Consider the following 288,358-nt stretch of genomic DNA (forward strand, 5'->3'; position numbering starts at 1 on the left):
AAAAGAAAGCGAAAGAGAGAGATTGAGAGAGAGAGAACAATTTTTCTTCATATTCCAATATTAGCTCTTGTTTGGTTTATTTTAAGAACTTGAATTTGGTCTCTCCTAAGTAGCTCAGCCTAACTGTTCCCAGGAGAGGACACTGAATTTCAGTTAACTTGACTCTCTCTCTCAAATTGGGATTACGGTGTGCTTGTAAGACATCTCTGAGGCCTAATTGGAATTCCATTTCTATGGAGATTAGATTGGAACCTGCAACAAGGAATAATAAAGCAAAATACTAATGCATTTCTCCTTCCAAGGACTGTTATAGGACATTTTCCTCCACTTGCTGTGAACTGTTATTTCGGGAACTTCCAAGTATATTGTGTTTTGCATGATAACACGTTGAGAACTAACTGCTTATTTGATTCACTGTCTTCATTAGTGCACCAGTAATTAAAAACTGATGTTATTTCTTCCCATTGAGTTTCTTTTTCCTTTTTTGGTGTTTCTACTATTTTTTTTTTTCTATTTCATGAATTGGTTTGGGCATTACTAGTGATTTGTGCAAATCTGAGCAAAAATCCAATTAAGAATATGAGAAGTAGACCCCAGCAATTGTAAACAATGTTTTTTGTTTGTTTGTTTTAATGACTGGCTCTCTGAGAGAAATTTCTTTTGCTGTCTATCCTCCCTTCCCTTTGAGTTTTAGAGTTAAATTGGAGTTTCAAGAAGTGGGGAAAAGATGAAGATGACATTGTTCTACAACTGTAATTATATTCTGATGTTTTGTATAGGGAGGCGGTTTTGAGTAAAGATACTTCTGGTCATTGTGATGTGGACCTTTAGAGAGAGAGTAGATAGAATTTTGCTAAATACTTTGGTTGTTGATGTTGCCCTCTGTGTCTTTCCTACCTCTCTCTTCCCAATTCCTTAATAGAAAAATTAACTTACAAATCTCCTGCATTTAGTAACTAAAGTTCCTCCCAACACTTGGAGGGGGTGTTAGTACCTTCATTTTACAGATTATGAAAATAAGCCTTAAAGAGAAAATGACTTGACCAGGATCACCTGTCTAAGGAGACAGAGAGAGAGAAAGACAACAAGCCACGTATCACCCTGAGAGGGATGGATTCTAGGGGCTATGTCCCAAATAAGGTGAAAACAAAAAAAGAAAAAGAAAAAATAAAACAATTACACATACCAGGAAATAAAACAGGTCCAGGATCCAAAAGATGAACTGGTTTAAAGTTGAAAAATAAGTCTTATTGCAGGACCAGAATGACTAAAGTCAAGCCACATTAGAAATTAGGGGAGGCTACGGATTTGCAAAATATATTGGAAATGCCTAGAAGCAACAGAATACCACTGATAGGAAGAAACAAGAGATCAGGTGCCAGAATATTTGCTCCAAATTTCCTTTTTGTTCATATTATTATGACTTTTACAATGTAAAGCACAAATTATTTATTCAAATACAAAATACCAATTAATTTATATATTCATGGCCTATATATTTTGAATTACTGAAGTGATGCATGATTGCTGTAGAAAATGCAAACAATGCAAAAAATGTAGAGTAAAATAAAGTCTCTATCAACTTTCTACATAATTGTATATATGGTTATAGAGCTAGAGCTATAATTATAGCTGAATACGCATAGACATAAATAAATACATTGTTCCATGCAAGATCACTTGACTTGTATTTAAGCATTAAAATAACTTATAAAGTCATTTGCTATTTTATGAAAATTATTAGAAGGGCTTGTTCGTCCATGTACCACATGTTCTGGCGTATTTTACTTGTATGAAAAACAAGTCATAGTCCCCCCCCAACCTTTAGCACGGTTTCACAACTACTTTCTCCTCAGAGGAAGTATTAAAGGTTCATAGCCATCATCTCTGAATTGAGAAATAAGCTAAGGTGTATGCATAGCTATTGAATGTAGGCAAATAAACATTAGATAAAACGATCACATCTTAACTGAAAATTTTCTTTCTTTTCTCTATACTACTTCCTATATACCATGGCTCTGCATCTTCTCCTGCACTAGACACTATTAGTTTTTCACATATTAGTACTTTTCATGGATTTACAGTATAATTTCATTGGGGTTTTAATGTGGATTTTCTTGATGACTAACACTGATCATCTTTTCTACATATCTTTTACTCTTTGAGCATCTTCCTTCATGCATTGTTTATTTGATTCTTCTGCCCATTTTTATATTATGCCACCCTCTTATAAGTTGTGAGAATCTTTTATATATTCTGGTCACAAGTATTTTGTCAGATATGCATATCAAATATATGCTCCCAGTCTATGGTTTGACTTTACATTTTCTTAATTGTGTCTTTCAAAGAGAAAAGGTTGCATTTCTTATTTTTTTAATTTTTGTATTTTAATAACACATTACTTATCATGGTTTTTTTTTATGATTTGTGCTTTCTGTATCCTATTTTTTCTAGATATTTTACAGCATTAAGCTTTTACACTTTGACTTGATTTTTGTTCAGGTTCAGGATAAGAGCTGAGATTCAATCTTTGCCTATGGACATCCAACCAATGCTGCACCATTTGTTGAAAAGACTTTCATTCCTTCATTGAATTTCATTGGCAACTTTGTTGATCATCAATTGACCATGTATGTATGGAAATGGTTCTCAATTCCCAGTTCTGTTTCATCGAAAATTATTACACTCACCAAGGCCTTAGCTGCTGTAATTTTGTGGTAAATCTTAAAATCAGAAGGTGTTGGCCTTTATTTTTGTTATTCTATTTAAAAATTGCTTTGTCCATTTTGGTCATTTGAGTTTTTAAATCTCTGCTCTGCTGATTGTTTATGGAAATGCACCAGACCTAATCATAAAGATTAGAAATAATAAATCATGGTACATTTGTATGAATGTTGCATAATGAAATAAAATGATAGAACATGAATGAATCTTGCAAACATATTGTTGAACACAGGAAGCCAAATTAAAGACAAATGATTCCATTTTAAGAAACTTTGAAATTGGCCAAACTCATACAGGGTGGTACAAAAGTAGGTTTACAATTATGAGTATGCAAAACACAGAGTTTATTCTTGTATTTTTATTTATTAATTATTATATTATATTTCTATGAATAACTGTAAACCTACTTTTGCCACAGCTGTATATGGTGCTACAAATCAGGACAATAGTCATTTTGGGAAGGAATGGAATTAGTGACTAGAGGAGATTAGAGATGGGCTTCTTAAATGCAGTTAATATTTTATTCCTTGATTGCAGTGTTGTTCATAACAACCCTGGTATGTACTCTTTTCTGTATATAGGTAATATTTCAAAATTCTTTTTAAAATGGAAATGAATACACTTCTAAATTTATGAAGGAATGTTTGTTTGATAACTAATAAACATACATTTTATTTCATGTGGTATATATATATATATATATGAGTGTGTGCATAACACCTAGTTTTAGATGTATCTATTAATAAAGTTCATGTAAGAGTCAATAAGAAGAAACGTTGTATGTATTGATCATTAAAATAAGAAGTTATTCAGAAACACCAATCCCTGAGTCTTTCTTTCTAAAACTTTGTAACTTGCCATCTCTAGTTTTCAATATTTTTCCTTTTTTGAGAAGACAAAGACTCCAGTACTAATCTTCTGCCATATTTCTCTAGATCTGACCCAACTGTCACACTATTCCAAAATACTAGCTGATAAAACTTCTGGTGTCACTCCCTGAGGTGCATACACATTTTAACAGAACTTCCTGAGGATCAACCAGCCTTTAAGAGATGAAATGCATGTGTCACGAGTGCTGGAATTTCAGACTCCATGAAAAGAGACAATGAGAAATTCTGTCGGTCAGAAAGAATTCTATTTGGCTCTTGAATTAGACTTTCACGCCAACTTTAATGAGTGACCTCAACGTGAGCTGAGCCATTCAAGTTCCCCTAAACTATCTTCAGTGCAAGTTTTAAAATCTCTTGCACTTCATCATGTTGTAAGCTTTATAAAACTTTATTTTAAGAAATTTAATAGATTGTTTATCATCATAGAGTGTCATGGGTAAAAGGTAAACCTAAAAGTTATATAACTCAATCAGTACATTGCTTCTTGCATCCTTCTGTATTGCTGAGGAGCATTCATTCAACCTTCTCTGCGCATCTTTAGGGAACTTTCTACCTCCCAGGGAAGTACGTTAGGTTTCAGACATCTCTAACCACATATTCTCCTATTATTATTCTAATAATCATCTTATAATATATAAAACATTTCTTATAGTTCTTCCAAATAGTTGAAGACACACATGGATCTTCTGAAAGTCTTCTTTAATAGTTTAGAGTTTGTTTATCATTCTGTTCTTCCATCGTTGATCAGGTTCTGCTCTGTCAATACCTTGCTTTAGGTTTTATACATAGAGCGCTAGGGTGGTTTCACACTCGGCTTTTCAGAGCTAACATGTTAGCTGATAGTGATACTGCACTTGGAATTAGAGCAGTTGTGGCTAAGTATCCGCTTGCTTAATTCCAAGTGCAGTGACATGCTCACTCTTCATAGGGCTTTTCATTGCATTTTAACTGGTTTCTTCTACACTGACACCTAAAGAGAAGAATGGATCACAATCAGCTAATATGTGTCTTCAACTATTTGGATAAACCTCTTATCTTCTCTGAGCTTGGGTTTGTCAGTCTAATAAGCAGAGGTAAAAGTATGATTTGTGTTAGAATTTTTTTTTTGAAGATAGCATAGGTGAAAATCCCTGAGAGGGCACCTGACATATAGTTACAGTTCAATATGTGCTGTCTGTCTCCAAATCACAAAATAATATGAAATCAATATTTTGGTCATCATGACCTTTCAACAACCTCCAAGAATTATGCCAGATGGCAGATGCTATCTTCTGGCCATAAAAAATAGAACTGGTCATAAATAAAGGGTGTGTTATTCATGTTCTGTCTGCCTTCACCACCTGCTATCACTTGGCATAAAATGTAGGCTTGAGAAGTGGGAATTCCTCTTTCAGGTATAATTTACACTGACATTAATTCTCTCACTGAGTTCTAGATATATGATGTTGGAAAATGCTGACTAACTGAACACTTAAATATTCAGTTACCATTAAATTATAATGAACGTAAAATCCACATTAACATCTCATTAAACCATTATGACTAGCGCTACACAATATATACTTTATCATCTTAGATACCTTAACATGTTTTTACCTTTGAGGCAATTGAGTTCATTAAAACTTCTATTTGCTTAACTGATTATAAGAACTTTATGATGCAGAATGACCAACATTATTAAACTAATTTCTAAAGTATTTTTTTTTAATTAAATACTCTATCAATGAAGAATTATTTTAAGAAATACCACTTTTGAAGAAAAAACAGAAGCCTGACTGGGGTACAAATTTTGGGAGGATTTATGCCTAGATCAATATAATATAAAGAATTCAATTCAAAGGCAAAATACCTAGACATCCTAAATTACTGTACAAACTATTTTGTCTAGGGAGGTGAATGCCTATATTTATAACAAAGCCTTACTCTTCATCCAGATCATAGGTCTTATATTTATATTAACATTTTTTACTAATATTGTATTGGGTTGCCCAAATAGACCATTTAGTTTTTCCATAATAAAAAACATGCTTTTATTTTTAACAATACCTTTATGATTTGGATATTTTGAGTATGTCAGCTACCTTCTGTGTTGATTGTTCTCAATTAATGTCTTGATTTTATAGCTGTCAACTTCAATTGGTCTACTGAACTGTGGAACAACATCCAGTGAGAAATCTCCAGCATGAAACTTCACAAACTACATTTGACACGTTCTATCAGTCACAGCGCTTTCTCCATATACTGCACAAAGTTTTTTTGTGTGTGTGTGTTTCAGTTGTGTTTTTACCTTTCTTAAAATAATAAAGCATAATATGTCAAAATGTTGCATATTTTCTTCCATCTTCAATATTAAAATGGCTACACAAAAATTTACCAATTTTGCTAAGGTTTTTTAAAAGCATGCTGATATGACACCTGTCACAATACAATCTAACAAAATTGTTTCAAATGACGTTAAAGACAACTAAACGCTAGTAGAGCCATCTTACAGAAAAAAACAAATGAACTTCTTGGCCAACCCAGCATCAGCCAGATGCAGATAGCCATGTCACGACTTTTGGAATTGTGTGAGCAAATAAATTTTCACCTTAATAGAATGCAAAATCTGGACCTCTGTTTGAATCCCAACTCCATGCTTATGGAATATAGAATTTTGGTTTGTGACTTAGACTCGCTAAACTTCAATATAATTATCTATAAAATGGACACAACAGTGAATACATGCTGCACAGATCAGATATTAAAGGTCAAAAGGTAACTATATATAGCCTTGGCCAGGTGGCTCAGCTGGTTGGAGCATCATCCTGTACACCAAAATGTCACAGGTTTGATTCTGGTCAGGACACACACTTAAGTTGTCGGTTTAATCCCCTGTCAGGGTGCATATGGGAAGCAGCCAATTAATGTTTCTCTCGCATCAATGTTTCTCTGTCTCTCTCCCTTCCCCTCTCTCTAAGATTAATAAACATATCCTCAGGTGAGGATTTTAAAAAGATAACTATACATATATAATACTCATTAAATCAGCTTCAGTTGTTGTTTGCTTGTAGTATTTGTATTAAAAATTGATTAAGTGTATTCTAAAATTGTTAAGTTCTAACAGTAAGTTTCCTTTTCTACAGGTTTCCTTCACATCTATCTCTTTTATCACCTGAAATTGTATAATTCACTTGGGCTAACAGGTACATTTCCCCCATCCCAAGTGAGAAGGGAACTACAGATAGCAATTGTTAGTCATCGCACCGGAATAGTAATTAATATGTTAGGTTATTCTCCCTTGAGTGCCTCCTGATTGCTGAGTAATGAGAGAAATACTATCCAGTATTTCAGACGGAGTATTATTTTAGCAGCCAGGTCAGTATTGGGTAGAGTGCTGCAAAGAATAACATGAAAGTACTTTAAAATGCCACAGATTGTGGAGAAGAGTAAGGTGAAAGGAAGTAGCAGTATTAGTCACTGGAAACCTCTGTATTTAAAGGTGTTTAATGATCTCGAATACCTGTTTTGCTTTCTCACCCCTGTTGACCTCAGCCACCCATCCCTTATACAGCAAAGGCCTGGCTTGTCCACTCTGGACATCATTTATCCTGGGCACAGCCTCACAGGCTCCAACTGGGGAAGCTGGGCATGCTCTGGGCTCTGCTTTTAGCTGAAACTTGACAACCAGATCTTGGAGAAACTCATCAGGTTTCTATATTTTTATGTTGCCCTAAAATAATTAATACCTAAGTATGTATGATTCTTCCATATTTTGGAAGCCTGTTTTATTTCAGTCCTACTCCTATTGAGTATAATGAAATGCCATTACTATTTTTAAATTTCCTTATTTTAAGTTCCCTTATAGTAACTTCAGGGTAACAATTGAATTTATATGTTCTTCGAATGTGGTTAGGAATGTAACTTAAAATAAAAGCATGTTAGAAATTTTCTAATTTTAAGTTTACTCTTCACATGTTATATTTCTCATTCATAATCCCTCTATAAACAGTTATTTTTATCATTCCCATTTGGCATTTTAGGAAACTGAGACTCAGAAAAATGAAATTTTCTGTTTATTCAAATAATTATTTTGCAGTGGTACTAAGGTTTCTTTAATCTCTTTAATAAATACGCATTCAGTGCCTGCTCTCTTCCTGTCCATTATTTTAGAGAAAATGAGGCAACAGAAAGGAGTTGCTCTGATGTGGCTCATTCGGTAGTGAAGGAAGATGGACAAACATATACAGTATATGGAGAACACTGAAGGTTGTAATGTTATGAGAACAACTAAAATCCATGCAGTGTACTGGGTAGAGTCTTAGGAATTAGTTTTAATTAGATAAGGAAAACAACCCACGCACTTGCAGTTAGCTCTTGTGTGGAAGAAGAAAGATGGAGCATATTTGATTGGATAAGCAGGAGGCGCCCAGGCATGGCTTTGCTGCCAGAGGTTGGGCATCGTTGCAGATTTGTCTGTCTGGGGGCCTGTGCAGGGTGAGCACCAAAAGCTGGGCAAGTAGGCTTAGCATGAAAGGCCAAGCAATCAGCTTATCATTATGAAAGATTTGAAAAAAGGAACCAGAGTAGATCCTAAGAGTTCTGATCCCAAGAATTTGTTTTTTTTTTTTTTTTTTTTTTATTGTAGCTGTATGAGATGATGGATGTTAACTAAACTGATGTGGAAATCATTTTATAATATAGGTAAACCAAAACACCGTGCTGTACACGTTAAATCCATAGAGTGATGTATGTCAATTATTTCTCAATAACCTGCGGGTGGTGAAAGATAAGAAGGACACTGTAGTATTAGGCAGAGCTCTCAAGACGGAAGCGTATTCTTATGGACAAAGCTAAAGTAGCAAGAGTCAGGTGAAAACTGCTACTTGAAGGTAGGTGTCTAACTGTTTTAAAATCAAGTCACTTTGTCGGTATGAGTCTCAAAATGTGCCAAGTAGGAAGTGTTAAAAGTAACTGCATGTAGTGAGATTAGGCGGCAGAAACATGGCATGTGAATGTGATATGAAAATTACAAGGGTTTCTTCTAGGCACTCTGACTACCAGGCCAATGATTAAAAGTCTGTTTTGAGACATCAACAAATAATGAAACTCAGAGTGAATACCTACTTCGTGCCAGAGTCAGGACTTCCTCAGGGATTGATCAAGTGTGAGCAATCAGTAGACATCCATGACTTTTACTAAAAAGGATTGGTAATAAAAAGCTGGAAAGGATGTGTTGAATACTAGAGTAGGTTATTAAATCAAATAAAGAAAAACCTTGAGTGTAATGGATGTAACTCATCTAGAATGATATCCATATATGTCAAAAAATTAAAATTTTCCAAACTACTGTGTCATAGGCAAAAAGATAGAAAAAATACCAATGAGATCTACTTTATCAAATAAAATTAATATTTTAAGGATGAGGAAAGGCAAGCAAAGAAGAAAGGTTTTTTCCCATATTGTATTTAAACACATAAATTGAGAAATAGAAAGCAGTAAGATTTCAAGATTTTTATATTTAATTTTCATCAATTTGCTTTTAATCTGCCTAGGAATGATTTGTTTTCCTTTAATTTGTCTTAGCATTTTTTGAACATTTCAGATCTTCAAGTTAACATTTTAGAGGTCAACTTTTCAGCCATTATTTCTTCATAGATGTTTCTAACTCATTTTTTTGTCTCATGTTTTTTTGTGGTTGAAGTTATGCATAATTTTTCCAGAAACTAATGGAGGGTCTGTTCATTTTTCTTCTAAATTTTTATCTCTTCAGATTCAGTAATTTTTAATAATCTATCATCAACCCCACATGTTCCTTCTTCTACCTTCTATCTGACATTGATCTCATCCAGAAATATTTGTGTTACTCTAATCTTAAGTTCTTGAATTACCACATATTTATAGATTTTCCATTGATTGACTTAGATTTCCCATCCATTTAGGCCATGTTTTCTTTCACTTTGTAAACATATTTATGATGTGTGCATTGGAGTCTTAGTCTCCTGTATCCAACATCACTGGACTATTGATTATTATCTTGCCTCATAATGAGTTACCCTTGCCTTTTTATGCAGATATTCTAATGCACTTTGTTGTAAATTTGACAGTGTAGCTAATATAGCATAGTGGTCCTTGATTGTCTTATTCTGTAAATTCTTGGTGCTGTGAACAGTTAACATACCTGGGTTCAAGATTCAAGCAGTCTTTCTCTTGATATGCAGCTGCTGATACTGATATTCTTATGCCCTCCAGATGGTGTTTTTTAATTCTGGCTGCCTATGGTTCTTCTCTGTTCCAAGGGTTTGACCAGAGATGGACTCACCCTTTCTGTGGCTTCCTTGCTTCTTGGGATTTCACAAAATTATGTCTGCTCTGCCACCTATGGGCTCTGTGCTCTCATGTCAATTGTTCAGCTCCCTGAGTCAAGCATCACTGGGAAAACACTCACATAAGAAGATCATCCAACTCGTAGATTTGGCCTCACATAGCTCTAGCTATCAGGAGTAGGTTTATCTCTGGTCTTTACTTACATTTTTGCCATGTGCCTGGGGTCTCCCTGCACATGCATTTTGTTGTTTTATTTTGTTAAATTCTTACCTGCCAGGAAAGAATTTATTTTGGTAATCTATGCTCAAATTTGGGTCTCACCTCTGGGATAATTGTGCTGCCTGTATTTCTCCTCCTTCACATTTTTGGTTGTCATCTGGCTCTGAACTTGTGATCTCAAGTACCTCCACCTAAAGGGTCACTGCTGTTCACTCCTATTGCCACAAAGGTTGGGTCAGACCATTGGGACTGCAAGTGGCAAACTCACAATCCTTACACTTTGTGGTTGCAGTTTTTTGAGACTGAACTCTCCTCTGAATTCGGCTGACAATTGGATCCATTCCTATTTTTTAAATAATTGTTTAAAAAATAACCTTACCTAGTTTTTATACTTGCTATCTGCTGGGAGTTTGTGCAGAAGTGCACTACCTTTCTCCTCCTTTACAAGAAGAAATCTCAATCATACATTTTATGTCTGTTTTTGCTATTAGTTACTCAATAGCATATACTAAAATGTTAGTTTCTCCTTTTAATGCTGCCAGATTTTGCTTTATTTATTCATAGGGTATATGTTAGGTGTTTTCAGTCTCTAAAAGTTATATCATCTCTGTGAAATTGTATTCTTTTCATCACTGTAAAGTGATTGCCTTCATTCCTAACCTGTGTTTTGTCTTAATATCTTTTTCTGAAAATAATATTAATATGGGTCAATGGCATTATTTTTGTGAGTGTATTTATAGCACCACCTTTTTATATCATTTTAATTTGCCTTTTTGTGCCATGCTGTTTCAGATAAGTTACTTGTACACTATATACAACTGTATTTTAAAATCCATTTAAATAATTTTATTTTATGAGTTAAACTTATTTATTTTGTTGTGGTTAAGTGAAACATTTTTGTATATTTCAATCATCTCTTTTTGCGCTTCCTTTTGCCATATTTAATCTTCACCTTTTAAAAATTGATTGAGTTTTATTTATATCTCTTTAATCACTTAATAATTTTTAATGACATGTCAATTTTTAATGTGTATATTTGACATAAAATCTAAAGTAAATCATTACCATCCCTCTAAAAATTACTCATCTTTATGTTGTTCTTATATATAAATTAGACTATATTCTGATTTAAACCCTCCAAAATAAGCATTATTTTTATCTAATGCATTTTAAACTTATGTTCATATTTAAAAATTAATTCTTCAATTTTACTTCTTGTGTCCAAGTCCTTCTTTCATATGGAGGCCAGAAAACTATGTAAATAGCATTAATTTGCTAAATGAAGATGCTTTTCCTGTAAAATTTTATACACAACTGAAAGGCTCTTTTTCAAAATGCTGAGATGTTATTCAAGAAGAAGGAAGTTGAGCTACTAATAAATCATCCACTTTAATTTTATTAACCACAGTTTTTTTGTCACATTTTTTAATGGTATTCCCTTCAATTTGCATTATTTCTATTTTTATTATTTAATTATTGTATAATTCTTATCCATATTTAAATTTTTTTCTACATTTCTTGGGGTAGAATATTGTTTTATTGTTTTTTTAAATATTTTTGGACTATTTTCTCTCTGTGCCTCTCTCTCTCTCTCTCTCTCTCTCTCTCTCTCTCTCTCTCTCTCTCTCTTTTTAGGGAATCCTGGTAATCCTGAAACAGCAGGTGCTACTTTTATGTTATTAATTTCTTAGTTTATCTGATCTATTTATCTATTCCAGGAAGGCTTTAAAAAAACAGATTTTATACATTGATCTTTTAGGCTACTGTCCAGTTGACCTACCCATTGATCTGTGTCTGTTTTGAGAACTGGTAATATTATATAAATAGTGCTGAGTGAGGCAAAGAGAAAAATGACCTTACAGAGAATCCATAAGCAAGACTTCCCAGGAGAAATTTTGTCTGCAGAAATAAGCATTCAATTTTTCACCAAGATACCTATCACCACTCAGCTAAAAGATTCATGTCCATCCAAAACAACACCTAATATTAATCAGTTTTGCCAGTTTTATTTGTGAAAATATTAAATTCATTTATACTATGGGCTATGGTTGGTTAATGATGTTCAAAGTATTGTGACTTTTACCTAAGGCACGTCTTTAATGACTTTGGTCTGTAATAATTGATTACTATTTATCAAATCAAATCTGTAAAGCACAGGTTATTATATTTCAAATAAAGATGCATTTTGAAAAGCAATATTTTAAGATATAACAAAGATAATAACATTTACCAAATACTTTAAAGACAAGCATCATGATTTAATTCTAAATAGAGCCCTTATGAAAGTACATAAGCTTCTGCTATCTGGTGTGACAGGAGAGTTGGGTGTTCCAGTTAATCTATAGCATGGTTCATGGAGCTGACACATATATCTTATAGAGATTGCCAACTTTTAAAGAATGGCTTTGCCATGAAATAAAACTCTCTCTGAAGCTATACTGAATGTGATTTAGCCTATATTTGGTGGTTTATTTATCAGTCCACTGAAATTTTTTGAGAAGAGAAATGACTCTCTATTTGACGTTCATGTGATACTGACCCACTGTGTAGGCTTTTAAGTTATTGCTGCTAGAAACCACTAAAAAGAAGAAGGGAAATTTATTTGAACCCAATCAGAAATTGTAGAGGAGATGGTGAGATTTTAAAAGACAGGGATTGTGTCTTATTCATCTCTGCACCCCCAACACCCAAACCAGCGGTTCTCAAACTAAATGCTGTAGAAAATCACTTGAGAATAATTTTGTTTCAGTGAAGAGCCAGAGCCCCATTGCAAACCTATGAAGACCAAAATCCTGGGGAGTAGGATCTGGATTTTTAATCCAGCACCTGGATTATTGTTGTGGATGGTCCTTATCTTCCACTTTGAGAAAAATCTGAACTGTACTAGTGGCTTCTAAAGATTTAATGTATATATTGGTAACCTTGGGATTATATTAAAATACTGATTCTAATTTAATATGGCTAATGTTGAGCCTGAGATTTTGTATTTCAAAGGGACAGTCAGAGCTGCAGATGTATGGACAATACTGTGAATAGCAAGGGTTTAGAAACAATGCCTGATTCATAATAATGGGGAATAAACTGCTGTTAATTAGAAGAACATCTGTATCACTGTGCCTACACTAGTCCTAAGACATTATGTCCTACACCGAAATATAAATCTCTTGTATATGTGAAATTCTTTTAATAATGCTTTCCTGCATGAAAGACATAATCCTCTATTTGCATTACCCCCAAAGCACCTGGTAGAATATCTGAGAAATAGAATAATTTTTGCTGAATGGATGTATAAACCAAAGAAGAAGTAAACTAATCAACCAATCAACTAACCAAAGAAGACATACTGAACAAATATGGGTTCTTTGGGACTATATTCTTAAATGGTAACTAACAAATACATATTGTGCATATCAGATAAGACAGGGACTTTTCAACTACCTCTGAGAACAGTGACCAGGACCATTAGAAACACTGGCTAACTCAATACCCAAAGCTTTTATGTTTTAAACTACCCACTCAGACACTATTTCTCACTGTAAAACTTTGTGATAATTTATAGATTTGCTTAATTTTTTAGTTGAAGGGATCAACTAAAGACTAACACATTTGTTTTTAAAAATTAGAGTCTCACAGAGGTTGCATTTCTCGCCCAAGTTTCAACAGCTAGAGGGTAAGACATATATTATTAACAATTCTGATGTGCTCAATTGATGTCTGATGTCTAAAGGTAGGACTGAAAATCTGTTAACCTAGATCTGTTGTGGCAGGTACCCAGATAAGCCTGTTTTACAGTGATTACCAGTCAAAATCAATAGGCCCATTACTCTGTCAACATTGACATAATGGTTTATGGGCAATAGTATCTATCAGGAGAAAATGTATAGGAAAATATTAATGATTTCAAAGCAGTGGAACCAAGAAATTCCAAGCACAGTGCTATGGGTTTTTCTGGACATTCTTTTATTTTTAGATGTGGAGGCTTTCTAGTTACTCTATAATTTTGACATATTTCCTATTCCTGATTGGTATTACATAATAACGTTTATTAGAGCACCATGAAACCTTCTTAAACTGAGATGGATAGAGAAGAGTGGAAAGAATATGATTTTCTAGCCATACAGGAATGGTAACTAAACCTTAGGTCTTTAAATGACAGCTGTGTGCAAATTCTAAAATACTAAATTTGGTAATTGTAATATTTATGTACAACCATATTTTAAAGAAAGGGGAAACTTTTAGGCTGAGTTTCCAGTTAAGGTGTAATTTTTATTAGCTTTCTACCCAATCTTGCCCTAATTATTTAACCACCTTTGCCCTTTAGTGCAGAAAAATTTCTATGATTTTGGTTTCCCATCACAAAATGATGTGTTTATCCTTTTCATCACTTTGTGGTCTCGTTCCTTTGTCTTATCGTCAGTCTACAGCATTTCTTTGTGTAAACTCAAACTCTCTACTTGCTTTTTAAAATTATTGTCCCTCTGATCTAAAGAATCAATCTCACCCTTCTCTGCACCTTCATCACTTTTCAGGAAGACAACCACTTCTGTTTCCTTTTCCAAACATGTCTTATTGCCCTTCTCCAGCTACAATAACACCATCAGACCCTTATTGATTTTCTTATCCAGATTTTACAAAGGAAAAGTTGCTGATCACTCTTCCTTCTGCTCATCACTCTTTCACTCTTCAGCCTGCCTCCATTAGACCAGCCTGGACTGAAAAGTGCCCTTCCTGAGGTCATTATTAATGACCTCTTATTCCAAGACCAATAGATTTTTTTTTTTGCTCTGATCCTAGTTCATTTTTTTGCTGTATCTGACATTGTCTTGAAAATGTATTCAAAGTGATGAAAAGCATGAACCTATAGCCAAGATTAATCTACCCAGCAAAGCTATCACTTAAAATAGATGGATGGGCAGATAACGTGCTTCCCAGACAAGGTAAAGCTAAAGGAACTCATCATCACCAAGCCATTATTACATGAAATGTTAAAGGGACTTAGTTAAGAAAAAGAAGATCAAAACTATGCATATTAAAATGGCAACAAACTCACAACTATCACCAACTGAATCTAAAAAATAAAAAACAAAAACAAAAGACCTAAGCAAACAACCAAAACAGCAACAGAATCATAGGTCTGGGGATCATTTGGAGGGTTATCAGCTGGGTGGGGGTAGAGGGGGGAAAGGGGAAATGGTGCAGGGATTAAGAAGCAGTCTTGGTAGGAACAAAACAGACAAGGGGATATTAAGAATAGTATAGGAAAGGGTGAAGCCAAAGAACATTCACGCATGACCCATGGACATGAACTGGGGCAGGGGTAGATTTCTGGAGGAAAGGGGGGTACCAGGCAGAGGAGGAAAAAGGAAAAATATTAGGACAACTGTAACAGAATGATCAATAAAATATTCTTAAAAATGTATTCTTCCTTGGCTTCCAAGACTCCACATTAAAGAGTTGTTATTAAATATTTTCAGCATTTCTTCAGGCCACTTCAATTGGCTAGTTTTTCTCTCATCATCCATGAAATGCTGATATTGTATAAATTTCCATCATTGGTCCTCTGCTCCTCTCATTCTCTATACTGTGTCTGAAGAATAATGTGCATAGGCATATTTTTAACTTTCCCCCTTAAAGGTCAAGACACTAATCTCTAAAATTTCTACCTTCAACTTGTATATTTTTTCTAAAGTATTTTCAAAGTATTTTAAATTAACTTGCAAAGTTTTGAAGCATTATATTCACTTGCTTGCTGACCATCAACATTCTAATATACCATAGGCACCTCAAAGTCAGTATGCGTATGTGGAACACATTGTTCTCTCATCTCGAGCTATTTAATTTTTAACACCCTCCAGTTCAAGTTATAACAGCAACATTTTCAGATTTTCCCAAAGTAGGACCCTATATTCAATTGTAGAATTCTACCTTGTCTTTCATTCTATCCTCTAATTACTTAAGTTCTGTTAAGTTATTCTCCTAAGTGGTTATCTAATTCAGTGCTTCTTAGTCTTTATTAGGTATTATAGTTACCTTGGACCTTAGAACAATACTAATACCTGGTACTTAATTAAAACCAACCAGCGCAGAGCTTGGGTTGATGCACCTGGATAATGGTATATTTTAACCACCTCACTTTATGTATGTCTGAAGCAACGTTTCTTCCTCACCCATAGTCCTAGGGTAGGTTCTCACCCGCAGTTACTACAATAGTACACTCACTCTATACCTTGTCTACTCTCCCATCTGCCTCAACACTATCCTTCTCAGAGCTGCCAGTGAGACCCAGCTAAAAGATTTCTCAAAAATATCTATTTTCCATTTTATTCTATAAAAGTATTATACTTCTTTTACATAATTACTAAGATCCTCAAAGATCCAGATCCTGACTTTCTCTCCTGACTCATAGCTGTTACTTAAGATTTTCCACAGTATATCTTATTCATATACTTTTACTTATCTTGTTCCTTCTCTGTACTTTTCTTCCCAGTGAGCTAAAGCCTTCCTATTGGGAAAAACACTCACCAGCATGAAGTCTTTACATGACTCCCACTCGGCCACATGATAACGGGCTTTAAGTCAGAAACACTTTCTTATCAAGAGAAGAAGAGCTCATACAGCCTGTGCTGTGCTTACACGTTGTATGGGAGAATCTTTCCCTGTTAGAAACTTAATGAATACGTAATCCTTTGTTTTAAGCCTATATATCAATGGCCCCCAGGCTTGTCCCCAGCCTTCAGTATTTCAGATGCCAAGGGGGAGAGTCGGGAACCTTCTGCTGCACCAGGAGACAGGTGCGTGTAGGCACAGAGCCCTGCACTGCCTGCCTACGGATTCCTGCTGGCCACAGGCACCAGTGCCCACTATTGAAGCTGGTCTCGCTCTATTTCTTCTCTAGGCAAGTAAAGTGTTGTTTCCTCCAGCGCTTCACTGCACTGTTTTCTTCAGTCACTCCAATATCAAGTTGTCATGGGCAGAAGTGTGTGGACTTTGACTCCTGCTTGTCAGCCTATTGATGAGGCCTGCTGTTTTTCATGTAATTTGAGTCTTTCTCTGGAATTGGTAACTGGTGTGCAGTGTTATTTTTCTGAGATGGATAACTGGTACATTGTTCTCAACACCCCCGCTGGCATCATAGGGCTTGCTAAATGTTACCAGTGAATGAAGTTCCGATCAGCCCATCTCTGCTGAGAAGCCCTCCCTAGGTCGCCTGCCTTCTATACTAGGTTAGATCCCCTGCACTGTGCTCACTTCCATAGTTGAATGTGGCTCATTATATTGTTGTAATCATTTATATAAGTACCTGTATCTCCTAACAGAACTACTTGAAACTGGGAATTGAAGACTCATTTCTTCAGCATCTACTATAGTTCTGTAGTCTCTAGTACTTGTTAAATGCCCGAATAAATGAATTCATCAAGTAATCTATGCATCGGTTTGCCCCTTGCTTCTATCAGAATATTATATCTGCACTTGACTTGGTGCCTTGGCTGTCAGTGAATAAGTAAATGATGTCCTGTGTGCCTCTTTCCTGATGACCTTCCTCAGGCTCTTCATATACACCAAGGTCATTATTGTCAGCCTTATCCTGTGTGATGTCTTTCTCTTAGAACACATATTTATAGTAAAACCATCTTTATTATCTTGAATTATATCGATAGACAATATAATTTACACATATTATTTCAAATATAATCTTAATATCTTAATTAAAATTATAAAAGACAAATAAAAGGAAAGTAATATTTCATTAAATGTACTATATTTCAATAGATAAAACCTTGAGGACCGCTATGCTAGAAGTCACAATGAAGTAGAGGTACAAGTGTATCTATTATTGGTGAGTCTATACTCACCAATAATGTGGCATCTAGAAATGCAGACTGATAGTGCTGTGTTATATTTGTAAAACAAAACAACCAATGTCATTATCACCACCAGTGGCAGGTAGTATTTCTGAAGTATGAGGACAAATTTTGTTAAAGGGTTGAAATTGACAATTTGCCTTACGCTCTCATTGCTTTACTGCAAAGGTCATTGTATAGTAAAACCATGGAGAAACAATTTGTGCTTATATAAAATAGAATTATATTGTAGACTCATGCAAGCTTTCTCTGCCTGTTTAGGAAGGCATTTGAAAGTCATAAAAGGAATTGGACAGTTCTTTGTTCTGTTTGACAGTCTTCATACAATGACATTTAGCACCCCTATCCCACGCATTAAATGATCTTAGCAAGCCACAATCACTGGGAAACAAAATTTACAAAATGTTCCCCCACGTGCAGATTTTTCCCTTGGCAATATCAATTCTGTCTACATTCTTACATGCCCCTCCCCAACCCATCCTGACCTCCTGCCCTTGCTTTACTCCGTTTCCCCATCTCAAATAGTATTTTCCCTCCATGTTCATTCTGTCTACCATTGAAAAACTAAGCCATGCTAAGTAATGGCTGATTCATACTGGTCCGGTCTGGAAATTTCAAACTCAGCAGAAAGCACGTGAGGTGAGCAGCTCCGCATAAAGGGGCAAAGGGAAATGCACGGGACTTCTTTCTGCCCTGCACTTTATAATAAATAGCTAAGATGAAGGAAGGTCTGAGCACAACGAAGTCTATTTACAGCTTTAAGATGTACAGGCTCAGAAATGGGTTTGAGCGTTTCCCCCCTCATCCTGACTAAAAGAGTTTCGATGGCAAATTTTTGTAAATAAAAACATCTGTAGAATAAACAATAAAAATAATAATCCCATAGTAATCATGTAACATCAAGTAAAGACACACTAAATGCCTGCTATAGGTTTTACTCCAAAGCTTGATTTATTCTGAGAGCACTTAAGAGTCTATGTAAGTATAAATGAAGAGTTTTGCAGATCTGTTGAATTTGTTTTAACCTTTATATCTGTAGAGTTCTCTGGAGGGCTTAGCTGTAATTAATAATACTCTCTTGCCATGACCCATTTTCAGCTGAAAGCTAGTCTTTCCTAGGCTTACTTAAAAAAATAGAGGCACAAAAGCTTTCCAAATCTTTGCTAAAACCTTACATATTTTTCATCAGTGAGGTTTAAGATTCTCCCAATTCCAAAAAAAATCCAAGTTCTAATTTCTCTCATGTGATAATTTAATCCCCTCTTGTAATCAAGTCCATTTTAAGCTCTTTCATAGTATTAAACAAGTTCTCTCAGAATTTTTCTTTGTTTCTATGCTATTTTTTTCTGAGACCATGCTAAAACACTCTTAAATTCTAGCAGAGATTTTTAGTATTTCACAAAACATTTACTCAATTTTGATCCTTCTTAGTAAACTGTGTATCTGTGAAGAAAGAGTTCAAAGGGCAAAAATAAATGGCAGAAAGTATAATAAACTGAACACTGGATGACAAAAAAAAGTAGAGGGCTCAAATACTTTTATTGCTTTTCTTGTGGTAAATAAGATAAAAAAATATTAATCATGGTTCCTCCCACCTACACTCTGTGATCGCCAACAAGATGTGGATTGATTCAAAGATTTAAATGCAAACCCTTATTTTTGGTAGTGCTTCAAGAACAGCTGTTTAAACTATTACACAATTTTTGATGCTTTGATCAATACTAGTTTAAGCAAAGATAAAACTAGCTGCACAGAATGTCGATTTGGTACACAAAGGGGTCAATCCAGAGGCTTCTAAACAATTTTTTTTCTACAACCAAAATGTTTCAGTCCGCCACTTCAAAAGAGATCAATGTAAGAACACATGCCATATGTTTTGTTGAAGTCTCAGCCAGAAGAAAATATACCTATTATGGGATTTAAACCAAGATGAAATACAACAATCACAAAAACTGGCAAGTATTAGGCACTTGGAAGAGCTATCGATCGCATGCCTCCTGTGAACAGGTGCCTGACCAAGGCAATCTGGACGTGCAAATGGACAGAATGACACAGAAACTGGTTTTGTGGGGGGCAGGGGCGGGGTGGGAGGAGGTGCATAAGAGAGTATAATAGGAAAATGCTGCCCCATGGGGGCATTTGGGAAATACAGACTTAAACAGCTCAAAGTGATAATGAACGTGCTAAGGGCACAATAAGTGAGAATTAACTTAAATAACTTGCAATTAATCATGGAAAGATTCCCAGGCAATATGGTGTATGAACCAGCTTTTGTAGGACATGTCAGAGATAATGAGCAGGAATAACTACATTATGTACATTTAATCAACTGGTTTACCTTAGTTTGGTTAAAAAATACTAGATTTCTACTATGTATATATTTCTATTGGATAGTATAGGATGCTCACTTTCTAGGAGCTCATGGTCTAGTCTGGGAGTAATCACAGTATAAGAAATGAAGACAAGATTTCTCAAAACTCTGTTACGCCCTTCATAAATTAAAAAATATAGGGAGTACAAGCTGTGAGCCATTGGTCAACTATCCCCCAGTTCTCCAAGAGCTTACACAACTTACAAAATAGTTGCTTAAAGCTGATGTTCAGTCTCATCAATGCTTTACCTTCTAACCCTTCCTTGACTTTTATAATCCCAACAAAGTCTAACCTATTAATTTAATTAATGAGGGTAGTTAAGATAATGAAATCACATGATTTCTGCGTGCTCTTTTTCTACTAGGATATACATTTAATAGGCAACTATATGGACAAAAAATATATTATTCTAAACAATATATCAAGTTTAATAAAATTCATTTGTACAGTGTTCTGTGAAGAAAGAAAGAAAGAGAATTAAGAAGCTGTAGGCCTCCAAGAAATTCTTTGGGAAAATCTTGTTTTCATTGTAAAAGTAACATATTAATTTTCTGGTAACAGGTGAGGAACCTACAAAGCAGATCACTGAACCATTTTGTCTGTCCATACACTCATGTTGTGAACACACTTTGTTTTATCTGGACACTTCATTTTATTTCTTTTATAATGCCTTATCAGTATCTCTTTTCTGCCTAAAGCTGGGTTAAAATATTTTTTTCTTTTTTTGGTAGATATGCCAAAGAATTTACTAGTCATGTGAGGGTTATGCATCCTATATCTAATCTTTTTGTGGTTATATTTACAGATTTTTAAAAATGTGTTGTACAAACACATTTTTTATCAGTGTAAAAAATTAAAGAATAAAACATATTAACAATATGTAATTGTTATCAATAATGATTTCCCAAATAACAAAATGTCTTCAAATATTTTTACTTGCTCATTTTTTCTTCTAAAATCTTATTTTGATAAAGCTTCCTTTAATTTTTTTTTTAAATTATTGTACAGTTGCCTACTTGTTCCTACAAACCCTTTGTTAACAAGTACAATAATGTCATAGCTATCATAATTGTAATTATTTATACTTACCTATAAATACACTCTATACTCTTATCTACATGTTAATTTTTCCAGAATTTTATAATTAGTTTTCACTAGAGAATATCTTCAATAAATTGTTCAGAGTTAAAAGGGTTTTAATATCAAAACACATCTTTACTTTTTTTTTTTAAATGGTAGTTCTAAAATGGAGAGTAGAGTAGAAGTTCCTTTCCAGGTGGAGTAGGGTTTTTCAACATATTCTGTCATTTTCAGTACTCTTTGTGCTTTATTACAGATATAAATTACCTCCAAACACTACCATGTTATCCACCCACAATTGCCAATTTAGAAATCAATCTCCATGATTTCCTAACGTTCAAAAAACAAACAAACAAACAAATCAAACAACAAGAAAAACCACCGCATGTCTGTGTTTAGTCTGGAAGCAAACACTGGAAGTTGTTGCTCGGAGCTGTAGAGCCAGTGAGCTGGGCTTTAGTGCCTTCACATACTGTATTTTGTAGAATATCATTAGAGGTGAAGGATGTCATTATTTCATGAACAATTGCAAAGAAAAACTGCTGCCAATTAATATATGGCATTGCATGATTGTAAGATACTTTAAACTTATTAAATAAAAGTTTAACATATAAAAATATTTAAAGCCAAGAATTGATGAAATATGATGATGATTATCTGGTTGATTGCTCACAGTCCTCTATTCTCTATCTTCAGCTTTTGTTCTAAGATATTTTTGAGAATCTATTCTGTGAATTTCTGAAGAAAAGCACTATTCCTCTTACAGGCATTCACCTCCATCTCTTTCCTTAATCCTATTGGATTTCACTGTCAAAATTATTCCATTTGTTTTTTAACTTCTCCCAAATTCTTATTTGATGTAATGTGGCAACTCTTCTAGTCTACCAAAGAGTCTGTAGGGTTTTTCTATGTATTCTGCCATTTCTATTGGCATGTTTTTATTGACCCACTTTGAACAATAACCAGGCTGTTTCAATATATTGTCTCTGAATATCTTAATTTCAATTGTATATACTCTGCTCCCCTTCTCATCCACATATTTTCTTTCTACATTAGGCAATGGGCCAACAATGATTTTCATCTCAGGGAGATGAAGTTTTATTCCTCTAGGCAAAATTTGATTTTAAAATAAAGGCAGTCAAATTTCTCAGTAAGGAGCTTGGGTTTTTATAACTGAGACTAAAACACAGACATCGATTAATTCAAAACTTACATAATATCAACAGCTAAGCAAGAAAGTAACTCAAGACTTTCCACCTGGACATGTTATAACAACTGGTCATCTTCCTCTGTTCAATCCAGAATACAAATGATATGGACTAAAATAAGTTTTAAATATGCTTTTTCAAATTCCATGTTTTGGAACTATTAGTTCACAACCCTTGGAGACATGATACTCACTAACCATTCCCAACACCACAAATGTGATGTCTAAATCTTATTTCAGGGGCTCATAAACATCACACTACTCCTAGAGTAGGAGTGGGGATGCAGGCCGTATCCCCAAAGACCTCCTCTACGGCGAGCTAGCAGAAGGCAAGAGGATGACAGGGCGCCCAAAACTGCGGTTCAAAGACATCTGCAAAAAGGACATGACACAATGCTCCATCAATCTCAACACATGGGAAGTTCAAGCAGACGACCGCCTAGCCTGGAGGCTCGCGGTCAGGCAAGGTACGTCACGTGCAGAGGCTGCGCGCAACGAGGAGGCGGTCCAGAAAAGATCGAGGCGGAAGCAGCGTCAACAGCAGCAACAACAGCCATCTGCCTTCACCTGTACCAAGTGCGGCAGGGATTGTCACTCCCGAATCGGACTGCACAGCCATTCTCGGCGGTGCAGATAGACTCTCAAGAAGCTACGCCATCGTCTCTCGAGACGGACGGCTGCCGACGACGATGCCAGAGTCTCAAACAGGCAGATATCCACATTCATTCTCTCTCAGACCCTTTGTTGTTTCCTTTTTAACATTTGTTATGCTGTGTTTATTCTTTCACTTCTGTGTTTATGTTTTTCTCTATCAGGCTTTCGACAAAAGTATCTGTTTGTCTTTGTTTTCACTGTTTTCCCCAGAACCTAGGACACAGGTATTTTGTTCAATGATTGGATGAATGAACAGATGTCAATGCAAAAGGATCGGATCTTTCCATGCAAAGACGTAAGCACTAGAAGACATCCCTAAACAGCAAATCCCCCGATTTTAATTCTCAAATTCCGTGTTATGGCTTACCCAGATAATGCTGTGGGGAAAGGGAAAAATCCTTCCTTCCTCCGGTTCCTTTTGGCTGGCTGAGGAATCAAATCAATGAGACAGATTGACGAGAGAAAATCAAATTTAACTCCCCAGGCACGGGAAGCCCAACTACATCACAGAGTTCCCGCGCACACGAGGGATCCAGAGACAGAAAGGGAAAATGCCGTATATACGTCATTGTGAGCTTAGGATGAGACGGGCACCTTGAGGCTTGAGTGTCACTGCCAGACGATTAGAGCAGTTGTTCCGTAAGCAGTAGTTTGCCCTGCCATACAGACAGGTCAAAGGAGGTTATGTCTGATAATCTCTTATTGTGGGCAAGGCCTCTAATTCAAGTTCTTCTAGAGGTAGTTGGGGGAGGAGAGGCAGGAGTTTCTCTATCCTGCAGGGTCTCAGTTCACTTCAGCTCAAAATAACCTTCATACCACAAAGGCACACCTTGGGGTGACTCATTCTGGATCCCTATAATGTGAACTATTAACAATAATACAAAAAGGTTAAGAAAATGACCTATAAGAATGACTCATTTTGTTAAGAATCCCACATGTAAAAATCCACAAAATAAAATTGTGTATATAAATACATCTATTTACCGAGATCTCATTAATAATACCAAACAATAACCAAGTAAGCAGCAACACAAAGATGTGCTTTCAAAACAGGGTTGGGAAAGAGTTCATAGCAACTGTTCAGCAGGCCACAGGATGACGACAATGATGGTAATCATGGTTAGCTGTATGCCAGGCACTATTCTAAATGCTTTATGTAAATCTATTCACTTAACCCTAACAACAAAAATACTGACTACATTGTCAAGGAGGAAATGGAGACAGCAAGAGGCTAAGTAATTAGCCCAACAGTTGCGCAGCAGTAGAGCTGGAATTTGAACCAAGGCAATTTTGCTTCATAGCCTTCTTGACTCTTATCACTACCTACCCAGTCCTTTCAGAAAAATGTGTAAAGACCCCGGTTATTGTTACTAATGAACCTCAAGAACAAGAGAAAACATCACAAAGCATTACTAAAAAATATATACTTTTGGAAGACTCCTGACAAACTCCACAGCAATTAGTTACATCAGCTGGGATAGGATTACTCAATCGGTTGCTCTTGCTTAATTTAAAAATGCCTTAAGCTTTAAGAACATCTTTTATCTGATACAGAAAATTATCACCTATTCAAATTTCCAAAACCTTGAAGAGCATATTTTAAAATGAGCTTTTCATAATAAGGGTTTACACAATACATAATATCAGTTCACACTATACAAAGGTGCTTTCCAGACAATTAAGTTTCTTGAAGCAATGAACTCCTTAAAAGTTTAGCCCCCCCCCCACCAAATATTTTCAAGTCTTTGTGAAAGCACAGTATTAACCAACACAACAACAAATTATCACTTCCATTCATCTAGTTTGCTTCTGAGGTTAGTCTGGATTCTCTAATCTGGAGTTTATTCCATACCAGAGAGAGAGAGAGAGAGAGAGAGAGACCTGCAAAGAGGGTGTGGGCAAAGCAGCAGTGATAGTTAAGTACCTGGCACTACAGGCTCTAAGAAAGGGGAGAGAGACTAAACAGGTTTTGTAAAATCAATGGAAGCAAAAAGAGTTCCCAAGAAGACAGAGAACTAACTCTTCTACATTGTCTATTTACCCAGAATGAAATAATTACAGAAGTGATTCCACAGATTAAGAGAAAATTAATATAACAATGATGAAATTACAAACAGCTTGGAGAAATTTTTTTAGCAGGAGCAAAGTAATTAATACAGCTTCCTCATGCTTAGTAGCAACAACCTTCACTCACTGAGACATGTTACAAAGATCCTGTCTTTTCCACTTGCCAGAAAGAAGACATCTCGATACCTGATAGTAACTAAGCATCAACTCAGAATAACTGTTCTGAAGAATAGAACTAATTTTCTTTCTTTCTAACATTCCACTGCAAATCTTGCCAAGCACAGTATTTTTGTTTTCATAGAATTTACAACTCAATCAGCTAAAAGGGGGGTGGGGGGGGAGGAATGTATATACACATATAGATTTCTTTAAAATATGAGAAATATTTTTTAAATTTAATTTATTTTTAGGGGGGGGCGGAGGGAGGCAGAGAGGGGGAGAAACATAGTTCAGTGCCTCTGGCACACCCCAAACCAGGGACCTGGTCTGCAGCCCAGGCATGTGCTCTGACTGGGAATCGAACAGGCAACCTTTTGGTTTGCAGACTGGATGGAATTCAATCCACTGAGCCACACCAGCCGGGGCAATACATAAGAGAAACCATTTTAAGGCAAACCAGTAAATATTACCAAACCGTATAAAGATGCCTGAAGACAAGTTAGCAGAACAGAAAGAACACTTGGGAATCTCATTTCCAGTTCAGGTACCGGCACTGCCTAAGCCGTATGACTTCAAGCAAGCCAATTACTGATTGTTTCTGGGCCTCAGTTTTCTCCTGTTAAATAAGAATCTAACTATATGTTCAGAGAGGTTGCTTCTACTTCTAAATACTGTGTTCAGTAGTTTTCAGTGAAATGATAAAGTGTCTTACTTAATATAAATAAGGCTATTTCTAACCTTTATTTAACTATATGTAAGCACCGAAAGCTTCAGCTTCCTCTGCACTTGTAAATTCTTATGTGACAATACATGACGACCAGAAAAGACCAGTCTTAAACTCTCAAATGCAAAGCTATACTCATTTTCCAGTCATCTACTTATCAATCAAGGTGACTAACTCAATGTTTTACAGTATCAAACTATTCCTGGCTAGCTTTTATTGCATTCAAAAGTAGGGCAAAGATCATCGCGGTAAAGTGTATAATAATATTTTCAGATAAAGAGCACACAATATAAAACATGAAATTCTGAAACGATGCAAAGCAACAGTATTCTGCACTTACATATGTCCATATTTCAGAGTAAAATGACAATATTTTCATTTATATCATGATTTCACATTTACTATCTCAATCACTGTGACAATCCTATGAAGTAAAGTGAGCTGTATTTTTATCAATACAATCCAGACCAGCTCAGAAAGTCAGGTAACCTGTCAGCCTTCACTTAATAAATGCTGAACCTGTACATCAATCTAGGTTTTCTGATTTAAAGTCTGATGATCTTTTGCAATCCTAAAAAGTGGTTAGAAAATTTGAATCATCGGTTCCTGAATAACTGAATTGAACAAAAATATAAGGTCAGGTTCGGCAATTATAGTCAATAAGCAAATTTACCAGATGTTAAAAATAATAATAACCTCTAATTTATATAATTCCACATCTCAAAACTCTTGTCACCTCGTCTCAGACAAGTGTGAAATTTTTTTCTAAATAAAAATATGTAAATTAAACAAACTGATTAAACTCACTGATTCATCTGGTTCTGGTGTTTCTGCTGTCCCGCTATTATAGTTTCCCAACTGAGCCATTTCTTCCAAAGGATCCTTATTGAGCCCCAGCTGGCTGATGATGTACCTGGGAATGTCAGTTTTAATACCCTGTCCTTCTTTTGCATGGCCCTCCGCTGCTTCTAATAGGTAGTAAAATTCTTCAGGATCAAATTCCAGGCACTCTAGTAACCGAGCAGGGCGGGCAATAACAATCAGGATCTTTCGGACTAGCTGTTTTATAAAAGCCAATTCGCCACTTTCTGAACGATCGTGGGCCTCCTGTAGCAACTTATCTAATTTGTGCTGTAATTCAAGGAAGTATCGTGAGGTGATAAGACCCTGGTGGGATTTATCCAAGCAATCTCGAGCCAGTTCAATAATCTGATGGTGAGTGAAACTCAGCACTCCGTCTGCGAGGGGAAGAACGTGGTCAGGAGAGTAGCTGGTGATAATTTCCTTCAGGCGTTCTTCCATCTGAGCTGTAGCCTTCGGGAACCTTTCTTTGTAGACGTGGTTCATCATAATTATTTCACGGTCACAGCAGGCGGGAGCACGTCCGGGGCTCAGACTTCGAGAACGGGGGCGCATGGGCGTGTTCCTGCATCTGTTCTCTGCGGCAATGCTCTCGGTAGTACAAAAATGTTTCGATAAGAAGTGTAATTCATCCGGTGTTGGTTGGTATGGTAACTGATGCAACTTCTCCTGGGAGGAACAGGATGAAGACACCGTGGAGCTGGGCGTGTTTGTCCCATAGCCAGAGGAGGGGAGGGAAGCCAGGGACCAGCGGCGTCCATCAGTCCTGCGTGCAAATGAAAAATGGGCTGAGGCACTGGGCACTGATTAAACTAGCTATAGGTTAACTGTTAAAAGGCATTTATTAAGGACTTCAGAAACTTGGTTCTTCTGGAATGAGTGCCACAGAAACTAACGTATCAAATAGGATATTAATAGCATATTAATCAAATAGGATATATCCTCAAAGAAAATGTTCCCATGTTTTAAAACAAATAAGACATAAAAGATTTCCAGTGTGGAGTCATTTCACACCTACATTTGTCTGGATACCAGCACCCGTCTTCCAAAGGTCAATAAAAACAATCTAGAACGCACAAAATGTTGCACAGTAAATAACAGTTTCTCTACCATCATTTCTGTTAATATACAACCAAAATCAGAACTAAGATACAATAGACAGCAGTCAGAACATTAAATTATCATTACAACACTAAAAAACACTAGTACAAGCTTCTCCAAAAGATCAGTGCACTCTGTCTGCAAAATTTCTGACAAGCCCCAAAGGAGAACTGAAGTACAGTAGATTAAAGTTAGGATTAAAGGATCTATGTTGCCCAAATGGGTATAAACAGTGCCAGAGCCTATACACCATTTGATTTCCCAATGAATTTGCAGGAAAACAAAAGATAATAGGGTAAACCCTACTAGAGGTCATAAGTTATCTTAGCAGTGTGACACAGGACCACAAATGGCTTCTTGGAATTTTAGAGATTAAGCCGACCTCCACTGTGATAATATACAGGGGTCAGAGGGGTAAGGGATTTGGAAAAGGTAGAGGACCCCACTTTTCATGAAAGTAGTGGGCGATGTGTGAAGGTCCTCTGCGAGCGATCCTCGCAGCGAAGGCCCCATTCCCTTTAACACCAACGCTTTAGAAGGAACCTACACATCTAAATTGTGTTCAGAAGCGGGTGTGTTCAGCGTCACGCGCTACTGCTTGGGTAAGCCAAGAACCCAAACTGACAGCTCCTGAGAAACAGCTAGGTCATCAGCAGGGGAGATCTCCATTTACCCTCAAGTCCTAGACGCCCGGGAGGGAAGAGGAGACAGGCACTCCACAGAAGCTCAGAACAGGTTCCATATGCGTGGCGCTCACAGCAAAAGGTCGGGAGTCTAGTGTACGTGTTCAGTAACCTGGTGGCCAACCATGGCGAGGTGTCCCAAATAACCTGGCTACCGCCAGACGGAGACGTCCAGAGTCAGCAGCACCCGAAAACACTGCTTGAAGTCGAAATCGTGGTGCCCCAGATCTGCACGGTCTAAGCAGGCGAGCTCAAGAAGAAGCCAAGCTCGGAGGACAGTGTCAGGTTTCTGCCCGCAATCCCCCGCGCTCGTTTACCTACCCGCTCTGACTCGGCTTCTCCGGATCTCCGGATCTCCGGATCCCGGCAGCGGCACCTGACCGCCTCTCACACCCGCCTCTGGGCTCCAGCCAGCCGGAACTCGTTACGTCACTTCCGGCCCTCGTTCCCCCGGGAGCCTGCCTCCTAAAGAGAAACGTTCCCGCCTCTTTTCGGCAACCTCCGCTGATGGTCGTCGGATTTCGCCTAGGGACCTGTGGGTGGGGCGAGAGGAAGAATGACTGATCTCTTAGTAAGTCCTTATCCGGAACTTGTCAAGGGACCACGGAAGCGGTAGCCAGCGCGTTGGAAGCGTGGTCGCTCCTCGAAAGTGAAGACCCTAAAGACGCGAGTGCGGTGGGGAGAGGTGCTGTAGGTAAGTAGGCCCAGTGCCCCTCACAGGGCGACGGAGAAGGGTGTCGTTCTCCATTCTCTCTGCACTTGGAATGTTTCTTCCCACCTCTTTCCGAAACCCCCCATTGCCACCCCTTCGTCTTTGTAAATTGCCTTCCGCGCACTGGTCGCTGGGGCCACTGCTTGTTCTGCCAGTCGTCCTTTCGAACAAGGGACCGAGATGCTGGGGAGTGCAAGGACCCAGCGTTTTCAGTCCCCAGACAAAGCCTCCGCTCAGGCAGCATCGATGTGCTCGCCCCGATTGTGAAAAAACACCGAGCAGGCCTCACACTCTGCCGAGTACTGTGAATACCCGCAGCGTGTCAAGTTGTTGCCCGAGGTCATGCCTAGAGAAGTAGTAAATTCTTCACTACCGCACGCCAGGCACTGTACTAAACCCTGAGACTCTGACCCAGAGTGATTATGTGTAAGTGCCGCGGCAGCTCTGAAGAATAAGTAATTAAGGCCAGGGATGGTCAAGATTTCAGAATCAGCCATTTGAACTATGCCTGAGCCGGCGAAGAGGATGTTCTTGTTTGTGGTTGTGTGTTTAAGTGGAGGAAAATAAAAATAATAATTGCGGGGAAGGATGGCTGCTTGAAAGGACCTACTAATTTGTTGTGGCTGGACGGCACAGTATGTAGCAGGAGAGTAGACTAGGATGAAGTAGATTGTAACCAGATTGTGTAAATTCGTGCAAAGGGATTTATGTTTTATTCTTTAGGCATTTATCCAGTGATTTCTGAGCAGGGAAATGAGAGAATCAGATTTGTGTTATAGAAGTATAATGATAATGGCAGATGGACTGGAATGAGTAGAGCGCCTTAGCGAAGCAAATGTGGAAAGATTAGAGGCAGTGAAGTTAATTAGGGCACTGCTAGCAGAGATAAGGAGATGGTTTAAGACAGATAAATTCAACAAGTTTGGTGACAAAAAGAGGAAAAGTGTAAGGTTACTCAGGAATCAATGATACATAAAAAGGAAGTCTGAGAGGAAAGGGACAAAACTGAGTTCCATTTAGGACCCGGTTTAGAGTACTTCATAGACATCTCTCTAAGTGATGAAATCTAGCAGAAGCTGGTTTGAAGTCTGGAGCCCCAGAGAGGCATTAGGAATCCTCAGATGTGATGATTTGGGAAGAAGTGAGACTGTTCATCTGACAAACTCTTTATTGTCCGCCTCCTTGTACTAGAATGTCAGTTCCATGAAGAGTGGGATTTGTTTTGTTCAGTGCTCCAGCTCCAGAGTCCAGAACAGGGCCTGGTGCACAAGAGGCCCTCAGGAACCATTGATCGAATGGGAAGAGAGTATTTAAGCCAGCACTGCCCAATAGAACTTTCTGTGGTCATGGAAATGTTCTATATTTTTGTCTGATAGAGCGACCATTAGCCACTTTTAAGTCGTTGAGCTATTGAGCACTTGAAGTGGGACTAAGTGCAACTGAAGAACTGAATTTTTATTTCATTTTAATTAAATTTAAATAACTACATTTGGCTAATGGCCACTATATTGGACAATGTAGGTAGAGACTGAAAAGAGAGCCAGATGTGTAACCTTAGATAATGCAATACATACAGCAGGGGAAGACAGAGGCAGAGGAGGAAACTGGAGAAAAGCGCTCAGAAAGGTAGGATAATGGGGTGGGTGATAATGGGGTTAAAGCATTCAGGGGACGAAAGTTGAAAGAAACAGTTATCAGTGAGCAGTGCAGAAAACTCAGGATGAGGCTTGAAAGGAGGCGACTGCCTTTGGCTGTTTGCAAGTGTCTGATTCCTTAGCAATTTCAGTTGAGTGGAGAAGGGAGGCAAGTAATTGAAGAAGTTAGAGGTCAGTGGAAGAGGAAAAGTGAGGCATGGGTTTCAGGTCCAAGAGGAAAGAAAGATTTTCTTTTTAGGTTGGAAAATGCCAAGGGGCAGTAGCCAGTGCGGTGGGGTTAACGGGTGGAGCATGTTCAGGAGGTAATTGGGTCAAGAGTATTGGTGAAAGGGGTCAAGTGTGGCAGAGGAACTAGAAGGCACCAGGAGGAGGGTTTTCTGGGACAGGATTTGCCGTGAAGCCGTCATTATCCAAGATTAACTGAGACTACGAGTAGTTCTTTTTACCTTAGTTTCAAGCACTGGGTTTCTCGGTATGTTTATAGTAGATATACAGGAAAGGAGACATGCTGAAACACCTTTTAGTGCAGAGTATTAATTTTAACACAACTGGTCAGTGTGATACCATTATAAAACAATATTATTAATCTTAACCTTGCTTTTACATTTCTTTGCAATCCTGTTGGGGTTTGGTGCAACTTTTATTTCAATCTTCCTCTTCTCAGCTCCAGCTTGACTTCTGTTTGTACACCTCCCTCCTTCCTGGGAACAACTTTCTGCCTCCAAATCCAGACCTACTTGCATCTGAAACTGTCACATTGACCCCTGACTGGGTAGTATCTTGGTCAGGGCGCATACAAAGAGTCAACCCATGAATGCATAAATAAGGGAATAATAAATCATGTTTCTCTTTCTCTCCCTTCCCCCCCCTCTCAAAAATCAATAAAGTTAGGTCCTCTCTCTTCTGCTACTTTGTATTAATTTCTCTATCCTGAGCATCTACTTACTTACCTTTCCTCTGGCTCTATTCATTGACATTTAAATATGCTTAACCTTTAAATATATGCATCTTTCCTTTTCTCCATGCGCCCTTCTATCTGTTGCTCCCCCACCCACCCGCTTTTTCACTTTTTTTCTATTTCTCGATCCCACCCCAAACTAGCTTCGGCCCCCGCAACTACCCCACATTAGTTCCTGACCACATTGTCCTGGTCTTCCTGCTTCTGTATCTGTAAAAGCTGGGCATTTAAAAAGGTAGCTCCAGAAAGGATTACAACTAGAGAAAGGAATGAGTGAACTACTATAAAATGCACAGGTACTTCAAAAAGTGTCCAAATATTAAAGGACACTTTAATCCCAGGAAGTGAAAATAGTTACAGGTTTTATAATGTTAAATAGCAATTTCAGGAAAATTAGCATTTTCTGGGAAGGGCAAGGTTTGCATTTGGGATCACTTTTAAATTGACTAGCTGCACCTTTGATTTAGATGCAGCCTTTAAAAATCAGGATATAACTCAGCAATATGTGTTAAATTATACTTTTATAATTTGGATATGAGTTTATAGACATCTTTCTTTTCCTTCAGATAGAGTGTAATCTATTGTTTTCTAACAAATATTAAGGTTTATAGGCCTGGCTTACCTCATTTTTAACTCTCCCAATCCTTTGAGATCTGGAGATAAGGCTTTGAAGATCTGTTTGCAAAGGCATTGTTTTGTTTCTAAACTAGAGATGAGTCATAGGGCACCAGAGCAGTGGTTCTCAACATTATCAAACCCAACATATACTTTTTTATAATGAATCATCTGTAATGAGTGAAAAATGGTTCAGATACTTTAGAATAGTTTGGCAGTTCCTCAAAGTCAGAGTTGTCACGTGACCCAGCAATTCAACGCCTAGATATGTAACCAAGAGAAATGAGAATATATATCCACAGAAAACTTGTACTCATAGCCAAAAGGTGGGAAAATCCCAAATGTCCATTAACTAATGGATAAATAAATTGTGTATATTCATACCACGGAGTATTATTCATCAATAAAAAGGAATGAACAGTGATACATGCTTCAAAATGAATGAACCTTGAAAACGTACTAAATGACAGAAGCCTGAAACAAAAGGCCACATATTGTATGGTTTAACTTACATGAATGTCCAGAATAGGCAAATTAATAAAGATAAAGCAGATTACTGGTTGCCAGAGGCTGGGGGCGGGGGACGTGGGAAGCAACTGCTAATGAGTACAGAGGTTTCTTGGGGGGGCGAGGATAACGTTCTAGAATTAGATAGTGGTGGTGGTTGTTGCACAACCTTGTGGACGTATTAAAAACCTCTGAACTGTACACATTAGAAGTGTCAATTTTATAATATGTGAATTATATCTCATAAAGTTTAACATCCCTTCCCCTATACTGTCTTCATATTAAAATAGTTGATATTACTGTGTAATCTAACATGATTTTTTAAAACATTAATGTCCTAATTTTAACATGAGAATAAAAACTTTATAATAATATACAGCATGTTATTTCCAGGACTTGTATCACAGAATCATGAATCCAACAGACTTAAATGTAGAGTACATTTTATTGGTGACTCAAATACCATGAACAGCTTTGCTGGGGTAACAAGAATTTCTAAAGGATGATCTTCCTTTATTTTATATTATACACTTATGGTAAATTCAGTGTATATTAAAACTATCCAAAAAATACTTTGTGTTTGTATGTAAAATGAAATTGGGCTCTAGTCTCACATATTAAGTTGCACCACCCTGGCTGGTGTGGCTCAGTGGATTGAGTGCTGGCCTGCGAGCTGAAAGGTCACTGGTTCCATTCCCGGTCAGGGCACATGCCTGGGTTTGCGGGTCAGGTCCCATTGGGTACATGTGAGAGGCAACTGATTGTTTCTCACACATCTATGTTTCTCTCCCTCCCCCCCCCTTTCTAAAAATAAATAAAATCTCAATAAATTTTTTAAAAGTTTTGCACCTACAGTAATGCCCAATGGGACAAATTTTCACTTGTAAGGCTTATATCATTCCATGCTCAGGTCTAATGTCAGCAAGGCATCTCACTCCAGGTCCATTATGTAGACAACTAGGGACTTCTCTACAAAGCCGGCACCATCCCCAAGAGAACCACTCATTATAAAGACACAATTAAATAAGCACTGTATTCCAGAAGAAGGGTGGAGTTCTTGGTCTCTTTAGATCCTTTGCCCATCTTGGTGAAACAGCATTTCCTTGCTCCACAAGTTAGAGAAGACTGAGGAACAGAGCTGTGTTGTATCCAAGAACAGAGAAATAGTCCTCACATTGAGATTCAAAATGACTAAACTGTTTCTTCTGTGCTCTTGAATTTTTTCTAGAGAAAAAGTGGTACACTCGTAAGATCCAAAATATATTGCCTTTTTTCTAGATGACCTCATATAGTTTTTTCTTTTATTGATTCTAGAGAGAGGGGAAGGGAGAAAGAGAGAAACATCAATGCTAGAGAGAAACACGGATCGGTTGCCTCTTGCCTATGTCCCAACTGAGGACCAAACCCTGCAACCCAGGCATGTTCCCTGACTGGGAATCAAACTGGCCACCTTTTGCTTTGCGGACAACGCCCAACCAACTGAGCCACACTGGCCAGGGCCTCAGTGTTAACTATTGTTGCTTATATACTATCAAGGTGTTTCATCTGATAAGCCTCTAACTTTCCACAGCTACATGATGATAACAGTTTTCCTTTTCTTTAAGATGCTCTCCAAATCCTTGGTTATGGAATATTTGGCTCATCCTGGTGCACTCAGCTTGGCTGCCGGAGTAGCATGTGGCATGTGCCTGGGCTGGGGCCTCTGAGTGCGCTTTGGGACAGTCCCCAAAAGCTCAGTGAATGAGACGCACACAGAGACTGAAGCTGAAGCAAGCGTCTTAGGAGACAGTGGGGAGTACAAAATGATTCTTGTGGTTCGAAATGACTTAAAGATGGGAAAAGGGAAAGTGGCTGCCCAGTGTTCTCATGCTGCCGTTTCTGCCTACAAGCAAATTCAAAGAAGAAACCCCAAATTGCTCAAACAGTGGGAGTACTGTGGCCAGCCCAAAGTGGTGGTCAAAGCCCCCGATGAAGAAACTCTGATTGCCTTGTTGACCCACGCGAAGATGCTGGGACTGACTGTAAGTCTAATCCAAGATGCGGGACGTACTCAGATTGCACCGGGCTCTCAAACTGTCCTCGGAATCGGCCCAGGACCAGCAGACCTAATTGACAAAGTCACTGGTCACCTAAAACTTTACTAGGTAGAATTTTGTATGATGACTGTCCCCCTACCACAAGTGTTTGAAACTCAAATTCTAACAATAAAAGCTGAACTTCTTCCCCCAATTTAAGTATTCTTGAGGTGAAAATCTGTTCATGTTCTTCTGTCATGTACTCGGCACAGTTACACAGTTATCTTGGGCTAAAAAACAAAACATTGGGTTAAATTGTCCTGGTGGTTTAACTCCTGAAACAAAAGAATGAGAGAGAAACAGGTCACGACAAAAATGGGTTACAAGGGAGGGACAGCAATTCCTATGAATTGTTAGGTCCCTCTGCGTGTTAATAGCTCTTCTTCCCTGAGACTGTGCTGCTGTCATCCTTGGAGAAGACCTGTGGTGCAAGGGTAGTCCCACTGGGTGCAACTGCAGTTTGTTTTTACTACCGTAACATTTTGGGCGACTCAGAGGCTACTTTATAAATAGATGGTATAGCCACCCGCAAAGGGTTTAGAATCTAACCCACTGGGTTTTTAATTTGTCTTATAAGCTGAGGTTTAACAGCATTGACATAACCCACTTGCGCAGTGTTTCATGTTCATTTCCCTGACTCATAGTGGCCAAAGGTTCTCAGCAGTGGTTCTACATCAGTCTAAAAATTTGCTTTGCTTTCCCTCTTTCCTCACAGGGAAGGCCTTGAAACTTGTGAAGTGACTTGTATGGACCTGGAAGGTGGTAATAGGCACATGTAAGAATTTATGGTCATTGTAAAGTGGTAGTAGTGTCATCTCAACATCCCACTCTTTACCTAGAACTTCAGGAACTTAGATAATTCAATTACTTATGGGCCACTTTGTTTCCCTTTTGATCTTTCTACACTTAGCATGACATAATTCCAATAATTACTGTGTTACCAGCTGCCCAGAATATAAAGAAGGTTCCCAGCTCCCAAAGCTATATAGCTCCCATCCTTGCAGAGAACTACTCCTGAAAGCCTTTTAGGGGGATCCTCACAGTATATCCCTAAAAACTATGATGATGCCGGGGAGTATTTGGTAACAGGCACATGTTGAATGGCTCCAGCTCTCCATGGTTAGCCTTGGTTAGCGGTTAACTTCACCATAAGCAGCATGACAGCACACCTAAAGTCTGAGGTCAGTGGAGTCTGCAAGCAGAACTCTAAAGACTACTGCAGCCAGTCTTAAAGGTTCTAATGTTTGCTCAGTTTTATACCATTCACACTGGTACATGAGAGCACAGGAGAAATTGTAACTGTGAATGATGCCATAGTAGCAACTGTTTCTAAAGAGTGTTTATGTTACTAGATTCAAAAGTGATGCAACAGCCTGCAACGGAATTGATGAGAACTCAATGCTAAATGCAGGGTTCTGGCTCAGGTAATTTCTGAGGCCTGCCTCAGAGACTGATGGTTCCATGTTCAAAGGACAGTGCATTCCCCATAGAACGGCCTGCTGTGGCTGATTCAAATAACTGTAATGAGTTGTGGCATATCCACTAGGATGAACAGTCCACAGATTCTCGTGATTCTGGCAGTACATCTTGTTTCCAGTTCACCTGCACTTAGAATTACTTTATAGGATTCATAATCTTGAGTTCTCTAAGACTCAGGAGATCAAAACTATTCTTGTAACATTAAGACATTGTTTTTCTTTTTCATCACGCTGACACAGAACAAACGATGGGTAAAACTGCCGGTGTGCTTCACAGATTGAGGCAGGGCACCTACCTGTACAAAGTGGTTTCACTGCCCTCCGCCCACAGTAAGAGAAAACGTTCCATTTAATGTCCTTGAGGAAGCAATAACAATATTGTTAAATCTGACCCTTGACTATAACATTAAACACTTCTGGTGCACAACAAAGTATAAGAAAAGGACCTGTGAGACTGAGTGGCGAGATGAACTAGCTGCTGTTGTCATGGCAACTTTTACTGGCAAGGACAACCCACAAAGGAGTTATCCAGATCTGAGTGTTTGGCTGTAACTGCCTCATAGATAATAATTGACAAGTATTTAGGAAAACTTGTATCTGCCTCTGTAAAGGTTCCCCAAACTTAAGACTTTTCTGATAAGATCAGTGTTTCTCAAAAATGACTTTAAAATATATAACATGTCAACATCTAGATGAACTATGTAATGCAGTAAATCAGTATTTTCCACATAACCAATGCATGAGGGTACAAGTCACGCATGGGTGAAAGACCCATTCAAAGTAAAGACAGACCAATGGATTTTAATGTAACAGTATAAAAAGTTCACTTTTATGGCTTCAGATTCCACATTTCAACTAACCCCAATTATCTGAAAAGGCTATTAAAATTCTTTCCTAATGACAGGTCTATATGAGGCCATATTTTTCATATCCTTCAACAAAAACAGGCCACAGACTGAAAATAAAAAGAGATGAGAATCCAACAGTCTTCTGTTAAAGACAAACTTTGAAGAGACGTATGATTAATTCATAATTCTTTAACACAGAATGAGTCTATTACTGTTACATTTAAATGGGTTAATAATTTTTTTTTTAAGTTTTAGCTACCAATACAGTAAGTATCAATAGATAGAACCACTACACTGGGAATGTCTGCACACGACTTAATTACAGGAAAGCTAAGCAGCTCTACTTGGAAATCACCAGGTAGTCTCTTGCTATTACACGAATGTCTATGTTGAAATAGCTGTCAACAATCACCACAGGTTTTTACCTACAAAGGCTGTATTTGGATATTAGGAAAGATCATTGAAAGAATGTTTACCTTCTGAAAAGTGTCCCAGTAACGTCTCCTCTTCCTCTCTCCTGTTTCAGTTACATCTACAGTGCCAAGGACTCTTAGGACCCTTGTTTACTACTTTTAATTCCTTCTAGACTGTCTTATTCAGAATAATGTTAGGAAAGATCCCTTAAAATACAGTTTATTACGAATTCATTCTACTGTTTACTGTACAACACTTATTATTATCCAGTCATGATCTAGGCATTTTGTGATTTAAACATACTCCTGCAAATAATTCTGAAAACTACTTACACTGTTATCCACACAAGAGAACAATCTCAGAAGTTCATCTTGCTCAGGATCTGAACCTAAGTCAAAGCAGTTCAACAGCAGTTTCTCCTTCTACTATGGCCCATTATATAGATGGCTTAAGTGGCAACTCATTATCATAGGCCCAGATTAACACAAGGCTTTTCTTTTGTTTGTTCTTACAAACATTTTTTTTTTTTAAAGTATGCTGTAAGGAAACCTTTACCGAAGTGTTTTAATTTGTTTCTATTAGGGAAGGGAAGGAAAAGAATAACTCCAGTGAGAAAAACTGGTTTACTCAAAACTACGGGAAAGGTCTAGAAGAAATGTTGCCTCTGAAAAGGCGTTTTTCACTGGGACCATTATTATTCTCCCTCCTGATTTTGATAATGATGAAGAAAGAGAGCACAGACCCATCAGAAACAAAAATATAGCCAGGGCCTGAACAGCAAGATGTCGTCAGTATGACAAACCAAAAAAAAGGATTTTCTAGCTAATACTCTAATTTCCTATAGGAAAATGGGTGTGGAGGGGACTAAAGATGGGGTAAGAAAAGAGGTTCTTAAGTTTAAATTAAAAACAACAACAAAAAAACCTTATTGGGGCAATACAAGTCTAGGTAGGGGACCCTCTAATACTACTATGATTAATACTGAAATGAATTTTCATGTAACATTCTTAGCCATTTGCAAAGAGTTGGATTCAAACACTGTTTCAATCACCTTAAACGACCCATAATCTGGGGACCCTTACAATTTCATGGCGAGGACAGCACATTAACTTCATGTTTCTATACTTTCAAGTTAATATAATTTAACATTCCTCACCTGTTACTTAAGTGAAATGCTCAGATAAAACTTAGACGTGCCACTTGGTTAACATGATGGCGACAAGTGGCGTGTAGCCCACGACAGCAATGACTGGTCCTTCACACTCCTGCATGTCCCTTATTCACTACAGCAGTTCTGCACATGATGTGAAACAGTGGCTCACACGTCCCCATCCTGATTCCGCTTCTGCTCTCAGACCTCCCTGCACCCTTGGGATCCAATATAAAACTACCAAAACCATGGTTCTTTTGGTTTATGTTTGAGAGGTATTTAATTAAAACTGCCATTCCACATGTTATTTCCACAGTCCAGTAATTTATTTTAAATTTGAGTAATTTTAAATTCCACAAACAAAACTGAAGAACAGCAATATTTTGTTTGAATTCCCTCTTCTGTACACTCAGTGATCTAAAACACCACAATATCCCACATACACAAACCTCAGGGCAGGGTTAGTAAATACACACAGGTTGGAATCATGGTGCTCTTTGTTCCCGAATGGAATGGTCCCACGGAAAAAGCACAGGACACAGCACAACATAAGGGCACCTGTTACATATGAGGTGAGCAACAACACACTAGCGTTTTCTATATGCGGAACGAGGAAACCTGCATGGGTCAGAGGGCCTTTTATGCTCGTTTGAAAGTCAGGCAAGTTGTCTAATGCATTTTTCAGGTAATTTGGAGAGCACTGCAGTCCAGTGTAGCAGGTGCTGTTAGTGTTGTCTTTGTTGCAATGACAGTCTTGCACGGTCACACACCGATATTTTCACTTTAGCGTGTCTAGCGTGTCTTTGAATAAGAGATTTAAATGCATTTAGACAATACAGATTGTAAGCTGTTTACATACACTAAATTTAAGAGCTTCGATATTAGTTTGTCTTTAAACACTACAGAGTGCAAATCAGGTTCTTCACAACAGATTGAATATTAAGCAGTTTTTCAAAGAACAAAAGGGAAGAAAAAAGCCCAAGTGAATAAAACATTGAAACTAATCTCCTTTGAAAATAAATTCTAAATGATGCGGAATGTGGAATAAGCTTTTAACATAGGAGATCCAAGTTAATAGTTAGAAACAAAAAGTAGTCCTTCATGAAATAAAGGTTACAAGAACATGTGCCTGTTTTCCTCTGTTATAAACTGAGAAGCGGGCAGAGACGATGTTTCAGTACGAAAATAGGCGACTACAGGATCGGCTTTCCGTCTCACATGCTGTACCCAAAGCCAGGCTGTGGCTGCCCATAGGGTGGCGCAGTATAACCATAGCCAAAAGGCGCCTGGGGAGGGACTGCAACACTGGGTCCCGCTGTCAGCATCAACTGGGGCTGACCTAGAGATGGGAAACAAAAAGGAGCGGGGCAGGGGCAAGGAGGCAGTAAACACTGTTAGTATCGAAGGGTCATCAACGCCAAGCTCCCCTACTCTAGCAGCATAATCAACTTCCGAATTTTGTGGGGGCACTTATGACTTAAAATTTCGGCATGACCATCACCCTAAAGGTCCTGCCTAAAAAGCCAACGAACAGTGCAGAGCCAAATGCCAGAACTCTTAACAGTAGTTATGTTATTTCATATCATCTACAGCAATATGCACATGCATGCTTGACACGATCAGGCAAGACATCTGCTAATAAGCCTTTTACTGTTATTTGCAAATACTATGTTATTTCCACATGACAGTATTTGCACATCATGTATGATGACAATATAATTAGCAAAGGAGAACAGTTTTTTAACAAACATGGTTTTAACATAACTTTTAGTTATAAATTTCTGATGTAAACACATCTAAATGATAATGGAACCTAATGCATTTTGAGCAAACAGTCCACTACTAATTTAGAGAAAGCGATTAAAAAAAAAAAAAAAGACATATTCAAATACACATTAGGTATGAACTACATTACTGTACACAGCATCTTTCAAATCCTTTGTTACCATTCTCAGGAAGTGTGAATAGCTGTTGACCACATACAGAAAGTGACCTAGAGAGAACCTGGCTTATTCGGAGGGAGGAAACACGGATCACCTTGTCCCAACCCACACGAGGACTCAATCTGCCGCTAGAATGTAATCCTAGAGCATGATCTCTCCCAACACAAGTGACCCCTTGTCTCTTTTTTGTGAACCACCACCAAAATTGTCTTTAGTGAGACCATTCTTTTTGGAAACTAGCAGTTTATAAAAATCACTTCTAACCCTTGATACTGACATCTGTCCTGGAACTTCAACCCCACTGTCAACTGCTGACAAGGACCTGTCTATATAAACAGCCTAAAGGCAAACCAAAGTTAGTAGGTGCTTCCAAATCAGCACACCCACTCTGTTTTTGTTCCTACTGTATTTCCTATCTCAAATATGTGAAATATCTTGCTCCCATCTCTAACAATCTACTTAATCTTCTCCAACTTTATCAAAACTACTCTGGTCCTCTCAATAGCCAGTCTTTTATGTTTATACTATAAAGGAGATGATGCGTAAAGGATTAGAATATCATCATTTCCTTTAGCAGGATGAGATATAATGGCCATAATTTCATATCCCTCTCCAAAGAACACCTGGTTATAGTGCTCTGACCTATACCCTCAAACTCATTATTCAGATAATCTGCTCACCATTAGTGAAATGGAAAGAAGTATTTCAGATATGCATGTGTAAGAAGAAACTAAATTGCCTTAAACATTCACTGAGTTTGAAGATCCTATCTCTCTGGGGAGTTCTCAAATGGAAACTCTACCCAAGCTTTCTGTCCCAGTTATAATGTAAAGAGAGCATATATTCTTTATGTAAAACAAACTAAAGACAGCCTTGGCACTTCCGCAAATTGAATTCACCAGTACGTCTTCCTCAGTCCTTTATGGATAAGCAGTCAATCAGTGACCAGGCAACAGGAAAAACTGAGGTTATGCTCTTAAGTATTTTGAGATTGTCTTTGCATTTAAGATACCTTAGTGAATAATGTCAATGCTTGCTTTAAGACTGATTTTGGGGGGAAAAATGACACTAGAGAGATTTATTAACTCTGTGAACCATTTGCAATTTAGAAGCTATTATTATACGTCTATTTTGAGGCCGAATCCCTAAAGAATGAAACATGTATCTACTGTATTTCTGTGAGGTGAAAAAGATAAAGATTACCATAAACAATAGGTTGCGTCTCTGTAGCTTGTTCTTCTTCTTTTCTCAGTGATTCTGAAGCATCTAATTTATCCACCTGGAGAAAAACAGGTAATGTTACTTAGCACCTCAAAAGTATTATAAACCTAGGTTTATGGCAGAAAGTGGAAAAGCCTTAGTATGTTAAATTTTGTCAAAATAAACGGACTAGAAAAAAACATTCTCAGGCCCTCTCTCAAATTTAATGGCAATGTCCATGCTTCAGTCAAGGTGATTTTTAGCACTGTCATTAAAACCCTCAGGAAGGAGGGATTTATAAATGCCATAAAGCGCACACCAGGCTAAAACTGGGCATGCTAGGTTGCAGCCAGCCGGAGGGAGGGAGGGAGGTAATGAAAAGGAACCACTTTTGCAGATGAAGACTAAACCCTACCAAAGATAGTAATAATGAACTCATGACCAGGCAAAGTCCTCCCAAAAGGAAACGATATTCAAAAAAGTAAAACGAGTCTAATAATTGGACAGACATTTGTGCAGCATAAGCTCCCTTTTGCCCAGTGTGCACAGTGAGATTGATGACAGGTACAGACTGAAGCTTAAGCCTCAAGTGGCTCCATAGTTGATATTCTTATATAAAGACAGGCTGCATGTTTTTATGCTCTACTTTCTAAGAAGTAACCAGGAATCTTGATTTTGCCTCAACCTCTTTTAAGAAATTTTTTGCTCTTAATTAAGCCCAAGTAAATGGCTATTATATGCAAGCTACTCTAAATAAAAGTGGATACTGTCTGACAGCATAAGACTGTAGGGGAGTTCAAATGTGTTAGTGAAAGGAGGGAGCTAGAATACATAGGTCCTTCCACTAACTAGGTGTGTGACCATCACACTAACCCTCAAAACACTTCCTTGTCTATATAGCAAGACAGCTGAGTGAGATAATCTGCCAACTTCCTTCTAGGACTAAGATTGGATTCTGTAATTCTGTGAAGAATTAGGAAGAAGTGACCTCAGGGTACAGGGATTAGGGAATCTCCACCACACAACTTCCACTTGCCTTTTGAACTATACTATATTTGTCTTTTAAACTATATTTAAAAGGTGGTATATCTCAACCAAAATAAACTTTCACTATACTTGAAGTGAACTTAAGGGTTGGGGTGCAGACTCTCTGGGCATTGAGCACATCCAGGTGAGCAAAGCTCCCAAGATGCAGCGCAGAGCTTACGGCGCTCATGGTGGATTAACCCCACGTGGGCTCTCAGGCCTGCCGCACTGAGATGCTCCTCCCTGAAAAAGAGCAGATTAGTCCTGAACCAAAAGAGGAAGATGCATAGAAAATAAAAGAAAAATAAAAAGTCCCATAAGGAACTGAAGAAAGAAAAACTTGAAAGTAAATTTATCATAAAATAAATGCTTAGAAAAGTTAAAAAAAAAAAGAAAAAGAAAAGAAAGAACTAGAGGAGAACTTAGAACTCTACCTCAGTCTCATTTTACAGTGAGGAAACCGCTAAGTTTGGAAAGAACACTTGTTAACTCTGGTGCTTTGCCTGGACTTTGCAAAATGAGCTCCGTAGCCAAAGCTGACAGAGTGTGTGACTGGCACAGATGCATCTGCTGCCACTGGTCCTTTAAGGAAACAGGGAACAAAGGGGGAGGTCTTGGTTATTATACTTGTTCCTGCTGGTGGTAGAAGCTCTGGGGAAGGGATAGGAAAAGCCACGTGGCCTTAGGGTAAAGGCTCTGGTCTCCTTCAAGGCTGACGAAAGGTAGACTATGTGAGTCCTTCCTGTAAGGTGGCAGAAAAATATCCCTTCCCGTCCTCCTGGTTTTCAGGCCCCTACTCTCTCTATTCCCTTTATCCCAACTTCATAGAGTTTTAACTGGGCAAGGCCTTACGCAGTAGTTTGTCTTTTTTTAATAATAAGGAAACAGAGGAGGAAGGGAAATATCTTGCTCCATGGCCACACTGCTAGTGAGTGTCAGAAAGAAGATGGCGCCTTTACAGCTGGGGGTCTCTCCATTGATTACCCCGTGCTTGGACTGTGAGCTACACTTTATGTCAGAACTCAGTACACACGCACCACACAGACATAAGTCGTTTCTAAAACAGACTCATTATGCACTCTGATTTTTTTCTATTCTGTTTCATCAAAAAGAATATTTTGTATTCTAGTGCTGGTTGTGACTTGTAAACTGATTTCACAACTCACTCAGCAATGACAGCCTGCAGTACGAAAGTCAGCAAGCTAGTTAACTTAGCTAACTGCTATTTGGACTCAGACATTTAGTTGTGTGATTTAACTTATAGGATAAAGCAGCTAGAAAGTTGAAAGCACCTTCTTACCCTCAGCCCCACCCCCAGCAAAGGGTGCATGTGGGACTAAGTCTAAATGGGACGGATGTGAAATGCTTCTGGAGAGAGCAAACTGCTTCTGCCCAGTGTGACTGTGCATCCCCACCCCACCCCCCACCCCAATGCACCTCAGGGCGCTTGACCAAGGGCCAGGACAGTGAGTGGGGCTGAAAATCCCGCCTGTACTCCATGCCAGACCACACACAGAGGTCACCCCAGAGACATGGCAGGGACATTTTAAAGAGACACAGAGAACCCCTGGAAGCCCAGTGTGCAAGGAATCATTTCCAAGGTCCCAGGTCTACAGTGACTTTGCCTCTGAGTATGGACCCAGGTACCCATTTAGTCCTAATAAGGCCAGGGATAAATCACTAATTGTTGGTATGCGTTTTCCTCCAAGGGGCTTTTTCTCACGACTCCTGAATAAGGACCGATCGGTGGAAAGCCAGATGGAGGTAAATTTCAGGAAGATCAAGCACTGTGGCGGGACAAAGTGGGGGACAGGCAGGAATCAAGTTTCCCTCTCTGTTTTCTAGAAGGGCGGTTTCTGGAGCTGGCTGCGGGGTGCATATGGCCCTTTCAGAAAAGAAGAGGCAGAGCATTTGCAAAACATGGGTTCCTCTGATGAGGAGGAGCCTTCCGACATGTAAATAACTGGGAGTTATTTAGAATTCCTGTCTAAAAGGGGGAAATAATGAATAGTTTCATTGTTCCTTTCAAGAGTAAAAGCTTTGACCTTCTTTTTCTCTCCCCAGAACAAAGGAGGGAGCCTCCTATGAGGACTTGGACTCAGTAGTAGTAGAAAGTGACACCTGATCCTCCTGCTGAGTGAACCAGGTTACTAATAAATTGTTTTTCTCTACTGAAATGTGTACGTTTGTAACCACCTCTAGCCACGAGGAAAAGAATTAAAATGTAAATAGATAAATACATATACACACAAATAGCACGAGCCATAAGCAAGAAAAGCAAGGCTGAAGCAGGACTCCTGGGGTAGCCAGCACTTCCTCAAGCAGCAGTGTGGTCAAACAAGGGTGAAGAGGGACTCCTCTCCCCCGTGTCCCCCAATATAGTCTGTCCCCGAGAACTGGAAGATACATCATCCTCCAGGGGTGTGGGTTATTAAGTCAAATAACAATTTATCCTGGTGCTCTGGCCCCTGGCTCACCAAGCGCCAGTTATGTACAACATACTTGACCCCCATTGTGGCCCCCCATCATCAGGTCTTTGGGCTGTCAGAATATTTGGATCCCTGAGCCTGCCTTTACGGTGGGGCCTGTCTTCTCCCCTGAGATCTTAAACTTGCACAAATGTGTGCCCTGTCTTGGTGTAACGGGTTCTCCATCCTTACAAGCTAGTAGATCACAGTTAAGGGAAGAAAGTCATTTCAGATTAAGACTCTAATTAGGTAAAAGTCATTAAGAAAATAAGTAATTTAGTAATGTCAGCTAAATTAATAAAAGCTTTATTCATCTTTCAGTCAAAGGTTGAGTATACAATAGCAAGCTAACATAAAAAATCGAGGAATCCCTAAAGCTCAGCCCCTTACAATGTAACAGGAGCAACAGCTCTACCTAAGACACAGGCAAACACACACAGGAGACTTCCAGCCAAGATGGAGGCCTAGAGTGACACGCTCCATCTCCCTCCACAACTAAGAAGGACTACAACTACCACAAAACCAGAAATAACTAGAAGTTCCAGAAAATAAATGGAAGTCCAACGTAGGAAGTTATAAAGAAGTGGTGCTCGTCCAGAAGCGTAGGAGGTGTGAAGCTGGGGTGGAGAGGTCAAACTGTGCTGGTGGCGGCAGCAACGGCAATGGTGGTGGGACGGTGGTAAGCATAGACACCTGTATTTAAGGGGAGGCGAGAAGCGCCTGGAGAGCACCCCTGGCTGTAGACCAGACCCGTCGGCTTGCGATTCCAACTCCGGGGAAGGCAGACCCCCATTGCCTTGGACTGTGAGGCCCAGAGTGGGTGGGGACAGAGGAGGAGGCTCCCAGTCTCTCAGCAGAGAGTGAACGGCAGGAATCCATCTTGGACCCCTGCCCCCACAAAAATGCCACAACATGGTGAGAAGGGTCAGCCGGTTGTGATGAGTGCATGGGGCTCCGCCCCCTATAGCATAGGAGGTGTGACAGCCCTGCTCAGAAAGCAAAGGTAAACATAAAACTGCAAGGATGGCACAGATCATGATAGAGATCACTAAGTAGGCAACAAGAGTGGGAAAAGAATGATAGGTATGGAGAACATTATGGGGGGAGGTCAGTGGAGAGGAGGAAGCGGCGAAAGGGAGGGAGATGGTACAGGAATTAAGAAGCATAGTAGGAGGGAGTGGAGTAGACAGGAAGATGTTGAGAAGAACTATATACACAACCAAAGGGCATGGACTAAGTGGGGGTGCACTGGGCAGAGGGGAATAAAGGGAAAACAAATTGGGACAACTGTAACAGCATAATCAATAAAGCATATTTTAAAAATTGAGTTAATTATTTAGATAATTTAAGTCTAACATTGCTGGTATTTAGGAAGAGAATATTGTTAATAGGATCATGATTCATGTAAACAAACAATCAACATTGACCAATTAACAACCTCCTCATTTCACTTCAAATATACAGCATTATTTTAAAGATTTTTATGGGAATATGTTACAAGAAATCCTCCATGTTAAATGAAAACCACAAAGGATTTTTTTACTTTATTTTTATTGTCGACACTATTACAGATGTCCCCATTCCCCCCAGAAAAGATTTCACAAATCAAGCAAATAGCTCACCGAATATCTTCTCTTTTTGCCTAATAAAATTAGAAAACAAGTAAACAAACAAAATGTAGGACCCGGCAAGAATTATGTTAAATTCTGAATATCTACCTTTTTCCATACCTTTCTTAAAAATGATTTTTGAGAAAGAGAAAAGAAGAGAGAGAGAGAGACAAACAGAGATGTTGGATTTGTTGTTCCACTTACCTGTGCATTCATTGGTTGATTCTTATATGTGCTCTAACCAGAGATCAAACCCGCAACTTTGGCGTATACTCTGACCAACGGAGTTACCCGGCCAGGGTTTTTAGTTTCTTTTCTAATTCACTTTATTTATTGAGCGTTTACTGTAAAGCAGTCACTTTCTAGGCCCTGGGGATACAGAGACAGACATAAAAGGCAAGATCCCTGCTCTTCAGGTGCTCAAATTCTGCCACAGCTTTTCTCTCTCTTAGCATTGTATGGGTATAAAGTCTTATTTCCTGTTGGAGATGGAATTCACATTAGAATCACTCCGGCGACCGGCGAGCTTTGAAGAATTCCCAGTAGCACGACTTCACAAACTATACAAAATGAAACACCAAGAGAAACAACCAACAACAAAGATGAACAGAGCCACAGGGAGCTGGGCAACAACTTCAGGTGGCCTAATGTATGTGTGCTTAGAGTCCATGAAAGGGGGGAGACATAAAAGTCTGCATAAATAGCCCCAAATCGTTCCCATTGGTGAACACCGAACACTCACATGTCCAAGAAGGCCAGTGAACTCCATGCACAAGAATTATGCCCAAAACTATACTGAAGCACATCATAATCGATTTGCTCAAAACCAACAATAAAGAGAAAATATTAAAATCAGTCCAAGGGGGAAAATAAAACCACTATATAAGAGGAACAAAGATAAAAATTACAGTAGATTTTTTTGTTGGCAATAATGTAAGCCAAAACTCCCAGTGCAAAAAATATATTTGAGGTAGTGAAGTGGGGAAGGAGACCCAACAACTATCAAGCTAGAAATCTCTACCCATGACCTTTCAAAAACAAAAGCAAAATACTCTCAGACATCCAAAAGCTGAAAGAATTCTCCACTAGTATGTCTGCATTGTAAGAAATGTTAAAGGAGGTAGTTTTCAGCAAAAAAAAACTGTTACCAGATGGAAATACAGATTATTACAAATTCTGAAGGACACTTGAATTGGAAATGACTTAGGTTAATATGTAAGATTTTTCTTATTATTTAAATATCTTTACAGATAATTGATTATTTAAACACAAAATATAGTGTGGTGCTTATAATGTAAGTAAAAGTAAAGTGTATTGAGAACAACAGCACAGAGGCCAGGAGGGACAAATGGAAGTACACTATTGCAAGGTTCTTATACCACTGATGAAACCATAAAATATTATTGGAAGAGAGATTGTGAGAAGTGTTGTGTTAGTTGTGATTTCGGACGCTGAAATAAATCCGGCAGGCAGGATTATTGGCCAGTAACGAACGGAGGACTGTGGCTCGCTCAGACCATCAGCGGAGAGCGGGAAGCCTCATCCTCCTTTTATTAGGGTTTCAAAAGTTACTAAAAATAGAACAGGGGGTATGAGCTTTACAGCCAACCACAGGAGAATTTTATAAGTGATAGTATCATTGATATGTCTAGCACCTATCAGGGAAGCAAGGCAGACACTCTAATCTTCAAAGCCAGCTCCATATCAAGACTTCATTAACAAGGAAGCAGATGGAGTACACAACAGAACCTGTTTTACCCAGGATTCCACGATTCAGTGGCCTCGACAGCCTAAAGCCGAAGGCGGAGACGAGAGTTGCTCATCATCTCCTGAGTCACGGGATGCCACCTGGGTGGTGGGGCATGAGAATGCCCCTACCCAGAGATCTGTCTTCCTGCAACAGAGAAGATAAAGATGCATACTATTAACCATAAAGCAATCACTAAAATAACAAAATCTGAGCTATACCTTTTTAGCCCACAAAGAAAATAAAATACTCAAATGTATTCAATCCAAAACCACAAATGGAAAAAAAAACAACAACAACAGGCAAACAGATGGGACAAATAAAAAACAAATAGCAAGACAGTAGATTTAAATGTAATTGCATCAATCATTACATTAATTGGAAATGGTCTAATACAGCTGTCACACTAGATAAAAAAAAGCAAAAGCCATCTTTATGTGTCTACAAGAAACAACTTCAATAGAAAGATACACATAGGTTAAAAGGATAGAAAATATACTATGCTAACACTAACCAAAAGAAAGCTGGAGTGGTGATATTTCCATAAGACAAAGTCAATGTCAAAGCATATTACCAGGGATGAAGGAGGCTATATTTCATCAAAATAAATATGTCAAATAATGAAGACATTACCTAGAAACTTATACACCTGATAACAGAGCTTAAACATAGATGAAGGAAAGTGAGAATGACCAGGAGAAACGAACAAATCCACAATTATAATCGGATACTTTAATATTTTTCTTTCAGTGATTGATAGAGCTAGTAGATAGAAAATCAACAAGGATATAGAAGACTAGAAGAACACTATCCACCTACATGATGTGTAGAAGACACTCCTCCCCAAATCAGCAGGATGTACACTTTTTTCAAGTGGACGCATAAGATTTGCCAAAATAGACCATATTCTGGCCTATTACCAGAATTTACTGGCTATAAAGTCAGTTTCAATAATTTAAAAAGGATTTTAGTAATTCAATATACGTTCTCTAACAACAGTGAAAGTAAATCAGAAATGAACAGATCTATAAAAAAAAAGTTCACAGTTTTGACAACTAAAAAACATGCTTCTGAATAACCCTATGGGTCAAAGAAAAAATTCATAAGGGAAATTAGAAACTATTTTGAACTGACTGAAACAGAAAACATGAGATGTCAATATGTGGGATGTTGCTAAAGCAATACTCAGCTTCTGCAGCTTCCATCTTAAGAAACCAGAGAAAGGACTTCAGGTCAAGTTGCAGGTATAGGCAGACATGCTTCAGCAGCCCCCTGCACGAGCATAAGAAATATCACAACTATCCTCAAAACGAAAAACACCCAGAACTGTCAGAAAATCAAACTGCATGGAAGTCCGGCAACCAATGATTTAAAGGAGCCATATTCATCCAGACGGGTAGGAGGGGTGGAGCCGGGGCGGAAAGGACACTGTGTGGTGCTGGTGAGGAGGCACCAATGGCTGGCAGAACAGGCAGTCCTACATTCATGTGTGGTGCATAAAGATCGGGTGATCCCAATCCAAGCCAGACTGCGCAGCCCAGGGCGCCAGCACCAGAAAAATAAAGCGTAATAACTTCTGGCTATTAAAACCAGTGTGGGTTGGGGTGGCGGAAGAAACCACTTGTCACTCAAGCGAGTCTGCTTAGAGGGCCCCCACAGTTCTAGAATGCACTCACTCAAACCCACCCACTCTGGGAACCACCACAAGTGCAACAGCTAGAAGGGTGCCAGTGGGTGAAGTGACTGGAAGCAGGGTGAGTGCTTTTGCTTTCCCTAAAAGCCGCTGGAGGAGCCAATATGTACGTGATGAATATTTCATCTCCTGAGCCTGGATTTGCGGGAGAACTGTGATCACCTGGGGAGAGATCGCTGCCCAGCCGTGCCTGGGAAGGAGGGGGCCTGAGAGGGGCCCTGGAAATAGGGTCTCAAAATGCAGGTTCCAGGGCCCACGCCCCTGCTCCTGCGAACGCCCTTGGCATTAGGAGGCTCAGAGTTGGTGGCGCAGCCTGAACATGGGCACCGATACTTTGTGCTCCCTGGGGCCCCGAGTCCTTCCTTGGGGTCCACTTCTGGCGATGGGCAGACTTTGCCATTAGTTCAGAGGCTGAAGTTGCCCAAGCTGAAGATTTGACTGGCATGGCAATGGCCAAAAATGTGGAGTCTGTCCTGGTCATTATATATATAGTGGCTTCTTAACTAGGATCCTGCAAATTATCTCACCCCAGGGACTAAGGCTGGGAAGCGTGCAGACGGGAGGAAGGAAGGAGCGGACAGATAAAACCCTCAGGAGTAGGGAAGGGTGAGGAGCCTGAGTAGTCAGTCTCTCCTAACCCGGACGCCCCGCCCACCCTAACCGCTCCATCTCGCTCTCCCCTCCCCTCACCCGTGGCCACAGCGTCCTCGCAGGGACGGTCCAACTGAGCTTCCCCCGCTCTGGAGTCTGATGGTCCTGGCTGCCAGCCCTCTGCTCCTTCACCAGTTGAGTGACCTCTGAACCCCCCAGAGTCTCAGTTTTCCTATTTGAAAAATGGCGTCGGTCCACCTCCTGGCAGCGTGATTCCCAGGGGCCAGCAGAGTCCCTGGCACATAGTAAGTACTCAAAGGATTTAGTGTTTGCACTCCCCACACGCATGCACACACACACAAAGGCCACCATTACAGTTCCTCTAGCGTCCACTCCGGTTGGCAAACAAAGGACCCAGGTTCTCTCCTCTCCCTGTGCCTGTGTGTCCCCTGTCTGTCCCCTGTCTGTCCCCTTGCTGCCCACCACATTCCACACCCTTGACCCTCTGCTGAGGAACTGAGGTGGCAGAGGGAAGGAAGGCACCTCACTTCCCGGCCCTCAGCTGGCCCTGGATCCAGATGACCCCTTGCCCCCAGCCCCAAACCTCTGTAGCCGGCTCCTGTCCCTCCCCCACTGGCCAGGAGCAATGCCATGGCTCTCATCCCCACCCACCACATTACCCTCTGAATACTCTCATTATACCATTACTAATTAGGGCTGCTCAGCAAATTGGCGGCTGCATTAGAGGGAGACAGTGTGCGGGAGCATATGGCATAATATCGTATTAATGAACACTCTAAATTCAAACCCGGGTCAGCTGCTCGCCTCTCACCGGTGTCACCCACGCTAAGGGAGGGAGGGGGAAAGCAGTCAGCCTCTCCCTAGCTTTCCTTGCGTCTCTCCAAACACACATTCCCCAGCACGGGCTGGGCTGGCAGAGGTTTTTATTATATCTGGCAAATGGGGAGAGAAATGTAAGAGTCTGGGCTTCCCAGGGGCCTCAGAAGGAGCTCCTCCACCCCCTGCTCATGGATAGCAGACATTTAGCATGGTCGGGGGAAATAATAAAATAATAATTAATAATAATCAACCAGGGCCTGGCGCCAGATTTTTCGCCCAGATTATCTGTTTCTCCCAATATCCCTCGGAGAGGGTTTTAGCATGGAGGGGCCACGGAGGGCCACAGCGGTCTGGGAGCTTGCTCAAGGTCACAGGGTGGCAGAGCTGGAGAGTCAGACTCTGCTTTTGAAAGCACACTTTCCCTGCTCTGTCCCGGGGCGGCGAGGGGTTGGGGGCAGGGCAGGGAGAGCCTCAAGAAAATCCCAGCACAAGACCCTTAGCCATCCCTGCCACCCTCACTCCCAGTCCAATAGCACCCACAGACCCACAGAACACCAAAGTCTCTGGTTCTACCAAGGGGTGCAAGGGGGTCAGAGACAGAACTCAGACAGGCTTCCTTAATCTTCAAGTTCTTGGGATGAGGCGAGAACCTGGAAACCTGTTGGGGAGACGAGAGTCCTTGCTTTTCTTCTTCCCTCTCCCTCTGCTCTGACCTGTACCCCTCAGAGGAATGCAGAATGATGACTCTGCAGTCTGGCCTGTGAGACTTGGAGGGGCTCTCCTCTGCGCCCAAATCTTGGGAGGAGGAGGTGAGGGAGAGACGTCAGTGAGTGGGGACCGTGTCGGGTCTGTCTGCGGAGGCCTCAGAGAGAAGGTGCGCTCTGACCACGTCTGCTGAGCGGAATGGAAAGACTCAAGCTGAAAAAAATGAGTTTGTGCCTCCATGGGGGCTGCAGAAGGAGAAAAGCTGAAAAGCTTCCTTTTCCCCTGTCCCCAGGCAGCCAGGCAGGGGTTGCAGGGAGCAGTGCCTGCTGATGACAGGCCGAAAACTGTCCAAAGTGTCCCAGCTCTGACCCAGGCGTGAGCGTCCCCATGCCCTCTGCCTTGCCGTCTGATGATGTCAATGACCCTCTAATAGGAACAGGGTTCCTGAGCTCCTAAGTCCTCCTTTCACCTCCCAGTGAAGGGCTATTCCACTCCTGCTGCCTGCTGAGCCCAGAGATTGGAGTCGGGGAAGGGGCTGGTCCACTCAGGCGTGGGTGTCCCAGCTCTGCCTGGGCTCATCCTTGCCCTGCTCAGGGGACCCTCAACTGTGATCTTCCCTGGAAAGCCTACCTATGACCACAGAGTCCTTGGCATCCAAAGCGTCTGAGTGTCATTTTATGTGTTGTCCCCAGTGGAGGACAGTCTCTCTCTCTCTCTCAGAGGAGGGAGGGGTGGGAGAGCCTGGCCAGATCCCAAAACAAACCAAACAACCCCTCCATCCCACCACCACTCAAGGAGTTCAGAGCCCTAGGACGAGGCACCCTTTCTGTGTCTCCACGTGTGTGGGTGCTCTCGGCTAGGAGTCACGGTGGGTTTCAGCTCCAAGTGAGGCACAGGGCAGACCTCTGGCGCCTTCTCTGGCTCCAGTGTGTGAATTCAGTTTCTGACACTGTCCCTTTCTTCCTCACCCAGACTGTGATGATCAGAGGATATTTCTGGTGCATGAAAGGGTTTATGAGAACACATTGTTTGGGGGACCCTTGTTAGAGCCCCCAGAAGGAGCCTCTCCCCTCCCCAGTCTGACAGGGTCATGGGTGTATGTGATGTGTATGGGAAAGTGGGAGGGATTAGGAATGGGGAGCTGCTGACTGCCTTCACGGGCCCCGATCTGGAATCGGGGAGCAGCCGCCTGAGTTTTAATGTCCTTGTTGCTGCAGGGCTCCACAAGTGAGTGCCTGCTCTGTTTGCCTTTCCTTCTGTGAAATGGGTGCACTGAAGTAGCTTAGCCAGCCCCAGGGGGCGTCGGTGAAAGGCTCACCTGCTGAGGCATGAGGCTCTGACCAAGCTGAGCTTCACCTTTCTCCTCCCCAGTTGGCTCCATGGAAAGAAAGAGTGGCCAGGATAAGTGACGGTCCCTCACCTGGGCTATCGCACAAGTGTGGAGACGGCGGGGGTGTGGGTACCCCTATGCTGCTGCCCACACTAGAGGCTGTGGTGCCTTAGAGGTACCAACAGAAGGTACAGAGGTCTCCTTCCCCACAGACCTGCAGCCCCAGGGAGCCTGGCCTCCTCAGGACCCTGGCCCAGGACTGTCCCAAGTGCACGTGCCACCAGCACCACCACCCCAGCCACCCAGCCGCCCCAGCCCACACCTGGCGCTCTGCGGCCCTGAGCCCTGCCTGCTGCCACTTACACTGCTGTGATCACTGGATCATTTTCCTTTGTCTCTAGAACCCCAAGATCCTTTCCTTTCTCCCCATGGCTCTCTCAGCAAGGGAGCCCAGGAGCAGTAAATAATTGTCGCCCACCCCCCTGCCCCCCGCCCAGCCCTGACCAGCCTGGCGGAACAAGGAGGTGTCATCAAGCTGTGGATGCCAATCACTTAATCCACCCTCTCCAAACCATAACCACCACTGACCCCCCTCCCCTCGCAGCTGGAGCCCCCCACCCCCTAGTAGGGGAGTAAACAAGCCCAGGAAAGGTGTTGGCTGGTGTCTGGGTTTTAGAAACAGCTTGTCAGGACTTGCCTGGGTGTGGGGACAACCCGCCCCCTGCCACCATCTCTCCAGAGACAGTAATGCAGCTCTATGTTGAGGCTTTAGCTCTGTGTGTGTGTGTGTGTGTGTGTGTGTGTGTGTGCGCGCGCGCGCGCGCACAGCCAAGACTCCAAGGAGGTTGGGCCTCTTCCCCAGTGAGCAGTGGCCGAGCCAGAAGGGAGCAGAGAAGTCCTCTCCTTGGAAGCCTCAACTTGGGACCCAAAGATGTGAGGTGACCCACCCAGGTGACAAAGCCAGCAGGACAGAGTCCCAGGTCTGGGTAAAGTACAGTTTCCACAAGTGACCCCTGTTGCTAGAGTTCTGTCCAGGGCTGCACTAAACATCAGAACCCCAAACTCATGCTTGGTGCATGGTCTTGTCCCACTGGCCCTGTGCCGAGGGTGAGAACAGGACCACTACATCATCTGGGGTGCCCAGTGCAAAAAGAAGATGCAGGGCCCTTTGTTCAATGCGATCGAGGCTTCCCCGCCAGGGGCAGGAGAGCACTACATCATTACGGCGTCTGAGCGCGGGGTCCTGTGTACGCGTCACCAGCCCTTAAACCTGGCCCTGGACTAAGACCGTGGCAATCTACTCTCCTGGCAACAGTGAGGGCCTTGGGTAGAATTGCCGCACACTTTCTAGAAGCCTCCCTGCCTGGACTTAGGGTTCTACAGCCACAGTGGCCCCGCCACAGCCCCTGCCAGGTGCAGTCCTCCCCGCTGACTCCCAGAATCAGGGAGCCGGCCTGAGGACTAGACTGGCTCTGGCAGGGGAGCGGCGCTGGCTGAGGCCTTGTGGGTTTCAGAAGTGTACAGGGGCCAGGGTTTGCGGGGGGGTCGTGCTTCTTCAGCGTGGCTGTGTGTCTTATAGAGGTCACAGGCCACACAGGTGTCATCCGCTCTCATGGGTACAGCACGTGTATACAGGGCACAGGCTGCACATATACCGGTGTGTGCACGCAGAGTCGGGCACTGGGTGGGCAGGCTTCCCCCTCCCCGTCTGTGCTGCCCCCACAGGTGCCCTGGCCTCTGTGACAGAGGGCACGTTCCTGTCCTTGGGCATTCTGCATTGGAATTCAGGCCCTTGCCAGCCTGTTCCCTGCTTGCTAACTATAAACTATCTGATTTATATTCATTAACCAGTACTAGACAGCGGCGGGCGCAGCAAACTTCAGTGGGGGACATGCCTCCATCGACAGGCTACTGCATTTCAGTTAATTAAGTGGCTGTAATTGTTGTCCAGGACAAGGGTCCCCAGGGCACAGGCTTTGTAAATAACTCCCCTCCGCTGCCCCCTCCGCTCACCCCACTCCTCCCTCCCTCCCACCCTCCCTCCTTCCCAGGCCTCGGAAGCCAGGTAAAGGGAGCTGGGGCAGGAAAGAAGAGGTTGGGGAGTGGCTGAGGACCTGGGCATGGGGGATGCCTCTGCTACATCCCTGGCCCAGAAAGGCCTCATTCTAGGGCCTGTGCGTGGCTGGGGGTAGTCCTGGGCAGAGCACGGTGGGGCTGGGTCACAGAAAACTGGATTTTACTGCTCACACTGGCTCAGTCCAAGAAGGCAAGACCCGCCTGCACACGTCCACTGGCATGCGGACACACACATGTACCCCCCTCCAGGCCCAGTTGTTTATGCTGTTTCCCCGTCATCCGCTATGTGCCCACCCTGTGAGCTCAGCCATGGCACCTAGGCACTGGGCAGGCTTTCTGACATCTGTTGGGCATTGGGGGACTTGAGCGAGTCTGGCAGAAAGCCCATCAAAAAGGAGGTGTCATCTCACCAGCTCAGACAAGTAGAGGAGGGAACTCTTGTACGGATCTAGTGGGGAAGGCTTGGCCCTTTGGAGCCCTCAGACTAACGGGAGCACCTCCACTCTGATGCGGGAGTGGGAGCTCCTGCTTGGACAGGAGGGAGGCTTCTCCTCTCAAGAAATTCTTGCTCTGACGCAGAGCCAGGTGTAGCGGGTGGTCTGGGAGGACAAAAGTCTGACGACGGAGGTACCTGCTAAAGACAACCAGAGCAACCAGGGTATACAGAGGTCATGCAGGTGAGCGGGCAGTCCCTGAGAATGTGACAGAGCAGGAGAGGCCTCCTGGGAGAGGGGAGCCTTGAGCCAATGTCAGAATGAAAGGATGGCCCAACCGGGTGAGCAGATGAGCTTTGCTGGAGGCGTGTCTCGTCCAGCCCTTCTTTGCACAGGTGTCTCCAAGTGCCCACTCTGTGCCAGGGACAGAATGCCAAATAAGGCCTCCAGGTTCCCTTCCCTCCCAGAGAACCAAGGGCGGGAGACGGTGTGCACTCATGTGTACCCATGCCTGTGTGTGCAGCTCACGTGCGTGCATATGCATGTGCTATTTGTACATAGTTTCTGAATCTCTCGTGTGCGTGCTACACTTCAAACGCCCTGTGGGGTGCAGGAGAAAGCAGCAAGCTAGACACACAGTGTTTCTGTCCCCACAGAGCTTAGGTTGGCCCATGTACGCGTGTGCACGTGGGCCCGAAGTACCTGGGCCAGCTCGGTGTGTACAGACCCCTAAACCGGAGCTCCCTTCTGTGACTGGCCATCCCGTGGAATTATTCTCTGTGGACGTTTGAACCTGTGACCACTTCTGCTCCCATCTCAGCCCCTACCCCTTGCGGTGGGCCCTGGGGAGCCACACAAGTTCTCTTTTCAGCTGCCCTTGAATCACTGAATAATCACCACGAGCCAAATCAGACTTGAGTTTTGTGACCCTCACTTGCAGTTCAGGACTACCCTTGCCCATCCTCCACCCCCACCCCCCACCGCCCCACCACAGCCTTTAAAGTGACTTGGGGTAAGATACTCCTGAGAGTTGCTATTTAACTTGAATCTAGATAGAGTCCAGCAAAGAAAATAAGTTTCCGTGTCCCTTCCCCCAGCTACGCTCTCCCCATTTCCACCTATCAGCCCTTATCTGAAAGAAAAATTAGAGAGTTATTAGGAGTTTTATTAGGGGTGAGTAGGTTGGTAATGAAATTACATTTCAGCTCCTTCTCAGCCCCTGTCAGTATTAAGTGTTTGATCAATGGTGTTCACACAATTAATTCTGCCTGATTGCGGAGAGTGACTGTATCGACAGCCGAGTTTCACACCTCGAACTTTGTCTCTTAGCCAAAACGTGCCTTCAGAAAGCCGGGAGGGTGAGGGCGGGCGTTCCTGGCGCCTTTGCTGAATGCTGCACTCAGCTCATGTGGTTATTATTATTTTTTTCTTTAAGCTTAAAAGAAATATAGGTGTCACACCCAAATTAAGTTATTAAACTTTAGTCCAGAAGAGACGAGATAACCCACCATCCTGCCTCCAGTTTATTCACTGGACCAGTGTTCCTTGAGCACTCAGGCCAGGTCTCAGACCTAATCCACAGCAGGCCTCCCTTCCCGGGACAGGACGGCCTTCCTCCCTCAGCCTCTCCTGCGTGTTATCCCAGGCTATCCTGAGAGCCTGCCTTGTATCCCACTCAAATCTCTGCCGCTTTAATTTCATCCGCCGGCTCTTGTTGGGTCTCCTGGGGACGCGCAAGGCTGCCTGCTCCGGCCCTTTGTGGAACAACCCTACTCAAGGCGAAGGTGGTGTTCTTGAAGCTGGGAACCCAGTTGTGGGGACCCTGCCCTCCAGGGTAAACGTCCTTACTAGCACTCCCACCCCACTTCCCCATGGCCTCTGCACACACTGCCCTAGCAGAACCAGGTGGGTTCTAACACCAGCCCTTTGGTAATGCCTCCCACGGGAGAGGCCAAGTTTACTGGAGAGAAAGGCCAGGAAAGTGTTGATGAGAACGAGTTGCTGGGGAAGGGGTGGAGGGGCAGAGGGAGGGGATGGATGAACTAAAACTGAGAGACTGAGGTGACAATAGAGGCAGATACGTTCTTCGGACCCTCCCCGAGGGGCGTGTGCTGTTTTACAGGCACATGCTTTCATGGAATCCTCCCAACTGCCCCAGGAGATAGATGTCCCTTTCTCCCCATTTAGTAGATGAGAGAACTGAGGCTCAGGGGAGTCAAGGTCTTTCCCAAGTTCTACCCTCTAATGATTCCATATTGTTGGCCAATCTTTTTCACCTTACAAAGTGCTTTAATGTTTACAATCTTATATAAAAATGGTCACTGGCGAGCACACAATCAAATATACAGATATCGATACCTGAAATGTACATAATGTTATTAACCAGTGTTACCTCAATAAATTTAACCCCCCCCCAAAAAATACAACCACTCTATGAAGCATGTATTAATGAGCCCACTTTATAGATGAAATGGAAGCTCAGAGACGTTAAGAGACTTGTCTAAAGTCATAGCGCTCATCCACTGTGGCAAAGGAAGGACTCAAACTGAGGTCTGCCCCGGTGAAAGTCCAGCACTATTTCAAGGAAAGAACAGGAACAACAGGAAAAGCCAACACAGACAGACATCAAAACAGACACAGCAGAGAAAGGGCAAAGCAGAGATCTGAGAAAGGGGAAGAAAGGCACCATTTAGTCCCCTTATATCCTCTTCCCCCCTGGGCAATCACCACACTGTTGTCCAGGTCCATGAGTCCTTTTTCCTTTTTGCTCGATCCCTTCCCCTCTTAACCTCCCTCAGTCCTTAGCTGTCATCTGCCGTCCATCTATGAGTCTGTCTGTTTCATTTGTTAGTTCAGTTTGTTTATTAGATTCCACATATGAGTGAAATCATATGATATTTGTCTTTCTCTGACTGGCTTATTTCACTTAGCACAATGTTCTCCAGGTTTAACCATACTGTGGCAAAGGGTAAAATTTTCTTCTTTTTTACAGCTGAGTAGTATGATTGTGTAAATGTCCCATAGTTGTTTTATGCTCTCATCTACTGATGGGCACTTGGGCTGCTTCCAGATCTTAGCATTTGTAACTAACGCTGCAATGAACATAGGGGTGCTTATGTTCTTTCAAATTAGTGTCTTAGATTCCTTCGTGTATATCCCCAGAAGTGGGATCGCAGGTTCCTTTTCTTTTGAATCTATTTTGAGTGAGTATCTTCTGTTCAACCACAGGAGGTCACTAAAAGCAGTTGGGAAGTAGGTTAAAATGTCCTTTCTAGAAACAAGTTTGCCAAAGGAAACAAATATAAGAAATGAAACTTCTTGGACCCTGTCTAGGATTCCAAAAAATATTAATAACATCTCAAGTAGAAAGAACAATGTTTCAAGAATAAGGTGAAATACAATTTCTGCTTGAAAAGAACTGGACAGATGATGTCAGACCTGCAAAACTTGCTTCCTTTTCATGCATGTAAGTTGTCAAATAATCATGTTTTACTGCTGTAAAGAGAAATAACTGAGGGGCCTGGCTGGTGTGGCTCAGTTGGTTGAAGCACTGCCCTGTAAAGCAGAAGGTCATGGTTTTGATTCCCAGTCAGGGCATGTACAAGAGACAACCAATTGATGTTTCTCTCCCTCTCTCCCTCCTTTCCCCTTTCTCTAAAATCAATAAACATGTCCTTGTCCTCTGGTGAGGATAAAATAAGCTATTAGGGAATTAACTGAGGGTACTTGGATGGTTAAAAAAACAAACAATAGTGTATTATTGTCAGATTCCTTTGAGCAACATGACCTGTTATTGTCAGAATTTAAAAATGTCAAAAACTTCCCTCTTTTCTGATATGCTTGGTCTAATTTGCATCTAAACGAGAAAGCTTTTTAGTATAATAAGACACCCTCCCCAACCTGATGAATGGTTTTTGAGACAGATCTGAAAACATACAAAAGTTTGACTAAAAAGGCCAGCATTTTGTTAATTGAATTTGCTCAGCGGTACTCAGCTACAACTCTTCCCTGATTCCTTTTAAGTAAAATTGAACCTAATCTACTCAAAGAAGCATACATATCTTAAACATGAGCCTCTTCAATCTGGATCCAAATATGAATCAATTATTTTAAGTGTTTTTGGTGAGTTCTTCTCCCCACTGCATCTTCCTTGATTCTTCAAATGAAAACCAAAGAAAGGTGGTTAAAAAGTAGAGCACCTCAAAGATTACTGAGGGGACAAGCTGAGAGTCTTCTTTTTTTTTCCCCCAGAGAGAGCACTAGTACCTTAAGATTTCACATGATGTTGTTCTCTCCCATTCTGGGGCATTTGCTATTTTCTTTCCTCTAAAAGGTGCTCCCCAACTCAAACATCTGAGTTTTTAATGGCCTGTGCACACAACGGCTCCTTACCCCTCATCCCAGCCATCAAACTCTCTGCTACTGGGTCTCCACCACCTACACTCAAACTCACCTGCCCAAACCACACCCCTACCGAGACAGTGGAAACCACCATCCCTTGTCTGGGTTCTAGCAGATAAAGGTGTCTTCCTGACACCCCAGGCTGGAACTCTAAAAATGTTTTCCTACTGCGCCATGGTCACTGGGGTTTCTAACACTAACATAAAGGTGATGCTGATGGTCCCTCAGCTGCACTGAGTAAGTGTATCGGTCCAGGTGAGAATCTACTTCCCCTGAGCAGGGGGAGGAAATGTGGTCTGATTTCAAAACAACTCTCGAACCAACTATGGGAACACAGCTCTTCTATAATTTGGGGATTCCTTTTGTGTGTCTATTTTAAAAAATTCTTTTTCTGTTATTGATTCGAGAGAGAGAGGAAGGGAGGAAGAAAGAGAGAGAGAGAAACATCGTTTGGTTGCCTCTTGCACACACCCCAACTGGGGACCAAACCCACAGCCCAGACATGTGCCCCAAGCCAGCAGCCTTTCAGTTTGCAGGATGATGCCCAGCCAACTGAGCCACACTGGCTGGGGCTCTGTGTCTATTTTTAACAACATTTATAAGTACTAAATAGAAGAATTTCAGGGAAGAAGTCCTTTTTTTTTTTTTTTTTTTTTTGAGATACAGTACAGTAATGAATTTAGTTTTACTGGGATGACATCTAATTCCATAAAAAATGATTTCTTGATGTGAAAACACTATGTAAACTACAGAGTTCTAGATATTCTCTTTATTTCCAAATATTAAAAGTTACATTTAAAAAATCTAGGTATAGCTAACATTGGCCATGAAGACAACCAAACAAAAATGTTGAGCAGAAAAATGGAGATGTTTGGGTCAATAGCACCAACTGTCTTGCTTCTTTCTTACTTTGTTACTGAGACAAAACTTAAGCAATGTATGAATCTGTATCTATCTATATATATATTTAAAAAGTAGTCAAGTAGAAGTTTAGGTTTAGAATAGAAATGATTTAAGCCCTGGCTGGTGTGGCTCAAGGGATTGAGTGCTGGCCTGGGAACCAAAGGATTGCAGGTTCAATTCCCTGTCAGGGCACATGCCTGGGTTGCAGGCCAGGTCCCCAGTTGGCAACCACACATTGATGTTTCTCTCTCTTTATTTCTCTATTTCTTCCCCTCTCTCTAAAAACAAATAAATAAAAGCATCAAAAAAAGGAATAGAAATGATTTATTTGGGGGTCTTTTTGGGAAGGAGGGGCCTAATTGCATTGACTGTCTTTAATCCACTCACACCCTCACACTTACTCATGCTAAGCTTACAAACCAAGGACTTGGAGACATGGGGATGGAGGGGAACAATTTCCACATGGCTGACCTTTCCTTTGGCAGCAATGCCACAAAGTACCCACCCCAGGCTGCCCCATTTGCCAGACCTAACAGAATTTAGACATAGACTCCAACTTCTTTCTCAGCCCATCCCCAACATATTGGGACAAAATATTTAGTCACAGTTTTCTTAGGCTGACCTGGTGCTTTATCTTCAGCCTGCATCCCCTCCCTGTTCCCACTCCCACGCCCAGCCGCTACCCTGTGAATAGTTCACAGGGCCAATCTCTGCTTTAATCCTCGTACCTCATTCTGACACTGATATACTTATTCTATAATCTAGTACTGTCTTTTCTCTTTTTATCTTTTCTCTTTCCTTTCTCCTTTCCTCCCTCTCTCCTTCCCTCCTTCCTTTCCTTCCTTCCTTCCTTTCTTTCTTTTTTCCTTTCACATTGTCTATTTATGTATCAGACACTGGAAGAGGTACAAAGAACACAAAAGTGAGAATAAACCTGGTCTCTCCCCTTATAGTCTGGTGGAAAAGATATATGTAATACAACAAAACTGGAAAAGTCGGCATTCCTGCTGCCTGAACCAGTAAGTAGAGACAAGGATTGAATCTTTATGGGTGGTTTATTCAATTGCCAACAAATCTGAGAAGACAGCAGATTATGTACCCTCAAAAGCCATCTTAACACCTCATCTCAAGCCACATTTTTATAAGGAGAAGAAATGGTAGGTGAGTGGTTTGGGGAAAAGGTTAATTGGTTTAGAGTTGCAGTCCAGCAGCAATTTTCCTAGTACTTCTTTATCTGTTGATCAATAATTCACTGATGTTCCCTCCCTGGAACACAATGGCTCAGATCCCCTAGGGCACAAGGGGACCTCTTGGAGTCATGCATTCCAGTTCCTGGAATAACAGCTCTCCACATGCATTAATCACTTAAGCCTACCAACTATGACTGCAGCTAAAATCTTTACCTCTTGAGTTCCCCTATCACTTATGAAGTCTCCCCAGAAAGAATCCATCCATGTAATAGGAAAAGTAGAAACATTTACTGAAGAAGATACAAGATGTAAAAAACATTGTATGTAGGACAATGATGCCTCAGTCCCCTTCAAAGTAGGCACCGTGGGACATCACACAGTTCTTCCAGTATCAGTTGCACTGTTCAAAACACTCTGTAAAATCCTCTGTTGGAATCACCATCAGCTGCCCCGTCATATTTTCCTGAATCTCATCAATGGTCTGAAATCTCTCCCCCTTTAAAGGTGATTTTAGTTTTGGGAAAAGCCAGAAGTTACCGGGCGCCAAATCTGGTTCATTGGTAGCGGTTTGAATCAAGTCATTCGCAATTGCAGCACAATGTTCCTTCTGCTCTGTTAGCAGAAGCTGCAGAACGAATTTTGCCATGACATGTTTCATGCCAAAATCCTGCGTCAAAATCTCAGACACAGTGGTTTTGGGAATCCCCAGATCAGCTTCTAGTTCTCGCACTGTCAGTTGCCAATCTTTGTTGACTGCAGCCCGTACATGTTCAACACTCTCAGGTGTCCTGCTTGCTGCAGGCCTTCCAGAACATGGGTCACTTTCAACAGACTCTCAACCATCTTTGAAGCGTCTGTGCCGCACTTTTATTTGTGCTGCACTCATTGCATCATCCCACAAGCCTTCTGAGTCATCTGAATAGTTTCCGCAGGAGGAATGTTCAAGCTTAACTCAAAATTTAATGCAGATTTGTTGCTCTGCTCACTCAGTCATTTCGAAAGCGGCAACCACTCAGTACAGATGCTCACTCAACAGCATCTACTGTCCCCACTGAAGTCGTCATTGTTCACACATGCGCAGTCCAGTCCACTCTCCTGGCTGCCAGGTTACCTCAATGTTGTGCAAACTGTTCTCATTATATTAACAATGGCTGGACTTTTTCCAGACAGACCTCGTATACAGATATCAAATTATAATGTTGTACACCTGAAACTTATGTAATGTTATTAACTAGTGTTTATCCTCCATAAAAGTAAAATAAAGTAAAATGCTCAATATCTGCAAAGCACAGTAAAGTGAAGTGTAATAAAATGAAGTGTACCTGTTTACACACTATTTTACCAACCTTGGCCCTGCCCTTTTTTTAGTCGTAGCTTTACAATTAGACATAACAAATGGTTAAGAAAAAGTTTTGAGATTCTAAAACTGGAAAACATATCTCAGAGCATCTTAAGAACCACCACAACTTCCATGTAATATGACGTTTTGGTGGGATACATATATCTATATATATATCATCCTCTTTTCAGAACAGACTCTTCAGAAATGTTTGTTTGGCAAAACACTTGCTATATCCCGCTCACACATGCCACCAACTATCAACTTTCCATGAAATGGCCATAATAGGTAACATCCTTCGTTTTGATATGGGCAGGCATCCTTTCCTACCAATTACATAATTAGACTTGTTTGTTGTATATTTATCACCTGATTCTATTCTAGGAATTGAATGTGAGAGGCGATATCTTCCCCTGGGCTTCACAGCTAGGCAACCAAGCAGCATAAACATGACGCACAAGCCAGACAGAACATCCACAGCTCACAGTGAAATGTACAGGGTCACAGCTGCCTTTGAAGACCAGCCCTTACACGTCTCTAACCAGTGATGAAGAGGTAGGCCCTGTTCTTGCTCACTGACCTCCACTGATGCATCTTGGAAGTGGAACACTTTGCTCCATTCCGATCGTAGGCCCAGTGCTGAAGACTCCTAGCTCCCTTGTTACAGCTGGTGACCTTCCAAAAAGGATTGTAATCTCCTTTAATAGTTTACCAAATGTAGACTCAAATTTACAGACAAACATGCAAGTACAGTTCCAGCTTTCTCAGCCAGTAAGTCTTATTTTGTCCTAATGGATCAGGTCCACATCCCATTTATTGCAATGGGTTACCATATAAATGTGATTTATTTAACAAACATGCATTAAACTCTTTATATGGATCAGACACAATTACTGGCGCCGTGAATACAAAGATGTAAAGTGATTCATTCCATCAAGCAGCACCTTTTTCTTGAGTGCCTGCTCATTGCTAGGAAATGGGGATGCATATGTGAATACGACAGAGACTCCTTCAAGAAGCTTGTTGGGGGAGCCTAGGTAAGTGAGCAAATAAAATAATTACAGCCCTAGCTGGTGTGGCTCAGTGGACTGAGCGCCAGCCTGCAAACCAAAGGGTCACTGGTTCGATTCCCAGTCAGGTCACATGTCTGGGTTGCAGTCCAGGTCCCCACTTGGGGGCGCAGGAGAGGCAACTATACACTGATGTTTTTCTCCCTTTCTTTCTACCTCCCTTTCCCTCTCTCTAAAAGTAGATAAAATAAAATGATTACTGTGATGCAAATGAAATAAATAAATTGCTGAGTTAAGAGAATGATGGAATGTTTTAGACAAGGTAGACTAGAAAGCCTCTCTGATGGTATTCTTATCATCTCTCACCTGGATAACTATGGTAACAGCAATAGCCTTTGAATAAAGCTCCCTGCTTGTGCCACAGGTCATTTGCACTTGCTTGCAAGAATGCTCTTGCTTCAGCTAACCATAGGATTAGCTCCCTCTTCTCCTTTATGTCATTACTGAAAAGTCACCCTCTCATGAAGGCCTTCAATGGTCATCCTAAGGAAAATATCCTTTTTTGGTGCACCATGGACCTGTCCTTAAGCTATATCATATGTAATAACAATAGATTGAATGCAGAAGCAGATGTGGGAATCCAGTTATCTTTTATTAAGCCAGACATTAAAGAGATTTGCAAAATGTACAATAATGCCACTCTACTCACTATTTCTAAATTTATCTTTCATAAAAATGATATCTATGTTAACATGACATGTTTATTTTGAAATGAATAAATCCATGTTTTAATTCCACGGTTTTAATGTCTAATATGGTAAATACCTATAGATATAACTCATATAAACAAAAGCTCTTTACAGGCCTCAATAAATTTTAAGTGTGTAAAGGAGTCTTGAAGTTACAAAGTTTGTGAATCCCTGTCTTAAAGTGTTCAATCTGAAAAAAGGGAAAGCTCAAATTCAGTATTATGAGTAAGCTTTCACTGTTTATTCATTAATCCCACAGATTTTTATGTAATGGGCACTGTGCCAGATACAAGCAATAAATTCAGAGTTCCTTTAAAGAAATAAACATAACAGAGGAGATATATGAGTAACTAGGCCATCCCAGTACTGGGTGGTTAAATGCTCAGAATCAGACATTAAATCCAGCCTCAGAGAGTCAGGAAGACTTCCTGGAGGAGGAAAAGTCTAGGCTGGGATGGAAACAGGGACAATATGCACCAAATAAGGTTCAGTACAGTAGAGAAGCTAATGAACTGTGCTGGGAGGAAAAGGAAGATTTCACAGAGGCCAAGATGTCTAAGGCAGAATCTCACAGTATTTCTTTTTTAACTAACAAAGGAACCACAAATTCAAACTTTTTGGTCATGTTGAAAAATGAAAGTCCTATTAGCTTTATTAAGAATTTACAGTATCCGAGCCCATCACAATAGCTGAATATTTTCTCCAGTGGGTAGTGCTGTGGCCCTGAGAAAATCGCACACACAAGGTGATCCATGTGGATACTTAATCTCAACAGAGGTGGAGGTATTGTGCCCTGGATGTAACATGTGGCACTTGTTTGTTTAGTAATTGCCAATTTAAACGGGTTTTCCCTAAGAACATGTATAATTTATTTTTTAAAAAAGATTTATAGTCCTGAGGAATGGCATTCAGAACAGGGTGCAGCAGAATGATGATAGGAGCTTGTTGAAAATATAGGCATTCAGCCCTCACTTTTGCAACACATATTCCAAAAATCTTGGATGAAGCCCAGAAATAAGTGTCCCACGTACAGCATATATGCTGAAGCTAAGCGAAGACACCGCCCCTGGCTCATTGTGCCTGTGTATACTAACTCTTGATTATAGCTGCCAGTTCTGGCAAGAGAGAGCAATTAAATACCCATGTTCACCCCCCCCTTCATTGAGCCTGACAGGCAAGGTGACATTGTGATGATGCATCACTGATGATAGAGTCACAATAAATTGAACAAGCTACGCATTATCATCCCAAGTTGCCAAAAGAACATTTTTCAAGGAAACAATTAATTCATCAAGCACCGTCAAATATGAAGAACCCTGTAGATTCAAAGTTAAAATTTCTGAATTTGGAAGTAAATAGTCAATATAAAATTTAAAAGATTAGAATAGTTTGTCTAGTAATGCAGTCTCTCTCCCCTTTTCTTTGCTTCTCATGTTTAGCTGATTTATTCTAGCTTTATGATATATTCAGCTTTTTAAAATGATAATTAAAATATTTAAAAAAGACTTATTTTCAGAACAATAAAAAATTTAAAAAGATGCTAACAAAGACTAAAAAAGAAAATTATTGATTTTAGAGAGAGGGAGGAGAGAGGCTGATTTATTGCTCCACTTATTCACGCATTCATTGATTGCTTCCTATATGTGCCTTGAGGGGATCCAACCAGCCACCTTGGCGTAAGGGATGATACTGGAATCAATTGAGCTACCCCACTAGGGCAGTAATCTCTCTTCTAATTGAGATTTTTTAAATATTATTGATTGAATCAGTCATGTATCTTAGAATTCTTCAGATGAAGTCTTGCCAAAAATTACCCCGGGGACCTTCAACTTCACCTTATTCATTAGATAAATTTCAATATCCCGTAAGCTAGAGTCGTCCCCTCCGGTGCTCCGAGACCTAGGGAGAGAGAGGTAACCTGGGGGGCTTGAAAGGCAGCAGAGACTAGAGCTGCGGTGGGTTCTGAGAAGCAGAGGGCTTAGGCATTCCATTTCGGTAGAGCACGTTATTGAGAATGTATATGAAGAACTAAATATTTTTTCTTTGGCACATTGTTCCGGGAGGTCGTGATAGGAAGTCCTACAGAGTTCGCGTAAAGTAAAAAACAAAACAAGACAAAACATTTATTTATATTCGGCCACTTGCCACGCCCCTCTTCCCAAGTCCATAGATGACTAAAGCACTGCAGATTCCGTACCCAGCAGGTGAGTGTCTCTGCCCCTTCTCAAAAGTACAGCCGTGCCTCACTGGGGCGTGGCCCGGGAGGTGGAGTCTAGACTCAGACTCCAGGCCCCGCCCGCCCGCCCTCCGCACCTTGCGTCTGCTCAGCCCGCCAGAGGTCGCAGGCTCCACGAGCCGCTTTCTGTTTCGGCGAATTTCCGTCCAGTCGGACTCCTACTTCTCGCGAGAGAAAGAGCGAAGCCTGCCGGGAGAGATGCGCAGCTGTCTGTAGATTTGCCCAAGATGGCAGCCCTGGAGGAAGAATTCACGTTGTCTGCGGTACCCTTGGGTGCCGGGCCTGATGGACTCTTAGGAGTGGAGCAGTGCGACAAAACGGACCAATTTTTAGTAACAGACAGCGGCAGGACCGTCATCCTTTATAAGGTGAGGGCGACAGGACTGGAGCGTCTCCAGTGCCGTCTCGCCCATTGCTGTGCGCGTAGCCGGAGCATTGGGTTTCTCACAGCTTCAAAAAAAAGATCGTCGAGCGGGTTTAGCGGAAGGCCGGCTTCGCTTCTTCAGGACCCTGAATGAAGCCTGGAATTTGATTTGGTCGTTTTCCTGAAGAGAGGCTTATTTCCGAGTTGGCGTGCTGCAGAGCGTCTAAGTGCACGTGGACTAGGCTCGGAAAGGAAAGGAAACCTGTGCTTTTGCTCCGAATCTTCCGGAGATGGCCTTGCTGGGATCCCGTCCTGGGGTCTGTCACCGTATCTACCCCCTGAAGGGTTTGAACAGAGATTGGTTGGGCAGGAGAGGATGACCGATTTGGTGGGAACTGGTTTGTCCCTGTGTCCATGCATTTCTTCCCCCCGGGAAAAGTTCTGTGGCTTTTTGTTTTGTTTTGTGTTTGCCTGATTAGTATCTTGATGGGAACCTTGATTGCGAATATTCCGTTGCCAACTAAGTCGGCAGCCGTCCGTCTCGAGAGACGATGGTGTAGCTTCTTAAGAGTCTATCTCCATCGCCGAGAATGGCTGTGCAGTCCGACTCGGGAGTGACATGGTATCTGTCTCCTCCCGTGTTGAATTGATATCTTGCGATGACGCTGAAGCTACAGAGCCTGGGCAGGGTAATATGGAGGGTCTGCTGTTGCCCATGCAGCAGACCCCCCCTCTCTTCGCCGCTGAAGGGTCCAAGGGAAAGACGGAGTCGATACAGCTTGGGTTCAGGTGCGCCGCAGGAGTTGCCGGTGTTGACTACAACGTCAAACCGCCTTAGGGACTCCGGCTCCGGATTTTCTGTCGGGGTTTACTCCCTTAGCCTTTCTCCTGAAGAGGTATGCCGCAAGGCAGCGGAGGTTTTTTGGAGTCAGAGTTTTCCTTCTCTGATGTACCCTGACTGGAAGATCGAACCAGCGACACTTAGCTCGCAGGCCGACGCTCAATCCACTGAGCTAAACCAGCTAGGGCCTGCCAACTAAGTACAACGTGTAAATCCTAGGATTGAGTCCTGGGAAATGTATACGCCCCGCCCCCTTTTCATCCTAAGGCCTGAGGGCACACCTTTTAAGTAGCTTCGCTTTTAGTGGTCGGGTAGAAAGTAATTAGCTTTTTCTGGGCTGCTGAATATAGTTTTACGTGTCCTTCAGAAGGCAGATAATCTGCGTTGCACTTTTGGGAACAGGTTGCAAATAGTTTTCAGCACTCTGCTTGTTTTGACTCTTCTGATGACACTCTTGGTTTTTACCTGGGCTGTCAAATGGACTTAAAAGTTTGCAATTGCTACGTAGGAATAGGGTGGCTGATAGGGATTGGCGTGATCGCAGCTATTCCTCCTTAATTTCGCATGCCTCTATTCAAAGACACAATGGAATCAATTCTTTAAATGTACTATTGTTTATGTTTTTTATATTTTTAGTTATGGTAAAATACACATACTGTAAACTTTACTATCTTAAACCATCTTTTTAAAGCGTACAGTTCAGGATATTAAGTACATCCACCTTGTTGGGCAGCCATCACCACCGTCCATATCTAGAACTCTCTTCATCTTGCAAATCTGACACTTTACCTATTAAACAATTTCCTACCCAGCCCCTGGCAGCCACTATTCTGCTTTCTTAAGTGGAATCAAACAGTATTTGTCTTTTTGTGACTACTTTTCTTAAAAATTTAAATTTGTTTAATACTGTTTTTGTTTGTTTGTTTTCATGGTAAAGACTGGTTTATTGGTGGTGGTTAGTACAAGTCAATAAATATTGATCCCCAAAGAAGAACTCAGTTATTAATGAGCTTACTGATCGATAGAGGACTGAATGAAACTGAGCCAACTGATTGCTGGGAGGATAAACTAAAATTAATTCTGTTTCTTGGGAAGTGAAGCCATAGCCAGTTGATAAACGGCCAATGCTGTTCCGCCAACTATAAGAATCATGGTAGCTCTATACCAGAGGATGTCAGCTACCCCACCTTTTAGATGCGCTGGAATTTCATTATCCTCCTGAAATAGCTTTTGTTTCTCTGCAACTTTATTTTCAAACTGTTTGTGTGGAGCAGTTCTCGTGGTCCTCTGGGCAATCAGACAAAGAGCCGGTTAGATTGCGCAGCATGTTGGCTCAGTTACTTACTGAATACTGTCATTTGTAAATTTAATTGCTTTTATAGTCAGAAGTTAACTTTTTTGAATATTGTATGTTATCTTAATTTTACTAGGTTTCTGATCAGAAACCCTTGGGGAGCTGGTCAGTGAAACAAGGTCAAATTATAACATGTCCAGCTGTGTGCAACTTTCAAACTGGAGAGTATATTGTTGTACACGATAACAAGGTGAGTTTTAAAACTTTTATATACATATAATGCCAATGAAATGTTAATTTATTAACTTGGTGTTTATTACGTGTAAATGAAAATTGGAATACTTTTTTGACATTTTATGTTTTAATTTCAGGTTTTGAGATTATGGACTAATGAAGATGTAAACCTGGATAAAGTGTTTAAAGCTACAGTAAGTCTTTGGATTTTCCAACGTATTTATTAGCTTATTAGTAAGATGAGATAATTTGCGGTATAGTAGGTTATCTTAGTGCATCTGTGAAAGTGAGCATAAAGCTTATAGTTCATGTTTCATTCCAGTTACCTTACAGTGTATCTGGGTAACATGTCTCAGTTCATGTGTTAATGTTAGAAAACATAAACTTTATTATCCCATGAGATTAAGGATTCAAATAATTCCTGAATGATAAATTTGTAGTTACTGTATTTCTGTGAGCGTAGTTGTTTGTGTTGTGTCCTTTGTGAGAACAACGTCACTGTGCCTTTCCTCAAATAGGTAAAGTAAACCCTGCAAAGTTCATGCCTTTTACATTTTAATAGTGGCACATAATGCATTGAAAAAGAGTCACGACTTACTGCCTTTTTTACTAATGACCTAAAGTATATTAATTAACTTCTTACTTATAAAATAAGGATCGCAAATTAGGTCAGTCTAGAAAATTCCAGTTCTAAATGTCTGACTCCAAATATAATTGGCACATTTTAGAAGTGACTCATAATAGAGCTTATTCAGATGTAATGGCAGTTGTTGCCTGGACCCTTGAAACTTCTAGCCTGCTTACTGTTCTGTTTCCTGGTGCCAGTCTCTTCATTTACCCTTCAGTAACAAGGGCCTGAAGTTTCCACGGCGGAGTTAACTTCTCTTGGGGGCTCGCAGGCTGCAGTTGTAATTATGGCATCAGTCTCTAGCACCGGCATTGCTTATAATTGCAGTAGTGGCTTCATTCACACACTCCCACCTCCTGTTTTGATTGTAGCCTAACCTCCAGTAAGCACAATGGAAGGATAAACTAAAAATGAATAAAAATGATTACTTACAGGGGAGAGCATGGGACAGGGTAGACAGGATAGGAGCAAAAGTTAGGTTTCTCTATGTATTTTATGTTGTAGATCTGATTTTGAAACCATACGCAGTTATAAAACAGATTTGCATGAAGATGAAAACAAATCAGCCCTTAAAAATAAACCTCTAAAAGTCTTTGTTAGGTGGTAATTGGTTTAGAATAAAATCTAAAATACTCTTATGTTCTTGCAGCTGTCAGCTGAGGTATATAGGATCCACTCAATACAAGGGACAGAGCCCTTGGTGTTATTCAAGGGAGGCGCCGTCCGCGGTTTGGAGGCCTTGCTTGCAGAGCCCCAGCAGCAGATTGAAGCTGTTATCTCGGAAGAAGAAGTGATTAAGTAAGTTCTAATACTTGTAAATGAATTTTACCAAAATGACTTTGCATGGGCTTTTTTTTTTTTTTCGAGATTTTATTTATTTTTAGAAAGAGATGAAGGGAAAGGAGAAAGAGAGGGAGAGAAACGTGTGCAAGAGAAATATCAGTTGGTTGCCTCTGACACACCCTCAGTTGGGAACCTCAGCCGCAACCCAGGCATGTGCCATGCCTGGGAATTGAACCTGCGACCTTCCAATTTGCAGACCAACACTCAGTCCACTAGGCCACACCAGCCAGGACTAAATATTTTATTGATTTATTTTTAGAGAAAGGGAGGAAGGAGAAAGAGAGGGAGTGGACGTTGATTGGTCGCCTCTTGCATGCCTCCAACCAGGGACCAGGCCAGCAACGCAGGCACGTTACCCAACTGGGAATCAAACCGACAACCCTTTGGTCTGTAGGCCAGTGCTCAATCCACTGAGCCACACCAGCCAAGGCACTTTACATGATTTTTATAACACTGATTGCATTTTGGACTCTGGCAACCGATAGAGTATTTCTCTGGCACAATGATATTTCTCTTCCTCTCTTTTTCCTTCCCTTCCCCTCTCTCTGAAAATAAATAAATAAAATCCTTTTTAGAAAACATTTTGGTTATAAACATAATAAAAGCCTAATTAAAGACCCTTTATAAGACCTTGGCCAAAATAACATCCCTCAAAACTCTCTATGGTGATAAGTGACTGAGGAAACTGTAGGATCATATGAATCTTGTTCTAATGACAGAGAACTGGACAGTCAGTTATTTGAAGATACAGTGAGTAATCTCAAAACAAAAAAATAAATTGTTTCATATTGCCCTGACTGCCTTGTTCTGAACCCTTACCACTGAGAATATGTGCGGCTCACTGTTAGTGAAACAAGAAGTATTTTGAGTCCTCTGCTTTCCCAGATCTGGAATAAAACCGCAAAAATGACTCACCCAAATGATAGAAGGAAATTTCGTCGTTTCATATCTCTCCAATCCCCATTATTTTACCACATTTTCTATTACATTAACTTGCTGCCTCTACAGGTCCTCCTGAATCAAACTAAATTTCTAAAAGTCAAAGCAAAACCTTGTATTTAGTGAACAATGTGGACAGTGACCAGTTAGTCATATCCTGGACTTCCTTTGAATGCCTCTAAACTGAGCAGCTGGAAAAAAAGAGGATCTGGGTTCTTACAGCCATTTTGTAAACGCTGGCTGTGCAGCCTTGGTTGCGGGCCCTTTACCCTCCTGTGCCTCATCTCAGTTCCCACTGTCACTTTAACAAGGCAGTGCGATCCTAATGTTTTCCTCAGAATGCTAGGCCCAAAAGTGACTCTAAAAAATGGGAGGGGGAGGTGCCAACACATTTGGGAAGCACCACCTACTCTCATACCCCACCCCCCTTGGAAAGTTTGCACATCACATTATTGACTTTAAGACTGGGAAGTTCAGCAGCTTGCATTTAACCCAGAGATGCACTCGACAGAGAAATACCTGCTAATTCCCTATGGTGTATACAAGGTAGAGCAGACGTAGATTTACAGTTGTTCATATGGAAAATAATACAATTAATAATAAAACAATAAACTCTGTTTTGCATACTCACAACTATAAACCTACGTTTGCCCCACCCTGTATTTTGGAACACTGAATTAAGTATTCTCTGATGTCTTTCTGGCTCTAAAAATATATATATAATAAAAGACATTCTCTAAAATTTAGATTGATGATATGTTTCTCTCAAGTGATGATTTGACATTTTATATTTTTTTAGGTGGACGAAGTTTTTTATGGTGTTTAGGCATCCTGTTTTAATCTTCATTACTGAAAAAGTAAGTGATATCTAATTCCTGGACCATGGTGTATGACATTGTAAAATCACATTATTTTTAAAACTAAAATTGGACTTTAGTATTTCTCTCAGAAGATTTTTTATTTTGTATCTTTCAATTACTAAAAAGCCTACTGAAAAAAATTTTTATTTATTTTTAGAGAGCTGGTGAGGGAGAAAGAGAGGGAGAGAAACATTGCTGTGCAAGAGAAGCATCAACTGGTTGCTTCTCACGCACTCCAGCTGGGGACCTGGCCCGCAACCCAGTCATGTGCCCTGACTGGGAATCGAACCGGTGACCTTTTGGTCCGCAGGCCGGCGCTCAATCCACTGAGCCACACCAGCCAGGGCCTGAAATATTTTATAACGTTTTACATGAATTGGACAAGAGGTTTTTAAACACCCATTGAAGTAAACAGAATGGGGCAACAGCTGGCTTTAACACTTAATTATAGTTGATTGAACTGAGAATATTTTTTAATAAACTCTTTTGCAGCATGGAAATTACTTTGCTTATGTACAAATGTTTAACTCACGTGTCTTAAGCAAATACACACTCTTACTTGGACAAGAAGAAAAATATGTTATACAGAGTTTTACTGCATCTGTGGATCGGAAATTCATCTCTTTGATGTCATTAAGTAAGTATTTTTGTTTAAATTTACAGAGGTTGTGAATAGAAGACTATTGCAGGGTAGTATTCGTTTTTGCATTTTCTGTTGGAGCACTTCCCTTTGCATGCTTCCACACAAGCATTTACGCCTTTGCTTTTGCACTTTGCTGTGTCCGGTCACGGTTAAGTCACTGGTTCTCTGCAGATAACTTTTTATTTCTTAAAATTTATAAGCAGTAAATAATACAACACTAACAAAAAAGGAAAAATCATCTTTAATCTTTCATAATCAGACCAGGTTCTTTGATTTTGTAATTCGTGGACCATAAAATATCTTAGATTGTCATTGAATGGTCACCTTCATTTTTTCAAATCTTAAGATTTAGCGTGCCCTTCTTTGGACAGTGATGGAGACGGGTGGGTGAAAGGAAATTAACAAAGCACTCTTGGTCTAAGCCCATCAGTGTTTTACAGGTTTCATTCTTTCTTTCTTTTAAAGATTTTATTTATTTTTAGAGAGAGGGGAAAGGAGGAAGAAAGGGGGAGAGAAATATCAATGTGTGGTGTCTCTCATGTGCCCCCAGTTGGGGCCCTGGCCTGCAATCTGGGCACGTGCCCCAACCAGGAATCGGACTGGTGACCCTTTGGTTTGCATGCTGACGCTCAATCCACTGAGCCACACCAACCAGGGCTACAGATTTCTTTAATGCCTTGGAGTTTACCTCTATATAATATTCCAAAGTATAACCCCAGTCTTATGCTTAGAGGAGAAAAAGTGCCTTTGTGGTATTCTCTCCCCTAACCCTTTTTGGCCTCTTTTAAAGTTGTTTTGAGAAGGTTAAGAGAAGAAAAAAAATAATAAGAGCAGCTCTTCATGAAGTTTTTCAATGTGCAGATGTTTTCAATTGCTATTAAGAAAAATGTTCCCATCATTTATCGTATCTAGGAGGTCATTGGAGTCTGTTTGATGCCTTCGCTTGACAGGGACTGGTTTTCTTAAAAGTTTAACCTATAGGACATATTTATTGTTAAATAGAAGTTTGCAACTTATATTTTAGTTTAATGAACATTGAAATAGGGATCTGAACCAAAGGCCCTAAAATCTTTCTGTAACATTCCTAGAACCACATGGAATTGTGAAAATCCAGTTGATCTACAAAAAATAGCAATTTCCTATGGTTTTCAGGGTGATGGGGTGACAAGAAATGTAATGTTTAGACCTGAATGCTAATTATTTCTGATGAGAGATACAGCCTTTCAGTGACTAAATTGTCTGTATCCTTGATAGTCCCCTCTCATTTTATAATAGGTATTTACAGTTTATTTCTTGGCTATTGTGGCATTTCTTACTAAGACTTTTATTAATGCTTCTCCTCCCTCAATTTTAATCTTGTAGTATATTCTTTAAGTGAAAACATAAAGTGATGTGATTGTTAACACTCGTTTATTTTTTTGGTTGGATCTTGTATCAAATTGGGAAACTCTTATAAACACCCTAGTACATACGTTTAAGTATAACAGATATAGAACTGTTATTTATCCAATATTGAACAACAAATACTTGTTTTCAACAGGCTCTGATGGGTGTATATACGAAACCTTGATACCAATACATCCGAGTGACCCAGAAAAAAATCAAAATCAGAAGGTAGTTAGGTCACTGTTGCTCAAGACTGTCGTGTCCGGAAACGCTCGAAATGGTGTTGCGCTCACCGTCCTGGATCAAGATCACGTAGCAGTCCTGGGACCGCCACTCCCAGCTTCCAAGGGTAACGGAAATCCAGTCAATAAGAGGTCCTTTGAATTTTTCCTTCCAAGTGTACCTTTTAGTCTCTCTTTTCCCCTACTTATTAATTACCACCCTAATTATTATTTTTAGCTGACTAGTTCTTCTTAAGTCTTTGATTTCACCTTGCATTCGTTAATCTTTCTAAACATTTCCCGTATCACTACTTAGCTTGTGACTAATATCTTAAAGAAATAGGAACTGCAGACACCCATGCCAGCCCATCGGCATTTGAAACATTGGTAAGCCTTTCCCTAGAGAATTCAATTCATAGCTTGGCGACGTTGATACAGAATGGAAATCCACTGGACTTCGACAGCTTGGAATTTGGCGGGACTGCTAGTCTGCTTTTTTTGTCCCTGTCACTTCAGAGCAGCCTTCTCGTCATCACCTCACCCCCAAACACCCCTCCACACACATGTAGAGACTTGGGGTCTGTCATGAAAGACGTAGTTGTTCCTGGCCAGTGCATAGAACTCAGAGTCTGTTGTTGAGCACTCAGGTCTCCTCACAGTCTAGACCCCATCCACCTTTTCCAGTCTCTCCTAACTTAAGAGCAAGAACCCTCTGCTTTGTTCAGGCTACGCTCCCTACTGACTACAAACTTCACAGGCCCGTTCTTACCTGTGTACTTTGTCCCTGTGTTTCTCCTACGTACCCGGGCCACTAGTGACGGCGTAGCTATGTGCCGCGCACTTTACTTAAATTATCTCATTATTTGTATCATGTTATATCCTCCAACAAACCTGTGAGAGAAACTACACTTACCACCCCTGTTTTACAAGTCAGGAAACTAAGGTGCTAGGTAACTAAGTAGTGAACTAGGATTCTGCCCAAGCAGGTTGACTCTTATGCCCTGCTCCTGACCCCTCTTAAGTCCTGACTCTTAACCACCCCACCATGCTGTGCTTCTCTCTGCCAACCCCCATCCTTCCTCCTCCTGGTTCTGCTCCACCCAGCGAAATACCCAGTAACCACTGTTAGAGTTTGACCTTCCCTGAGACATCATAGACATCTTCCCATATCACCATATTATTATTTTGTTACTTTTATTAAGACTTTATTTTTTTAGAGCAGTTGAAGGTTCACGGCAAAATTGAGGAGTAAGTACACAGGTATCCCACAGATGTCCATTTCCTCTTGTCATGAGGTCTTAATTCCTTTGAATTTCTATGGCATTCACTGTTGTCATTACTCGTTTCTATATCTAATAAAGCAAGACTTGTGTGTTTAACTATGACTTCACCCCTTTTCCTTCCGCAGGGCATCGTATATTTATTTATTCTTGGGACTTCTGAATTTCTGCCTTCTTTTACAGAATGCCTCTCCATATGGAACACAAAATTTCAAACGCTGCAGATTTCAAAAGAATTACCACAAGGTACCAGTGGTCAAGTAAGTGTTTGCACTTGGGTTTTTTCAAATTTAGTTATTTTTGTGCCTAATAAAGGAAGAGACCTCTTTGATCTAAATATTTTGACAGTTTTTTTGTTTTCTGTTTTGTTTTTTTGATTTTGAGTGCATTTATTAAAGCTGGGGACAGTGAAACAAGGAAGTGCTTAGGACAGAAGCAGCAACAGGAGAGAGCCTCGGTGGGCTGCTCTGGCTCCACGGAAAGGCAGAGGAGAGGGGGCCTTGGAGACAGGTTCAGGGGGTAGCCCAGGAGCCGTTCCTGTTGCTCCCCTGGTTGCAAGTTTCGAGGGGCCCCTCAGAGTTTAGGAGGGGCGCACCTGAGGGGGTACAGTTGTGGTGTTCTCCCGGGAGGGAGAGTGCTGGCAGCTTTTGATTAAAATAAGTTAAGAAATATTTGTTTACCTGAAGATTGTATTTAATTTGGTTCTTTCCTTATGTAGGACTAAATTATAGCTAGTTGAATTAGTCTTTTAGGTCATATGTTAAACAGTATCATGAAGAATACTTAAAAGAATTAATATGTAAGCGGACTAGACCGGGAACTTCCTGAGGCAGGGTTCCCTGTCTGTTTGGTCCTCTACTGTGTCGTCGGAGTTTCGCAGAGGTGCTCTGTGAGCATCACTTGTTTAGTAAATGAATATTCAGGTACAAATATGTAAATCGGGGTGATCGGATTTATTGATCATTGTAATCATAGAACAAGGAGATGACATTTCTCAGCATACAATTTAATTCTAATTTATTTAAACAAATAATTTTAACAAAATTAGCCACTCACAATTTCACTGCTTTAACAAACTTAGTTTCGACTTCCATGTTCCCTCGAGCTTTTTGTTGATATACCTGTTCTATTTTTATAACTTTATAATTGGAATCTTTAGATTGTTAAGTCCTGCTTTTTTAATTTAATACATCACTATAGTGTGCACTTGTTACAGTAGCCTTGTTAATTATCATGTTAATAGATGTGTATTAGTGACCATATTAATTTTAAATAATGTATATATTGATAGGACTTTTATGAGTCCAGAGGATCTTTTAAATCATGCTTTGTTCAGATGTGGGCAAAAATAAGAGCTTTGTAAACCTATCAAATTAATAAGTTGTACATGAGATTATTCTGAAAAGTTGGTTAACTCTGTGATGGCCTTTTATGTTATATTAAGATTGCTCACTCCATAAGCTATTGTTATAAGTTTTATGACTTTGTCGAATTAGGTCATAGAAGAGAAAAAATGATTACATTTTTGATAACTTTTTTTGTAGCTCTGGTATTATGGTGAAAATTTGTTTATGCTGCATGGAAAATTTCTCTCTGTGATTCCATACAAGTGTGAAGTGTCATCATTAGCAGGTGCTCTTGGAAAACTCAGGCATAGTCAAGATCCAGGTAGGAACTTACTGGTTTGTTTTATTAATAGAAAACCTTTTATTAACTTCTAGTTTAATATGAAGATTCCTACAACCATCGATTTACAGAGCCTGTTCTTAATGTTGAAATTTGCCACTGATTATTGAAATTTTCTTGACCCAGATACCTACCTTGAGAACAGTCCGCAATACAGGTATTGTCACAGGCGAAAGAGCTGCACTGGTTTTGAACACCAGAGTTGTTTTGACTTTAGGGGCAATGAGAGAGTCCTGGTTTGCCAACAGTCTCATCTGTTTGGTGTGATGTTGCCAGGCACATAGCCTTTTACGCTGCGATGACTGACGGATCAGGCGTTATCAGTAGGGTTAAATGGGCTTTAAAGCTCACCTGAATTGTGCATGAGTGGTTGTTTTCTGTTTTTTGTTGATTGACTGGTTGAGCAAATGCCAAAGGACAAAGAATTCTAGAAATTGTGTGTTTTGTGTTTTCTTAGGTACTCACTCTGCACCTCATTTTGTAAACTGGGAAACCTCCCAGGGATATGGACTCGGACCCCAGAACTCAGAGTCATCAAAGAGAATTGTAAGTTCGGTAGTTGAAATGCAAATGTTAGTGCAAATATTATAAAACATAAAAAGGCTGAATTATTTTAATGATTCATAGCTGTACAATTCTTAACAGCATTGATCTGAATGACAGGGCAGTTTAAATCTTGTTTTATTTAATTGAATTTATTAGGGTGACATTGGTTAATAAAATTGTATGGGTTTCAGGTTGTGTAGTTCTAGAACACATCCTCTGTATATTATATTGTGTGTTCGCCCGCCCAAGTCAGGTCTCCTTCCATCCCCATTTTCTACCTCCTGCCACCTGACCTCCCTCTTTCCTCTGACATACCAGTCACCATACTGTTATGTGTCCGTGAGGTTTTTCCCTTCACCCTTTCACCCAGCCACTTAACCCCTTCCCTTCTGACAGTCGTCAGTCTTTTCTCTGTATCTATGAGTCTGTTTTTATCTTGTTCATTAGTAAATCTTGAACTCAACCTGACAGCCTTTATCCATAATGACACACATATTCTAGTAGTTAATTTGGGTGGGGGGCATGTTTTGGGGTAAGATTCAGGTGTGAAAACGGCCAATTCACAATTAATACCTTACTGAGTATAAAGATTTTATTTTGTGTTTAAAAAACAATAATAAGACCTGGGCCGGGTAGCTTAGTTGGCTAGAGCATTGTCCCAATATGCTGAGGTGGTGGGTTCAATCCCTGGGCAGGGCACATACAAGAGTCAACCAACCAACAACCAACTCTCCCCCGGCCCCCGCCATCCCTCCCTTTCTCCCCTTCACCCCCCATCTCTTAAATCAATAAATAATTTTTTTTTTTTTTAAAGCTGGACCCTAGCCAGTGTAGCTCAGTTGGTTGGAGTGTCATCTCGTAAACCAAAAGGTCACAGGTTCAATTCCCAGTCAGGGCACAGCCCTAGGTTGCAGGTTCGGTCCCCTGTCAGGGCACGTACAAGAGGCAGCTGATCAATGTTTCTCTTCCCCTCTTTCTCCTTCTCTTCTCTCTCTTAAATCATAATAAAGTCCTTCGGTGAGGATTTAGAAAGAAAAAAAAGACTCAAATGTAAATAAATAAGTAAAATGAAAACACAAAACTTTTGAAGTAATTTAAGATATTTAATTTAAAAGTAGGGAAAAAAACACTTTTCACTAACAAACTATTACAAAAACTTTGATTAGAACATAAGTTTACTAGTTTCTTTGGGATGTTTTATATTGTAAATGTGTACTGGAACTTTTGTATTGCTTTAAGATCCTAATCAATTTACTTAATTATAGTTAAGAAGAAGGAAAATTGAAGCAAGTGTACAACCAGGTGTTCTAGCATCTGAACAACTTTTATCAGCAATAAAGGTATGTTTTAAAATATTAGAAATAGGAAAGATTAACTCAAGAGGTTGAAAGAAATCCAACTTTTTAATTTATTTTATTTTTATGATCACTTTTACAGTTCTAGCGAACATTTGTACATCTCAAGGTTGTCGGAGTGACCCAGTACTTTGGCTTATTTGCCTCCCTAAGCATTTTGTGTGATGGTGGTGCTCTCATCGATATCTCATTCAGCTTTGCATTGAATATATTTGTAATTCAGCCTCTTAAAGATTTCATTTCTAAAACCTTGAATTGATTTTTTTTTTTTTTTTAATTTGCCATTTGTCTTTGTGCAGCAAATTGTAACATCAACTCCAGTTTCAAGGAACTCATGACTGCTGTTAGTGACTTTAAAAAATGTTGCCCTGACCAGGGTGTTTCAGTGGTTGGGAATCATCCTGCAAAACCAAAGGTTGCTGGTTCAATCCCTGGTCAGGGCACATGCCTGGGTTGTGGGTTCAGTCCCCAGTCAGGGCGGTTACAAGAGGCAACCAATTGATGTTTCTCTCACATCGATGTTTCTCTCCCTTTCTCTTTCCCTCCCTTCACCGCTCTCTAAATATAAATAAATAAAATCTTTTTTTTTTTTAATGTTGAGCTAGGACACTTTTAAGTTCAGAGTGACGTTTATTAATGTACCAGACTGAACTCTTTACTTCTGTTTTTTCAGAAAGATTCAGAAAAACACATTGAAGTAGAACTACGTAAATTTTTGGCTATTAAGCAGACACCTGACTTTCATACTGTTATTGCGGACATAGTAATAGGCCTTCTGGGACGATGTAAAACAGAACCATCATTTTACCCCCGGAACTCCCTGATGCAGCTTATCCAAATGCATGTGCTTTCTTACAGGTAAATGTTTGTTCGCCAGTCTTTACATGCATAACTTTTTTTGGCCTTGTTTTTTTACAGTTCTGAATTACTTGCAGTTGAGAATTTTCTTAATATGTAAAGATGATACATGTTTCCTTAGCTTGTGCCCCGGCTTGATGGAGGTTGCCTTAGAAAAGACAGACGTGCAGATGCTGCAGCTCTGTCTGCAGCAGTTCCCTGACATCCCGGAAGCGATCACCTGTGCTTGCTTGAAAGTTTTCTTGAGGTAAGTTAGAAGCTGATGGTCCTTTTCCTTCACTGCCTTTTTAATCCCCTATATTATTTGATTTCTAAAACTTTCAACGCTTAGAAAATGAAAAATTTTGCAGTGAGTTCAAAGAGTGATACGACTTCCTTGCTTTTAATTAACCTGACAGCATTGGTGATAACGCTCTTCAAGAGACAAATGTCAACATGGAGTCAGTTTCTGACTCCAGTGATGCTGTCCAAGATGAAAAGATGGAAGCGCAAACTGAAATCCTTCAAAACGGCTTCAGTCCTGAAGAAGATAACTGTGAGAACTGTGACAGAGAGTTAAATGAGAAGCCTCGGGACACAACAGAGGAGACCCCTTCGTGCCCTGTGACGCCAAAAAGAGCGGCTCTGCTGTATCCTTGCATACATTTCCCTGTGTTCTCTCTTTCCGGGGCGTAGAAGCAAATGCCAAGCAACAACTGAAGAGTAACTAGATTATTTGAAGTGTTGGGGTTTTTTCTTTTTCAGTTTCTGCTTATAAATGGAGTACATTCAATGCTACATTAAAACAGCTTCAACCTGTTTTATTTTTTAATAGCCTTTTCTTTTTAAGATGTTATTTATTTACTTTTAGAGAGAGATGAGAGAGGAAGAGAAACACTGATGTGCAAGAGAAACATTGATCAGTTGCCTCTCTAACGCCCCCAGCCCGGGACCTGGCCTGCAACCTGGGCGTGTGCCCTGACTGGGAATTGAACCTGTGACCTTTTGGTTTACAGGCTGGCGCTCAACTCACTGAGCCACACCAGCCAGGGCAACCTGTTTTCTTATGTAAGAAGCTATACTGAGGTAGAGCCTCTATTAATTCTAAAGTTGGTATCCTGAATAAATATTATTTATTACAGTGGATTATTCACAATGTTCTTTAGTGATCAGGAGGATGTTCAGAGATAGAACTCTTCTAGAAAAATTAGGAAAGAGAATTATTCATAATTTTAGTAGAAAAGCCTTCCTTTATATTGGCATGAGATTTTCCTTTATTCCTAAATAGAAATGCAATTCTTAGTTCGGCATACAGTGAAATGTTTCTTCTGCCTCACTTGAAAGACATCCCAGCACAACATATCACTGTAAGTGCTCTTGTAAATCCTATGGAATTTGTTTCTGGTTTAAATTCTCCTGCTTTACTCCTTCATGTGAATAAGAGGTTTCCCAGCCCTCATCATGGAAAATTGTGCTTAGGAAACGAGAGTGATTTTTGGGTGGCAGACCTAAGCATGTTCCTGGTATCAGGCCTGAAGGCCAGGCTACTCCATCTAAGTTATGAATGAGTAGAAATGAAAAAGAATTGCTCAGAGAAGGAGTCTCCCTTCTCTACTTATTATTTATAAAAAGAATGAGCTCCCTCGATCCATCCATCCCTCTTAAACCAGATGAACTCCTCACTGATAGTAGGGACTGCATTTTATTCATTTTTGTATCCTCAGGTGGTTGTTCAGTAGCCTCTTAAAATTCCTTTTGGTCTCTTTGTTAACTTTATAGAGAGCATTTTCCTATCAGAGTGATAAATTGCCCTTTTTATTTTTCCACCCAGCTATTTCTGCAGTATTTGTATTTCCTTTATTTGAAGTGTAGTGAAAATGCTACCATGACTCTTCCCGGAATACACCCTCCAACCCTGAACCAGGTAAGGTAATTTTTTTACTTTTATTTGGTGTTGGCAAAAGTGTGTTTAAAAAACTTATATTTAGTCTTAGAACCTGGAATTCAGTAACTGATTTCTCCTTGTCTGCTAGTCTGTGTGAACGTTTTTCCAAATCCTACACACACCACTGGGAGGTTGGGAGGGTCCCTCAATTTGGTAGGTAGATTTTTTAAAGTTATAATTCTGCACCAAATAACCTAAATTTATTTTAAATTCCTGATTCTTTATTGTGACCCTTTTCAAGAGTTTCCTTAGCCTCATTGGGAGAGAATGATAAATTTTCTCCTAATAATTCTTAAGAATAAGAGAATGAAGATTAATGAAAAATGTTTTCAAAGAATCTCATAGTAGATGCTCCTTAAATACAGTATTTGAGAAACAGTTGGAAAACAGTAAAAAAATTTATTGTGGTTTAATAATGTATTTTTTAATTAAGTAACTTCAAACATTTAATTTGACTGTGTTTATTTTAAATATGATTAAGGTGTGGCTCAGTGGATAGAGCATCAACCTGCAAACTGAAAGATCGATGGTTCAATTCCTGGTGAGGGCACATACCTCCTGGGTTGCAACCAGGTCCCCAGTTGGGGGTGTTCAAGAGGCAACCAGTCAATGTTTCTCTTCCTCTCTTTTTCCTTCCATTCCCCTCTCTCTAAAAAATAAATAAATGAAATCTTTAAAATGTAAGTTAAATGTTAAAAGTTCTACAATACCAGAGATCATGAAGAAATAAGAAAACTTTGTGTCACTCCCCTAGGTTCCTCTTAGAGATAACCAATATTGAGTTTTTTTAATGTCTAGAAATTTTCTTTCTATGCACTAACTTGTCCTTGTAACACAGATTAGATCATACTGTGAATGCTCTTCTGCGATTTGTTTTTTTCATGCAACACTGTTTTAGACATTTTCTGTACAAGTATACATACATATGCCTCATTCCCTGATTCTTTTTAATGACGTATACTATTTCATTTTATGGAAAATCTTAATTTGTCAATCCCCTATATATCAGCAGTAAAGTTGTTTACAGTTTTTCGATATTGTGAACAAACCTTCAGTGGACATTTTAATCTGGAGAGTCTTGTATATTTATGAGAGAGTGCCTGCTGGGTAAATTTCCACAAATGAAATTACTGAATAAAAGGTGAACACACATTTTTTGTTTTGAAAATACCAGATTATCTTTCTGAAGGGTTGTGACAATAGGTACTACTGCCACCAAGGTCTGAGGCTTTATTCTTGCCAGTCAGGTGGGTAACAAATGGTGCTTTATTTTAATTTGCATTTCTTCAACAATAAGAGCAGTGGACCATCTTTTCTTGCCTTTTAATAAACTGTCTTGTTGGGAACTTTGTCCATTTTTCCAATTGCATTTCATGTCTTTTCATTTTGGCTTATAAAGAATTATTTGGCCCTGGCTGGTGTGGCTCAGTAAATTGAGCGCCAGCCCGAGAACCAAGGGGTTGCTGGTTCGATTCCCAGTCAGGGCACATGCCTGGGTTGTGGGCCAGATCCCCAGTTGGGGGCACATGAGAAGCAACCACACATTGATGTTTCTCTCCCTCTCTTTCTTCCTCTCTTTCCCTCTCTCTAAAAATAAATACATAATTTTTTTATTTTTTAAGATTTATATGTAGGTTTATTGCCAGCTTCAGCAATTTAAAAATTTTATAAAGAATTTTTTATATATTAATGAAAGTAGCCTTTTTAAATTAAGTGTATTATGAATACTTTTTCCTATCACTTGTCTTTTTCTTCTCTTCAGTGTTTTTTATCTATGTATGTATATAGATAGATATATTTTTTTAATTTATATATTTTTTATTTTCTTAGAGGAGAAGGGAGGAGAAGAGGGAGAGAAACATCAATGTGTGAGAGAGACATCAACTGGTTGCTTCTTGCACATCCCCAGCCGGGGACCTGGTCTGCAACCCAGGCATGTGCCCTGACCAGGAATCGAACCTGCAACCTTTTGGTTCACAGGCCAGTGCTCAATCCACTGAGCTGTACCAGCCAGAGCAGAAGAGTTATTTTTTTATAACTTTGATATAATCACAGATTTTATGAAATGAATTAACCTAAATTAAATTTAAAATAATAACTCCTTTTCCTGTTTATCTTCAGATTATGGATTGGATATGCCTCCTTCTAGATGCTAATTTTACTGTTGTGGTAATGATACCAGAAGCAAAAAGGCTACTGTTAAGTCTTTACAAGTTTGTGAAATCTCAGGTATGTGATTTTTTTGATACATACTGAATTCTCTTCGTACCCAATTATCACTTAAATTATAATTTATTTCTTTTTTTCTTGAAATAGTTAAGAGTAATCATGGAGGGCTTGTTCGTATGTAGAAGTTATAGTAAAAGTTATTCTGAAACTTTTTTCTTTAGATATGCATTTGTTCCGAGCTCAACAAGATTGAAGTAAGTTTTCGTGAACTGCAGAAATTAAATCAAGAAAAGAATAGTAGAGAATTATATTCAATTGAAGTACTGGAACTCTTCTGATATTACCAGTTCTCTTTCACAGACGTTTTATGAAGCTCTTTTAAAAGTGAGTTCTTCCTACTCATCCAGGCAAGAGATGTGTTCTGTTTGTGACTGTCTCTCAGCGACAAGAGAAATGTGTCAAGAGAGTACCTAGGCCATCACTTACTGAAGCTCCTAAGTCGGACTGCAGGTTTCGTGCAAACCTATTCTAGTTTGTGGACGTTGGTGGGGAGAGGTTCTGCAACTTTTAAAAAATATGTAACTGAACTAATTTTAAGTAAATTTATTTGTGATACTTATAAAAGTCAAATTTCTTATCACATGTTTTAAATAGTTCTTTTAATAAAAACTCATCATTGAAACAGTGATGATAGGGAGAATGTCGTTTTACCAGAGTCAGAAGCTGTCCCAGCTCATCTGCACTCCTGGTTGACCGCAGAGGTCAATTCCACACGCAGGGCAGGAAGGGGCGCGCGTACAGGCACGTGCTTGTCTTCTGCCATGCTTCCCTACGCAGGCGTTGGATGGTACCTCTTTCTATACGTTCTCTCTCATATTCTAGATTAGTTGGTAATTTAGGTTATAAAGACATTACTAAATAGTAAAAAAAATATATCTTTGAACAATAATTTAAAGGGTTGATTGGCCATAGAATTTCTCATTTTAACCCTTTGGATTTAGGTCAAGTGAACAGTTTTGTGTAGGAGAAATGGATACTTTTGTTTCTTGAAAATAAACTCAAATTTATTTTTATTAAAGTGAAATCGCTCTTTCAGGTGATGAATTAAGTTTCCCAAAAGTAACTCGAAATACCTCTGTGCCATGCAAATTGCTGTTAAGTAACTCTTTTTAAAATCTGTTTTAACTTGAAGAATTACAGTACTTTTGAAAATTTCCTATAAATTGTAGTGCAAAAAATAAAAATTCAAGTGTGATTCTAGAGCCCCGATTTACAGGCTTTTGATTGTTTAACTTAAATTGCATTAGAGGAAAGCTTCTTTTAGGTCAGGCACTCTGTAAACTTGATTTACAGCTATGGTAATTAACAAACATGTTCTTCTCAGTCATTCCTAATCTCTCTTTAATCCTGAGAAAAATACCAAAGACCCTGGCTGGTGTGGCTCAGTGGATTGAGTGCCGGCCTGGGAGCCAAAGGGTTACCAGTTCGATTCCTAGTCAGGGCACACGCCTCGGTTGTGGGCCAGGTCTCTAGCCAGGTCCCCAGCTGGGGGTGTGCAAGAGGCAACCACACAGTGATGTTTCTCTCCCTCTCTCCTCCCTTCCCCTCTCTCTAAAAATAATTTCGAAGAAAAAGAAACACCAAAGAGAACAGCATATATGAACTGTCATGCTTACTTTATATAGTGAAACCTTTTACTCAGAGAATTTAAACTAAAAGTATCAATACAGTACTTCTGAACCGAAATGAAAAATGCGGTCTCTGCCGTGTATATTCCCTTTTTATCGTTTCTGTGGAACCACTTAAGAATTACTTACAGACATCCAGACATAAAATTGTGGGTTCCTAAGCTTTTTTTTTTTTTTTAACTAGGAGCTCTAGAGTAGTGGATTCTTTATGTTTTAGAGATCCATTTTATGAGGGCTAAAAGATTATATAGGAGTTTGACACTTTTTATATTTTAGCTTACAGTTTTATTTGTAAGAACCCATAATCAGCCCTGGCTGGTGTGGTTCAGTGGATTCAGCACTGGCCTGCGAACCAAAGGGTCACTGGTTCAGTTCCCAGTCCGGGCACGTCTTTGGCTGCCGGCCAGGTCCCCAGTTGGGGGCGCACAAAAGGCAGCCGCACACTGATGTTCCTCTCCCTCTCTCCCTCCTTTTTCCTCTCTAAAAATAAATAATTGAAATCTAAAAGAAGAATAACCCATAATTAAGAGGTAAATCTCAGATTGATTAGTGAATTTTTTTATCAAAAATAAATTTGTATTTTAGCAAAAGCAAGATTAGCAACTAAATTCAGTGGTAGTCAGTTCATAGACTGACATTTTGCTCTTCATGACTCCTGATGGAATTGTACTTGAAGATGGCTTCAAAAGTGAAACAACTTGCCTAGACAGAGATCAAACAAGTAGAGGCTTTAGAGCTTTTATCTTTTTGAACAGATCTTCTGTATAAGTTTATTGTAAAGTTGAATAATTTTGGTTGTAAATATTACTGAAGCAAACCACTGATGCTTACAGTAGAAAATTTTAATGTTAAATACTAGTTGCAGATCATTTCTAGGTTGCTTATAGTCTGTTACTAAATTTCAAAATTAAGGATTTTGTTAGGACATATAGAGACGTTTTTTATTTTGAGATATAATTGATAAGGGACTCTTATAGGCTGAGTTCTTTAAGGCAAGGCTGTGTCTTACCCTTTCTGTACACTAAGCACAGAACCACTGACACATAATCAGTGTTCAGTAAATGATTACTCAAGAAGTTATTCAACAGTGGATCTTATTTGTCCAGCTATAGAGTATTAATTCTGAGGATTTGCAATAGTTACTTTTTCTGGAAAATAAATACTTCTATTTGTTCACCACACATAGGCAGTGTATCATCTGCCTCTATACTTATTTTTTGGAACACTAAATTATTTATTAGTTTTGTTTCTGATGACATATATAATTACATCTATGTAATAACAAAAAGTTGTTCTGTAGGCTTAAGTTCTACATCAGGGACGTGATTTCCTGCTGTGAACTTAATGTTTTCTTAAAGGAGGTGTGGGCTAACAGATTATCATTACTACTTAATATCAGACATTTGTGCCCTGCCTGCTGTGGCTCAGTGGACTGAATGCCAGCCTGTGAACTGAAACACCACAGGTTCAATTCCCAGTCAGGGCACATGCCTGAGATGCAGGCCAGGTCCCTGGTTGGGGGCATGTGAGAGGCAGCCAATCAATGAGGCAACCAAGCAATGTATCTCTTGCACCTTGATGTTTCGCTCCCTCTCTCTCCCTTTCCCTCTCTCTAAAAATAAATAAATAAATATTCTCTTTTAAAATTAGACATTTTTTGCCTTCGCCATTTTTGTAAATTTATGATGCAGTAAGTGTAATGGAGTTTTTTCTGGATCATGTATAAAATTCAAACTAAGATGGACTCTGTCCAGCTCTTTTTGAAATTTTAATCTTTAAAAACAGTTGCAAGGATAAACAGTGAATACCCATATATCCTTTTTTTAAAAAAAGATTTTATTTATTTTTAGAGAGAGTGGAAGGGAGGGAGAAAGAGGGAGAGAAGGAGACATTGATGTGCAAGAAATACATCAATCAGGTTGCCTCTTGCATGCCCCTAACTGGGGACCTGGCCCACAACTCAGGCACGTCCCCTGACTGGGAATCAAACTGGCGACCTTTCAGTTCACAGGCCAGCATACAATCCACTGAACCATACTAGCCAGGGCTGAATACCCATATATCCTTGATCTAAATTTACATATTGGTAACACTTTATCATATTTGTTTTGCCACACTTTTTTTTCTTTTTTTGTGAATCATTTGAGAGTTATTTGCAAACATCAAGATTAATCTCATAATTCAGTTTAATCCCATAAATGTTTCAGTTTAATCCTCTAAAACATTTTATGTGACCACAATGCAATAATAAAATTTAGGACATTAATATTAATATATTACTATTTAGAATGATTGCAGCTCTTATTCAGATTTTCGCAATTGTCCCAGTAATGTGTGTACATTTTTTTTTTTTTTATCTTCACCCAAGGATATGTTTATTGATTTGAGAGAGAGCCATCAATGTATGGGAGAAAATTTAAACCACCTCCCCAGAGCCTTTTCACCTCTAAGAAAGCAGTGTATTCTTGCTGAGAAGGTTTAAAATACTTGTAAATGTCTGTTAAAGTTACTTATTAGTTTTAGGTCACAAACTAAGACTGTTCTCTGGTTAACACAGCCAGTAATTAAGTAGAATTGTGCTTTTTGTGTATTAGATGTTTAATTTATGATACATCTCGGATCCAAGTTACTATAATATTCTATGCTCATTTCAGAAGTAGACTATAAAATAACTTTGTTTTTTAATTAATAAAACATGTACATTTGTGCCTGGCTGCTGTGGCTCAGTGGATTGAACGTTGGCCTGTGAGCCAAGTGTCACTGGTTCGATTCCCAGTCAGGGCACATGACTAGGTTGCACATCAGGTCCCCAGTTGGGGGCGCAAGTGAGAGGCAGCCACAGTAATGTTTCTCTCCCTCTCTTTCTTTTTTCCCCTCTCTCTAAAAATAAGTAAACAAACAAATAATTTTTAATGTATATTTGTGTACTTACAATTTAAGCTTATATTACTACTATATACTATGTTAGATTATGTAATACTGTGTGCCAGCCATTGTTGTAAATATTTTACAAATATTAATTGATTTAATACTCGACTCAACCTAGCTAAACAGTCTTCTGAAGTAGGATTTACTGTTGAGGAAATTGAGGCACAGACCGGTAAGGTAACTTTCCAAATTCACAAAGCTACTGAGTATCAGAATTTGAACCCAAGCATTCTAGCTCTAGCATTAATATTCTTCACATCCTACCCAGTGCTGCCCCTTAACCAGTGCCTACTTCTGCACATGGCTAGTCATTTCTGTAATTTGCTGTTCAATTTTAGGAATATAACTCCTAATTATTGTTTAATTTTATGTAAGAAAACAACTGCTTTACAGTAGTCCTTACTGGGATGTAGTTTACAGGAACACCTTGAGTTAATAAATGGATACAATCTACATAATGTTTAAAAGATTAAGTGATAGATTCTAAGTATGACATGAGTATGCAGACTTAAAGAAAGCATTATTACTTTAAGACTTAGCAAACTGTCTCGTCAAATATGGTATGCCTTGGGTTGTGGCCCAAGGCATGGAATCAAGGTTGAGGTAGGTTGTCTGGGAAAGACAAAAGTAAAAAAAAGTTTAAGGATGAATGAATGAATTGAATCAGAGAGAGGGAAACAAATGTAGTGGCATCTATGCAGAACAAGGTAGCATTCATTAACAACTTGTTAAATACATACATACATACATACCACAGCCCCTATGGGGAAAGAGGAGTATACATTGTTGCCAAAAGGAAAAAATTTTTTAGGTTTTTTTTTTTGTTTTTTTTTTAAATCCTCAACCAAGAATGTTTCTTGATTTTAGAGAGAGAAACATCAGCTGGTTGCCTCCTGTACACACCTGGATGGGGGATCGAACCTGCAACCTATGGTATGCCCTGACCAAGGATCAAACCCGCAGCCTTTTGGTGTACGGGATGATGCTCCATCCAATTGACCTCCCAGCCAAGGCCAAAAGGAAAAAAAAATTTTTTTAATTATCTTTCCTCTCTTTAATTCCATACTCACAAAACAATTCCATTTCCAACAAAGAGAAGTGGACAGTTAAACAGTATAATAGCAATAGAAAATTAGGCGCAGCAAGGGTGGATACAAACTTTTAATATAAGCTCTCAAAGACTCTACCTGATTGTATATTTTTTAACCTTTAATTTATAGGTTCAAAGACTCTACCTGATTGTTTATTTTTTAACCTTTAATTTATAGGTTCTTCCTCTTTTTTATTTTTTCTTTGTATCAGGCAATTTCAAACATACAAAAGTAGACAGGAGAGTACAGCTGACACTTGAACAGTGCAGGGGTTAGGGGAACTGACACCCCCAAACACACAGTTGGAAATCCTTGTATAACTTTTGACTCCTCCTAAACTTAAATTGTCCCTCAGTATCCTTGAGGGATTGATTGATTCCAGGACTCTACAGATAGCAAAATCCACATATGCTCATGTTCCCTGTATATTGTAAATAGCATAGGTCAGTGCATACAGTCAGCCCTCCAGGTCTGCTGGTCCCCAACTGCGAATTAAAAACAATGCAGGGCCCTGGCCATGTGACTCAGCTGGATGGCCCTCCTGTGCACCAAAAGATTGCTGGTTCAAATCCCAGTCAGGGCACACACGCCTAGGCAGCTCATTAGATCCCCAGCTGGGGTGCATACAGGACGCAAGCAAATGAAGTTTCTCACATCCATGTGTTCTCTTTCTCTCTTTCTTTCTCTCCCACTTCCTTCCTCTAAAATCAATGGAAACATGTCCTCAGATGAGGATTAAAGAATAAATGAATAAAATAAATAAAAACAATACAGGTATTTATTGAAAAAAGTCCTGCCCTTACGGTGTGGCTCAGTGGTTTGGATGTTGTCCCACAAAGCTAAAAACGTCACCCCTTTGATTCCTGGTCAGGGCACATGCCTGGGTTTAGGGCCATGTCCCCGGTTGGGGGCGTGCAAGAGGCAACTGATCGATGTTTCTGTAGCATAGGGAGGTTTCCCTCCCTCTCTTCCTCCCTCCTGCTCTCTCTAAAAGTAAAGAAATAAAATCTAAACAGAGCAATCCATGGAGAAGTGGGCCCAGGCAGTCCAAACTGTTGTTCAAGAGGCAACGGTATAATGAATCCCATCTATATATCGCCCTGCTTCAGCTTTTATCAGCGTTTTCCCAATACTGTTTCATCTATACCTCCCCTTCCTCTTCCCATCCTGTTGCAGACATCAGATAATTTTATCTCTGAATATTTTATGTCTTTTTACAAGTTGTTTGTATCAGGGTAAGTAAAGTTTACACATTGTGGTGATGGTTGATAAATCTCATGACTTGTAATCTGTAGGTTTCCTTACCATCTCATTTGGTTTTTTTCCTTTCTTGCATTTACTTGTGAAAGAAATTAGGTCATTTGACCTGTAATTTTCAGTCTGGGTTATGCTGATTGCTTTAGTATCGTTTTTTCATGTCCTGAATTCATAATCTCCTCAAAGGTGGATATTTGGGCCTAGAAACTATGAGATTCTGGTTCCTTTCGATTGCACTGTACAATTTTAAAGTAAGTTATTTAAACCTTTTAGGATACCATAAACATAAATTAATAGAATTCTATGGGTAAGTGCGTGTTTATATGGATCGTATTTCAAAAACTGTATGTTCATTCCCAGGATTTCGAAGGAAGTCTTGTCTATGCCTACACCTTTTATAGGTAGTACTGTTTTCTGTTATATTCCTGATGCTATATATTTCTCTGAAATGCTTCTACTGGCAATGCCTGATTGCATTCGCTATAGGGTGGAATGTCTCTGGGAATGTTTAAAGGGTCAGTTTTCTCTTAGACTTATTTTATTTTTAGAGAGAGGGGAAGGGAAGGAGAAAGGGAGCGCAAGCATCAATGTGCAAGCGATACATTTCATAGTCGCTTCAAATCTCTGCCTTTTTTTTTTTTTTTTTGCTGTGGTTTTCTTTATATAGGATGACTGAAGGGCACAGGAAGCTTAGATCTATCAGTGCTTTGTCCTTTTTAATCAAAGAGATATTTTTAATGGGAGAGGTGGTGTAACAAAGGCAGCCTGTCTCATGATAGGTGGGTTGAAAGGGTTTCTAGTGCATGGATTTGCATATGATATGGAAGTGCTTTAGCGGTAGATAGAGTTCAGTCCTCACTTTCTACCGAGAGAAGCTGAGCGATTAACTCAGGATTGCTTACTACTCTGTCAATGTTTGGGCTCCAGGTCAAGTGGGTTTTTTTGTTTGTTTTTGTTTTTTAAATAAGTATTAATATCTTAAATTCTGTGCAAATGTACTAAGACCCTGAGGAAAACATGAGCCCCATAGGTGTTTGGCTAAAGGGCTTAGACCTTGGTGTCAGGGCAGATTGGGTTATGGTTCAGTTAACAGGCAAGGGATGAACCTGTCTTGTTCTTTGTTGACCCCAAACACTAGGTCAGGGCAGGCTCATTTGCCGAGTGAGTGAGGGGACCAGCCAGGGCCAGGAGGTGAAGAAATGAAACCCTCCGCCCTGTTGTGGACAGGGAACCATCAGGCAGCTCCAGTGCCAGTAAGTGATTGGACGTCTTGCCAATAGGTGGCCCTCACTGGCTGATGAATCAGTTTAGCAAAGGGAGAATGGTTCTTGATGTGAGAGTTCAAGTGCATTTCCTTCCTCCTGAGCCTCTCACCTTACGTGCCTGAGTTCCTGCACTGGTGTCTTACAGGGATGGAAATAAACCGCTGTAGACAGCAAAGAACAGACGATTGTGGGAAGTGTACGTTTTCCTTCCCTTCCCAACTGCTGAGCAAAAAGTGGACCTGCTTGCTCAGGTGTTCGGTTTGTTTACAGGATTCCTTCCAGAGACTTTTGTTAGCAATTAGGATAACAGCCAACGTAGGAGTATGGATTGTCCAGGGAGGGTCAAGTCACTTGACAGCGTAACAGTGTAGGAGCAAGTTAGGAGTAAGTTTGGTTTTTTCAGTGTGAGTGATCTCCATGGACAAAGCAGGCCTTGATGCCACTTGGTTGGTTTTCTTACTGAAAGGCACTTAACACCCCCAGTGAGAGTTACCGGTTGTTGGGGCCCACACCTGACTGGAGCGGCAATAGGAATGCAAAGAGGTCTGTTAAGTGAGGTTGGTGACTCTGAATACAGACCTTGAGGAGGATGCCTTCTGCCTTTGTAAATGCTGAGTACTCATTCAAATGCAGAATATTCCGATTAGGTAAGAGCTGAGAAGTGTTAGATTTACCGACCTCTTACTCCTGGTCACCCTTGGGGGTGCAAATTGCTTTATTATAATGCATGTGATTTAACACATATTCCCCTGGATTTAGACTCAATCTTCTGGCTGATGACCCTCAAGTTATTATCTCCAGCTCTGACTTTCCCACTAATTCCCTGATTCGAATTTCTACCACCTAATTAACATCCCCAGTTAGCTTTCTCAACCTTAACGTACCCAAAATGCAATCCTTGATCTCCCCCGTACCTGTTGCCCATGCCCTGGACTTCCTGGGGACTTGGCTCCACACTTCCCTCACTGCCTATCCGTCAGCCAGCAAGTCTTGTCAACGATACCTAAAAATAATTCAGACATGCCCCTCATTCTGTTACTGCAACACTCTTTCCACGTCTCCATCATCTCCCCGAGCCCCACTGCAACAGCCCCTAATGCATGTGCCCACTACTCTCTGGCTTCTCCTGTCCATTCTCTGCAGAGCAGTGAAAGGGACCCTAAAAGGTAAATCAGATCACCTCACACATGCGCTTTCAAAAGCTTGTAATGCTGTGCTGATAAATGCTACAACGGGATGATCCTAGAAGACACTATGCGAAGCAAGAGAAGCCAGTCACAAAAGGCCACATCATGTATGATTTCATTTATATGAAATGTTTAGAACAGGCAAATCTGTAGAGAAGAAAGCAAATGAATGGCTGCCAGGGCCTGGGGGTGAGTTGGGTGAAGGGAGGAATTAGGAATACACGTTACAGTAAGTCGGTGAATTTTATGTTATGTGACTTTTACCACATTTTTTTTTTAAAGCTGCTGTGGCTTCTCATTGCAATCTTTAGAATCAATCTCCTCACTACAGACCACGGGGCCCTGCATGGTCTGGCCCCTGGTCACCTCCCCTTATATCCAAGCTTCACCCGGTCGGCCCGCTCTAAGCAACCGTGCCAAGCCCACCTCCACTCCTTTGTTCAAGCTGTCCCCTCCATGGGGTTGCCTCTATTAGCCTTTTGGTTTCCACATTGGAGAGGACTTTGCTGACCATCTTATCTCTGCATCAGCTCTTGGCTTCCTTCCTAGTACTGATCACAACGTTCTTTACTTGTTTGCTTGGGTTTTCTGTCATCCCATTAAACTACATGAGCTCCATGAGGGCAGGACCAAGTCTGTCTTGTATTCCCAGAATCTAGACAGCACCTGCTAGTGTGGACAGCCTGGAAAGGTATAGAATAAGTGAAAAATTATTTAATTTTTTGAGTGTAGAATGAATGAATGAAACTTTGAACATTAAGAATACAGGCAGGAATTGGGTGGGGGCGGTGTCAAAGAGGTGTTTGTCAGGAGACTAACTTGTGCCAGGGACATAGCTAAAAGCTGCTGGTGACGACACAGAGTCAAACTTGTCCCGCCTCTGGGGACCCGACAGCCCCTTCAGCAGGGTGCAGCCTCTTTTAACACAAAGGCTAGTTCAGGGAAATCAGAAACGTTTCAGGGACTCATTTATTTTTATCAGTCAAGATGAGCTTTATTGAATCCTGTGAGAAGAGGCAGATTGTTACCCTGAGATAAGCTAATTAATAGACTAGAAGAATTTCATCAAAGAAATTGTGCCTTGTTATTAGGAAAATATCTGTGCTGAGTAACCAGCTTTTTAACCTTCTTACCTTATTTTTAGATAGTTCAGAGTCACCTGCCCTTCCATGCATTAGCCCACCTGTTCTTTGGATTAACTTCTCCAGGTGGGTGCACTGTTATTTCCACTTTGCAGGTGAGAAAACTGACGCTCTAGGCCAAGTGACGTGGCTAGAGCAGCGATTTTCAACCGGTGTGCTGCAAGAACTTTTACAACATGCAACGCCTGACTGCTTCATCAGGGGCACTGACCTCCTTTCCCCTAGATTGTCAAATAAAAAGACAACAGCCAACACAGCAATAGCTGTGTCGTGTGGCTGAATCAAAAGTATATATATATTTTTTGTCAAATCAGCAAAAAATATATTTTTGTGTGTGCGCAGAGGTTGGTGTGCCAGGAGATGCAAAGGCTGAGAATCGCTGGCCTAGAGTCACACTCAGCTTAACTTGGAGCAAGTCCCTTGGCCTCCCTAAGCCCCCTGTCCTTGCTTTCCTCCTGTGCGGGGCCACCTCCCTGGGGGACGTCACTGAGAATTAAGTGCGACTGCATGGAAAGTGCCTGGCTCTGCTCAGAAGCCTTTCACCGAGGTTTGCTATTGTTGCATTATTTTTCATTTAATGTCGAGCTGTCACTCACTATCCTTCCAACGTGGCCATGTGACAGGCCAAGAGGGGACTGGAGCCCCCTTCTCTCTCCTCTCTCTGCATCCAGGTTTCCAGGTCAAAGACCCCGGCGGAGGCTGGGATCTCAGGGCAGGGGAAGCCACAAACATGGTCCTTCCAGCTTCTTCCAATGTGCTCTTCATACCACACACGTGCTCACATGCATATGCTCAGCGCAACGGAATTTCCAGCTTGGACAGGGGAAAGGATTGTATATCGGGGCCCATCAGAGTCAGAAAAACAACCCAGCCTGGCCCCACTCCCAGGACCAGGCATCCCTGGTGTCATCCAGACCTCCGACCGCCCACCCAGCCCAGCTGCTCTGCGGCTCCCCCAGAACTGCCGCTTTCTCCAGGCAGGGTGTGCGTTGGCCAGGCTCACAGGGCAGGGGGTGAGAGGGCCCTCCCTCTTCCACTCAGCAGGCTAACGCCCTGGGACCCCAGCCCTTCAGCCAAAGCTGTTTGGGGGCAGAACCTCTGCTTGCCCCACCCCGCAATAGATAATGGGAAATTGCAGCAATGGTGGAGGTAAAAGCCATCCCTCAAATCCTTCTTTACACTGTAGGTAAATGAAGATTGTCTCTGTTTCCTACTCTGTGCAACCATAGCAACCAGGTGTCTAAACTTTCATGGTTCTTGAAGCCTTGAGCCCCTTAAGAAAGAAAAGCTAATCTTGATGCACTTTCAATGCTCTTATCCATGGAGCGGTCTCTGCCCCGTGCCCTGGGTGTTTCCCTTTGCGGTAACTGTACACGCTGCTCTTTCACAGAAAATGAGCTCCGTGACTTTATTCTGCCCTTTAGAAACCGATGAAAGGAGGAACTCTAGAGTCAGGACTGCTTAAACACGGGTTTATAAAATTAAAGAGCTCTTCGAAACGCCGGTGCACCTTAATAACACAAATGCAGTGCTATCTTTTTATTGATTACTTACGTTCTTTTAAAAAAATTTATTTTTTTTTAATGTTCTTTTACAGTTGTCCCATTTTTTCCCCTGTTACTCTCCCCTGCCCTGCCTACTCCCACCCCTCTCCCACAGTCCACCCCCACCCTGTTGTCCCTGTCCATGGGTCATTTACACTAGTGCCTTGACCCTTCCCATTCTTCTCCCCTTCTCCTTCTCCCCCCCCCCCTCTGGTCGCTGTCAGTCTGCTCCTTGTTTACATGCCTCTGGTCCTATTTTGCTTGCTTGTTTTGTTCATTAGGTTCCTGTATTAGGTGAGATCATATGGTATTTGTCTTTAATTGCCTGGCTTATTTCGCCAAGCATAATTCATGTTGTTGCAAAAGGTAGGAGCTCCTTCTTTCTTTCTGCTGCATAGTACTCCATTGTGTAAATGTACCACAGTTTTTTGATCTACTTATCCACTGATGGGCACTTAGGCTGTTATTGATGACTCCTTGTAAGTGAATCAGTGTTTGACTACAAAAGAGTGGAAAGTATGGATGATAGCCCTCTCCTCGCTGATCCTGTTTGCTTTAAGACCAACCTATGACCTCACATAATTTTAACTTCGTGGATTTTTTTAAAGATTTTATTTACTTATTTTTAGAGAAAAGGAGAAAGGGAGAGAAACATCGGTATGCAAACGATATATTGATTGGTTGCTTCTTGCACGCCCCTAGCTGGGACCCAGCCCACAACCCAGGCATGTGTCCTGACTGGGAATCGAACCGGTAACCTTTTGGTTACCAGGCCAGCACTCAATCCACTGAGCCGCTCCAGCCAGGGCTAACTTCATGTTTTAAAGTAGAATTTAGGTTTTCTACTACAAAATGAATTGCAAGGATGTAATAGAGAGGGGGAAGGGTACCCTATAAATTTAAAGAGACTTAAGAAAACATTTTAATCAGTTATGATACGGAAACCTTATTTAGGTCCCAGTTTAAATAAACCTAAAAAAGTGTACAAAGCGAAGGTTGATTTCTGATCAGATAGTTGGTGATGAAAGAATGTTAGATGTTTTATGTTTTTGAAAAGGAAGTCCCTGGGTTTTAGATATGCTAAAATATTTATATAAGAAAAATACTTCTAGTATTTGTTTCAAAATAATATGGAAGGGGGAAGCAGGGGTTTAGATGAAACATACTTGGCCATGAGTTTGATGATTGTTAAATCTACAGATGTGTTCATAGGAACTCATACTAATCGCTCTATAATTGTATATGTCTGAAATTAATTTTCCATAATGATTTAAAGAAGAAATTATATATGTACATACACATATTCAATACAAAATACTCTAAATATAGGGTTTTTCTAACTCATTCTTGTCTATTTGTAAAAATGCATTGTAATGGCCAACTGACTCTGCCCCTAGCAAAGAGGGTTGAGGCCACTCAGATCCTGATTGGAGGTCAAGTTCTAAGAACTACTTATTCTTTATAAGTTCATAACTAGGTCACACCTGAATATCCATTTTTATGAGTGTATAAAACTTCACTATAAATAGTGCTTTAATATTACCCCCCCCCCTTATGTTCACAATAACCCTTTGAAAAACACTCTGTGAAGATGCTAACAGGATGAGTGAGCTGAGTGACTTGTCCAGAGCAACCCAACTCCAGGGGTGCACTGTGCCCAGCTGCCTCCCTGGGCCCACCCCGTGCGAGGGGACTCTGAGAGAATGGAGTACATGTTAGTAGGACAATGTGACAAGTCAGCCACAGAGCTTGGGCCTGGTCTTTGCAAAGATCGGCTGGGAAACCAGGCCCAGGATCCTGGTGGGCTGATGGGCTTAATAAACTCTGCTCTAGAGGGACAAGGGGGATGTCTGAGGGAGCCTACAGAATCAGGGCCTTGAAAACTTCACCTCTTCTCCCCAAGACAGTGCTCTGAGAAGCACCTGCCTCCGCACGGCTTCAGCAGCCTTTTACCAACCCTGGAGGAAGGGCCAGCCACAGTGACATCTCAGCCTCCCTGAGCACGCAGTAGCTCCCAAAGGCAACCCAGGGTGAGAGGGAACCGAACAGAAATGGGTCTGGCATTGGGACCAAAAGTCCTCTCTCCTCCCCTATGTTCCCCCTTGCTGCCCTCAAAGTCATTCCTGTCTCTTTCCTCCTTTTTAAATCGAAGTGGCCGAGGCAGCTAGCTTCTGCAGTCTTCAGCATGGCCACAGGTAGGCTGCTTCCATGTTACGCTAATTTACTTCAAGTCCTTTCTTTTTTCTAATGGCCAGATAGGAAGGACAAACTCATTTGGAGTCATTTAATAAACGTCTTCAAAACTGCATATTCCACAGGGATAGTGAAGGGGCTATTACTCATTTCTGGAATCGGGATAGAATAATGGGAAATGCACTAAATTAGAAGTGATAGTATACTCATTTTAGCATCACCACTAAGACAACAAATGTGGGCATTTCACTTTTCCATGTCTTAATTTTCCAGCTTCAAAATAAAGCTAACTAAACCATTCTTATTTAGCTGGGACTCTCGTGATAATCAAAGGTGACAACTTGTCAGCAGGTGCTTTGTATGTAGTGTTAATTGCCATCCACATGCAAGGTTTTATTTTTATTTATTTAGCTTAGTAATTCATTTAATCGGGTCTCTTAACACACAACAAAGCGTGTGTAGGAAACACTGTGCTGTGTGTGCCACATGACAAGTGTGCTGGCTACATCAGGAGCATGGGACCAATTAGGTGTCAACCTGTGGCCGTTCTTTGGTGTAGCTGGGAGCTTGTCTCGGGATCCAAAGCAAAGAGGGAAGGAGTTAGGTAGCAAAGGTGATGGGGCCTTAACAGCTGGGAGCATGGAGAGGTTGCCACTGGTCACGAAACGGAGTGCGACTTCTCGTAAGGAAGTTGAAACAAGGGACAAGACTTGAAGAGTTAGCGATCTAGAAGGCCTGGGTCACAGAGCTGCGCACCTCAGGCCCGGAAAACAGGTTCACGGGAGCCAAACTCAGCCAGTTCGCAGGATTGAGAGCCTGCAGGTCCGGCCCAGGCCAAGCACTGGGCCGCGGAGCTCCAGCCTCAGGCCCAGAATGACTGCTCAGCACGAACAGGAGCCACCGTTTGGGAACGAGCCCTTCGGTGCACGCTTCCCACACGCCGTTTCACGTATGGACAACGGCTCTGTGAAGACAGGGCCGCATCCCACCAGTGAGGAGTCGGAGAGGGTCACAGATGTGAGGGCCCTCCCTTGTGGTCACTACTGAGTGACCGGGCCTAGTTTGGAACCCAGGACAGTCTGGCATCAGAAATGGGGAGAGAAGGGCGAGCAAGGGGTGCAAAGGGAAGAAGCTGAATGCGAAACTAATCTCATCCCTCCTGTTGCTTCTAAAAGGGGCTCGTGGAGGAGCCCCCATGCTCACATGTGGGCAGGACTGAGTCCTGAAGGCGGGGCCCCCCGCAGCCAGACCATTCCAGACACGAGAAACTACTTACAACAGATCCTGACTCAGACCATCATTGTGACAGCTTTCCAGCCATGCCTAGCAAGTCGACTTCAGGGAAAACCTGGAAAATACCGGCGAGGCTGAAAAGTTCTCTAAGCAAAGGCTATTTTGCAAGAAGAATGGGTAACAACACGGGGACACGTTTAGGACGTGATGTTAGGAAAAGCAGAATATATGATCACTATCTTGTAGAAAAGTGCATAGGGAACTGTATAGGAAAAGTAATGGGTGGTTATGTGCTGGGATTGGATTTTTTCCCATTTATTTTCCAAAATTTTTTATCATGTATTATTTATTTATTTTATCATGTATTTTTTAAATTATAATCATGAAGACAATGTGGAAACATGACTAATGTTTATGAGTCAGTCATGAGCCTGTGTTTTAAGGAGAGCGATATACTAGAATGAGGATGATTTTAATTAACACTCATTTAGTGATGTGTGTACGGTGGCTGGCACATAATAAGTTCTCAATAAATAAGTAATAGGAGTGACTGTGACCATGGAAATAGTGTTAAGGTAGGGGGGTTACGCTTGAAGCGTTTTCTTTGTTCAACATTCACTTCAATGTGACTTTGGCTTCCCGAACCTAAAGAACACAAAAGACCCTACTAAAGGCCAGTTTGCTAGGATTCTTTATACATTCATCTCTGAAGTGAAATTCTTAGCTGAAAACAAGCCAATGGAAGCTAAACACACTCTCTTTGTTCACAAAGAAAATGCTCAGCTCATCTTTCCAGAAGCACAGGCATCGTGTGAGAGGCCTGCCTGGGCCTCCTTTTTCTCTCAAACAGGCTTTGTATCCAAGCAGAAGCTTCTGTGACACTCTGTGTCTGATCATCTTTCTTCTGAGCAGAGCTAACGGGGACTGAGCCCAGGGTCTGGGCCTCATCATTTAGAGATGGATAGATTGATTGATTGATTGCAAGGAGTTGGTCATTGATTGTGGGGTATTGCAAGTCTGCAATCTGTTGGACAAGAGCTGATGCTGTAATTCACAAATTTCTTCTTCCTCAAGGAAACCTCAGTTCTGTTCTTAAGGCCTTTTAACTGATTGAGACCCACCCAGATTATCCAGGATAATCTCCTTTTCTTCAACTAAATTGATTTTTTAAATCACAGTGGGGTTAGTGTTTGATTGAATAACTGGGTACTACTATACCTTAGTCAAGTTGGTGCATTGAACTAACCATCACACATGGTACCAACCATGCTGATGAGCAGCAGGAGGCCAAAGCTGCATTCCCCATTCCCCACTCTAGCAAAATCAAGAGACTGAAGCACGTTGTCTTCCATGATATAATATAGCCATGCAGAAGTGGGGAGCAAGGCTACTCTTCCCTGACTGAGACACCTTGAACCAGGAACCCTGGGTTCCAGATGGCTGGGTCAGCAACTAGACAGTTAAGAGTGACCCGGCCAGGCTGTTTTCACACTTTTTGAAAAGTGGACAAGGCCTTGGCTGGGTAGCTCAGCTGCTTAGAGCATCATCCTGATGCACAAGGTTGTAGGTTCGATCCCCAGTTAGGGCACATACAAGAATCAAGCAATGAATGCATAACTAAGTGGAACAACAAATCGATGTTGTCTTGCTCTCAAATCAATCGATAAAATTTTTTTTCTTAAAAAGGTGGCATAAGTTTTTCATATGAAGGTCTTCCAATTCAGAAGCTTTATATATAGGACAGTATCTAATACATAACAGTGAGCTCCCCTTGGGCACAGAGTGACCTCAGAGTCTCATCCTCTCAGCCCCCTCTGACTCAGCCCGTCCTCAAAGCCACTAATAAATATTGCTGACATTTGACCTCCTACTCATGCGACTTTAAAACTAACCTGCGATTCAACTGGGGAAGTCAGGTGTGTCATCAATTCTACTCACCTTTACAGTTGTATAACAGTCAAACCAACAGTTTCTAGAGGTTTACTTCCAGTTGTAAAAACGTGCTCTTTTTCCATCATCCTCTGGTGCATCTTCTAACATGCAGTGCTGAGAAATGAATTCTCTGCCCCCCAACCTTCCCTGTTTGGACAGATAAAGGATCTTGCTGGTGGGTGCCAGGAGGAGGACACAGAATGAGAGGAAATTAAGCCCTTTGAGAAATCATCAGTATGTAGCAGTGTTGTGAAGGTATTCAGCCTTTTCTGTCTACTGAAAAATCAGCATAGAAGGAGAAATATTGAGGTAAAGATTTTACTTACCACAAATATGACTGTAAATAATTATAACTCATGCTGTGTAAGAACTCGTGCAACAGAATATTTATCTACTGGGTATCTCAAACCTAACAAGTCCCCAGTGGAGCTCTGATTTTCTTGCCCAACCTCTTCCTCCCTCAGTCTTTCCCACATCAGCGAAATGGGAACTCTTCTAGTTACTCAGAGGCCAAAACTTTGGGCTGTCAGTTGATGTTTAGGGGCTGATTTTTGGGCATGGCTGGGCTAGCCAAGTCTAGGGCCAGAGTCAGACTCTTCAAAGTCCTCCAGGCATTGTAGGGCACCCCTTCACTCACCCAGTGGAATGTCTTAACCTCTTCAGAAGGGTTCTTGATGCAGACCTTGGGGCTAGCGCATAGCCTTTTGTTAGCACCAACCACCGGCGTTGGTCCTGAGACAGGTCGGGCTCAGTATTTCCTGCCCTACATGTCACACTTGCCCCTCTTGGGGTATCTGGGCTGGCTGTGGGGCTATGTGGCCTGAGGGTAGTGGAGAGTAGCTGAGGATGGATTGGAGCCACATGAATGAAGAGCAGCGTCCTGGCTCTGTGAAAATTGGCATTTCCGTTTTCATCAAGGCTGGATGACGTGGATGTCAGCAGTCATGATGCTTCTCCTTACCCAGGGAGCCACTTACAGGAGGGCAGAGCCTGGTGGTAAGCAGAGTAATGGTTCCCCAAAGACATCCATGTCCTTAAAAATGTTACGTTCCACAGCAAGAGGAATTAAGACTGCTACTTATCCTGGGCTATCTGGGTGGCCTCCATGGAATCACCAAGGTCCTTTAAATGTGGGAGGGGGACAGAAAAGTCAGAGTCGGGGCGAGATCTGAAGATGTTCTGCTGCTGGCTCCAAAGATGGGGGAAGGGGCCGTGAGCCCAAGAATGCAGAAGCTGGCCTCTAGAAAAGGCAAGGAAATGGATTCTCTTCTCAAGCCCCCAGAGAGAACACAGCCCTGCCCACACCTTGATTTTAACTCCGCAGTACTGATTTTCAGCTTCGGATGTCCAGAACTGTAAGATAATACATTGTGTTGTCTGAAGCCATTACGTTTGTTTTTATTACAGCAGCTTTAGGAAACTCGTTCTGCCGCCTCAGGGTGTCTAGTTCAGCTCCATGCTGCGCAGGGAGACTTCTGGGCTCTCAGAGCCTGACGTTCTCAACTGGGAGTGGGTGTCCGAATCCCCTGCTCACTTTTATTTATTTCTTTGTTACTTAAGTTATTTAATTTGGAATACTTTAATAACAAGAATATGACAGAAGTAAAACCAATATCCACACGTTTACCACTTAAGAAGCACAAATGGCCCACTCAGTTTAGCATTCCTATGACCCCCCCAATAATGAAAAGATTGTGCGGTCATGACCAATATACTCAACATAAGAATCGATGGTTTATGTTTTACTCTTTGTTTATCACAAGTCTATCCATTTTTCTACCGTTCTATTCAGCTATCAACCCATCTTATTTTTTATGCATTTCAAAGAAGTGATGAACATCAGTATTCTTCACCATACATGTCATGTGTCTTTATGAGTTTTATGTTTTGTTTTGGTCAAACTTATATACAATGAAATGCACTGATGTCACATATCCCCTTTGACAAGTTGGGCAAATGTGTGCATCCGCAGAAGCCAGACTTCTACGGAGACACAAACCATCAGCCTGTGCCCTTATCCACCCAGTCCCTCCCCCTTCTCCCAAGAGGTGACCTCCACTCTGACTTTTTTTCACCCTAGATTTACCTGTTCCAGAGCTTCACCTACACAGAGTCAAATAGGTTGTACTCTGCTGTCCGGCTTCCTTAACATTTAACATAATGTTTGGGGGATTTATGTTCTATATCTCAGTAGTGGTCCCTTTTTACTGCTGAGCAATAGTTCGTGGTGTAAAATACCAGGTTTTTTAGCCTTTCTCCTGTTGATGGACACCTGAACTATTTCCAGTTTTTACCTATTACAAATAAAACTTCCATAACTGTTTTTGTACAACTGTATGTGTGTGTGGTCACATGTTTTCATTCCTCTTGGGTAAATACACAGGAGCAGGTGTATGGGGTCATAAGGTAAGGTATACGCTTAACTTTATGAGACTGTCATACATTTTCCCAAAGTTCTTGTACCTTTTTAAACTCTCCCCAAAAATGTATGGAGCTCTGGTCATTCCACATCCTCTTCAGCATTTGAGGTTTCAGTCTTGAATTTTAGCCATTTTGGTGGGAGTGTAGAAGTCTCTCGTTGTGACTCCAGCTTGCATTTCCCTGGTGACAAGATAACAGAGAGCCCTTTATCGTGTGCATATGGGCCGTTCATGTATGTTCCTTTGTGAAGTGCTTTCAAATCCTTTGCCCATTTTAAAAACGATTTTTTTAAAGATTTTATTTATTTTTAGAGGGGAAGGAAGGGAAAAAGAGAGGGAGAGAAACATCAGTGTGTGGTTGCCTCTCATGTGCCCCCAATGGGGACCTGGCCCACAACCCAGGCAAGTGACCTGACAGGGAATCGAACCAGTGACCTTTCACTTTGCAGGATGATGCCCAACCAACTGAGCCACTCTGGCTAGGGCCCAACCAGACTCTTGAGCCTCAAGAAACCCTAGATTCTAAAATTTCTTGGGGAACAGTGTCCCCAACCCACGACCCCAGACCCTTCACCCTGAATTTTGAGGATGGATACCCTATGTCCAGAGTAAACACGCCTGGGAATATCAGCCCGGCTCACAAAACTACACTTCTCATGATTGGCCTGGAGGTGGCGCCCATGCTCTTGGTCTGGAACCTCTGGACCAAGGCTCAGGTGGGTCTGATGAGGTCACCAGGGGGAAGAGGATGCCCGGAAGGCCAGGTTGGACCATTTTACCAGCCCGTGGAAAAGAGCAGGGCCTTTGTTCAAGTCTAGGAGCACTGCCATGTATTCCAACTGCTCAAGACTTATCTTGAAATGTATTTTTAACTCCCATCTCTGCAGATCCAGAGTGATACGGATTTTAAATACTATACCCTGATATCTTCATAAAACATTTTAACTTGGGGCAGTGAACACACAATACAATATACAGATGATGTATCATAAAATTGTACCCCTGGAACCCATATAATTTTATTAACCAATGTCACCTGATAAATTCAATTTAAAAAAAATTTTTTTAAATCTAGTCTTGCCACAAATCCTTCCATGACACAACTCAAAAATTCTTCTGATCAAAATGCACTCAAGTGTTTGTAGGGTAATATACATCTACTACTTTTTTTAAAACTAATTTTTCTAAAGGCATAGGCTTTTAAATGTTTTATTTATTTACTTTTAGGGAAAGGGGAAGGCAGGTAAAGAAATATCAATGAGAGAGAGGCACTTCAATTGATTGCCTCTCACACGTCCCCAACTGAGGACCTGGCCCGCAACCCAGGCATGTGTCCTGACTGGGAATCGAACTAGTGACCTTGCAATGAGCAGGCCAGCACTCAATCCACTGAGCCACACCAGCCAGGGCTCCTAATACGTTTGTCACCTGTTGTCCTGCAGCCTGGCCAGGCCCCTCTTCGGTTATGTTGAGCCCAGGGTCCCCTAGTGGAGAGGTCAGGAAGGAGGCAGAGCTGCAGGGAGTCTGAGGCCACTTGCTAGATTCATTCATTTCTGGGCCACTGTGCTGGCCAAGGGAGTCTTACCTATGCAAACAGGCATAGGTACAGATGTGCCTCCTGTTACTTGCCTCTCTGACCTGGGACTAGTTTTCTGAAGATGACAGAAGTCGGACAATCAGCAAAGCAAGACAGTCCTGGTTTAAGACTACAGTAGCCCTGGCTGAGGGCAGAGCCTATGAAAGGAGGTGGCCTGCCCTGGAGGTCAGTCCTGTGTGTGTGTGTGTGTGTGTGTGTGTGTGTGTGTGTGTGTGTGTGTTGTGTTCCCATGCAGGGCGAAGCAGATCCTTTTCTTCCAGTCTCAATCCATGGATACACTATCCCAGCCAAGGTGTGGGAAGCTTCTCTCCCTCCCCGCCCCCGCCCCCGCCCCCGCCCCCGCGCCAGCCTCTTATTTATTTTATGCCTTCAGTATCAGTTGGCAAATGAGTCCCATGTTTCATTTACCACCTCCCCTTCCACTAAAAAAAGGTCATTCATTTTATGATCAAGCTAACATACATTCACTTTTGAGTAAAGCAAATACATTTTTAATAAAACTCCGAATCTCCTAAGACGTTGGCTTTATAGCTTCTGGCTGAGAAAGCGGCGCTTGCGAGGGTGAGGAGATGATGAAATGGCTGAGCGTACTCAGGGTGGCTTTCGTCGATCAGGAAATAAAAATATTCTGTCTCTTTATTGTTCAGTGAAAATGACCCGTTAGGAAGACTAAATGGGGCTTTGAAAATCCTGTACTTGCTTCACTTCCTATTTTCCAGGGCTGTTCAGGGAGCCATGAGGCCAAAATAATGAATTCCAGGACAAGGGACACCCAGATCAGAAAAAGAGATTTTGTGTAACTTCCCCCTGGAAACGAAATTTATTTTCTAATCCCAGGCCAGCAGGGGCTGTGATTCCTGAATGGGATGCCTGTGGTGGAGAGGATCAGAGGCCACTTTGTTTGGGTAACTGTCCTGACAAGCTGAGAAAAATGACATGGGGGTGTGGCTGAAGGCTGGCAGCTGGCCGCTTCCAGGACGGGTGTTCTCAGCGGTTTCTGAGGACTCTGGAATGAAGGAGTAAAAATCAACCACGAATATTTGAAAGCATAAAGACTATTTTCAGGCAAAGCAATTGTAGCTTAACATGTGTGTCTCTTCCCAATTTGTTTTATTCTTACTGTTTTTTTTTTGTTTTGTTTTTTTTTAACTCCTTTCATTCTCTTCGCTCAGAATGAGGTAAGTACTGTAATTGATTTCCTTATCAAGATGCTGGGCAATACGTTTTCACGCTTTCAGGGCTCACAGCAAATCTAAAACCATTGTCTGGCAGACAACAGCTTTCAGCTGCAATCATTTTTATCATCAGGTAAACCGACTGGCATATGTTTTTCAAATTTTGTAAGTGTTGTCTTTTACTGGTCAAGTAAATGATAACATTTTTTACTTAGTGATTGCGTTATCCAAAAAGAAAACAAAAAGGGATTTTAAACAATGATCAAAATAAAGCTTGTTAGATCATTTTCAATGGTAATGAACTGATTCCTGGAGATGTCATTCAAGAGAAAACTAGGCGAATTGAAGCAGGGTCCAAATGAGACAGAAAGCCAAGTCCATAGAGGAGGGCGAAAGGACATTGTGGAACCAGGGACACAGTGAAAGAAAAAGAAAATTAAAAGTATTAAAATCACAAAGAAAAGTATATCAACAAATCATCTGGCATATTTGCTGTGGAGAGTTACATTTTATATACATATATATTATATATATACATATATAAACATATATGTAAATGTTAGAAAAGGAACTAGAAATTTTACTACAGTAATTGGTAATAATAGTATCAATTGACAGTAACTTTGTTGCTGATAGGTGAGGGGAACTGATTAAAGACTGAAGGCATATCTATACTCTTCCATTCCTTGTACCACTTATATATTTATTTATTAATTTTCATTCTGATACAATTCACATACCATAAAAGTCATCCTTTAAAATAAGTGTACAATTTAGTGTGTTTTAGTATATTCACAAGGTTGTGCAGCCATTACCACTACATAAGTCGAGAACATTTTCACCACCCCAAAAAGAAGCCTGGTAACCATCGGCAGTTGCTCCCCATTCTCTCCTCTTCCATCTCCTGGCAACCATTAATCTACTTTCTGTCTCTATAAATTTGCTTATTTAGTTCACATAAATGAAACCATACAATATGTGGTCTTTTATGTCTGATTTCTTTCACTAAACATAAATTTTTATGGAAAAATACATACATAAAATCCGTTTATCTTTTTTTTTAATATTTTTAAAATTTATTTTTAGAGAGAGGGAAGGGAGGAAGAAAGAGGGAGAGAAACATCACTGTGTGGCTGCTTCTCACTTGCGCCCCCAACTGGGGACCTGACGTGCAACCTAGTCATGTGCCCTGACTGGGAATCGAACCAGCGACACTTGGCTCGCAGGCCGACGTTCAATCCACTGAGCCACAGCAGCCAAGGCTTATTTTAATTTTTTAAGTCAGGAGAATATACTAATTATTTTCTTGTATAAGTAATAAAATCATTATTTTACAGAAGGATTGCATGAGTAACACACACTGGGATGTAAAGAACAAAACACATCTAAGGTTCTGTTGCTGCCAATCGGAGATTGTTCACTCAGCGGATGGAACTGAAGGGGAAGTCAGAGAGGGGGTCTGGGCAGACGTGATGGTGTTCTTCCTAGAGGTATGAGAGGATGGTAGACTTAATCTCCACGTGCTTAAAAGACAACAATCAAAAGACAAAATTTTAAAGAATTTCCCATGTTACCAAGCCTTGCGTTAAATGCTTCATGTGTATTTTTCATTTAATCCTTAAAGCGGTCCTATGCAGTAAGCACTATTTTCATTTTCATCCTCCAGCTGAGAAAACTAAAGCTCAGAGAGGTAAACGATTAAGTGAATTATGCTATTAGATGGTAGCCCCAGGATTGAATCCAGACCTGATTCCTGACTGTTAACATTGGACTGTTTCATTTTACTTTCCATGGACTTCTCAGTGTTCTCTTATTAATAAAATAAATAATAAAGTCATAATAATTATTATTACCACTAACCTTTATTAACTGTATGCTGGATTTCAGGCACTGAATTGGGCTGCTTATGTGCATTATTTTATTTCATACCCATAACAAGGCTATGAAGTGGGTACTAGAATCATTTGCATTTTACATGTGACAAAACAGAGGTCAGGAAACCTGGCTAGGATCACAGAATTGTGCCAACATAGTAAGTCTTCTTATTGTTCCCTAAATATGCTTGGTCCACTCTGTCCAGTACATTCTTCCCAGATCTTCACATGGATGGCTTCTTTAATGTTCGAGTTTGAGCTCAAATGTCACCTCCTTACAGAAGCCTTCCCTCCCCACCCTACACAAAGTAGAATTGTGTGTACTGCCAGCATGTAATAGGGACTCAATAAATATTTATTACGTGAAGGCATACCATGGATATCTCAACCCTCCTAAGTCTGCATCCCCCATTCCTGCAGTTCAGAATAGCTTGTCTGCCCAGCTCAAGCCCTTTCCTGTCCCTTAATAATGCGACTTTCTCTGAGCAAATCCAGGCAAGAGGTGTTGTGGCCCTGAATTAGTTAAAAATCATCATCAACATACTTTAAAAGATGCATAGTGATAGTGGTTTCAAATCCTGCCTCCACCATGCACTAGCTGTGTGACCTTGGGCTAATTATGTAACTTCTGGGCTCTGGTTTCCAGAAAATAGTATGTACCCCAAAGTGGTGCTATGAGCATTAAATGGGATAATGTCTCATAATGTATACACTTAATCCTTGACAGTTTAAATTACTATTTAAAAAAAACTAGCATAAAGATGTTCATGAAGTATTATTTATAACAGGAAAAATATGGAAGCAGAATCCTCTTGACAGGACACTACGCAGCCGTTAAATTGCAAGGCTGTATCGTAGACTCAGACAAGAGAGCACTAGACAAAATTGTACACGTGATGTCATCTCGCCTATGTAAATACCTCACTCAGGTCCTGGGGCCTCTCCAAATTGTGGGTTTAAATGAGACCACATCACCTTGTACCCAAATTTCTCTGTCTCATTGCCCCCACCTGCTCCTGTAGACCTCTGCAAAGGCGCTGGGGGCCTTAGGGAACAGCTGGAGCACATCTGCTCCTCCCCCACTGCCCCAGTTCACAACACCTCTGGGCTTGATAGACCCAGCCACTCTTTTTCCAGGCCTTTGCCCTTGCCAGTACTTCACAAAGGACACCTCCCTGTAGGGTGACCAACAACCTGGTTTGCCTGGACCTGAGAGGATTCTTGGGATGTGAGACTTTTAGTGCTAAAACTGGAAAACTCCTTGGCCAGCTGGGATAAGTTGGTCACTCTGATCTCACTGCACAAGATAGTTTCAGAACTGTAAAATTTTAGGTCTTCAAAATGGGTTTTTTTTTCTCAGCTAGAGCCAGGCTGTTTTTCTCCCAAAATAAGGACTGATGGATTGCAAAGCGGACTAAGTGGGCAGAATATCTGTGTTTGGATTCACACTTGTATCCATGGTACCAGGGAATGAAGAAAACTAGTCAAAAGAATGCTTGAGAAACAAATGATCAGGGCACAGGTCTGGACAAGAGATGGTCGTTTGGGAAACATGAGCTCAACAGGGTCCAGGAGACGTGTAAATAGTTAGGTGCCAGGATTTAAGTTAAAATTTCTCATTGAATAAAAAAGGGATTTTTGACCCTGCCCGGTGTATCTCAGTGAGTTGAGTGCCAGCCTATGAACCAAAGGATGGCCAGTTCGAGTCCCAGTCAGGGCACGTGCCTGGGTTGTGGGCCAGGTCCCCAGTTAGGGACATGTGAGAGGCAACCACACATTGATGTTTCTCCCTCTCTTTCTCCCTCCCTTCCTCTCTCTCTAAAAATAAACAAATAAAACCTTTAAATAAAAGGGATTTTTGGAAAGTGTGATAAATTCACTTATTTACCATCTTGTCTAATGGTATATATTTAATTATAATTTTTATTATAATTACATTCTATAAAGAAGACATTTTAATCTCCCGGGCAGAAGAATTCCAAATAATTTGTGTAGATACTCTGCCTTCAGGGAGGTGGAGCATAACTCCCCAGTCCTTAAACATGGGCTGCCTATAGCGACTTCCTTCTAAGGAGTACAGTGTGTGTGTGTGGGGGGGTAACTTTACAGTGCAGAAACCCGTCAAATGCTACCTTAGCCAGGTGATCAAGGACAACATCAGAAGTAATAAGGCATGTTGATAGTATGTACCCTTGATATGATGTGATGACAATGGTGCTTCATCTCTGTAGTCTTCCTGCCCCCAAAACCCCTAACCCAAATCTCATGAGAAAAACATCAGACAAATCCAAACTGAGGAACATTCTATAAAACATCTGACCAGTACTCCCCCAAACTGTTAAAGATCATCAAAAACAAGGGGGGGGGGGCTTTTATTTTTACCAGATTTAACATGCCCTTCTATGTCTCTAGTTTTCATTGGGTGCTAGAATATGAACAGGTTGGAAAGTACAGCTCTAACCCCACCCCCTTAACTTATTTGTGGGGAACTGAGGCTCAGTTAGGGTTGGGTGACCTAAGGTCAGCGAGCTAATTACATCCTTCCTAAACCGGCTTTCCTGCTGACTTTCTGAGTTTAACTGCAGGTCTGTGATACATCACTCCCCAAATTACCCAAGTCTAAGTCAACACATGGTGACTTTTCTCATCATAGCCCATCCCGTCCATATCCCCTCCCAGGCTGAAGGGATCCTCCCCATGAGGGGAGCTGAATTGCCAGTATTCACCATCCTTGCCTCCCCTGCAGTTAGACTCTGGACTCAAGTACATCCCCCTCAGTCTTTGAAATGGAAGGGAGCAGAGCTCTGAAGCAGTGCCCAGCGTGCGTGGTGTTACCAGGACAAGCTGGGGCCTTGTGCCAGGAGTGACAGCATGTTGTCCTCCCTAGTTTTGTAGCCCGATTTTTGACACTTTCTGGTTGCGAGCACCTGAGCCTCGTTCTTGGGCACTCCCAGAGATTCTATGAGCTTAAAGCTGGCAGCGTTGGTTTCTGTGGCTTGCAACCAAGAACCAAACTGATAAAATTGGAGCCAAAATGGCTGTAGGTCATAGGCTCTCAGGGAAATGGGGTGGGGGTGGTCTGTTGCGGGCTGTCTCGTTTTTTGAGGCTGAAGGTAGAAGGAATGCATCTAGTGTTGAGGAATGAGACTTAAACACCCCATTTCAACTCGGGGCCAAACAGTTCAAACAGAACAGCCTTGTGTCATTTGGAATTCAAACCAGGTCTTTAGAAGAGTGAGTGGCTGTAGCCACAGAACTATAGTGAATGTGGGGTGTGGTGGTCTCTCCCGACAGTGCGGGATGCTTGGCAGCTCTCTTTGGATTTAGAAGACTACACACACCACATCTGTATGTGCTGCTTTAACCCATTTTCCAGGTGACCTGAAAGCTTGCTGACACTGAGCCACAGCACAGAGCAGGAGAAGGCTCCTCAGCAGGTCCAGGCTGCAGGGCAAGAAGCTCTCTGCTCATCGGTCCTCAGATCCCAGTGGCTCCAATCTGCAGGAGCTGTTACTGAAAGTGGAGCCCCAGTGGCGCTGGTAGTGGTCGTGGGTAGCCAGGAGCGAGATGCTGGAGGGGATGGCCGCCATGGTTTTGCTTGCGGACTGATGGAAACCTTGGCGGTGACCCCTCGCGGGCCTCAGCGTGGGATCGTGGGTGGTGGGAATGGGACCGCTAGGACACGGAGCCCATTTTCAGAGACCAGGAGAGGCCGATCTACAACCAAGGCGCGCAGGGGTCAGTTTATACTGAATTTGGATTTGCTTTTGCCACCAACCATGTTTTTACCATCATCGTCCTACATGGGTTTATTTGCCATCATGGTATCTTACCCATTTTGGCTGGCATCCGTTTTAGCCAATTCAGGCTGGTATAACAAATTACCAAAGCCTGGGTGGCATAGAACAGAAATTTCGTTGCTATAACAAATTACCAGAGGTTGGGTGTCTTTTAAACAATAGAAATTTGTTTCTCGCAATTCTGGAAGCTGGAAGCCTGAGATCAGGGCCAGCAAGGTTGGGTTCTGGTTGCAGGCTGCTGACTTCTCACACTGTCCTCACATGGCTGAAAGCAAGCGGAAAGCCAGCTTTCTCCTGCTGTTATGAGGGCTCCACCCTCATGACCTCATCTAATCCTAATTATTTCCCAAAGGCCTTACCTCCCAATACCATCACGTTGGGTGGGCAGAGGTTTAAAGTGTGAATTTGGGGTTGGGGGACACATTCAGTCTATGACAGCATCTGATCAAGGGACTAACTCTAGTGAAAGAACCTGGCTATCCTATCAGATTGACTAGATTGTGGACCCCAATAACCAGAAGTGGATGGCTTTATAAAGCAGAATGGTCCATGGGACACACAGCTCTTGTGCCAGCTGGGAGACAACAGCTCGAGAGCATGGATTCCATTTACACTTAGAACCAGTGGTTCTGGAGGTGTACATACACTTCTCATGAGTCTTTTCTGTTTAAATGAGCCAGTCAGTTTCTGTTGCTTGCCACCACAACCACCAAGAATACAAAAATACCTCTCATCGTGCCATCTATTGTAATTCTTTTGGTAAACTGGCTTCTTCCACAGGTAGCTTGTGAACTCTAAAGGCTGTCACCATTTCTCATATTTTTTCCTATAGTACATGGGACTGTACTTCACCCAGTGCAGGACATAGGTTGCAAGCTTCTAGATCCTGGGCTCTATCTGAACTGCATTTTGATCCACCTGAAGTTTTTTAAAAATTGACTTCGTTGCCAATATTTAAAAATCATGAGATTTCATATGCAATGCACATTTCTACCTTCTCTTGAAAAACTTGGAAGATCTAGCCATTTTAGGCCCACATTGCCAGACACTTCCGTTTGACAAAGTTCTCACAGTGACCACTTTACTTACTTTCATTACTTAACTGATCCCTGAAAGCATGGTTGTTGCCCTTGGTGCTTAACCAAATTATATTGAATAAATTAATTTAGCAGTTAAAGCTTGCGTTTTACATTTTCATTTCACATTTGTGTTCCATCTTGGAATTATATTGTGATAAGCCACTCAGTAGATAGAACCCTGTTAACTAAATGTTTTTAAACCACTTTTTGGTGCTCACACATTTCAATGAGTATTAACATGTTTATAAAACCTTTCTCTTATTCCTAGAGTTGGCCTTAACCACTGCGAGATGAGTCCCCTTGGTTTGGTGTGAGGATGCCTAAAATTTCATTATCTTGATTCTTTCCCTGGGCTCAGTTGAGCCCTGATGGCTTGTCTGGTAAAGAAATTAGTTATTTCCTGATAACACAAACATACGTTTGAAGGAGGTTTTAGGCAGGAAGTCACCCTTTCTACTGCAAACAAGAAAAGTTCAAACAGGGATACGGGGAAACGTGGAAGGGGACAGGGATGTAGTTTGTTATGGAGTTCGTATGAGGCCTTTAGGAGGAAGATTCTAATGCGAGGGATCTGAGTGACTCTCCCTCCGGGCCTGGCAACGCGGGGCGTGGTTCCTGGCACAGCCCCCAAGCAGTAGTCATTGGGATCAATTTCAGGACTCTCCGAGAACCAAGCCTCTGGAGTTTCACATTTCTGGGGGCTCGTCTCCCCGCCCCCCCTCCCGAGTTAATTTCTCTCTGATGCTGGCACTGCCCTGTCCCCTCAGTTGCGAGGGCCTCCCCACTCCGCGACACCTTCTCTAGCTTTTTCAGCATCAGTTACCCTAACGGGGCGAGAGGGGGGATACATTTGGGGGTTCTCTTGCCCTCCTCTCCGAGCCGGGGAAGGGGGCCCTGCTGAGTTCGGCTCCAGCGTAGGCTCCGCCGAGGCCGCCGTCTCCCGAGGCTTTTCGTGCGAGACACTTCGCGAGGGGGAGCGCCCGGCCGGCCCGCGCCGCCTGCGTGGTCCAGCCCCGCCGCGCGAAGGAGCCCCGGGCTCCCCGCGCCCCCGCCCCGACCCAGCACTCCCGCGCTCCCCCTAGCGGCCGCAGCGCGGCCTCGCTCCGTCCCAGGCTCGTCGGCGGCGCAGCTCACGTGACCGCGCTCCGGGCCTGCGGCCGCTGTAGGTTCCCCCAGTCACCGAGCGAGAGGGAAGAAACAAGATGGCGGCTGAAGGCGATCCGGAGCGGGGCCCTAGCAATTCGGATTGAGCCTTCTCCCTCCACCCGCTTCCGCCGGCCGGGCCCCTCCCGCCCGGCCCCGCGGGCCTCCCCGCCCGGCCCCGGCGCCCCCCACCGCCACCCCTCCGCCCGCCCCTCCCCCTCCGCTTTCCCTTCTCCCCCCCGCCTCGGCTCCGACATGAGGGGCCGGCGGGGCAGGCCGCCCAAGCAGCCCGCGGCTCCCGCTGCGGAGCGTTGCGCCCCGGCCCCGCCGCCGCCGCCGCCGCCGCCGCCCACGTCCGGACCCATCGGGGGGCTCCGCTCGCGGCACCGCGGCAGTAGCCGGGGCAGGTGGGCCGCCGCCCAGGCTGAGGTGGCTCCCAAGACGCGGCTGAGCTCGCCCAGGGGGGGCGGCAGCAGCAGCAGCCGAAGGAAGCCGCCGCCGCCGCCGCCGCCGGCCCCCCCAAGCACCAGCGCCCCGGGCCGGGGGGGGCGAGGAGGCGGGGGCGGCAGGACGGGGGGCGGGGGCGGCGGCGGCGGCGGCAGCCACCTGGCCCGGACCACCCCGACCCGGAGGGCCGTCAACAAAGTGGTGTACGATGACCACGAGAGCGAGGAGGAGGAGGAGGAGGAGGAGGACATGGTCTCGGAGGAGGAGGAGGAGGAGGGCGATGCCGAGGAGACCCAGGACTCCGAGGACGACGAGGAAGACGAGATGGACGAGGACGACGATGACTCCGATTACCCGGAGGAGATGGAAGACGACGACGACGACGCCAGCTACTGCACGGAAAGCAGCTTCAGGAGCCACAGCACCTACAGCAGCACTCCAGGTACCCGCCCAGCCCGGTGGCCGCGGCTCCGTCCCCGCCGCCCCCCCCCCCCACGCTCACTCCCTCTGCTCTCCCCACCCCCACCTCGCCGCGCCGTGGGCAACCGCGACGGCACATCAAGTGACAAAAAAACTGCATTTACCAGAGGAAAGAGTCGCATTGTTCAAAATGGAGATTGCATTGTTGCTCTTTGCAGGCCACACGCTCGCTCGCTCGCTCGCGCTCTCTGCCCCCGGCCCCCTCCTTTTTCCTCCTGAAAATTTGGGCCAGCGCCGTGTCTCCGTGGGGCGGGACCGAAACTTGGGCACACACGCATCCATCGCCTTCATTTTTCTCCCCGCGTGTTGGCTTGGTTTTCTGGAATGAAAGAAGCCTCTTGTTTTTGCAGACCTCTTTGCATTTCTAATGTTTCTTTTAGGTTTTTATTATAGATCGGCTCCTTAAAGGGAATTGAGGATTCAGACAGGTTGACACACACACACGTACGCGCGCGCGCGCACACACGCACACACACAAACACCCCTGTGGTTTCGAAGTTGCGTGAAGGAAATGGGTCCTTTTGGGTTAGTCGGGAGCCTTATCTGGTGCTGTGTTTGTTTTTATTCTTGAGTGCTGGTGGGCTCGTGCTGCAGTTGCTGGTGGATGGCAGAGCAGAAAAGCAGACAAAACCGGAACAAACGTGGTACTCCATCCGATTCAGAGTCGTTTTGGTAAAATCTAAAATAAGAGTAAGACATTGTAGGAACATGCGTCTTAGTGATTTGATCCCTGTGCTTTGCCTGAGAAACGCAGCTTCCTGTCACCTGTTGCAAGAGGTGGACAGTGGATCATGCAGACACACTTGCTGATGACGAACTTTGGGAGCAACTTGTAAGTCACACAGCAAACGTCTAGGGGATTTGATAGAAAATTACTTTTTCTCTCTATCCCATTTTGAAGGATAAAAGTCCTTCTGGATCTGGAATGAATTTTTTCATTGTGACTTTCACCAGCCTAGAAAGTTTCTCTAGGCTGGTGAATTTTTTTTCTTTAAGCACACAGTTGCTCTTTTGTATTAAATACATAGTTGCATCTTATTAAATCGTGAAAAAAGCATAATCTGTAGCAGTAGCCTACAAGGTTTTTTCTTCCTATGTTTCATAATCTGGATTAACGAAATAAGAATACATTTTTAAGAGCATTTACATCCTCCTAACAGCAAATGAAAAAAAGTAACTTCTTTTGCCTGGCTTTGGGGTGGGTGGGGATTTGCTGGCTGGATAATGAAGGGAATGAATTCAGTGTAAAGTATTTATGTGTTTATGACTTGTTTGTAGAGGGGACTATGCCACTTCTCATTTGTTGCCAACTTGATTTCAGTACATCTTTTATAGTCATAGTTTTTACTTGAAGAAATCACATGTGGTCCTCTCTACCAAGAACCCAGAATTAAGAGACCCCACAGAGACTGAAGGCAGTTCAGCTAGTTAACGTCTCTTTGAAGGCCTTGCAAACAATATTTAGGATTGATAGTTGTGTATATGCTGAGTTAAATTACAATTTGTGGTTGGGTTTCCTTTTTCTTAAAAAAAAATTATGTACTTAGATGACATTTTGTTTCTCTTAATGACACTCATAGTCTATCTTGTATATATACTTGTCCTACCTTCATGTGAAATTAAGGATTATATATCTTTATATTACTCTTACAGCCCGTGCATTTGCTAACACAGTGTCTTGCACGTTGCAATTGCTCATCAAAGTTTGGTTGAAAAAAAAAATAGTTTGGTTGAATAAATTATTGTTAGTAGGTGAGAATTTGTAATAGGTGAAGTTTTGATCATTCTTCATTGGGTGCCATAACTCCTAAATGTTTTTGATTTGGGAAACTAAGAACTGGTCTAATTAGATTTTGAAAGGCAATTTGACCAATGCATGTTTTTAGTAGCAGTTAGTGTGTTTTGAGCAGCTAATATTTCATATTGCTTGCCAGGCATTTTCCTTTCTTTACTGGATGTGGTTTTTTAACTTGTTGGATGTTTTACTTTTGAAACACGTTATTTTTTAAGATTATGTTAAAAGGAATGGTACACTTTTAGAATACATATGTTCATTCCTAGAGTGAGTAACAGTGCATGACAGTGAGTTGTTTAAGCCAAGCACTAGTTTCATTAGGGTTTTTTTTTTTTTTTTTTTTTTTTTTGGTATATATTTCCAGATAGTAAAGGCTGGGAAAAAGGCTGTCAGGTAAATGTGTATATGTGAGTATGCTTTGCTTTGGAAATGAAAACATTCTAAGGCTGGTTTAAGATATTCTAAAAGCACGTGAAGAAATCCTTGGGTATGTCCTAGAATTTGAATCCTGTACTGTTAAGGCTAATAGAGACATATACTTTATTGGTAATTTAGATTAATATTTGTAGACTAGAACGTTGGCTTAAGTATTAACATACTAAATTCTTAATATAACAAGTAACTCATTCATGTATTCATCTGAGTACTTTGTAGGTAATATAACTGTTGATGCAAAGACACTCATTGATGTTAGTAGCTTAACTTTCTAAAGTCATAGATTTAAAAGGGTTTATTCACTGGAGATTAAATGTTTTCCTTTTATGGAGAAAAAATTGAAATGGGTATGTAAGGTACTCACATGACATGTTACTGTAGGGATGACAGCTTCTTAACACAGAATTGAAATTAATCTCGTTTTGCTTAAGGTAGAGGTATTTGGCTAAATAAGGCTTTTATATTTATTGTTAAAATTCAAAGTTAGTTCAGCCTATAGATTTTATGACATACTTTGCCAATATCTTGAGAAGGATTGTATAGAAAATCTGTTTTGAATAGGCATTTGGTAAAATTCCGACAGTACCTTGAAATCAAGCATTTGCTAATTAAAAAAATTTAAATCATAGTTGAAATAAAATAGTTCTTGCTTTTAACTTGTGTGGGACTTCTGCCACTACTTAGCTGGAATTTTGAATTTGGAGCCTCTGATGACTACAGAAAGCAAAAGCTCTAGTGTTGTCCTGGGAGAGTGAGTGATTATGTCTTCCAAGGATTATGACGGTGGAGATCAGTGGTATAGATGCCGTGAGTGAACTGTAGATTTATCTAAGCAGAATTCGTTACTGGTTTGGCAGTGTTTATTTCCATCAGTGTCAAGCAAATATCTTCTCAGTATGTTTGTAATTTCTGAATGTTACAAGTGAGGTAGAAAGGGTAGTGGGGATTTAAAGGAGATCGAGATCAGAAGACCTGGAAACAAGTGGGGTATGATTTCAGTGGATGTTAGGAAGTTTAGCATAGCTTCTGTTCTGCAGGATGGATTGTGAGAGGACGAGATAGATAGCTGGTGGGGATCTGGATGGGTTTTGTAGCGCTAGATGGAAGATCAACTCAGGAAGTACTTCAGAGTTCTCCAGGCCCTGACAACATCAAGTGTGGACAGAAAGAGAAACACGTATCATAGCAGTCACTCCCTGTTCTCTCCCTCCCACTCTCCATCCTCTGGCAACCACTACTTTCATTCTGTTGATATGTCTCTTCTGGACATGTTATGTAAACGCAATCATACAATCTGTGGCTTCTTTCACTTAGCAAAATGTTTTCAAGGTTCATTCATGTTACAGTAGTACTATATTTGAATATTTCATTACATGGAAGTGCTATTTTGCTTATCCTTTCTTCACTTCATGGACATTTGAATCGTTTCCACTTTTTGGCTCTTATGAATAATGCTGCTGCGAACTTTCGTTTATAGGTTTTTGGCTCTGCAATATGTTTTTCTCTTGGGTATATCCTAGGAATGGAATTGCTGGATTATTGCAAATACAATTTTAATAGAATCATCTTAAGTATACTTATTTTATGAAAATAGATTTTTGGTTTATTTTTTTTTAAAGAGATAAGTGTGTCTGTATTGGCTATTTAAGGGGGATGAAGCTGGAGAAGTGGGTGGCCCTGGCGCGGGGCGGTAGTGCTTCACCGGCTTGTAGGTGACAGAGAACTCGCCCAGGCAGTGGCCCATCAATCATCTCAGGCTTGATTTCCACCTGGTTGAAGGTATTGCCATTGTAGACGCCCACCATGCTGTCCACCATCTTGGGCAGGATGATCATGGCGCTCAGGTGTGTCTTCACCACGTTGGACTTCTCCTTGGGCGGTGTCTCCTTCCTGGCCTGGCTCTGTCGCTTCCGCTGTGAGGGCTTCTTCGTTGCTGATAAGGTACATCTATCTCACGGCTGGTCGAGGTCCGCGCTGCAGGAGGTGGACTTCCGGGAGCGTCGCTTTCTCTTCCGCTCCACCTCCGCCATTTTGTCAGTGTTTCGGAAAGGCTGGTGGTTACAGTAGCTTTAAAACAAAGTTCTCTTAGGAAGAAAGAGAACTGGATTGCTTTAGGTCAGCTTGAACAGTTAATTCCAGGGTTTGGCAGAGAGAGGGACCAGCGTGAGGGGAGTCGTATCCTACCATTGATATTCACGCTGTGTGAGGACTTGTGCCAGGCATGGGTGGAGCCTGCACATGTAAGCCAGCCACAACATTTTAGGCTATCCTGACGTATGAGAATCTGAGGATTCTAGATAAATCTTTTGTGAATGTCAAGGATTGAAAGGAAGCAAGCAGGTAGCATAGAGGTTTTATAGAGTGGAGAATCTGCCCTGCCCAGTGTCTCAGTGGTTGGGCGTCGTCCCGCAAACTAAAGGTCTCCGGTTCAGAGGTTAGGGCACACGTCTGCGTAGCGGGTTCGGGCCCAGGTCGGGGCGTGTAAGGAAAGCAGCCAATTGAGGTGTTTCTTTTTCACATGGACATTTCTCTCCTTTCCCCCCTCCCTTCCCCACTCTTTCAAAAACAAAAACAAAACAAACAACAAGAATCTGATACCAGGCTTCATGGAGTCGAATCCCGGGCTCTGATGATGGGCAGTTAGCTCAACTCTGTGTGTCCCACTTTCCTCATTTGTGAAGTTGAAATACAGTACCTGATTCACGGTATTGTGAGGGCTAAACGGGTTAGTGCATGTGAAATGGGTCTGGCACAATGGAAAGATAATAAATACTAGCTATTATTATCTGTTGATTTGTTCCTGAGCTGAAATGGAGATTCTGTGAGGATATAGGGACCTTAGTGTGTGGAGGCAGTGCTTTTCTCTGTCAAAAGCTGTCTGCTGACTCCTAAGATATAAACAGATGTTGAGAACTACATTTAAGTAAAAATTACATTAAAACGGAGCTTTATTTAAGAAATATTACACGTTTAACTTGTCCGTTTAAAAATTTCAGTTTAACATCTTATTTATTTCAGCACTATAATAAAAAAATACATTCACTTAAATTACAGTGCTCAGAGAAATCACTCTTGATAACTTCTAGTTCTCCGGTAGGTCCTCCTTGCCCTCTTTTTCTGCTTGTTCCTTAGGCTCCAGTTTTCCAGGTTCCATGGCCCTCTCACTGTCTCCCTCCTTCCCCTGAGATTTCATCTGTTCTCAAGTTGATTTTTAAATTACAGTGAAAAATCATAAAAACAGGTGGATTTACTCTTCAGGGAAAATACACATAATACACAGATGAACATGAAAATTATCTGTAATCCTGCCAACCAAAGATAACCAATGGACATATTTTTATATATTTTTAAAACTCAATTGTTTTATGCCATGTTTTTATCTACGTATTTTTAAAAAATAACTAGAATTATATTAAACTGACGTATTTGCTCTAAAGCAAGAATTTTCTCATTGTGTCTTTATTAAAGACATGAACATTGACAAAATAATATTAAAAGCTCATAGCGAATGAAAGTGGCTCCCTGATAGACCTCTCCCCACCTGAGTACTCTCCAGAGTCAATGGCTTTCAATTCTTGGAGCTGGTTTTTATTTTTCTGGTAATTACCGTAGTATTTTTAAATAATATGCTTATATTTGATTTATCAATTTTAGACAGCTTTTCTTGATTTTGTAAGTAGATGTATATTTAGTTCTGATAAATTACCCTTTCTTCTAAACCCTCATAGCATGATTTTTAGGTAAAGAGGGATTGGTTAGACAATTATGACTGTTAAATATTATTCACAGTCAAATAATGTGCTATGGTTATTACTTTCTTTGTAACTTTTCCTGGAATTATTGCTGTATTTTTTTCACTTGCTTAGTGTTCTGGGTTCCTTAAAATATCACTTCTTGTTTTCTAGGCTTTCAAATGTAGCAATTCCATGTTTTCCTTGTTGATTTTTTTTTTTTTTTTTTTTTTTCTGTAGCCCTCAGCATTTCTGCTCTCACCTGAACCATTGCTCTGGAGAGTTAGTGAACCTCCCCCACTGAGACTTTTTTTTTTTTTTTTTTAATTGAATTTAGAGAGAGTAAGGAGATCGGGGAGAAAGAGACATTGATTTTTTTGTTTCACTTATTTGTGCATTCATAGGTTGATTCTTGTATGTGCCCTGATCTGGGATTGAACCTACAATCTTGGCATAGCAGGATAACACTCTAATAAACTGAGCTACCTGGCCAGTGCAACACACACACTGGTACTAATTTTTGCTACTTTTCCACATTGATTCTGTTTCTTGGGTCTTAGATCTTTTTTGGTTTACTTACTTTTTTCCAGTAGAACCTCTAGTTGTAGCCTAAGAATGGGTGCATGAGAAATAACCGGCCCTTGCCCTGGCTGGTGTGGCTCAGTGGATTGAGCTGTGGCCTGCGACCTAAAAGGCCACCTGTTCGATTCCAGGTCAGAGTACATGTCTGGGGTGCAGGCAAGGTCACCAGTTGGGGGCTTGAGAAAGGCAACTGATCCATGTTTCTCTCCGTTTCTTTCTCCCTTATTCTCTCTAAAAAATTTTTTTTAAAAATGTGCAAGAGAAACAGTCGGTCACCTCTTTTATGCTCCCAACTGGGCATATGCTCTGACCGGGAATTGAACCAGCAACCTTTCACCTTTCAGGCTAGCACTCATTCCATTGAGCCCCACCAGCCAGGGCTAGAAACATACATTTTTAATAATAAAGTTGGATAATGCATAATTGGTTTTGTAAATCTTTTCACTTGTACCATGAAGTCTTACTGTGTTTTTAACTTGTCTATTAAAATATCTTCTCTCGTGGAGCTTTTGTGGAGAGGTTATGGATTTTATTTTATCTTTAACGATTTTATTTATTTTTTAGAGAGGGGAAGAGAGGGAGAAAGAGATGGAGAGAAACATCAGTTTGGCTACCCCTCACACACCCCCAAACAGGGACCTGGTTGGCAATGCAGGCATGTGTCCCGACCAGGAATCCAACCAGTGACCTTTCAGTTTGTGGGACGATGCTCTTACCCACTGAGTTACACCAGTCGGGGCATAGGCTATTTTTTTAATTTATTTTTTGAGTCAGGTGTAGCTATTATATTTTGTCAAATGTCTTCCTAGCTTCTTTTGAGATGATCATATAGTTTTTATCATGTTAATTAATAGAATTATATTAAAGTGCATAATATGCCCTATCCTTAAATTTCTGAAATGAACCTCTTGATCATATGTTAATTTTTCATGTGCTGCTTGATTTTTAAAAAGTATTTTAATTTTTAATAGTTTATACATGCACAGTGTGTAATGTACTTGAGATCCATTTATGTTACTGTGTATTAGTAGTTTATTTCTTTTATCACTGAGTAGCAGTCCGTTATATGGACGTACTACCTACTGTTCATTTATCCTTTAGCAGTTGAAGGGCATTTCAGTTTTTTCTTGGTTTTGGCAATTTTAAATAAAGCTGCCATAAACATTTGCATAATGCTTTTTAAAATTTTTTCCTTAAACACAGGTTTTCATCTCGGATAGATACATAGGACTGGGGGTTCTGGGTTGTATGTTTATAAAAAAAAGCCTGCTAAACCCTGCTAAAGTGGCCATGCCATTTTGCCTTCTCACCAGCAAATGTAAGAGAGTTTCAATTGCTCCACATCCTCTGTAGCTCTTAATGTTGTCAGTTTATTTATTTATTTTTTAATTTTAGCTACTCTAATATGTGTATAGGTTATCTCATTGTGGGTTTCATTTGCTTATCCCTAATGACTAAATAGTTCTAGCATCTTTTCATGTGTATCTTTTATTTCTTATTATATGCAGTCTTTGATGGAAAGATAATGACGCCTTTACTGAGGATGTTTTAATTGGGTTGTTGGTTATTACTGAGTAGTAAGAGTTCTTTATACATTTTGATATAAGTGCCTTGTTGCCTGTGTGATGTGCATATATTTTCTCCTAGTTTGTGGCTTGTGTTTTATTCTCTTAACAGTGTCTTTCCAAGAGCAGAAGTTTTAAATTTTGATTGCAACCTGTTGGAACTATGCCATTGTAGCAGGAAAGCAGCAGAGACAATATATAAATGAGAAGGGCTGTATTCCAATAAAAACTTACGGACATGCAATTTGAATTTAACCTAATTGTCACATCACCAAATATTATCCTTTTGGTTATTTTCCCCAATTATTTATTTCTCTCATGGGTTATAATTTTGCTAATCCCTGGCCAAACTAACACACGGTCATAAATATTTTTTCTTCGATTTCTTCTAGGTATGTTATAGTTAAAGGTTTTATATTTAGGTCTGTAATTGACTTTGAGTTAATTTTTGTATAAGATGTGAGGTAGAAGTTGAGGTTCTCTCTCTCTTTCTCTCCCTTTTTTTTTTTTTTTTTCCTGGCATATGGAAGTCCAGTTGTTCCAGGACCATTTGTTGAAATAAAATACTTTCTCCATTGCAGGTCCTTTGCATCTTTGTCAGAATACAGTGGACCATTATTTGTATGAGTATTTTTGGACTCTATTCTGTTCCAGTGACTTCTGTGTCTATCCTTTTGCTGCTGTAATCAAGATTACTTGATAACTATCTTGATTTTATTTTATTTAAAAAAATTATTTTATTTACCATATTTTTCGCACTATAATAAGACACACCTGACTATAAGATGCACCTAGGTTTAGAGGAGAAAAACAAGAAATAATAATTCTGAACCAAATGGTGTACTAAAATATTTAATAAAATATAACAATAATATTTCAACCATGTAAAGTGAACAGCAGTCAACAGCAGTATTAAGAACCATCATCACTGTCATTAACAAATGAGGAGAGACTTTAAAGATCAAGTACTCTTCTAGTTTTCTGGGAACCCCAAGAACTCATCATTGCTAGTGTCAGAATTTATGGGGGCCTTTACTAACAGGCATTGAGGGAGTTATGAGGTATCACTAGTTGTAACAGTCACTGAAACTGTCACTATCCTAGTTACAGGTGCTGGCGGACTACCCCCAGTACCTGTTACAGCTGGTGATACCCCTTAATCCCCTCAGTGCCTGTGTTACTACTAGAACAGTGACTCCACCATAACTCCCTTTATATACCACAAAGTTCAGCACTTAACAGCTGCTCACCCCATTACTGCTGGCCTCCTCACACAGATATCTGGTGTGCGCTGGGAACAGTATGGAGATAGACGAGATAAGCTGTAGCTTCTAACGGAGCCAGTAGCCAGCCGAGAACAGGTTACGTATATACTTCAGCTCCACCCATCTGCCTCTCGTGGTTGGCAGAGCTTAAGACACAGTGATTGGTGATTGGAGGCGATTCTACTGACACAGACCCCACCCAGTGTCAAAGGCAATTGGCAGTTGGCACTGTGCCTCATACCTGTTATTAGTCTCTGCTCATTCGACAGGTCAGCGGTTGTAGCTGGGAGTGTCAGGTGGTTCTCTGCACTCTCCCAGGTCCCAGGTGATGGGCACAGGCGGAAAGCAACTGACCAGACACCCTGAGATTCAGCAGTAAAGTGGGACATTTAAGCATCCCCAAGTGTTACGCATGGGACCACCGCTTCCTCTTCTAACAGATGTCGCCACCACTGACAGGTCAGGTAATACACATCACAGTCTGTGATGCAATATTTGCTCCATAAGACGCACAGACATTTCCCTCCACTTTTGGAGGGGGGAGTGCGTCTTATGGGGCAAAAAATATGGTATTTATTTTTAAAGAGAGGGGAAGGGAGAAAGAGAGGGAGAGAAACATCAATGTGTGGTTGCCTCTCTCATGCCCCCAACTGGGGATCTGGCCTGCAACCCAGACACGTGCGCTGGCTGGGAATCGAACCAGCGACCCTTTGGTTTACAGGCTGGTCCGCAATCCACTGAGCTACACCAGCCAGGGCAATAACAATCTTGATTTTAGTAGGTCTTTAGGTAACAAGTAAAAGAAGATAGTATGAATTATCCAACTTGATTCATTTAAAAAATTATTTTGGCTATTCTTGTTCCTGTGCCTTTTCATTTATACTTTTGAATTAGCTTATCAATATCTACAAAATATCCTTTTGGGATTTTGCTTGGGATTGTGTTGCATGTTTAATTTGGGGAGAATTGACATTTTAACAGTATTGAAGCTTCCAGTTGAGTACATTCACTGTCTCTTCATTAATTTAGGTCTTTGATGACCCAGGACTTTCACCCTTTGCAGGTAGTTTTGCTTCTGGGTGTCATTAGTTGAACCAATCTTTTAGTTACTATGATAACATAGGCACCATTTGTGCTTTAAAGAAGTTAAGTGAGCCAGGGCACACAAGTATTACCTGCCAGGTAAATGTGCTCACACTATCATGGAGAACTGTACAAAGTGTCAGAGAAGCACAGGGCCAGGAGGCATAGGAGAGGACAGAAGAGGTTACATTTGATCAAGGCCTAGGATTTCTTGCAGGTCAATAAATTAAGGCAATATCTGTTAAAATGTGTAGAGAAGTTCTTTTTTAATTATACAAATACAGATCTTGTCACAATGTACACTTAAAAAACCCAGACATATAGAAAAGAATCCCAAGTAACAGTTAACAATTGCTGAGGACTGACTAGTCTTCCAAAGAGTTCAGAGAGAAGAGCATCCCTGTAGACCCATTAAGTAGATTTCTTTCTATTATAAAATACAAAAGGATGGAAAGTTCTGCTTCAACAGCTGCCAGGTCATTTAAATAAAATACCTATATATGGTAATTAATTCTTCTGTTAAGGAAATAACCTGTCAGATGGGCCAGAATCTTTGTTACTCAGTTAAGAAATTCTCTTCCTTAACTAGACTATGCTGGAAGTTCATTGACAAATTCTTGTTCTTTGGCTCTCTTTTTTTTCTCCCAGAATTTATGCAGATAACTTCCCATCCTTAACATTTTCTTTTTGTGGGCTTATTGTTTGTGATTAGGCTTCACCTTTCTTTCACATCAGTTCTATTCTAATCATGCCTCCTGAGGCAACCTCTTAGTTCTGTCGCTTAAGATTCCACAAAAGTCCTACTCTGCTTCATAGAGGGAATATCCAGTTTCTGTGAAGCAGTAGTTTTCAAACTTGGCTGCACATCAGGATTATCTGGGAAGAAAGATAAAAATACAGTACTGAGCTTCACCTGGGGTTCTATAAATTTGGGTTGTATTTTGACACTTTTTAATTGCTTACCGTGTGATTTTGCTGCACCTCCACTTTTAGGATGGATTGTCTCAAGGCAGCTTCTCACACTTTAATGAACATATGAATCACCTGAAAATTTTGAGAAACTGCAGTTCATAATTTAGTAGGCCTGGGGTGAGGCCTGAGAGTCTGAATTTCTCTCAAGCATCATAGCTAATGCCAATTACATTTTGAATAGTAAGGTTTGACGGTAACTTCTGGAATTAGTGAATTTCTTCTGATTTGTATTAATTTTTAGTCATCTGGATTTCAGTGGGATAACCTTTCTAATTCCGGGGCAGTGGTTCTCAAAAGTGTGAGCCTCAGACCAGCACAATTGGCATCACCTAGGAATTGTTAGAAATGCAAATTATGAGATTCTATTCTTGACCTATTGAATCAGAAGCTATTTCAATCAAAATTAGCTCTCAAGGTGAATCTGATGTACAGAGTTTAAGGACCACTGTTCTAATTTTCATTATAGTTCTTTATTTGGTTATATGGTGAGAAATAAAGACACATTTCTAACATCTTCAAATAATGTAAAGACATAATTTTGTTATCTGTACTGCATGGGCTAGCACTTCAAAACTACTATTTCTTTAAAAAACATACCATGCCCTGACTGGTATGACTCAGTGGGTTGAGCATTACCTGCAAACCAAAAGGTCCCTCATTTGACTCCAGGCCAGGGTACATGCCTGGGTTGTGGGCCAGGTCCCCAGGTGAGGGTGTGCAAGAGACCATGTTTTTCTCCCTCTCTCTCTAAAAATAAGTGAGTAAATACAATCTTTAAAAAAAATTAAACAAATAAATAAATATACCTTACTATGTACCAGACACCTATTTACAGAGACAAACAACACAGACAAAGCTCCCTGCCCTTAAGGAGAGTGCATTCTAGTGGTGATATTGCCCAGTTCATTCATCCATCGGCAATAGAGAAAACTGTTTTGAATGGCTTCAAATTATTGATCCTTGTGTAGCGGTTTTTTTTATGCTGTTTTAAAGATTGCTCCATGCTGACATATGTAGCCTTAAATTAGTCAAGACTACTCTTTAGAATTCTGTCAAACGAATATCCCACAACTTAACCATTCCCCTATTGATGTACATTTGGTTGTTTCCAGCTTCAGTGACTGTTTGCTTTTATAAACAATATTGAATGTTCTGCATATGCATGAGGAAAGCTTCTCTAGAGAAATATTACTCAAATTGTGAGCTGCATGTTTTAAAAAAGGAAAGAGAATAGAGCAGAAGGTATTAGAATAGGATAGAAGAGACTATCAATGTAAGGCATATAGAAAGAGTAGCTCTGTAAAACTTGTTTTGGGATATGTGAGCACTGGATTGAGATATAAAATGTACTTCTTTGGGTCATGGGTAAAAAGTTTGCAGTCTGTTCTCTCAGGATTTTATACACAACTATGACTGAATTGCTCTATAAAGTGGTGGTACCAGTTTACAGTCCCACTGGTGTTTCTGTTCTACATTCTTCCCAAAAGTTTGTTTGGTTGGACTCAGAAATTTTTTCCATCGACTAGCATGAAATAGAATCTCATCATGGTTTTACTTTGCCTTTTCCCGATAACTTGTGAGATTGACATTAATCCTTTTTTAAATACAGAAAAATTAATTTATCAGCTAGATATTAGATCACTGTTGAAAATGGAAATAAGCATAATCCTCAGTGACATAATATTATAAATACATACCCATGAGTGGTTGAAATTACTTACTGATACTAATGATTGACAATTGAGGGGCTTAAGTGGTTTGATTTTGAATTTTCTCTTTATATATTATGTAAACCTGAATCAGTTCTGTAAACCTGAATCTTTGAATTTGGCATAATGATTTATATTTATATTCATACAAGACTATCAGTAGCCATTAGTAATTGCATCATCTTACTGATTTGAATATTAACCTTTTATACATGTTTACAGATACCTGACCAGTATTTTTCTCTTAAAATATTATAATAAAAGTACATGCATGTGATATTAAAAAATATTAAATGGTAAAAAATCAGTCTGCCTTTTCTGTCCCCCAATTCTCCTTCCCAGAAGCAACTACTTGAAAAATATTCTCACATGATCTGTTAGACATGTATACTTTATCATTGCCCCTTTTTCTTTCTTTTTTTTCTTTCTAATTTCTCATTTGAGATTGTGTTCTTTGTTCTATAGCTGTTTTTTTCCCTCCACTTAATAATGTATCTTAAAGATTTTTCATTTAGCACATGTGAATTTTACTTTGTTCTTTTCAGCTGCTACATTGGATTCTATTGTGTAGGTGTATCATAATCTATAATTCATTTAAGTGTTGATGTATATTTAGGTTAAAACACACAAAACTTAAGCTTTTATAAACTGTTGATTAAGAATGTAAATTTATACTTAAATTAATGTGTTTCTATATCTGGGATAAATTTCAGGAAGTAAAATTGCTGGATCAAAGGATTATTCATTCAGATAGAGTTTGCCAGTTGCTTTAAAAAGTGAGCAAATTTATTCTCTTACATTAGTGCTTCAGAGTGAACTGAAACTGTATGTCGTAGTTTCAATAGAAACTATTTTGTGGTTTCCAGCTAGATAATATAGAATATAGATATATGGACCTTTTTGCCTTTGTTCTTTTTACACCTCTGAAACTAACAGAGAATGGTTAGCTTAGTATAAAGCTGAATGGAATGTTTAAAAAATCAGAATAATACAATGGTTATCCAAAATCTTTCAGGATATATGAACGCTGATAGTTTAAAATTGGACATTAAATTAAATTATACAACATTTGTGTTACTGCCTTACAGTAACATCTGGACAGAACACAGGACTGTTTCTATAAGCGTTTTTGTCTTGTTTTCTGACTTGTGTTTTTTGTACTCTTATTTGCGGATATTCCTCTAGGTTCAGTCTTCCCTTTTACTCCTATTCTGCTTTATCTCATTTATACTTACACAGATGAGTCCCGTAATTTTCAGAAGATAGTGAAATGGACTGCATCATGATGCTTACTAGTGTGGTGATTTGCTGATATAATTGAATCTGTGAAAATTGCATCTGTGTGTGGATAGTGTCAGTTTTGTGAAATTTGCTGAGATAGAGGAGGGTTCTTTCTGTTTAGGCTCACCAGCAGTGTCTGGCTGAGTGATCCCTTGAACTTTTTTCTGTAGAAAGTACGGGTATATTCTTATTTGGAAAATTTATTTTCCAGTGACTGAATAGCGGGGGTCATTGTGTAAATTAAAATCTTGACTTTTTGTGTGCTTCATTATACTTCTGTCTCTTGGTACTATGTGCCAGCTTGGGGGTGGGGAGGGAAGGAATGGAGGTGGGGGAAGGCAGTTAAGATGGTACCAACAACCCAAGTTTATGGTTAATAAAATTTAATTGTACAAAAATGAATTTAATGTTAATTGATCTTGTTAAAATTATTTCTGACATTTAAAAATATATTTTCTATACTGTAAACATTAGGGAGAAACTTGTTTCTTTCAGTAAGTTTAATTTATACAGCAGGGCTTATTTTAATAGCTCATAGATTTATTCAGAGGGACAGAGGTGAGCCTGTTATAAACTAAGCTCTCAAATGCTATATATTGATATTTATATCCATCCATGTAGGTTCCTGGACAGCACATCCTGTACATTGGGGGAGAGGTGCCTCAAGTTCTTAACTGGACCTCACCAGTGTGGCTCAGTTGGTTGGGCGTTGTTGATTCGCTTCCTGGTCAGGGCACATGCCTAGGTTGCGGAGTTTGGGTCCCCAGTCAGGATGCCTGTGAGAGGCAACTGATCGATGTTTCTCTTCCTCTCTTTCTTTCTCCCTTCCCCTCTCTCTTAAAAAAAAAAAAAAATTGCCTAATTGCTAAAAAAAGATAGACTGTTGTTAGCTTCCCAGGTGAGCCCCTCCCCACCCCCTTTCCTCCCAGTTATTAGAGCCCTGTTTCCCTCTTCTCCTTTTTACTTCTTCCTTTCTGTCCCAGCCCTAACCTTGTGCTTCATGGCGGAACTCTCCGTTTGGCTCTTAGGAAGTCAGTCCTTCTGGCAGAGGAAAGGGGTGCTACACCAGAGAACTTCCTGTCTGGTTGTTGAGAGGCGTTTGTGTATCACACCTGACAAAGTGTGAGATCTGTTGTGCCTGTTATCTTACATGGAGATGCTTTATTTTCTTGTTTATGTTCTTGTCAGCTCTTTCACAAATGTGCTTTCAAAAAAATTATCATGGTTACTTGTAAACCAATTAACCCCCCTGCAGAATTGAGAGCTGGTTATAATTAAATTTTTATTTTTTTACTTCTAGTTTGGAATATGGAAAAATTTCGAATTTAGATGTTCTTGCCTTTTTTCTTTTCAGTTACAGTTGACCCTCAATGTTATTTTATATTAGTTTCAGATGTATAGCATGGTTGTTATACTGTTATATTTATATAATTTACAAAATGATCCCCTTGATAAGTTTAGAATCCACCTGGCACCATACATAAGTTAATCCAGTGTTATTGACTCTGTTTCCTATGCCGTACTTCACATCCCTGTGACTCTTTTATAATTACCAATTTGTATTCTTAACCCCTTCACCTTTTCTTCTCTTCTCAAGGGAGGGGCAGGGAGGGAGAAAGAGAGGGAGAAAAATACCAGTGTGTGAGAGATACATTAATGGGTTGCCTCTCACACACCCCTAACTGGGGACCTGGCCCACAACCCAGGCATGTGCCCTGACTGGGAATTGAACCAATGACCTTTTGGTTCACAGGCTAGTGATCAATCCACTGAGCCATACCAGCCAGGGCTGCCTATGTTTTTATTCAGGAGTTCTATTGTTTTGGGTCTTACATTTAATCCATTTTTGAATTTATTCTTGTATAAGAAGGGGGTCTAGTTTCAGATTTTAGATTTTCTATAGACTTAATAATTAAAGCTGAATCAATGCTTCTTGGTGTTATGTTAACTTGACACTTATTAGAAAAATAGAAGTATGCTTATATAATTTTTGAGGTATAGATCCAAATAGGAAAAATTTGAAAACCCCTAGTTTGTAGAAATGATATATTGATTTGTAATTATACCATTTCTTTATTTACAGGCAGGCGAAAACCAAGAATACATCGACCCCGTTCTCCAATATTGGAAGAAAAAGATATCCCGCCCCTTGAATTTCCCAAGTCCTCTGAGGATTTAATGGTGCCTAATGAGCATATAATGAATGTCATTGCCATTTATGAGGTACTGCGGAACTTTGGCACTGTTTTAAGGTTATCTCCTTTTCGCTTTGAGGACTTTTGTGCCGCTTTGGTGAGTCAAGAGCAGTGTACACTTATGGCAGAGATGCACGTCGTGCTTTTGAAAGCAGTTTTGCGTGAAGAAGACACTTCCAATACTACCTTTGGGCCTGCTGATCTGAAAGATAGTGTTAATTCCACGCTGTATTTCATAGACGGAATGACGTGGCCAGAGGTGCTGCGGGTGTACTGTGAGAGTGACAAGGAGTACCATCACGTGCTTCCTTACCAAGAAGCAGAGGACTATCCTTACGGACCAGTAGAGAACAAAATCAAAGTTCTGCAGTTCTTAGTCGATCAGTTTCTCACCACAAATATTGCTCGTGAAGAGTTGATGTCTGAAGGGGTGATCCAATATGATGACCACTGTAGGGTTTGTCACAAACTTGGGGACTTGCTTTGCTGTGAGACATGTTCGGCAGTATACCATTTGGAATGTGTGAAACCGCCTCTTGAGGAGGTGCCAGAGGATGAATGGCAGTGTGAAGTCTGTGTAGCCCATAAGGTGCCTGGTGTGACTGACTGTGTTGCTGAAATCCAAAAAAACAAACCATATATTCGACATGAACCTATTGGATATGACAGAAGTCGGAGAAAATACTGGTTCCTAAACCGAAGGCTCATAATGTAAGTACATCTCGTCTTGATTTTTGTATGATTTAAAATTAAGCCAGTTTCCTTTATGATGGAGCAGAACTATGCTGCTGATGTGATTTACGCCTTTGTGATTTAATAATCAGTTGTGTTGCCAAATAATTTCTAATTTGAAGAAATATTTACCTTAAAAGTTTTTAAAGTTATAAGGAAAGAAGAGTATACTAAACAAAAGCAAAGTATGCAACCTTGTTTTCGATGCTTAGGAGGGGAAATAGAAGGTTCCCAGGCAGAAGGCCTATCTGGGCCCTTCCCTGGTTATGTTCCCTCAGCCCACCCTGAGGTGTTAGGGTGTTCTTGCTTCTCTTTTGAGTTTTACTATTTCTGCATGTAAACGGAACAGCAAGAACAAGCCAGCTGTCTAAGGAAAGATCAGTTCTGCCATTAGTGGTTGCAGCCTCCCAGAAGATAGGCCCGGCAGGCCAAGGGTGGCAGTCTGGCTTCTGCTTTCCTGGGGGTTCTCAAGAGGCTCTCCCAGGCTGGGCAGTGGGAGGTCAGGAGACCATCGGGGGAAGCAGAGGATTCACTTCAGTCCGGGTGTTGGGTAGGCTTGTAGTGTGGACATGGTTTTGGACATACTGTGAAAGTTCATGAGAGGGAGTGGGATACTTTCTATTCTCAGTTTCTAAAGGTGGTTTTTTGGTTTTGTTTTTTTAAAAAGACTATTTATTTTTAGAGAGAGGAGAAGAGAGGGAGAAAGAGAGAGAAACATCAATGTATGGTTGGTTGCCTCTCATACACCCCTAACCAGGAACCTGGCCCGCAACCCGGGCTTGTGCCCTGACTGGGAATTGAACCGGTGACCTTTTGGTTCTTAAGCTGGCACTCAGTCCACTGAGCCACAGGAAGCTAGGGCCTGCTAAAGTTCTTAAAGCCTTCTTTCAGTTCTCAGAATTAGGTCAAATCAGAAAACGTGTGATGGGATGAGAAGAATGTCAGAGCAGGGCGTGAAGAGAGCAGGAACTTCATCTGTACATGGTGAGGCCAAGCCTGGCAGAGAGAAGTACCATATTTTTAGCTCCATAAGACGTACTTTTTCCCCCCCAGAAGTGGGGGGGGAAATGTCTGTGCATATTAAGGAGCAAATATTGCGTCACAGACCGTGATGTGAATTACCTGACCTGTCAGCAGCGGTGACAGCCGTTAGAAGAGGAAGCAGTAGGCCCCTGGGGACACTTAAATGTCCCTCTTTACTGTTGAATCTCAGGGCATGTGGTCAGGATGAAGATAGCGAAGAAAGTGATTATCAGTGATTGTGAGCAACTGAGCTTCATAAATTCTGGCACTAGTGATGAGTTCTTGGGGTTCCCAAAAAACTAGAAGAGACCTTGAACCTTAAAGTCTCTCATTTGTTAATGACAGGGATGATGATTCTTAATACCGTTGTTGACTGCTGTTCACTTTACATGGTTGAAATATTATTCTGTTATATTTTATTAAATATTTTAGTACACCATTTGGTTCAGTTTTTTTTTTTCTTGTTTTCCTCCTCTAAATCTAGGTGCATCTTATGGTCAGGTTCGTCTTATAGTGTGAAAAATACGGTACTTAGCCATGCTCACCCTTAATTTATAAACATGGTACAGAGTAAGCAGAGATCTTCAGACTTCGTACACTTGTCTTGTTGAGAAATTGGATCTATTCATTGATTCTTTGTATGTGACCAGTTGGACTTAATCTGGAAGCTTATAGAATCTATGCCTCCAGTGTTCTGTAGTATTAGAGGGATGTTCTATAGTTTTCTTAGAGTGATGTTCTGTGGGTTAATGGATTGGGTATTTGGTGGCCACCTCAATCTGGTAGTTGAGTCCTTTGGTTCTGAGAACTCTTGAGGACTTTCTCTTCTCCTGTATTTATCTTGAGCTATTATTTTATTGCTGTTGGACTTCCTGTTTTAGTCTTCTGATTTTCTTATTTTTTATTTCCAGTTTTCTTTTTTGTTATTTTCCTCTTTAAGCTGTGTGTGTGTATGCGCGTGCTCGAGCATGTGTGTTGTGTATATCGCTCTATCTTCTGAAGATTTCCTTATTTTGATCTTCCAGCCTTGCTATTTAGTTTTTCTTTTCTGCTATTATTTTATTTTCTAAGAGCTTGTTTATTGGGGGAGGGAGGCATCAATTGGTTGCCTTCTGCATGCACGCAGACTGGGGATTAAACCCAGCAATTTAGGCATGTGCTGTGACTGGGTATTGAACCTGTGACCTTTCTGTTGCAGGACAACACCCAGCCAACTGAGCCACTCCAGCTAGGGCTCTTCTTCCTTTTTAAAAATATAAAATCCTGTTTTAGTTTCAGTGGATATAAATTTTTTTCTTTTCTGAGGATATTAGTGATGATTTTTTTCCTTCCGTGCATAGTCTCAGTTTCTTTTAAGTTGCTGCTTTTTTTAAAAAAAGATTTTATTTACTTTTAGAGAGAGGGTAGGGGAGAAAACGAGAGAGAGAAACATCAGTTGGTTGCCTCTCCCACACCCCCAATCAGGGAGACCTGGCCTTGCAACCCAGGCATGTGCCCTGACCAGGAATTGAACCAGTGATCTTTCGGTTTGCAGTATGACATGCAGCCCACTGAACCACACCAGTTAGGGCTTAAGTTGCTTCTTCTTGATGTTTGTTTTGGTCTCCTCCATTCTCAGGTGTTTTAATCCTTAATTTTTTGCTCCTGATTAATGCTGTGAAATTATATCAATGATTGGAAGCTCTGAACAGGTGGGTAGGCCTTATCAATTTTGAGCTTTACTGTTGGGTTATTTTCTTATTCATTCTATTTTATTGGGAATCCCTGATGTCACTATCTTTAGTCCTTCCTCTTGAGTTGGTCGGATGGCCCAGAGAGAGAGGTGTGTTCTGGTATCCTGCTTGGAGCATGAGTGTCTGCCTGGCTGAGTGGTGGAAGCATGCGTACATTTACTGCAGGTATGGCCATTCTGTGCCCTTGGTTTTCTGTGCAGTGCCCTTCTTCACAGCTGAGCCTGTGTCCCCTGGTCCGGAGAACCTGTTTTACCTCCTTTAGACACTAAACCCTGGTGGCCTGCAGAAGCTAGGTGGTTTAGGGATCTGGTCCTTAGATAGCATTCAAGCAGTCCTCTGCTGTACATACCCTCCTCATTTTCAGTGCCTTTTTAATAAATTATTTTATGTTTTTTAAAGCTTTAATGTATTTTTTAGAGTGGGGAAGGGAGGGAAAAAGTAGGAGAGAAACATTGATCTGCAGTCTCTTGCACACCCCTCAACCAGGGGCCTGGCCTGCAACCCGGGCATGTGCCCTGACTGGGTATCGAACTGGTGACCTTTCAGTCTGCAGGCTGGTGCTCAGTGCACTGAGCCACGCCAGCCAGGGCTTCAGTTCCTTTTGAGGAGAGTTGTTAGTTCTCAGCTTCACCCTTTTGGTTTGGGGCTTGGGCTTTCTTGGCTCTGCTAAGGCAGTTATCATTTGTCCATTTGCTTTCTGCTTCCAAAATTTTTTGTTGTCTCTCGTATTTTTTCTATCCTTATGAATTTTGTCTTTAAAAATATTTGTTTAGCAGTTTAAGAGGGTTTCAGGAGGGAGCAAAATGAGATGTGTGGATTCAGTCTATTACCTTAGTCTAAAAATTGATATGAGAAACAGTATATAAAATTTTATATACAGTTGGTTTGGATCAGTTATTTTTAGAAATTTGTGTAATTTTTTCTTGCCCCCTCTGCTCCCAAGTATATCGTTAAGGGGTTTATTGTACGCCCCCTGCCAACATCTTGTTATGGAGGTGGTAGCATGGAAACTTTTGTTGGGAAGGTCATTACAAATGGTGACATAACTGTAACCACATTTTCGGTTGAAAGTTTAATGCTATATTTAAGTGAAAAGTTAGCGACACTGTCTTTATAGACAGAGCAGTTAGCAGACCATGTTCACTGAGTCTCAAAGGCCCCCCTGAAAGAGCTCAGACTCATTAGGATTGCTGTGAACAAATTAGGAAGTAAGTGAAATTTATTCTATGCTCCTCTTCTCCCATTCCTCTGCTTCCCTCTCCCAGCCTCCTTTCTTCACCCTTTGGATACTCATTCTCTCTGCCTCTCATTTCCTTCCCTGTGTTGTACTTTTGGGCCAGAGAGAGGCCAAAGGTGCTAGGCCAACATACAGATAGGCATTGACATTAGTAAGGCTTATTACACAATAATCGGTGGTCTAGGCCTGGGTTTTAGATCAAGGTATAATTAGTTGGTGATGGGCTAGTATATCAGTAGCCAACAACAACATTTATTGAGCACTTATTATGTGTCTGACAGTGTTATAAGTACTTTATATATGTTTTTTCATTAATCCTCACAAGAATCCAATAATGTAGGCACTGTTTTGTCTGCATTTTACAGATGAAGAGATTGAAGCTCAGAAAAGTTAAGTAACTTGCCCTAGGACTTGGCCATTAGAAAGTGAGACCTGGAATTTTTTTCAGAACTTGTTTATAAAAATATTTTCCATAACTAATTTTATACTGTAGCATAGTTTCCAAGCCATCATCTTCAGAAGTCAGCTTGCTTTGATTTAGCTGTTAAAATCAATGCTTATAACCACGGGGGAGAAAGATAGTATAATGGTTTTTGCTATACCTGGGCTGGGTATTTCTGAGATCTTTAAAAATTTGAGAATAAGGTATTTTTAGAAAATATAAAATAACTTAAGTGGCATTCCAAAAACATTTTGTTTCCTAGTAAATCTGTATCATTATATAAGTTAACACTCATGCAAGCAGGAAAGGAGGTTTTTGAATGTAGTTAAGTGCAAACTTTTGAAATTGCATCAGAGGACTTAAGCACTTATGGATGGATTTGTGCTACATTGTTGATGAAATGAAATAGTCTACTTCCTAAATTGAACAGTAAAATTCTTTAAGTTATATGTTTGACAATAAAACTATTCATTTAAATTTATTTGCTTTGGCCATGGCTGGTGTGGCTCAGTGGATTGAGCGCCATCCTGTAAACCAAAATGGAGGTGCGTGAGAGTCAACCACACATTGATGTTTCTCTCCCTCTCTTTCTTCCTCCCTCTCCCTCTCTCTAAAAATAAAAAAATAAATAAATACATTAAAAAATAAATTTATTTTCTTTGAAAAAGGTAATCATAGTCCCTCAAATTGCTTTTGTAAGAGCATAATAAAATACACTAAATTTAATGAAGATTTTGGACAAGTGAGGATATGTTTGTTTATGCTTTGACATTTGATTGTTTTCTTTGTAAAGTCAAATACGAAACTTTAAATATTATTGTTAGTGATAAGTATTCCTTGTCAATATTTTGAGGACATCTGAAAGATTATTTTTCTAAAATTAACAGAGTAAGACAGTTTCAGTTTAAGTGCCCCCTTGTGGTCGATTATATGTGTACTCCTGGTGAAGATTTGGTATATATTCTCCCTGAAAGCCCAGAAGTTTAAAATGATGAATCACATCCAAGGAGGGCATGCCTAAAACAAAGTCTGGGGCAGTGAGCAATTTTTAGTTATATTGCCAATAGTTTGGAGAAATTAAGTTATTCCATTATTGCTTTTATTTGTTTAATACTCATTTAAAAATGTTTGTTGTCTAGGTTATGAAGCATATAGTAAAAGAAAGGCTGTTTTTTGTCTCCCTCAGGAATCAAAATATTGGGTAAACAATTTAGAGATTTTTAGAAAAAATATTTATTTTATTTATTTATTTTTAGGGAGAGGGGGAGGGAGAGAGGAAAGGAGGGAGAGAAACATCAATGTGTGGTTGCCCCTCACGCACCCCCAACTGGGGACCTGGCACGCAACCAAGGCACGTGCCCTGACTGGGAATCGAACTGGCGACCCTTTGGTTCGCAGGCCGGTGCTCAATCCACTAAGGCACATCAGCCAGGGCTAGTGATTACTTTTAATCTGCTATATGAGAGCCAGTCTTTCCTAAATATTGCTTTCAGCCTCTCAGTTATTTGCTCTGAAATTGTGACTTTCAGTAAAATAGTAAATGCCAAATTAGAAAAATTGACCTTTCACCTGTCATTGTGCTCTGAAAAAATTACCTTGAACACAGCATTTACAAACTCTTTATTTTTTTATTTGCTAAATAAACTAAGTTATACTTTTTAACCTACATAGCTTTCTACTTACATCTCCTTATTCTAGCTGTAAGCTACCTGTTTACTTGTTGGTTTGGCTGCCATCAAATCTACATCTATTCCACTGTCTGCCCACGTCCAGTTCTGTATCTCCAGCAACAGGCACCTCATAACATGTGTAAGATGGAACTCATTACATGCTCCGAGCCCTCCCCCTCCCCATTACCTGCCCTTTGTTCTTAGTAAATGGGATCACCATCAACCAGCTGCTCAAGCTAGAAACATGAAAATAGTTTTTTGGCCTGTATTGTTTGTTATGCCTTTTAATTACCTATTAAATATTGAATCAGTTTCTCTCCATTCTCAGTGTCCCTACTATAATGCAAGCCAACATCATCTCGATTAAACTAGTTTAATGGCCTCCTGTCTGGTCTTATCTATATATAACTCCCCATTCCCCAATTCTATTTTGCATTTCATAGCTAGATGATTTTTAAAATAGCAACTCTGATCAGGTCTTCTTTTCCCTCAAGTTGAAAAGACTTTTAATTACTCAGGTTTGCTGTTCACCAAAAGTTCACAGGTCCCTAACTTTGTACATTTAATTTTCTCCCTTCCCACCACCCAAAAAATAAATAAATAAAAGCAAACTAGAACACCCAAAAACCTTTTGGCTAACTTATCCTTCCAGTCTCGGCCTATTTATGCTATCTCTCAGGGCTTGCTTTCTCTGAACCTCTTTCCCTTTCAAACACTTCTACCTTTTTCCCCCTCCTTTTTCCTTCTTATTTATTTATTTTCAGAGAGAGGAGAAGGGAGGGAGAAAGAGAGGGAGAGGAACTGGGGAATTGATCTGCAGCCCAGACCTGTGCCCTGACAGGTAACTGAACTGGTGACCTTTTGGTTTGCAGGCTGGCACGCAATCCACTGAGCCACACCAGCCAGGGCTACCCTTTTCTTTTTAAACAGCCATCTTACTTGTAAATATCTGTCGTAAGGTAGATAACATGTTTCAAAAGATGAGGAAAATACAGCAGCTCTGCTTATTGTACCCATGAGCTGTGTTGTAAGAACTTACATATTTTAACTCAGCTCAGCCCTCCTGACAGCATTTTGATGTAAGTACTGTCACTCCAATTTTCAGTTGGAGAAGTTGAGGTGCAGAGAAGTTAAGTGATTTATCCAGCATCACACAGCTAGTAAGGAGTGGAATCAGTATTCAGTTCTGGGCATTCTGACCTGCTTGTCCTTAATTGCTGGATCCCCAACTGCATTAGTTTCATGTGGCTGCTGTAATAAAGTTCCACAAACTGGGTGGCAGAAGTTTATTCTCTCACAGTTCTGGAGGCTAGAAGTCTAAAGTAAAGGTGTTAGTGGGGCCATGTTCCCCCTGAAAGCTCTAGGAACGAATATGTCCTTGCCCTTTACAGCTTCTGGCTTGTTGGCAGCATACGAGGTCTGTCCAGAAAAAGTCTAGAAAACAGTTTGCGCAACATTGATGTTACCCGGCAGCCAAGGAGAGTGGACTGGAATGTGCATGCATGAACAGTGACGACTTCACTGTACTAGTCTGTGGGTGTGGTAGATGCCACATGTGTACTGTGTGGCTGTCACATTCAGAATGAGCGAGTAGAGCAATGAATCTGCATCATATTTTGCGTTAAACTTGAACATTTTTCCATGGAAACTCTTTGATGATTCAGAAGGCCACAGCTGGTGATTGGCTGCTTTATAATAACAACTCACCAGCTCATGCATCACATCTCGTGCAGAGTTTTTTAGTGAAACATCAAATCACCCAGGTGACCAAGTCCTCCTACAGCCCAGATTTGGCACCCCGTGACTTCTGGCTTTTCCCAAAACTATAATCACCTTTGAAAGGGAAGAAATTTCAGAATGTTGAGAGTCAGGAAAATAAGATGGGGCACCTGATAGAGACTGGAAGAACTGCACGAGGTCCCAAGGTGCCTACTTTGAAGGGGACTGAGGCATCATTGTCCTGTGTACAATGTTTCTTGTATCTTGTTCATTAAATGTCTCTATTTTTCATATTACATGGTTGGATTACCTTTTGGACAATCCTCGTAATTCTAATCTCTGCCTGTCACTGTTTCTTCAAGGCAGTCTGTGCCTTTCCAGCAAGTGCCTCACATTCTTCCAGCCTCTTCCTATTTCTCAATTCCAAAGCCACTTCCATGTTTTTAGGTATTTTGTTATAACACTTAATTTCCCGATATCAGAATCTGTATTAATTTCCTAGGGCAGCCTCACTGTATTGTGGGGTTTTAAAAAATATTTTATATTTAATTCTTTATCGCGGATTTTTCGCTATATCATGCGATTTTGCGGTACTGTATACGTATGTTGTTAAAGTTACGTAGGTTTAAGAGTGTAGAATATGTTTAAGAACATAAGTAGTGTTTATAAAAGTATGGAAAAGGTTAATAAGGGAGTGGGGAAGGTTAATAAGGGACTGGGAACAGTTTATAAGTGTGTGGGAAGGGTTTATTGGGTTTATTAAGCCTTAAAATATATATAAATACTAAAATAAATGTAAGGTTCCTACTTCGCGGATTTTCACCTATCGTGGGGGGGGGGGTTGTCTAGAACGTAATACCCGCGATAAGTGAGGTAATACTGTAATTGCCATAAACTGAGTTGTTTAAAATAGCAGGAATGTATTCTCTTAATGATTCTGGTGACTAGAAGTCTGAAATCACGGTGTAACAGGATAGGTTCTTTGTGGAGGCTCTCAGGAGAGTTGGTCCCTGCCCCTCTCCTAGCTCCTGGTGGTGCTAGCAGTCCTTGACGTTTCTTGGCTTATAGACAGAAGCGTCAGCTCTGCCTGTTATCTTCACATCACCTTCTGTTTGTGTCTTTTTTTTTTTTTGTAAGAACACCAGACATTGGATTTAGGGTTTATGTTAAATCCAGAACAATTTCATCTCAAGATCCTTAGCTAATTACATCTACAAAGTCTGTTTCCAAATAAGGTCACATTCTAAGGTTTCAGGTAGACATGAATTGGGGGAGGGGGCATTCTTTTCAGCCCACTGTCCTAGCGGTGCTTATTCTTTGTTTCTGAAGGTTTGTTTAGAAATAAAATGAAAAAATTAATGTTAGGCATTAACCTCTTATCTTGCCATAGTGAAAGGCAAATAAGTATATGCTTTGGCAGAGATTTTCATCCCAGCCATCCTGTGATCATCTTGAGCCGATTAGTGTTTGTCGGGATGCCAGGCAAGTCTGGGTGTCCATAAGGAACAGTGCAGGGACTGAGCTGCTATAGAAACCACACTCTAACCCCAAAACCAAATGTATGTACAATACAAATCAATGTATATTTATATAGGAAAGCTGCTGTTGTCACTTTTACAATTAGAACTAGTAATTTTGATAATATAAACTGTAAATGTGCCCAAGTGCATAAGTATTAAAACAACATTTGTTTGAAAGCATTATCAGTTATTGTGCATTCTGTTTTGCTGCTTTATGCTTTTAAAGAACTTGTCCTTCTACATGCAGCTTCAAGGAGAAAAATATTGTCAGTGTTAAGTATTAATATCCGATGAGCAGAATTTTAAAAATAGTTCTCGTGTGTCACATTTTTAGAGGGATGTTGACAAACGACATATAGGCAAATAATATTAGGGTATTGAAGACTCTGGATAACATGTTGTATGAGGAATGATTAAAATATTCGATCATATTTGTCCTGAAAAGAAAGAAACAGTGAAAGTATAGATGTTGTGAAAGATTTGAAAGACTGTGTGTGAAGGATTGTTAGGCTGATGTCATATAACTCAAGCAGACAGAACCAGGACTGCTTGGTGGATGTGTTAGGTTTGCATCATCACATTAAGAAGAAAACCTTTCTAAAAGAGCAATTCCAGTTTAGAGAAGACTGCCGTATGAAGTAGTGAGTTTGTTGTTAAGATTAAAATTGTAAGTAAGTGTTCTTTGTCAAGATAGACATTCTGCAGATACCAGCAGGGACTATGTCGGTCATATGTTAGGGACCCTTTCAGTAGTATGCGAGTTGCTTGAAAAAATTGACAGAATGGCCATTTAATTAAATTTATTTCCATAGCATTTCAGTTTCATGTTGATATCTTATGCTTGTAAATTAAATTTTCTACCTTAAAATTTTTTATGTAGAATGCTTTTCTTGTTCCATTGAAATTTGTCAATATTTCTGAAAAAAAAAAGAGAGAAAATCAAAACAGTTACCAAAAGAAGTTAACAGGGGAAATTCTTAAGAGGGCTGTTTTAGAAAATAAAGAATCAGACAGTGCCCTCACCTGTGTGACGCAGTTGGTTGGGCTGGTCCCACAAAGTGCAAGGACACCAGTTCCGCTCCTGGGGAGGGCATTGCCTGGGTTAGGGTTCAGTCTCTGTCCAGGGTGTGTGTGAGGAGCAACCTGTCGATGTTTCCCTCTCACATCGATTTTCTCTCTTCCTGTCTTTCTCCCTCCCTTCCTCTCTCTCTAAAAGTAAATAACTAGACCTGGCCAGGTAGCTCATTTAGAGCATTGTCCCGATACACCAAGATTGCAGGTTGGATCCCTGGTCAGGGCACATACAAGAATCAACCAAGGAATGCATCAATAAATAGAACAAAAATTGATGTTTCTCTCTCTCAAATCAATTTTTAAAAATAAACAAATAAAATCTTTTAAAAAAACACACCTGTTAAGAAAAAGAATCAGGCAGTGCTGTAACTCTCATGCTCTGTCAAAGCTCACTAAGTACTTTCTGATTTGATATTGTCACTTAATTGGATTTTTAATTTGTTATTGCCTTTTTAAAAAAGTATTTTATTGATTATGCTGTTGCAGTTTTCCAATTTTTCCCCCTTTACTCCCCTATTCCCAGTACCCCCATTACCTCCAGCAGTCCCACCCCACTTAGTTCATGTCCGTGGGTCGTGCATATAAGTTCTTTGGCTTCACCCTTTCCTATACTATTCTTAACTTCCCCCTATTTTGTTCCTACCAGTTATGCTTCTTAATTCCTGCACAATTTCCCCATTTCTCCCCCTCCCCCCTCCCCACTCCCCCTTTTCCACTGATAACCCTCTAAATGATTCTCATAGCTATGATTCTGTTCTTGTTCTGGTTGTTTGCTTAGTTTGTTTTTGTTTTTATTTTTTAGATTATGTCGTTGATAATTTTGAGTTTGTTGTCATTTTAATGTTCTTAGTTTTGATTTTCTTTTTCTTAAATAAGTCTCTTTAACATTTCATATAATAATGGCCTGATGATGAAGAAGAACTCCTTTAGCTTTACCTTGTCTGGGAAGCACTTTATCTGCCCTTCCATTCTAAATGATAGCTTTGCTGGGTAGAGTAATCCTGGTTGTAGGCCCTTGCTTTTCATTACTTTGAATACTTCTGCCAGTGCCTTCTTGCCTGCAAAATTTATTTTGAGAAATCAGCTGATAGTCTTAGAGGCACCCGTTTGTAGGTAACTCTTCTCTTGCTGCTTTTAAGATTCTCCCTTTATCTTTAATCTTTAGTATCTTACCTATGATGTGTCTTGGTGTGGTCCTCTTTGGGTCTAGCTTTTTTCAGACTCTGTGCTTCCTGGACTTGTATGTCTGTTTCCTTTGCCAAATTAGGGAAGTTTTCGTCCATTATTTTTTCACATAAGTTTTCAGTTTCTTGTTCTTCCTCTTCTCTTTCTGGCACCCCTATGATTCTGATGTTGATATGTTTAAAGTTGTCCCAGAGGTTCCTAAGCCTCTCCTTATTTTTTTGAATTATTTTTTCTTCCTGCTGTTCTGACTGAATGCTTCTCCTTCCTTGTGTTCCAAATCGTTGGTATCCCTCCCTGTTTTATCCACCACCTGTGAGTGGGGGACCGCCCATGCCTGTTCCACCGCCACCACTGCCTTCTCCTTTCTCCGCCCGTCTCTGTGTCTCCGTTCCTCCTCCCCATCTGGATGATTGTGGTTTCTTTAAATCCTTGGTCGTTGGACTTCATACCATTTGATTTTCTGACAGTTCTGGGTATTATTTGTTTTGAGATTTAGTTGTAATTCTTTCTGTGGTTGCACAAGAAGGTGTAGCTTGTCTACCTATGCCTCCACCCGGACCAGAAGTCTCCAGATATCTTTTTTGCTGCTGTACTAATTCCTCTCCCCACTGCTATTCATAAATCCTTTTATCCTAAACTGCTATGGGCTAGAAAATCAAAATAATTAGAGGTTACTCAAATAAAATAAGAAAAACTTGAGTTTCAAGGAGACTTGAGAGCATCTCTTATGAGCAGGTCTGTTGAGCTTCTGTGCACAAACTTTGTCATTATGTCTAACACAGGAAACGTTTTTGTACTTTTATTTAAACAGAGAAGAAGATACAGAAAATGAAAATGAAAAGAAAATTTGGTACTACAGTACAAAGGTCCAGCTTGCAGAATTAATTGACTGTCTAGACAAAGATTACTGGGAAGCAGAACTCTGCAAAACTCTGGAAGAAATGCGTGAAGAAATCCACCGTCACATGGACATAACCGAAGACTTGACTAATAAGGCTCGGGGCAGTAACAAATCCTTTCTGGCGGCAGCTAATGGTGAGAGGGAAATTTTTTCATTTTACTTTTTGTTAAATTTGAGATAAACTCTTGCAATGAAATCACTTACAAATTTGAAAATGTATTAAAAATTTCAAGTGCATATATTTTACTTGAATTTCCTGTATTTCATTTTCTCAGGAGCACCTTGTTCTTCTCAACATAAATTAGGGATGCAATGTACTTCATAGAGCTCTGTATCTTATTCTGGTCATTACTAATATTTCCCAAATTGCTTCTTTTTTTTTAAATCCTCACCTGAGGATATGTTTATTGACTTAGAGAGGAATGAGGAGAGAGAGAAAGAGAGAGAGACAAACAGACAGGGAGACAGACATTGATTGCTTCCCTCCTATATATGCCCTGACCCGGGATCGAACCCATAACGTAGGTATGTGCCCTGAACAAGACTCTAGCCTGTAGCCCTTTGGTGTGTGGGACGATGATCCAATCAGCTGAGCCACCTTGCCAGGGTTTGTTTGTTTCTTTAATTCAACTAACTTATTAAATCTTTTAGGGAACCCTATTTTTAATAAGGAGAAATAGTATTCTTTTTTAATTTACTCTGCTTTCTTTTTTTTTTTAATAAAACTTTTAATCTTAGAATAATGTTGAGTTACAGAAAAGTTGCCATGGTAGTACAGGGAGTTCTATCAGGTTTCCCCTATTGTTTACATGTAATGTTACTGTGGTACATTTGCCATTACTAAGGAACCAGTACTGATACATTGTAATAACTTAAGTCTATGCTTTATTCAGATTTCTTTCGTTTTTATCTAATATACTTTTTTGGTCTCATGATCCCTTCTAGATAACCACATTATATTTAGTTATTTTGTCTTTTTCGTTTCCTGTAGATTGCCGTAGGTCACAGTTTCTCACTCTTTCCTTATTTTGATGAACTTGACAGGTTTGAGGAGTACTGGTCAGGTATTTAGTAGAATGCCCTCAACGTGGATTTGTCTCATGTTCTTATAGTTAACCTGGGGTTATGGATCTGGGGGAGGAAAACCACAAAGATGAAGTACCATTCTCATCATCAGGAGTACATGCTATCAACATGATGTATCACTGGCTCTATTAACCTTGATTATCTGGTTGAGGTAGTGTTTGTGAGGTTTCAACATTCTAAAATTATGCCTCCCTTTGGGAAGAAAGTCACTATGCACAACTTAGGGGTGGCGTGTTATGCTCCACCTCTTTGAGGGAGCAGCTGTCTAAATTATTTGGGATTTTTCTGCACAAGAGATATGACAGTTTTACATTTATTTATTCAGTCATTTATATCAGTATAGACTCATGGATATTTTAATTTTATACTTTGGGTTATATTTCAATTGCTACCTCATTTATTTTGTTGCATAACTTTTTGCTCTTTAAAAATTCTGTGCTTTTTAAAAGATAAATTGCCTATGATTTTTTTAAAAAAAGTTTAAATAGCACAAAAACTTGTACAGTGAAAAATAAATCTCTGACCTTCATAATCCCCAGTTTCTCTTTCCTTTTTCCAGAGAAAACCATTATTGCCATTTTTAAAAATTCTGCAAGATATGCTCTCTGTTGTTTAATAAATCTTACCTGTGCTTTCTTTTTTGAGGGCTGCCAACAGTTTATTAGAAAGAATGTAGACATTAAAAACTCCCCACTGTCATGAACATAAATTGAGGTTTTCAGCCCTGGTACAAGCTGGGTCAAAAAAAAAAAAAGGCAAAAGGAAAATCCAGTAGTGTATTAACATTTTTTTCACTCATTGCCATACTGACAGTGCAAATACAAATTTGATCTAAATGTACAGCCTTTTCTTCGTCCTCCATGCTAAGGGATAGAAAAGTTTAAGGGTCAAACAATACCAAATGTACAGGCTTCAAAAGCCACCTAAGTTAGAGCATTCATTAGTTTTAGCTAAAATACATTTGAAACACTGACTAGTGATCATTTATGTACATAATTTGAAGTAAAATTTTTTGAAAAAATAAAACTTTAATGGAGCAATCCCAAAGAATACACCAGAGGTACAATAGGTTACCAATTTAAGTTATCCACCAATTTGTTTCAGCCAGTTTGAGTCCATGTTCTAAAATCTCAAACTTAGTTATCTTTCTGTAATCCAAGAGCTTCCTATCATGTCAGTATCTATGTTATGAAGTAAAGGAAACTTAAATGAAATGTTTTTATCAGAACTACTGTATCAGTTGCCTAGGACCTCAACAGCATCATGGAAGCCTGGGAAATGTTCACTCATAAGGTTATTGCCTCGGCTGAATTAAAATTGCTCTGTACAACCCTTAGTGAAGCCTTTTAAGAAAACGAACAGGTTGAAAAATGGATTAAAGAAGGCAAATTCAGCATCTCTGCTTTTAAAGCTATCAACTCAGGAATTCTATAATTACGAAATCTTGCAGAGAAGTTATTTTTCTTTCTCAGAATCCAGAAATGACACATCCTTACTTCAGATCTAGCATTTTTCATCATTCTTGTCTCATGAGTAATCATCTGCTCCATCTACCTCTGGTAAATGTAACATCCTCATCATCACCCATGTTGTTCATCATCTCAGAGAAACAACAAAAAGTAGACATGTCTTCATCTGAATCATCTTAGTTTTTTCCATTAGTGAAGTGCACACTAAGCCAATTAAACTTTGCCCTTTCTTTTGTTAATCTTGGCCATGACTGGCCAGATTCTCCTTTTCCTAAACAGCATAATATCGATCTGTCCGTTCTTTTATGCTTGGAGCTATCTGGATCTGTGCAGTAGAAAAGATCAGTTTCATTTAAATGTTTAAAATTATCACTTCCTCCAAGACAACTAAATGTAAGTTTGGACTTTTTAAAATTTACATTAACATCTTTACTGTCTACAATACAAAATTCAATGAAGGACATAGTCTGTTTGATCATACCACTTTGCAGAAGCAGAGACTGCATGCTGAATGGGGCAGGGGGATCCATGAATAGGTGGATAGAACTCTCCAGCAGCAGCAGCTGCTGGGCAGTGGGACCTTCTCACTTCCTTCAGGCAGTGAGTGCATAAATGGATAGAACAGCAAATCAGTGTTTCTTTTCCCTTTCCCTCTCCCCTCTTCCCCATTCCTCCCCCTCCCCCTTCCTCTCTCTCTTTCTAAAATCAATTTTAAATGTTTTAAAATTTTTATTGGTTGATTTTAGAGAGAGAAAGAGAAACATTGATTTGTTGTTCCACTGATTGATACATTCATTGGTTGAATCTTTTTTAAAGCTCACTTTTTTTTTTTTTTTATAAAGAGAGAGGGGAAGGGAGGGAGAAAGAGAAGGAGAGACACATCAGTGTGTGGTTGCCTCTCACACACCCCCAACTGGGGACCTGGCCCGCATCCCAGGCATGTGCCCTGACCGGGAATCGAACCAGTGACACCCTTTGGTTTGCAGGCTGGCCCTCAACCCACTGAGCCCCACCAGCCAGGGCTGGTTGATTCTTGTATGTGCCCTGACCAGAGATTGAACCTGCAACCTTGGCCTATTGGGACTGCTCTAACCAACCAAGCTACCTGCCCAGGGCCTGTAATAAATTTTATTAATTAGAGATTTAAAAAAAATTTTTAGTATATTAATTCTTTCAATTTAGTTTTGAAATATTCCCGCAAAGTACATAGAATGTATGTACGTATTTATAGAATGTGTATTAAAATGATTATTTTTTCTGTCATCCTTTAATGTTGTTTTCATTCCTTTGACGTTTTTAGTCTGTTTTTCTCATGGCTGTGGGTACCATAATTTTTAAAATCTAAAACAAACACATCTAGACTTAATAAAATATATGTATGCTTAATAGAGTGGTAACATGATAGAATATTTGAAATTAGAGCCTCTATATAAAATCAGAGACTTGTGTCATTCTGCCTGTGCTTTCCATCTAATTTAGATGGTCTAAACTTAGTAGGTCTTGTTTTTAATGTTTGATTTTTACTAGGGAAGTTGGGCACAATGTACGATAGTTGGGTTATGAATATCTGGCAGTGGAAGATGAGGGTGGATCTGTTTTTGGAACAAAAAGTTCTTTTAAAAAGAGTGTTTTGAGATACTGCCGTGGATGAGTTCAGTGTACCTAGCATGAGTGAATGGAGCTAGGAGCAAATCAGAACTGAAGACTGTGTTTAGTAGGCCAAGGCATATAAAGAAACTGTGTAGGAAAGGGTCCTCGGATGACGTGGGTGAGGGGAAGGACAGAAAATGTGCCGGCTGGAATTGCTTCCATTCGAAATGGTCCTGGAGCTGTTGTAGCTGTTCGTTGCGTCCATAGTGATACAGGGATTAGCAGAGAAGGTGAGAGTGTGAGGAGTTAACTCCAAGCAGCTCAAATGTAATCACTTTACCAGAAAGGTCAGTATTACAGGGTTTTTGTAATCCTAGGAACGTTGCAGATACCTACAATTGAAGAAATATTGACAAAAAGGAATGTAGAGAACACTTAAACAAAGGAAATATAAATAAGGAAATGTAAAAATCCAAAAAGAAGTACCGTGGGCGAATGGCATTAAAAATGTTTCTTTCTAGCCCTGGCTTGGTGTGGGTCAGCAGATTGAGTTCCAGCTTGAGAACCAAAAGGTCGCAGGTTCAATTCCTGGTCAGGGCACATGCAACCTTAATCCATGTTTCCCTCTCCTTCTCTCTAAAAATATACAAATAAAAATTTAAAAACGTTTCTTCTTGTTTATAAACATTGTACTCTACTTGGTAAATTTAATTCTCATGGAGGTACACAGTTTATCAATTCTGAAACTATGCACATTAGTATTAACCAAATAGATATATTGTAGATAATGTGACATAGGTTTCTCTTGTCAGAGAAAGAAGTTAACAAAGGATCAGAGCAATGCCTGAATGAACCACACACACAGATAGTTAACATATTCGACTTTAATAACTTGAGTTGAAACTCTTTAAGTGGCGTTTGTATTACTTTTGTATTTGGTATATGTGGAAATAAAGTTTTTTAAATTTGTTTTTATTACAGAAGAAATTTTGGAATCCATAAGAGCAAAAAAGGGAGAGATCGATATCGTTAAAAGCCCAGAAGAAATAGACAAGGACAACAGTGAGACTGAAAATAACCCCAAAGATGCTGAGAAAAGCAGAGAGGAGTTCGAAGACCAGTCTCTTGAAAAAGACAGTGATGCCAAAACACCAGATGGTGGTCCTGAGCAAGGAAAATCTGAGGGTAAAAAATTACTTGGTTAAGAAAATACTTCATCAGTGTTATTTATGAAACCTCCAGTTTCACTTGCAAAATGAGAATGAATCTTTTTAATACAAATAACTATTTAATTTTATATTTCTAAAGAGATTAGGATACTCTTCCCCCTTGTAACATACATAATCATTGTAGTGAGTTATATATATATATATATTGGTTGATTTTCTATAATGTTATACTCATACCTCTATTTATACTTCCTAATAAGGTGCCATTTCCCTATGATATTTGTTGGTGAAGAATCATTACTTTAATAACAGAATATACACTTTTGTATGCGATATAATTTGTTCATTTTCATATTTATTAAACATTTTTAACATGTTAAATAATACTGTTTGGATTACCGACTGCAAAAATAGCCCAAAAAATCTAATAGCTTCAAAATGGCCATCAAATAAAAGCAGGTTTTTTTGTGATCATTCATTTTTAGTAGTAGATTGAATGAGGCCATATGTCCTAAAGGAATTTTAAAGGATATCTTTAAAGTTTTGTTGTGCATTTTACTGTAGAGCCAACAGAAGTTGGGGATAAAGGTAACTCTGAGTCAGCAAATCTTGGCGACAACACAACAAATGCTTCCTCAGAAGAGACTAGTCCCTCTGCAGGGAGGAGTCCTGTGGGGTGTCTCTCAGAGACCCATGATAGCAGCAACATGGCAGAGAAGAAGGTGGCATCTGAGCTCCCCCAGGATGTGCCAGGTACAGAGGGCAGTGTATCAATGCCTCTGTAATGGGGGGAATCCTTCCCTTTTGTAGTAAAAGCTAAGTGTCACCTAAAACCTTAAAGTATGTGTTCATTCATGCTGCTTGCTTACATAAGTGCCATCCCTGGTTGCTAAATTGTCACCTAACATTTGGAGTTTGACAATGTTCCTGCAGTTAGTGCTTGAAACTCATCATAATCTTCATGCTTTCCCAAGTTCATTTAGGTGTTTTCGTCTAATAGACTTACTTGTCTATTTTATCACAAGACCATAGTGGCGGATATTTTGGTTTTAAGTACTTACATACTAATGGCTCCATGTTGAATGATTTGACCATTCCAATTCTGTATGTGCTAACAGATTAATTTTTGTTTGCATGTGCTCATGTAGTTATTTTAACATTTCAAACCATAATATCATAATAGAAAACCATTGTCATAAAAAATTTTTTGCAAGATGTATTTGACATAAAAATGTAAGTTAATTAATCATGTTTTAAGCTTTTTTAAATTAAAATTATAGTCAAAATGTCATATTATACCACGAATGTCATTATGCCTTTCTTCTTGTATTTCTTTTTAAATGAAAAAGAATTTTTATTATAGCAGCTGTATATATTTTTCAACAAACAAATTGGAACATTTAGATGAACAAAACAAGAAAATAAACACTTGTAATTCCACTAAAAATCAGAAATTATAGTTAATAATCTTGATGGAAATCCCAAAAGATTTATTATAACAATTTCACATAATTGTTTCCTTTCGCCACCCCCGCCCCCCTTTATTTTAGTCATTTTGATAGGAATGTATGGATATCTTATTCTGGTTTAAACTTGCCGTTCCCTGGTGACTGTGGATGTTGAGTACCTTTTTGTATGTGTGTGTATATGCACATATGTATATGTATGTATAGGTCATTTGAATATCTCCATTTGTGAAGTGCCTGTGGGTTTCTTTGTTCATTTTCTGTTAAGTGGTCTCTGATTTTGTCTGTGGTTGTTTCATGGGTGAGGGTAAATTCAGTCCCTCTACTCCATCTTGACTGGAAGCAGAAGTTCTTACGTTGATTTTCTTTATTTTTTTTTGAACTATTAACTCAATCCATACCCCTAGAATAAATACCACTTGGTTGTGATGCCTTTCTGTCCTTATGTAGTGTTGTATCCGTTTTATTATTTTGTTTATGATTTTTGTATCTACTTTCATGGGTGAGGTTGGCTTAAAGTTTTCCTTCTCTGATAATGTCCATGCCAGGCTTCGTTGTCAAGATTATGCTGGTCTCATAAAATGAGTTGGAACAAGTTCCCATTTTTCTTTGTCTGCAAGGGTTTTGTGGTTGGTGTTATTTATTCCTTAAATGTTTGCTGAAGCCATCTGGTCCTAGAGTTTTCATTATGGGAGTTATTCATCGTAGATTTCATTTCTCTGGTAATAGTGGACTCTTCATAGTTTCTGTTTTCTTATATCAGTTTTAGTAAATAACATTTTTCTAGGAATCCACCCCATTTTATGTAAATTTAAAATTTTATTGGCATAAAACATCCCATCTTTTAATGTTTACAGGATCTGTAGTGATCTTATCTCTTTTCAGCACAGAACTTAGTTATCCGTTCTGTCTTAATCATCTCACAGGACTGTTAACATTTATTAGTCTTTAAAAAATTAGTTTTGTCTTTGTTAATCCTCTGTTGTATGTTTTTTCTAGTTTATTTTTTCTTTATTATTTCCCATTTTTTTGCTTTCTTTGCATTTTTGTGGTTTTTAACCCCCACTTTTTTTAAACCACTTAAAATAAAGATTTTATTTATTTATTTATTTATTTAGACAGAGGGAAAGAGAGGTAGAGAAACATCGACTCTTTGCCTCTCCCATGCCCCCACTGGGAACCTGGCCTGAAACCCAGGCATGTGCCCTGACCTGTAATAAAATCAGCAACCCTTTGGGTCTCAGGCCAGCACTCAATCCACTGAGCCACACCAGCCAGGGCCCAAGGTTTTTTAACGTGTTGTTCAAATCTATGTCCCTGCTACATTTTTTCCCCTCTCTGCAAGATACTTTTAAATAATTTCTAACTATTTACTGTAGAGTTCACTTTTTCTCTTTTAAATTTTTCAGTTTTTGCATAATATAGTTTCAGGCAGTGTTACTAGATGCACATAATTTTTATATTTTCTTGTTTAATTAACTTTATCATAGTGAAATATCCTTTATCTTTAATAGTGTTTCTAAGCTACCACAGCTTTCTTTTGATTAGTGTTTGTTTTGTGTATCTTTTCTGGAATAGAAAGGGTTTTTTAAGTAATCCAGGAATTTAAAATCTTTTTAGAAGTTTTATCTTCAGTAAAACTTTAGAAATATATCTACTTTTGAATTTCTTAAGAAATATACATATTATTTTAAGCTCCCTTTTCAGGTCTTGTCAGATAGTACTATTATTTTCATATAGTATGATAAATGACATGCAAAGGAAAAATTAGATATTTATGGTCTAAAAATCTGTAGGAATGAGAAACATAAGAAAAATGGGCAGGTTTCATATTGGGTAGGAACAGTGATCAGAAAAATTTTATGTGGCTAAGTTTGAAGATTAAACCGAAGTTGGGCCATATTTGGGGAAAGATTGGTAGACATCACTTTAAAAAGTAACTCTCTTAATATCTATTCCTCAGATCTTTTATTCTTCATCTATGTTACAGGTATTTCACTTTAGTTCATAAACATGTTTGTATTGCCCAAAATGACCCCATATAGCAAGTATTCTGTTTTGTACTCAGTATATCTTTGTAGTTACCAAAAAAGGCTTAATTTCAGAATTACATTTTTGTCCTGGAGTTTAAATTAGAAACTTGTTGTACCTGAATGTCAATTTTAAATTTATTAGGGGGAAGAGGGACACATATCTTTCTTGCATCTTAAACTCAAATCCACCATTGATAATTTGTATTTAAACATAATGCAGACAGTATTTGTTTTATTTGTTATACCTCTAGATTTCATGCCTGAGATTAGGAAAATAGTAGTTGATAAAGTATTTATATAACTATTTATAGTTGCTTTGAAAATGTTTCCATGAACAGAATGAAACTTTTAACATTCATAAAATTGAACTACAAGAACTCACTGACTTTAACCTATTTTTAACTTTTTGGGATAATAGCATCTTAAAATATAGCATTTTGCTTTAGTTTTAAATTATATTACAAGAGAAATTCAGTGGCTAAAAAGCTGTTGATACTGAATGCTGAACTAATGTATTACCCATATGCACTTACCTCATTGATTTGATCAGGAGTGGCTTTTGTTAAGTTCTGCAGTTAAATACTCCTGTTTCTTCTTCTTCTTCTTCTTATTTTTTTTTTTTTTTTAGGGAGGAGTGAAATAATTCTTTTATTTATTTATTTATTTTTTTTTTTCTGTTTCTTATTATTCTTAATGTGTTTTGTTTTAGTTTCTAAGTTATACATGTTCTGGTTATTTATTTTACCTCATTTTTTCTTGAAAAATTTTTCTTTTTATTGTCAGATGGAAGTTACTTTTTTCTCCTTGTTTTTTGCTTAAAATTTTGTGGGTTTTTTTTTTTAGGCTTTGGTGTTTATGTTCAGAAGCTGAAGATCAGGATCTGCATATACTTTTGGTTTGAGGGATAACTAAAAGTGTTCCTGGTTTTATTCATTTACAATGTTTATAATATCCAAAGAAAATAACATTGTAAATACAAAACCTATACTATTTGCTGTGGGGCCAGAACATTTGGACTTAAGAACTAAAATGTACATGTTGGCTGGTGATACCTTCTTTGTGGTGTTTTGAAGCAGATGCTTAAGATTTCCTTAATCGTGTAGCATAATGAAGTAAAGAGATCAGCAACTCTAGAACTATAATTTAAAAGCAAACAACATTAGTATTGTCATTCAAAATGGAGGAAAATACCGTTTTCCACTTGGGACAAATAAACAAAAAAGTTTACAGTAGTCCTCAGCTCATTAACATCTTGAAAGATTAAAAAGGGTAGAATCTGAACTCAGTTTGCTTTCAGTGGTTTAATGGTTTTCTTTAGATCAGAATACCTGGATAGGGGATTGATTGCTTATTATTTTATGCAGTACCATTATCTCCCTAATAGCAGAGAGCATTTTCTATAAAGTTTTTTTAACATCTTATTTATTTATTTTTAGAGAGGGGAAAGGAGGGAGAAATGGAGGGAGAGAAACATGGCCTCTCACACGCCTCCAACCGGGTGCCTGGCTAGCAACCCAGGCATGCGCCCTGACTGGGAATGAACTGGAATCCTTTCAGTTTGCAGGACGATGCCCATTCTACTGAGCTACGCCAGTCAGGACTATATATAGTCAGAATCTCTTTTTTTTAATTGTTATTTTATTACAGTTGTCCCAGTTTTTTCCCCTTTGCTCTTCTCCGCTGAGCCCACCCCCCCACTCCCACAGTCAATTCCTATATAGTCAGGATCTCTCTAAGTTCCATTCCCAGAGTTATTTTCCTAGTTAAAGCCATACTTGCATATATTAGGTTATAAAAAAGTGTTTGTGGGTTGGTCTAGAACCTAATATATCTTAAAAAATATTTTTACAAGAAAAGGCATTCTGAACTCATAAGTGAGGGGATATCATTATATATTATTTTATTATTTGAGAAGATGATGTCTAGACAATTATAAATTAGGTATCCTGCAATTTACGAATCTGTATCTGTAGCTGTAAAAGGAATGATAGTGAAGAATCTGCTGTTTCTTGTATGATTTACCTCTTCAGTTATATGCATTATTGCAATATGAGTTGGTTGATTGTAGTTATGAAATTTTAAATTTGCCATTTGTCTTTCATATAAAATGTTCTTATCCAAAATTTTAAACATACACAAAAGTTAAGAGAATAGTATAATGGACTCCCCCAATATATCTGACATTTAGGTTTAAAAATTGTCAAGATTTTCATTTGCTTCACTTAGGTTTTTTAAAAATCTCGTTTATTTTCTCTCCTTCCTTCTCTCTCTCCCTTCCTTCCATAAAGTTTTTACTCACTCTCCTAGAAAGGAGAGGGGCATGGTATGGAGAGATACACAAGCCTTGAGGGCTAGGGGCTTGGAGCTTTAATTGGATTATAATTAAATTTTAAAAGGGGGGGTGGTTGCTGTTGTGTGGCCCCTTGGGCTGTTGAGGGCGTAGTAACGCCAGGCTGCAGCTTGTCCGATGTGATCCTCTGCCTGTGGCTGTAGGGAGTGGTTAGTTCTGTTCTTGCTTTCCAGTAATACCCAGTCCTGGGGACATAAGCGCAGAAGAGGGAAATGGCAGTCATATTTAACCAGGTCAGAGGCCTGCTCGGCAAATGGTGCTGGCTTTATCCTTTCATTCTCCCCTCTATGGTTTTGAAATGGATTTATTCTTAATGACCTGGCCTGATTTTGGTTTTGGAGAAGAGGGACAAAGGTCTCTTTTTCTGGAACTACTTCAGGCGGGTTAGGTGTGTAGAGCTGTCCCTGCCTGTGGATCGGGGTATGGGTCATTGAGGGGAAGAGGGTGGATTCGGACAGCCTGAAAAGCAAGAGCTGTGGCCAGTGGCCTTTGTGGAGGAAATCTCCCAGAGCCTGCATGCTTTGTTGTTTAAAGGGTTTGAGATATTTGAGGAAACATGGCCCAAAAGTGAGAATAAAAAGGCTGCTATAGGTCGTAGGAATAAGTTAGTTAGCCAGGAAAACCAGGACTAGATATTGGTCTGAAAATCCCCAAAAGGGAGAGGTGGAGTAGGTGCGCTGCATCAGTAGTTCCGTAATTCCACGTCAAAGGAGGAATGAAAAAAATGAAACATTAGCTTGAAAGAAAACTAGAAAATTAGGATTTAGTTCAGTTTGTGGGTGACAACTGGACATGGTGCTTTCATTGAAACCACAACTTTTCTCCCTAAAATCACCTTCATTTTATCGAAGAGACGACATATAAGTCCAGTTTTGATTTGGCCTGATTATTTGCTTGAACCCAACAAGAATAACAATTAATTACATAGATTCTTTCAAATCTGCTTTGGAATTTTCACAAGGAGCCCTCAGATTGAGCATTAGTCAGCCCTCAGGGCATAGAAGCCAAGCTACACAGTTGCCATCTGGCTTTGCCTGAAATACCTATTAAGTGGATTCTTCAAGTTCTTGAGGTCCCCAACATGTCTTGAGGTTTCCTCCTTGCCTCTTTCAGGAAAGCAAACTTGTTCCTTACCTAGAAGGACTGTGTTGAACTATGTGACCAAGCACAGCACCGGATCATTTCTCCAAGGGACTCTTATTGGCTTCAGAAGTCCGTATTAATTCCTTAAGGCTTTCTGCTGACATCCAGAGTCCAGACATGACTTTCAGTGATGACATTCCAGACAAAGACTTGGTTAATAAAACCACATTTGGAAACTGATGCTATTAGAGAACAGATTCTTATTGGGTTTATGGAAACAAACATATTGCCATGAAAATAATACTCATTAAGAGTTGCCAAATTCTGGAGGGATTAGGTAGGGAGGAAAATATAAATGTTTCAATATTGCTTAGGAGGGTATAACTTACAAATTGTTCTAAGGGAAAAAACAACTTTTCTTATATGATCGCTGGCCATGAAGGTGGGTGAGGAGGAGGCTGTCAACTGAGTCCAGAGAGATGGAGAAGGATTAGAATCCTCCCTCCAAACTTCACAGAGACAGGATTAGGGGGTTAGCTGGGGTCGAGCTTCTGGTGCCAACTGCTCCCCTAGTTGCAGGTCTCAGGAGGCCAGAGGAGGGGGTGAAATAGAGCCACCAAAACGTTAGGGTGGTCGGTGTGACGTGGGCTGTGAAAGAATTCACAAAGAGAAGAAAGTGCAGAGAGTGAATTTTTTATTTGCTCTCCAAGAAAGGAGAGGGGCATGGTGTGGAGAGAGACACCAGCCAAAAACTCATTTATCTTTTTTGCCTCAAATTTAAAAACTTCCCCTCTTTGATCCCAGGAGTACAGTATTAGGTAAATCATAATCCTTAGTTAATTGCATTTATTACTAATTGCATAGTCATTCTTAATTTATTCAGGCTTAAAAGTATCTTTAATAATAAATAAACACCTAGGAACCTATCACCCAAAGCAAAGAGCAAAGTCCTGCTTTGAAACTACCTGCATCTAACCATCTCCTGTTGTTCCATCCCCTGTCTCCCCTACCTGAAGTGATTGTTACCCTGAATCTTGTGTTCGCTACTATCTTCTTCCCTTCTTATAAGGGAAACCCAATAGGGTTAAGACTGTTGATAACTGATTGCCAAAGTGGTATATAACCCACATACTCTTGCCTCATTGAGTTGATCTGTGTGATTTACTAAAAACTATATATTTCTGTTTTTTGTTACTTTGAATTTTACAGCAAGTGTATTGTGTTACGTATATTTTATTAAGTGTATTGTGTTAAGTGTAACTTTTTGGAACTGAATTTTTTTCACTTTATATTCTATTACTAATATAATGTTGTATGTTGCTGGAGTTCTTTCATATTAACTGCATTATAATAATTCTCTGTGTAATTATACCAAAGTTTGTTTATTCTTTTTCCTGTTGATGTGGATTTGAGTCGTTTCCCACTGCAGTATTTTAAAGCAAATTCCAAACATTATGTTAATATCAATCCTATATACATATCTAAAGAATATTGACATTGTCTTACATAATTACAGTGCTATTATCATTTTAATAAATTTGACAACACTCTTAATATCCAGTTAGTTTAAGTTTTCTCACCTAAAAATGTTTTGTTTTGTTTTACATGTACTGTGTTTGAAATAACTTCAAAAAGGTCCTCATAGACATGACATTAGATTTTATAGCCCCTGGATCTGTTAATCTAAAGCACTTCCCCTTTCCTAGCTTTTCTTTTACATGCTGTTGACTTGCTGAAGAATCAGGTGTCCTCCTATGGAATGTCCCACATCCAGGGTTTGTCTGTTTCGTTCCTCTTGGTGTTGTTTAATTTGTTTCTGAAGCCTTCATTAAATGAATTTTCAACTATTTTGACCAGAATACTTCATAATTATGTTCTCAGTACTTCATGTTTTATTGCATCAAAGGCTCATGAGTCTGACCTACCTTTACAGAATGGTAAGATTCATCATTCAGGTGGTGACATTGTAAAGTTCCCCGTTAACCTCTCCGTTGTTGATGACCTTTCCAGACCAGTTATCTATTTGGAGATTATAATATGGTGATTTCTAATTCTATCATTTCTTCTGTTGTTTTTTTTTTTTTTAACTATAACTTTTCTGTAAAGAATTTTCCCTCATTAACTAAGACTGTTTGTATTTGACTACCTTGAAATATAGTTAGAGCAGGAATAAATGCTTAATTATTTCTCTTCGGTTGTAATTTTCAGAATCAGGGATTAGTAGTGTCCAGTTACCTTCAGTCGTGATTCATGAGTTATGGAGTTTTGGGAGAGGGGCCTGGCTTTCTCATTTTAAGTATCTGTTTGAACTCATGGGTCTTCATATGTTCATTTTGTTTCTGTTGCAGTTATTCCTTTTCCTTATGTTAACCAATGAAGCCCCTTCCTATTGGCTTTTGTGTCATTTTGCCATGACACCAGTAGCCTTAGATAGCTTCCTTGCTTTTGGCAGAATAAGATGTCTGAGGCTTATCTTACACGTTTTCTCTCCCAGACCTGGAATCGGTCATTCTTCCAAGAATCCCTGGGTTCTTTTAGAGGAGAATGATATTTTGAGACTATAGTCTGGGCCTCAGTTGCTCTGGGGCTCTCACTGTCTCTAGGTTGTTTGGGTGGGTAGTATTAGAAAATACCTATTTTTAAAAGAAAAAGACCATTGATTCATGTTGACATTTTAAATTCAGATTGAGCATTGCATCCTAGATTTCTTTGTTTTTATTTTTATGTTTGTGTCTCTTTTCCTTACACTGAAAGCCTTAGTTCCTAACAAAAATAACTTGATTATATATTTGCTTTATCTTGATACAGATGTTCATTAATAATAATATATTATCTCGATGTGCATTAAAACAGTAATAAACGATTTTATAGATTGTAGGAATATCATAATACTGATATTATTGCTAATAATAAGACTATTGAGTGGAAGTTAGGATTTTTTTGTAGTTCTTTACTTTTCCTTGTATTTCCAATAAGGATATATAGTCCAAATACTGTGTTCCAAAGTCACTTGAAATAATTGTGGTTATCCCACAAATTGATATATAGCTCAGGTTTATTTGTGTCAGTTCTAATTTTAATTTTTTAAAAATGTCAAACATTTACATGATTCCAGAGTCAGACTATGTAACCATATGTGTGCAGAGACCTTTACTTTCACCTCTTTCCTCTCTAGGTATCTAGATTCTTCCCTTCCCTTACGGGGTGCCATTCTGGTTATTCTTCCAGTGGGGTCTTTTTTGTTTGTTTGTTTTTTAAATAAAAGCAAAGTATGTCCACAAATTCTTATTTCTTTTTCCTTCTTATACAAAAGTTACTATAAATACTGTTATGCGTTTGTTTATTTACATTTAATCTTGAGATCATTACGTATGTGGATATAGTGATTTCCACAATCCTTGTTATGGTATGAGATACTTCATTGCGTATCATCTTTTATTCAACCAGTGCCCTATTGATGGACATTGTGTTTGTTCCTGGTCTTTTGCCATTATAAGTAATGCTGCAATGAATTGCTCTGTAAACAAGTAATTTAGTATTTTTGCCAGTGTATTTTGGGATAGGTTCCTCGACATGGGATTGCTAAAGAGTAAATGCACGTGTAATTTTTCTAGATACTGTCTATTTCCTTTTGCTCACTGTGTACCGTTGAGCATTTCCACTGCCTCTCCACCTGAGTGCATTGTGAGACTTGGAATTTTGACAGTCTGATAGTTGAGTAGTTTCTCCACGTAGTTTTAGTTTGAATTTCTCTTAGTTTGAATTGTGAGCCTATTTCCATATATATAAAGGCTGTTTTTATTTCTTTTGTGATTGTTCATATAATTTCCCATTTTTCCATCAAATTGTTGGGGTTTTTTCCTCAAAAAATATTTAGGAGCTTATTATAGTAGAGAGAGCCTTTGTGATATACTGTTGACCACTTTTTAATTTAGGTTATTTATTTAAAGAGTATCTTATTGGTGACAGTGAAGTGCAGAGGGGGATTTAAGTTTCTGAACTACCGTAGGAAGATCTAGGCTTTCAGTTCATGGGTAGTGTTAATTTTGATACACTTTTAGGAAATACTCTCTTAGTGATACTATTAAATTGTTCTTAAATTTAATAATCACTTAGGTATTAACTTTTAGTTAATTTGGAGGCATAGAATTCAGGCAGAAAACTTCAGGGGTAAAGAATCCTGTTTAAATCTGTTTCTAATACTGTTTGGATACTTTTTAATATAAATTTCATATTTTGAGGGATTATCTCAAAAAAAAATCACTTCTTCAGTATCTTGGACACCATAAGTTTTACTGAGATAGTTATATCACTTTATTATTCTTCAGCTTTGGGGTATGTGAAAAATTGTCTGCTTTGCACTATACACTCAAATGATAAAAATCTGAGTTAATAGCCTGGGTGACTTAAAAAATAATTCATGGAGTGTTGCTTATAAATTTTCTTTTCATACACTGCATTAGTCATACATGAGCAGCTTTCCTTTTTAAAAAATCTATCTTTGTAATGCAGTCCAAAAACAGTAAAATGTTTTTTCTGACAATTAGGTATTTTTTAATGTGATTTCCAGTGTAAAAATCAGGTATTCTATTTTTCTAGAAGAACCTAACAAGACATGTGACAGCAGTAACACTAGTGCTACCACTACCTCCACTCAGCCTAATCTGGAAAACAGTAACAGCAGCAGTGAACTAAACTCTTCTCAGAGTGAATCTGCTAAGGCAGCTGATGGTCCTGAAAGTGGAGAAAGAGAGTCTCTTACACCTGTCTCTGTTCAAGAAGAGATAGGTAAGAATACACTTCATACATTAAAGCAAACTTTTGATTTTTTTTTTTTAATTTTTTTAAATGAAAATTTGATGGGGGTGGGAAGATTTAGATTTTCTATTCCTTTTTTTCTTTTTTTCTTTTTAAAAAAATACAAGTAACACTTGCAGTCATTGTTTTTGTTTTAAAAAATGCAAAAAGCACAGAGGAAAAATAGCTTTTTCACACCCTTCTCAAAGGTAACCCCCATCAACTGTTTGTTGTGTAACATTTTTATCTTTCTCCATGCAGTTTCATTAATGTATGTATGTTTACAAAAAGTTTAAAAGAAATTTTAAACAGGATCATTTTGCATGTATTGTCTTGCATCTTGTTTTTATTCACTCAGTAATACATGTAGTGGATCTTTTCATGTTATAAATTGAATACATTCTTTTTTAACTGCTGCATGGTACTCCACAGTATGGACGAACCATATTCATTTACTATTCAGTAATGGACATTTAGATTGTTAACAATTTTTTTATTATTACATAAAGTGGTGATTTTTAACATCTTCAACATTATCCTTTGTGTACTCACGCAGGTATGTTTGGCAGTATAGAAACAGTAAGTAGAATTGCTGGGTCAAATGGTTAGGAGCATTTTAAAGTAGTGTTGGCTACTGCTTCAGTGTACATTGAAAGTGATTTATGCCAATGATTTACTTACATATTTATCTCTTCATACTCTGACCTAAAGTCAGGATCATCGGTCTCTTACAGTTTTGCCAATGGTAAAGTATTTCATTTTAAAATTTGTAGATCCCTGCTTATTAATGTGTTTGAATTTCTTTTCACGTGTTCAAGTTTCTGTGAATTGCTTCTTCATATAATTTGCTAAATTTTTTCCTACTGAGTTTTGATATTTTTCCTTAATGAGTTTTAAGAATGCTTTGTAAAGTATTACAGCTATTAATCTTTGATTTTACATGTTTAGTTTTATAGTCATTTCTTTTTAACTCTTTCTGTTATCTTGTACAGAAATTTTTACATGTTTATGTAGTTAAATTTATCAGTGTTTTCCTTCAGGGTTTCTCTGGATTTTTGTGTCTTACTAAGGAATGTCATTCCTATCCCAAGATTGTATATATATTTTACAGTAATTTTGCATAATACTTCTATAACTTTGTTTTTAATCCTTCTGGACTATACTTTTGTATATGGTATGAAGTGGAGATCTATTTTAATTAGCACTGGTCAATTGCAAGTGACCGAAACAGCTTAAACTAGCTTAAGTGAGAAGGGAATGTAATTACTCGTGTAATGGAGAAGTCTCAGCCACCGTCAGGGATAACTGGGCCCTGAGATATCAACACTCTTCCTGTCTTCCTCTTTCACTTTCACCTTTTGGATCCGCATATGTTTGTGTGTTAACTTCATTCTCTCCTAATACAGACGGACTTTTTCCAAGTGGCAGGGAAGATGGCATTAGTGGTTTATAGTCATATCTTTCCAAGGTCTGCGACCCAAATGCAAGACCACTGCTGCTCCAAGTCAAAAGCCTTAGAGGAAGGAATACGAGTGGCCTTGGACACTGTGGCCAGGGCAAGCAAGATATTATGATTGATGGCTCCAGGAAAAGTATATGATTAGAGTGATGTAGAAATGGTTTCCCAAGAAAGAGGGATGCTGCAAAGATAGAAAACAATAAACAACCACAAGTTCACACTTTGATAGCTCGGCACAACCTTGTGTATTCAAATTCAAAAATTCTTCTGCCTAACATAATGCAAAGATCTTACCCACAAGTCAAACTTTTTTAAAAAACTTATTTCCCAAAATTACATCTGGTAATTGTAATTGTATCTAGGATATCTATTTCTGTGTTGTCTGTTATTTTTTATTAGGTCTGGATATGGGGATATCTTGACCTTAAAATCCATGAGCCAAATAATGAATTTAACTACCTCTAACACTCGTTATGTTGATAGAAGAGGGCATTCTTTGGTAAATCTGTCTGCCATTGGTTTTCTGGGAGGATGGCTGTGGGTGATAAGTGAGACGCATATGGGAAGATATGCTTTCTGGAGGCTGTTCCGCTTTAGCAGCCTAGTTGTGGCTGGCTGTTGTCAGGGATGGATTGCCGAGGATTGCTCTAGGTTTGAATAACCATACATTCTAGCTTGGCAGGTTTGGAATTTTCTCTAGAATGGCATTCCCTTATAGGTTGCCCGAGTTCCCCAGCTAGTAACTAATGCCCAGAAATGTGGTTCAGGGTCCCTGAAGGTAAATCTCCTCTACTACCTCTCAGGTGAATGAACTCTTTCTAGGCTTCTGCCTCTTCACATTAAACAGCGGGCTCTATAGGCTGGGGTAAAGCATCTGTGTGCTGTGCCTTACTCCTTTATGGCCTTTGAGAAAGGGGTATTAGATAAGGACCTCCACTCTCGGCCCGGTTTCCTTCCAGGTCTCACCCCTAGGGGTGAGTTTTCTGCCTTTTTTCCCTTATTTGCACTAAATTTAGCAAGTGACAAAGGATTGGCACTGTCAGTATTGGATTGTTGACTCTAAATTCAAGGGCCTCTTTTTAAAAGCTCTGTGCCTTTCCGTTTCTGCTTTTTAGGAAGTCCAGCCTACACCAGACGATGTTTTAAACATCTTTATTGCAGGACTTTATAGATGGTCCTAAGATGCAGCCACCATAGTTCAACATCTTGGTATAGACTTTCAGGATGGGTAGACTCATGTTCTCGGACCCAAGAGAAAGTCGTTGATGGTGCAACCAACTGCTTTGCTACCAAACATTGCAGGTTACTAGTTTTGTAGCCTGGAGTGGCAAAAGTACCCCTACCACAGCTTGATTTAGTCAGTGCCTTAAAATACTCTGCTGGATTTTTTATTATAAGTGCCAGAAATTTACCAGACTTGCTTAAAACAAAAAAGGTAATTTGATTGCCTCATACAATTGGGAAGTTCAGAAGTAATACAATGTCAGGTGCATTATTGGACTCAGTAATAACCCAAATGAGATCATCCCTGGTCTTCCTCTCATGTTCAACACCCCCCACCCATGAGCCTATTACTGCCTCTGATTACTGGAGTTTTTCTCCACATTGTGGGGTAGAAGTAACCCACCTTTAATTTATGCCTTTTATGCTCACTGATAGCCTTCTCTGTCTTCAAATTCTCTAAAGCAAGATCATTCCTCCATCTCCAGATTTTCAGAATTGGAATAGGATGCTGACTGGTTTGGACCACGTAACCAGTTCTGGGACAGTCCCTGAGGCCAACCCGTGATGTGGTCTGTCTGGCTAAACTGAGTGATGTTGCACACCCCAAAGTGCAAGATACTTATTTGCAGTCCTTGCAAAATCATATGATTGTAGTGGGGGAAAAGCATATCCCCAAAGGGAAGAAGGGGTGTTGAATACATAAAATTAACAAATGCTTACTGAATTGTTTGAAGTTTTATATTTTTTATAATGGGTGACCAGTTTTCCCAGTCCAGTTTTTTTCTCTACTTAAAATGCCATCTTTCTATTATAAAGTACTGTATAGAAAGTTTTCTGTTTGGTGGTTCATTTGTCAGTGCCACGTTGTCTTAATTATATAAAGGTTTACATTTTTAAACAAGAAAAACGAGATCTGTTCACCTTTCTGACAAGTGGAAATGAGATAGTGATGCAATTATTTCAGAATGTATAGAAATTTTCAGCCAAAGTGAGATTTTTGGGAAAGCAGAAATTACTCCTTGGCAGTTAAATCTGTCACTTTTAAAAATTAAATTACTATGAAAATATGAGAGGTCTTTATTAAAAAAACTAATTTAGTTGATTTTCACATGTATAATTATTTACATATACAGAGAATTATCTGAAAAATTTTGGAGAAAATTCACTTGGCATTTATATTTATAAGCTTTCAACCATTACATATTTAAACAGAATGTCAATAAAAGTCTTTCTAAAATTAATTGTATCCTTTATTTTTTATATGGAAATTCTCATTTACTATATAAGGCAACACTTTTATTAGTGTGCATTTTGAGTTACTGTGTTTGTTACTTGTAAATTTGTAGCAGCCCTTCTTGCTTTCTAGTAGATGAGCTTTGAAACAGATAACCTAGCATTTTTGAATTTTCTGTAAAATAATAAATGATCCATAGTCAAGTTCTGACATAACTTTCTTTTAAGTAAAACCTGTAAGAATTAATGCATTTGCTTTGGCACTTGAAGGACTTTTTCTGTTTATTTCTGGATTTTAGATGTGCACCAGATATGAGCATTGGATAAAGTAGTATTATATATAATTTACTTACTATTACCACTTACTTTTGGCTTTTCATTTGATAACAGGTGATTTTAAATCAGAAAAATCTAATGAGGAAATAAGTGAGTCTCCTGGAGGTGGACGAGGAGCATCTGGTTCAACTCGAATTATCACCAGATTACGGAATCCGGACAGCAAACTTAGTCAGCTGAAGAGCCAACAGGTGGCAGCCGCAGCCCATGAAGCAAATAAATTATTTAAGGAGGGTAAAGAGGTGTGTTCTTTCTGTTCAAAACAAGTTTCTGAAGTGTAAAATAGATGTTTCTTAACCTATCTTAGAAATAGGGGTGGGAAGTTTATTGACCTTCTTTTAAACTATATTTTCGTCACTTCCAAGAATGTATTGGCTAACGAGTACATATAGTTGCGTGCCCGAATTTCATCTATGCCTAGAAATGCTGTAAATGGGTGGTATGCTTTCTTACTTTATATTTTGTCTTACTGTATGCAGTTCTGAAGCGATAAGAGGCTTTTCCCCCCTCATGTGGTAATGGGTAGGCTGTTTGTGGGCTTCGTTGAAGAGCTGTAGATGATTTAGGGCTCAGATCCATCATCTACAGTCATTTTAGGTGAGCCTGCAGGTAAAGGGTAGCACTTTACCCTTCGCGGTGGAGTGCAGTGCACAGAACAGCACAGCATCCCAGCCGTGATTATGAACAAAAAATAAAGCTAGAGCTCAGTATTTCTCCCCCACCACGTAGCCATACTGACAGAATAATGTCCACAGCTTTTGTCTCCCAGTCGAGAATTATTTGCAGAGTAGATAAGTGAGAACATAATATTGTTCTTTTTCTTAACCTCGTAGGAATTGCGTTAAAGCAGTGGCTTTCAAACTTTTTTACTCTGACCCTCAGTAAGTCATTTTTCATAGCAGCCCAGTACACCCAGTTTCCTGGAATAGTATTTTTGAGGCTAAGCTGCCTCCAACGCCCTGGCTTGGTTGGAAACTGCTCTGTCCGGCAGAGGTTTCAGGACCACGGCAGAACAGATTTATCCAGGATACTGTATTTTGTCTGGGGGGGAAAGGAGGTGGCTGTCTCCTCTAGTGGAGAAAGCGCAAGTTCTCTGTGCCCCATGCCTTTTATTGAGAAAGGTATGCATGGGAGATACAAGGTCAAAATTCATAAATCATCAATTAGCTTTTAGGCGCCTGGATTACATTTGACAATTATAGATTACAGATATCGATATAGAGAGCACAGTGACCAGTCTGTGTCAGGGTCTATTAAACATCTTGATGCCACACTGGCATTTGGTGCAAGATTTCACACATTCTTTGCTACAGATTGTTTATAGTTAACTATAAGAAAAGTGGAGCAAGCTCTAAAGCATAATAAGCATCCTTTAAATCCAATTCCCATGGGAACCCTCTGAGTGGCCTTCGGTCCTGTCTGCCGCAAAGCCTTGTGGTCTTCCGCTGAGACTTAGAGGCTTTCTGGGGAGGCTGCCTGGCTCACGGCTTGGGCTACAATTCCCGAAAATACAAGGAGTGGTCCCCCACATATTTTACCTTACTATATGAAAAGCACTATTTTATTTTCTTCTCTATTGTATGATAATTCATAAAAAAAAGCTAGGTAAGTCCCACTATTGATTTTATAGTCCACTAAAGGATTAGGTTCAACTCTTTGGAAACACTATTTTAGCTTATCCTTGGGCTCTTATGCTAGAGCTGACATTGATAAAAGGAGCAGAAGAAAAGATATTTTTAGGAATATATTTTTGGGGTAATAGTACATGTAATGCCCTCATTTTTCCCTACCCTGTATATTGTAGGCTTGAAATTATGATTGGTGAGTTATTTACCCATGTGGTTTTGTGTGTGTATTTGAGTTACGTGAAAGTACTTAATGTCTGATATATAATAGGCACTTAATAGAGGTTAGTTTCCTTTCTTTTTGCAGGCATACCTTGGTTATTTAATTATAAACAATTAGCTTTAGATTTTAAATTTCAAAGTTGTCATGAGATGTAACTTAACTGATTTGAGATGATAAATTACAAATTATTGAAAGATAATGATCAGATTTGCATATTTGATGTAAACAATGGAGTCTTTCTATTTTCTTGGTCAGGTGCTGGTAGTTAACTCTCAAGGGGAAATTTCACGGTTGAGCACCAAAAAGGAAGTAGTCATGAAAGGAAATATCAACAATTATTTTAAGTTGGGTCAAGAAGGGAAGTATCGTGTCTACCACAATCAATACTCCACCAATTCATTTGCTTTGAATAAGCACCAGCACAGAGAAGATCATGATAAGAGAAGGCACCTTGCACATAAATTCTGTCTGACTCCAGCAGGAGAGTTCAAATGGAATGGTTCTGTCCACGGGTCCAAAGTTCTCACAATATCTACTCTGAGACTGACTATTACCCAACTAGAAAACAATATCCCTTCATCTTTTCTTCATCCCAATTGGGCTTCACACAGGTAAAGGAAACTAAGGTTCATTTATTGCTTTCAATGTAGTAAATGTTTACAAAATGATCATTGCAGGTAGTACTTTAAGTGGTTGTTACCGATGAATTGAATGAAGTCAGTATGGTCAGCAAAACACGGAGAACATTAGGGATGAGAGTGTACTTCTGAGTTATTGAACAAACACTAACATTTGGGAGATTTCTGGAGAGAGGACTCTTTATTCCTGGAATCCAGTGAAGACCAAACAAAGTAATAGGACACCGTAGAAGGTTTAAGAAGTTGGAAGACTAATCAGCCTTTGGGATTCCTTCTGATGGTCAAAATTTGTGGTTCTGTGAGGTAGAAGATTCCAGTAGCTGTATATTTATACCCACTTAGCCTAGAAACATATACCCTGTAAGATGGAGACATCATAAATTGCAACTCTTGTGCTTGTAAGTTAGGATCAAGAAAGTGAAATTTTTTTTTTCCCTTCTAAAATATAGAGCAAATTGGATCAAGGCAGTTCAGATGTGTAGCAAACCCAGAGAATTTGCACTGGCCTTAGCTATTTTGGAGTGTGCAGTTAAACCAGTTGTGATGCTACCGATCTGGCGGGAATCTTTGGGGCATACCAGGTGAGTGAGTTCTGAGGCATGTGAACGGTGTGTTAGACTCCTTTTCGGGAGATTGTCTGTTGAGAATGAAAGTTAATGCATTTAAAAAGCCATATTAAAGACTTCATTTTTCTTGACCTCATTTTCCTCCTGTTTAAGATGTAAACATGAGTGAACATTAATTCTAATTTATGATACAGGACTGTAGTGAAGATCAAAGTTGATCAAGTATATGAAAATATTTTCTACAGTAAAAAGCATTTTTATTAAATAGAGCACTCATATGTTTTTAATATTTATTCTAGCATGTGTTGGGTACTATGCTAGGCATCTGATTTTTGTAGAGTTGAGTGTCTAGCCAAAAATCATGTAGCTCCTAAGTAGTTCAAGAGCTGTAAAACGTCAGCAGATGGTTAAAAAAAAAAAAAAGATAAATTTTGTGCCTTGAATTTACTTTGTAGACCTAGGGATTTGGTTTTTTAAACTTCAGTTAATTTTTAAGAAGCTATTACTACAAAACTAATTCAAAAACTTATGGTAAAAATGTAAATTATTATGCAGTGTGAAAAGTAGGAATCATTCTACCTACAGGGCCTGCTCCAAAGGTATAACTGCCATTTGTAAATTACGAATATAGCTTTGTGTTGCTTTCAACGTCTCTGTTCTATTTTGTAATGAAATATTTTTAAAGAAAAGTTAATTTATACCTACTAAACATTTTTCATCTGCTAAGGATTGCTCTGTTTTACTTGGTGTTTCCCTATATAAATCTTATGGAAATTTTTTTCCCTTTGTTTCCTTCCTCCTATTTTGAATATAATTACTGCCATCAGTAGAGGCTTCCATAAATGGAATGGACTTAATTCTGCCTAGGATAACAAACTTGGGGTTAACCTAAGGTGTTACAGACTGCACCCCTGGAGAGGAGAGCTAAATGGGTGGCATACCTTTATTCTAACGGCTCTCTTTTATCAGGGTAAAGGAGAGAGTCAGAGGCCATTTTGAGGCAATACTCTGTATTTCTGGGGGGAAGGGGAGGAAAGGGCACTAAATGGTAATGGAAAAAATGCAATGGAAAGTCATAAAAAAATATTTTTCACTTGACTTAAAAAAATAGCAAACCCTCTGTATTTTTGTTGTTCCTTCTTGCACTTAACCCCAGACTGGCACCAAACTGTTCTGTCCCAGTATTTTCCTATTCAGTGATCATCCTGAAACTTCTGGACCAGGCAGTCACATCTCTGATGACAGATCAATACTTTGAGAAGTAAAGCTAATCCAAAAATTGCTAAATAAATTTCTCAATATTCAAACATACTTAAAATGACTAGCCCATCATACCTTTTATAAATTTGTTTCTTAATATTAAACATTGTAATGAAGATGGAATTCAATTTTTTTAAAAGTCGATCTAGCCCTAGCGAGTGTGGCTCGTTTGTAGCATCACCCCAAACACCAGAAGGTTGCAGGTTCGATTCCTGGTTGGGACACATACCTGGGTTGCGGGTTTGATCCTTTGTTGGGGTGAGTACGGAAGGCAACCATTTGATGTTTCTCACATCTCTCTCCATCCATCCCTCCCTCCCTCTCTCTCTAAAAGCAATGAAAAAATGTTCTTGGGTGAAGAAAAAAAAGTTTTTAATCAAGTTATTTTTTCTTCCTGTTTGTCATGACTAGTAACCAAACAGGTTACTTAGAGTTATAAAATTGTATCATGATGATTTTTATATTTCGTAGTGGTGAAAATGTGTTAACAAGACCTACAATGCTCACAACCAGGCATGTTTAAACTGTGGAGTGGTTCTGGGATGGACTACTAGACAGCAGTGAAAAGCAAACCAGAGCAACAAGTGCCAGTGAGATGGAATCTCAGAAGCATAGCACAGTGTGAAAACAGTTACTTCCTTAAAAATACATGGAGGGAGTCCATTCATGTAAAATTTAAAAACACGTATGCTAATGTGATGTTACAATATTGCTTAAGGATATGGATATCGGTGGTAAAAGTTTAAAGCAGCGAAGGGCTATATGCTTGAAACTTAAGAAATATATTTCTAAATAAATAGCAGATGGTCAAAGAAAAATCATAATGAAAACTAGAAAACATTTTGAATTTGAGATTCATGAAAATACTACATATATTGAAATTTTGAGGATGTTACTAAAGAATACCCAGGGGAAATGGATAGCCTTCCACACTTACATTAGAAAAGAAAAACTAAAAATTAATTAGCTAGACATAAATCTCATGTGGTCAACCCAAAGAAAGGAAATAATAAAGAATATCAAATATTATATATTTGATGAAATAGAAAACAAACATCTCTTACATAGTATTATAATTTACAAACCTCCGATGAGATTATCAGGTAAGGGGGAAAATAGGAGAAAGCACAAATAACCAATATCAAGGACAGAAAAGGGGACATACCCACCAATATTTGTGATTTTCTCACTGGTACTAGGGATTTACACCTTCACTGAGTCCACTAGTGTATATTCAGGCTTCCTACATCCACAGAGAAAGGGACCCACTGGGCTCCTACTTTTTGGTAAAGAGTTGGGGAAGGAGGAGCCTCATTGATCTCAGTCATTGGACTGAGTAGGAGGCCATAGGCCACATTTTTCAGGCAGGAAAGGGGTTTCTGGTGTAGTGTAAAGGCTATCACTGGAGATGGGCAGGACCAGGTGACTTCATGAGGAAGTTACTCACATTTCAGGAAACAGATGATTTTATTTAAACTCTCCCACAAAATAGAAAAAGAAGGAAATCTTACAAATTATTATTTCTGTTAGTATAAAACTGTTATAAAGTTTGATAAGTAGAAATAGAAAAATAGATAAATAGAAAATTATAGCCCTGACTCCTTTATTGACCATTGATAAATAATTAATAGCAAATCGATGTGCATTCAGGAAATCTTAAACAAAACAATAGGAATATATTTAGAATTAAATTCAAAGAATAATAAACCAGAGCTAAATTTGCTTCCCCGAGGCATAGGAGACTTGTCCATTCTGGAAGATTATTAATATCATGCTATTTTAAGACATCAAAGATAGAAAAAAATCTCTTATCTCATTAGATGCCAAGAAAGTATTTATTAATTAATAAGATAAATGTTTATTATTAATCTTTAAAAAATACTTAGTAAATAGGAATAGCTTTATTTATTTTTATTTTTTTTTGGTAAAGCTATATTTCAAACCAAACCACCATACTTTTTGGTGAAACTCTTCAAGCATTCTCATCAACACTCAGGTGGTACAAAACAAAGATGCCAGGTATCGCTGCTATCTTAACATTTCTTAAAAGTATTAGCCAAGGCACTTTGTGAAGAGTCATAAAATATATATTGGCAGATATAGGCACAATTAGTATGCAGTTGATATATATTTAGAAAACCTGAGAAAACTGACTTTTAAAAAACTATCAAACTGTGAAAATGAAGTAAGGTAGCCGCCATACTGAACAATAGGTTTATGTGCACAGACAGCGACCATGTGGAAAATATAGGGGAATTCTAAGTTAAAAATAACAAGTTAAATAAACACATTTAAGTTTGCTCCCTGTTGAACTCCACCAAAACCATAACAAAGGTGTTTTTTTTTTTTGTTTGTTTTTTGTTTTTTTAAGCATAAACCCACAGGGACAAGGGGAACAGGAGAGAATACAGCACCAGTAAAACTGAGTGGAAGCAATAATGCAGGTAGACAAATGATAGTGTACCCAAGAAGGGGGAAAACTGAGAATTGTCACAGATTATACCCCAGACTCCTCAGAAGGCCCAGAAACAGGAAATGCAGAGCAGTCTACTCCAGGTCCTATCTCTGCAGCACCTGTGTACACCCAGTCTGCCACGTCCTCTGGGTGTGGTAAGCCCAGTGTGTTCCAGGCCTTGCCTGTGACCTTGCCCTTGGATTTCACCAGAAAAGTCTCTGTTAAACTTGTAAATGGTGACCCAGAGACAAGTTCATTTATTTCCAGTAACCTTCTTTTAATAATGACAATATTACGCTTTTGCTCACATAGCTGGTTTTATTCTAGTTCCTGAGTTTTCAGAAGTCAAACTATACTAATTGGCATACATATATGGGTGGTAAAACCATAAAGAAAAGTCAGGATAATGAGTACTTGGGGGTTGGACACACTAGCTTCCAGTATTTTTGTTATTGATAAAGTTCTGTTTCTTAATCTTATTACATTTTACATATTTTAAAAAATTATAATGAAAGAAAAGATCTCAATAACAAAAAAACCCCACCTCTACTAGGAATAAATTTAACAAATATTTAGGATCTGTAAAGAAATCATTAAAATTTTACTAAAAAAAATTTTTTTTTTACTGAAGATTTAAGAGCATACTTTGAGTAAATAAAAGCTATATACTTAGATGTGTATATTACATTTTCTAAAGATGTTATATATTATGTTAATTATATTTAATCTGTCAAACTTAATATTTATTTGAATTGTTAATAGAATTTTTCCTCCGTGAGCCGGGAAGCTTGACCAAAATGATACTAATATTTTATCTAGAAAATTTAATGTGCAGGAAAAGGGAAGTAGGTATTGCAAAAAGAGGAGATTGGTATTAAAACATATTTTGAAGCTTCAATAATCAAAATAATCTGTACTGCAGAGGAAGTAGGTAGAGCAATAGAACCAAATGGAGAATTCAGAAATAGACCTGAACACATGTGCCAATCTAGCTGTCATAGTGTCTCATGCCAGGGAAGGAAAGGGGACAGGGGGGCATGTTTGGAAAATATCAACTAGATCTCTGCCTCAGCAAAAACCTTCAGATAAATGATGATTTAACAAACAAAAACTTAAAAAAATAAAACCAAAGTTTCCATAAGAAATCATGAATTAATTTATGTCTTTGTTGTGATACTTTCTTTTAAACAGATATAAAACCCAGATGCCATAGAGGAAAAAAGTGGATATATGTATGTATTTAAAATTCTGAGTGGAGAAATAATAATGTAATCAAACTCAAAAGACAGATGACAGACTGAGGAAAAATATTTGCACCACAAATGGAAAATTTCCTTAACTGACAAAGACTTTTTATAAATGAAAAGGACTAATAATAGTCCAGTACAGACAAGAAAAAGAATTTGAACAGGCATTTTGCAGAAAAATAAATACGAAAGGCCAGTGGACATTAAAAAATAGTTACTTCTCTCATAGTTAAAGAAATGTAAATCAAAGCAATGGGATAGTATTTCTTCTCTCTCAATTGGGCTAATAATTTAGAAGTTTAGTACAAATTTGAGTGAACATGCGGAAAAGCAGGGTGTCTTTATAATCCATGGCAGTGCAAAGTGTACAGTTCTGAAGAGTTATTGGCACTGTCAGCATTTTAGGTGCAAGAACCTTTGGACTTAGCCATCCCAGCACTGTGGAACATTGGGCGATACACCCTAGCTTGACCAAGAAAGACAGAAAGCATTGCTTATGGTAGCTTTGTTTGTGATAGCAAACACACACAGCAGAGCCCCGGGTGCCATGTGTAGAGCGGGAGTGGACTTGAAGCTCAGTCCGTACTCCTGCTCCGGCTGGCAGTTGATCTGCAGAGGTGCGGAAGGAACACCTGTGGCCGGGGGTTGCGCAGTCGTGGCCTGAGGGAGCTTCCTTCTTGGGGCCTCCAGGCTGGCAGCAGTAGCCTAGTTTTCTGCCCAGCCAAGAGGAATGGAGCTCCTTCGGAACTCCTTTGTTGCTCCCCTTTCTCATAAGGATTCTTTTGGTGGCAGTGAGAACAATAGAGCTTACTCTGGCTTAACTAACATCACAGATCAGCGACAGTGCCACCTCACGAGCCTGGCCTCCCCAGCAGAGTTAAGCCTTTGGTGATGAAACTGGACCTGTTTCCCACGTAAACACCAAGAGCACAATCTTACTGTCCAGCCCAGCCGTGAGCCCCCAGAGTGTCACTGCACTGCTCTCCCCACACAGTGCGCCATCCCTGGCCCTGTCAGTGAAGATGGACCAGTTACTGTGCCGGACCTGGCCTTCCAGAGGTGTTTAAAGCTGAGCCCACAGCAACTCCGTGGAGAGACACTGCATGGTCCTCAGGCCCTCCTTCCTCGGGTGGCCTGAGGCTGCCAGGTTACCCACCACACTCTGCCCACAGAGCCGGCCCCGCTCCTGGTTCCGAGAGTGGTGGCAAGCTGACGGTATTTGAGTGAGCGAGTTAGTCCCTGGTGAGAATCCGCTCCCTCTCCTCCCCGCTCATCAGCTGTGAGAGGTGGAAGAATGTTTGCTGTAGTCCTTACATGCAGTTAATTAGCATGGGGTTCGTCAGCCTGTGGGGAGGCTAGATTCTGGGGTCCTATAGTCACAGGGTCACAAAGCTTCTTGAAAGTGGAGATAGATAGGGAGTTTTTGGTGGAGAGAAGATTAAAAAAAAGTAAATCCCCTCTCACAGCTTATTAGCACCTCCCTCTCCCCCAAGTTGACGAAAGTTCGCTTTATTCTTTTCCCCATAGCTGTGCGTGTGAAATTGGCTACAACTGGGTAGAGTGTGATAAAAATCAGTTCTTCTACCATTAGCGCTGTCAGACACAGGGGCTCCTCTCTCTATGTCTCGGTAATGTCCCTGTTTATAGGAAACAGTGCCGTTCATGAACGAATTGTGTATACCACCTTAACGTAGAGCTTCGCCACAGGCCTGCCCCATCCCCTTCCTGCTGGGTGCAGTGAATATCAGTTTTCCAGCCTGAAAAAAAGAGCGTGGCTTACATCCTGTGCTTAATGATGATGCCTAATCCGTGTGGTTCTTCCTTCGCAGCTCTTCCCCTTGCCCAAAACAGGAGACATGCGGGCCTCTTTCTCTGCTTGAAGGAAGCCTGAATCCTCTGTTAGTGGATCATGTGAAGGCTTTAAGATCCCCAGTGCTAGATAGAATCAGATATATTGGTTGATAATAGTTTATGGATTTGTTGATCTTACTTGGGTGGGGGGAGGAAATACAGTATTCCTTTTAATAGGAAACTGGTTTAATAAATTATAGTATATCCATGCAGTAGTAGTATATTACTTAATTCTTCAAAAGATCTGTATCTTCTGGGATGGAGAGATATCCTAGTGCAATTATTTATTGATTAAAAGCCTGGTAATTTTGTTTGTAATATAATACCGTTTATGTAAATATAATGTTGGTGTATGAATGAATATTTCAGGAATAAGTTATGAGTATTTCTGTTGGGGAGCATAGCAAGTTTTGTTTTTGCCTTTCTATATTGTTTGATTTTTCCTATTCTGAGTTAGGGTTGTCTGGGGTAGGGATTATATCTAACTATTCTTTGTTTTTGTCTCCCTCATTTAAGGAACTTTATTTTTATATTGTTGCTGTTTTTCAAAGTGATACGTAATCCTGTCTTTCAATTCTTATATTCTTAGGTTACACAGGATGACAGCAATTGAAAGAGAAGAAAAAGAGAAAGTCAAAAAAAAGGAAAAGAAACAAGAAGAGGAAGAAACGATGCAGCAGGCTACATGGGTAAAATATACATTTCCAGTTAAACATCAGGTAATTTTACTTACAGTCTATTAAAATAGTGTTAGCCATTTCTGAGACCTTTATTCTGCAGCTTTGAGTACTTAACAATTTGTTTTGCCTTTGACACAGTCTTTTAATATAGTTGGAATGAAGTGATCTTTCTGGCAATTTTATGAGCATAGGTTTATCATAGTAGAATATACGTGGGTTATTAGATCAATTTGTTGAAATTGTCATAAAACTATAAAATTGTGTTATATTTTTTAATACCAGGAAGGAAAAATAAGTTTTTTTAATAAATCATTGATTCTTAGTAAAAGTAAAATTGATTGGTAAATTTAATGAGCTTACCTTTCATTCATTTTGTTTGGTAAAATGTATAAAATCACATGCGCTTTATAAGCATTGTTATTCTTGCCTAATCAGATTGTTTTTATTTGCATCAGGTTTGGAAACAAAAAGGAGAGGAATACAGAGTAACAGGATATGGTGGTTGGAGCTGGATTAGTAAAACTCATGTCTATAGGTTTGTTCCTAAATTGCCAGGCAATACTAATGTGAATTACAGAAACCCGTTAGAAGGAAGTAAGTAATTAAAATTATTTTTCCTGCATAATTGTTTCTGATTTTTATTATTTCTTACAGACTTATCCAGAAAAAGTCTTATCCAAAAGATGGCTAATATACTACTATAAGACTTTTTCTGAAATTTTTAATAGAATAGTCAAAATTACTAATGTAGTTAATTATAAACTCTGTATGTTTTAAAATTACCTTTATTTAAAAGATTTTTATATCTAGGATTTCAGTTAATGAAAGATGATAGAATAGAACTTGTTTTTTAAAAACAAAAGAAAAAGTGCCTCAGCCACCCAGCTGTTTTTTCTGAAATCTTAAATTCAGCACTACTTGACCTGAGGAACCATACATCTGGTAACCTAAGCATTGTACATGGCACATGACAAAACCAGAAAGGGGAATGCTAGAGGCTTCTGTAGCACTATCGTGTAAATGAGGTGTGAACTCGATTTATGCTACTGGGCAATAACTTTAGAATCACAGGGCTCTAGAGGTGAACTTTCTTTCCCTTTAAGAAACCTTATATATTGAACCTCATGTTACATAAGCAGATTATTTCATGAAGATGTTAAGCAACGTACTGAAGTTCGTACTAGAGAGTGATATGCTTGGAATCCATGTTTCTGGCTTCCCTTGCCCTTGCACTCTACCATGCAGCCTCTCCTGTGTTCACTGTGCAATAAAATTTGCTGCTTTATGGCATGATGTATTCTTTCCTATGTAGCCTGTGCCATAAGTGTCAGATATGTACATATCTACGTATCTAGCTGACTGACTTAGTTTTTTTGTAAATGTTTGTAGTGAAACCTGGACTGGTAGATTTTTGAAGCTTAATTTGGGGAAGTTATCATTGGTATATTTTAACAGAAAAATTATGTATTTTATAAGGCTCAGTGGAATTTATTATAGGGGCTAAGAAGAGTCTTGCACATAGCAGATTCTCAACGGATATTTCTATTACCAATCAATTATTATCTGATTATATTCAGACCAAATGTCTGTTACAATAAATTCCAAAAGATGGTTACATTTTTTATCACCATTTTATTGCTCTAGTTACCCATGTAGAACTCTAGAGCTTTCTAGAGTTCTAGAGAGCTTTTGTCTAACTGTGTCAGACTTGATTGGACCTATGTAATAAAATCCAGATTTCTTTTGTATCCACTTTCCTAGCATAGAATTTTATGTTGTCCAAATGCTGAGCCTTAACAGTCAGGTACCAAGTTGGTCTTCTAACATCTTTTGAGCTTTTCCTTCTAAGTGGTAGCAGGTGGGAAAAACAACAGTACGTATTGTTAGCTGAACTAGAATAGAAATCACAGTGAATGCAACAATATATTTTTACATTATTTATGTAAATCAGTATAAAATATAGTGTTTATAATCTAGCACTATTGTTCCCTGTAATAATGGCTAATCTAATCTGATCATACAATAGAGGCACTGTTGTGTTGAAAAACAGAGAGAAGTGTAGTCCAGGGAACGCTTGACTTAGCACCACAGACCAGAGTGTCGGACGTGGTTGGCTGCTGTGTGTTCCTTCCCTCTGATATTGCTGTGTTCTAATTCAGACTCTATGCATTTGTTTTGCACATTAATTTATCAGCTTCAGTAATGAGTGTATATTAATATTGCTCATGTCAAGAAGATTTTAATGAGGGGAAGCCAACCATTTTATAGTCTCTTTTAAACATCAGGATTTGTCTAGCTTGTAGATGGGGCTACCATTGTCACATAAAGCTCTTCTGAGTAACTGGAAACCATTGAAAAATATTTCCCAGCTGTTTTGCAATAACTATAGAAACATTGACTATGGAGGGTATCAGTTTAGTTTTATTTTTTTTCTCTTCTTACCTTTGGGGTCCAGATTCATTCCATCACCCTTTATGTGATCCTTTACTTTTCTCACCAGTATCCTGCTATCTTGACAGGTACTGAGTGGGGTTTTTTTGTTTGTTTTTTTCATTCTCCTCCCTTCTCTCATTCAGACTTTCCTGGAAAGAGTTTATTTAAGTAAAAAAATAGATACATCTTGCTAAGTCTCTGAGATATTTGAGTTGAAGTAAAGAAGAAAATAAAAGTTAGAAAATGCCTCTAAGGCCCAAGAATATTCATCCAGACAATAGTTCTATTCTGTGGGTTTCCTTTTTATTTTGTGGAAAATTTGAAACTACATAAAAGAAAAGAGAATAATAAAATAATAAATTCCTATGTAATCATAATTCAACTTCAACAATTATCGAATTCCTGTCAGTTTTCTTTCAATTGTCACTGCCCACATTTTTCCTGGAGTTTTTCCTTCTTTATTTAAAGCAAATCCCAAAAATCATGTTGCTTACTAAAAGTAGCTCAGTATGTATCTCCAACTAAATTTAACATTTCCCATAGCCATCATGCCATTATCACATTCAACAAATTAACAGCAGCTAACATATTAATCATCTGATTCCCAGGTCATCTTCCCATTGCCACATTTGTCTCAGAGATGGGACAGTTTACTGTTGGCAGTAAATCAGGTCCAGATAAGGCCATTCATTGCATCTGGATATTTCTCTTAAATGTTTTATTCTGTGATACACACTTACGTATTTTTCACCTAGAGCCCATGGATAAACTTCAAGATTATCCAAGAATCCATTGAAATTGATTACAAAATTTTGTACATGTACTTTTTGTTTGTTTGCTTAGTGGACCAGAACATTTATACATTTCTCATAGTGTCTGTACACTGTTTGTGAGACACCACCGTGCAGACAGGGTGTAGCAGTCCCTTATGTGAAATGCAGTCATTCCTTTTATGCTTTAGAGCACCCAAGCATGCAAAAGTATATGTAGGACCTTCAACTTTTTTTTTTTTAACATTTTATTGAGGAATAATAATTATACAGAAAATGACTCATAGACGTACATCTGGATGGATTTTCATGGACTGCACACATTTCCCTACAGTACCTAATAACTTAGTTAATTTTGCCAGTTTTGTTCTTTATTCTTTCCTCATTTAAAATTTTTTATTTTTCAATTACAGTTGACATACATTATTGTATTAGCTTCAGGTGTACACCCCAGTGATTAGATATTATATAACATACTAAGTGATCATCCCAATAAATCTCACACCCACCTGACACCACATGTAGTTGTTAGAATACTGTTGACTGCATTCCCTATGCTGCGCTTTACGTCCCCGTGACTGTTCTGTAACAAGCAATCCGTACTTCTCAATCCCTGCACCCTTTTCACTCATTCTCCCAAACCTCTTCCCATCTGGCAACTGTCAGAATGTTCTTTGTATCTATGAGTCTGTTCCTGTTCTTCTTCTTCATTCGTTTGTTTTTTAGATTCGATTATTGATAGATACGTATTTATTGCCATTTTATTAATATTTTTCTTCACGCTTTAACATACCTAACTATAATGCTGTTTTGGTGGTGATTAATTCCTTTAGCTTTTTCTTGTCTGGGTCAGCTTTTTTCCAGTAAAAAATAATGTCTAAGGAACTAGTATAAATGACCCATGAATGTGGACAACAGGATGGGGATTAACTTGGGAGACGGAAGATGGGGGAGGGGCTGGGACAGTGGAGAGAAATAGGGGGAAAAATGGAACAACTGTAATAGAAAAACAATTTTTTAAAATGAGGGGGCAAAATATGATAAATGGGAAAAAAATAATGAAGTATATATTTCTGGAACATACTTGATAATTTATACTAAACTAGGTATGTTAAATTGATAACATTCAAAATACTTGTAGTTACTATGTTGTTGGTTCTTCTTAGCCAAAACTAATATGAACGAAAATATGGATGAATCAGATAGAAGAAAAAGCCCACGGAGTCCAAAAAAAATAAAAACAGAGCCTGATTCTGAGAAAGACGAGGCAAAAGATTCAGATGCAGCAAAAGGAGCAGATCAAAGTGAAATGGACATTTCGAAGATTACTGAGAAGAAGGACCAAGGTAAGGAGAGACAAGTGTGAAGGGCAGCCTGGGGGTGATAAGAATGCACTGGAGGAAAGGTACTGCGTTGTCACTTTCTGATAATAGCTTCATTCAAACAGAATCCTTACGCCATGTAATTCACTCATTTAAAGTGTACAATTCAGTGGTTTTTACTATTTTCAGAGGTTTTTTGGCCATCACCACAATCAATTTTAGAACATTTTTATCACCCTGAAAAGTAACTTATATCCATTAGCATTTCCAATCCTCCTAAATCTTCCCCCGCCCTAGCTTAGGAATTTACTTTCTGTCTCTATGAATTTTCCTCTTTTTACATTCCACATAAATGGAATCACGTAATAATATGTGGTGTTTGCGACTGGCTTCTTTCACATAGCCTAATATTTTCAAGGCTCATCCGTATTGTAGCACACGCATATCAGTATTCCTTCAGTTTTTAAATTTTTTGAGTATTACTTGATTATATGAATGTGTCACATTTTGTTTATTCATTCATCCGTTGGTGGATATTTGGGTCTTTTCTACTTCTTGGCTATTATGAATAGTGCTGATATGAACATTTGTGCATAAGTTTATGTGCACATGGAGTTGCTGGGTCATGAAATAACTACATCCAACCTTTTGAGGAATTTATGTTTTGTGAAAAGTCATTTTTTAAAAACTAGGTAAGCTAGATAGTATATGAGCCTTAAGATATTTTTTAAGTATAAAATGCTCTATACAAGTGGTCTCCAACCTTTTTGGCAGCAGGGACCAGTTCGCTCACTCACCTCCTGCTGTGTGGCCCAGTTCCTAACAGGCCACGGACCGGAACTGGTCTGAGGCGCAGAGGTTGGAGGCCAGTGCGCTGTCCAGAATCTTACATGAAGATACTGGTGGATGCAGCAGCTATCACATTTTAAATAATTTTTCATTGTGGCATTCCATCATTTTTAGGTACTAAGAATCTGAATATTTAAACATTTGGAATGTATTAACTTTTTTAACCTTTTATAAAATTGAACCCTATCTGTTAACCTATTTTAATCATATATCAAGAACTCTGAATTATATAGATATTTATATTTGTTTTTGAGTGAAAATTGCTATTTTTTAAAACAAAAATATTATGAATTCTACATTTCAGACTAAAAATATCACTTATATAAATGTCTTTGTTTCACAGATGTGACAGAAGTTTTAGATTCTGACAATGATAAATCCTTTAAGGAAGAACCAATGGAAATAGATGATGATGTGAAAACAGAGTCACATATAAATTGTCAGGAAAGTTTTCAAGTAGATGTGGTCAATGTCAGTGAGGGTTTTCATCTAAGGACTAGTTATAAAAAGAAAATTAAATCATCCAAACTAGATGGACTTCTTGAAAGGAGAATTAAACAGTTTACACTGGAAGAAAAACAACACCTCGAAAAAATGAAGTTGGAGGGTGGAATTAAGGGTCCAGGGAAGAACTCTGCAAGTTCTTTGAAAAGTCTGTCTGAGTCACCAGTAGTAACAAGAGCCAAAGAAGGGTGTCACAGTGACTTGCTTAGACAAGAACAAAGCCCTGATGCAAGTAACGAAAAACCTGAAGACTTTATTCGGGGATGTTCTCAAAGGGATTCCTCAATTCTGGGAATCAGTGATCCTGATCATACAACAAGTGAACTTTATCCAAAAGATCAGATGTTAGATGACATCTCCATTCAGAACATGGAGACAAACTCTCAGAAACAAAGTTCCTTTGGAAATGACATAGATGAGAGTCTCTCTGAACCAACCAATAAAGGCTTGGAACCCAGTAAGATTAAAACAAAGGGAAGTGATTTTCTCGTTGATGACTCTAAACTAGCCTGTGCAGATGAAATTGGTACTTTGATCTCTAAGAACAAAAAACCGTTCACACAGGAGAATAATGACACCGCTGTTTCTCCTTCCCAGAGCCCTTTACTTCCATCAGTATCTAAAAGTACAGATGATAGAGCTATCCCATCTCTGTCAAAAGCATTGGACTTTCAAGGGAAAATGGGATGTGACTTTGAATATAATAGCACTTTGGAAAATAGTTCTGATACTATGTCTATTCAAGACAGCAGTGAAGAAGATATGATTGTTCAGAATAGCAATGACAGTATTTCTGAGCAGTTCATAACTCAAGAAGGCTTGGAACCATTGAAACATGAGTTTGTTTCAGATAAGTCCACTGGAAACTATGATGACAGGCTGCAGGGTAAGGTAACTGAAGCAAATGGTAAAAAAACAAGTCAAGAACAGAAGTTAGAGGAGAGATCAGTTAATAAATGTATCGATCAGATAGGTCTAAGCAGTAGCACTGACAAAAAGAACAATGAAATTCGAGAGTGTGAAAAGAAAGGACAGAAGGCAAGTGCCATTCAGATAAATGGAAAAGATAATAAACCGAAAGTATATTTGAAAGGTGAATGCTTGAAAGAGATCTCTGAGAGTAAAGTAGTAAGTGGTGACATTGAACCAAAGGTTAATAATATAAATAAAATAATTCCTGAAAATGATATTAAGTCTTTGACTGCTAAAGAATCTACTGTAAAGCCCTTCATGAATGGTGATGTCATCATGGAAGATTTTAATGAAAAAAACAACTTGGAAGCAAAGTCATGCTTACCAAGATCTTCAGATGCTGGAGGTGACTACCAAGGTGGCCTCGAGGCTCTACCATTAACCAAAGAGTCTGAGAGAGCACAGACTACCACACTTCTTCCTTCTTGTCCAGGAAGCAGTTCAATGAGTCACGGAGAAGATATGGAAATTGAAACCTTAGAAGTTAAGAAAGTTTCTCCATCACCTCTTACTTCTGGAGAGGAATCTAACCTCAGTAATGATTTTATTGATGAAAGTGGCCTGCCCACCAATAAAGATGAAAATGTCAATGGAGAATCTAAAAGAAAAACAGTCATCACGGAAGTCACCACCATGACATCCACAGTGGCCACAGAGTCAAAAACCGTCATCAAAGTAGCAAAAGGCGATAAGCAGACTGTGGTCTCTTCCACAGAAAATTGTGCCAAATCCATGGTCACAACCACCACTACAACGTTGACAAAGCTTTCCACACCCTCCACTGGCAGCAATGTGGACATCATCTCTGTGAAGGAGCAGAGCAAAACCGTGGTCACCACAACAGTGACAGACTCATTGACCACTGCAGGAGGCACTATGGTAACATCTATGACTGTGAGCAAAGAATATTCCACAAGAGACAAAGTGAAACTCATGAAATTTTCAAGACCCAAGAAGACTCGTTCAGGTACAGCGCTACCATCGTATAGAAAGTTTATCACCAAGAGCAGCAAGAAGAGCATATTTGTTTTACCTAATGATGACTTAAAAAAGTTGGCCAGGAAAGGAGGAATCCGAGAAGTCCCTTATTTTAATTACAATGCTAAACCTGCCTTGGATATATGGCCATATCCTTCTCCTAGACCAACCTTTGGTATCACTTGGAGGTATGTATTTTAAAATGTATTTGAGGAAGGGAGAAAGTTTAAAATAATTATCTTTTTCTTTTTTTTAAAGAAAAATGAGATAATAGAGAAAAAACAGGGAAGCGCGTATACTTAAAAGACTAAAAAATATAAGGGAATCCTTTAAAATGAAATTCAGTTTTACTTTTCACAAGACAAAAAAAAAAACCATTTCAAACACAGTTGTTTTTGTGGTCTTAACTTTCCAAATTATTGCCATGAAAATTGCTCATGAAGTTGAATAATCACCAACTTTCTGGAATGTTTGTGCAGTTGACCCTTGAACAACATGGAGGTTAGGGGCACTGAACACCCATGTGTTCCAAAATCCGTGAATGACTTAAGTCAGCCTTCTGCATACACGGATTCCCAATCATGGATCAAAAGTATATTTTATTTTTGTTAAGTAATTCATAAAATTACAAGACATAGGAAATTTACCTATAAATCACATTAGATTCATTATAACATGGAAATCTTCCTGATGTAATTTATTTACATGATAAACGTTTGTTCTGGAGTTCTCTTATTTATGTGAGTAAAAGTAGTCTCTGAGATTGCTTAGGGATTTTTTTTTTTTTTTAAATCCAGAAATAGTTGTAATTTAAAATCTCCTGGGCATTAAGCCTTGGGGATGAGACATAGAATGTAGTGTTGGGGGTTATGAGAGCATGTAGTTTTATATTGAGAAAGGATCTTACTTTCTCATCTTTTATGTATGTATAATAATTTGCCTCTGCACACAGAGGGACCAAGTTACGAACAGTGCCCAGTTTTCTTAAATCCCAGCCCAATACTTTATCTGCTATGTCACATTTCACATATTTATCCTTGCTTTGTCCTTTTCATGTCCTTGTCTTTTTTCCTGTTCACCCTTACAGTTGAAAAGGATGGAACATAAACAAAGAGTTCTATAGGACATGCTCAGAAATCAGGAAGGATCTCAGTTTGACAGTTATATTTTGTTAGGATCCTGAAATTGATTACTTCTGCAAGTTACTGAGCAGGCTTCATTTCTGTGTATCTTTGATATGGTCTCAGTTTCTTTAAATTAAAGTTAATGCTTTTTCTGTTTCCTTTATATGACAATTAGCTAGTATTATAAAAGACCAAAAAAAGTGTAAATGAATATTCTCTATAAAGGAATTAACTTACTAATATGACCAGTCATAGTTGGTTTGACCAAGTTTTTATAACTCATCTTTTGATTTGAATTAAAATATCATCACTCCATTACACATTCAATAGAGACAGCTGAAAAGTACAATTTCTCTGCAGGGCCTGCAATGAAGGATTTGCAGAATCCTGCAGGGAATCAAGGAACTCTTCATTACAGTTCATGGATTTGTAGGATTACTCTGCACTTTTCTGCTTTCTTCATTGAGAGCGGTCCCAAAGTGTATCCTTGACTGTCCTGCAGGTAACTTCTTTCCCACTGGAAAAGTTACTATGTACAAATACTTTAATTAAAATGACATGGCAGTGGTGGAGGCCGACCTTTTTGCTTTTTTCTATTATGAAATGGAAGGTAGGCTCAACTGGAAAGCATTTTCTTTGGACCAGTTCTGCTCAAGTGTCGCCCAGGGCCCTTTTTGCACGGCTGGGTTTCAGGAGCCTTGGTTGTTACGTTTTACTATGCACTGTCGGCACAATTTGTACCTGTTTAGTTAATTGCTCTTTTTTTAATCGAAGGAAGTACCTTCCTGTACATTTTAAACAGATACTGCCTTCAAATATGTTAACATCTTAATTTGCTGAAGTTGAAAGAATTATAATCCCTTCTGTCTAACAGAGGCATGGGTGAATATGTAAATTATTCTTGACTTTAGAATGCAATTTTTAAAAAACATATAACTCTAAAAATATGCATGTGAAATGCATTTTTATATTCACACTTGAATAAAATATTTCTGATGTTTAGAGTAGTGGAGCTAAGAATGCCAAAGGTGCATGTTCAATCTTAATTAATGTTAAGGCTGAGCAGTATTGAATGAGTGAAACTTGTCTTATTGACTCATTAGGGCTGCTTTTTCCCTCCACACTGCCCAGGCCCTTACTCCCTTTCCCCAGGCCCTGATTCCGTGTTTTATTATCGCTTTGACCCAGTAGTTTTTGCCACAGCGCTGCCAGATGGGTCCTCCTGAAATGCAGATCTATCCTGTGAATATTCTGACTCAGCTGACCAGGCATTTAAAGGGGACTAGTTAACCAGATAGGACTGAGAGGGGCAAGCGTTTGTCACCTGTCCATCACATCTGTGAGAAGTACTGCTCTTCACAGCCCATCCAGTACTCAGCATGTTTCAGAGGCCTTAACATGGATTACCTTTAAGACTCTAACTTCCTCCGTTTTGTGCAGCACATTCTGGCTCTGCCTTCCTCTCTCGCACCAGCTTCATCTCTTGCTGCACCTCTGCACCCCGCTTCCTGCCAGCCACAGCACGCCAGGCGTGGTTTTGGGGAAGAAGTGTGTGCTCTTACACACTTTTCTCCTGAGCATATGTGTGCCCCTCACCTTCAGTCAGCCACCCCTACATCTGGGTTGTTGGAGAGCCACAGGCAAAGCTCTGATCCCCGTCCCGGAGCCAAATGAGATGCCCTTGCCGTATGTTTTGCTTTGTTACAGTTTCCGAGGACACAAGAACAGATTATAATTCATTTCTGTGTCCCCAGCTCCTTTCACTTAGTCTAACACATAGAAGGCACTCAAATATTTTTTGAAGGAAGACATGAATGAACAGGCTGATAACACGCAATGTGTGTTCCCCACCTCGTGTTTCCATTAGAAAATAGAAATGCTTTAAAGTGCTTTGTAGAGGGTGGTCAGAGGAAGAAGGAGAGAGGAGACTTCTCTTCCCAAATAGCACGTCTCAAGTTCCCAAGGCATTTCTTCAGGGTGTAGTCTGAAAGTGACACACACCTTCCCCTCCTAGGACATCCCCTCGCTAGCTAACATTTGCCCTCTAATTAAAAAACTATTCTGTGCACGTCAGAGAATTCACAGGGTGATAACACAAGGAAGAAAATAATGGTGTCACAGGTGGAGATGGGAGGTTAAGTTGCAACAACTTCTTCCCTTTCTCACGTTGTCCATCTTTCCAGCCTAACTAACAGTAGAAAGCATTGCCTTCCAAATTGTCTTAAGACTTCCCTTCTACCTCTGTTAGAAGAGGAAATTAAGTTGTATGGGCTTTATCTACACTGCAGCAAACCAGTATATTCATTTAAGTATATAGAAATGTCAACAAAGTATTTAATTCCAGAAAGATCACTGATAGAGAATTGAATACCTAAGCCTGCTTTAAAATGTTTTGTAGTTCATTCCACTTTAGAACATGATATTTATTGTTGTTTTGAAATGTGTTTTTAATGTTATTTTGAAAAGAATATTAAAATATTCAATAACTTCACACACAATTTTTAGAAAAAACATTCCTTTAACTCATTAGTAACTAATATAGTATTCTCCTTTTTTATTATTCTAGTATTGAAGGAATCCAAAATTACACTAAAATTGTTAAAGTGTTGATTAGTATTAGCGGGCTTCATCATCTAGGAGTTCTGATTTGCACAGCCACCAGTTGGATACAGATTTTTCTGGCCATTTGGAAAGGTCTTATTGTATTTGCAAGGTCTTTTTGGTTTGTTTTGCTTTTTGAGAAAATGTAAACAATTCTGTTTTGTTTCAGCAAAAATCAACGTTAAGAGTTTATCCTTCAAAACTCTTAATCAAATTTGTAACAATTTATTTCTTTATATTTGCTCTCCATAATTTTTCTAATACTTACTTTGGGATTAGGCTAAATTTATACAATCTTTATAAATTTTACAATGAAGCATGATTAATGTACAAATGTATATGACATTTGAAGTGACCACTGACACTTTAAGTTGTTAGATGCATGCTACGCCTAGGAACAAAAAAGTTTGTTTATTAAGGGACATAATAAAGTACTTACAAAACTTTATTAGAAATATTAGATGAGGACAAGAAACAATCCTTCAGCTTAATAGAGTGGGGGGGGTGTGTGTGTGCGCGTATGTACGTATGTGCATGTATACATATATATCTTCTTCTTGGGTTTTTCTTTCAGGTATAGACTTCAGACTGTAAAGTCCTTAGCTGGAGTGAGTCTTATGTTACGGTTACTCTGGGCCAGTCTGAGATGGGATGACATGGCAGCCAAGGCGCCTCCAGGAGGAGGGACTACACGGACAGGTGAGGGGTTGGGGCTTTCTAGTTTAAGCTTCACAAGGAAATCACTTGACAGTTTGCTTAATTGTAAGCATATCTGTCATTTATTAAAATACAGCGCTTATGTCTTAAAAATACAGCTTTACTAAAGTTTGGCAGCACATAGCAGAAAATCCTAGGGGCAGGAGAAGGGGGTTCATGTAATAAGGTGAGTCACATATGTATGAACCAGTCTGAGTTTTAAAGATATTTTTATTATTATAGAGCAGCTGTTTTCAACCAGTGTGCTACAAAAAGTTTTAAAACATGCCATACCTGCCCTGACTGCTGTGACTCAGGGGGGCTGGGTGTTGCTCCGCAGACCGAAAGGTCATCGGTGTGACCCCCAGTCAGGGCGCATGCCTGGGTTGTGAATTTGGCCCCCAGTTCGGGGCTCATACAAGAGGCAGCCGATCGATGTTTATCTCACACATGGATGTTTCTCTCTCTCTTTTTCCCTCTCTTCCCCTCTCTCCTAAAAAATATGTTAAAAAAATAAAAGGATGGCACAAAAGTTGATGAAGTAGTCCACAATGGTAGCAAAAATGTAGTTCTTTTTTAAAAATGTAATACCTGACTGTATGGTCAAGGGCACTGACCTCCTCTCCCTTAGCTTGTGAAATAAGAAAATGACAACAGCCAACATGGCAGTAGCCATTCCGTATGAATGAGTGAAAATTATACCTATGTTTTGTTTTGTTTTGTTTTGTTTTTGTCAGATCCACAAAAATTGTATTTTTTGGTGTGCCACAGAATTTTAGTAATTAGTTTGCCATGAGATGAAAAAGGTTGAAAATTGCTGTTACCAGATATAAACCATTTAAACTGAGTCACCTGAAATTCTATGCTTGCTGCTTTTCTCCTAGGGTTTTTATTATTTAGGATGAGTTTTGCCACCAGGAAGTAAGCTGCCCCAAACAGCATTTTGGTCAGCTTAGACCTTTTCAGTGAGAAAGAAACTCATTATTATTTCATTTTAATAATGATCCTGTGATCATTAATCAAATGTTTCCAAAAGTTTATTCATGTGTATCTTTTTTAAAGCATCAGATGTTGTACCTTTTTAGTCTCTGAGTATTTTACTTGATTATTAATAATTTGTGAAATTAAATCACCATAGAAACATCTGAAACTGAAATCACAACAACAGAAATAATTAAAAGGCGAGATGTTGGTCCTTATGGCATTCGATCAGAATATTGTATCAGGAAAATCATTTGCCCCATTGGAGTTCCAGAAGCACCAAAAGGTAAGGAATTGAAAGAATTTTGTTCTTTCATTATTGATCTGTTAGCCACATTTTTTTAATAAATTGAAAATTGATTTTATTGTTTAACTCTTTATTTAACTTTTCAAAGATTGTTTTTATTACAAACTACTATACTTAAAAATGATATTTAAGGAGTAAACATAGCAAGATTCCACTAGGCATACATTACCATAGGCATGTTGCCTACCAAGAGCTATAATAATATGTCTTATAATTAAGCTGTGGGGTGATTAACACCGAACCATCCTCTCTACCAAGGTAGCCACAAGGCTACCTAGTTTGCTGTAGGCCTGGCACCTGCTATAGCAACTGACACATAAGTGGTCAGTGAAGATTTGTTGACTCATGGGTTAAAGCTATTGTAAAATACTTCAGTGTTCAGAATAAAAATAATCTAAGAGGCTAAGCAGTTATTCAGGAAACATTTATAGAGCATCTACATGAGAGGCACTGGGTGGTAAGTTAATAAAAGAACGAGATCCATCCTCTATTCTCACGGAAGCAAAGTTATAGTATTATAATAATGTACTTGAGAATCAAAACTATTAACACTAAAGAGTTCAGTAAGGTGTCCTGATTCAGGATATAGAGACAAAACTCAATAATTTTATTTTATATGTGCAATAAAAATATTTATGAAAAAATCTATTAAGAAATGGGAGAAAGCCCTGCCTGGGTAGCTCAGTTGGGTTGGAGCAGTGGTTCTCAACCTTCCTAATGCTGCGACCCTTTAATACAGCTCCTCATGTTGTGGTGACCCCCAACCATAAAATTATTTTCGTTGCTACTTCATAACTGTAGTTTTGCTACTGTTATGAATCGTAATGTAAATATCTGATATGCAGGATGTATTTTCATTGTTACAAATCGAACATAACTAAAGCATAGTGATTAATCACCAAAACAATATATAATTATATATGTGTTTTCCGATGATCTTAGGCGACCCCTGTGAAAGGGTCGTTCGACCCCCAAAGGGTCAGGTCCCACAGGTTGAGAACCACTGGGTTAGAGCATTGTCCCGATGTGCCCAAGCTGTCGGTTTGATCCCCAGTCAGGCAGTCAGGGCACATACAGAATCAACCAGTGAATGCACACATGGGTGGGACAACAAATCAGTGGTTTCTCTCATCCCCCCCCGCTATTCCCCCCCCATTTCCTCTGCCCCCCCAAAAATAAAAAGAAATGAATAAAAGGGGAATGCTGTTCTTAAATGGAAACGTACTATTTATAAAGGTTAATTGTCCTCAAGTATATGAATTTAACTTTTGGATATTGGTTGAATTAACTCAAAAGTTTGTCCTGGAGAATAAATACCTGAGAATGGCCTTTTTGAAAAGAACACCGATACAGGGAATACCTGTCCTAACAGACGATGAAATATTAGCATAAAGAAAATGTGGTTGTCCTGGAACGGTCTTGGACAGCTCCGCTGATAGGCAGAGACGCAGCTGGAAGAAGATATTCCTGACTGGTCTTCAGTCTTGACCCCACAACCTTCAGTGCAAGCCACTGCAGTCTCCTGAAATCACATTTCTTTGGCTTTTGTCACTTTGTACAAACCAGGTCCTACTGCTTTTTCAGTTTCATTAGAATATTTTACCTATTCTTAATATTTTCAGATCTCCTCGTTAATGTTGGTAATGCTCAAGCCCTCCTTCTCAGTGCCTTGATAGGGAAATCTAGATCGCAAGAGTTGTACATGGCAAGGACACCCAGCCCAGCTGTGGGAAGAACAAGCCATGTTTCTTGAAGGAAGTTGTATCCATGTTGGGGTCTGAAGGATAAGTAGTCAGTCATTGGTCAAGTGAGGGGTGGGAGGCTAGGAATAGCGTTCCAGTCAGAGTGGAAAGGTCCTAGACCTTTGTCTTAGGGCCCATGAACCTTGACCCATTGCCTGTTTTTGTTAATAAAGTTTGATTGGAACACAGCCACACATACTCACTTATATATTGTCTTTGGCTCCTTTTATGATGGAAAGGTATAGTTAAGAAATTGTAAAAGACCATCTGGCCCGCATTGTATTTACCGTCTGGCTTTTTAGGGAAAAGGCTGGCAATCCCTGCTTTTCATGATATGAGAGGAGATACGAGAAGTGCTGTAATTTAGAAGCTATATTGCTTAAAATACTCTGATTTCTTTTCCCAAGAAACGCCTACACCTCAGAGGAAAGGCCTTCGATCAAGTGCATTGCGGCCAAAGAGACCAGAAACGCCCAAGCAAACTGGCCCTGTCATTATTGAAACCTGGGTAGCAGAGGAAGAGTTGGAATTATGGGAAATCAGGGCGTTTGCTGAAAGGTAAGGAAATGGTTAATACGTTATCAGATATGTGAAGATTTTATCACTTCAGAATTAAAGAACTACCCCCTTAATACTTCATTCAGTGTGTACTAATGTTACTCTGCCTTCTGATTTTAAGTACTAGTTGTATATCATTTATTACAGCCCTGGTTCTAATTTTATCTGTTCATCACTTTCTAATTATCTCAATTTAGCTTTTATTTTTAAATCAGAATGATTTGATACCTCTTCATGATGTAAAAGTCGATCAGATTTCACTTAATATTAGAATGCCAGATAACCTCATAGGGTAGTTTCTGATTAAGTTCCTCCTTTTTTTCCCTGCAGAGTGGAGAAAGAAAAGGCACAAGCTGTTGAGCAACAGGCTAAGGTTAGTGAACAGAAGAAGGCAGAGGACTTCAAGGCCCAAATGGAGGCTCACCTCAAACAGCAGCGCTTGGCTGCCCAGCAGGTGGGGGAGTTGGTACCAGTCCCACCTGGCAATGAACTGACATTTTTAGCCAACTTCATGCACACTGAAAGCACAGTAATTACATATTCTTGTGTTTTTATTTTTAAGTGCTTCTCACATATATCTTAATTTCATTTCTTGAAAGTAGCTCTGTGGATACACCAAGCTGTAATTCTGCAAAAGGTGTACATATTTGCAGAACAACATTTGAAATAAGATTATAATTTAGTGGATAGTTTCTGTTTTGTTTTTTTAAGTGGGTAGTTTCAAAAGGTAATTTTTTTCCTGCATAATTCCAATCTGTAAAATCTCTATAGTATATGAGAAGCAGATTTTACTAATATTCTATGAGTTTGCTGTCATTGATGATCATAAAGCTACCAATTGTTTCTTAGCATTTCTGTACTATAAGTAATGTGCCATATGTGCCTGAATATTAAGTACTCACATAAAATATGATTACCCTTTTTTTCTCCTAAAGAGATACTATAAAAGATTTTCGCCATCTTGGATATATAGATGAAATAGATACATGTCTATTTATAATATTATTAACTTAAGTTACACAGAACTTTAAAAATTACATTTCATATAAACCAGTTCTTCATTCCCAAACTACATTTTTTCTTTCACGTTTTATAAAACTTTTTTTTTTTTCAAATTCTTAGGTATCTTTTATATCCGATTATGTTTAAGGTCATTATCTTGACTTATATCCAAGTTTGAGATAACAGCACTTTTGGATTCTGCTCATTCATAGAAAAGCTGGCTGGTGGTTTTGTTTTTCATTTTGTGCATGTCTTGTCATTTCTACAGTGTAACCTAATTATTTACTTTTAAAGATTTCTGTAACATGCTTATTTACAAAGATAGCCAACACGTCTAATTTTGAAGGCTTAGCCCCCTGGGAATAACTGCTAGATATGTGTTCAGTCTTTTTTGCCTCCTCTTTTTTTTTTTTTTTTTTTTCAATTTTTTTATTAATTCAATTATATGGTACGTCTGAAGTATCCAAAACTAAATTTCTTTTCTTCTGAGGAATGAGAAGTTATGTGAAATATCTTATGATATATTCAGGAATTGAGGATATGTGTAAAAGTAGTCCTAAGGAGATTGGGTGGGTTGTCATTGTTAAGTAGTTTCCAACAGCAGGAGATAGTTCAAAGCTGAATTAGATCTGGGCACTACTGTCAGCTAGCTCTGGCCTTGGGCTGCTTTAGCAACTTCTCTTGAGTTTCAGTTTCCACTTCTTTAAATCACAGTACCAGCACTTTATTGGGTTGTCTGAGCATTAATTAAGATAATGAAGGTAACCCTGACCTACGAGGTTCAGCGGGTTGGTTTCCGTCACGCAAAGCAAAAGGTTGCCTGTTGGATTCCCAGTCAGAGCACATGCCCAGGTTGCAGGCCAGGTCTCCGGCTGGGGGCTCACAAGTGGCAGCCTATTGATGTTTCTCTCACACGTCCATGTTTCTCTCCCTTTCTCCCTCACTCCCCCTTCCTCTGAAAAACAAACAAACAAACAAACAAATAAATAAATAAATAAATAAAATCTTTATTTAAAAAATATATAATGAAGATAAAGTATCTGCCACCAGGTTCATAATCCATGCCACTTATTTTGTGTGTGTGTGTGTGTGTGTGTGTGTGTGTATGTAAGCTTACACCATCACTTTGGTAAGCTGTCAGGAAATGTCAGCAGTATATGATAAAAGATTAACACAGATTGTCTTTAGTAGCTGTATAGTCTCAAAGATCAGATTATACCACTTTATACAAAATGGCCCGAAGTATTTTTTTGTAAAAATGTTTGTACTCAAAAATAATAACTCTAGAAAAATTGTTTTATAATTTTCAGCTTTCTTGATTGCAGGTTTACCAACTTGAATAGTGATGTTTAAACATTGACATGTTCTTTATGATTAGATAAATTAACATTATGGTAAACCAGAAACTTTTTACAGTTTGTATCATTTGTTATCTTCTCTAAATACCGCTGCTTGAGGAACAAGGGGTTCCTCTGTCTGTAACATTGCCCCGTTTCTCTTACTTTCAGTCTGAAAGCTTGGACATTTGTACAGGCTGAAAAAACTTGATCGTTTTTAATTATTTGTTATGAAAAACTTACAACTTTTAATATAATATATGTGACTTAGAGTCATAAAAATATTTTCATCAAGAAATTAAATTTAAGGTAAATTTATTTGGGCATATTTTTGAAATTTGGTGCAGTTTCTTAGATTGGGAGAAATTGTAGCTGGACTAATTGCAGAATGGTATTGTTTTTATTTAGAACTATTTTGGTTCATGTTTTTTCTCCTTGACTTTTCTAGAAACGGTTGGAACAGCAGAAGCCTACAGTAATTTCAGCTTCCACGACTTCCCCAACAAACAGTACGACTGGTGCCATCTCTCCAGCACAGAAAGTTATGGTGGCCCCCATAAGTGGGGCAGTTACACCTGGAACTAAGATGGTACTAACCACTAAAGTTGGCTCTCCAGCTACAGTAACATTCCAGCAGAACAAGAACTTCCATCAGACCTTTGCTACATGGGTTAAGCAAGGCCAGTCGAATTCAGGTACAAAATTGTGATTAAATAAAAGGTTGCTTTCATTCAAGAAAAAGATTTGCAGTCAGTTACCTGCTGAAATAAAACATTTCTTTAGAAAATTATTTTTCTTCTGCAGCAGATTGAGCAAACATGCTGTAACAGCTGGCTTGTTACAGATAATCTTCATAATATTACATTAGCAAAACTCTATTAAATTTTCCCCTTTCAACATTTACATCGTTCACTTGGAGTGGAGAAGAATTTTTTTTTAAATACAAAATGAACCACATTTCATGCATTGGTGCCCTCACGACGTTGCTGGTTATTTTAAGTCTAAAGCTTATTAAATGTCTTATGCCCTATTAGCTACCAGCACAGCTGCCACATCTGCTACAACCATTGCCAGCACAGGTCAGACGTTCCAAATTACAGGCAATCCAGTCACTATGGCAGGAAAAGTAATTACCAAACTGCCACTTCCTGCAAACAGCAAGATTGTCGCTGTAAATGTGCCAGCAACACAAGGAGGTAAGGGAAATGTGAAGAATTTTAATTCACATTTGCCAGATCATACCGTTGCCATCATTTTTCATTTCCTTTTCACTGATTTCAGTCCTCAGATACCGCATTCTGTGTAGCCCACTGTAAACCCCTGCCGCACCTAGTTTCTCCCCAGAAACCGAACAACACCTAGTGCTTGCTGTTAAAAGGGCAATTTTTAATTACTACTTTATCTTTTTTTTAGGCGTTGTTCAAGTTCAACAAAAAGTCCTGGGTATCATTCCATCGAGTACAGGTACAAGTCAGCAAACCTTTACTTCATTCCAGCCCAGGACAGCCACTGTCACAATTAGGCCCAACACGGCAGGCTCCGGAGGAAGCACAAGCACGTCACAGGTACGAATTCTTTACAGGCTCATTTTGCTCTGAAGTGTTACCCACGTTAGGTTTTTAGAGTGACCTTTTTCCCTAGTTAATCCAGCTTCTAATTTTTCTTTTCCTTTTTAACTTAATCTGTGACAAAGTACTGATTTTTTTTTAAGCCTGTTATATTTCTAAGTAAAAATGATACATGAATTGTTTATTTTTAATATGTTCTTAATAGCACATTAGTATAGTTTTTGAATCATAAGAATTACTTTTTAGGGTTTTACAAAGAAAATTCCTTCACGGAAAGTACTGGACAGCACGGGACCCCCCCAAGGAAACCTGCTGTGCGGCTGAGAAGGGGAACGAGAAACCCAGCCCACGGCACTGTAGTTGTTCACGGTCAGCCGACGCGCGGCTGTTAACGCCTCATTTCTTTGGCACAGTAACATGGGAAAGGGTTAAAGTTTTGCAGACTTGAAAATGCTCTGATTCTAACTATAAAACTGAAAATAACGCGCTTTGTAGTTCTCTTCTTTAAAACTACGAAAGAACACTTGGTCTGTGATCTTACTCTTATATTCCTCGGGTTACAGATAGAGATTGGACCTCAGGAAAGAGAGAACGCAGCGTGTTTCTGTGAGCAGCTATGGTGGCTGTGAAGCTTCACTGCATCTTGTTTCTTCCTTGTAGTCTAAGCTGTTCTTGGTATCAGTGACAAAGAATTTTATAAGATCTCATTTGAATTAAATTTTCTCCTCTCAAAATTCCCTTTATTCTGATGGTTAATATAATTTAAAATGTAATATCCAAGAGTCTTGGTCATTTCTGTAGACTTGTTTATCAACATAAAGTATTTAAAGATCTGTGTCTAAGTCCATCATGCTTTAGTCTTTTAAAAACATTTTAATTCATGGTCTTTTGTGTCATTTATAGGTAATCACAGGACCTCAGATCCGTCCTGGTATGACGGTGATTAGAACACCACTCCAACAGCCAACACTAGGAAAGGCAATCATTCGAACCCCTGTGATGGTGCAGCCAGGTACTCATCCACCCAGTATTATCACTTTACATATAAACAGCCGGTCCAAGAAATCTGTACTACTCTGCACTTTGCACTCTACATACTAGAAAATACCTATTTTAATTAAGACTTCAAAGCATACCAAATTTCTAATCCATTGTAGTACGCATTCATAGGTATTATTTCATTTCTGGCATTGCAAAATACACTTAAGTATGCTTATTAAAAATATTTTTTAAACCTCTAATAAATAGAGTATATACACATTGAAATAATTGGAGTAGAAAATGAGGAAAGGAAACAGTCTATCAAAAGATGAAGAGAAAATCAGGAAAACAGCTAAGAAGCATTTAAACAGAACGCATAAAACAGGATTACAAAGGCAGTGCCAACCCTTTATTAATGTAAACAGGCTAAAGCTCGCTTAATATAAAAGTTCAAAGAAGGTAAAGATTGAGTGGAAAAAAAATCTAACTATACATTTTTGAGAAACATGACTAAAATCAAGTTTCCACAGAAGGTTAAAAATAAAAAGATGGGCAAAGATACTTGAAATAAAGGCCTAAAAAAGGAAAGAGGGGAGTAGTGAATAGGATAAAAATAACCCTGCTAATATCGGACAGAGTAGAATTCACTGTTTTTAAAAATCACTAAATAGGCCAAAGAGGAACATTTTAGATTGACTTAAAGATAAAGGTTACAAGGAAAATGCAATCTTGGATCTTTACAAACTAAATAAGATTATCACCGAAGTGTTTAAATCAAAAATCATTTGAAATCAAGGAGGGATTAATAGAAGCATAGTACACCAGAAATAGACTGTGTATCAGCTTTTGTACTTTCAGGAATACACATTGGTTTTAAATATTTGTGGATGATTTGTGTGAAAATAAATAGTCATAGTGTGTCATGGGTCAAACCTTAAAAGTAGAATGTTGTTAGGCCACATTCTTTGTAGTAAAGCTTTAAATTTTAATGCATTATAGTAATAACCTTTAATTGCTTGGAATTTAAAAATAATATGTTCTCACCCTGTCTGCTATGGCTCAGTGAATTGAGCGTCAGCCTGCGAGCCAAGTGTCGCTGGTTCGATTCCCAGTCAGGGCACATGTCTGGGTTGTGGGCCGGGTCCCTGGTTGGGGGCGTGAGTGGGAGGCAACCACATAGTGATGTTTCTCTCCCTCTCTTTCTCCTTTTCCCTCTCTCTAAAAATAAATAAATAAACAAATAAATAACTTATTTTAAAAAAATAACATGTTCTCATATGTAACTTTTACATTAGAGATACATCAATTGTGTAATTTCAGACAGATTACCAAATAGCAGCTAAGCTGTGCTGCCCAAGCTGAACTCAGAGGCAAATTCATTCTTTAACGAATCCTTGAGCCACCTACAAGGTAGTTGAAGTGCATTGGTGAAACAGACCAAAAACCCCCTTATTCTTAAATCTTAATCAAAAGTTAGAAAAATACCTAAATCTTGAAAGAGGAAGGAGGAAGTAAAATTAAAATACAAATATAATTAGAAAATAAAAAAGTCAAATGTTATTAAAATAAGCCTTTTTTTGCAAGCCTGATCTTTAGAAAAGATAATAAAATACTAGTTTACAGAATTAGGAATGAGAAAGTGTTTTAAAAATAGAGTGAACTTTTAAAAAATCTAAACAGAATTTTAGATACCTGTTTACAGGTATCCTTGTAAGACTTTGAAAATTCTCACTATTTGTATATTCAGGAATGAAATCAATTTGAATAATTAGGCATAATTATGTATTATTCTTATAAATTTCAAATCTCAGTGACTCATGTCAAGGAAAGAAATTTGGGAAGTTTTGCCATATTATTACCTACAAAAAATAATTCCAGATTTCATGATTTTATTGGTAAAATTCTTTAAAGTGTTTAGGAAACAATTCCTTCATATAAAAAATAGTTCTAGAGCATGGGGGGAGGAGATTAAATTTTTCCTGCTCATTTTATAGATTTAGCATAATTCTAATAAGAAACAGCATAGTTTTAAGCTGTTTTCTTGTTTGTTTTTATGCCAAAGCAGGAGTTATCACAGAAAACAAAGTATAATGTATTATGCCAGTCAATGCTACAGGGACAATTGATAAAAAAATATCCATCCCTGTTTAAAAATAGATGTCAGGTAGGTGACTAAAAGGAAAGATAAAATAATGTAAAGGTGGAACAAAAATTATAGGTGATAAATGATAATGTGCTTAGAAAACAGGAAAAAACTGGTGATTGCAAAGTGCAAAGAGCCTTTTTCCCTAAAACCTTGTGTAGCTGCGAATGTGTGTTTGACTTGCACATGTGAATCTGTAGCTTCACTTATGAGTGGGGCTGCTAGGGTACCGTGAAGGGGAGAGAGAGCTGAAGCAGTGGTGGTCAGAGGTGCCGTGGGGGCGCGTGTGTGTCGGAGTGTGTGCCAGAGTGTGTGCACATCAACGTAGCCCACTTCCTGCCCTCCGCTAGCCTTTCCCGAAGTGGAATCCACAGGCTCCCAGGGCTTAATTAAAAATTCTAAATTTTTGTAGTTGCATTTTGATGATAATCTTAAAATACCATGTACATATAGGGGATTATTATCTGAATGACCATTGCATGATCAATTGGTACCAACCTTTTATCTATCTGTGTTTGTTATGACACCATATCAGTACCAAGTGATCAAGTAAAGTAACTTTTCATGCAGTGTCCCTTGACCTGCAGTACAAGGACATACTGTTGAGGTTCAGAAGTTCTCAAATTAAAGCGCTTGACTACACATACTGTACTGTTTTTTGGTGTATTTTTTTTTTTTTAATTGGCCTTGAAGAATGGATGAGAGTAACTAAGGAAAGTTTAGAAGAGAGAGTAATGGTGGAAAACTTGCACTGCCACTTGTTAAAATGTATTGTAAGCCTCCAGAATTAGAAGCATGATACCAAAGGAGAGGAGAGCGATGGACACCCGAGGAGGCATTATGTGTGAGAGTTTGCTGTATGACGGTGTCATTTTTGAATCAGAAGGAGGGACTGGATTTATGAGTAAACGATACTGGAATAATCCGTTTTGGGGGGGAAAGAGCCAACTATCTACCATGACTGAATCGGGAAGGCATATCTGACTACAGACTGCAAGGAAACTTGAAGTGCAATGAGTAAAACAGAAAACTTCCGCATGGAAAAGCTTTTATAGGTTTACACATGAAAGTCAGACAGCAAAGTAGGGAAAATACATTCTTGCGACTTACTTGTATATCTTTCATCTGTAAGCAACTACAGGAGAATCACATGAATTATAACGGCTTGACAGTTTTATATGCTGAACCTCCGCAGTAATTGAAGAAATTCAAGTACTGCAGTCATACTCTTTCTGATTGCTGGAATATTTTGCTTTAGTGATAGTATTGTTCACTGAAATGGGCACTTAGTTGTAGTAGGAGTATGAATTGATAAAAGCTTTCTAAAATTCAAGTTAGTGTTATGTTCCTATTATGAACTTCTTAACTGTGGGGTGTTTATTCTAAGGAAATAATTAGAAGCCCATAGAAATTTATAAGCAAGGATTTCATCATGGAGTTATTTATGAAGGAAAAAAGGAAGGTATTCTAATGTCAAAATAGGCTCTGTGTGTACATGTGGCTTATTACTGAACACCAGTCATTAAAAGAAATATGCATTCCCAAGAGTAAAGGAAGTGACTGTAAAACTTGGAAAATGTGATTTTATTCACTAATTAATAAAGATTAGGACTTAGTAAATGTAAAATTAGCTCCCAAATAATTATTCTTAGCAACCATACCACGGGGCTGGGTGGGTGGGAATCCTACCTCCTTTTCTTCTACTTTAAGCAAGTTAAATGAGAACTGAAGTTTTTAGAAGACTAGGACTTCATTCGTCAGTGGTTTTGATTGAACAATAACTGTGGAAGCATTCTTTGAGCACTTTGCAGGCAGATCTCAGAGATAATTGCCAGTTTGGTTCCAAGTTGTTGCAATAAAGCAAGTTACAATCTCTTTGTTGGTGGCAGGTCTTCCTTTAGTTTGTAAAAAAGGCAATGTCTGTGAAGCGCATCAAAGTGAAGCGCAATAAAACAAGGATATAGTGATCCTTCCTGTCACGCTGCTCCCAAACTATCTGACAAATAGCTGTAGGAAAAGCCTATTTATAATAATGGACCCAGAACATTTCAGATTCTGTGTTTTATTTAAAATTCATATGAATGAATTTTACACTAAATAATTATTTTAATGTTTATTCCTAAGTAAAGGCAACCTTATAAATGGCATATTTTACATATTTTTCTCTGTCTTTCCTATTGTCATTTTGGCTATGGACATACAGGAAGGATATTAATTGCTTTTTCACTGCACTACAGATAGCGGGAACTGGAGATGGTTGTCAGTGATGTGACTGAAAACAGGCTCACTGATGACACGGTGGATCCTTTGGGAATGTGTATGTGTCTGAATGTGTCCTTGAGCTGGTGGCGTCCCATAAGTCTTTTTTAAAAATTGAAAAGAATACATTCGTTTGACGTGTCGAAATATTTGAACTCAAAGTGCTCAGAGGCTGTAAGTATTTGTAACGCTTTGCTGTTTGCCCAGGTGCTCCTCAGCAAGTGGTGACGCAGATCATCCGGGGGCAGCCCGTTTCCACTGCGATCTCTGCCCCTAATGCCGTTCCCACAGCACCTGGGCAGAAAGGATTAACGTCAGGAACAGCCACGGCAAATCTGCAGTCTTCAACCGCACAGTCCCCTCGCCCCCAGCAGGGACAGGTGAAGCTTACCATGGCTCAGCTCACGCAGCTAACACAGGGCCACGTGAGTAACGCGCTGTAATGTTAACTTTAGGGATGGTCTTATTTATTCTTGTTGTAATTTTCAAAGCCTGTACTTACTTTCAGAAACTAAAAAAGTACTTCTTATAAGTAAGAAGTGGTTGCTTTCTAAGGTTAAGCAAAAATACTTCTTCAAGGCAGGATATGATAAACCTCACCTGTGTGTAGTCCTGAGCCCATGAGCTGTAGCAGTGAGATGGACAACGCTTTTACCCACCAAACTTTTATTGGTCGACCTGTTTCTGTGGGAAAAATAAAATTTGAGTACATTAAGCTGCTTCCTTGCAAGACTAAATATTGTTATCAGTTATTCTAATAGTAACCAATAGATTGAATGCAGTTCCCAAGAAACTTCATGAGCTGATTTTTAAAATGTATATGGAAGTACAGATGATCAAGAATAGCTATAGCACTTTTGAAAAACTGGAGGATTTGCCCTATGTAATAGCCTGATATCAAAAATTACTACAATGCTTCACAAATTAATAGAGCAGGGTATAGACACAAGGATAGATAGACCACCAGAATAATATAGAAAGTACCGAAAGTGACCCATGCATATGTGGACACTTGAATTATGATAGTTGGCGTTGCAGGTCATTGAGGAAAGAACATTTTCAGTAGACGGTGCTGGGGCAATTGAATATACATGGGAAACCATGAATTTGGACATTACCTCACTCAGTCTTTATAACTTTAGGGTAGAAAAGGCTTTATTAAACACATAGAAAACAGTGCTCATAAAGGAAAATTTAGAAAATTCAACTATATTATAAAAGAGAGTGAAAAGAATGAGGAAGTATAACTACAACCAACCAAGGACTATTACCCAGAATACATGAAGAATTAACATAAATTCAGACGGAAAACTTGATGAGAAAAGAGGACACTTAAATGCTGAACTCTATTTGGTAATGAGGGAAATGCTTTTTAAAACCATATACATAAGAGATTGGTATTAATTAAAATGTGGGACAGAATAAAGAGTTAAAGACATAACACAGAATGAATCCTTCATGCACAACTGGTAGTAGTATAAATTGGGTTAGCTATTTAGAAAACTAGATATTACCTAGCAAAGCTGAAGATGTGTGTGTCCAGGTCCCAGTGGTTCTGCTTCCAGGTGTATTCCCTAGAGAAGTTCCTATTCATGTGAGCACCTGGATAACGAATATTCATGGCAGCATTGTTCATGAGTCAAAACCAGGAACAACACAGAGGTCTGTGTATAATCAGTTAGATAAATAAATTCTGGTGTATTCATACAAGCAAATGTACATTGTGATTCCATTTGTGTAAAATTCAGAAACAGGCAGAAGTGACTATTGTGTACAGACCCAGGGCAACTGCATTGCCTGCCTAGAGGAGGCACCATTCGCATGTTTTTTGTGGATGGTGCTCCTGAAGTTGTGAACCTTTAAAGATCTATACCTAAGGAGTAGCACTCCGAAGGAGTGTAGCGTTACCATGTTGATAACTCCTTGGACATTAATGACCCTCCTGACTTGGTATTTGCTTTCCATGTATGAAAGCCTGAGCCTAGATAATTTGGTAAATATTGAAAACCTAGCAATCCTGGGTTCCTCATTTATCTCACCTTTAACCTGGTCTCTAATTTTTGGGCAAGGGACATGAGCTTTCCAACTTGAGTTTCTTGATTGCTAATAAGGTCATAGTAATATTTTCTCGCCCTGCTCCACAGAGTCACAAGTTCATTGTGAGAAAAATCACATGAGGCAGGCAGTATGTGTAAAGATGCTTTGAAATTGTAAAATAATATGAATATAAGATGGCTGAAAAATCTGAAGTTTGTGTTGATGTTAGTCATTCACTTCAGTGCCCTTACAGTAGTCCCCCCTTATTTGTAGGGGATACACTCCAAGACCCCCATGGGTGCCTGAAACCATGGATGGTACCGAAACACACACACACACACACACACACTGTGTTTTTTCCTCTACACACACATGCTTTCGCGCAAAGGAAGCACTTTGTAGCTCATCTTGGCAGATCTGAGTGACCAGCATCACTACCCTTGTGCTTTGGGACCATTATTCAGTAAAATAAAGGCCACTTGAACACCACAAGCACTGCAGTAGTGAGACAGTGGACCTGATAACCAAGAGGGTCACCGAACTGACTAATGAGTAGTAGGGAGCATATACAGCGAAGATAAGGTAAGCTGGACAAAGGGATGATTCACGTTCCAGGTGGCTCGAAGCAGTCAGTGCGAGATTTCATCACAGTATTCATAGTGGCACACAATTTAAAACTTATGAATCATTTATTTCTGCAATTTTCCATTTAATATATCTGTACAGCACTTTGCCATGGGTAACTGAAATTGCAGAAAGCAAAACCATGGATACAGGGGAGTAGGGAGAATTCTATTTTATAATTTGGAAGATATAGACCTGGAGGAGTGCTATTACTTACAGACAGATTCCTGCGTGTCTGTATGGAGAACTTGGACTGGAACTCTGAGTTGTTAGTTCATGGTTTCTCTAATAAACAGCATCTATCTTTTTAAATAAGTATTCTAATTTTAGCTTCTTTGAATTCCTTCTAGTGCCATTCCATAGACATTCAAAGATGAATTTTCATTATATTATAGGATCTTTTAATGTAAAAATGGCATACTTACAGCCCTGGCTGGTGTGGCTCAGTGGATCGAGCAGCAGCCTGCAGACTGAGGGGTCGCTGGTTTGATTCCCAGTCAGGGCACATGCCTGGGTTGTGGGCCAGGTCCCCAGTTGAGTGTGTGTGAGAGGCAACCAGTCGACGTTTCTCTCGCACATCAGTGTTTTCCTCCCTCTCTTTCTTCCTCCTTTCTTTTCTCTCTAAAAAGAAATACATAAAAAATATATATTTTTAATGACATACTTACAGATTGATGCTTTGAATACTGTTTCATGTTGTGTATTTTTTCCGTAGGGTGGCAATCAAGGTTTGACAGTGGTAATTCAAGGACAAGGTCAAACTACTGGACAGTTGCAGTTGATACCTCAAGGGGTGACAATACTTCCAGGTCCAGGACAGCAGCTGATGCAAGCTGCCATGCCAAACGGTACCGTTCAGCGATTCCTCTTCACCCCGTTGGCAACAACAGCCGCAGCAGCCAGCACCACCACCACTACCACCGTTTCCACCACAGCAGCAGGTAGAACTTGGGTTTGCTGGAAGCACTGCGTGTTATTAACGCAAGTAGCTGGGCTAACAGAGGGCGTAAGAGATTGGTGCTTATCTTTGGGACGATATACCTCCAGCCAATAAGCTTATAGTTGGCTGATCAGCCTCACAAGATCTCAACAAGATCTCTTATTCTTACGGACTCTTTCACCTTCACCCCTCATAAAATATATGGAAAGGGAGGTGAAGGGGTGGATATCGTGGTAACTGTGCCCACATTCCTTGGAAGCCTTATAGGGACTGAACCACGGTGTTAACCGGGGGGGGGGGGGGGGGGGGGGAGTATGTAGGTGTAGCTTATAACCTGCAAGTGAGAGCTGCAGGTCCGGAACCACACTGTTTGCCTCCTGCAAGCCGCAGTCACTAAATGCCACCTCACCGTCAGAGAAAAATGAAGGCGAGCACACACCTGGGCCAGAAGACCTGCGTGGTTTCCAGAGACTGTGCTTTACTTTGGAAACCAGCTTTCTGGAGAGTCAGCAGAATGTGTGGAGCATGGCCATAAAACAGGGCTCACGCTCCCCAATTTCAAAGACTCCTAACCCAAGTTTGTCTAAGTGGAGCCTTTCTAAGGCATCAATCTTCTATACTGAAATACAGAATTTTCACCTTTAGAAAATCCCCCTCAAATTCTTTTTTGACCTTGGTCTTATGTTCTAGGGTAATAGAATTATCTGGTTTTTCTTTTTCACAGGCACAGGTGAACAAAGACAGAGTAAATTATCACCCCCAACACAGGTGCAACAAGCCAAAACCCTGCCACCAGCTCAGTCATCAAGTGTGAGTCCTCCGGAAGCCCAGCCACAGACTGCTCAGCCTTCAGCTCAGCCCCAGCCCCAGCCCCCAGCTCAGCCCCAGTCCCCAGCTCAGCCTGAAGTTCAGACTCAGCCTGAAGCTCAGACCCAAACAACTGTTGCATCCCATGTCCCTTCTGAAGCACAACCCACCCAAGCACAGTCCTCCACACCCCAAGTTGCAGTACAGTGTCAGCCTCAAAGTAATGTCCAAGGACAGTCTCCTGCTGGCGTCCAGAGTCCACCACAGGCTCGAATACGTCCGTCAACTCCATCCCAGGTGTCTCCTGGTCAGCAATCCCAGGTTCAGACTACAAGCTCACAACCGATTCCAATTCAGCCACATACATCTCTTCAGATACCTTCCCAGGGCCAGCCACAGTCACAACCCCAGGTACAGTCTTCACCTCAAACTCTTTCATCGGGACAGACGTTAAGTCAAGTTACTGTTTCATCCCCATCCTGTCCGCAGCTACAAGTACAGCAGCCGCAGCCCCAAGTCATTGCTGTGCCTCAGCTGCAGCAAGTCCAGGTTCTCTCTCAGATCCAGTCGCAGGTTGTGGCTCAGATACAGGCTCAGCAAGGTGGTGTGCCCCAGCAAATCAAACTCCAGTTACCTATTCAAATTCCGCAAAGCAGTCCTGTGCACACTCACCAGATTCAGAATGTGGTTACAGTGCAGGCAGCCAGTGTGCAAGAGCAGTTGCAAAGGGTTCAGCAACTCAGGGATCAGCAGCAAAAGAAGAAACAGCAACAGATAGAGATTAAGCGGGAACACACCCTCCAAGCTTCTAATCAAAGTGAAATCATTCAGAAACAGGTAAAGTTATTAAGTAAAAGCAGCATGTTCAGTAGCTTGAATTATTGTGCTGTGCATTAGACTTAGTGTTTGGTTGTGTTAGGTTTCCTAAATGAGACAAAAGTCATAGATGGTTCACTTTAGAAGCAGCAGTGGTTTGACCAAAATATTAAATGACTGCTATGGTTTGGAACTCTGTTGGCAATAGTCAGGGCTTGTTAGAAAACCTACCTGCATCTTGGGAGAACTAAGAGGGGAAGAATGGAGTTAGGAGTTGAAGCATCATTAATATAAAACTGGAAGGTTTAATGAAGTTTTAAAGCCACTTCAGGCATCATAGCAATTTGTTTGAAGTTATTTGCAGTTGTCATCCCTTAGTTTGCATGTAGACTAAGCAAATTATAGACCGGTTAAACTCATTTGCGTTTCTAGCCACACCTTTTTAAGTAAGTCTTAAATACTATTACTCCATAGCTTACATATAAAGTGGCATTATGCAGTAGCATCTTAGTAAAGTGAGGCAATTTAGATAAGTAAGATTTATTCTACTTAAAATGAACTCACATGTATAACATTACTGCAAAAAATTTTCTTTGCATCTGCAGCATGCAGCGCCTGGCACAAGCCAGGAGTTTGAGTGTGGATTTCAAGTGTTCCCATGTCATGAGACCTGCATTCAGTCCCTGGGTCTCCCATTCATAGCCCCTGAAACTCACTTATCTCCTCCAGCTGTATCCTCACTAAAAATTCCCTCTTTCCAGCCACCCAAGACCATTGTAATGATTAAATGAAGTCATATATATAGAAGCGCTTTTTTAAAATAATTAATTAATTAATTTGTTTGTTTGTTTATTTTATTTCTTTAGAGAGGGGGGAAAGGAAAAAGAGGGAGAGAAACATCACTGTGTGGTTGCCTCTCACTTGTGCCCCCAACTGGGGACCTGACGTGTAACCTAGTCATGTGCCCTGACTGGGAATCGAACCAGTGACACTTGGCTTGCAGGCCGACGCTCAATCCACTGAGCCTCAGCAACCAGAGCTTATATAGAAGCACTTTTATTTTTATTTTTATTGAAATATATTTGACATATAGCATTGTGTAAAATTAAGGTGTAGAATACGTTGATTTCATACATTTACATATTATAATACTGCTCTTGTAATGTTAACTAGTACTCTATCATGTCACATAATTATTTCTTTTCAGTGGTTGCAATAATATCTAGTCTCTTAGCAACTTTGATGGTAATACAATATTGTTAGAAGCACTTTTTTTTTAAAGATTTTATTTATTTTTAGAGAGGGGGAAGGGAGGGAGAAAGAGAGGGAGAGAAACATCAGTGTGCGAGAGAAATATCAATAGGTTGCCTCTCACACACCCCCATTTGCGGACCTGGCCCACAACCCAGGCATGTGCCCTTACTGGGATTCAAACCGGTGACCTTTTAGTTTGCAGGCAGGCACTCAGTCCACTGAGCCACACCAGCCAGGGCTAGAAGCACTTTTTAAATAGCAAAAGAATTTACAAGGTCTGCGGTAACAATTATAAATTAATGTCATATGTAATATGTTCAAATGCATTATTACCCAGCTCTTAGCACTATATAGTCTTTTTATAAATGGAGATTTATGTATCACAATATGTCTTGACCCTAATATCTTTAGCCCATGTGCCAGATGGGGGTTGGGGGGTGGGAATCTTTAAAATTAATGCCTGGGAAGAGAGCATAACGTTAAAAACATGGTCTTTGGAGAACAATGGCTGGGGTAGAATTACAAGTATATTCTTTATTCCATCTCAGGATCTCTTTATAATATTAGTCCTACCTTTCAGTGGTATGAGGACTAAATGAGGCATTGTCAGTACATGGTAAGTACCTGGACTATAAAGCTCTAATATTATTTGTATTATGGTAAAAAAATTCTTAATTTCTTTGGGAAACACAGGCTTGTACTCAGATTTCTACTGTTATCGGTGTACCAACTTGTAGCCATTATAACATGTGCACTTTGGATTTTGTTCTATTGAAGGTGGTGATGAAACACAATGCTGTAATAGAGCATTTAAAACAGAAAAAGACCATGACTCCAGCTGAAAGAGAAGAGAATCAAAGGTAGGGAGAGATGTTCATAACCCAGTAACCAGGTCTCATTGTATATCAGTTTCTTCTCTTTAGCATACAAATGCACAGGCTCTGAGTTTATATTTTTTAATCTCAATTGAAGTAAATTAAATGAGAATCCCTGCACTGATAAATCCTAGTAGATGCTTTGAATCCCTCTTGGAAGCTTTATGGTCACTGAATGTTTGTATATCACCTGTGGAGACATCAACAAATCTTGTCTTAAGCCTTTCAGAATGAAATGCCTAGCATTACATACGTTGTGTATTTCTCTCTAGAATGATTGTCTGTAACCAGGTGATGAAGTATATTTTGGATAAGATAGATAAAGAAGAGAAACAAGCAGCGAAAAAACGGAAGCGTGAAGAGAGCGTGGAACAGAAGCGTAGCAAGCAGAATGCTACCAAGCTCTCTGCCCTGCTCTTCAAACACAAAGAGCAGCTCAAAGCTGAAATACTGAAAAAGAGAGCTCTCTTGGACAAAGACCTACAAATTGAAGTGCAGGTAAGAAGGTACTATATTACCTTTCCTTCTGTGTCCAGTTTTCAGCATCTAATTTTATTCTTTTTTCCCTTAAAATTTAGGTTAAACTTAAAATTTCAGCTTGGTTTCTAGAATTTACATTTTTATATATTTAGTAAAAAGCTGTGTGACAGGTCTTAGAGATTTTGTATCCATCCAAATGTATGTTGTAATCTCTAAACTAGGCACTCTTAAGAATTTAGTCTATTGACTAAAACATTTGCGAAGTCTTTTGAGAGTACCTTTTATTCTCTATAACATAGTCTTGCCACAAGTTATCAGGAGCCAGCTTTCATGAGAAAGGTAGACAAAGACACTGAAACAATATTGAAAGAATGAAAAATAAAGTGTGCCCATTAAATAATAGTGCATTTCTTCCTGGCTTTGTAACTGATCTGGCAAGCATTAGGGAATTTATTGAAAAATGAAAGAAAACACTTGTTAGGTTATATAAAACATCCCTAAAAGTGCCTTGTATATTTTAAGAAGGTGAGAAATACTAAAATATTGATCAACTCCAAAATCAACATAACTCTTAAGATGTTAGAGATCTTCCCACTAACATCAGAAACCAGATGACAGTGATAAAAATTGACATTATTATTCAGCATCTCTGGAAATTCTAGCTAATATGTTAAGCCAAGAAAAGCAAAAAGAAGATGAAGTTGTTACTGTGTATGATGTTATTATTATATCAAAACCCCAAAAGAAAAATTATTAAAATTTATGAGAGAATTCAGTAAGATAGTCAATAAATGTCAGGACTACAGCCATTGTCAAGGGGTAAGAAACAAAAGAGCCAAGTCACAGAAGCAACAGAATATATAATATGCTATCTCCCACTTTTGCTAAGCATTACAGATTTCAAATGCCACAAAGGAAAATAATAGATTTGATGGCATAAGAAAAAAAAAATGTATATAGGAGGGAAAAATACCATAAACAACATTGTAAAACAGATAACAAAGGGAAAATATTGTTAACATTTATAACAGAATTAGTATTCCTAAAATTTAAAGAGCTCTTAAGTCAATAAGAAAAAGATAACACTGATTTTCTAGATGAGGGAAATTATTTCACAATATACATGGAAATCAGGTTACCACAGTGTACACTTTAAATATTTTACGATGTTGTCAATTATGCCTCAATAAACTAAAATTTTTGAAAACACTAGTAGTGTAAAACACATAAATAAGCAGATTTCAAATCTAACAATGTCAAATATCAATAAACATAAAAATATTCAACCTAATAATGAAAGAAATAAAAATACTGTTTTTCTAGAGAAAATACCATGTATTTCTAGAGAACATTTCATTGCTATGTATGAAAAGACTGTGCCCTAGCTGGCGTGGCGTAGTGGATTGGGCACCGACCTGCTAACCTAAAGGTCGCCAGTTCAGTTCCCAGTCAGGGCACATGCCTGGGTTGCAGACGAGGTCCCCAGTTGGAGGTGTGCAAGAGGCAATCAATTGATGTATCTCTCTCACATCTATGTTCCCCTTCCTCTCCTCTCTCCCTGCCCCCTCTCTAAAAATAAATAAATCTTTAGAAAAAGAAGTCTGTAAAATGTGAATAGTCTTCGATCTATAATTTTTCTTTTAAAACCATCTAGGCAAAATATATGAGCAAGAACATAATGAATATTAATCATAATAAAAATCTGGTATCAGCCCAAAGTCCACAAAGAAGAGATTGGTAATAGGTGTTTCTCAATAGGAGCACTTGGGGCCCTTTCAAAACAGGCCAGATTTTTTACAATCTGTAGGAAGTTCAGCTTTGGGTCCCAAATGTAATAACTTTCCCTTTATTGTAACAACCAAAGGAGTTGACCTTGTCCCCTCCACATACGTATATCCCCAGACACTCCCCAGTGGTACCATTCCCACCCTCAGCTGAGAACCGCTGGATTAAATATGTTTTGGAGTGTCCACACAGCGGACCATTGTTTTCACAGAAGGGTGCATATAGGGGTGGTGCTTTTTTTGTTTTTAATTTTTTGAGGGCAATTCTCATAAATATTTGGATGAAAAGTGCGGGTTACAGAATAGTATTTATAATGTGATGTATCTATTCAATTCGCATTTAACATTTGGGCTTTTTGCATGCCGTTCCCACTTCATATTCTGCTCAAAGTGGGGCAGCATTTATAATCCACTGCCTTTATATATAAATAAATAAGTTGGACACGTACATTCAAATATCTTTTAAAGCGATTACATTTAGCCAACAATTAAAAATTAAAAATTAATCTATTCCAAAGTGTTGACTTCAGTTCAGGCAGCTTCCCTGCTCTGTTAATTAAATTTTGGAGCATTGAAACACCGGCTCGGGGAGAGGTTGGGTAGAAAGCGTTGCTCTATTCATTCACCTCTCAGCCTACAGAAATGAAAAAAGAAAAAGAAAAATTATAAGTCCAAACTGCCCAAAGATTACCATTTTTAAATAATTTTAGAATATACCTTGTTTATATTATTCTGTATTCATATAAACACATTATATACAAAAGTCACACTGGAGACAACATATACTGAATATTTTTCTGCCTTTAATATACTGTGCAGCCATTTAAAAAATGTTATTGTTATGAATACTATACAGTCAGGGTTCTCTTTTTGGCAATGTATTAATTATCTAATGAGGAAGAAAAATTATACTTTTAAGAAAATATTCAGCATCATAGTGATTTTGTATTTTATTTTTAAGATATGTGATTAGTTCTTTATATCTACCTGTTACATCATTTCTGCTTGTCAGTTTTTTTAAATAGACTTTATTTTTTAAGGCAGTTTTAAATTTAGAGAAAAATTATGCAGAAGATAGAATGTTCACTACCCACCACTCTCAGTTTTTCTTACAACATCTTGTGTTAGTTAACATTAAGTTTCAAGTTTTGTGTTATACAGTCTGTGCCTTTGACAAAGGCATAATATCATATATCCATGTTACATACAGAATACAGAAGCATGTCATTACAGTATCATTTCTCAGAATGTCCTGTGTTCCTCCCTTTCATCCCTCCTCCATCTCCCTCTGCTTGTCTTTTTGATAAAAGAATTTACTCATTTTTGAATAGAACTTAAACCTTCACTTGCCTCTTTGAATATCTCAAACATGTATGATAAAGTTTCTATCAAATAGTTCTATAAAATTAATTTCATATGGAGTGAATTCAGACTTGGTTCTTGATTTTGTTGGTAGTCTTTTTTTCACATTACCTATTTTTTGCATTTGGTACTTGACATGAGGGGGGTTTTGTTTTGTTTCCTCTCCAAGCTCACTGTAGCCCTGCCACCCCTAAACATCACGCAGGGAGCCTGCTGGTGGCCCACCTCACATGAAGCTTGAGTCCCCTTCTTCCTGTTACTGTTGTCAGGCTACCACTTCCTGCTTCTGAATCTGGAGCCCAGCAGGTCTGCAGTTCTAGCCCTGTTCGTAGTTTTGTGTTTCCATTGCAGAGACATTTCTATTGTAGTCAAGCGTGGTTATGTCTTTTCCGTTTTCTCTTTTTTATATTTTACTATCATTGGTATGTTCTTGAAGAGGTGATCAAAGGGATCAACCTACACCATATTAACAATCTTGGTTTTCCTGCAGTCATCTCATTACATTATAAATCCCTATTAATTATGAAAATGAAACTCAAGATTTATTTTCTTCCCTAGGAAAAAGTTCGGACTTTCTTTTTAACTAAAGAAGGGCTGTTACCTTCTCACTTACAAAACTATCTAGACTGCACGGAGAAAATAGATTTATTAAACCAGAACCATTCAGGTTTGTTTGTTAGGATATTTGTTTTGCTTAAAAGCTTGGTCATAACTATGGTTAATTTATACCAAATTTGTTCATGTATGCCAATCATAATGGTTTTCCTAAGAATAAGTTGTAGCACTGGGTAGCAGAGGTGTGTCTGTAAAGTATTTCACATTAAAAAAAAGAGTAAGGATTTTAATTTATGGCAAAATCTGTAATAAGAAAATGCACTCCCTGCAGCCTTAAATTCTTAACATAACTGCATAGAAACGAGACAAATCCGTCTCTCATTCTGCTTTGGGCTGGTCAGTTTGAGTATTGTGTTCAGTTCATAATTCAGTCTCACTCTTAAGGACACAGAAGGAGAGCAGCCAGAAGAAAGCAAGTTGGTGAGGACACTTGAAAATCACATCCCGAGCCAGGACTGAAATACCAGTTCTTAAAAGGGGCAAGCTAGGAGGGGACACTTCTGTTAGACACTTGTGCATCATTCTGTCAGATCTCCTTTGAAGACAAGTAGCAGCTCTTCACCTTTCATTTTGATATTTTGGTGGTTATTTTAAAGATTTTATTTATTTACTCTTTAGAGAGGGCAAAGGAGTGAGAAGGAGAGGGAGGAAGACATGCAAGGGACACAGCATGTGGTTGTCTCTCACGTGCCCCCAACTGGGGACCTGGCCTGCAACCCAGGCGTGCGCCCTGACTGGGAATTGTACCTGCAACCTTTTGATTAGCAGACCCATGCTCAATCCACTGAGCCACACCAGCCAGGGCTCAGTTATTTTAATTGGGTTAAAAGTGTAGTTAGAACATGGGTGTCCTTACAACTACCTCACATTGGGCTGAACTATGGAGCTTCTGCAACAAGGGAGGTAAGGTAACATCCCCTGGCCAGCTGGCGCATTTACATAAGTCAAACCATCATCTTGTGTTGTTGTCTTTAATTGACAATAGGAAGAGCTCAAGAGAGACCTGAAAATTAAGAAGGAAAAAGAAATATTGCAGGCCACAGCAGCAGCCGCCACCCCCCCTGCAGCGCCTCCCGCACCTCCAGCCCCTCCGCCTTCGCCTCCACCTCCGCCTCCCCCACAGCACTCAGGCCCCCAGGCCTCGGCCACGGCCACGCTGCCTGTGGCTTCCCAGAAGAGGAAGCGAGAAGAGGAAAGAGACTCAAGCTCCAAGTCCAAGAAGAAGAAAATGATCTCTACTACCTCAAAGGAAACTAAGAAGGACACAAAGCTTTACTGTATCTGTAAAACGCCTTATGATGAATCTAAGTGAGTAGATCTTTTTGAGCTCTAGTTTATTTTCCTAAAGTTTAGTTGTTAAACTTCCAGTTTTTAAGAAAATGAGTATGTGGTAGCAACATAAATGAAAATAGTTAAAAGTAAGGGCAATAGTGTTTCATCTGTGGTGTTGCATCATGATTTGTGTTTGTCCTTCATATTCTTTTCTGTCAAAAACAAGCTTTCTGGTGCTCCTTGGCTTTCTCCTCTTCTCTCTGGATTAACTCCAATTCAATCAGTAATGCTGTCTGGGGAAGGAGCTGTGTTATTATTGCTGCCCAGGGTTCAGAGCATCCTTCCTGGAATCTGTTCACAACCTTTGTACATCAAATTCTAGAGCCTGTGTGAATGTAAATGGTGCAAGGTTTTGAGTTTGAGTGGCTCTGGTTTTTATTGTTTAATTTTAAGCAATTTTTTGTTTTTTGTTTGTTTGTTTTTTGTATTAGAACAGTATAACAGTATTATTTTTGCCATAGTTACACCTCCTTATTGGGGAAAAAAGCCAGAATATTCCTTTTACCCATTTCTCAAGTAAGACACAAATTTGATAAGCATGGCAGCTGAAAGCTGTTTTTGACAGTTGTGACTTATATTTAGTAATATGTATAGGATTTAGAGATGCTAATCTCCAAATGCACTTTTATTTTTTTATCATTATTATTTAACTAAGTATTTAGCTTCCATTTTAAACATTTAAATGTATGCTAGCTTTTTAAAGCCAATGTTAACCACAATATTTTTTACAGTATTGAAAAGTTTGTTGCTAAAAGATATGATTATTTAGGATTAGGAATGTTTAATGTCTACCTATGTGGGTGCCTAATCATTCTCTAAAATAAAATTGTCTAATGATATTTACGTTGCAGCCTGGAAGCTGCTATTTAAATTATAATCTAATGCTAGATCAAAAGTTTCTGTTGGTAGACTTAGCTGTATGTTGAATTAAACCCAGATCGGTTTAGGCATCTTCATTTTCCATTGTCTTATTGTATTGGAAATTACATAGAATGTAAAAAGTGGAGCCTATTAACTGATTTTTCCCTTAGTCTAATACAAGTGTGCCTTTCTTTAAGCAAAATAGACTAAATGATTGGTAACACAGAACAAAATTTGGTTTACTTTCTTCACAAAAACATCTGCTTATGAAATTTCTTTAACAGTCTTCTTTGGCCTACTTAAAATATTAACATCACAGAAATTTATTTCATATAATATCTAAGTTGCCTAAAATGAGGCACACGTGTATATGTGCTCATTGTACTGAGATTGCCTCATTATTTTGTGGATATTTCATATTTTTCAGTTTGTCATTATTAACATTTCAGTATACCAGGTTTGTTCACTCCCTATGCGAGGTCAGATGAGTCAGTGTTTTTTTAGGATTATTTTGTAATCTCTTGTACCAAACCAGGTCAGTTCAGGAATCTAGAGTGACTAAAACTTGAAATTCAAGTCCTGAGCTTACCTCTAGAATATATAGCCCCTCATCTGGTGAAGGCAACATACAGAAACACCTTGAAGGCCCCCACCTGTTGCAGTGAAAATATGTGAGAGCCATAATTCAAAAGAAAAGTTTGTGGTAATAGGCTAAACCACACAACCACATCTTATTGCTTAACGTTCATAAAGTTGGAAACTTGAGGATTATTTCTATTTCTCTAGGTGAATCTACCAAGAAACACCTTGCTAGAACCAATGGTATCAGCAAGGCCAGTCTGGTTCCCTGTGATCCATCTCATTCTTCCTATGACTTTGACATGGTGTTCCTACACGGTGCCTGTCGACACTTTCAGATACGCTATGTGTTTGTCATAGAGATGCTCTGCTCTTCGTTTTGTCATTTGGAATCTTATCTTACAAAAGCCTTGAGGGCTATGAAGTCTTTGTGATTAGCCCCAGTTACACACACATAGTCCCACGTACCAAATACTGTAGAACCTCTGATTGTTTTTGATAACTGTCCTTAAAACCAAGTGTCCTCTGCACCGGGTAGCCCTGATTCTTAATTAACCTGGCCACTCTCCACGTTGTTACACACATTAGAGTAACTGAAAACCTGTGACAATTAAATTCCAATGTTTATTTAGAAAACTTGGTAGAAATTGAATTACTTCATGTACCTTTCTTAGTTTTCTTCATATCATGTTTTGACCATTTATCTTTTACACCTGGCTGATCTGCATGTTTCTTGTAGTGTAACTTCTACTTGGTGTTGCGCTTTGCTTTGTTTTCAAATTTAAATCGTGAGATACATTTTCAAACCTATCTAAGAAATAGCCCTGATTTTGAAATGGCTTCTGTGGCATAGGTTTGACAGATGTAAGTCTTTGATTCTTTGGCTTTGGTTTTTGTGCTTGTTACAGTCTTACACATATTCATTAAGAGGCAGACATCACCATCAGTGTGTTCTTTATTTTTTTCAAATTCCAGTATGTTTTAAAGACCCATATTTCACTAATATTTGTTGAAATTGATGTGAGTGACTTTATGTTTTTACACTTGATAAAGTTTCTGATGCTGCAGTTTGCCAGGGGTAGAAATGGTCGGATTCAGGATGTTTAGCTGACTCATTGCAGAAAGTTATCCTGTAATAACGTGAATCAGGACAGGGAAGACAGATTTAAGTACCATGCAGCTCAAAATGACAACTACATTGTCATTTTCATTGTGAATACTTTTAGGTTCTATATTGGCTGTGATCTTTGTACTAACTGGTATCATGGAGAATGTGTTGGCATCACAGAAAAGGAGGCTAAGAAAATGGATGTGTACATCTGTAATGATTGTAAACGGGCACAAGAGGGCAGCAGTGAGGAATTGTACTGTATCTGCAGAACACCTTATGATGAGTCACAGTGAGTTCTGATAAGAGCATCATATTTAATAATTTAGGAAGCCAAATTGCTCTGACTGATTATTTATTTTAAAATAAAAAGCAAGATATTTTCTGCATATATTACACACTTACATTACAAATTCCTTTCCAATTTTTTTTCTCTTTTTCCCTCTTTATCTCCCCTTCAAAATTTATGTTGCTTCATAGTGAATGTTTGAGATTCATTGGGAAAAATATGGTTTAATGGTAGACTTGATTCTTCAATATGTAACAGAAATCAATGAGATTAAAATAGCCTGACTTGTTTGGACTTCATCAGTGTGAAATGGCGCTTTCTCGTAGGTTAGAAAAATATTAATTTGGATACAAGTTCTGAGACTGTTTTTAGCTTATAGGATTTTGAACTCCCTGTTGGATGACCAATATTAGCTTCCCATTTGATATGGTACTTGTTGAAAGATTTCTGCCTTTATTTTGTTTTTAACTTTAAAGTCAATTAAAATGTTTTACACTTTTTGGTATTGGTTCTCTATTATTATACAGTGGTCTTAATAAAATTTTAATGCTTGTTTTTAACATGAGAAATACTAAATTAACACATAGGAACATCAATCTTCAAAAGTATTAAACAATTATAATACTAAATATATTTTATGTCCCAGAGATAGAAGATTTTCAGGTGCATGTTTTATTACTTTTTAAAGTAAATGATAAGTAATATGATCCCATCTGTTTTGAACTCACATTTCCATTTCGGATCTTACAGATTTTATATTGGCTGTGATCGGTGTCAGAATTGGTACCATGGGCGCTGCGTTGGCATCTTGCAGAGCGAGGCAGAACTCATTGATGAGTATGTCTGTCCTCAGTGCCAGTCAACAGAGGACGCCATGACAGTGCTCACGCCACTGACCGAGAAAGACTATGAGGGTTTGAAGAGGGTGCTGCGTTCCTTACAGGTAAGAAACCACAGTGTGCAGTTTGAAGATGAAATCCACCATTGTGGCTTTGGAAACACTCCTAGGGCTTGACCTTTCCAAGTAGAGTACCTGATTATTTACTGACTCCTAGCCGGTCTAGTGAAGTGCACCACGAGCTTCAGTCCTTCACATGCCAATGGCATGAGGTTTCCACATCCACACAATAGCTCAGCTGCTGTTTATCTAGCACTTATGCTTTAAATGAGTCACTTTTTTAACCTAAATTTTATTTTTAAAGAAAACTATCCCACCGCCATAGGTTGAACAAATGTCTGATTAAATTCCAGTGATACAAATGTTTATCTAAGGCTTTGAGCCAAAGCCTTCTCTCCCTTACTAAAAACCACAAGGAAATGGTGATGCCTTACAAGATTAGCAAATGCTAGAGATATATTCCAGACACGAGTGCTGGATCAACACTTTGTCCTGTTGTAATCATAGTCAGGAGAACGGAGAGAGCTGAAAGCAAAGCAGAGTCCCAGTCTGTGGTTGGATGCTATTTAACATGACACCTCTGCTGCTCTGCTAGCCAGCAGTGGTGACCATTTCACACTTGGGGCCCACCCTCCCCTCTTATGCCAAGGTCCTCAGACAACCCCATGAAAAGCATCGTTATTGCATATACCCATCTGAGATGAGCAAAAAATTTTTTTTTCTTTTTCTTCTTTTTCTTTTTTCTTTTTCTTTTTTTTTCTTCTTTTCTTTTTCTTCTTCTTTTTCTTCTTTTTTCTTTTTCTTTTCTCGAGATGAGCAAAATTTGCTTCAGTATAAATATTATTATCTATCCAGTTTAAGAGTTAACTCCAATAGGGTATTTTAAGTGGATTGGTATTCTACCTGACAGTAAGAATGGCCTTTTTCCCCCCCGTTGTAGGCTCATAAGATGGCCTGGCCCTTTCTGGAACCAGTGGATCCTAATGACGCACCAGATTACTATGGTGTTATTAAGGAACCTATGGGTATGTACTGGAGTTGACTATGAAGTTTTTTTTCAGAAATCTCAGTGGATATTTTATTTATTATTCATAAAATTAATATATCATGAGGATATGTTGAGCCAGTTTGATGGAAGTATAAAAATATTTTATTTGCAAAAATTATAAAAATTAAAACATACATAAAAACTTCCAAAACTGCCAGAGGATTAGTTCCAGCTGATGATAAAAGTATTCCAAAGCCAGCTAAGCATTTTATAAATGGAAAGGGTTTTATTGTACTTGAAAGTTGCCAGCACAGTAGATCTTAAAAGTTTCATCACGAGAAAAAAAAATTGTAACTGTGTGAAGATGGATGTTAACTAAACTGATTTTGGTGATCTCTTTGCAGTATATACATATATCATTATGTGGTATACCTAAAACTAATACAATATTATATGTCAGCTGTATCTCAGTTTAGAAAATATTTTTTAATGCGAAGGATTTGTGTTTGGTGACAAGTTTTTAAGGAGAGGGCATGATGAAGAGATAAATGAGGACTAGTTAAAAGAATCTTTGGAAAACCAACATAGATATTTTGCTTGTTAGTTTGTGTTCATTAGATTCCACATATAAGTGAGATCATGTGGTATTTGTCTTTCACTAACTGGCTTATTTCACTTAACATAACACTCTCCAGGTCAGCAGTTCTCAACCTGTGAGTCATAACCCCTTTGAGAGTCGAACGACCCTTTCACAGGGGTCGCCTAAGACCATCGGAAAACACACATATAATTACATATTGTTTTTGTGATTAATCACTATGCTTTAATTAAGTTCAATTTGTAACGAAAATACATCCTGCATATCAGATATTTACATTACGATTCATAACAGTAGCAAAATTACAGTTATGAAGTAGCAACGAAAATAATTTTATGGTTGGGGGTCACCACAACATGAGGAACTGTATTAAAGGGTCGCGGCATTAGGAAGGTTCAGAACCACTGCTCTAGGTCCATCGAGTCCTTTTTTACTGCTGCTTAGTATTCCATTGTGTGAATGTACCCCAGGTTTTTTATCCACTCATCTACTGATGGGGCCCTTAGGTTGTTTCCAGATCTTGGCTATTGTAAATAGCTCTGCTATGAACATAGGGGTGTATGTATCTTTTTGTATTGATGGTTCAGTATTCTTAAGATATATTCCCAGAAGTGGAATCACTTGTTAATAAGGCAGTTCCATTTTTAATTTTTTGAGGATACTCCATACCGGTTTCCATAGTGGCTGCACCAATCTGCATTCCCACCAAGGGTATATGTGGAATCTAATGAACACAATAAACTAACAGACAAAACAGAAACAGAGGCATAGATACATGGAACAGACTGACAGCTGCCAGAGAGGAACTGCGGGGAGACTAAATGAAAGATGGTGAAGCGATTAACCAAAGAAAATGTATGCGTGACCCCTGGACACAGACAATGATGTAGGGAGTGACTGAGGGTAGGGCTGGGTGGCAGTGGGCAAAGGGAGAAAAAAAGGGGGAACGACTGTAATAGCATAATCAGTCAATCAAAACGTTTTTTTTAAAAGCAACTTTCATGATAAAAAAAGAAGAAATGGCATAAATAAGTAGTTGTTACTGCTCTTCTTCTGAAGTTGAAGATAGAAATTAATCCTTGTATATGCCTTTAGATGTGTATAATCTGCTCTAGATAGGCAGCTAGGTTGATAATTTACTTCTAAAAATAACACAGGTTAATTACAGAATTTTTAGGATATTTAAAAAATTTAAAGATAAAATGCATCTTTCATCTTTTCCTCACTGAATTCCATCACATTGGGGTGCGCTGAACATTGAGATTATGTAATGATCTCTCTGACAGATGTCTTCCTGTGTCATTAATCTTCCCCAACGTGGTTTTAATGGCTTTATATAGGTAGTCTGTAAATTGAATATACATTAAGTTAATTTGATCAAAAATATTTTCTTGAAGAGCTGGACTGTTTTCCTATCTTTTTATACCACCCAGATAAACATCATCTTATTTAAGTATGTATATAAAAATAATAAAAATCTCCCAAGACATACTGTTGAAAGAAAAATGAGTTACGGAACAATACCTAGGTTTTACGCACTAAACAGTATTTTCTAAAGGTACATAAGTGTCTTTAGAAATACCTTTCAAAAAAAGAAATACATAGAAACTGTCTGCAAAGATACAGACGAAATAGAAAATAGTTATTTCTCTTGGGAGTGTGAGGAAACCAGCAAGATCAGCAGCTTGTAACCTCCCCTGTGACCCGCTGGCGCCTTTCTCACAGTAGCTGCCTGTAGATCTACATCGTTTTTAATTGTATGAAATGTAAGATTATTTAATCACTCCGCCCACCCCCATTCCTCATGGTTTTTGGGGGGGGGTTATGGTTTTGGTACTATAAACAGCACTTATATGCATCTCCCTGCACTTGTTTGTTTTCTTAGAAAGAATTCCTGAAATTAGCATTTCTGGGCCAAAGGATTTATGTGCTGCTTAGGCTTCTGCTAAATACTTTAAAATTGCACTTCAGCAAATTGAACAAGTATCCACTAATAGTATATATCCATACTTTCTATCTATATTCTTGAAAACACTGAGTATTATCACTTTTGAGGGGAAATCTTTTTCTTTGAAAATATTTGTTTCAAAATAATATATTTGGTGTGCAGATGCAGATATTAAAGAGATGCAGAGAAAAATATGTAAAATTTACTGCCACACTTATTCTCTCCCTTACAGAGGCAACATTATAGTTTTTAATTTCTGCTAATCTAAACAAAGAAAGTGGTTCTTTGACTTGGCGTGATTTTAATAAATAGTGATGTACATACTGTGTGAACATTTTCCACATGAATTTCCAACTTGTGTATTTTGCCTGTTTATCTTTTAAGATATTCATGTTGTTATTAATGTTATTTAAGGGCTATTTATTCAGTAAGGACATTTAAATGCTTTATAGTGATTTTTAAGGGGGCATATGATAGTTGTTAACATTTTTGGATCCAAATTTATTAATCACTAGGAACTCTGCCGCTGGAGTCATGCTTTTAGTCTTTTTCCTGCCCATGTGTGGCAGTGCTCACTGATGTGTTCTCCTAGTACTTTTTTTCTTTCAAGGGATAAATAAGTAGAAATCATAAAGTGCCCAGGTACTGCTCACATACTTTATTGAACTAGTCAGGCTGTAAGTACCTAGAACTTTAAAGTACAAAAATGATAATATCCTGGTATGATGTGTTAATTACTTACTTTTTTATAACCCACACAGAAGAGCTGGGGCCAGACTGTGTTTGGAATTTCATCAGGGTATTAGGTGTCCTTGTTTGCACATTTCCCCCTGCTGGTGTAAATGGAAACTCAAAGATGTGTCTGTGCATGTGTGTGCTTGTGTTCATGCATGCATACATGTGTGTGTGCCTGTTAACATGTGGCACAAAAGTTGCCATTTAAACCTTTATATGCAGATTTAGTGATTAGTTATATATACAATGTTGTGTTAATATCTGATAGATTACATTTCCTCTCATTTCTTTTATTTTTCAAATGTTTCTTGGTCTTAAACTTTTATTTTTTGACTGAACTTTAGAATCATTTTCTCAAATTTGAAAATAATTATTGAGATTTAGGTTAGCATTGTGTTTCTTTTAATAAATCCTAGATTGATTTGAGATTACTGGCATTTTACTCTTCCAGATTTTTATGTATTGTAAAATTGTACATGGAATTTCCCTTGAAACACAACTTTCTCCTGGGACCTAATATTATTTTAGGTATATTTAGCTCAGTATATTCCAAAGCTGTTACATGTGTACCACACTAATGATTTTTGTCATCTCTTCATGCTCGTACAATTACGTACTAATATTTTTCTTTATATCAGCTAATATTTTTCCCTTGAATTGATTTAAGTAGGCACTTTACCACCATAAGTGGTGAGTCAGTATCACTTGTTGCCACAGTAACAGTAAAAAGGAATGAAGAAAACAAAATGAAGTTATTAAAGTCTCATACAAGGATCACAGAACTAGAGATTTTGTTTTTAATTCTGGATTTTCCCCTTCTCTTTGTACATATGATATACTTAACTGTTTGCATGTGAAAATGTATAATATTTACTTAAATACGTGTTGATCATGTTGGTATAGTTTCCTTTGTTTAAAACCAACGTTCTTCTTAACAGTAGCCAAAACTTATACATTAGGCCCTCGATCAAAAATGAAATCGGGAGAGTGCTCCTGTTTTCTCCATGAATTGCTTGGTTCCAGGGCTGCTTGGGCAGGAAATGTATATTCTTGTCAGTCAGGACTGTGAGCAACATTCACGATGGAACAATCTTAAAGCTTTGAAAATGTTCTACGTTTTGTGTTTTTAAGACCTTGCCACCATGGAAGAAAGAATACAAAGACGATATTATGAAAAGCTGACGGAATTTGTGGCAGATATGACCAAAATTTTTGATAACTGTCGTTACTACAATCCAAGTGACTCCCCTTTTTACCAGTGTGCAGAAGTTCTTGAGTCATTTTTTGTACAGAAATTGAAAGGATTCAAGGCTAGCAGGTGAGCAGATGTGTTCAGTGTTCTGAATTAATTCAGCTCCTTATACTGTCCTGTCTACAGAATCAGCCAGTGCAGATTATGGTAAATTTGAACCTAAAAATCAAGAATCCTTAAAAAAAGAAAAACAAAACAAGATTCTAGCATTATGATATATTGCCAAGGACAAGAGGATTAACAACAACGAGAAATTGCTCAGTTGGTTTGTGATCTGCTTAGAGTTAAAGGCATTTTTTTTTTAATTAAAGCATTTAGCTTACAGAATACAAATTGCTCTCTTACATGCATGTGCCAAGATAGTAGTAAGACAGAGCTCTTGCACTCATTCTATGGAAGTATAAAGGTGACTGCTCGTAGGGTAGAGGAAGGGGAAGAACATGGAAGGAGACTGTAAGTACGTTGTCCTTAATTGATGTTTACGATGTCTTTGAAATCATAAAATGTTTTCTTTCTCTGGGTATTTTTTCAATGGACAAACTAGATTTTACTCTAAACCCACGGACCTTCCCTTTAAGCCTGTAGTAGTATGACTTTCATTCCTTCTGTTTCTGAACCTCAACCCCCTTCTCCAGCCCATGACCTCCCTCCTTCCAACAGAAGCCCGTTTTCCATTCCTGTGGTAGTTGCCACCCCTTTGTAGCCCCCAAGATTTATTTTTCACTATCTCCCATTCACCATTCCACAGGCTTGATTGTCCTGAAATATTAAATTGGGTAGATGTTGGCCTGAGCATCTGTTATCTAATGAACGCCCAAGGGACTCTCCATACCGGAGTGTAGGAACCAGTGCTCTCCTTGGGAATTTTCCTTGAGGAAAATTATAGGGTGTTTTTGTGTCTCCTCTTCCTGTAGCAAGTTTTATCAAGAACTGCGACTGTACTTTAGAGTCAGTTTACATAAAATAAATGTGAAGGACAGCCCAGCTGAAGTATCCAGTTACCTTCTCAGCAAAGGAATCAAAAACTATATGGAAAGGGAGGAAGGAAAGCAGGTCTGCAAGTAGGCAGTCAGGCTAGAGACCAGGAACCGAGAAACTACAAAATCTCTAAAACTTTCCCTTTCATCATCCCTGTCTGTTAACCCATTCACTGCAAAACTTATGAAAGAGGGCTTATTCAATATGACAGTCCCCAGGAAAATAATGAAAGGACTAAAAAGGGATAAACTCAGAATAGTGAAAAGAATATGGTAGAAGTTAGTTAGCTAATGAGATTTCAGCAGATTCTGGTAGACAAAGCAGGTGGAAGAGGATTGGTCAGTGAAGCCAGGGAAGCCTCAGCTGGCTCTTCCCAGAGGCTCTTCAGCAAGCCCCTGAGAGCCTCCAGCATAGTCTCTGAAATCAAGTAGAAGGCAAGAGAGAAGGAAAGGGGAAGTGTTAACTGAAGATCCATACAGCTGCCCCACGACCTACGATGGGAGTTCCGTCCTGGTAAACCCATCGTAAATCGAAAATGCCATCAGTTGAAGTGCATTTAATGCATCTAATGTACTGAACGTCATAGCTTAGCCTCACCAATTTCTGCTGAATGCACAGCCCTTTTACTCTGCTGTTAAGCTGAAAAATCAGAAATCATCCTAAGTTGAGGACCATCTGTATTTGAGCTAGTCACCTTCCCTAGCCCCTGTGTGCAGGCCTATGTAGGAAGCCCAAGGAACTGGAAGAGCACAGAATTCTTTCTTAAAGAAATAGAAGGAACTGCAGAGAACGAGAGCGGACACAGGAGAACTAGACCCAGAGTAAAGTCCCCTGGCCTCTGAAGGGTCAGATCCCCGGGGCTCTCATTCTAAAATTGTGGCTCTCAACAGGGATAACGTGTCCACTCCCAGCTCCCAAGAGTTACTGAGCAATGCCTGGAGACATTTTTTTTTTTTATTACAGTTAGAGGTGGAAAGTGATGCTGGCATCTATAGGCAGAGGCCAGAGATGCTGCTAAACATCCTGCAGTGCACCGGACAACCCCACAGCAGAGAATCATCCAGTCCCGAGGTGTCAGCGGTGAACTGAGAAATCATGATCTGAAGAAAAACCTGCCAGCCAGTCAGTGCTACACACATACACAGCACTCTCCAGGCATCTGTCTAGTCCATTAACTTCTTCTCACGTGTGGACAGACGGCCAGATACGTGAGGAGAGCCTGTAGTGCAAAAGAGAAAGGTCAAGGTCTAGCAGAAAAATAAATCCCAGAAAAAAAGAGAGAGCACTTAAAAAAATAAAAATAAAATAATAAATCATGACCTGAGAGAAATTCTACAAAATTGTGAACAGGATGTTAGGAATAAAGAATAATCTGAGAAAAATAAGTGACTGGGAAATTTAAACTTATTGCAAACAGTGAAAGTTAAAATCAAGGAACTCTCAGGGTAAGGAACAGAAATTCAAGGAGATGAAAATTAAAAGAAAAACAATGTTAGAGTATCCAATATTCACTTACTGGAAATTTCAGAAAGAAAAAACAAGACAAAAGAGAGGAAATTGTCAAAACACTAATAATATAAGAAAAATTTCCTGAGCCAATGAGAGGCACGAGACTTCAAATCCTAGCAAAATAAATTTATTCATTCAGCATATGGTTCAGACTCTGCTCTGAGTCAGAGACTGAATATAGCAGTGAATAAAATAAAGTTATGGTTCCTTAGAGGTTACTTTTTTGTGGGGTAGGGACACGGGGGTGTGTGTGTGTGTGTGGTGATGATGATGAGGACAGTTGATAAAACAAACATCATAAGCCAGCTGGACAAATGGGTTACCTTTTTGTGGGGTAGGGACATGGGTATGTGTGTGTGTGATGAGGACAGTTGATAAAACAAATATCGTGTATGTTTATGTGTGTGTGTGTGTGTGTGAGAGAGAGAGAGAGATGAGGACAGTTGATAAAACAAATATAAGCCAAGTGGACAAATGAGAAAAGCTCCACCCACATATACCTTTCCAGATGCCCAGGATAAAAGCTCTCCTGCGAGCTTCAAAAGAGGGTAAAACAGACAACCTGCTCAGCAATGACAATTAGACTCGTATCAGACTGTTCTCTAGCAGTAGTCTGATCCTCTAGAGGGTTATGGAGAAATGAATCCAAAAGCTAGAGGGAAAACGATTTTCAGCCAATGTAGAAGCAGAATCTGTAAGTTAGTCACGTGAGGACTCAGGAAGGGTCTCTTCCCAGGCATCCTTTTAGGCAGGTTGTTTTAAGATGTTCAGTAGCAAAATAAGCAAATCAAGAAAACAAGACTGGATCCAGGGAACAAGAGGTTCAAGAAAGCAATGGTAATTACGTGGACCCAGGCAGAGAATGGAACACTGCCAGGAAGAAGGTGTCTGGGGGAAGAAAAGGGGGCGAACTTTAAGAATGTAAGCAGAGAAAATGAAAGGCAATTAATTAGAAGCTCCATGAAAAACAAAAGGTTGTATAGGAATGCTAAGAATGCACTCTTAGCAGTAGAGTAGATGCTACAGAGAAAAATGTTTACATATGATAATGTAAATACTACATTGATTTTAAACTTTTAGAACCAGCCTCTAGACAAAGCATAGAAAGATTAATTTATAGGGAAATAAAACTTGGATTCAAGAAGGAAGGGGGGTAAATGGTTACATGAGCCCAGTTCTATTTGCCTAACGAGATTTTGAACAATATAAAGTAGATAACACAGGAAATAGCAGCATAACAAAAATGTAACTACCTAAAAACGAAAAATTCAAAATGGGTGACCCTTGGGAGACTGAATTCAGGTTAAGATAGGACAGAGGACCACAACTTATTCACAAGCCTCTCCATTCTTTTCGATTTATACCTCCAACAATTATTTTCCCAAATACATTTCTAACTTTTTTTAAAATTGATAAAGCTATATAGCCTTTGGCGGTAACTGTGATGTGGAAGCTGGAGGATTTTAACCCCACCCTGCTGCCCAGCTTGCAGGCAGAACCCTGAGTGGGAGCAGTAGCCGCTGCAGCTGATGGAGAGGAACACCCTGTGGGCCTGGGGTGCAACCAAAGAATTGGGGTGGGTGGAAGACGGGCCTAGGAGTTGGATCTGCACACTAAAGGGAGCCACTTAGGAGAGCTTGCCGCCAAGTTATCTTATGCAGCTTTTTATTCGAGTTTACGTAATTTTAATAAGAACATGGGGCCAATTGAGAAGCTTGCTCAATTCTGCTTAAATAAAATTTAATTGACGAGATGTTAGGGAGTTTTTGTTGATTTGCTGATTTAAGTCCGAATGAAATACATATGTAGCTAACCATTGAAATTTGATTTATTTATGGATTTCCACTATTTCCTTTACCATATTTTCCCCCATTTTTAATTTTTGATTGCCAACATTTGTTTGCAAATTATTTTCATTACTGTACTTTGTTATAATTCATCATTTATACCATCCATGTTCTTTCTTTTCTTACAGATTGTGATATCTTTAGTCTGAATTTTTAACTGGAATCAGGACTGGATGTTGGGGTCTTTTATTATACTTCGTGATTACCTAATTCAAAATTGCCCCCTAAGTTCAGATTAGTTATATAATTTTTTAACATTAAAAAAGATGTATAGTAACAATTTATCCTGCAGCCATGTCGAACAATATATTTAAGATTGTAAACTCCTGAAATGCTGTATCTGTGTATACTATTGCAGTAGAACATACTTTGACTTAGTCCTGGTAACTGTACAGTAATTTGACTTACTAACGAAGGTTGTGAATAAAACTGTGAAACTAGAAAGGAGACTTTCTGGAGTTTAATAGAAAAATGGGATTTTAATATTGTTATTTCTCTTTTAACATAATTTTTTCCTTCACATTCCCCAAATCAATGTAAATAAGCACATAAGCACACACGCACACCCACACGCACACCTCTAACCATAATGGTAATGCTTCTGTAAATTTTGTCCCTTTGGCTAAAAATGTGATTTTTATTATACATATATATTTTTAATATTGGCTTTTTTCAGTGGATTTTCAGGTTTAGTGTACAGTGAAAATTTTTAATATTAAGGTTAAAATTTTCTTACTTGTTCTCATACATTTGCTCACCAACGGTAAATGAAAGAACATGGCTGCTTCCTTCCCCGACATTGACCTTGGCATCCACATAAAGCATCATTGTTTTCAAAAATGAAGGGTGCTTAATTGTTCCCTGTTTTCTATATTCTGTAGGTCTCATAACAACAAACTGCAGTCTACAGCTTCTTAAAGTTCAGCGTGTTAACCTAAGCATAAAACACAGCAAGAATCTGGTTGTCTGAACTATTTTAAATTAAGGAGCCAGATGTTTTTAGTCAGGTTATCCTGACAAGACTTGACCTAAACTTCGTTTTTATTGGTCATAGCAGTCCAATTTTATTCTTGACCAATTTTGTCCAACGGACAAGGGAAAAGCGAAGTCAACGACACCATTATCTTGTCAAGATCAAATGGTTTTACTATTGTGGCAGAAGCGGGAAAATTTTATTGAAAAAAAAAAGAAAGCAAGAAAAAAAAAAGATAATATGGGGTCAAGTATAACTCCATGGAAATGCCACGTCTGCTCTTCAGTGAAGAAGCTGGTTTAGAGTCTCACAGAAAACTTTTGACTGTATTTATTTATTGTTGCAAAAAAGACGCTTTTTTATTGCTGCCCTCATTTGTCAGCTAATTATTTTTTCTTATAAAACCCAGCCCTGGTTACATGTAATCCATTCTGTATCTTATGATTCCTATAGGTAAAAGTACAAGACGACCTCTAGATGTCTTTTCTTTCTATGAAAGGAGCTGCTATGTACACATGTGCACACACACACACACAACTGGGAAGCAACATTGAGTTTATTGTTCATGGTAGGTAAAGATTAAGCTTGCATAAAGGTTGGGCTAAGTGGTCCTGGACTACAGACTCTGTTGCCTTGAATATAACAGTACCATTTGTCATTTACTCTGCACCAGGCTAAAATGAGCAAAATCTATTTGAAGGTATCTTGTTTGTAAACATTTGTCAGATTCTAATTTTTTTCTTTTTGTATTAAAATTCAACTATGGATGTATATGAAACAAAATAAATGGAGATCATTTTTCTCCCACAGATGGTGTCTTTGAATGTGCGCTAATAATTATCTGTAAGCCTCTGAGGGGAAAGGGCGGGCTGCAAGGCAAACAAAAGGCAGACGCATCTCAGCGTACCTGGGTCTGCCCAGGGCGGTAGTGAGTGGCCCTCCGTTTCATAATTCCCAGTCCATTGTCATCACGTCAAAGAACAATCTTCAGGGGTGCTAGTCCTGTTGCATTGCTGATGGTACTGATTAAAAAGGCAGTGTGACAAAACGCACACCGCCACCTTCTTCTATACACGATGCAATACCAGGCACATTATCAGTGACAGACAGCTACTTACATTTGACGGAGGGCATTGCTTTAGATGTATTTTTTGTTTGTTGGTTGAGCTTGGTGGTTGTTTTTCCACATAAAAAAAAGTGATGTACGCAGTAGGGGGAGAAACAGAAACAACAGAGGAAGGTATATGTCAGTGTTCTGACCTTCTTGTATTAAGGCGTTGTAACAATAGCTTCTAGAAGATCTGCCTTGGTTGGTTTATGCAGCTTTGCAAAAATTATACTAGATTTTGCACTAATTCATGTTAGCTTTGCCCCACGAAGTTCTAGAATTAATGTTTTTAAAAAGTTTCCTTATGTTTAATATCACCCTGCTATGCAGAACCTTTCCCAGACCTTAGTTTCTTAAAAGAAAGATGTTGCTACAGTTCCCAGTTCTTTCTTATTACAGGCTCAGGTGTATAGGTTACTCTGGGTTAATTTTATCTAATGAAGCCCATTCCTTTTTGTACATAAAAATGTCACTTAAACCTTTGCTTACAAAGTAAAAGAGACTAATGCTTAATGTGGAAACCGTTTTTGCTTAAAATATTAACATTGAAGTAATCAAATGTAGGTTATTTTGTCCTTTTACTTTTGAAAAATGTTACATATTGTATGCACTGTGCTGATGCAAGAATCCTACATTTTAATGAATTATAAAATTATTCTGCATCTCATTACATCACAGTATTTCTGTACTATTTATTCATAGATATAGATATATATGGGCTTAATCACTTAAAACTTGTTGCAGCAAGAACTTTCCTACCTGCTATGTTTTTAACAGATTGTGGCAAATTCTAAACAGCAGTTCTTTTTGTACCTAATAGGACATTTCATCCTAGAAAAATAAAGTAATGTTTTTGACATTGGATTTGGTGCAGTTTCTAATGAAACAATGGTTGGTTGGTTGATGTATTTTCTGTAGCTGTTGGCATTGCCAAATTATACAAAAAAAGTAGGTTTTATGGGAGTCCTCTGGCCAGGAAGATGTTAATTTCATATGCATATTTAATATTATAAAGCCTTTTGCAATTTTTACCACCATATAAATACATAGACATTATATAGTTTTATCAACTATAGAGCTTTAGTCTTCCAAAGGTAATTTTTTAAAAACATACACTCTTATAACCCATAAGGAGTTTCAAAAGCAGCTTTTTTGAGTATTCTTTGACAAGCTTCTGCTATTCAATAAGATAAACATATGAAGCTATTTTGCTTTCAATTATCAAAGTAGTAGAACTCACATTTGTGATACTGTTAGGAGTTTTCTACCCAGTCTTTGGGCTTGTAAATATATTTAATTTACATCAGTAGATTTCCTTGGCTGAAGGTATTTTCAGTGCTAGTTATGTTCCATCTACCAAATTCACGATTGAAACTATTTCATGAAAAGTATTTTCATAAATTGGTAAGGCTTTTTCCCTCTGATCCAGATTCTGCAGGATCTGATTTTAGTTAATGTCTGTGGTAGGTAAGTTTTAAAAAGTTGTAAACTTCTAGAGATATATTTTAAAGTAAAACAATTACCTTTTTATATTTCAAGTAGCCTAGAGTGTTTTTTTCGACACTGACATTTGCTGTTGTTTGTAATCTACCTTCCTAGAATTTGCAAATAAAAAATTATTTCCCCGTTCCTGCTCCTTTGTCAGGCAGATCCCAGCATCTTTGTGCGTTTCTGACAGTAAAGAGTCCGCTTAGCCTTTTCAGTCTGCACGCTTAACACACCGAGCTCAGCAGAGCTCCGTGACTGCTGCAGAGCGCGCCCTTTTCCGACTGAGGCTGTTGCCTCCGAGTCTCATGAGAATGGTGGTGTATCAGGGGAAAAGCAACGTCTTACAATTATGTGGACAGAGCCAGCTGAGAAGTATTTTTAATAATTTGAAATATTCTGAGATCCTCCTAGGTACTTAGAATAAGATACCAAAAAGATATTTCATAGAAGATCACACCCCACTTGATCCAATTAGGCCCAAATTCAACTGAAGAAATAGGCTATATTTTTTTAAATGATAAAGTCATGTTCCTGAAATTGAAGTTGTACGTTATAGGTGTCGGGTCAGTTGCATATACATGTTTGATAAAACTGTAAAGTAATTTTAAGGAAAATATAAACAGTGCCAAGTGATTTTTTTTAAGACAGTAAAATGTTAGTAGCCCCCCCAAAATGTGTTTATCTTTTATAGACCGTGCCCTGCCAAAAGAAAAAGTACTTTTTTTCCTTGAATTCTAGTAGCTTAATTCGGAAGGATGCTAATGAGCTACTCTTAACGGCACTGGACTATTGATGAGGGACTATTTCGTGTGCACAGTCCTTTAGACTTTGGAGCACAAAACCATGTGCTAAGAAAAAAAAAGTTATCAATAGGACAAAAGGGTTAGGAACTACAGTGAAATTGCTAATTGAGATTTTCCATAAAATTAAAGATTCATCCCAAGTACTGACTGAAGATTGAAAAGATTCTTTTTCACCTTGATTGCCGAGGGGAGTTCCCATTCTTTTCATTGTCCCCTGGGCCCATCCTCATGCCCACCATTGCTCTCACCCATCACGGCCTCACTTGACTTTCATTGCAAACCTGGTCTTAAATGATGGCCTTAATTTTAAGAGGAAGTTTCTGAAAAGCTGGCCTGCCTGTGTTTGCCAGCATGTATGTGCTAACTGGCCTTGCAGCATCACGCGGGTCACACAGTTCTGGCACATCATGTATGTTTCCAAAACTCAGAAACTAGTATTATCAGACTGGTCTAATCAAACCGTAACTTTCAGGCTATGTAACAGTGATACTTCTTCCTCTTCTAAACCAGACCTATTTATCACTCGATGCTCTAACATCTGACCATCCAACCAATAACTTTTCTGTTTCTCCATTCTGTTCTTTTCCCCACCACTTAGCCTTGTGACATTTAAAAATTCAACTTTGACCTTTGTGACTGCTGCTACTTATGTCTAAGTTTAATTTTTATCCTAAAACTAATCCAGAAGCTCTTCATTTGCTGCATACTCTACTGCCAATAGTTCATGTAATCATGTAGTTGATTCCCAAGAAGCAGTTCTTGTATGGTTTTTAAAATACATTTGGGCAAAACTCATTTTGGGGAAATTCTCTTAAAATTTTTTTAGTAATGCTTTAACCACAGCATAATAGGACCTCTCAACTTTTAGTTTACCTCTTTGTTCCATGTTTGGGACAAATGAGGTAACAATATCTTTCATCACACTCAGATGTCATGTCTTAGGCTACTGCTACTTGCTTTCCTTGAAAAGTGTCTCTAGTGTCCTGTCCTGGTGTCCTACAGTGCTGTGTGGCCATTGAAGACTGTGCCACTAGACTCAAGACACTTCTTGAGCTCACTGAGTACATCTACTTTAAGACCAAATAGGCTGTTTTCTCTTGAGTGCAGTTGCTTTTATCTTTCTCTAGGCTGTAATTTTCAGCCATGGGTTTTCAATGTCTATGCAGTGTTTCAAATTAACTGAAATACAGCTTGGTCTTCTGAAAAAAAAAAAAAAAAAAAAAAAACATCTTTGTGAACTCAAGTACAAAAATCAGTACTAAATTCAGCTAGTGATTAAACCTTTTTCAACCCAACTGGAAAGTGTTTAAAATTCACATGCTTGCAAGCTGTCATTGAATTTGTGGAATAAGTTTGAGAGAGGCTTTCTCCCAAACCTAGGAGGCTCAGTGAGGCTAAAAAAAAGCCAGGTACATCCAAGATCTGATTTCAAAGCAAGATTTACTGCTTTACAAACCCAAACATGATATTTGGTCTTAATAAAAATAAAAATTAAAAAATGACATCAGATACACCCAGAATATGTTTAGCACTGGAATAGCTGCCAGTTCACACAAAACATGTTCTTAGGAGCAGGGAGGCATGAAAATATACTGTCTTCACACTTTGGTACATCAGAAACACTTGTTTGAATATTTTGCTTGAATTCAACCCGTTAGTATTCTTTAAGTGTAAAACTTTATAACTTGTCTTCAGCTCTGACCCATCTGTTTGATCTATATGACATCATACATGTCTTTGACTAGTGCACTTACTGTTATATACAGAACTTAAAATGTGATGCTTTAGGTATAAAATTTGATACATGATATAAACTATTCAAAGTTGTATATAAAATCAAGGAAATGTTTTTTTGTTAACTATTTCTACTGAGAATGTATTTAAATTAAAATAATTAAAAATAAACAGCATGAAGCGGTGATCTGTTAATGGTACAGGTCAGCAGGTGTGTGCATAACTGGTACTAGTTGAATAACTTTGCCACCGAAGTCAAGCATATTGTTTAAGAAGCACTTTGTAAATGCGGTGACAACTTCACTATTAAAGTTGGAACTATGCAACCAGTTCATATAAAGGAGTTGGGTGCCCTGTTCTAAAGGAAGATCCTGTTACATGAAGCTAGACCTTTCCTGTCTTGTTGATCAGTTCCAAGTCTCTTATGATCCAGAAATGCGAGGCTGGTAAATTCAAGTGCATTCCCTGTGAACTGCACCTTGAACTTGCACATCCCTTTTTCGGTTAAATCTTTTCACATAGCTGCTGCTGCTCCAGAGCAGTCCATCTCCTGGTCGGAGGCGCCCTCTTAGGATCTGGAGCAGAGCTGTAGGGAGCTGCCGTCTCTTATGGTAGATGTGGCCCATCACAATATACCTGCTGCCTGGGAAAAAAAAATACCCACCAAAATATAAATTCATAGTGTCTTTTAAATGCCATGAAACAATAAAAATACTTAAGCTCTTTAAGAAATGCCTAAGCTTGAATCCCAGACATTTAACCCTCAGACAACAGTCTAACAGTGACCTTTAGGATAATCAGCTGTAAACAGTTATTAGAGAATGAAGGTCCCCATCACAGTGTATCTGCAGGGTTTTCCAGAGCACGGCTCTAGAAGGACATGGGAGAGGGTATCTGCGCCCCAGCCCCTAAAAAGACTTTTATAAACTAAGTTTATAGAGAACCCTTATGCATCTCTTCTGACAATGATGTTCCATCATGCACTCCATTTATAAACCAATATTTACTGAGTGCCTGCTTTGTGCCAATCCGCGATGTTCCCCACCTTTTAACTGGAGGTGGAGCTTAAGTCACAGTGGCCAAAGTAACACCTGTCGTCTTAATTCTATTCATTTTGGAATACCCCTGCCCGCCAAAGGTGCTGGGGTGTCCAATTGGGACCGAGCTGTGGTACTCAAGTTACAAATAGTTGCAAAATACATATGAAAAGTGGTCAGATCATTTTCAATACCAGGTTTAAATTCTGGACATGTCTTATTACAACTGGAGGAGTCGAGGGCTAAGATGTGGACTCGGAAGAAAAACCCGTCCGGAGTGATGTACAGGCGGTTAGTCTTGTAAAGCCCGTCCCGGTCCACCAGCAGGGTCACCAACTGGATCCCTGGGCCGAGCACGTCCACATCATGCACGATTCCGTTCACTGCTGCTTTCAAAACACAAAAGAGTTTGGACAAATGCATCACACTCACTTCCTCTTTTTTTTTCCCCCAGTGCGTTTTTAACAAATCGCGACATAGTCCACACCGGTCTGGGGCCTCCAGGGCCGAGTGGGTACGTTTCTCTAGGGTTTGGCTTAGGGTGCCGGCGTGCACTGCCAAGGGCTCTCGGCTCGGAAGGGCTCGCCCGGCGGCCTGGGCTCTGCACCCCGGGCCCGGGAGGAGCTGCGGGGCGGGACTCACTGAATTCGCTCGCGCAGTAGGACTCGCGCTCGTCCAGGTCCGCCTTGCAGGCGTGCGCGCAGGACTCGGCGCCGGGCTCCGTGTTTCCCTGCCGCGGGCCGAGGAGCGGAAGCGGCGGCGCGGGCCCCGGGGGAGGCACGGCGGCGCGCGGCCGGTTGGGGTGAGCCGGGCTGGAGGGGGCGGCGGCGGCGCGCGCAGGCGGGGGCGCGGCTGGGAGGCACAGGGCCCGGGCGCGCGCGCGCCGCGGGGAGTCCTCCAGCGAGGGCACGCGGCGCGGCGACGCGCGGTTCTCGGCCTGCGGGAGGCGCGGGCTCGACGCGCGGGTGGGCGCGCGCGCGGCCTCCCGGAAGCCGGCCCGGTTCTCGGCGGGCAGCTGGGGCTTCCGGCGCCGCGGGTCCGACCAGGCGGGAGGAGCGACCTCGGGTACCGGCTGCGCCCGTGGCCCCGGCGTGTCCTCCGCGCTCGGACCGCCGCCGGGGTCGGGGTTTCTGCAGTGGGGCGACGAGGCTGTACGGAGGGAAGAGGGGAGGCCGGGAGGCTGAGCGGGAGGAAGGCGGGCGCAGCGGATGAGGCCGCGGAGAGGAGGAGAGGCTGATGGCGAGAAAGAAGACAGGGCCCCGGGAGGGCAGGGGAGACGGGGGACAATGCAGACGGAGCAAGCACCTGCGAGAGGAGAGATGGGGAGGCCAAGAGACCTGGAAGTGAAGGAAAGAGCGCTGGGGCGGGGGCCGGGCGGGAGGCTCCCCTGTGGTCCGAGGAGGGAAGCCTCAGCGTCTGGCGTCCTTAGGCCTCAAAGGAAGACGGAGGTGAGAGTTTTGCCCTCTAAGAATGAGACCAACTAAGCAAAACTTGCTCCCCACGTGGGAGCATTTCATTTTGTTAAGGAACCTTTCCAAATCTATAGCTTTTGAAATTACAACCCCCTGTTTGTTCTAGGACTAAACATAACTGACAACTCTGGTTGAAGAACAAACTCCTTCTGCCCTTTCTTTACTGTATATATAAACATCCGCGTTTTTGCTGTGTACAGTGTGTTGAGAAGGTACCCAGAGCAAGCCCCAGGGGGAGAAGTCTCACATTACAGGTTCTCCTAATTGTTTCAGCGTCCCTGACAACAGAACTATTTGGTTTTCCCATCCGTGTTTACACTGTCATCGTGGTCTCTGCAGAATCAGGCATTTGTGAGTGGATTTTTATCTGGCTTCTTGGACACCACTTACTGGTGAACCACAGCTAAGAAAGACTTTTAGAGCCTGGCTGGGGAGCCGAGGCCCCTGGTTAAGTAGGAAAGCACACACATCGCTTACAATTTCCCCTCTTTTGAGATGGAGAAGAAATTCTAAATGATATGGCATCCAAGCAAACTTTTTAAATTATTAATCATTTCCCCCTGGGCTACAGACAGGTTGGTGAGCAAACCAGCCAACTTGGAAGCTGGGCACCTTTCCATGACCAGTTAAACAATATCAGCTCCCCTTCTGCCTGGATCCCAGTGCCCTCCAAACAGGAGTCAGAACCTGTATTTTTCTGTTGTTTTAATGGATGGTTTTCAGCATTTCCTCTTGCATTGAAGAGCTTGGTCTGCCCATTTGCAGCTTTTGCAACACTTAATTCAAGGTAGTTTATCTTGCCAAATTGACAATCTCCTTTAAAATCAGCTTTCACCCAGCAATAATAGCTGGTTATAGTTCATGTTTTTACAAAGAGGTTGATTCTAACTGACTCATCGTGGTCAATGTTGTCCCATACACAGCTGAATAAAGTTCTGGTGGACGTCCAGTTTCTGGCAGTCCACTGTTGACCTCACAACTGCTTCCCCATTGATATCACCATCTGTTGTCATGAGAAAGATTGTCCAATATTTGGGTTAAATGCCACTGAAGTCATTCAATTTCCATGTGGAAAAATAACCCAGAGTAAATGGCCCTCTGAGGTGCGGAAGCTATTTTCCCAGAGATAGTGAATGGAACAAAACATCCCCCCAAAAGCAAAACAAAAACACCTCCCCACAGAAAGTCCCTTATTTCTCATTCCCTCCGTAACTTATTTTCATTTCACGCATTAAGTTGTGCGTTTTAAAGACTCAGGTGTTGCAGGGCTACTCGCTGGGGCTGCAGGGAGAGGGGAGGAGGGTCGCGGCCGGGCGCAGGGCGGACCCCGGGCTCCTCCAGGGCGCCCGCCACAGCCCCGTCCTGCCCTCCCGGCCAGCAAGGTTCCCCAAAGGCGCCCTTCTGACACTTTCCCTGCTCTGTGATGGAGCAGCTACTTAGCATGCAGTTTTCTTCAGCCTGCCGGGCTCGCTCGAGATCATTTCAGTAGCTGAACTGGCTTCTCTCCGAAAAGGCTGCCAAGACACACAAAATCTTGGGGACGCATTTTGCTCCCTGCGAACACGAAGACGGACCGGGAGCCTCCTCTCCTGCAAACTCAGACCCCTTGCTCGTCCCGCCCTTCGCGCCCTCTCCCCGGCTCCCCACACCCCGTACCCCATCCCGGTCCCTCTCCCAGGGCTCAGCATTTCATCGATCTTACCTTTTCTCTCTGCCACTGGGGATTCCGGAGATGATCCAATGATCAAACAGAGGAGCCAGAAAGCTCTAGCTGTCATTTTGGTAGACAAGGTTCCCAGGCTCTAAAACTGAGCCAGGGCTTTTTGCTGTTTCTCTCCCCCACCCCTTCTCCACACCCCCACCCCCTTCATGCTAATGAGGGGCAGCCTTTGGGGAAACGGGAATCACTCACTGGACAGACCATTGGAACAACACGGAGCCGCAGGGATTTCTCCCACTTCCTAGGGGGACAGCGCATGGCCTCCCAAAGTTGTCCCTGCGAATGTGTGTCCTGCGGTCTCTGGGCAATGATAACATCAAATCCTAAACTTTAAACCCTTGTGGGTTTGCCAGCTAGGCTGGGGGGAGGAGAGAGTGGGGTGTCAAGTGGAGAATATAAGGGTGTTAAGGGGCTGAGGGACAGGGTAGGGGAAAGGAGTGGTAGGAAGTTTTTCCTAGATTAAGTACACAATAGGCAAATTAGTGCTTCAGATGGCTTCACTGGTGGCAGGGAGGGGATCTCAGATGACAGACTGTTCATCCCAGGATGTGTCAGGGATTCCAAGAGAAACAAGTCACCATATCCTAGGCTTGCTTAAATGATTTTACTATATATACAATTTTTACATTCTAGAACCAGAAAGAAAAAATCAAAATAGCGTTTGTTCTTCCTATTCACACCCCTCCTCCCCCCCACCCCACTGAAATTGGTATCTAGTCAACAGGATTCATCAAAACTTTTGCCCTGCCAGGCGCTAGGGGACAGAGACAAATAGAACACCTTCCCAGGTCTCTAGTGGTGGCTCATGTCCTGGAGAAAGGTGGGGTGTTTTTTTTCCTTCTAAGAAAAATTCATTCACCGCTTAGGTCTGAATTCTGGAAACAGTCCTGTATATTGGTCCTGAGCTAAGGTCCCTCTTCCTCAGATTAAACAGAAACAGTATCCATTGAAATAAGCTCCACACAGTAAACCCACAGCCTTCCCGACATACATCTCATTTCAACAGCTTCAAGTCCAAAACCAAGGGCACATGTGTATGTGTTGAGATGAAGGCGTTTCATCTAAAGCGGCCGAGCCAGCAGTGAGACGCCCCAGCTCCAAGAAACAAACTTTCGCTGCACCCATATCTTAGCTCTCAAAAGTAATGGTGCTAGTGGGCGGACCAGATTCGGGGGGGTTGTGTTTTCCAGAAAGATGCTGGAAAGCTAGAAGGAGAACCACGGGGGTGGCGAGGGGACTGGACTTTGTCATGTTCAAGTTATTGTAAAGGAACCGAAGACAGACAGCCTAGACACACAAAATCATTTGTTGTACTTCGTGAAAGAACATGAAACAACCTGTAGGTCAAAGTTAGGGATTTAAGAAAGAATATTAAAACAAACAAGATCTCCAAGAAAGCATACTGCTGTGAAGCATGGTGACAGTGAGCTCCTGGCCATTGGGGGCATCCAAAGAGAACATCACTCATGGATATTGTACAAAGGTTTCTGAATTAGGTGTATTGTGGTTTGAGGGATTCAGGGAAGTCAATGTGCTCCCCTAGAGAGGAGCTGTCTGTCTAGTCACAGGCCGACAGTATGCTGGAGAGGTCACTCTGTTCTGTAGTCTGGTTCTCAACTTTCCTCAGCCTGAAACTCAGAGGGTGTCAGTGGGTCAGATTCATGAGACTGACTCATGTTAACCAAACTCATAAAAAGCAGATGTAGAAACCAGAATGTTACTTATTACTATGCAATGGAGAGGCTATCGTAAAGGTGATTTAGAGGTCTAACTATTAATCAGAAAGTCGTATTTTGGGCAGTAGATTGAATTGCAGCTGAAGATAAGCTAATCTTCCTTATTCAGGTTTTAGAAGAGGACTCAATCTCTCCAGTCCCTGCAAGGCTTGAGTACACTAGTCAGTGTCTCCAGCCTCTAGCCAGGACCATGTAAATACTGTGAAATTTGTGCTTTGGGGGCCCAACTTATGTCCTCAGATCCCCTTCTTTCACGTGCTCTTTAAGTCAAGTGGAATAAGATTGATCAGGTTTAAGTTTTCTAAGTTACGCTCATATCTCAGACATACCTGCTGGAGATTATAATTATATTCAAGTCACCCAGATCCAACTTGGGGTGTTCCCGAAACTCTTCTGTTGCAGGAATGTTGTGAATGCCCCGAAGTCCACACCCTGAAATACAGAGGCAGGGACCAGCTGGATGGCTCCCACGGACTCCTAGGGGCTCCCAGGGTGGCATCAGCCTGGAAGGACTTGCCAGAGTCCAGGGCTGGGCAGCATCTGGCTTGCATCCAAACCTCACGAGGCACAAAGAGCCAAGACTAGACTGATTTGTTTAAGCCAGAATACCACTTTGTTAATTTACAACAAGAAATCAGCTCAGGCAGGTGTGCATGCGCATGTCAGCCCCGCTAGCATTCTCTTCCTGTAAACAAGTCACATGGGAAGCCAAATTATGATCATGGTGCTTGGTAACATAAACCAGAACACAAGGAGTTTGTCATATGATTGGAATGTCTAACGGTATTGGTTTCTCATGGTCTAATGTGACCATCTCCAGCATAGGTATATGTGTACATGTGTCAGGTGGCAGAATCCAAGAGCCTAACTGCCTTCCTCTTTCCTGCCAATTTCTGGTATTTGCTCAGCAAATACTTGTTGAGCATCTACTATGTGCTGTATAAGAAAGAATTTGTGCCAGGTTCCTGGCATGCGGTTCCTAAAAACCTTTGGAATTTCCCAGGTGATAGAAATGTCCTTGTTATTCATGAGCTTCCTGTATCACACCTGAGTTTATGCTAATGAGGTGACTCAGAGAGCCCTTTGATAACTTCAGGATGGGAGCTGGGACCAGAAACACCAACCATGCAATGAGATGGTCAAGACTTTGAGCCAACTGGACCGCCTCCTCTTCCCAGAGGGGAGAGAGGCTGAAGTTGGGTTCCCTGGGATGGCCAATGAATTGTTTAATCCCTCGTGCCTACTCTCTGAAATCCCAGTGAAAACTCAGTGGGTTCCAGGTTGGTGAACATATTGATGTGTTGGGAGGATGATGCGCCCTGACCCATGGAGAGAGAACAAGGAAGCTATGTAATTGGGCCCCCCCAGATTCACCCTGTGTGTCTCCTCATTTGGCTGATCCTGAGCTGTATCCTTTATAATAAAACTGTGATCTTAGGCATAGCACCTTCCTGAGCTCTGTGAGTCATTGTGGAGACCCATCACACCTGAAGGGGACTGTGAGAACGCCCAGATTTGTAGCCAGCTGGTCCAGCCCTCTAACTCGTGGGGTCTGCACTAACTCTAGGTGGACAGAGCCAGAAATGAATTGCAGGCCACCAGTTGGTATCAAACTATTCAATACTATGGGCCAGGCACCGTTTTAGAAGTCAGGAATGCCAGCCATCACCATTCTTCAAAAGGAGTATTCAATACAATTGCTTTGGTTCTCATTAGGTAAATTAGGGTCATGTTCTAGTTTTGTTTCAGAACCCTCTTGATTGGGGAGCCAGGGTCTCCCCAAGTTCTTCAGACTTTCACAGACAGCCCCTACATTTACTCCCACAGGTACTGGGCCAGGTCCTGGGATATTAAGGCCTAAATCATCTCAAGTGGCTCACAGACTACTGAGGACAATGACAGTGAAAATTAGCGCTAAGTACAATATGGAAAAGCGTTATCAGTTAGAGAGAAAGGGGTGTGGTCGGCAGCAGGTGGGAGCCAGGTAAGGTTTGCCGGAGTCCTCGCAGAAACGCTGGTTTGAAGAAGGACTGGGGTTTGGCAGAGCGACCAAGGAGGGCGGACACAGCAGCGCGCACGAAGGCACAGACCTAGGAGAGCGCGAGTCCACGCAGCGCCAGGCCCGGGAGGGCGCGGCCGCCGCGCTGGGGAAGGACGCCCCGCGGGAGAAGGCGCAGGCGAGCCCCGTGCCCTGCGGGCCGGCTCCCCCACAGACGACAGGGAGCGCCTGAGTGCTTACGGGTAGTTGCGTTTTAATTATTTTATTTTCCCGTCACTCAGCATTCTTGTAAGGGGGAACTTGGAAAATTAGAAAAGTGGAGACACAAGAACCACAAAATATAGGCTTTGTCTCCCTCCCACCTCCCCACGCCCCACCCTCGCCCGGCTCTGCAACATTCCCACGTTGTTCCTTCTAGGCTCTTCCTCGGGTATCATTTTTGCACAGGTGCCCAGGACACCATGACAGAAGCGCTTCCTCATTGTATGTTTTGTGTATACAACTTTGCATCCAGCTTTAATTTAATTTAAATTGCTTGCCCTGGCTGGAGTGGCTCAGTGAATTGAGCGCCGGACTGAGAATCAAAGGTCACCGGTTGGATTCCCAGTCAGGGCACAGGCCTGGGTTGTGGGTTGTGGGCCAGGTCCCCAGTTGGGGGCGACCCAGAGACAACCACACATTGATGTTTCTCTCCCTTTCTCCCTTCCTCTCTCTAAAAATAAGTAAAGAAAATGTTATTACACTCTTCGTATATGTGAAATCTCGTTAACTGTATAACATGTTCTCATTTAGACAGAGCATAACCTGGGAACGTTTTAGGCTGTTTCTAGTTTTTGCCATTGTAAAGCTTGCTGTGTCCCCATCAGCACAGGAACGGCTGGCTGGCTGTCGCCTGACATGTGGGATACTACAGAGCAGGCACCATGGATATTTGTGGCAGGTAATTCTTTGTCGTGTATTGGAGAATGTTGACCAGTGTCCCTGGTCTTATGCACTGGATACCTATAATACCCTGCCTCCAGCTGCGACCCCTGAACTGCCTCCAGACGTTGCCACATGTCTCCTGGGGGCAAAATCATGAACCATATTCATGGCAATGAAAATAAATGAGCTACAATTACAAAAGCAAAATATAGATCAATTTCATAAAGATGATATCAAATGAAAGAAGTCCAACACATAAGACTATATACTATATAATTTCCTTTGTATAAAGTTCACAAATAGGCAAAACTAATCTATGGAGTTAAAAGGCAGGATAATCGGCCCAGGCTGGGTAGTTCAGTCGATTGGAGTGTAGGCCTGTACACCAAAATGTTTCAAGCCCTGGTTAGTGTGGCTCAGTGGATTGAGTGCCGGCCTGCGAACCAAAGTGTTGCTGGTTCGATTCCCAGTGAGGCTACATGCCTGGATTGCAGGCCAGGTCCCTAGTAGGGGGTGCCTGAGATGCAACCACACACTGATATTTCTCTCCATCTCTTTCTCCCTCTGCTCACTTCTGTCTAAAAGTAAATAAATAAAATCTTTTAAAAAAAAATTAACCTTAAAAAAAAAAGTTTTGGATTTGGTCCCAGGTCTGGAAGTTTTTCTCTTTCTCCCTCCGCTCTCTCTAGAATCAATAAATATATTATTGGGTGAGGATTTTTTCTTTTTAAGTCAGAATAATGGTTATTCTTGGGCATAGGTAGTGACTAGAAAGAGTACTGGGGGAGGGGAGTCTGTGGTGTTGAAATTTTCTGGAGTTTGACCTATTAATTTTTGATATCTTAAATAAGAAATGTTATTAGTTTATATAGTTAGATCTGTTGGGTTCTTATGATATCTTTTATTTCTCTATAAATGTATGTAACTAACACGTGTTTATTCCAGACTTTGATATTACAGATAATAAAAAATTAAATATAATTCTATTGTCTAGAAATAACTACTATATATATTTTGGTGTCTGGCTGGTTTGGCTCAGTGGATTGAGCGTCGGCCTGCGAGCTAAGTGTCGCTGGTTCGATCTTCCAGTCAGGGCACATCAGAGAAGGAAAACTCTGACTCCAAAAAACCTCCGCTGCCTTGCGGCATACCTCTTCAGGGGAAAGGCTAAGGGAGTAAACCCCGACAGAAAATCCGGAGCCGGAGTCCCTAAGGCGGTTTGACGTTGTAGTCAACACCGGCAACTCCTGCGGCGCACCTGAAGCCAAGCTGTATTGACTCCGTCTTTCCCTTGGATCCCTCAGCTGCGAAGAGAGGGGGGGTCTGCTGCATGGGCAACAGCAGACCCTCCATATCACCCTGCCCAGGCTCTGTAGCTTCAGCTTCACTGGAGAGGACACTCCAGCGTCATCGCAAGATGTAGATTCAACACGGGAGGAGACAGATACCGTGTCACTCCCGAGTTGGACTGCACAGCCATTCTCGGCGGTGCAGATAGACTCTTAAGAAGCTACACCATCGTCTCTCGAGACAGATGGCTGCCGATACCGATATTTTGGTGTGTCAATTTTCAGACTTTTTTCTACATATATATGTACATGTAAATATGTTACATAATTTCTTTATGTAAAATTGGAATCATGGTATATACATATTTTATGACGTGATATTTAAAATTTTAATGATTTGTCAATATCTTTTCATTTCAATAAATATAGGCTTCCGTGATCATTTTTATTGACTGAATTCCTAAACATTGAATTGCTGAGTCAAAGGATATGATCATTTCAATATTTTTGCTATGTATTGCTACACCGTCCCCAGATATGCCTCATCAGTTTACACTGACCAGCAACTGGTGCAGACATGCAAAAATGCCTATTTATCCACAATGAGATATAAAACTATCAGTATTTGATATCCCTACTGTTCTGATGAGGTTTTTTTTTTCCATGAAAATTTCTTTAAAAATTTTTTTCAATTACAGTTGACATTTAATATTATTTTATATTAGTTTCAGGTGTGCAGCATAGCGGTTAGACATTTATATAATTTATAAAGTGATGCCCTGGGTAAGTGTAGTGCCCACCTGGCTCCACACATAGTTATTATTATATTAATGACTCGATTCCCTGTGCTGCACTTTACGTCCCAGTGACTATTTGGTTATTGCCAATATGAGCTTCTTACTCCCTTCACCTTTTTTACCCTAAAGAGCTTTTTTTTTAAAGATTTCTCTTTCATTCACTTTTTTTTAATTGCTTGTGATATTATACACTTTTTTAAATAGATTTATTGGCCATTTGTTAATTTCCTGTTCGTATTCCTTGTCTATTTATTAGGATGCTCATATTTTTCTTCATGAGTTTAAGAGCCATTTATAGCCTGAGAATTTTAACTCTTCGTCCGTTATACAAAAGTAGGTCTGCAGTTTGTGTAGAAAATGATACAATAATTAATAAATAATAATGGAAGAATAAATTCTGTGTTTCAAGTACTCACAACTATAAATCTACTTTTGCCCCACCGTGTATATATTGCAAATATTTCTTCACAGAGTTTCGTTTGATTTTTAACTTCTTAACGATTCTTTGGCCATAGAACTTCTAAATTTTGCATCGTAAAATCCATCAATCTCTTGTTTAGTGATGTCCCTGGTGTCTTTTGTTATGCTTAGAAAGTCTTTCTCCAACTCAAACCTTATATATATCTACCTATATTTTTCTAGTACTTGTAGATAATCATGATTCCATCTGGAATTTATTTTGGTATGTAGTATGAGGTAAGAATCTAATTTTATTTTTTTTCTCAAATAACTAGGAAGTTGTCTAATCCAATTTGCAAATAAATCCATTCTTTCCCAATGTTGACATGTCAGCTTTAACATAGAGTGTTAACTTATAATAAATGTAGGTCTATTTCTAGACTTTCCACTCTTTCTCCCTGGCTGGTTTGGCTCAGTGGATTGAGCGTCAGCCTGCGAGCTAAGTGTCGCTGGTTCGATCTTCCAGTCAGGGCACATCAGAGAAGGAAAACTCTGATTCCAAAAAACCTCCGCTGCCTTGCGGCATACCTCTTCAGGGGAAAGGCTAAGGGAGTAAACCCCGACAGAAAATCCGGAGCCAGAGTCCCTAAGGCGGTTTGATGTTGTAGTCAACACCGGCAACTCCTGCGGCGCACCTGAAGCCAAGCTGTATTGACTCCGTCTTTCCCTTGGACCCTTCAGCTGCGAAGAGAGGGGGGGTCTGCTGCATGGGCAACAGCAGACCCTCCATATCACCCTGCCCAGGCTCTGTAGCTTCAGCTCCACTGGAGAGGACACTCCAGCGTCATCGTAAGATGTCGATTCAACACGGGAGGAGACAGATACCGTGTCACTCCCGAGTCGGACTGCACAGCCATTCTCGGCGGTGCAGATAGACTCTTAAGAAGCTACACCATCGTCTCTCGAGACGGACGGCTGCCTACTACTACTACTACTCTTCTCTGTTAATACATCTGTTTATTCCCATTCCTGTATGTCCACAGTGGGGCATGGTTATCATTATCATGGTTTTATAAAATACCTTTCCTTTCAAATATTGTTTTTGGGTATGACAGTGGTTTGTTTGTTTTTTCCAAATGAACTTCAGAATTATTCTCCTATTATAAAATCCTGTCTTTTTAAAAAATTGCATTAAAGGTATAGATTAAATTATAAAGGAATCGACAGCTTTTCTGTATTGTCATTCTGTCCATGAAAATGGAATATATACATTTCTTTGAGTCTTCTTTTCCCTCTGTCAGAATATTATCATTTTCTTCATTAAGTTCTATACTTTTCTTGTTACATTTATTTCCTGGGTATTTTCTTATAATGTGGAAGGGTCTTTTTTTCCTTTATATTTTCTAACTGGTGTTTCTAGATGTATAGAAAAACTACTGATTTGTGTGTATATTCATACTGACTATATATCTTAATATGTGTATATACAAAAATAGTCCAAACTATTTTCAATAGATTCCCTTGGGTTTTCTTAGTAAAAAAAACCATGTACTCTATAAATAGTATATTTAGCTTCTTCCTTCAAATATTTATTATAGCTTTTTATTGCATTGATGAGAACTTTCCAAATTGTGTTGAATAATATCATAATCATCTTTGTTTTATTGATATTCCTCATTAGTAGAGAACACCTCAAATGTTCCATTTTCAAGTGACTAAAGACTTGATTTTTTTTTTTAATTGAGCTATGTTTATATATATACCCACACGATTTTTTACCTTAGGAATCTGACAAATATTTCTATTCTATTGTGGCTTTCCTAATATTGATCATCTGATTGTGTCATCTATATATTTTTTCTCCAGTAATTTTCATCTCTTATCTTTTTACTTTTCGTTCTAGGAGAGGTCCTTGAGTTTGTGCATTATGTCACTGACTTCATTTTCAGTAGTATCAACTCTGCATTGGCTCCTCCCAATAAGGATTTAATACTCAGGAATTAATATTAGTTAACTCCTATTTTGGTTCTTCCTATTGTTCTTTCATCTTAGTCTACTCACTTCTTAAAGCATCCTGAGTCACAAGGACCATTTCTTTCATATTTTTGTGAGAATGCCTAACTGTTTCTTTATATTGTCTTCAGAATTCTTTGTCTTCATTATTTGAGGCAGGCTCCTCCTCTGAGCACTTTTTAGGGGAAGGGTGTTTTTGTTTTATTTAATTTTTTTTATTATTTGATTACAATTGACATTCAATATTATATTAGTTTCAGGTGTTATAACAGTAGTTAGACATTTATATAACTTATGAAGTGATCCCCCTGATAACTCTAGTGCCCACCTGGCTTCATACATAGTTATTACAATATTATTGACTCTATTCCCTGTGCTGTACTCTACATTCCTGTGACTATTTTGTAACTGCCAATGTGGACTTCTTAATGCCTCCACCTTTTTCACCAAGTTCCCCAACCCTCTCCCGTCTGAAAACCAGGGAAGATATTTTTATTTTGAAATATTTAACATTCAGACAATTGAGAATAATGTAATGCATACTTGCTTAAGTATGACCCAGTTTTATCAAATTTTAACATTTTTCCCCGTACTTGCTTCATATTTTTCCGTGTTAAAAATTACAAACCCAGTTGGTGGTAACCAGTCTCCAGATGGCTGGCCCCCAATGACTCTCACTTCCTTGTGTTCACACCCTGTGTATCTCCTCCCACACTGTAGCAGGTCCAGTCTGAGTGGCCAATAGCATATGGGAGAAGTGATGAAATACATTTTCAAAATTAGGTTACAAATAGACTAAACTTTCATCTTGGGCATGCATTCTCTCTTTCCTTGAGATCATTTGCTCTGGGGAAAGCCAGCTTCCAGTTTGGCAAACACGCAAGCAGTCTATGAGAGGCCCATGTAGCAAGGAGCTAAAGTTTTAAGATACTGAGATCTGCCAACAAGCAGCAAGTGAGCTTGAAAGCAGAACCTCTCCAGCTGAGCTTTCAGATAAGCCTGCAGCCTTGGCCCAAAGCTTGACTGAAACCTCCTAAGAGACCTGAGCAGAACCACCCAGCTAAGCCACTTCCAGGTTACTGGGCCACAGAAAGTGTGATTATTAAACATTTATTGTTTTAAGCTGCTAAATGTTGGTGCAATCTGTTTTTTTTTTTTTTTTTTTGCAGCAATGGGTAACTAATACACTGTTGAAAGCCCTGTAAGCCTCTCCCTAATACACTTGTCCTATTCTTCCCAGAGGTAATCGTTATGCTGAGCTTAGCGTGTCTACCATTCTCTTGGATGTTTTTTCCAACTAAGCCAACTACTATAGTAAAAAAATCTTGTAAGTTGCCCTGGCTGAGTAGCTCAGTTTGTTAGATCATTGTCTCAGTACACCAAGGTTGTGGGTTTGATCCCTGATCAGGGCACATACAAGGATCAGCCACTAAATGCATAAATAAGTAGAACAACAAACCAATGTTTCTCTCTCTCTCTCTCCCCTCCCTCTCTCACTCTAAAATCAATACATAAAAAAATTTCAGATTGTCTTCCTGTCAAAATGGTGCCATAGGTAAACATGGCTTGCCTTCTTGCACAAGCACATCAAAATTACAACTAATATATAGAACAACCATCACTCAGACCAGTCAGAAATCAAGTTGAGTAGAAGTCTGACAACCATGGAATTAAAGAAACCACATTCATCCAGAACGGTAGGAGGGGTGGAAACACGGAACAGGCTGGTCCCATATCCATGTGTGGTGGATAAAAATTCAGGAGGGGTATCTCAGGAGTGATGAGTCCCAGGCCCACACCCGGTGCCCCAGCCCAGGGTTCCAGTGCCAGGAAGGTAAGTCCCCATAACGTCTGGCTGCAAAAGCCAGCAGGGATGAAGTTGGTGGAAGAAACTTCTGGAGTCCCAAGCAGTCAGAGCACATACCTGGGTTGTGAGCCAGGTCCTCAGTTGGGGGTATGCAAGAGGCAGCCACATATTGATGTTTCTTTCCCTTTCCTTACCTCCTTTCCCCTCTCTCTAAAATAAATTAATTAAAAAAAAAAAAAGAAACAAACAAAAAGGTATAAATGGTTGGTCTTGGCTAATGCTTCACAACTACCTAAATCCTATCAAACAAGCAACAGCTGGTCTCAGTAAGTCCCCAGTCCCATACCTCTTGCTAAGTGGCTCCAGGCCTGACACTAGCATTCACCTGGGAATCTCCAAGCCCAGCACAATGAGCAGCCATCTCAGATTGCTCTATAGCTCAGGCAGGGTGGCCCTGGGCAGAACACAGGAGGGGGCTGACCTTGGTCTGCACCACCCAGGAAACCCCAGAGCCAGTGCACCCAACGGACAGCTACAGACCATGTCAGAGCACCTCCACCACTGCCCCTGCACAGCTGATCCTCCATGGAGGGCAGAGGTTGGTGGTCCTTGCAGCTGACTGGCTTGGGTAAATCCCTCCTATTGACCTGCCAAAAGCAATCAAGGCTCAGCTATAGAGAATAGTGTACCAAGCTGAAGGGCAAACCTCAAGTACCCAGCCTGGATGATAGGGGAGGCTGTGCCACTGGACCCTACAGGAGACCTACTACATTAGGCCATGCTACCAAGACAGGGAATCATAGCAGCTCTACCTAAAACATAAAAACAAACACAGGGAGACTGCCAAAATGAGGAGACAGAGAAACATGGCTCACATGAAAGAATAGCTCAAAACTCCAGAAAAAGAACTAAAAGAAATGGAGATAAGCAATCTATCAGATGCAGAGTTCAAAGCATTGGTTATAAGGATGCTCAATAAAGTTAGTGAGAACATCAACAGAATAAAAAAGATCTAGTCAGAAATGAAGGATATGCTAATTGAAATAAAGAACAATTTTCAGGGAAACAAGAGTAGAGTGGATGAAGCCAAGAACCAAATCAATGACTTGGAACATAAGAAAGCAAAAAACAACCAATCAGAACAACATAAAGAAAAAAGAATCCCCCCCCCCAAAAAAAGGATGGAATAAGCAGCCTTTGGGACAATTTCAAGAGGTCCAACATTTGCATCATAGGGGTGCCAGAAGGAAAAGAGAAAGAGAAGAAATTGCAAATCTATTTTAAAAAATAATGAAAGGAAACTTCCCTAATTTGGTAAAGGAAATAGACCTGCAAATTTAGGAAGCACAAAAAATCCCAAACAAGACAGATGCAAAGAGGCCCACTCCAAGACACATCATAATTAAAATGCCAAAGGTTAAAGATAAAGAGAGACTCTTAAAAGCAGCAAGAGAAAAGCAGTTAATTACTTACAGGGGAGTTCCCGTAAGACTGTCAGCTGATTTCTCAAAAGAAACTTTGCAGTCTAGAAGGGATTGACAAGAAATATTCAAAGTTATGAAAAGCAGGGACCTACAGCCAAGATTGCTCTACCCAGCAAAGATACCATTTGGAATAGAAGGGCATATAAAGAGCTTCCCAGACAAGAAAAAAACTAAAAAAGTTCATCATCACTAAACCATTGTTATAGGAAATGTTGAAGGAACTTATTTAAGAAAAAGAACATCAAAACTATGAACAATAAAATGGCAATAAATACATATCTATCAACAATTGAATCTAAAAAAACAAACAAACCAAACAAGAAGAATAGAGATGGAATCATGGATATGGAGAGCATTTTGATGGTTGGCGGATTGGGGGGGGGGGGTGAAGAGGAGAGGGGATTAAGAAGTACAAATTGGTAGTTACAGAAAAGCCATGGGGATGTAAAGTACAGTATAGGAAATGAAGTAGCCAAAGAACTTATACACATGACCTATGGACATGAACAATGGTGTGGGGATTGCCTGAGGGAGTGAGGGTAGCTGGGTGGAGGGGACTCAAGTAGGAAAAATTGGGACAACTGTAACAGCATAATAAATAAAATATAATTAAAAGAAAAACATTTTAATTTAAAAACGTACAAATTAATTTTGAACATTTTAAAGAAAATTCTAATTCCAAAATTTTAAACATTCAGTATAAATAATACTCATAGATCAATAAATTATTTTTTGAACTAATGCATAAAGAAATTGGTAAATTTTTTCTTTCTTAATTTGTGTACTTCCTCATGTAATGTTACAGTGAAATGAACAAGATCATGTATTGTCAATAGAAATGATTATAATAATAGCTGGCACCTATTGAGTATGTTCCAAGTATTAAATCTTTACATCAAAATATGAGAATATATTGATATTTTTTAATCCCAGTTTTACAGGTGAGTAACTGAAACACAGAAAAGTTAAGTAACTTGCCCAAGGCTATACAGCTATAATCAAGGGCTCTGTGTCTGGGGGGGAGATCCAAAACTTTATTCCTGTAGGCCTTGTGTTCCTGGTGGTTTTTTCTTTATTGGATTGCTATACTGGATTCCCACTAACCAGGACTTTGGGACACTAAGGTGTGTCCCCAGTGAATCCTTAGGCATCTAGACTTTGCCATCTTTCTCCATTGAGTAGCAGAGCCATTTTCCCCTTGATAATTACATCTATCACAGCATCTTGGCTGGGGCTACTTATAACAGAATACCATAGACTGCGTGGCTTGAAAAACAGACTTATTTATGGGGCTGGAAGTCTGAGATTGGGGTTAGGTGTTGGCGAGAACTGTCTTCCTGGCTCGCAGATGGCTGCCTTCTCGCTGTAGCCTCACGTGTCCTCACAGGGAACTCCCCCTCTTCGTATAAGAAATGTAAGAACATCAATTCCATCACGGAGGCTTTACTCTCATGACCCCATCTAAACCTAATTACTTCCAAAGCCTCACCTTCTAACACCATAACATTGGGTAGGGCTTCAACATATAAATTTTGGGGTGATATAAACATTCAGCTCATAACAGTGACCCCTTCTCTGTCTATTGATTCAGCAGTATGAGGAGTCCCACGGCCAACGGACCGCCGCCTTGGCTACCAATGAATGGAACCATGGTAGTGTTCACTAGTTTAAACATTTCTCCCTTGGGCTCTAGGACCTCTAGACGTTCTGAGTCCCAGATCACTGGCAAGCAAAGCAAAAAATTCTTTCAGTGAATCATTAGCATCGTAGTGGGAGGGGCTACTCCCACCTGCTCTCCTTGGTTTCTGGGCACGTGCAGTCTGGCAATGTCTAAATCCAGGAGTGGTGATGCTAGCAGGAGCCCTGCAAGCAAGGAAAGCAAATCCATGCCCGGAACACGGGCCTTTCTCTCCCTGTGAGGAGGAGGCGCTGTCCACACACGCAGCCTTGTTGCAAACAAGGGATTATTGTTTTGCCTCTTAAGAGTGCGACCTTTCTCTTGGAGACGCGCCCTCTGCTGGCCTTTCCTAAGATCTGTGGCCAGAGCTTCCTCTACCCCCTTTTGAGGAGTTTCAGGTGTCTCGTAGTTTCATTGATGGTGCTGTTTGTGGTTCTGCTTCTTATACCTCTTGTTGCTTTTGTGGGATTTTCAAGAGGAGTAGAGAAAAATGGCAGCTTGGCCGTATGTTTAATATTGCAACCTGGTAAATTGTAAAGTATGATAATTCGGAATGTTAATATTATCAGATTGTATTTTAATATTAATTCTGGTGTATTTTCTGACATTCTTAAATGAGTTCTGGTTTAAAATTTTAAGCACTATATTCCTAATCTTTAAAAGGGGGTTGAGGATATTACATTTTCCATTGTTTGCTTACTTGTGTTTTTTTAAATAAGCGTTTGATTTCGCAATGATTTCAGATTTACATAAAAGTTGCAAAGGTCGAAAAGAGGGCTTCCATCTACTCTTCACCCAGTTGCCCTTGATGTTAACATCTTCCATTACCGTGTACATTTGTCACAGTTAAAACATCAACACCGGTACAGTACTGGTAACTAAACTCCAGACTGTGTTCTGATTCCACTAGTTTTTCCACTAATGTTCTTTTTCTGTTTCAGGCTCAAATCCAGGAAACTACGTTGAATTTAGTGTTTAGTAGTTTTTCAAGAGCAGGAGTTAACGCAGTGAGATTTTTTTTGTACAAGTTTTGCAAGAAGAGTTTAAACTTTTCAAGCTAGTCAAGTGAACCAATCTGAAAAGCTTAAACTCTGATTTTATCACACTAATTTGCAAATAAAAACAGAAAACGGACACCCCCCAAATTCGTATGTTTAACTACAATTTATTGTTTATAATAGTTTAGAGACAGAAACCATAAATTATGTTTATGTCTGTGTGCTGTAATAGCACAATTGCTTTTCTATAAACTCCCCTTAGTACTCGAAATAAATGTTTGGAGCGAGCACAGCTGGATCTGCTCACCCACCCCTAGGGATAAGGACGGGGAGAAAGTTTTGCATGTATGGCTGCCCACAGACAGAAAAAAGAGATGAACCCATGTCTAGTCGACTTTTTCTTTTAAAAATAAAAGTTAAGTGAGATAAACGCTCCCGTTTTGGTTAAATTCTTTGCTTTCATTGCAAAGTCTCAGTTGCAATGTTTTCAAAACGCGGAGATAAACTTCTTACCATGTAAAGACAATGTCCTTGAAATCGTATCCTCTGCACCAAAATAAACAAAGTGCGACCCAGATGGGACTCGAACCCACAATCCCCAGCTCCGGAGGCTGATGCCTTATCCATTAGGCCACTGGGTCACCACGAGAACAAGTTTCTCACAACGTCTTCTTACGCGATGTCATCATCGCGCCCCGCCCCTACGCTCCGCGGGCTCGCGTCCGGTGGAGTATGCTTTTTGGGAGCCGCCCCCTACGGCGGCAGCGTGCGCCTGCGTCCTTCTGCACCCTTGGCTTGGACTTCAGGCCGACACCGGTGCGCCTGCGCGGGACTGTCGGCTCCCCAGGGCCAGGGCGTGCGCGGTCCGCTTGCGGGCCTTCTCTTCATGCCTGCTGGCCTCTTTTGGAAGGTTTTCTACCCTGGCTGCGTGTTTCACGCGGGTGGGGAAACTTCAACAAAGTTCCATTGGCCGTGATCCCCCAATTGTAGTTCTGTTTACCTGGGCGGGCCCGGGCGTCTGCATTTTACAAAGTTCCTCTGGGCCTCCCTCTGCCGCTGGCGTTAAGAACCATTCACGGAGCGTGAGGTCCTTCTGCACCGCTCGTCAGCCTTCCCATCCCTTACAGTCCCTGCCTTCTTCTCCCCGCATTTATTCACGGCACATGCGTTTGATAACCCAGGATGTGCTGTGGACTGTTGCAGGATTCCAGGGGAAACGGGCTTTTCTTCAAATTCGCCCTTCTGCCCAGCTCACCTACATCTGTTTTCCTCCTCCTGTCTTTTCTTCCAGATTAAAGGGAAAATCGAGAGGCTTCGGGTCAAGATGTCAAGTTAGGTAAATGTGGTACTTAACATCTCTCAACCACATCAGGATTACGACTAAACTACGGAACAACCATCATTCAGAGGACCCTGAAATCTAGCTAAATAAAAGTCCTACAGCTAAGGGTTTAAAGAACAAGCCCCATGGAGACTGGTAGGAGGGGCGGAGACGTGGAAAGGGCTGGTCCCACACCTTCCTGTGGTGGATAGAAGTTGGGAGGGGCATCTTGGCTGCTGAGGGCCCCCCTGAGGAGGTAAGGGTCCCAGCCCTTCATCAGGCCTTCCCATCCCAATGTTCCAGAGCCAGACAGAGGAGTCCCCCATAACTTTTGGCTGTAAAAACCAGTGGGAATTTTGGCTTCTGGAGTTCCAGGCAGTTCCTCTTAAAGGGCTGACTCACGGACTTATTCAGACTCCATCCCTCTGTGCTCCAGCACTGGTACAGCAGCTTGAAAGGCACCAGGGGTGTATGGGGAGGAATGAATTATCTGGCATTAGAGAAAGAGAGCTGGAAGGGCAGCTTTCTGCCAGACAGAACTGCTGGCAGAAGCCATTGTTTCTTTTCTGAGATCCCCCCGCCCCCCAACAGAGCCAGCAGGTGGGTCCCATATCTGAGTCTTCATCAGCCTGGATACTGTCCAGGTGATTCCCTTAGAACCAGCCTCACCCAACATTTGGGCTCAACCCAAGCTGCTTCCAGTGACTTTTCCATAGGAATGCCTATCTTGGCCTATTCTTCAGACTTTCCTAAAATCTCTCAAACAAGCAGCATTTGGCGTCAGCGTGCCCCATACTTCTTGCTGAGTGGCTCTAGACCTGGCACTAGAAGCAATTGGCCTTGGTTCACAGCTTGGTCTCTCCTGGGCACCCCCAAGCCTAGCACTAGTAGCAGCTGTCTGCAGATTGCTTTATAGCTCATGCCACGTGGCCCTGTGCAGAACACAGGCAGCAGCTGACGTTGGCCTGTGCCTCCTGTGAGGCCCCAGAGCCAGCACACCTAGTGGACACTTCAGACAACATTGAAGCACCTCCATAAGTGACACACTCAAGGGGTGGACCCAGTGGACACCTGATTCCCACTGAAGTAAGTCTTACCTTGTGGGGTGGGCCTCTGCACAGCTGGTCCACCACAGTGGTCAGTGGTCACAGCCAGTCCTTGCAGCTGATTGGCCTAGGGGTAAATCCCTCCCATTGACATGCCGACAGCAATCAAAGTTTAATTACAACAGGAAGGTATACACAGTTCATGCCAGGGGCACACCTTGAGTGCCAGCTTGGGTAATCAAGGAGGCTGTGCCACTGGACCCGACGGAACAACTATTACATAAGGCCACTCTACCAAGCCTGGGAAATGCAGCAGCTCTACCTAATGCACAGAAACAAACACAGGAAGGCTGCCAAGATGAGGAGACAAAGAAACATCGCCCAAACGAAAAACAGAACAAGACTCCAGAAAAAAATAAACAAAATGGAAGCAAGCAGTTCACTAGATGCAGAGTTCAAAACACTGATTATAGGGATGTTCGACGAGCTTAGAGAGAACTTCAACAGCATAATAAAGAACCAGTCAGAAATGAAGGATATCTTAACTGAAATTAAGAATGATTTACAGAAAACCAACAGTAGAGTAGATGAAGCTGAGAATCAAATCAGTGACTTGGAATGAGGAAGCAAAAAACACCCAATCAGAAAAGCAAAAAGCAAAAAGATTCCAAAAAGAGTGAGGATAGTATAAGGAGCCTCTGGGACAACTTCAAGTGTTCCAACATTCACATCATGAGGGTGCTGGAAGGAGAAGAGAAAGCAAGAAATTAAAAATCGAAAGAGGCCCAGCCCAAGAAAAATAATTAAAATGCAAGAGGTTAAAGACAGAATCTCTTGCTTTTAGCAGCAAGAGAAAAGCAGTTAGTTGCCTACAAGGGAGTTTCAATAAGACTGTCAGCTGATTTCCCAACAAAAACTTCGTAGGCCAGGAGGGAGTGGCAAAAAATGTTCAAAGTGATGAAAACAAGGACCTGTAATCAAGATTACTCTACCCAGCAAAGCTATCATTTAAAATGGAAGGAGAAATAAAGAGCTTCCCAGACAAGAAAAAGCTAAAGGAATTCATTATCACCAAACCAGTATTATGTGAAATGTTAAAGCATCTTCTTTAAGAAGAAGAAGGCAAAAAAAGATAAAATATATAAACTGTAAAATGGCAGTAAATACATATCAACAACTGTATCTAAAAAACAAAGTAAATGAACAAGCAGAACAGAAACAGACTCATAGATACAAAGAACACTGTGATGGTAGCCAGATGGGAGGGGGATTGGGGGAATGGATTAAAAGGTGAAGGGACTCAGAAGTGCAAATTGGTTGTTACAGAATAGTCACGGGATGTAAAATACAGAATAGGAAATATAGTCAATAATATTCTAATAACTATGGTGTCACATGAGTATGAGATTTATTGGGATGATCACTTAGTAAATAATATAATGTCTAATCTCTGGGGGACCTAAATAATATTATATGTCAAGTGTAATTTTAAAAACTGATTTGAATTTAAAAAATAAAAGGAAAATAGATATAACAAGGTTCCTAAATGCTAAATAATATGGATATTTTTAAAGTGCTAAAGACAGGCTGTGGATGAAGATTTAGAGACTTTCTGGTTTCTTGCACAACAAACATCTATGCTTTTTTTAAAAAGAGAGATTTTATTTACTTATTTTTAGAAAGGGGAAGGGAGGAAGAAAGAGAGGGAGAAAAACATTGATGTACAATGAGTTGTCTCTCACACATCCCCAATCTGGCTTGCAGTTCAGACATTTGCCCTGACCGGAATCAAACCAGTGACCTTTTGGCTCACAGTCTGGCACTCAGTCCACTGAGCCACACCAGCCAAGGCTGAATATACTTCTTGCATGTAAAGATGATGCTTTTGTGGTTTTAAATAATACACAATTTCATTTTCTTTTTGGGACACATACCTGTTGATTGTAAACCTATAAAATATGAATAAGCAAAACAAAAAAATTGAAATTGCCTATAATCCTACCATTCAGAGTTAAGCACTATTAACATTTTGGTATTTTTTAAATCCTGTTTATGTGTCATTGTTTTATTACCTTTATCCATGAGTCATCCAGGAAATGCTTTCCATTAAATCTAAGACACTATTAGTAATAATTGACAGATAATGACAATGCTGTAAGAATTATTAATTGTATTCAGTCTCGATCCTTGAGTACACTTTTTTTTTTTCCCTTATAGCCATTTTCAGAGACCTTAATGACCTCGATGTCCTTAAGGCTTGTAGCATGGCTTTACTATTGCTGGCTTTCTCTAAATTTCTGCAGAAACACCTTCAGGTAAACATACTGATTGACTGGCCTGAGTACACATCTTTTTAATATTTTGTGTGGCATGGAATGTATGCATAAATCACTTCTGCATACCAAAGTACAATGATGGTCTCTGGAGGAAAACATTTGTGTGATGTCTGAGTTGCAGGCTAAACTAGCTGCTTTTTCGCTGGAACACAGTTTTTAGTTGAAAGAATGATTAACAAACTAAGATTATTCAGACTTGAGCATACTTGGTTTGCTTCTCCAGAGCAGCCCCATTCTCAGGCTCACATCATCACAGCACATAGTCCTGTGAAAGAGATGGGGTATCTCACTCTCAAAGGCCTCAGTAAACCCTGGCTGGGTAGCTCAGTTGGTTAGAGCATCATCCCAATACCCTAAGACTGTGGGTTCCATCCCCACTCAGGGCACATACAAAGAGCAACCAATTAATGCATGAATAAGTGGAACAACAAATTGATGTTTTTCTCCCTTCCTCTCTCTCTCAAACAATTTTTTAAAAGCTTCAGCAGCCCCTGACGGGTGTGCCTTAGTTGACTGGGCATTGTCCTGCAAAGAGAAAGGTTGTCGGTTCCTGGTCAGGGCACATTCCTGGGTTTGCAGGTTCAGTCCCCAGGCAAGGTGTGTACAGGCTCACATCAATGATCACATCCCTCTCTCCCTCCCTTCCCGTCTCAATAAATAAATAAATAAATAAAATCTTTTTTTAAAAAAAAAGGCCTCAATAAGCGCTTTATTCATTGCACTATGTTATATCTTCATCACCAAACCTATCCCTGTCACTGGGGGGTGGAATGTACTGATTGGCTTAGTCTAGAGGCCCTCTCCTGTCTCTCCAAACGACTAAATAGCTAAGAGTGGAGGATGCATGGTTCCCCAGGGCAACCTTGTATCTTCCCCTCCCCGCTCCCTTTTTTAAAAAAGACTTTATTTTAGAGAGAGGGAGGGAGGGAGAAAGAGAGGGAGAGAAACATCGATGTGTGAGAGATACCTCGATTGGTTGTCTCTCGCTTGCTCCCAGCTGGGGACCTGGCCGGCAACCCAAGCGTTTCGGCTCACTGCACTCAAATCACTGAGCCACACCAGCCAGGGCAACCTTGTATCTTTCGAAGGCAACTTTTACTTTTGATCTTGTATCTTTTGTTTCAGGTTGTTTTCAGGTTCAAGTCCTGAATAGTGGTTAAGAGCATGCATGTGTCCTGGAACCACACAGCCTGGGTCTGTGAATCTGGACAGGTTACTTAAACCACTAGTGATTTCAGTCTCCTGTTCTATAAAATGGAATAGGTAATACTACTGCCTCGTAGAGTTGTGAAGATTAAATGTATTACTGTGTACACAGTGCAACATGCAGATGTATGATAGAATCATACACTTGGAACTTATGAACCTATGTCACCCCGGTACATTTTTTAAAAAAGATTAAATGTTTTAATAGATATAAAACACTTCTGGGCATATAGTACTTAATATTTTCAAGCAAAAGAAAACCCGGTTTAACTAGCTTAAACAACAAAGGAGATGTATTTCATGACTTAATTGCAAAATTATATAATTCTAACCTTCAGAGGTAGGGCAGGCTGTTCATTAGTTTTCCTGTTTTCTCTCCAATTGTCCTATTCACATTTCTAGGACTCATATCCCTCCGTTCAGAACACAGCCTCCTTTCCCACCTCCAATCATTAAACAAAAGGCACAGCCTTCCCAACAAGATGAATTTAGGTCTCATGCCTTTCCCTGAACCATTCAGAGTAGCAAGAGAATGCCCTGCAGTGACTGGTCTAGGGGTGAATTCTTTTCCCAGTTTTGCACTTGGTGGGTGGGATTATGCTCATTGATTAGATAGGAGTAGACCCAACCTCCTATGAACCCCATGGCTGCTGCACAGTGAGTGAACTTGGCATAAACGCCTGCAAGAATGGACAACATTCAGTGTTTGAATTATTTACAGCAAAAAGAAAACCAATATAACTTTTCTAGAGATACCCTTCAGAGAATACAGAAAAAAATGCGGAAAGAAAAGAAAATGACCCATAATTCCAGTGCTCTGATAACCATCGTTGGGACTTACAGAAGTAAATGTAGTTTTTTCCTAGATTGGGCTGGTTGGCACGTGTTACTACAAAGCAACATGAGTGTGGATTCAGCTTCTCCCCAGGCTTGCCCTACCCCGGAGCATCTAATTCTAGGGAACCTTGACCAGTGCCTGAGATGTATGAGCCTGAAGAAAACTATACATCCTTACAAATGTCGTCTGCTGAGACACCCCACACAGAGACTGTTTCTCTTCTTCCTCCCTCCATGGACTTGCTTATTCAGAACAGCCCTGATTCTTCCACTAGTCCCAACGTCATACTGCCCACTTCTGTAGAGAACAGTACAGGGAAGGAGGAAAAAGGCCAGGTCAAGAAACAGAAGGTCAGAACCGTCTTGTCACAGACCCAGCTCTGTGTACTCAATGAGCGATTTCAGAGACAGAACTATCTCGGCCTCCAGCAGATGCAAGAACTTTCCAACATCCTGAACCTTAGCTACAAACAGCTTAAGACCTGGTTCCAGAACCAGAGAATGAAATGTAAGAGGTGGCAGAAATACAACTGGCCAAAGAATAGCAACTGTGTAACTGAGACAAGTTCAGCAACTACAGAGTACCTGGGCCTCTCTTCCTATCGTCACCAGGGATGTCTGGTGAATGCTTCTGGGAACCTTTCAATGTGGAGCAATCAGACCTGCAGTAACCTATCTTGCAGCAACCATTCCTGGAGCAGCCCATCTTGGAACTACCATTCCTGGAATAGTCAGACCTGGTGTCCCCAAGCCTGGAATAACCAGGCTTGGAACAATCAGGGCTGGAACAATCAGTTCTAGAGTTATGGAAAGGAATCCCTGCAGCCCAGATCCAGTTTCAGCAAACTCCCATCAGTGATTTAGAGGCCACCTTGGAAACTGCTGGGGAAAGCTGTGATGCAATAGTGCAAACCCTTAAGTATTACAGTACCCAGCAAACCATGGATTTATTCCAAGATTACTCCATGACTCCTAACTCCACAAACATATAGATAGCCATGAACATTCAGTGTGATCACAGGTATATTCAATCTCAATTTGGGCAGTAGTTGTATCCTAGGTCCCCCCCCCCCCCCCCGCCCCCTATGATTTTTCTGTGTATCCCTACCTTGATATGCTGCTTCTCACTGTTCTTTTTATGCCCATTTGGAGGGGTAGGGGTGAAGTATGATGACTCTAATCAGAGATTTCTGTAGCCTTTCTGCTATAGACATATACAAGATGTCTCTGTCTATAGATAATTAGATATACTATTTTGGATTACTCTAGGATCTAGAATCTCAGCCTCAAGAATAGAAAGTAAAAGTACAAAGACGGGTGATAAAAGATTATTAAAACCTCAATTCAGGTGAATGGTTAAACTATAATATGTTTCACTGATTTCCTCTGTCCCTTTTGCTGTTTTAGGACAACCCCTAATTTGTTTACTACTTAAGTATTTATAAAAGTTATTTTGTATTTTGCTGTATCATAATACCAGTTTGGCTGGTTTGTTTGTTTGTAAGTTTAAATATAAATAAATCATCTCTTTTTCTATTAAAAAAAGAATTAAATATACATGGCAAAAAAATTATTTTATTCACAAACGGATAAAATACAGTATAGAATATTGGAAAGATTGGCAAAACTTCAACACGGACTACATACAGGGGTGGGCAAACTTAGGACTACAGCTGTAACACAATAATTAATAAATAGTAACACAAGAATAAACTGTGTAGTCACCACTGTATACATAGAGAGGGAGGGACGGAGGGGGAGAGAGTAAAATGTGGCAAAATGTTAACATTGGGCAAACCTGGGTAAAGATTTGCAGTTCTGTATTTAAAATTATTCAGAAATAAACGTGTCAAGAGAAACAGTCATAATAAACCTTTTGTTACCACATTTGTGGTTTCTATGCAGTCTTTTATGACGCAGGTTTTTTAAAAAGCCACACACATTTGCCTAGTCCCTCCTCTCCGTAATAGCCAGAAACCTCTCCCAAGTTCCTTCTGTGAAATACGCATAGTTTGTTTCTATATGAACATTTTTAAAGAGAATGATTTTGGGAATCATTTGTGGTACCTGGTTAAGGCAGCCACCGAGGGGAAAGACCAGCAACTTAACAAGGACACGTAAACCCTTTAGCAAAGGCCTGAGTCTCTGCCTGGGACGTGGCTGAGAACCGAACCTCTGCGCTCCCTGCCGGGATTTGGAGTCTTTCATTCCACACTGCAGGGAGCTCAAGAATTGCCAGCCTCTCCCTCATCTCGCGATACTATCCTTTTTCCGGCTAGGCCCTATGGCCCCACCCCCAACAAACGTGTTTTTCAAATTCACCAATAGACGCACAACGTAAGCTCAAACCAGCCAATCAGAACGCGGAGCCACCGGGAAATTTAAATCGCGCCGGCCGGCTGCACGAGCCACACGGTCTTCGTGCTCATCCGTGTTGGGCGTTCTCAGAGCAACCGAACCGCAGCCTGTCCGCCCTGCGCCGCCTCCTGTGAAAAGCCTAAGCAGGCTGTGTAGGTACGAACTCAGGCCCCGATCGGACCAGAGAGGTAACGACTGGCCTTCAGGCCGCGCTCTGCTTGCGCCTGGCGGGAGGGGAGGCCCCTGGTACACGCCCGGCCTGGCTATGGCCTTCCTCGTTGGCGAAGCCTCCCGGGCGTCTTTCGTTGGCGAGAGGGCTGTTATACTATGCGAGTCCTCGGGTTGTAGGCCGCCGAGGCTCTGCGAATCTCAGCAGGAGCCTTGGTTCTTCACGATTCGGAAAATTAGAGTTTGGTCCGGAGGGCCTAAGTCCCGGGAGGGGGCCCGGCGCCGCCGGCCCTTCCTCCGCGGTTTCTCCGCAGCATCTTCCCGGCGTAGGGGGTGGGGGGACAGGGAAAGGGACTGGAGATGATGGGGGTGGCAACTGTAAGAATTGTCTCTTAGAACGTCGGCCCTGGGTGGGCTGTGCCAATTTCGTAAGCTAACATAATGGGATAAAGATAAATTGAAAGGAGCCTTTGGAGATTGCTCTTAAGTAGCCGATTCCCAATGATGTCAGCCAATACCAGCCTAATGAAGCACACTCACTCGGAATTCCTGGAAATGAAAGTGTGAGCGAGATACTGAAGATGCAGAGCTGCGTCGCAGATTTTCGGTGTTGCCAGAAAAGGTTTTGGAAGGCACAGTAATAATGCAATAATGAGCGAAATTTTTCTTTAATTTAAAAATGTGGACAGTGTGCCTGTTTGGGCTATTTAAAGACCCGAGGACCTGAATATAGTGTGTCTAAGACATGAGATTTTAATTGTAAGCCGAGTTTCCTACTTTGTCTTCAGTTAACTATTTATGGACCGTTCGCAGTCGTTTAGAGCTGCACGGTCCAATATGGTAGTTACCACATGACTGTTCGTGGCAGGTCCGAATTTTGAACTGTGCTGTAAGCTTGCAGTACACACGGGATTTCAAAGAATTGGTGTGAAAAAAGAATGTGAAATATCTGTGAATGTTCTTTCTACAGACACAGCAAAATGATAAAAGGGAAAATCTTTCCTCTCCCCCACCTTACAGCTCTCTCCCTTTGTTTCATAAGCATGTCCACCAACGAGAATGCTAATTCACCAGCTGCCCGCCTTAACAGATTTAAGAACAAGGGGAAAGACAGTACAGTGAGTACCTTCTGTTGCTTTCATGTGGTATTGTTTAAAGGGAAAGGTGTTCTGGGGAAGGGGTCAAAACTCTGCGGGATTTTGGGGGTAAAAGAAATGCCCTCACTTTGCAACAAAAGCTAAAATGATGGATGAAATGATATGTTACCTCTTCCCAAGGAAATGAGGCGTCGCCGAATAGAAGTGAACGTGGAGCTGCGAAAAGCTAAGAAGGATGAACAGATGCTGAAGAGGAGAAACGTAAGCTCGTTTCCTGATGATGCTACTTCTCCGCTGCAGGAAAACCGCAACAACCAGGTAAATATATTTGAGCTTAGGAATTACGGTAAACCCTGGACATCAGTGCGGGAGTGAAGTATTTTAAAACATTCCTAGCCTTACACTTTTTAACAATGAAATCTGTGAAGATGGCTTTTGTTCCTGCTCTGAATCCGCCGTTCTGCTGGGTTTCCTGCCCACTCTTCGTAATCAACTGAGGCTGATCCAAGGTCGTCTTTAGCTCCGTTCTCCCTTCAGGTGTGCCTGCTTTTACAGGTGCCAGCTCAGCAACTTGACCTAGCCCATTCCAGTACCAATTGAATGTGCGTTCAGAAACAATCACTTTCTGGCCTATTTCTACCTTTTGTGTGTGTTTGTATTCTCTATTTTTTGTACTTGATTGAGACCTTTTCTGCATCTACCATAATATTTAACTAATAGGCAAAATTAAATGTAGGACTAATTAATATGTAGTAACTGATTATAAACCTAAAAATGTCTTCCCAATGGCAAAAGGGACTTTTATAGTTTGTAGTTAATCTAAAAAATGATAATTTGCAAAATTCTACTCTTTTTGTAGGGCACTATAAATTGGTCAGTTGAGGACATTGTCAAAGGCATACATAGCAACAATTTGGAAAGCCAGCTCCAAGCTACTCAGGCTGCAAGGTAAGTCTTGTCTATTGTAGTTTGAGTAACCCTAGAAATTAGCCTTTTTAGATTTTTTTGGTGGGAAAGAGTTAGATGGTATGGGTAATAGTTAAGCCAGCCTTAGACTTATTTTCAGTGGAGTCTTCCCTTAGGTAAAACTATAATTTTCTATAATGCCTAAAGTCCCACCCACACCCAGTGATCATCACTATTAATCTTTGGTGTACTTTTAAAGAACATGACACATTTTTTTTGTCAGTGTAGCATTTCAAGTCAGTGTCAGGGAAAGGAGGAATTGTTCTGTAAGTGGGATTGGCATATCCATTTAGAATTGTCCATCCATTTAGAAAATGAATATATTTAGACTCATCTCTTATAATACACAAATACTTGTGACACCCATCACAGAAAGGATTAGTAATTTCTGTAGCTTAACAGTGTGGAAAAAAATCTAAATGACAGACATGGAAAAGATACTTAACCTTACTTTGTTAGAGAAGCACAAATTAAATTAACAATGAGAGTGTAACTTTCAGGTGTCAGAGTTTTAAAGAACACAAGATCTAGCCCTGGCTGGTGTGGCTCAGTTGGTTGGAGTGTTAAGCCTTACACCAAAAGGTAGGGGGTTCCATCCCCAGTCGGGGTGCATATGGGAGGCAACTGATCAGTGTTTTTCCTCTCTTCCTCTCCCCCTTTCTCTAAAATCAATAAACACACACACACACACACATACATATATATATGGTTTTTTTTTTAAAGATGTTATTTATTTTTCGAGAGGGGGGAACGGAGGGAGAAAGAGGGAGAGATATCAATGTGTGAGGGAAGCATCAATTGTTGCCTCGCGCGTGCTCCCCAACTGGGGACTGGGACTGGGCCCCAAACCCAGGCATGTGCCCTGACCAAGAATCAAACCAGTGACATTTTACTTTGCGGGACAAATCAACCCACTGAGCCATGCCGGTCAGGGCAGTAAACATATTTTTAAAATTAAAGAAAACAAAACAAGATCTAAAGTAGATTTCTGTAGGAATTCAGAGAGGAGGGCAATCTACATTAGTGGTAATAAGTATTCTTATACTAAATCTCACCTAAGGATATGTTTATTGATTTTTAGAGAGGGAGTGAGAGAGAGAGAGAAACATTGATCAGTCACCTCCTCTACATGCCCCACCCAGGGATTGAACTCACAGCCTTGGTATGTGCCCTGGCTGGGAATTGAACCCAAGACCGTTTTGGTGTATGGAATGATGCTCCAACCAACGGAGCCACCTGGCCAGGGACATTATTGGTAATATTTTGATTTTGGGAAAAAAGGTACTTAAAGACACCACACATAGTAGGGTGTTGAAACCAGTCTGTTCAGCTCCTTTTAAACTCCAGGATATTTGTGCGCTTAGTGCCTTACTGTAAAATGCAGTCTAAAGTTCTAATCTTACTTGAATTGCATTTTTAATTGGATTCTACACATAAACTTACTTGTTAATCACCTTAAACTTGTGTTTCTCTTTTTGCTCACCCTTAGGAAACTGCTTTCTAGGGAAAAACAGCCACCCATAGACAACATAATCCGGGCTGGTTTGATTCCAAAATTTGTGTCCTTCTTGGGCAGAACTGATTGTAGTCCCATTCAGTTTGAATCTGCCTGGGCCCTCACTAACATTGCTTCTGGGACATCGGAACAGACGAAGGCTGTCGTAGATGGGGGTGCTATCCCGGCATTCATTTCTCTGCTGGCATCTCCCCACACTCACATCAGTGAACAAGCCGTATGGGCTCTAGGGAACATCGCAGGTACTTGGCATTTTAAATTCTTCTGACAGAAGGTCTCTAATCATGCTGAAGTTGGGAGCAGCGCTTTGTTATAAATAATAGTGACCTTTGTGTCAAGTTTTGAACTTATTTTCTTCCAGTGCTTATTAGGTATAAAAGTGGCACCTAAGTAAGTTAGGGAATTTCCAGAAGTGTTGTCTTTGTTTTAAGACATTGGCGCACTGGGTCACTGGACATTGATGGTGCTAGAAAAGTCGATAGGATTAACTTTGCCCTTTTTTCAGGCGATGGTTCAGTTTTCCGAGACTTGGTTATCAAGTATGGTGCCATTGAACCGCTGTTGGCTCTCCTCGCCATTCCTGATATGTCCTCTCTCGCAGTAAGTTACTGACATAAAGTCAAGGCACTCACTTGTTGAGTCTTAGTTTTCCCACCTCTTCAACAAACAGGACCTTTCATTGCATTTTTCTTTTCCCTCAGTGTGGTTACTTACGTAATCTTACCTGGACGCTTTCAAACCTTTGTCGCAACAAGAATCCTGCACCCCCGTTAGATGCTGTTGAGCAGATTCTTCCTACGTTAGTGCGTCTCCTGCATCATGATGACCCAGAAGTATTAGCAGATAGCTGCTGGGCCATTTCCTACCTTACTGACGGTCCAAATGAACGGATTGAAATGGTTGTGAAAACAGGAGTTGTGCCCCAACTTGTGAAGCTCCTGGGAGCTACTGAACTGCCAATTGTGGTAAGTGGTTAACATTCAGATGAGAACATAAAGTCTAAGGAACGTGATTATTTGATATTAATGTTGATGCTTTGCCTGTTTGAGGCTATGATGAGCCCATCCTTGTCAAAACTTTTTGGGGTGTACAGTTTTTGAGCAATATTAGAAAAAAATAAAAGGCAGCTGTCGGCATGACATTCTTTGTTTTCCTTTTCAGACGCCTGCACTAAGGGCCATAGGAAATATTGTCACTGGGACAGACGAACAGACTCAGGTTGTGATAGACGCAGGAGCGCTGGCTGTCTTCCCCAACCTGCTCATGAACTCTAAGACCAATATTCAGAAGGAAGCTGCGTGGACGATGTCGAACATCACGGCTGGCCGCCAGGACCAGATACAGCAAGTGGTGAATCACGGACTGGTCCCGTTCCTCGTCGTCGTTCTCTCCAAGGTAGCGAAGCCTCAGGCCTCAGTCTGAGGGTTCTCGGTGTTTATGGACAAGCATTTGAAAGAGCTATGCTCGATAAGATTTTTTTAAACATTTCTTAAAACTTTGTAAAATATTGATTTGAGAGAGAATGAAATAGAAAAACATTAATTCGATTTCTACTTATTTGTGCATTCATCGGTTGCTTCTTACATGGGCCCTGACTGGGGATTGAAACCGCAGCTGTGGTGTGTCAGAATGGCGCTCGGACCAGCTGAGCTGCCTGACCAGGGAAGAAGATTGTTGATGTATCAGTGTTGGGTTCTGCTTGCATTCCTTTGCTAAATAATCTCTTTCACTTAGGGTTCTATAGTCACTGTTTTTCTAAAACAGTACTTTTAAGAGTCTTACTTTTACAATCATTCCTGAAAGAAGTCTGTTTCCTTATGTTTATTAGGCAGATTTTAAGACACAAAAGGAAGCTGTTTGGGCTGTGACCAACTATACAAGTGGTGGAACAGTTGAACAGATTGTTTACCTTGTTCATTGCGGCATAATAACACCATTGGTGAACCTCTTAACTGTGAAAGATACCAAAATTATTTTGGTTATTCTGGATGCCATTTCAAATATCTTCCAGGTAAGTCTTATTTTAGTAAGGCAGTTTGAGTTTAGAATAATGATCCCTGGTTTATCCCTCACGCAGTAAAAATATTTGTCAACGTTTGACTTATTTAACTTCCCCTTACATAAGCCTCCTGAATTATTTTGAAACTAATTATTTCATCTGTAAATATATATCTCCTAAAAGTTGAGGCCTTTTAAAAAGCCGTACCACAATATTTTTACACCTAATAAATTCTTTTTTTATATCAACAATGACTCAGGGAAATTTGTTTTTATATACTGTGGGTCATGTTTGCTCTTAAGACAGTAGTTATGTATTTTTAGAGACGGGGGAAGGAAGAGAGAAAGAGAGGGAGACATCAATGTGAGAGCAAGACTGATTCGTTGCTTCTCGTATGCGCCCCGACTGGGGGCTGAATACCCAGCCCAAGCATGTGTCCTGATGGAATCAACTGGTGACCTTGGTGACCTTTGCTTTGTGGGACAACACCCAACCAACTGAGCCACAGTGGTCAGGGCTGCCCTTGAATTTTTTAAAAAATGTAAAATGGAGATAGTTTTTATCTCATAGGGCTGTTGAAGGAACTGTAAAGTGTTATTTCTGTCTGGTAAATATTAGTACTCAAACATAGATTGGAATTTTTTTTAGGCTGCTGAGAAACTAGGTGAAACTGAGAAACTTAGTATAATGATTGAAGAATGTGGAGGTTTGGACAAAATTGAAGCTCTACAAAACCATGAAAATGAATCTGTATACAAAGCTTCATTGAACTTGATTGAGAAGTATTTCTCTGTAGAGGTGAGTAACATGGTAATGTTATGTTATTAAGAACTTGGAAAGTAGACATTTAAGGTCAAGTTGATAGTTGGGTTTTTTTCCTCATACTTTTTAAAAAATTTTTAAATTTATTTCTAGAGAGAGGAGAAGGGAGGGAGAAAGAGAGGGAGAGACACATCTATCAATTGCGTTTCACACGTCCCTAGCTGGGGACCTGGCCCGCAACCCAGGCACATGCCCTGACTGGGAATTGAACTGGGGATCTTTTGGTTCGCAGGCTGGCACTCAATCCACTAAGCTAGACCAGCAGAGCTCCTCATACTTTTAAAATAAGCCCTGTACCCTTGTTAAATATAGCAAAAATATCAGAGTGAGACATAAGGTAATGTACTTTACATTTGCTCCTCAAATGTTTGGCTTGATGATAATACAGTCTTTTTAGATAGTTTTAAAATATCACCAATTTACTTTGAAATGAATGGCCTTGAGAATATTAGAATATTTTGAGAATAAGCTTCTCAGGGCCTAATAAGCAGTTTTTCCCTTGCCTATTAAAATGAGAGGTGGAGAAGAACCTTCCCTTTGCATGTACTAACGAACTGGCGAGCTTTGGCAGCCCTCTCCTTCCCTCCACTTCTTCAAATAAGGAACAGGACTAAAGGGTGAAATATGCAAATAAAGACCATAAGAATGAATACAGACTTCTAGGTAGGCTGCTGCTTTAGAATTATGTCCTATTTGTGGGATTATATTGTTTTTTCTCTTAATATTTCCAGGAAGAGGAAGATCAAAATGTTGTGCCAGAAACTACCTCTGATGGCTATACATTCCAAGTTCAGGATGGCACTCCTGGGACCTTTAACTTTTAGATTGTACAGCCGAGTCATAAAGTGTTGTTTGTTGTATACAGTGGTATAAGTTTGTCTCACTATTTCTCTGAGAACTTTTTAAATGTGGCTTGTTATTGTAGCACTTTTTACAATGAAACTATACTTGAACAGTTCCAAACTGTACATACTGTATGAAACCTCTCCTCTCAATGGATTTCTTATTTCTATGTGGAATTTCACATCTTACAGTGTCCTGTAAATAAAGATTAAATTCCACCTTTTACGTTACTTCACCATACCTATGTTTCGCTTTCCAATTTTGGGAGCTCTTAGGTTGCAAATGAAGGGTAGGAGAGCCAAAACAATGTGACTAATCAGCAGTGGAGCTCTGGTTACAGACATCAATTTGATGTAAGGTTCATGATGTCATGAAGGATGGAGGGCTGAGAACCTTTCCTCCCTGCTTCGGAGTTCTGGCTTTGCTCTAGGTTGCTTCTCTTGGTAATGGCAGTTGCCACTTCCAGGCCTCACATACATTTCACACCAGCCAGAAAAGAATTTTCGGTTTTCACAGAAGAATGAAAAAAATTTCTCAGAAGCCCTCAGCCAGTCTCCTCAAGTCTCAATGGCCAGGGAGATGAAATTAAAATCTTAAATTTAATGATGAATCTCCATGAGTTGCAAGTGAAATTCATTCCTTCCAAACTTCCAGGCTGTCGCTTGGCATCACCTGCAAAGTTTACCGAAAAAGTTGGGTTTCTTTAGTAAGGGGTTGGGTCCAACTAGTACATCTTTTTAAATTAATCCCCAGATGCTCTTTCCATGCACTCTGGGTTGAAAGCCCTATAAGGAAAGCTAGCTATTATGTTGTTAGCAGAATAAGATAGGGGGTGGGGAGGGAGTGTTAACTACAGTACCCCATAACTCTTAGGAAAAATGAAATGATCTAAAAAGTACTGTCTTGTTTCTGCTTTTTGGATTAGTAGAACTGTGATGAGCCCATCCTCCACTGCTAAACTGACAGCCTTGCCTGCCTTTTTTTTCCATAGAAGTAGGAGTGGGATTTGGGTTGAGACTGAAGTTAAAAGTGACTTTTGCTTCGTACTGTGGGCCCGGCTCCTACAACAGAGGGTGGCAAGAAGGGCCATTCTGCCATCAATGAGGTAGTGACAAAAGAATATAACATTCGCAAGCACATCCTTGGAGTGGCTTTCAGGAAGCATGCCCTTTGGATACTCAGATCTGGAAATCTGCCATGAAGGAGATGGGAACTCCGGATGTGCCCACTGATCAGGCTCGACAAAACAGCCAAGGGACTAAGGAACACCTCATACTGTGTTCGTGTGTGGTTGTCCCGAAAACGTAATGAGGGTGAAGATGCACCCAACAAGCTCTGTGTGTTGGTTGTCTATATATCTGTCACCACTTTCAAGAATACAAACGTGGATGGGAACTAACTGCTTATTGTTGAATAAAATGATAGAACTGCAAAAAAAAAATGATTTATGACCTTCAAGAAGGGTACTGTATCCACTAAGATAAGGTAGTACCATAATGCAACAAATTTCCATTTATCTTCTCTCAGCAGTCGGGGGGTTCTTCCCCTAGTTTGTCTACATAACACAAATACATTTATTTATTTATTAGGAAACAATCACTTTAATTCGCTACTTTCATTTTGAAAGGTCATTATAGTACCATTTGCAAAAATTCAACAAGGAAAAATGCCACCATTGGTACGTTCTGGGAACCACTGAAATGTCAGCTGCGTGTCAAATACATTTTGCCTTTTGCTGGTAATGGACTTTTTAAAAAAGTTTCCTCCATGAAATAGAATGTTCAGTACTTATCCTGTTTGGGTGCCAAAAAAGAACGCAAGTTTCTAACCTGAAACACAGGTGATCCCCCTACACTTAGGCCATCTTTGTAGGAGGCCTGGTCTTTTTCTTGCTTTGTTCGAAGGCTTCCACGTGAAGGAACAAAACCGGGGCTCTGTAGACTGCCCTCCATTTCCCAGCTACTTGCTCTGCTCCTCCTTTTTCCTACTCTTTCCAAAACATAAGTCCCTTCTTCGATGCTGAATCCAAAAGTCTTATTAACTTGAGAAAAAGTATATCTGGACCCTAAAGATAGGTGGAGCTTAATGGCTTTAGAGGGACGAGTGTCAACAGTATAAAGTGGATTTGTTAAAAGCCTGATTCAACATGAAGTAATGGACAGGAGACATTTTCACATTTTAGATAAAATTCTTATGCTAGTTTCCTTGGAATTGTTAAAATTTGTGGAGGCTTTTTTTTTTTTTTAACCGGATGAAGTTTTTGATAAGTTTTTATATTCAGCTTGATGTTTAAAAGTCTGAGGAAAACACTATAGTCACTAACTTTTTCCTTTCGTGTGTCTAATGGCTTTTGTTGATACACTAATTTGTTTTTTAGCTCCTCGTGGTTTTAAATCTCATTTAAGACTAATATGTTTCCTTGCCTGTAACTGTTTCACTTTTGTATCATCGGTAAGTGAGGGCGGAATGTAACAAATTTTCACTATGCAAATACCAAGTAAAAACGGCTGGCACGCTTGTTACAAAGATCTTTAACAATTAAAAAGACTGAATTTCAGTATTAAACATTTCACAAAATATCGATTCTTTAAATTGCTTCATTGTATCTTGGCTTTAAATCTTAACACGCTACTATTTTTGGAGTAAAGCAGGAAATAAACATTTCCTCAGGTGGTTTGAGTTTTTCCCCGCATTCCCCCAGTCCTTCTGTGGCAGCATCATCCCTGAAAAGATAAAGCCTAGATAATGTCTCGTTATAGTAAATCCTCATTGTTCAATAGGATTTTTGTTTCTGCATTTGGCCTCTTAAATTGCTTTTCTTTTTCTTTTTTCTTTTCTCATTTTTCTTCCAGAATCAAAATTGTGTTCACCAAAGTGGTATGTTCCTTTCCATCCTATCAACAGTGGTAAAAGTAAACCCTGGTTTGCTTTGTGTGGGCGTTTGGAAAGCTTGTGAGGTACAGGACCCCAAGTTCAGAAGGCTGTTACGGAAGTGCAGCTGGCTAGCCCTCACCTCCCTCCTCACTTCCAAAGCTTGCCAAAGCTCAGCCCTTGAAACATGTCACTAATAGTGCTTTCCTTTGAGATTGGGCTGTTGACCTCATTTGTGATTAATAAAACCTGGCCGAATCAGGCAGCATCCTCGTCCCCCTAGGGAAAGTGTGAGTGAAAATGTTTTAGCAACATTACTGTTAAGTGTCACAGCCCCAGCTAATAAAGATGATAAAAAACACTCAAGCTATCAAGTCGTTTTTGTTTTTTTGTTTTTGAGGGCAGAACAATTTAATTTTGTACATTTGTATGTTAAAGGGCATGTTGTTGGCATAGTTTGAAAGCATAATTCTGCTGTCTATAAACACCCAGTTCCTCCTAAATATTTGGGACAGTTTCATAACACTGTAGGAGTTGTACTAACCAAACCCTTTTAAATTGATCAGTTTATGCATTCCTCCCAGGCTTTTCACAATCGTAAATGTCTTTCCCCATTCTTGTTCTGGGATGGTGTGTAGTGGAATGGACTCGTAATTAGGAGCCAGATCTGCCTGAGTTCAAATATGTTAGTGACCTTCAGGCTGTTAGAATACCACAGTCCCTGGTATAAAATAAGTACTCTTTAGATATTAATTACTATATAATATTAACATCCCAGGTAAATATTATAGTCATAGAACAGCTATTCCCAACCTTTTAATAACAAAGATTTTCTTTTATTTCTTCTACATACACACTTCTGTTTTGATATATTTTACCTTCCAGGCTATTTATTACTGCGTTTTTTTCCCCCTGATCAGTCACAGATATAAATCAACATGAGCTCACCACATGGTTTGTTTCTATATTCAGTGATAGGATTCGATCCAAAAGTTGGATGTTTTGTCAGCCTTTAGGCCTTTTACAGGCTTGACTTAGGTTATTGAACAGTGAACCTGGCCCAGGGCCCACCAGCTTTTAGCTTTTGCAGCTACCCAGTGAGAGCTCTGAGTTCTCTGTGTCCCCTGTTGTTAATCTTTCTCTTAATTCTATTGGACAAAATAATTGGAGCACCTCCTCACCCAGCGTCTCCCCAGGCCTGAGCACAGCCGTCTGAGCTGCCCAGGGCCAGCGTGATGATGGCTGGCTTGGAAGCTTGGAAGCTTGTCAGCATAAACAACAGATAGGCCTGTGCTCAGGAGTGATACGACGCTCATTGACAGAACAAACGCTTGACTGTGAACCAGCACAACAAAGCTGTATTTTCTACTCTGAAAAAGGTTTACTGTTTAGAGCTTGAACAGGTTCAGGCAGAAATATTGGAAGCTTATCCATAAAAATGAGAGGAGGAGGAATAATTGGATGAATAACAAAATTAATTCAAAATGAATGGTCATGGTATGATACACAGAAGCCGGTTCCTGACTGTATCTACAAAAATACACATATTTCACAGAAAAAGTGTGGGAAAACGTAGACATAAAACTTACCAAATTATGGCTTACACCAAAGTTTTAGGTGAGCAAGGACTACCTGCGCCCTGTATTCCTGCCCATACTCTCAACCAACGTCTTCGTCTCTCTGAGGAAACACAAACTAAGTGAATACGAAGCTCATTCCTTTTCTTCCTTTTTGGTAACTTTGTGAAGTAACCTTTCCTAGTTCCAGAAGCAATACTAATTTTAGAAAATTTAAAAAAACACAGAATGCCACAAAGAATAAAATAACAGCCTAAAATCCCACCACAGAGTTGTACATTTTTTCAGAGATAGGAATTCTTAAGCTGAACTTCCTGAGATCCAGGCTAGGCCTTAAGGGGGCCCATGAACCCCTGAAATTGGATGCAAAGTTTAAATATGTGCATGTGACCTTTTCTGAGAATGGGGCCTGATGGAAATTAGGTTCTCAACGGGGTGGGGATGGACCGTGGGAGAAGGGGTGGGTTGGGTGGGGGGGAGCAATGAGGGAAAAAGTGGGACAATTCTAATAGAAAAACAATAAAAATAAAAAAATTAAAAAAAAGAAAGCTGTCACTGTAAAAAAACAAAAAGGTGTGGCCCCGTCAGAATGTTACATCAGGTGTAGCTCCTTCCGATTTATTTTCTTCACATGTGTGGTGTGCTTTTTAAATTCAGCCTCTGAGCTTGCTTTCGTACAGAAGTTTAAGACCTCAACTAATGAATTTAGCTATAATTTGACTGAAGAGTTCTAGTTGAACAGGAGTGGTAACTGCTGTTCCTAAATGATGGCATTTGGTTGACATTCATTCCAGGAGCATGATGAAGCACACCAGGAATGTGACGCATGTGTCACTGGAAGCAGTGGTGGTAGGGGCTTGTGGTTCTTCCCTCAGCCTCGGTCAGGCTTTGCTGCAGGCCCCAGAGCAACACAGGACGCGTTTGGCTCCACAGCCTCCCGCTGACAGCCGGGTCTCTGAGAGGCCACTTGAGCACTTGGCCAATGTTGGATCCCGAGTCCTGCTGATGGGGGTGGGGGGAGCGAGGGTAGGAGGTGGGGGGTGCAAAACTGATGCACCGCCCCCCACCCCCACACTTGCCTGGCCTTCGCTAGCATAATCACATCTGTCATTGTCTTCAGGAATTGACTTTCCTTCTGGGCCTTGTTCTTTGCTTCGGAGGCAATGCCTGCCGTTCTCCTCGGGTATTTCTGCTGTGCCGAGCATGCTTGCCTTTCTCATAGGATGAGACCTGAGATATTTGCTAGCCAGGATCACAGCTGGCTCCCAGATGGCTCACTGTCCCCTCCCCCCTCCCCCACTCCAACAGCCCAACATTGATTTGCCTGGGAGATTTAAACTCTCTAGAGGTGGGCAGGGGGTAATCAGTTTCTTTTTGCTAGGCATTCTAGAATTCTGCCTAAGACAGAAGTTGACCTCATTCATATCTTCGTCCAAAGATTGAGGATAGCTTGATATCAGCAAGCTTTAACTGACATTGATAAATTACCTGGTGAAGAAGCTTCTTTCTCTCTCTTTCTCCAAATACACACACACACACACACACACACACACACAACGCTAGCAGAGTTCTCTGAGGTATGTTCTTGGGGACACTGAGGATAACATCAAAATGATCTGAGACGATTGTAGTCTCCAGTTCCCAGAACCACAGGGTTCACCCTGATCAGGTGGACACGGGCAGCAGACCTCAAATAGTTTTTTGTTGCAAAGAATTTCTTCAGCCTCTATTTCCTGGAGATAATGTAGAGAATGCTAGCAGGTTTCTAACATACTTCAGCTGTTCAGGAAATACTTGAAATAATTCCCTGCTCTAGAGAATAGGAGGAGGGCCAGAGAGTGGGAAAGTATTTCTTTCTTTGCGCTCTTAAATGCACTTCACAAGGACGCCACCATTCACACACGCTCCCGTGAGCTCTTTTCTGACTCCCAGCCTTTTTCTGCGGGAATGTTCTTTTTAAGTGTGGCGAGAATCCTGAGCTTCCTAAGGAACTTGACAAATAAGAACTTAATTAAGCTTGGAAAGCCCTGTAAGAGTCCTCCCAGCCGTTACTGAAATGCAGCCAGCTCTGATGTGGACCTGCTTTCCCTGCCCAGCAACAATTCAAACAGTGGAAAGGAAGAGAAGCAGACTGCCTCACGCCATTGAAACTGCAAAAAGAGAAGCAAGTCAGGCACCATGTAATTAATTGCCTCTTTGATTGGCTTCTCGCTGCATTCGGCGAGGTTCAGATCCTGGTGTTTAAATGCGGTCATTTAGACTTTTTAGCAAGATGTCAGGTACTTGCAAAAAAGCAAAAACAAAAACCAAGTTTAAGATTAATTTTTATCTAAAGCAGTGGTTCTCAATCGAGGGTGATTTTGCCCCCCAAGGGGAAAGCTGACAGTCTGGCATTTTTGTTTGTCACACTTTGGGGAGAGGGATGCTACTGGCACTTCTAAGTGGGTAGAGGTCAGGGATGCTACTAAACCTCCTGTAATGCATAGAACAGACCCCCACAATAAGAATTATCTGGTCCAAAATACCAATAGTGAGGAGGTTGAAAAAGCCCTGTTTAAAGTGATACAGCGTTGGCTTATGTCTTTTCTCTCAGCCCAAATTCTATGTTGGTGACCTTGGAGCCCATTCAGAATCAGGCTCTAAGCTCCTGGGAGCACCCTGGTTCCTGGCTCAGTCCTGCCTTAGGTGTATCTGCAGGCGACGTGCCCCTGGGCCCTGGGGCATTGGAGACACAACGCTCTGCATCCTCTGTTTCCCGGGAATCACATGCATTGTTCAGCTTCTGTTTTTTTCTGGAATAGGAACCACCTTTTGCATAGTTCCCAGTTGGGCCCTAGAGCTTCGAGGTCCTGTTGTTTCTGCAGGGAGCAGAGTGAGGTATTTCATTTCCCTCTTGGGGGCTATTCAGTGAGCAGCTACTTATTTCTTCCTTTCTCAAAGCCCAGCTGCCAGGGATACCTGGGTCTCCACCTCAGGGGGTTGTTGTGAAGGTTAAATGACTTTTAGTGCAGTTAAAACGATAAGGACAGGGCAGGACACACAGTGAGGGCTTCACTGTTGGCAGGGTGGGTGGTGGTCTTTGCCTTGCAAACACCTCCACAAGTTCTCAGCCGACTTCATACGGAAAGCAGAGAAGTTTGGAAGAGATAAAGGAAACACAATATCTTTGTCCTTTTAAAGATTTTCTTTTACCAATTTACAAATTAACCTCCCCTTGTCTTGACACTAATCCAATGGGGAGGGCCCCTCCTCCTTTGCCCTTTCCTAGGGCTGGTTTTTTTTGTTGCCTCCACCTAACTTGGTAAAGGGTAAGGAAGGAACTAAGTGCCCAGTCAACCTTAGTTCAGTCCATCCCACCCAGATCCCATCAGCTCTGTTCTAATCTTCTAGTTAATGGGGCCACATTTGCTTCCAATCCCATTGATTAGATCAAACCTATCCCCCACCCCCACCCCCACCCCCACCCCCCGCCCCCAGCCACCCTCTCCCCTGGACACCTCCCCCGCTCACCCACTGCACAATGAAACCAACCTCTCTGGCCAAAAACTTCTGTTCTGATCTTTGAGAGTTTTAACAGGAAGAAAAGAAACCTGCCTTCCTGCCACCTGAGGTCTCTGAAAACAGGGACCTGAAGAGCCAAGATGTTCCTAAAGCCCCGGAGACACCCTTATCTCAGCGTTCCAGATCCAGGGATCAAAGCGAACTCCCCGTCGGTTTCGAATGCACTTCCCAAATGCGCTGTGAGTTGACCGTGAGTTAATTCTTCTGCTTCCACGTAGGAAGGTGAGAACCAATGCTTTCCTTAAAATGACTAAGAGAAAGGGCGGACGTTGTTGGGTAAAAGAAAGCCTAACCAATGTATTCTTTTTTCCCCCTCGTGGTGGGTTAATATTTCGTGCATGTTGAAATGTGAACACAGGGTGTAGGCTTGGCTATGAAAAGCAACATGGGAGATACTGAGTTCTATGGCCGCTGGGCTGGGAGGTTCGGCCGCTGGAACATCCGCCACAGGGAGGCAGTAGAGCTTAGTGGTTAACAGCATGGGCGCCGGGACTCAGATGTGAGTTTGAATTCTGGCACCTAAAAGCTGTGTGACCTCCAGCAAGTTACTTAACTGCTCTCATTCCAGCTCAGCAACATGGGAATAAAAGTGGTACCTGACTCCTAGGGATATTTGAAGAGTGGATGTCATAATCAGCTCCAGGAGAAAGTTCTCAGCTGGTGTTAGTTTAAAAAGCAGGATGCGGCATTGCCTGTTTGGAAGTTCTAAGACAGTAGGCCTTAAGAGTTCTGATCACAAGTAAAAAACATTTTTGTAACTATGTATGGTGAGAGCTGTCAGCTGGATTTATGGTGGTGATCATTTTGTAATACACATCAAATCATTATGTTGTATATACAACTGGAACTAATATAATGTTATATGTCAATTGTCTCTCAATTTTTAAAAAGTGGGAGTTTAAGGGGAGGGCAACACATTTCTGATAGATGATAGATAGATAGATAGGTAGATAGCATTTTTTTTGAGGACAGCATTTTTAATTCAAATATCTAAATAATTACTCAATGAGCCTGTCCCTAATTTTCACATTGCATTCTGGCCAGGAAAAAGATTTCAACAGCTGCTTCAGAGAAACCACGGCCCCCACAATGTTATTCCTGTAGCTTTTTCTTGTCATACAAAAAAAGAAAATGGGTAATTTGTTCCATTTCACTCTTCAGGGTGACAAGCTTTCTCTTAGCCTTTGGTTGTGTGATTATAAACACACATGGGAGTGATCTATATTATGTAATTATTGTATTAACATATATAATCATATAATAGAGCATATTATATATTATGATGTATTTAATTTATCTTTGGTTTTTTATTTGGGGCTTTTCATTTAGGATTCCACAGAGCTGGGGAGGGCTGCTTTGTTTCTGTTCCTTTTCTTATTCCAGGTTAAAAAGAAATGCTTTAAGCAAAAGCTTTCAGTTTTGGGTATTGATTACACTACACAGGGTCCAGGCTGGGGGTGGGTAGTTATGTCATGGCTGGTAGTTCAATGGGTGGTTGTTTAGAGATGGGAGGGATTAACTGGGTGTGTTGGGATCTAGGTGATCAGGTGAGAGGAATGTAGTTTTCATCACCTGGTTGCGTCTGGTTCCATCCGTAGATTAGATTGTCCGGCTGGTTTATAGGAGGGGATTACCTAGATGTTGACGGACTATCAGATTCCTCACCAGTGAAAGGAAGTGAGAGAAACCACGTGGGAGATTGTCTGTCTCTCTCCCAGTAGCCCTGGTAAATCAGAGTTGGGCTTGAACCTTGGCAACTTCTGAGCTACTCAGCAGGAATTATTTAGCACTGGAAAATTTCCAAATGAGAGCCAATAATCATAAGACTGAACACTTACTGAGCACTTATTATGTGCCAGGCACTGTACTAAGTATGTAACTTCTGTACTTGAACCTCTCAGGAAAGCCTCATCACACTGTATAAGGTGGGCAGCGTCTATAAGCCCTTTTTACAGATGAGGAAGCTGAGGCAAAGTGAGGCTAAATGATTTGCCAAGGAGTAGTCCGCTTCTGTGGGCTCTCCTTCTCCAAAGGACAAAGGGAGGTGGTGTTTCAGAACCTAGACTTCGCTCTGCAGACCTGGCTCGCGGCCAGGGCCCCTTGCGGTGGGCAGGTATGCCCACTGAAGCTGTGTGGCAACCCGAGACCACCCAGGAGGGCACCAGAGAAGAGCAAGCTGGTTGCATCTGGTGAATGCGGCCATGTCCTTTCCATAAGTTCGAGGACAACAGCAGGCAAGGCCAGGGGAGGGAGCTGAGGCTGCCACGGGGCACCGGCCGGGCTGCTGGGCTTCAGAGCTCCACCAGAATGAACCAGCTCTCTCCTAGCCGCTGCCAAGTTTTGAAGAGGAAAGAATTAATGCTGGTCAGAGAAAGGGCCAAAGCTGCTGGTTTTAAGAGAAGCTTCCCTGATGTGCATCCGTTTAACCCAGCAACTTAACTTCTCTGAGCTTTGAATATGAGTCAGGGAAGGAAAATAGTTAATACCACAAACCACTCTCAGTTTTTGCAAACACCTGAGATGCAGGGGCAGGGACTCCATTTCTATGGAGAAAGAAACTGTGGCTCAGAGAGATTGAGGAAGCTTCCTAGAGTCACACAGCCATCAATTAGCAACAGTGGAAAGCGATGTTGGCTGTCTGTCTCCTGTCTCATGCTGCAACGAATGGTCCTAATTGCTCCGGTACAAAGCCTGGAAGGAAAGGTCCTTTTCCCTGCCCTGACTGGTGTGGCTCATTGGGTTGGGCATCATCCCGCAAAACAAAAGGTTGTCAATTCGATTCCCAGTTGGGACACCCGCCTGGCTTGTGGGTTCAGTACCTGATCGGGGTGTGTTTGATGTTCCTCTCCCTCTCTTTTTCCTTCCTTTCTCCCTTAAAAAAAAAAAAAAAAATTCCACAGCGAAGGGAGGCATCCCAAGAAGCACAGACAAGCCCAGTGGGTGGAGGTGGTTACATTTGGTGTGTGTGCAGCTCCAGCCTCGTTCCCGACCTGAAATGAGTCATCCGCAGAACCAGCCCCTCTGGACACATGATGAGGCTGTTTTGTACATTAGGCAGAATTGGGCCCAGAGAATGTGGCTGGAAGCAGAGAACATGGCCTCGTTCCAACCGCATCCCCTCTGCAGGCCCTTGGGAGCAGGCCAGGCCTGGTGACCCTCGGAAGAGGTGACGCTGTGCCTTGGTGTCCAAGCAGCATGACTTGGCCAAATCTGCTGGGCTTCTTCCAGCTCAGAAACCCATTGGCTTTCACCCTCCGATGAGAACCAGATGTGGGGTACCTCACTCTGCAGGGCAGAGGCCACGCGGGGCGGCCCTTCCCCACTGCCTGGCTCCTCAGCACCTGGGGAGGGGGTTCATAAGAAAGAGCAGCTGGTGGCCCAGTCGCCTCCCTTCTCTCCTGCTCCCCTCACCCCTACATCCCATTCCTCATGGGCACTGTGTATCTTCCCTCCCCACCGGCAGGAAATGACCTTGGACAGATGTCAAAAGTCCATATGTCCTGGACAGTCTCTCTAGGAATTTTCTAGGCCTCCAGTTTGCTCTGTGTGTCATATCCTCTCCACTCACAGCATTTTTTTTTTTAAATAGGGAAAATGAAAAAGGAAAATGTGAGCGTCCTTACCCCCTTGTGATCTTGGGCAAATAATTTATTTATGTCTGCATGGACCCCTGCAGTCCATCAGTTACCACCCATTACTCTCATTGCTTATTTTGTTAATTAAATTATTTCCATTTGGCCAGTGGGAGCTCATTCAAGCTAGTTTCTCTGTCCTTTGGCCATGACCCATCATTCTCTGAGCTTTCTAGCATCAGTTGTTCAAGGTTCATCTTGTACTTTTCCTGTCCCAGCCCTGGAATCAGCCATCTCTCCAAAGAACCTGGTTTGATTTAGCAAAATGGTACTTAGAAGTCAAGATCTGGATACTGAATGTGCTCATTGCTGTTAGAGCGAGGCCTCCCAGGCCCTCTCAGTGGACAGAGCTTGGAATGTAGGTATGTACACACACACAACACTGCACACAATTACTTAGGTCTGTTTGTTTATTATTTTTAAAAATTGTGGTAAAATATGCACAACATAAAATTTACCATCTTAATCATTTTTAAGTATACAGTTTGGTGGTATTCAGTACATTCACGCTGTTTGTACACCCACCACCACCACCACCACCACCATCTCCAGAACTCTTTTCATCTTGTAAAGCTGAAACTCTACACCTATTAAACACTCATCTCTATAATTATTTTTATATCTCTCTGTATATACTGAAACCCTTGAGTTTACACTGATAGATTTGATGTTCACCCCACAGGGCTCGTTCCAGCTTCTCCCTTTCTGTCTTTGTCACTCCCTTCTCTGACAGCTATGCGTTAGCCCGCATCCAAGGCCATGTCCTATGTGGACACTCTTCTCATTCTGCTTGGGCTCTGCCTCCTTATGTCCGAGTTCCCCCCTGGGTGGGCACCCACCCTGGGTCAGCACAGCTCCCCATCTGCTACCACTGTGGACAGGCTTCTGCCTTGCTCTGTCTCACCCAAGTTTTAGGACTGAATTTCTCAGGAAGGGAAGAGGAAGGGGAAAGAGATATGAGGAAGAAGAGCTATAAGTTTCATGATCTTTAAAGTACAGAATTTATTCATATCTCATGAGTTGTTCTACCAATGACGTTATTCATCCCAGGATCCAATCCAGGATGCCATACTGCATTGTTGTGTCTCCTTAGTCTCCTTCATGATATGGGACAGTTTCTCAATCCATCCTTGTTTTTCTTTGTCTTGACACTTTAGAAGGGTACATGTGGATATTTTGTATAATGTTCCTCAATTATTTGAGCTCACTTGATATTTTCTCATGATTAGACTGGGGATGCAGATTCTGGGGAACAATACCAAAGAGACGAAGTCTCTGTATCATAACAAAAGGTGTGTGATGCCCTGGTTGGTGTGGCTCGGTGGATTGAACACTGGCTTGTGACCCAAAAGGTCGTCCATTCCTAGCCAGGTCACGTGCCTGGGTTGCAGGCCAGGTGCCCAGTTGGGGGCGTGCGAGAGGCACCTGACCGATGTTTCTCTCACATACCAGAGTTTCCCTCTCTCTCTCCCTTCTTTCCCCTCTCTCTAAGAAATAAATGAAATCTTAAAAAAAAAAAAAAAAGGGTGTGTGATGTTGATGTGTATTGGTTACATTCTGAAGGTATAGACACTGGGATTCCAAAGCTGTCACCTGCCTAAAGTCACAAAGCCAGCAAATGGTAGAAGGAGGATTTGAAACTGAGTCATGCTGAGCTTGGTGCCATTTCCTGCGTCTGAGAGGAAGAGCTGTCTGGCGAAGGAGATGACTGAAGGCCCCTGGTGCTGAAGTGGGCGGTGGGAGGTGGGGAGACTTGCCATCCATATTCGGCCCTTCAGCCGGAGCTCATTCACCACCCGTGGGCTCTTCGCCGCGCCCTGTCCTGTCTTGTCTTAAATGCCCCCTGTCTCCTGCAAGCAGCTCCTCTTCAAATAGACCTGGCAAGACCATCTTTTGTCCATTAGATGAGATCGTCTGGCCTTTGTGCCTCTAGTGCCAGGATGAAAATAATCAGATAATTCAAAAAAGGTGCATTTTTCATGAGGGTTAAGTTATAGAGAATCCTACAGCCAAACCAGTTCTAAGGCCATCTGTTCCCCTCTTCCAGCCTTCAGAGCTCCTGCCTGCACTTCGGGCCTCTCCCAGGGGCGTGCCTCAGAAGAGGCCACCCAGATGGAGCTGGCTCACGGGTGTTCGTGACGCTGGCTCTCCTTTGCCTGCCGTGACATCTTGGCCTCGCAGTTATCAGCAAAATCACTGTCAGCATATCAGAAACATCCTGACGTTTTGGAGGAGAGGTTCCAAACATGTGTGTTTTGTTTGGCCTTCACTTAATTAAAAATTTTTTAAATTTTGTTTACAACATTAAAAAATCAGAAGCTCATCATAAAAGTGTGCATTTTGGCTTCTCTCGGAAAATCAGATGTGGCGATAAGGCCCACATTCCCACATTCCCACATGGCAGTGCGTGCTGGAGCTGAGCAGTGGCTGCCCCTCCAGGTCCGGCACACGTCATTCGTTCCACTCTCGTCCTCACCGCGCCTTGCTGTTACCACTCCCGCCCTCATTCATTTGTGTTGTCTACCTGGCCCCTGTGTTAGATTCTTGCAGTTCATTCATTCATTCATTCATTCACTCAACAAACACTTCTAGAGCCCCTGCTCAGACCAAGTTTTGTGCGGGGCTCCAAGACCAATGGCATATATTATACATTGGTGATTCTAGAACCATATGGGAAGTCTTGATAAACTCTGTTGATGCATGAGCATTGAAGAGGGGCCCCTAGCTCAGCCTGGAGGGAGTCAGGGGAGGCACCCTGCACAAGACACACATCCCTGAGAAGTCATTCACCCTCTAAATTCAAGTGAGGTATAGAGGGGAAAGCAGCTCCCTTTACTTTGGGACCTCTGACCCTGGGCTGAGCCATCAGCATACAGACCTGAAATACCTCTCAAGTTGTTTCATGTATCAATAGCGCATTCCTTTTTAGTGCTGAATAATATTCCATTGAATGGATGTACCACAGTTTGTTTATCCACTCACCAGTTTAAGGACATTTGACTTTTTTCTAGTTTTTGACTTGTGATCTTTTATGTGTCAGATTGACTGGGCCATGG

General features: G+C 40.1%; 5 protein-coding genes, 1 long non-coding RNA gene, 3 other non-coding genes and 4 pseudogenes across 14 annotated transcripts; 6 read left to right on the forward strand and 7 right to left on the reverse strand.

Moving 5' to 3' along the window:
* Nucleotides 1-23,362: 23,362 nt before the first annotated feature.
* LOC149998752 (microtubule-associated serine/threonine-protein kinase 4-like) lies at nt 23,363-29,224 on the reverse strand. The gene is made up of 3 exons (XM_090291663.1): nt 28,897-29,224; nt 27,069-27,888; nt 23,363-24,176 (listed from the first exon to the last, which is right to left on the reverse strand). The coding sequence occupies exons 2-3, from the start codon at nt 27,675-27,677 to the stop codon at nt 24,165-24,167; spliced, it is 621 nt and encodes a 206-aa protein (XP_090147789.1). The 5' UTR covers nt 27,678-27,888; nt 28,897-29,224; the 3' UTR covers nt 23,363-24,164.
* A 186-nt stretch (nt 29,225-29,410) lies between these two features.
* On the forward strand, nt 29,411-35,582 carry LOC149998753 (peptidyl-tRNA hydrolase 2, mitochondrial-like; annotated as a pseudogene). The gene is made up of 2 exons (XR_016514302.1): nt 29,411-29,600; nt 34,958-35,582. The product of XR_016514302.1 is annotated as a peptidyl-tRNA hydrolase 2, mitochondrial-like (transcript).
* A 4,040-nt stretch (nt 35,583-39,622) lies between these two features.
* On the reverse strand, nt 39,623-42,637 carry LOC149998754 (uncharacterized). The gene is made up of 2 exons (XR_016514318.1): nt 42,465-42,637; nt 39,623-40,657 (listed from the first exon to the last, which is right to left on the reverse strand). It is a non-coding gene; the product is annotated as an uncharacterized LOC149998754 (long non-coding RNA).
* Nucleotides 42,638-68,997: 26,360 nt separating this feature from the next.
* Nucleotides 68,998-87,520, forward strand: NOL11 (nucleolar protein 11). Its single transcript, XM_090290724.1, has 18 exons — nt 68,998-69,177; nt 71,445-71,558; nt 71,680-71,736; nt 72,820-72,968; nt 74,752-74,809; nt 75,305-75,449; nt 76,996-77,190; nt 78,526-78,602; nt 79,887-80,010; nt 80,486-80,574; nt 81,840-81,914; nt 82,603-82,787; nt 82,909-83,034; nt 83,186-83,416; nt 84,055-84,133; nt 84,598-84,690; nt 86,833-86,940; nt 87,102-87,520. The coding sequence occupies exons 1-18, from the start codon at nt 69,037-69,039 to the stop codon at nt 87,216-87,218; spliced, it is 2,163 nt and encodes a 720-aa protein (XP_090146850.1). The 5' UTR covers nt 68,998-69,036; the 3' UTR covers nt 87,219-87,520.
* LOC149998756 (cytochrome c oxidase subunit 7A2, mitochondrial pseudogene) lies at nt 71,089-71,341 on the reverse strand (annotated as a pseudogene).
* A 30,163-nt stretch (nt 87,521-117,683) lies between the features above and the next one.
* On the forward strand, nt 117,684-233,467 carry BPTF (bromodomain PHD finger transcription factor). 3 transcript variants are annotated; one of them, XM_090257253.1, is made up of 32 exons: nt 117,684-118,317; nt 134,857-135,679; nt 148,115-148,338; nt 153,331-153,534; nt 154,083-154,271; nt 165,050-165,238; nt 169,554-169,741; nt 171,603-171,958; nt 172,435-172,566; nt 179,954-180,083; nt 180,500-180,638; nt 184,414-184,593; nt 185,762-188,060; nt 192,172-192,296; nt 193,432-193,560; nt 195,731-195,881; nt 196,212-196,335; nt 198,669-198,915; nt 199,255-199,416; nt 199,634-199,785; nt 200,692-200,800; nt 205,379-205,596; nt 208,548-208,773; nt 209,497-210,416; nt 212,427-212,509; nt 212,797-213,022; nt 217,751-218,073; nt 220,764-220,937; nt 221,685-221,877; nt 222,773-222,857; nt 227,233-227,419; nt 232,569-233,467. In XM_090257253.1, exons 1-32 carry the CDS (start codon nt 117,684-117,686, stop codon nt 232,603-232,605), a joined length of 9,558 nt encoding a protein of 3,185 aa, XP_090113379.1. In that variant the 3' UTR covers nt 232,606-233,467. The 3 variants fall into 3 exon arrangements, with proteins under 3 accessions (XP_090113379.1, XP_090113380.1, XP_090113381.1); XM_090257254.1 differs by lacking the exon at nt 220,764-220,937; XM_090257255.1 differs by lacking the exons at nt 199,255-199,416; nt 220,764-220,937 and having other exon boundaries at nt 196,212-196,254.
* On the reverse strand, nt 150,794-152,614 carry LOC149998758 (prostaglandin E synthase 3 pseudogene; annotated as a pseudogene).
* Nucleotides 215,299-215,430, forward strand: LOC149998759 (small nucleolar RNA SNORA36 family). The gene has a single exon (XR_016507319.1). It is a non-coding gene; the product is annotated as a small nucleolar RNA SNORA36 family (small nucleolar RNA).
* Nucleotides 233,468-237,480: 4,013 nt separating the features above from the next.
* On the reverse strand, nt 237,481-242,115 carry CUNH17orf58 (chromosome unknown C17orf58 homolog). The gene is made up of 4 exons (XM_090292197.1): nt 242,005-242,115; nt 239,473-239,979; nt 239,025-239,216; nt 237,481-238,436 (listed from the first exon to the last, which is right to left on the reverse strand). Exons 1-4 carry the CDS (start codon nt 242,078-242,080, stop codon nt 238,246-238,248), a joined length of 966 nt encoding a protein of 321 aa, XP_090148323.1. The 5' UTR covers nt 242,081-242,115; the 3' UTR covers nt 237,481-238,245.
* A 15,599-nt stretch (nt 242,116-257,714) lies between these two features.
* On the reverse strand, nt 257,715-257,787 carry TRNAR-CCG (transfer RNA arginine (anticodon CCG)). Its single transcript has one exon. It is a non-coding gene; the product is annotated as a tRNA-Arg (tRNA).
* A 3,935-nt stretch (nt 257,788-261,722) lies between these two features.
* Nucleotides 261,723-261,852, reverse strand: LOC149998762 (small nucleolar RNA SNORA33). The gene has a single exon (XR_016507343.1). It is a non-coding gene; the product is annotated as a small nucleolar RNA SNORA33 (small nucleolar RNA).
* Nucleotides 261,853-263,956: 2,104 nt separating this feature from the next.
* On the forward strand, nt 263,957-264,884 carry LOC149998763 (homeobox protein NANOG-like; annotated as a pseudogene).
* A 1,408-nt stretch (nt 264,885-266,292) lies between these two features.
* On the forward strand, nt 266,293-275,056 carry KPNA2 (karyopherin subunit alpha 2). Of its 3 annotated transcripts, none has more exons than XM_090291364.1 (11): nt 266,293-266,438; nt 267,461-267,536; nt 267,696-267,833; nt 268,375-268,463; nt 269,971-270,239; nt 270,503-270,597; nt 270,699-270,962; nt 271,159-271,392; nt 271,826-272,008; nt 272,645-272,794; nt 273,550-275,056. In XM_090291364.1, the coding sequence occupies exons 2-11, from the start codon at nt 267,462-267,464 to the stop codon at nt 273,640-273,642; spliced, it is 1,590 nt and encodes a 529-aa protein (XP_090147490.1). In that variant the 5' UTR covers nt 266,293-266,438; nt 267,461; the 3' UTR covers nt 273,643-275,056. The 3 variants fall into 3 exon arrangements, with proteins under 3 accessions (XP_090147490.1, XP_090147491.1, XP_090147489.1); XM_090291365.1 differs by having other exon boundaries at nt 266,293-266,406; XM_090291363.1 differs by lacking the exon at nt 266,293-266,438 and having other exon boundaries at nt 267,389-267,536.
* Nucleotides 275,057-288,358: the final 13,302 nt, after the last annotated feature.

This window comes from Furipterus horrens, unplaced genomic scaffold, assembly GCF_987537825.1.
Source record: "Furipterus horrens unplaced genomic scaffold, mFurHor1.1.pri manual_scaffold_11, whole genome shotgun sequence".
NCBI classification, from domain to species: Eukaryota; Metazoa; Chordata; class Mammalia; order Chiroptera; family Furipteridae; genus Furipterus; species Furipterus horrens.

Coding starts and splice junctions, on each gene's coding strand:
- LOC149998752 (XM_090291663.1), bottom strand. CDS start 27,677: ATGCGCCCCCGTTCTCGAAGTCTGAGCCCCGGACGTGCTCCCGCCTGC.
- NOL11 (XM_090290724.1), top strand. CDS start 69,037: ATGGCAGCCCTGGAGGAAGAATTCACGTTGTCTGCGGTACCCTTGGGT. Junction 71,559..71,679: donor TTGTTGTACACGATAACAAG/GTGAGTTTTAAA, acceptor TTTTAATTTCAG/GTTTTGAGATTATGGACTAA. Junction 75,450..76,995: donor CATCTCTTTGATGTCATTAA/GTAAGTATTTTT, acceptor TGTTTTCAACAG/GCTCTGATGGGTGTATATAC.
- BPTF (XM_090257253.1), top strand. CDS start 117,684: ATGAGGGGCCGGCGGGGCAGGCCGCCCAAGCAGCCCGCGGCTCCCGCT. Junction 154,272..165,049: donor GCTCCCCCAGGATGTGCCAG/GTACAGAGGGCA, acceptor CTATTTTTCTAG/AAGAACCTAACAAGACATGT. Junction 180,639..184,413: donor CAGAAACCCGTTAGAAGGAA/GTAAGTAATTAA, acceptor GGTTCTTCTTAG/CCAAAACTAATATGAACGAA.
- CUNH17orf58 (XM_090292197.1), bottom strand. CDS start 242,080: ATGACAGCTAGAGCTTTCTGGCTCCTCTGTTTGATCATTGGATCATCT. Junction 239,980..242,004: donor CCCAGTGGCAGAGAGAAAAG/GTAAGATCGATG, acceptor CCCTCCGTACAG/CCTCGTCGCCCCACTGCAGA. Junction 238,437..239,024: donor ATGTCCAGAATTTAAACCTG/GTATTGAAAATG, acceptor TTTTTTTCCCAG/GCAGCAGGTATATTGTGATG.
- KPNA2 (XM_090291363.1), top strand. CDS start 267,399: ATGATAAAAGGGAAAATCTTTCCTCTCCCCCACCTTACAGCTCTCTCC. Junction 267,834..268,374: donor AGGAAAACCGCAACAACCAG/GTAAATATATTT, acceptor CTCTTTTTGTAG/GGCACTATAAATTGGTCAGT. Junction 271,393..271,825: donor TCGTCGTCGTTCTCTCCAAG/GTAGCGAAGCCT, acceptor TATGTTTATTAG/GCAGATTTTAAGACACAAAA.